The sequence below is a fragment of the Oryctolagus cuniculus genome, chromosome 10 (genome assembly GCF_964237555.1).
Source record: "Oryctolagus cuniculus chromosome 10, mOryCun1.1, whole genome shotgun sequence".
Lineage (NCBI taxonomy): Eukaryota > Metazoa > Chordata > Mammalia > Lagomorpha > Leporidae > Oryctolagus > Oryctolagus cuniculus.
Window position 1 is genome coordinate 114,796,845 of NC_091441.1, and position 252,937 is coordinate 115,049,781.

A 252,937-nucleotide genomic window follows, 5' to 3' on the forward strand; every position below is an offset into this window, starting at 1 on the left:
TAGCAGGGAACTGGGTGGAAGTGGAGCAGCTGGGACTCGAACCTGTGGTCATACAGGACGCTGGTGTTGTACGTGGTAGATTAACCTGCTGTGCCACAACACCGGCCATTCCCCTTTTTTTAAGGTATGAATCCTATTATTTTTCTTTTTAGATATTTATTTATTTATTTGAAAGTCAGAGTGACAGAAAGAGGGAGGGGAAGAGAGAGTCAGAGGGAGATCTTCCATGTGCTGGCCACAACAGCCCAGGCTGGCCCAAGCTAAAGCTGGGAGTCAGGAACTCCAGGTCTCCCACGTGGGTGGCAGGAACTCAAGCCTTGAGCCATCATCTGCTGTTTCCCAGGCACATTAGCAGGGAGCGGCACTGGAAATGGAGCAGCCGGGACTCGAACTGGCATTCTGATGTGGGAAGTAGGCATCCTGTGTGGTGGCTCAACCCGCTGCTCCACAATGCCTAGCCCACTTTAGCCCTGCCAATGCACAGTTCTGCTGAGCACTAGTTGTACTGGCCTCTCCGTATCCAATCTCTATCTTCACTTTCCAAAAATATGACTAACATAAGCCCCCAGGGGCGGGGGCTGTGAACCAGGCCTCGAAGTGTGCTGGGCGGAGTCGTCATTCCCCAAATGCTAACCCAGGAGCTGTCCCTGCCAGCTCTGTGCAAATGCTGGGGTGTGGAAGGGAGGTGCCAGGCTCCCACAGATTGCAGCCCCCTGGGGTACACTCTCTTGTGTGGTCCCCTCCCACAGTGCACAGGCCTGGCCTGTGTGACCACGAGGATCTCGCGGAAATGACAGGATGTGACTTCCGGGCCTGGCCATGAACGGATGAATGGCCCCCTGGATTCTACCTTGCCCACTTGGGGCTCTCACTCTGCCCCGCTGAGAGGACGCTCCAGCAGGGGGGTCCACGTGGCCAGGAACCGAGCCTCTAGCCAACAGCCGTGGACAAAACGCCACACCCAGGGTGGCTTGGAGGACAGGATTCTCTCGTGGTTCTGGGGGCTGCAAGCCCAAGATGAAGGCGCTGGAGGTGGCGGGGGCGGGGGCGGGGGCGGGGGCGGGGGCGGGGGGTGGTTTCCCGTGAAGGCTCTTCCCTTGACTGGCAGCTGCCCGTCTTGGCCGTGACCCTGCACAGCCTTTTCCTCTGCGCATGCCCGGTGTCTCCTCCCTTTTTGGCAAGGAGACTGGTCCTGTTGGGCTACAGCCATCTGTGGGACCTCATTCCCCACTAATTACCTCTTGAAGGACTCTCTCCCCTATTGGGAGGGTGAAAGCCCTCTTCAACCATGAACTTGGAGGGGGCACAGGGAGGGCGTAACTCCACGTGAGTGAGCCGCCCCGGAAGGAGGGCTCCTAGTCAAACCTCCAGCCGGGTGCAGCTCCAGCCGACGCCGTGATGAGATGCTGGGCAAGGAAGCCCCCGATGGAGCTGCCAGACCCCGCGTGAAGTAATGGCTCCCTCCTGGGAGCCTGCTCAGCCCACCCAGCACCGCCAGCACGCCCTGGGGAGCAATCCTCAGGAGCCACGGACTCAGGAACTGTTCTACGGCTGGGCAGTCTCGGGGGCATTACCGACCCAGAGCGTGGCTTCTCCTCTTTCCCAGCCTCGGTCTCTCACCGTGCCCGCTTCCTCCAGTCTCCCCCCACGGGAGCCCACGTCCCTGTCCCGGCCTCCACTTTCCGTGAGGCCATTCACAGACTGCGCCGCTGAGGCTGCTGCTGCACGCGGGCTCCCAGCTTGTGCACCGGGGCCCCTGCTTCCCGGGCGCCCTCGCTGCTTCGTGCCCTGGGTGGCTGCCTGGGAGGCATGCTGCACTTCTGGTTTGGGGCTGGCTTCACTCAAGGGGACGCACGAAGCAGGCAGAGGAGGGAAGGGAGAGGGGCCTGGGCGTTATTCCTCCGCTTCCTTCTCGGCGGGGTCTCCCCGGCTGGCCACCTCCCTAGACCTCGGCCAGGCTGCTGTCAGGAGTCTGTCTCTGGAGAACTTGGAGAACGCCCTCTCCTAGTCACCATGACCAGCCCTGGCGTCTGCACTGCTCCTGCACCTGCCCACACCCTTGTCAACAGTCTCTTTATTAAATAGTCTTCAAGTGACCCAGTCTGAGTGTGCCCGCTGCTTCCTGGTGGATCCGGACTTGCATCTGTGCGTGCTGCAAGCCCTCATGCAGGCTGGTTACAGCCTGCGGTTCCTGCAGTGGGCACAGCGGCTGGCAAGCATCTGCCCCTCCCGAAACCATTTCCTTTTCCTCTGGCAACTGTCCCAGGTTTTGTTTGGCGATGTTCTGGCCTCCCCGGTGTGGTCGAAGTGCGACTCCAACCTGTGCTTCAGGGGTGGGCGGGTGGCAGGGATCAGCCCACAGGCATCTGCAGCCCCTTTGAATGATTGGCTAGGTGGCATGTGATGTGACGTTGGCTGGTCCAATCAAGTTGAAGTTTCAGACGTTGGCAGATGCCACTCACAATACCTGGCAGTTTCTGGTCTGGGGCCGCCATGAGTGTGCTGGATTTCTGGGGGGTGTCAAAGCTTCACCTTGGGCTGAGGCATGGTGGGAAAAACGCTTCCCTCCCTTCTCCGTCACTTTAAGAATGGTGTGTGTGAGGCCAGTGCTGCGGTATAGCAGGTAAAGCCGCTGCCTGTGGTGCCGGCATCCCGTATGGGCGCCAGTTCAAGTCCCAGCTGCTCCACTTCTGATCCAGCTCTCTGCTATGGCCTGGGAAAGCATAAGATGGCCCAAGTACTAGGGCACCTGCACCCACGTGGGAGACCCAGGTTGGCCCAGCTCTGGCCATTGCGGCCATTTGGGGAGTGAACCAGTGGATGGAAGACCTCCCCCACCCCCGTCTCTTTGTAACTCTGCCTTTCAAATAAATAAATCTTAAGAAAAAAAAAAAAAGAATGGTGTGTCCCTGGGCAACCCCCCTAGCTGTTCTGACACTCGCTGGAATCCCGTGAGAGAACACACGAGAGGGGCTGAGCCGCAGACGTCATCACTTCAAGTCTGCTGGGCTGCTTGGGTCCTGGACTCCAGACAGCAGTCAGAGGAGCTGTGCGGGCGACGGATTCACGTGCTGGCCTCCTGCGGTGCTGGAGTCCCATCCCCACGGGTGAAGGCTTGGGCCAGATCAAGGTGGAACCCACGTCACTCAGAGGCGTCAGGAGGCTCGCCTGCTGCGCACAGGACTGGCTTCTGGCGGCTGCACTCTGTTAGCTCAGCAGGTGTACGCGGGCACAGGGGTGCTACCCTCCCCCAAGGACACACCAGCAACCCAAACCTGACTCCCGATTCCCAGCGGACAGGGAGCTCTGAAAAGGGCCTCGAGTCTGGTGGCCGCCCTCCTGCTGTCAGCAGTGCGGAACTGCTCGGCCCCCTGGCCACAGCCCGGCTGCTCCACTTCCAATGCTACTCCCTGCAAATGCTCCTGGGAAAGCAGTGGAGGACGGGCCATGAACTTGGGCCTCTGCCAACCACATGGGAGACCCAGACGGAGCTCCAGGCTCCAGGCTTCAGCCTGGCCCTTTCGACGCAGCCATTGTGGCCATTTGGGGAGGGAACCAGCAAATGGATGAATTCTCTCTCTCTCCATCTCTCTTTGTGCCTTTCAAATAAAAATAAATAAAGTAAGTAAGTAAGTAAATAAATAAATAAATAAGGAGCCCTTTTAGGAGCTAGATTCTGCCTCATTTCACACTGCTCTGTTTTGTTTTGCTTTTTAAAGATTTATTTACTTATTTGTTTGAAGTTAAAGTTACATAGCAGGGAGGAGAGAGAGGTCTTTTATGGGCTGGTTCACTCCCCAAATGGCTACAATGGCCAGGGCTGGGCCAGACCAAAGCCAGGAGCCAGGAGCTCCATCCTGGTCTCCCCCGTGAGTGGCAGGGGCTTGGGCCATCATCCACAGCTTTCCCAGGCGTATTAGCAGGGAGCTGGATCCAATTGGTGACCACACAGGATGCTGGCATCACAGGCTCTGGCCCAACTGCACTGCTCTCTCATGAGCCCAGCGCCCGACCCCTGGGGCTGCCTAGTGTTTCCAGATCGGCGCCCGTGCTCGGCGATAGCTCCATGCCTTTGTCCACATCGTTCCTTCCACCTGGAATGCCCTTCCCCGCGCTCTCCGCCTGAGCCACTGCTCTTGCACTTGAAGACTCGGCAACTGCCTCTCGGGCTGTGGGAACCCTGCCTGGTCAGTGCTGGTCTCCTTGCTTGCCTCCCTCACTAGCTGGAGAGGAGGCAGGGCCCGTGTCGGCCTCACCTCAGCACCACCAGCACCCAGTTCCCACTGACTGCTGGCCAGGAATCTTTGCTGGGGCCTCTCACAAGTAGATGGAGGGCTGGCGCCGTGGCTCACTTGGTTAATCCTCCACCTGCAGCGATGGCATCCCAAATGGGTGCCGGGTTCTAGTCCTGGTTGTTCCTCTTTCAGTCCAGCTCTCTGCTGTGGCCCGGGAGGGCAGTGGAGGATGGCCCAAGTGCTTGCGCCCTGCACCCCATGGGAGACCAGGAGAAGCACCTGGCTCCTGGCTTTGGATTGGCGCAGCGCCATCCGTAGCAGCCATTTGGGGAGTGAATCAACAGAAGGAAGACCTTTCTCTCTCTCTCTCTCTCTCTCTCTCTCTCTCTCTCACTGTCTATAACTCTACCTGTCAAATAAATAAATAAATAAATAAAACCCAAGTAGATGGGATCTGAGTGTAAGTCGTCTGTTTGGGAGACAAGTCAGCGAACACAGATACCACTGTGGGACCCTGGATTTTATCCCACTGTGGGACCCTGCGAGTCAGCGTCCTGCCCGGGGAGTGAGGGAGCCGGGGTTCACGCTTCAGCGAGCATCTGTCCTGGGTTGCAGCATGCAGCAGAGGAGGGAAAGGTGACTCACCCCCGGGGTTAGAGAAAGGCCTGGGGCAAAGACACAGGAGGGCCGGCAGCTGGAAGGGCGGCGAGGCCTCCGGTGGTCTCCCTACCGCCTCTCCCAGGGCAGTCCCTGCCTGCCTGTCCCAGAGGAGCCCGGTCAGCATGGAAGCAGGGAGGGGCCGACGGAAGGAATGCCGACGACGAGAGGAGTAGCAATCAAGTCAGCAAATGTGTTTCCCTGGCAGGAGAAATGGGGGGCTCCGGGAGCCCCTGTGCTTGGAGGAGGCGACAGGCCTGGCTGGAGGGGACGAGGGACACTGTCCCGCAGCGTGGCGGCCGCATGGCGGCGAGGGGAGGCCCGGCCTATGGGGTGGAGAAGCGCCGGGCGCTGAGGGACCGGTTTCCGCCCTGGGCCTGTGGGGATTGCGTGACTCCCGGAACACTGGGCTCAGGGCGTGGAGGCGAGCAAACGCCATTACCCGTATCAGTGATCGCCGGGCGCAGATATGGAAGTTTGAGGAGGCCTGGGCGGCGCTGCCCGACTGTAAAGAGACGCGATTGAGGCGGGTCACCGGGAGGTGGCGGTGATTAAGGGGGGCCGGGGCCACGAACTTCCTGCCCGTCGGGCGAGGGACACAGGAGCCAGGAGGGGACGTTAGTCACAGGGCCCGGCCTCGCACCGAGCTCATAAACTCCAGGGGCTCCCGCGGCCGGCTTCTCCCCGGGGGCCCCTCACAGGTGCCGGCCGGCCAGGAGCCCGGCTCCAAGTGTAGAGCGCTTGGCTGTGGGGGCAGGTGCATCCTCCCCTCCCACGGCCCCGCTCGCTCGGGTCCCCTCAGCCCGGGCCCGCGGGGCAGCAAATTCTAGGTTTGGGTCTGGCGGCGGTCCAGGGCCCCGGGGGAGTTTCCTGGGCTAGGAACCGGGCTGAGCCTACAGGGAGAAGGAGTCTGAGAGTGAAAGGACTCTGCCCTCTGGGGCCCCGCCGCCATCTGTCTGGGCCACTGCTTCCTGATAATAAAACTCTCGCTCTGAAAGGCCAGAGAGGCGGGCAGGGGAGTTTTCCTCTGAGTAACCGGGCGGACTAAGGTCCCGCGGGCAGGAGTCCCAGCAGGCACACCTCCAGAGGGCTGTGTGTCCCTGTGTGGCGGGAGACCGCATGCTGGGGGAGGGGCCACCCTTTCTGGAGGAGCCCTGGGCTCGCTGGCCTCCGTCTGTGAACTGGAAGCAGTGCCCTTTCTGTCCGCTGGCCACTGTCAGGAGAAATGGGGCAGCACTGTCCCTCCCCGGGAAAGGCTGCCAAGAGCTGGTGGCTGGGCTGCAACCCTGGGTCTCCCACAGCCCCCTGCACGGCGCGGCCACTCAGTGACTATTTACAGAAGCAGCGGATGAGGGCAAAGTTCAGACAGCCGAAGCCCCTGCTGACCTCAGTGGGAACATGTCAGAGTCGTTGAACCCTGGACCCAAGGGGCGGGGGGCTTCTCCCTTCCCGTGCCTGGTGGGTGACTGCTGCCACCTCCCGCCCCGGCCTGGCTCCCATTTTTTTTTTCTTTTCCAGCTCATCTGCACCTGCACCTCTAAGCTCCAGGTACCCAAGCATGTAACAGCCACTTGGACACCCTGACCTGGGCTTGTCCCCACTCTGTGTCTATAAAGTTGAAATCATCATTCCCCCAATAAATAACATGGCCCTGTCCCCAACCCACATCAATGTCTGAGTAGCACCCTCGTCCCCCGCCCCAGCCTCTGCACTACATGTGACCTGGACTGACCGGTCCCCACGCCTGCCTGCTCCTTCCGGCCCCTCGCCACGCCACTGTCCCCTCTTGTCTGCATCACTGTCATGGCCTCCCAGGGGCCTTGTCCATGACCGATGAGGAGGGCGAACCTCTGATGTGCCGATCCCTGGCTCTCCGCTCCTCCTGGGCACCCCGCTGACCCTCGTCTGGTTCCTTCCTCCTGTCCCTGCCTTTTTTCCTCCCCTGAGCACCCCTGGGTCACAGCCACGCCCCAAGGCTCATCCGCCCCCGCCTGCCACCTGCCTGTGCCTTGGCACAGGAGAGCCTGCCTGCCCAGACACCCCCCATCCTGCTCGCATGTCCTGGCCCCAGGGAAGAGGGAAGTCTCTTGCCCATGTCACAGCAACGGAAACCAGAGCTCAGCTTTTCCGGGAGACATACAATTCCCCCTTTCGATGTGGGAGCTCAGTGGGGTTTTTGGTTGTGGAAACAGGGCTGCCTTCGTTAGGGCGTGCACGGTCCTGCCTCCCGGCTCCGCGATGGCAAGGAGACGATGGCCAGCAACACTGGCCGAGGCAGGTAGAGCGCGAAGGGCCTCCATACCTCACCCCCTTCGCTGCTTATCCTCATCCGGGAGGTAGGTGTGTGCTCACCCCACTCCAGGAGTAAAAGGGGGACCCCAGCGGGGCTAAGTGGCTTGTCCCGGGCAGGGCTGGGGGAGGGAGCCCGGCTGCCCGCCTCCGAGCCATCCCGCCTCCTGCACCTGTGTGCGGTCCTGCGGCCGGTCGCTGCCCGACTCTGTGTTTATCTCCTCCCCAGGAGCGTGAGCTCTTTGGCATCGGTCAGGCCAGGCTTATCTGTGTCCCGGGGGGGAGCTGGGGACAGAGACTGTCCGTGAGCATTTGCCAAGGCTGAGCTTCTGTCCGCTGCTCCTCGGCCTTCCAGGGCTGACCTACCGTGGCCTCTCCTCCCTTCTGAAGCTCTCCCCTGCGCTCCATTTTGGCCAAGTTTCCTTTGTCTCAGCCATGCAAGGAGCAAGGCCGTGGGCCCCCAAGTCCGACGGTGACTTGACGTGCGTGACGCTGGGCAGGCAGTTTCTCTCCCTGAGGCTGCAAGGTGCCATGCTGCTCAGAATGGGGCACAGCCTGTCGCAGGGGGCACGCGACACCGTGGGAGAAGACATAGCCATGCCTCCTTCTTCCTGGAGTGGGTGGAAATCAGAGAAGCAATTTAACTTCAAGTGATACATCATTTATTTAAAATATTTACAGATGTTTAGTTTTCATTTTTTTATTTGAAAGAGAGAAGGAGAAGAAGAGAGCAGGAGAGAGAGAGAGAGAGAGAGAGAGAGAGAGAGATCGATTTTCCATCTGCTGGTTCACTCCCCAGATTCCTGCCACAGCCAGGGCTGGGCTAGGCTGAAGCCAGGAGCCAAACCTCAAACCAGGTCTCTCATGTGAGCTGCAGGGATCCTCCTGCCGCCTCCCAGGGGCTGCAATAGCAGGAAGCTGGATTGGAAGCAGAGGAGCCGGGACTCGAACCAGGCACTCGGACTTGGGATGCTGGTGTCCCGAGCAGTGTATAAGCCCTGATCCAAAAAGCCTGCCCCAAGTGGTATTTTAAACATTAATCGAAGATCTGAAAAAATACACAGCAGGCTGCCTGTACCCACGGGTTCCACGTCTGCAGATTTAACCAGCTCTGGCTGGGGAAAAATCTGCACCAAATACTGAGTTCTTTCTGTGTTACTCCCCAAACGACACAGCTGCGTATTCACAGCACCCGCATTGCGTCAGGCAGGACAAGCAACCTGGAGACGACTGGGAAGGCGCCGGAAGGTGTGAGTGGGTTCTGTGCAAACCCTATGTCACTTTATGGAGGGACCTGGACATCCACAGGTCTAGGTATCTGAGGGGGTCCGGACACCAGCCCCATGACTGCGTTCCCTTTACCTCTGCGGACACAACTCTGCCTCCTCTGCCAGGCTGGCGCCCAGAAGGCAGGAGCACATAGATCCTGCTCTGGTGCAGGACAGGTCGGCATCCACAGGTCTAGGTATCTGAGGGGGTCCGGACACCAGCCCCATGACTGCGTTCCCTTTACCTCTGCGGACACAGCTCCGCCTCCTCTGCCAGGCTGGCGCCCAGAAGGCAGGAGCGCATAGATCCTGCTCTGGTGCGGGACAGGTCGGGACCGGGCGGGAGCGGGGCGGTCCTCCCCTCCACACAGGAACAAGAGGGCACTGTCTGCTCTGTCCAGGCTGCAGCTCCGGCCCCTGACCCCCGAGCTTGGGGTGGAGAGGGCTTCCTGCAGCGCTGGCCCTGGGGTGAGCTGCGCTCCTCTCCCGGGGCCCTTGGCCTCCCTCCAACTCTGCCCGCCCTGCACTCTCTCCGGAGGCGCCCTCGGAGGGTGCCCTTTGTCCCCTGCTGGGATCCGGAAGCTCACTGTGCCACGCCTGCTTGCGTTCGGTGTTCAGAGGAAAACGACTGTCATTAGTGAGGAGACAGGGGCCAGCGGCGGCCCTGGCTAGAATCTCGCCGGCAGGACAAGGCTCCTAAAAACCAACAGCCGCTCCCCAGGCTGGGGAGCCCTGGGAGGCCTGGCTGGAGAGACGCTTTTCCAGGGCCCGTTTCCCACTGCTGTGGCAGCGTCATCGATAACACGCCAGGCTCCTCGGAGGCCTGGCTGGCTCTGTCCCATCTGGCAGGCATGAGCAGCCAGGGACCCCAGGCCCAGGGGGGTGGGGGTGGGCTCCAACTCGCTGACTCAGCACAACGCCCCTCTCAGCAGCTTGGCTTTGGGTGGGAACCCAGCAGCCATCCGGCGTCCTCCCTCCCCTCCGAGGCGGCCAGCCCTCCACTGGAGCAGCCCCAGGCCTTCGATGAGAGCTGCCTGTTGGCTGCGCGGGGGCCCAGGTTGCTCCGAGGGGACAGAGAACTCAGGCCTCTGTCTCCTGGGCAGCCAGAGAGAATTCTGCCTTCCTGCCAGCCTCCCGGGACTTGGGATGTCGGAGCTGGCAGGGCAGTGGTGCCTGTGCGGACTGTGCAGCTGGGGAAACTGAGGAAAGGGAGAGAGAGACAAAGAGAGAGAGAGAGAGAGAGAGAGCGCGCAAAAGGTGTGTTCCTGAGGCTCACTGCAAATCAGGACCAGACCCCAGGCCACCACTGCACAGCCGCTCACAGGGTGAGGTCTCCGGTTTCCACTCTGATCGAGATGCGGGTCGCCAATGTCCTCTGGTCCATCTCAACCAATCCAGGGGCCAGCACTGTGGTCAGCAGGTTCGAGTCCCAGCTGCTCTGTTTCCAATCCAGCTCCCTGCTAATGGCCTGAGAAGGCAGCAGAAGATGGCCCTAGTGTTTTGGTCCCTTCCACCCACGTGGGAGACCAGGATGGAGTTCCTGGCTCCTGGCTTCAGACCTGGCTGTTGTGGCCATTTGCAGAAAGAGGATGGAAGATCCGCACTCCACCTCTCCGCTTTTCAGATAAATAAATCTTGAAAATCCCAGCCACTCCTGTGAGGTTGCATGTTCTTGACTTTAGAGGACTTTAGTGCGTGTGGGGTTCCAGCTGCTTCACCAAGATATGACCTCTGGTTCTCACCGCAACCCTGGAGGACAGGAATGGGGGTTGTCACGAGGCCTGGAGACAGGCAGCCGCCTGCCGGAGGTGGCAGAGCTAGTACACGGCAGAGGGAGACCCCAGACTCCAGGCTGCTCCGCCCTCAGGCTCTGCGAGCCAGGTGCTCTTCCACCAGGGAGCAGCCCCGGCTGGCTGGGCCTCCGCAGGCCCCAGGTCTGGCCTCTGTCCTGCCTGCACCTCTCTTCGGGCTGAGCCTTGGCTGGCTCCTGCACTTGCCTTTCTGAACTGGGGGTAGTGGTGATTAGGCCCGTTCTGCCTCCTGCGTGGGACAGTCTTTAACAAAGGCACGCGGGTAGCCGCTGCTACTCCCATGTTGCAGACAGGGAAACTGAGGCCCACGCCCTTACTCTTGCGGAATGAATGAGAAGCACTTTGCCGAGGGACTTCCACAGCTCGGCTACCAGTGTCCTCAGGGGACAGTGACTTGGCCAAGGCCACACAGCGAGAACGGCAGCGCTGTCTCCAGCAGGGCTTCCGCTGTGGGGGACAAGGAGGGCCAGAGGACCGTGGTTTTCCAGCTCCTGCAGGAAAACCAGCGCATGGCACTCCACAGACCCCAGGAGGGGCGCTCCCCCGGGAGCCTTCAGCCTGGAACATATTTGCAAAACTCCAGAGGGGATGGAAATGTCCCAGCCCACTCCCTACAGACTCAAATGAGCAATTTTCTTATTTTTTAATAACCCCTCTGGAAATTCCAACTATGCAATATTAGTCTAAAATTAGGAGCATAAGTCACAAGAAAAAAGTCCCACTGCTTTTGGAGAAAATGTTTTTGTGGCCTCATCCGAACATTTGTTCTAAATCAGAACACAGCAATTGCCTTTCAGATATTTTTTTCCCTCTTAATACTTGTGGGTTGGGGGATAAAACTGTTTGAGAAAACCTGTGTTTACTGCTAAAACCTTTCCCTGTAGGATAATCAGGTGGGGCCCAGAACACGTGAGCAGGACACCAGCTCCAACCAAGGATATGTTAATAACGACAGCAATCATGCTACCTGTAAGCGACACTCACTGAGCTGGCTGTGCCCAGAAGCTGTGTGAAGTGTTTTACAAGCATTATTACGTTTAATCCCCAAGTAACCCTGTCAGGTGGGTGTTACTACCCCACTGGAGGAAATTAAGGCTTAAAGAGGGCGAGATGGACCAAAGTCACAAGGCTATATAACCAGGAAGCTGTGGAGTGAGGATCTTACACCAAACAGGTTCAACTCTGACGTCTACGCCTGGATTCCATCTCCATTAATGATGGACATCTACTGAACACACGCCATGAGCCAGATACAGTCGTCAGTGTCCCACAGCCTCTTGCTCGGGCGCTTGGTTCCTCCCAGCACCTCGCTCCAATCCTCTCCCTCGCGCCCCCCCGCAGGTACACACCCTGACTTCAAGTCTGGCACTTGGAGGTTCTGGTAAACTGCCGGCCCCCTGGTGGTGGTGCAGGTGTTGGGAGGGGCACAGGCAAGTAGAAGCCTTGACTTTGGCCATGTCCCCCAACTTCTGGGACCCTCGGGGTCCTCACTGGGCAACTGAGTTGGTTGGCTCCTCTGAACGTTAATGTTCTAGAATTCCAGGACAAATGCAAGACATTTCTAGAAAAGGGATACAGGGCAGCCACGTTTTGAGTTACAGGAATCAAAATGACCTTGAGACCTTCACCAAGTGGGTGAGGAAGCTGAGGAAAAGTTCACGGGGGCAGAGGACCTCTGCGGGTGGGGGTGCATGAGGCCACGGTGCCTTGCACCAGCAGGGACTGCACGGCAGTGAGGGGAGGGTGCCCAAGACCGGCCAGAAGTTTGTGACTGGGTCAGAGGGAATGAAGTGAGTCAGAACCCTTGGGGTGCAGGAACAAGCACATGGTCTGTGTGACCCCCCCCCCCAGGGGCAGAGCCAGGCTGTCCGGCTGGAAATCAAAGGGGTTGGAGAGGAGAGAGTTTCTGCCCCTTAGACCGCCATTACAAGCGCTGGAGGGGGGACAGTGACTTTGGGGAGCGCTAAGTTTGGGGAAGCTGGCTCTCCGAGCTGCATTTCAGGCCACGTCCCTCTGCCTTGGCACCATCCACTGGGTCCCAACTGCTTACGAAAGCGGTCCAACACAGCGCTTTACCACGGAGGGTAAATGTGACACAACCCCACGCTGGCTTTGCCACATTCCCTGTCCCCACTCCACCTCTGCGGTATTACAGCTGTCCCCATCCCTGGCTGTTTTCTGAATACACACAGTGCTTGGACACTGCTACGCCTACTACACACTCTGTTGAACCTGGGCAGTGCTGGCTGCTCATCCTAGACTGTGTCCCCCTGGAGGGCAGCCCTAGAGGCATTGCTCTTGGTGGAGCAAGTGGGAGGACCTAACCAATGTACCGGGAGGAGTGGGCACCTGATGCTCTTTTGGGCTCTAAGGCCCCACACTTTATCTCATGTCCATCAGCATTAAATGGGGGAGGGGGACTGCTGAGGGTTGGTGATAGGCAAATAACTATAAGAACAAGAGACAACTGGCGCCGCGGCTCACTAGGCTAATCCTCCGCCTTGCGGCGCTGGCACACCGGGTTCTAGTCCCGGTCAGGGCGCCAGATTCTGTCCCGGTTGCCCCTCTTCCAGGCCAGCTCTTTGCTGTGGCCAGGGAGTGCAGTGGAGGATGGCCCAAGTGCTTGGGCCCTGCACCCCATGGGAGACCAGGAGAAGCACCTGGCTCCTGCCATCCGATCAGCGCAGTGCGCCGGCCACGGCAGCCATTGGAGGGTGAACCAACGGCAATGGAAGATCTTTCTCTCTGTCTCTCTCTCTCTCTCTCACTGTCCACTCTGCCTGTCAAAAAAAAAAAAAAAAAAAAAAAAAAGACAAGGAGGAGCTGAGGAGGTGAGGAACCAGGAGGAGGTGAGCACAGTGAAAAATAGGGAGGGGACTGCCGTGTGAAGAAGAGGCATCTTGGTGCTTTGGTCTCACACCCCAGACTGTTCCAGCAAACATGTGGGAAGAGAAGCGGCAATGGGGATGGTCGCAGGGGAAGCAAACTTTGGTTCTTCGTCCCAGGATTTAGAGCCAGGGGCCCCAACGGTATCCCAGCTCCCAGTACGCAGTTCCACAGGAATGGGCTTCCAATTTCCCCTCCCTCTCAGCTCCGGGATCCCTGTGTCAGCACCACTCAGGAGTGTCCGAGAAGCAGGGGGGAGCCTTTCCTGCAAAAATGAAAAAGCCCCCGAACCCAGGAGCAAGCCAGTAACCCTGCAGCAGAGGCTGGGCCCCCTCCCTCTCTGCTCCTCAGTGGAGATGACAGAGCTGTCCTGTAACACGCGCTAGTGCTTGGCCACACTCCAGTTCTCTCCACAAGTCCCCAGGACCCTCCCCCCCAGGAACCCAGGTCAGCCCCCCCAGACCCTCCCCCCCAGGAACCCAGGTCAGCCCCCAGGACCCTCCCCCCAGGAACTCAGTTCAGCCCCCCCAGGAACCTCACCCCCAGGAACTCAGGTCAGCCCCCAGGACCCTCCCCCCCAGGAACTCAGGTCAGCCCCCAGGACCCTCCCCCCAGGAACTCAGGTCAGCCCCCAGGAACTCAGGTCAGCCCCCAGGAACCTCACCTCCAGGAACTCAGGTCAGCCCCCAGGACCCTCCCCCCCAGGAACTCAGGTCAGCCCCCAGGGCCCTCCCCCCCAGGAACTCAGGTCAGCCCCCAGGACCCTCCCCCCCAGGAACCCAGGTCAGCCCCCAGGACCCTCCCCCCAGGAACTCAGGTCAGCCCCCCCAGGACCCTCCCCCCCAGGAACTCAGGTCAGCCCCCAGGACCCTCCCCCCCAGGAACTCAGGTCGGCCCCCAGGACCCTCCCCCCAGGAACTCAGGTCAGCCCCCAGGAACTCAGGTCAGCCCCCAGGAACCTCACCTCCAGGAACTCAGGTCAGCCCCCAGGACCCTCCCCCCCAGGAACTCAGGTCAGCCCCCAGGGCCCTCCCCCCCAGGAACTCAGGTCAGCCCCCAGGGCCCTCCCCCCCCAGGAACTCAGGTCAGCCCCCAGGGCCCTCCCCCCCAGGAACTCAGGTCAGCCCCCAGGGCCCTCCCCCCCAGGAACTCAGGTCAGCCCCCAGGGCCCTCCCCCCCAGGAACTCAGGTCAGCCCCCCCAGACCCTCCCCCCCAGGAACTCAGGTCAGCCCCCAGGGCCCTCCCCCCCAGGAACTCAGGTCAGCCCCCAGGGCCCTCCCCCCCAGGAACTCAGGTCAGCCCCCCCAGACCCTCCCCCCCAGGAACTCAGGTCAGCCCCCAGGGCCCTCCCCCCCCAGGAACTCAGGTCAGCCCCCAGGGCCCTCCCCCCCAGGAACTCAGGTCAGCCCCCCCAGACCCTCCCCCCCAGGAACTCAGGTCAGCCCCCAGGGCCCTCATCCCCAGGAACTCAGGTCAGCCCCCAGGGCCCTCCCCCCCAGGAACTCAGGTCAGCCCCCCCAGACCCTCCCCCCCAGGAACTCAGGTCAGCCCCCAGGGCCCTCATCCCCAGGTGAGTCCCCAGGAACCTCACCCCCAGGTCGGCGCAGGTTTTGACCTCAACGAGAGAAGCAGGCGGGGCAGAACGGGCTTCTTCGCTGGGTGCCCCGGCCTGTGCTCCACGCAGCAAGGTCCGGGAAGGAAGGCAGGGCCTGTCCCAGGGAGACGCGGGGCGTTAGGCTCTTCTGGAGCCTGGAAACCCATTTTTTTGACTCTTGACCAAAGTTGCTTTTCTTCCTGTTTTTATTAACACAAATCCCTGAGTGTGTTTGCGTCCGGAGAAAGTTCTATGAATAACTGACGACACATTCGCTGATGAGCTCGTGAATCATCCTGGGGGCCGCGCCGGGGAGCCCAGGAGGCGGCAGCACCAGGAGCTCTGGAGGCTCAAAGCGATGTGTTGTAAAACATTTAGCAGAGGATGGTCCAAGCCACAGGGACAAAGTCAGGGAGATGGGAATTTGGAAGCTGCCAGGATTTAAAAACTGTTTAACGCTAACCATCAGTGCCAACAAGCTGAGAGCGGCTCTCGTCCTCCCCTCATTGGCAGCCACAGCCCCGATAATGTGGCAAGGGCTTGGCTGGCTACGGCGCTGGTGGGAACGGAGACCAGGCCGCGAGCGAGCTGAAAGCGTTTCTGTTTAGAACTCTGGTAAACAAGGGATCTCCTTGGCGGTCCCTCCCAGGACTCTACCTCCTTGTCGACCGCCTGCACATCTCTTTTCCGAGCTACCCCTGACGATAAACTCTGCACATGGAACCAACAGCATGAAGTCATCTGGGTGTTACAAAATATCCTGAAACTTGGCATCAAGGAGGAAGCGCGCAACCCTAAGACCGCGGTTGTCACTTTCTTTCCAAATGTTTGCGTGTCACTTAGACAACGGCTTCGGTCTCTGGTCCCAGAGCGACTCGGCTTGTCAGCCACTGCAAAAGCCTGGGCTCAGAAGTTGCTTCTCCCAAAGGGTTAGGAGTCTACATTTTTAGGGCTGGGGTCAAGACTCACTTCCATTACCTCTCGCAGAGGATTTTTTTAAAACTTAAAAACCATTTACTTTATTTGTTGGAAACGGGGTGGGGTGGGGGGGGAGTGGGCAGCAAGAGAAATCTCCCATCTGCTGGTTCACCCCCCAGATGCCGGAAACAGCCAGGGCTGGGCCAGGACAAAGCTGAGACAATCCTCTCACAGGAGGGGGACCCAACTCTCTGAGCCGTTATCTGCTGCCACCCAGGGCGTGCGTTCACAGGAGGCTGGAACCGGAACCCAGCCTTCTGACGTGGGATACAGGCATCCCAAGCGCCGTCTTCATCGCTGAACCACACGCTTGGTATGTTGAAGTCCAAGATGAAAAGATTTGTTTTGATACTTTGATGTGAAAGTCTCAGATCCAAGGTCACGTTCTGCGAGGTGTAAGCACCGTAGGCGAGAAACCACGGCAGGGATGGCTGGGAAATCTTCCAGCTCTGTGGGGACACCTGCCTTGGAGAACACAGGCGCCATGATGGTCGCCGGGCATTCTTAAAAACAGCATAGTGAGGTCATGGGGCGCCAAGGCCAGTGGAACTGGTGGTTTTATCAACCAGTCTGTTAGTTGTGCCAAGGCGGCCCTTGCCTGCAGGGAAACTCACACTCGACTTGCTGCGGAGGCAGGGATTATACAAACGATGGGGGTGATCAGCCTGCGTTCAGAAGTTAAGAGATCTCAGGGTAAGCGGCCCCAGCGAGGGTGGCTGGGAACCAGGAAGTCGCTCGCTTTCCTTTCTTTTTGCCCCTTTCGCTACGGCTGCTGTTCCTGCAGCTTTGTTACAACGCATCGCTTACCCTGCATAGGGATTCTCCCCTGTCCCAGTCCCCTCACCCTGCATTTCCATGGGACTCTCCCTCCCAGCTTGCAGCCTGAATCGCTCGTCTGGCACATAACCACTACTGTGTATTGCATTCTGTATTCACAAAGCTCATCTTTTGGCCTCAGTTTTGTAATTGTTTTTGTCAGGTGTCAAATCTTAAAGCTGTGTTTCCCAGAGCTTCCAGCAGCGCCCAGCGTTCAGTTCAGCGGTTTGGGGGTGTGTGTGCTGGTATCTGAGCCGTGGGCAGTACACCTGACCTTCCTCCTCTGTGGGTTCTGCATCTGCGGACTGAACATATCTGAGAAGACTGCACCTGTACTGACCGCGTTCAGACGTTTCCTCCTGGTGTCATGCCCTGCCAGTACACACGGCAACTACGTGCGCTGTGCATGCAAGTCCTTAGTATAAAACCACAGCACCAAGCGCAGGGGAGGGTGTGCACAGGATCCATGAAGGCAGCACAGCCCTTTACCGACGTGAGCTTCTTGTGGCCTGGGATCCACAGTGTGTGAGACGGAGCCATTCTCCCACAGGCATGGAGAGGCGACTGTGTGCACCAGGCTGCTCGCGGTGACAGTCGTGGTTAGGTCAACCTAGGGGTAGCACCAGGCTGCTCGCGGTGACAGTCGTGGTTAGGTCAACCTAGGGGCAAGCTGCCAGGCTGAGCATCACACGCTGCGAGTGCTTTTCGGTTCTCAAGTCCCCCTTCCTGAGTTAAAATTGTGAAAGCAGATGTAGAGTTCAGGAAAGTTGTAAATTCAGTAAAAAATTAATTTACTGAGGGTTAAAGTTTATCAACAGCTCCATTCACGTGGAAGAAGATGACTACAGAATGAAGAACGGAAATAAAAGATGTGGGTGGGGGGGAGTCCAAGGGGCTGGGGTGGGGCAACACATCACACTCGGTCTTCAAATACTACCAGCAAATTACATAACATGGTAATTTTTAATATTAAAAGTAAATTGTAAATGTATATCTATAAACAATATGCATAAAATAGATCATATTCTAAAACCTTTTCTTTTTAAATGCTTTTTCACAGTAAAATTTTGTAGGTGTCAGAATTTCCCTCAAAATAATAGTGCAATTGGAAGAAGGACACGGCGTCGGTGGCTCAGGAGGGCCGGGCTAGTACAGGTCCTTGTAGATCTCCTGCAGGAGGGGGTGCAGGCTCATGTCCGTCTCCGTCTTCTTTATCACTTGCAGGAGCTGCACGTGCTCCGTGACGATCTGCCTGAGGTCCGTCATCTTCTGCAGCAGCTTGGCGAACAGCTGCGAGGCCTCGGGGTGGTTCAGCTTGAGCTGCAGCTCCAGGGCCTGCAGCAGGTTGTCCTGGATGTCCTCGATGGGCTTCACATTCAGCAGGCCTGGGCGGTCTGGGGGAGCAGAAACGGAAAACACAGCAGCAGGGTCAGTCAGGACACCCTCTGGGCCCACCTCGGAGCCTGCGCAGCCCCCGGGGGCAGCCCCCGGGGACAGGTGCGGGGAGGCAGGCCGACGCTGGGCGGGATCGAAACCCAGACCGCTGGCCGTCCCGGGCTCCGTCTCTGCGGCTGGTGGCGGCAACACGGCCTCAAAGTCACCCCGCGCCCAGGCTGAGCCTCCCGCTTCCACCACCTGCTCCTTCCTGCCCCCCGCCAAGCTTCAGACCCACTTCCAAACAGAGCGCCTCGTCCTCCTCCTGGTCAATACAGCACAGGGCCGTCTCAGCGTGACAGCACGGTTCTCAAACACCGTTAGAGTCTGCGGGGACAGACCCCCAGCATTTTCACAGAGCTTTCTCGGGAGAGGTGCGACTGCATCTTCTTCTGCCTCCCATTTCAATTTGCAGAAAGCAGCTTACATTAATTTCGCACCTTTGGTAATGTTTTTCTTCCTGCGCATCTAGTTAGATTTATCCTTAAATATGTTATAGCTCCTATCGTGAACGGTCTCTTCATTTTCATTCTTTTTCTAATATATTCTTGCTGACGTCTAGAAACCTTATTGATTTTACTATATTGAATTTATTCTAATTTTCTGAACTTTTGTCAGTGCAAGTAATTTTTAATCATGGATTCCTTTTTGATTAGACAGTCACACCTATAAACACTGGTAGATTTATTTGTTTTTTATTTTCCAGTGTTTGCACGTTGCGTTTCCTTTTTTATACTGTTGGCTAAGACCTCTGATGTGGTATTAAATAGCAGCAATAATCAGGGGCATTCTTGTTTTATTTCTGACTTCGAAGAAAATGTTTCTAAGGGTTTCCCATCAAGTATGATGTTTGCTATAGATTATGCTGGGTATGTTTTACTCCGGGCTTTCCAAGAATTTTCAAGTTTTTAATTTGTTTAGTCAGGAATGTTGTTGAATTTTATCAAATGCTTTAAAATTTTTCTATCTACAGATATATGCTATCTAAAGAGATATGGTTTTATCTTAGTCTGGTGCAGTGTTACGTTAGATTTCCTTATATTCTTGCACTCAATTGCTAATATTTTATTTAGAGCTTTCATATTTGCAGGTGATATTGCCCAGAGTGTTATTTTTTGTGCCATTCTCTGCCTGTTTTGGAAATAAATGTTAACTCGCCTTGCACACTGGGGTGAGACCTCCTTCTGTTTCTGCGCGGATTTCCTGGAATCCATTTGCAGAACCACCTGAGCCTGTGATAAAGCTTCAGCTGCCTTTGCTTTTCCTTCCACAGCTTTTTATCTATTCAGGTTTCCTACTTACAAAGTAAAAAATTTAGTATTTTATATTGGAAGAAAGCGGTACATGACTTCCTCTTAGAATTGGAGCTCTCTGATTGCTTTCACTATGCTCCCTTAATTTAATGCTCTTTATCTGTGTATTCGCTCATTAAAATATATTTTTTTTGGACAGGCAGAGTGGACAGTGAGAGAGACAGAGAGAAAGGTCTTCCTTTGCTGTTGGTTCACCCCCCAATGGCCGCTGCAGCCGGCGCACCCCGCTGATCTGATGACAGGAGCCAGGTGCTTCTCCTGGTCTCCCATGGGGTGCAGGGCCCAAGCACTTGGGCCATCCTCCACTGCCTTCCCGGGCCACAGCAGAGAGCTGGCCTGGAAGAGGGGCAACCGGGACAGAATCCAGCACCCCGACCGGGACTAGAACCCGGTGTGTCAGCGCTGCAAGGCGGAGGATTAGCCTAGTGAGCCGTGGTGCCGGCCTCATTAAAATATTTGATTTGTCAAAGGTTTATCTATTTTTTTTTTCTTGAAGAAAACAGCTTTTGGTTTTATCAACTGCTTTTGAAAATTATATTTTAGTTTCAGTTGATCAAATTCCTTCTTTAAAACCTTTAAGTTCATTCTTTTCTCTTTTTCTAGTTCCTGGAGTTCACGGCTTAGTCCATTCTGTGTTGGTACTAATCGCTTCCTGATTGGTGTGTGTGAGCTCTAATTTTCCTCTAAGGGGCTGCGACCCACAGGGCTCTCGTGGGTCTTTGCTAAACAGCCTGTCTTACACTTACCTAAAATTAAGTTCTTGAATCTCCAAGTAGAAAGTGTGGGTTTTGGTTCTTGTTTTTCAAGTTTCATTTCTATTGCACAGCGTTAGAATTCAAGGTTTGCTCCTGAAGGCTCACCAGCAGGCAGGGGTCATGAGCAACCTTTGGGACACTGGTGTTTCGTGCTGGTTTCAAGCTTAGCTCCCCCCCCCCCCCCCCCAGGCAGAGTGGACAGTGAGAGAGAGAGACAGAGAAAGGTCTTCCTTTGCCATTGGTTCACCCCCCAAATGGCTGCTACGGCCGGCCGATCCGAAGCCAAGAGCTAGGTGCTTCTCCTGGTCTCTCATGGGGTGCAGGGCCCAAGGACCTGGGCCATCCTCCACTGCACTCCCGGGCCACAGCAGAGAGCTGGCCTGGAAGAGGGGCAACCGGGACAGAATCCGGCACCCCAACTGGGACTAGAACCCAGTGTGCCGGCGCCGCAGGTGGAGGATTAGCCTAGTGAGCCAAGGTGCTGGCCAGAGCTTAGCTCTTGACGGCCGTTCACTCCACAACCGCTTGGCTGTCCTTGCTACATGCCCTCTTCCAGCTTTCGGAGGCCGCTCCTGCTCTTGCTATAGCCTCAGTTTCTCTAACTATCCCTTTGCTCCAGCCATACCAAGCTCCTCCGACATCCTGGGCTCTGTCAGGACGGTGTGCCTAATCAGGTCCTGTTCCTTCTGCCCGAAACCCGCCCTTCTCACTGTTGCCTTAGAGATGCCAACCCCTTCTTCAGAAAGCAGCCTCTGCTGGGTTTCTGGCCTGGACCCTTCCTCGGCACGAGCCCCCCACGTCCTCTGTTCTTCTACTGTCCTTGCCGTGTGCTCCCACAGCACCCTGTAAATGACTCAAGCACGACCGTACCCGACTGCATTTACTGAAAGGCTATTATTCTCCAAAGACCGCCAAGGGCCGTGCACACAACATGCCAGTTAATCCTCATGATAACTCCGTGAGGTGGTACTTTCTGAAGGGGGAATGAAGACTTCAGGGAAAGGAGTTAAATCGTGCCGAGATCTGCCACCTGCTAGTCTCGGGAGAGCTGAGGTTTGCGTGGAGTGCGTCTGATTCCAAAGGCTCTCCTCTTAACTTTTCTTCACTTGGATTCTAAGCACTGACTTGCTTTATCTTCCCCTGTAGGCCGCCCTGATGTCTGTGAACCGTTCGTTAGCAGAAACACAAGAGGCACTCGGGTGGCTGAGTCAATGAGTGAAAAGGTCGTTCAGGCCCTGGATCGGAAAGTACAGTTCTCCCCGGTTGGTGAATGGAGCCCAAAGGCAGAACCACCACGCCATGAAGCAGTCTCACGTACACCGACTTTTCCTGCCTCTAATAAACTCGAGTAACCTGCATCTGTTCAGGTGAGGCTCAGGAAACCAAGGCTACAATGCAGGGTGACCTCAGTGTGAGCTTTTCAGAACCCTGAACATTCTGCTAAACTAACTTTCTTCTTCTTCTTCTTCTTTTTTTATTACAGAAGGAAACTTGTCTTTGGTTTTCTCGAACTTCTCTAATATATCCCATGGGTTGGAATAAGTATAATATTTTAAGATTTTCAGCATTTTATTTTGGAGCCATCAGCAAAAAATCTTATTCTGAGAACGAAACAAGTGATTTAGTCCTGGACAAGAGAATCATGCCCCTGGAAGAGCTGTGCCGTTCTCACAGCTGCTATATAATAATGAAAACCACTGACGCCTCAAGGAACACTGGATGCTGGACTGGGGCCTTGTTTAATGACTGCTGATCCTCCCCCTCCACAAACGTTCAAGCTGTCAAGGGCCGGGGGCCACGTGAATGCGTGTGCATCTGACGGGCAGCCATCTGGGCAGACTGCGCCTGCTGCGCCGCGGCCACACGGCCTTGTGTGGAAGTCTCTGGTCCCTGGGCCTTGTCTCCGGTCTTTCTCCTTTGGAGTAGCGTCAGTAGGTCAAAACTTCTGCAGGAGAGATGACGTTAGCCTGGTAGGTCTCATTTATCAAACAACCAAACCCTAAAAAGCAACCGACGGGCTTGCTGGAGACACTTGGCTGGGTGGGTGTAATGGAACCGGCCCCTCCAGCAGGGCGAGGATCTGGTTTGGATTTGCAAACCCCTCTCTGGCAAGGTCCTCTTTATGATGTGATGGATGATGTTTGGCTGAAGGGCCGAAATTCTGCGGCCACAGATTAAGTGTATTCCCTCCAAGGACAAGTCCAGTCACTTATGGATCAGTCCCCGCTGTGCCCCTAATGGAGCCTTCCTCAAGGCAAATGGTTTAGGGAGGAAGGGCCGTGGAGTGGAAAAAGTCCCATTTTCTGTTTTTAGGTCCTTCACTCTCGAACTGATTGAGCTCACTGTGCTCAGATTTCTCTGTGCACTAAAAATGGATCTACGACTGAATAAGTTTTAAGATGTCATCTCATTTGTTATTCCCTCCAGTACATAATTCAGCTGGGGGAAACTAAGAAATCTAATTAGAAAGCATATTAACCGGCTTATACCTTAAGCTTAGAACATACGGCTTCTTTTAAAAAGAAACAAAAGCAAACGCTCCCTTTGGTCTTCAGCAAGCCTAGGGTAGGGGTCTGCCAGTGCTGCTCCCCACCCTCTGTGTTCCCAGCTACCAGACTTCCCTCTGCACCCCTCTCCTCTTTCCACCTTCCCCGCCATGCACACTCCAGTCCTTACTGAGCTGAGCTTGGTGCCAGAGGTGAGCCACAGGATTCTGTCTGCTATGTCCCTGTTCTCTTCCCACTCCTCTCTCCTCACCGCCAACCCAGTGCCCACCAAGATGTTGCTCCTGGAAGGCTGGTCTGGGGTCCTCTCCCTGCAAGTCACCGAGGGTGAGAGTTGAGTCCAGATTAGGATCAGGGTCAAGGGCTCCCTCTTTGCTGGCCCTTTAGGGAAGTCCTGTTGACTCACACAGTCCAGGGGTTAGCACTTGAGGAGGCTGGAGTCAATTACTCGGTCCTGACTCCCCAGGCTGCAAAGAATTGGGAAAGAGACCTTTCCGGTCTCCATTCGCACAGTCCTGGAACTGATTAGAGGCGCTGTTGATTATGGGCAAATCTACAAAGTGCCCCTCTTATCCAGATCTGGTTCAGTTAAGCGGAGAGCTCTCTGGCCCTCCTGGGATCTGCCCACCTGGGCTGGGTGTCTCCTCTGCACAGATTTTCTCTGGATTAGTGGAGACTCCTGAACAAAGGGGAGAACACCCAACATGGGGCGTTCTGCCTAGTCGGGCTTTCCCCTTCTCCACGGCCTCATCTGAATCAGCCGTAGACCGACCCACAGACAACGAAAGGTGTGGGGTGAAGACTGAAGGAGACCAGGCCTCTCAGGGAAGTCAGCACTTGCAATGTAACTTCCTTTTCCGCTTCCTAGCGCATTTCCCGTATCACGCCGTCTCCACATGTGTTCCGAGGAGCGGTGACCTGATGGGAGTCGTGTCTGTCTTCCTCTTAGTTTCTTTGTGCCTTTGGACAAATCATCTTATCTCTCTGGGTTCTGGCTTATTTTTTAAGACAACAATGACATTTCCTTCAAAGGCCACAGTAAAAATGAACGTGAGAAGACATAAGTACTCTGTGTTGGTTCGAATAAAGGTAAGATTTCTACAGGGTCAGGGTCAGGGTCAGGGTCAGGACTGGGATGGGGTGGGATGGCACACAGACAGTTGGGAAGTAGAAGGTCTTGGGTGTTCTTAGTAAGAGCGGAAGCTCAGGAACACGGTAAGAGGGTTGGGCAAATCTTCACAAACTTGCTGCGCCCCTGAAGAAATGACGCTAGGGCTTCCTGGAGTATTTTTCTGATCTCACCATCAGTCAGGGAGAAGTGAATTCATCACAAACCAGGTACGGTGTGGCCTACACCCATCCCCACCATCCTGCCTTTAGGAAAAAATAACTGAACAAAGTTTCCCATGTGTTTGTCTCCATACAGAAATCTGAACAGGAGCCTGACGGGGGGCAGGGATTCTCAGTTTTGGCTGCACACGGACGTCATCTGGGGAGACTACACACAGGCTAACGCCCAGGTCCCACACCTGCACACTCTGATTTGCTTGGCCTGAGGCGTGACCTTCAAGGTTTCTGGAAGCTCCCTGGTGACTGTACGTACAGCAGGGGTTGGCACGACTGCTGTCGGCAAGCAGTTGGAACCCCAGCTTCACAACTTGCTAGGCAGCCTGGCCAGGCTCCCCAAGCCCTCCTCTGGCTTTCCCATTTAAAAGATGGAGCGTACCTCACAGCGTCGGTCAGAGCTTCACGTGACTTCATACTTGGGGCGGTGTCTAGCACGTAGTAAATCAGCGAGTACTATTTTTATCAGCGTTGCTTCAACCTGGGCTTTGTTCTTCCCACCTTTCTTCACTCATCTACGTCATTTCCCTGGGCCTTTTCTGTGTCTTTCCCATTCTTTCCTCCTGAACTGCTCCCTTCGTCCCAGTCCCTTCCCCCACCTCCTCCTCCTTCCAGATGTTGTCCCCCACCGGGGACAGCACCTTGCTGGGGATTTATTAGGAACGCAAGCAGGGCCAGGCGAAATTAATCAGAGGCCTGAGAGGTGCGGGTTTCAGGAGCAGTGAAGTTTACTGTTGCTATCAGGGAAAGGAGACAACATAAGGTAGAGATCTTGCAACTGGTTAGCAGATGAAGATCATCTGTGGCCACTAAATCCTACTGTGAACGCACGTGGCGCTGGTGCAGGCCTAACTCTGAAGTGGGCCAATGTTCTAACACTTCCTGGGTAAGCAACAGTTTCACATTAATAAACGCTTTCTCTGTGTCTGATAACATTAATATATATGACTTCGTAGGGGCAATATGAAACCAAAACCAGCCACTGTTTCTTTTATCTGCCCATTAAACAGCAATTACACATCAACTCCCCTCATCAAACACTCAACACCCACCTCCAAGAAGCCAGCTCCCACACTAGGAAACGGAACACAGACGCAGCTGGTGGCAAGGCGGGTAGCACTCTGCTGTGTTCAGAGCTCTCTGGCTCAGGGGTACCTCCAGGGAAAGGCAGATCTCTGCCCTGCCCTTGGGGAAGCCTGTGTCCTTGCTCCAGTCATTCAGGGTCATGCAATTTAAGTCCAGCGTTGCAGTTTGCTGCCTGCAGTTCTCCCCTAAGCCCAGTAGCGCTGACACACTGGGGCTCTGGTCTTGACTGGAAAGGGGTTGGAGGAGTGGGAGACAGAGGGGGAAGAGTGGGGTGCAGGCATGAGGAGAAAGACCTCTTCCGAGGCTTATGCTCCGAACCCGTCTGCTGGCCCTACCCTGCCTTTCCCGGGTGGGCCGAAGAACAGAGACGGGGAAAGCAAAGACAAGAGGGCCCGAGAACTCTGTCTGATCCCTTGACCCCCGGAAAATGGCAAAAGCAAGCCAAGGAAAGATAGTGAGCACATTCAAAAGTTGCCAGTATTAACTCCGTGTGGCCCGGCCCCAGCCACCACTGTGCCCCTCTCCGGTCTCCTCAGGAAGTTCTGAGAAGCTGTGATGGCCACACCTGGGGGTCTTCAAAAGGCTCGTGGGAAATGCGCAGTATGAAAACATACACAAATTTCAAATTTTCTGCATTGAAGTCAACTTTTCTTTAATGTCATCTTTCCAAAAGCGTTTTGAAGTATCCTCCCTGGATAGGTATTGACCTCTAAAAGTTTAAGGTTCCCCGAAGTTCACTGGGGCCCTGGGGCTGGGCACCCCTGTGGCAGTGGGGTCAGCCGGAGCCCTCCCCTCACTTTTCAGGCTCCTCCTCCTTCCCAGGATCTCTTTCCCTTTGGGTTTCCTTCTCAGTTCACAACTAATCCCCTTACAGTGATAGCTGATAAACAGATTAGCTGATACCTCCCTAGGGGTATTTATATTGTAATAAGGGATTTTAAGAATGACTATTGGTGGAATTTCAAGCAATTTGACTGGATGATTGAGTGGAGCTGCTTCAAATTATATCACACAAAGGGAAGAGGGAAATTAGCATTGACTGTGTGCTTAGCGTGCCCAGGCACCATGCCAGAGGCTTCACATAATATTATTTCAATTGCTCAGGGAACTGATAAGGAAATAAAGGTTCAGGGAGGTAAATAATTGCCTGTGATCACACGTACAGGAGGTGGTGGAGTGGGGGTTTTCGAACTCGCATCCATCGGATTCCCAAGCCCTGCCCGGCCTGTCCTGCCTTCCTGATCTGCGTGCGTGCGTGCGTGTGCGTGTGCGTGTGCGTGTGCGTGTGTGAGATGTGCCTCGGAAGCAGGTTTCTCCAGGACTGAGCGCTGGCTCAACCCTGGCTGTGGCCTCTCTCAGAGCAGTGACTGGCACCAGTCCTCGGTTTCATTCTTCCTCATTCGCAGATGATCAGTCTGAACGTCTTGGTGACTTGTGCCAGTCTGGAAGGCTGCCTGGGGTCACCCAGAGTTTAAACACACATTTTGAGAGCCCAAAATGATAAAGCGCTCCAGAAGGCAGCCCACTGGCTGGCTGGCCGAGCCTTTTCCAAGGCTGCCCGGGTGGGGACGGGCATGACTCAGCAGTTCGCCTGTCTCCCACAGCGGCCTCTGAGGTCACGCGCCGCCGTCTGCTCGCTCGCTGACATGCTGCGGCCTCGGGGTGCGCTGAGGCGGAAGTCGCGTTCCTAAGCCGGCACAGACGCACAGACGAGGATGGTTCTCTGCCTCCAGAGGACAAAAGCCCTCCTGTGCACGTCTTCAAGTCTACCCGATGATTCTGGGGTAGCTCATCCCCACCTCCAGCTTTCTGGTTTTTAGTGTTGGGCACCAGTTGAGAATTCGTAAATACACCTCACCCCTCTCACACCAAGTCCACAGGGTTGTGAAAGGAGGAAATGAATGAGCATTTCTAGATCGTTCAGTCATTCTGCCAACTGGCTGGGGCGCCTGCAGAGAGGTGGCTGTAGGTGGGGGAGAGATCCACACACTAGACACACAGCAGAGGTGCCCTTGAGTACTTTCCCAATTAATGAACGAGGGCTGTTGCTCAACAAGCCAGGGTGAACAGCACGAGCCACGTTAATAACTGGCCGGACGTCCCGCCCGAGAGAGACCAGGTGTCCTTTATGCTTCCATGAGAAGACTCAGAAAACCACCACATGGCACCAGCCTCGGGCTCATCTCACCTACAAAGCTCCAAGGGTGAGGCAGTCAAATATTCACAGAGGGGAGAACCAGGTTCCCTGTTGCTCACAGTGGCTGTATACCTGTCTCTCCTCACTTAATGAGCAAGGACGACGCTAACAGGCCAAGCCCTGTGGGCCGCCTCTCTGCAGAACCTGAGGCTCCCCAGCTGGGCTTCCTCGGGGGAGAGCAGCGGTCTCTCTGGGTCCACAGAGGGCTGCTACGGTGGCCACTGGGACTTGCAGAAGCGGGCAGATGGAGAGATGACACTGGGCAGTTTAGAGCTGGGCTTCTGTTCGTGATTTCAAAGGGCAGCTGAGGGGGAGGGGAGGAGAGAAGGAGCACTCTTGAGCCCAGGGCCACGCGGGCCCTCCCTGTGGCACCCCTGGGTGCCCTGCTCAGAGAGCTGAGTATGGACTCCTGGGTTTGCTTCTGAAGGGCAAGAAGAAGTGAAGGTGCCGGAGGGCATTTTCATAGTTTCACATTTCTCTCATAAATTTTTCTGCAACTACTTATCTGTATTAGAACCTGGTGTGAGATGGTATCTGATTAAGCAGAAATGTATTTACTTAGTTATTTAAAGTTTACCATTCATTTTTGTGGGAGCTCTGCAAACAGCGCCATTATTTCCAGGGCCCCTGCTATCTTTAGATTTAAGGACCAGAGTGCTAGCCTTCAGCCTTATCGCTGCCCAGGGCCTCACGCCTTCCCCAGGCAGTTTTCAGAACCAAGGGAGTAATTTTGTTCAATTAAATGGTGTCTGAAGAAGGTTTCAGGGTACTAATAACCGAATTACATCCAGGAAAGTTTTAATTATAATTACTGGAGGCAGTCTGGAAACAGTTTTTGATAAGTACAAAAGAATTCTTACACCAGCGTTATTAATTGAGATGCTTCCATATCTCAAAAGACAGTAGGAAGCAGACTCTACGCTGAAGTGCCCAAGTGTTAGAGCTGACAGGCCTTAGTCTGCACTGTGGCTTAGCCCATTAGCAACTCTGTGACCTTGAGCAAGTTGCCTAATCCCCCTGAACTTGCATTTACTCCACCCATAAAATGAAATGATAATAGACTGGGGAGAGGTGGGAAAGATTGAACAAAAAATTATAAATGTTTGTATCCTGGCACACAGTGGAGTGTTCAATAAATGGTAACAGTTATTATCAGGTTCTTATTAATTCAACACTTATTGAGTAACTTATTCTGGGACAGATGCTGTGCTTTGATTCTATTTTTTTTTTAAAGATTTATTTATTTGAAAGTCAGTTACACAGAGAGAAGGAGAGGCAGAGAGAGAGAGGTCTTCCATCTGCTAGTTCACTCCCCAGTTGGCTGCAATGGCCAGAGCTGTGCCAATCAGAAGCCACGAGCCAGAAGCCAGGAGATTCTTCCAGGTTTCCCACATGGGTGCAGGAACCCAAGCAGTTGGGCCATCTTCCACTGCTTTCCCAGGCCACAGCAGAGAGCTGGATCAGAAGTAGGGCAGCCGGGATTTGAACCGGTGGCCATATGGGATGCCAGCACTGCAGGTGGAGGCCTTACGAGCTACACCACAGGGCCGGCCCCTTGATTTTATTTTAATAGCAACAAATTCAAAAAAATCCACCCATCCATCCATCTGGTCATGACTCTTCCTTGATTTGCAGACGGGCAGCTCTGAGAACAATTCCCCTGTTCTCCCCTTCCACTCAAGAGCAGAACCCCCGCGCACTCCCAGCACAGCTGCTTCCCGGGAAGGACAAGGAAGGGGCTGCGCTCTCCGTGCTTTGCAGAAGCAGCCAGACTCCAGAGAGTGAGTGAGCAGCTGGAGGGCCTGCCACCTGTGGCCGCCAGGCGCTGTCTGCAGCGTCTCCATCTTACAGACGGCGTGGCACATCGTCTTGAACATGGACTGTAAAATCTGGTGAACTTCCTCCCCTGCATCTTGGAAGTTTAGGAAGAACTGCAATGAATCCTAAAATGTTTTGAATTAACAAGAAGAGCTTTTCCTGTTGCAGAGTCCCAGCTGGAACCCTCCTGGGCTTTTCTTTACCAAATAGCACACGCTTGAGGGGGCAAAACGTCCAGCAGCGCGTCCTGGGGCTTGTCAGCTTTAGGCTTGGCTTCGGTCGCTGCGTAGGTTTTGAGAGTTTGCTCGCGAGGCTGGCAGGAGGCTGCGGCGCCAGCTGCAAACAGGCCCTCGCTGGAGGCAGTTTTATTACTCCTGACGCCATCCCCTCTGTTAGGAAGACCAGAAGGTGCGAAGGAAGCTGTTTGTCACCATGGTCACCAGGGAAGCGCTCCTGGCACCCAGACCCTTCCCTGAGGCAGCAGGGGGATGCGAGCGCAGGTTGCAGCCAACCATACAAGAGTGACCTGTCCACAGTCCACTCAGCAGCTGGCAGACGGGGCAGGGCAGTTGGGAGACCAGTTTGAGTCCTGGTTCCACTGCTCATTCCTGCTGGATCTGAGACACACTGTGGACGTCTACGACCCTCACTTTTTATTTCGTGAAATGAAGATAAAAACACAGGAGCAGTGGCCGGCGCTGTGGCGCAGCGGGTAAAGCAGCCGCCTGCAGTGCCAGCACCCCATGTGGGTGCTGGCTTGTGTCCCAGCTGCTCCACTTCTGATCCAGCTTTCTGCTATGGCCAGGGAAAGCAGTAGAAGATGCGCCACGTCCTTGGGCCCCTGCACCCACGTGGGAGACCTGGAAGAAGCTCCTGGCTCTTGGCTTCAGATCAGCACAGCTCTGGCCATTGTGGCCATTTGGGGAGTGAACCATCGGATGGAGGACCTCTCTCTCTCTCTCTCTCTCTCTCTCTCTCCGCCTTTCCTTCTCTGTGTTAACTTGGACTTTAAAATAAATAAATAAATAAATCTTAAAAAAAAAAAAAGACTGGGCAGGGCGAGATATTTGTTTACTGGATTAAAGCCTCTTGCTTACACGCATATTTTTCCTTTCAGGAAAATCCAAGAAAGGAAAAAAAAACAACCTAAATGAGAAATTAAGTCTTATTCCAACCACGTGAGGTCCTGATGTCACCACGCACTGGTGACCGAGAAGCTGATCTTACTGGAATCACCTTTGGACTGGGAACTGCGAGCAGCCCGCTGCCTGACCTACACCCAGCAGGCCTCTCGAGCAGGGAAGAGACTCAAATTCCTGTGTGCTGGGCACACGCGGGGCCCACTGCATCCACAGCGCTTCACCTGCACACAGACGTCATCTGCAAAACCAAACTCTGACCAGGGGAGGACTGGCTTTTGTGATATGGGAAGTAGTCAACGGCAGTCCTTTTTCTGTTTTTTGGAAGAAGTCAAAAATTACTCACAGGGCTTTCTTTTCATCATAGACACAGACAGTAATATTTGAACAATCCATGGCAGGCAGCTACCTTCAGATTTCTTTCAGTTAGCGGATCAGTGAGCTCTGGAGGGTGGGCATTTAACCTAGCTGTTGAGATGGCTGCATCTCCTATTGGAATACCTGGGTTTCACACTTGGCCCTGGCTCCTGATTCCAGCTTCCTGCTAATGCTGGCATGGCAGGTGGCCATGATGCCTCAAATAGTTGGGTTCCTGCCTCCAATCTGGGAGACTTAAATTAAGTTCCTGCCTCCTGGCTTTGACCCTGGCTTAGCCCCGGGCTGTTGCATGCATTTGAGGAGTGAGCCGTGGATGGGGGCTCTCTGTCTCTGTCTTGCAAGCAAATAAATAAAATGAGATCTCGATATTATTAAGATAGTATTATAAAGATTATAAAGAGTATTATAAAGATAGCGTGCATAGGGCTAAAAGGAACTTGTTTATAATCCACTTTTACATGGTACCATTTTACATTTTCATATTTGAAAGCTGAAGCAGGCAATATTAATCAAATCAAATCAAATCAAACTAACTGCCGAGCTAGTTCTTGACCAACTAAGGAATTTTTTTTTTTTTTTTTTTTTTTTTTTTTTTTGACAGGCTGAGTGGACAGTGAGAGAGAAAGACAGAGAGAAAGGTCTTCCTTTGCCGTTGGTTCACCCTCCAATGGCCGCTGCGGCCGGCGCACCGCGCTGATCCAAAGGCAGGAGCCAGGTGCTTCTCCTGGTCTCCCATGGGGTGCAGGGCCCAAGCACCTGGGCCATCCTCCACTGCACTCCCGGGTCACAGCAGAGAGCTGGCCTAGAAGGGAGGCAACTGGGACAGAATCCGGCGCCCCGACCGGGACTAGAACCCGGTGTGCCGGCGCTGCAAGGTGGCGGATTAGCCTAGTGAGCCGAGGCGCCAGCCCAACTAAGGAATTTTTGAAAGGACTAATGAGTCACCAATTTTCAAACAATCTAGCTTGTCAGAAATGAAGTCAGGAACAGTAATGCTATTCTTTTCTACGATGTTGCTGAGGTTCACAGAGCCCAGAGTTATAACGACTGTGTCTTCTCTAGACCTTCCCCACGTAGAAAATAAGCATCTTGGAACGGCTGATTTCAGGGCTGCTCTTGGCTTCTGTGCTGGGAATAGAAACTGCCACAAACCTTATGCAGCTGGGCGATGAGATGACAAAGGGCGTAAGCCGGAGCATCGGGGCCCACATGGCAGGAGTCCACCTGGGCTGGACTCCTGACTCTGGCTCCTGACTGCAGCTTCCTGCTACTGTGCACCCCGGAGAGCAGCTGTGGTGGCACCAGTGGCTGGGTTCCTGCCACCCTCAGGAGAGACCAGACTGAGTTCCTGCCTGGGATTCAGCCTGGCTGCTGGGGCCTTTGGGGGATGAACCAGCAGGTGGGAGCACTCTCTCTTGTTCGGTCTCTTTCTCTCTGTATGTCTGTTTCCCTCTCTGTCTCTCAAATAAGTAAATAATTTTTAAAATAGGATAAAGATTGAGAAAGTAATGTTCATAGCCAGCAACCTTTGGTAACTTAGAAAGAGAAAATGATCTGAAGTGTGAATAGAAATTTACACATAAGAAGGTTCACTACAGCAAAATTTAGAACAAATTTTCAACAGCATTCTGTATTCTTCCCTGTAGTTTTTATTCTAAGTAACCCTAACATGTATAGGGAGATAATTTAGTCTGTAGTGGTCCCTTTGTAGGCTGGAATATTTTACAGTCATTAAGAATGGTATTTTAGAAAACATTATGTGTCTATATTTACACAACTGTACACAGGTAATATATAGAAACATTTTTAGAGGAGAACTAGGACTTTGTTCCATTTTATTCAGAGGACAGAGACCTTTGCTTTTTTGTATTCTCTGAATCAAATTTGATATTTATCTCTCAATGAACTTCAACTGAACCTCAACTCCCAATGAATTAATCAAAGATCCCAAAGGGTCAAGAGTTAATTTGCTTATGAAGTGATTCACTCAAGACATTAAAACATGATGGAAGGGATATTTTTGCCTTATTAATCATAATGTCAAAATGTCCCTTCACTTAGTAAGTCATGACTTGAAACTGGACTTGAGGCTTCAGATTTAATGTCTGTCAAACGGTTGCCTATCTGTACCCTAGACATTCAAAGGGTGGTATTGTGCACAGTGTTTAGTTAAGCACAGAGAACCAGGCAGATCATAAGCCTGGCTCCACATCTGGCTCACTGTGCAACCCTGGGCAAGGGAGTGAACATTTCAGTGCTTTGGTTTCCTGCCTGGGTTGTTTCGGGGATAAGCGAATGTGTGTGAAGCGCTCCGAACACGGCCTGCCCTACAGCAAGAACTCCATCAGCACATGCGGTTATTACTGCGAGTACAGTATGTCCCTGATTTCAGAAGCATCCAGTTCTCAACTGGACAACAAAGGACTACAGAGAGGATTATCCCTTTATGATACATAGCACAGTGACACACACTGACATCTATAAGACCACAGAGAACATGGCAGAGTACGCAGGAAAACCTTAGCTGGACCTGCTTGTTTAAAAACAGTTTTTAAGTAGAGAGATGAAAGTAAAATTTCTTCTATTCAACTTGAAAACATGGGAGGCTAATGAAAATAACACTTAGTTTGAAGGCTGGCTTCGAGGACTGGCTGATTAGATCATGTATTGGCAAGGCCAAGACTATACCACCATGGCTAAATAACTCAACTTTTCTCTGCTCTGTGTTTTTTGGTCCAGATTGTATTCTTAACCTCAGCCAACTACGTAACAAAGGTACTTTGAGGGAAGCCTGCGGAGGAATCCACATGAGCATACAGGACCATAGACAGACATACTGGTGAATTCCTTGATTCCTGGTATCAGGAAAGTGACTCAAAGTAACATAACTGGGGCAGGAGCATAATTGGGTTAAAAATATAGCGAGACCGGTGTTCATGCTTATGACGCCAGTGTCCCACATCAGAGTGCTTGTTCAAGTTCCCGCTGCTCCGCTTCGCATTCTCTACTGCTAATATCCCTGGGAAACAGCAGGAGATGCCCAGGGGTGTGGCCTCTCCCACCCACATGGAGTTTCTGGTTCCCGGCTTCGGCCTGGCCTACACCTGGCTGTTGCAACCATGTGGGGAGTGAACCAGCAGAGGTCTTCCATCCTCCCCTCTCTATCGCTCTGCCTATCACATAAATAAATAAATAAACCTTAAAAAGCAAATAAACCTTTATCAATACCTGTCTATGCCAAGTGAGCACCATCATTAGGTAAAGTCACACATGTCATTACTCAAATGAACTGAAGATCGCACTGGCCTTCTGGGAGGGAAGGTAAGAAAAAAGAAGAAAGAAAAAGGAGAAGTGGGCATTCGTCTTCTATGATTGGGTCTGACCAGAAAAAATACCGTGAGGGATAAAAAGACAGCCCAAGTTCTCCTAAAAGAACTAGCTCTTTTTATATGAGAAATGCTGTTAAGAACAGGGTAAAAAGGAACATGGACTATCACAGGAAATACAGCACTTCTAGTCGTCCCACACTCTTTCACGGAAAATTAAAAGATGGATCTTACCTCCACTGAGAATGATGACGGCTATGAATATTGCCAAGTCACTGTCATCTAACTCCAGTGCATTGAACTTCACAGCAAATTCAAACTTGGGCTCCATAAAGTCACCAAAGGGCTTTCGCAGACTCTTTAGGAACTCCCTCGTCATGAAGCCTTGTCCCTCCGATATGAGGACCCCGTCTTTATTCATCAAGGAGGCCAGCATGGTGTAGATGATCTCATGGACGCCGTACTTGAGCAGAGTCACCTGGTCGTTCAAGTCAAGGCTCACAAAGCCAGGGATGTTTTTGGCATACTCTGTGATCTCCTGCACGGCCTCCACGGAGCGGAACTGGCAGCCCTGAAAGATGCGGATGGCGACTTCTTTGCTCTGCTCCTGCAGGGGGGTGATGTGTTTGAACTTGATTTTATCTTCTCCCATCATTAAGGAATTCATGTCATAGATCACAAACGGCTGCAAATAAAAAAGGGGAAAGGTGGCTGAGTCAGACATCCTTAACTCCCAGCGAGTGCCATCCCAGTTCAGAAAGTGGCTCTAGACACTTCTGCTTAGCTCGGCAAAATCTTTGAAGCTGAAGACCGTTAGCCATGAGGAAGGACGCTTACTGTCTTACTAGTCATCGTGATCACGTCCTAGGCCCGAGGACATTCCACCGATTTTGATCTTCTTATCCTTTAATTAATACTGCAACTTTTACCTATGACTGGCGAAAAGTTCCAATTTCTTCTTTGTTGATTCTTAAAATGACACAAAACCTATTGTTTATCTTGGCTTTTGGTTTTAACCTCCTTTCAATAAAAAATCATTTCAGTGACTCAGGGTTGAAAATACCCTCTTGAACATAAAGTAATCTTGCAGTTTTAGATTAAATCTACTTGGATCACAAACGAAACACAGTGTGCATAAAAAGTATACTTAGCTACAAAAAAATCAGTCTGAAGGCAGATTAGAAATATTTTGCCAAGAAAATGTCTACTTCTTTTTTGTTAATACTCTGGAAGCCATCTGTTTTGGAAAGAACAGATGTAGAGGGCCTGTGGGTAAATGCCGCAAAAGTGGCAAAATAAAAAGGATTTTGAACTTCTTATTAAAAATATCTGCCCTTACACATCAAATAATAAATAAAATATGTGCATCCATCTCTCAAGCTTGCAATAAGCTGTCTTTAAAAGCAAGTTGTGTTGGTCATGAAATGCTCTTTCATTTACTCGTGTAGAACTAACCCAAGGTATGTGGTCACTGGGAAATTCTCAAGGCAAGTCTCAGAAGGGACACTATTTTATCGACACTGGAAACTGAACCGCACAAGGAGTTAACCCCAGTCCTATTCCAATAATGGCACGCCTGAAAGTACAAGCAAGAGTGGAGGGCATCTGGCTTCTGGTTTCGGTCCTGTGGTTAACTATGTGACTTAGGGAACGTCATTTATCTTTCCTAGGCCTCAAATGTCTCAGTCGAGGGTACGAGATAAAATTGGTGGTTTTCATCTCTTCTCATTTCTCAGAAGCAGTGTGTGCTGGGGGGGGGGGCTGCTGGTGGTGTATGTGTGCAAACGTTCACGCATACACACTGTACACAAAGTCTCAGATACACTGACAGTCAACTTTCTTTTGAGCACAGATACTGAGTATTCTCTTGAGAATGGCAGGAGGGAAGGGGTGCATGTGTGTCCACAGTGGCCAGTTTCAAGACCCACTGGTCAGGGGGTCTATTCATCTTGATAGGAGTCTCTAATTTTTTTTTTTCTGTTATCAAACTGTTAAGTCCGTTCTACATTGGAGGAAATAATACTCACATTAGGGACTCTTGGGTGTTGAGTGGATTTCTGAACTTGTACATGGTATCAACGCCATTTACTGGTGTTATTCAAAGAATTATTACTTTTGGTACCAAAAAAATTCATTTGAACTACACTTTGGCAAACCCCAAAAGATGTGAGGATCCAAGAGCAGGTCTCCTGGTGGCTCTAGCTGGTTTTTCAAATTGTATTTACTGTGTTTCTTAGTCACGTCAATTAAAACTTTATTTCCTGGCATGTCAGATTCTGATCATGAGAAGAATTTGAATGGATCATGAAGCTTTTACATGAACCTAGAGAAAATGATGAAATATGGGCTTTCGGCACTGCTGTGCAAATATCATGGTATGGACACCTGAAAGGTTCAACTGCACAGGTCCAAGTGCAAATAATATGAACACAAAATCATCGCCTCTTCATGTCTGGAAAGACGGTACTCAGAACTGCCCACGTCAACGTTTCGATCAGCTTCTGCGCCACCACTTGGCTTCCTGGCACAGAATGTACACATAAAATTCCTTCGCCTCCATGTAAGCAATTTATCTGGCACTTTGCCCCGATAAATCACCCTGTGACTCTTCCCCTTGACTTCCCCTGTCCCCTCATGCAGAGCCCCAGGTTCCTGTTTGTGAAACTCTGTGACAGTTGAACACAGGGCACAGAACCCTGCTAATTTTCTCTCCCAATTTAACAACAATGTGACTCTAAGCCCTTGGCAATCAAGGTTGGTCAGGATTTCCTGGCAGTAAACACTCAAGGACAGAGCAAGGAATCAGCACCCCCACCATCATGCCACACCATTCCAGTTTTTTTTAAATACCTTCAGTATTCTAAGAAAGTAGTGAATTGGCACGGAATTGTAGGTATTGACATAACAAATGCACATCAGGTGGAGTTTTCTGCTTTGTTTTGCTTTCCTTAGTCATGTTTAATTATGCGGCTTTCATTGCATTTTTAAAGCCTACATAAATTCTTTCAGCCTCCGTGTGGATGTGTCACATAGCAGCAGTCATCCCCAGGCACGATCGTCGCCACCCATACACCATTCTTAGAAGGCACACAGCTCACTGGCACATTACTTTCACACTTCATACAGAACCTCATTATCCTCATACCTAGTGGAAGGTGGCTGGTGGCCTGCCTGCCTTATGGAGAGCTGAATCATGCTCTTAAAACATCAATATTGTATTGGGGGTGGGTGTTTGGTGCAGCGGCTAAGGCGCCTGGGCGGTCACATCCCACATTGGAACCACTGGATTCGAGCGACAGCTCCACTCTCGGTTCTGGCTTCCTGCAGGTGCAGACCCAGGGAGGCAGCAGGTGATGGCTCAAGTAATTGGGTCCCAGCCACTCACACGGGAGATACAGTCTGAGTACTCAGCTCCTGGACATCCGAGGACTGAGCCAGCAGATGGGGTAGCTGCCATTCTCTCTCTCTCTCTCTCTCTCTCTGCCTTTCAAACAAAATAAATTTTTAAAAAGAGGAAGCTTTAAGATATTATTGCAGCATCTTATATTTCTGGTGCAGCAATGCATAAAATACACACTGCACTTGCATGGTCATGTTTCTGTATGTTTTACAAAGCAAAGTGGAGCCCATATACTTTGAATTGGCTTATACGAGATCATCTAATGACCTGCCATCTTGGGAGGAGCCACATGACCTTCAAATCTTGTCTTGATGATTTTACACTACCAGTTTGGGGCTCAGAGTGTGTTTATCTTCAGAAACTACGTCAAATGGCTGGATAAAGCTTAATTACAGTTTGGACATGATCAAGGGTGGATCCAGGTTTTTCTGGGTCTGAAATGCACATAACTGCTGAGGCTTTTTCTAGAAAAAATCTTACAAGTGGTGGGAACAGAATCGCTTGGGCTCTCCCCAGAGCATCAGAAGGACTCTATAGGAAGGTCCCCACGACCTCCTGGTCAGTCTATCTCTGGCCATGATAGGAGGGATTATACCTGAACACACCAAGTTTATAGCTGCTTTTTGAATAAATGAAATAGGAAGCCAAAGGGAGATAAAAGAGAAAAATCAACTAACAGAGCACAGGTTACTCTGGGGCTTGCTCTCACGAGGCAGATTGAAACGGGTGTGGGATACCACTCTTCCCTTTTTCAAACAATCACTGGGTAACCTAGTCCGAGTTAAAACTGACTTGGAGAAAATGTGCTCCTCATCTCGTGGGGCTCTCCAAGGATTCCCAGTTTTCCTGAGAAGGAGCAAGGGGTTCCTGGGGCCCACCTCCTTCACTCAGCTCTCTTCTCCCTTTTTACGCTTCATCACGTTAAGATGCATATGGCTCTCCAGGATGAGCTGTAACGGGTGAATGTTAATGCAAACCACGAGGGATTGGTTTCCTCAACCTCTCTTGGGTTTCTGCCCCCCCTTGTTCCTATTTTCCTTCTGTAGAGAACCTCAGGATTTACAGAACTAAAGAAGGCTTCAGAAATAGGGGCCAGTGTTGTGGCACAGTGGGTTAAGCCACGGCTGGCACCCCCTCCCAGAGTGCTGTTTCAAGCCCTGGCTGCTCCACTTCCAATCCAGCTCCCTGCTAACGTGCCTGGGAAGGCAGCAGAAGATGGCCAACTATGTGGGAGAGTGGATAGAGTCCCAGGCTCTCGGCTTTGGCCTGGCCAGCGACAGCTGTTGCAACCATTTGGGGGAGTAAACCAGTGTGGATGGAAGATCTGTTTCTCTGTCTTTCCCTCCTTGCCACTCTTCAAATAAAATAAATGTTAAAAAAAGAAAGAAAGAAAAAGATAAAGGATCTGCACCATCATTGTCTAAGTATGAAGCCAAGATACCTTCTCAAGTCAAATCGCTGTTGACAGCATATCCTGAACCAGAACCAGCACTCCCTCTTGACTGCTGGGAGAGTTCTTTCACCTCTCCCATTGCTCTCTCTGTGACTTCCCCATTCCCTTCTACTTTTTCATTAAAATGTCTATTCTGGGATGAACTGGGGCTTCTAAACTGAGGCTTTTCTAAGCTGCGCTCTTGAGGCACTGTCTTTGGAACAATTGTTTCCTAGAGTTGCTAGTCGAGTGGTGCGCCGGACAGAAGTTTGAAAGCCTGTCAAATGTAATTCTGTTTTCCTGTGTGGCTTAGGGATTTAAGACAAACAAATGAAAACTTCATAAGAAGAATTATCCACATTCTAATGAGCTAGCACATAACCACAGCCTCTAAAAAAATCATCCGCTGCCAGCCAAAAGGTTACACAGTGGGCAGACAGAGGTACTGGCCAAGTAAGTCCAACCATTGGGGAAGAAAGTCCAAGGGCTTGTCTTACTACCTAAGTAGAATGTCTTTTTTTTTTTTTTTTAAACTTATTCTCTGAAATAACACTATTGGCTGAGGTCTGTTGGATCTTTAGCTACTCCTGACAGTGCTGACAACAGGAGAATACACTAATACCGCTGCACGCATTACTGACCCAGGAGCTCCCCAGGAGCTGTGGAAACAAGTCAGCGCTACTCTCCCGCCCCGCTCCTTCTAGGTGCCCGAGTCTCTGCTCTGAGAGCTCACCTGGAGGGCTTTCTTCCTAGAGAAGCAGATTTCAGCTCAGCCAGGTTCTTCCAGAGATCATGGGAAAAGAGAGCGCACTGTTCATCTCTCTAAACACGCACTTAGCAGGGCAGCTATGTTTCCAACTGTTTGAGTCACTAGGTTTGATGGCCACATTAAACTTTAGAATGCACACACTTAAGTGGGTACAGAAATGCTTTCACAAAAAGTTTACATTTCCATATTGGTTTTCCTCTTCAATAGTTTCGTATTTCATACACGACTTAGAATGACTATTTTTCTGATGGCACCAGTTTCATTCTTGTAATTATAAAAATCGTGACTCCACATGTATTCATCATAAACACTGTAATGCCTTGGAACCCAAAGTCCAATATAGTACAAATAAAAAGTTTTATTCCTTATTTGCAGATTCAGTATAGCCAGGGCTTCACCATCTCTTAGATATGGAGTGAAAAGTTGGCAGGCACAACCAAGGATTTTTCTATTTATTGTTTTATGACAAACCACAGCACTGGAAATGGTTTTTGAAAACCACTCTCAGTTTATTTTCATCAACAAACATGGGACCATGTGACACAGACACACCCGGTGTGGTCATTGCATCAGGGTATAGTCAAACACGGGGAGCTTCCAAAGTCCATTCAGTTATCAAACTGCCTTCACAAAACTCAGAGCCTGCCCTGCTTCTAGCTATTCACGGTTTTCAGAGTTCAGGGGAATCTCTTAAAGAAGGGAGCTTGACTGGAACAAGCCACTGACCTGGACACACCTCGTGGGAGAACCAGCCCCTTCTCCTACTGTGCTAAAATTCCTTTGCTGGCGATCAATATTTAGTGGTTCTGTAGCCCACCTTTCCCTAGCCCTGAACCCTAAATCCTCAACCATTATTCTTTTAGATAAGACAATGAAGAGTAAAGGCATCATAGCCCAAAGATAAGAAGTTAAAGTTGATAGGAAGGGAGGAGGAACACTTAATTTATCTGTTTCGAAAGGTGCAAGTGGCCCCAGGGTATAAGCGATAGGAGAAGGAAGTTTAGCTGGGCAGGGAGAGAAGGCCTGGCTGCCCCGGAGGCAAATGCTGAGAGGGCAGCTGGCTCCAGAATGGGCAACGGCTGAACAGTAAGATAATTTCAAGAATGGCCTCTTCTATCAACCTCTTCCAGAGGTTCTGTGTAACTGGTCATCCGCTGTTGGTAGCATCTCCTGGCTTGGCCTAACCAACACAGATGACGTCAGTTTCCAGCAGGCTGTGGAGTGAGTGCTAACTGGCTTGACTACACAGCCAGAGCTGCTTTTGTCCACCCCCCACTCTCTCAAGAGTCCAGACTTCTGTACGAGTTTTTCTATCAACCCAAATCTTAACTTTCATGAGTGCTGGCCAAGAGATAACATAACACCCCCGAGATAGATGCTATCAAATGAATAATAGGACCGTGCAGATAAAGAACAAATCTCTAATCTCATTGGAAATTACATGTGGTATTTTTTTCTCTCTCTCCCATATTCCTCTCTGAACTATTTCTTTCCACTAGTGCTTAATTTGATTTTGCAAGATAAGGGAGAGAGGTCCAAACAATTCTATTTCAGTTTTGTGTAATCAGCAAATGGATTACTTTAATTTGACTCACTCTTGCTTTTTCTAGACCCCAACTAGAGGCAATTCTGCCTTTATCCAGATCATTAATGAAGTCCACTTTAGTAAGCAAACATTGAACTAGTCTGAGGCCTTCTGTGGAAAGTCCAGATTTCAAAGGGCACAGGCAACAGTTTTTAATTCAATTAAGCAAATACAGTCTGAGTAACTACTAGGGGCAAGGCATAGTCTTAGTTATCATAAGGAGAAAAATGATAAACACTTGGCCTCTGAACTTGAAAGCCTAATCACTAAGGATTTTGCAGCCCTTTCCTTTAAACCATCTTAAAAGCCATTGAGCCATTTATTATTTTTTTTTTTAAAGATTGATTTGAAAGGCAGAATTAGAGAGGTAGACATATGCATGCACACAGGGCGGGGTGGGGGGAGACTGACTAAGAGAACAATCTTCCATCTGGTGGTTCTTTCCCCAGATGGCTGCAAAGGCTGGGGCTGGGCCAGGCTGAAGCCAGGAACCTGGAACTCCATCTGAGTCTCCCACGTGGGTTCAGGGGCCCAAGGACTTGGTCCATCTTCCACTGCACTCCCAGGTGCATTAGCAGGGAGCTGGACTGGAAGTGGTACTGCCAGGACCTGAACCAGCACCAGTATGTGGCGTTGGCACTGCCGGTGGCAGCTTTACCTGTTATGCCAGAACACAGGCCCAAAAAGCCTTTCCTTCTATAAACAGCTTCCAATTATCTCATTTTTAAGTCAAAGATTTAGAGCCAAGGCGTCCACTGGAGTGCGGTTTTACAGTGGGCTCCAGTGGTTTCGGCTCTGTGTCCTTCAGTAACCCAGAGTATGTTGACCACCTGTAGTGAAAATTTAAATACCAGAGATGTTTTTGTTTTTGTCTTCCTCCTATCTTCCAGGTGCTATTCAACCGATAGGATTTCCAGCAGGACTTGCAGGCCTGGACTGGGAGATAAAGTGGAGGTGAGAAAGCAGAGCCTGGAAAAGAAATGGCCCTGGGCAAAACTGTGACGCAAACTGCTTGCTGCAGGGTCCATCTGTGTGGCAATCCTGGGCAGGTATGGGCCCCCAGCCTCCAGCGCTCTCCCTGCACCTGCTCCCAGCAATCTGCTTTAAAGTTGTAATGCTCTTCAGCCTGCTTGCTCTTGGTTTCCTTCTATTTCTCTCCCTGGAAAGGAGCAGTCTCTTTTCCATAGTCAAATCAGCTCTAGAGGGGTCTTCAGGCACATCTGCGGACCAATCTTTTCACCTAATGAACACAGAAGTCATCTTTAGGACGACCTGTGTTCTGCAGTCCAGTGCACGGGGAAAGCAGCGGTCCTTGCTACCGTAATTCAAGAATAAAAGAGGGCAAGACAATTTCCCAACTGTGAATATACTGGGATGGCAGGATGAGAAACTCCTGCTGTTCTTTTATTTTTGACAGGCAGAGTTAGACAGTGAGAGAGAGAGAGACAGAGAGAGAGGTCTTCCTTCCGTTGGTTCACCCCCCAAATGGCCACTACGGTCGGAACTGCGCCGATCCGAAGCCAGGAGCCAGGTGCTTCCTCCTGGTCTCCCATGTGGGTGCAGGGCCCAAGGACCTGGGCCGTCCTCCACTGCACTCCTGGGCCATAGCAGAGAGCTGGCCTGGAAGAGGGGCAACCGGGACAGAATCCGGCGCCCTGACCAGGACTAGAACCCGGGGTGCCGGTGCCACAGGCGGAGGATTAGCCTAGTGAGCCAACGTGCCGACCGCCTGCTGTTCTTAAAACTGGTAAAAATAAATCATACTCAGAAGGTTTGCCCGAGGTGAAGCTTCTCCCGGTTCATGTACATCCTACATCCCCCTGCTCCTTCCAGTCAAGGGGAAAGGCTAACTTCCAACACCACGAGGGCCAGCACGCTCAGAACGCGGGCACTGGGGTGGGAGCCTGCACTGTCCCCCTTCGTCCCCATGCTTGCTGCAGGAGCTTAGCACAGAATGCTTCAGTTCTGGATTCAGTTTCCTTCTCCTCAAAAAGAGGATAGCAGCAGCTGTACGATGGCTTGAAGGTCATAAATGTGTGAGATTTTTCTGAAATTGTAGCAAACTTGATCCAGGTCTATTGTTGCTGAAATGTCAACAACCTCGGCCAGCACCGCGGCTCACTAGGCTAATCCTCCGCCTGCGGCGCCGGCACACCGGGTTCTAGTCCCGGTCGGGGCGCCGGATTCTGTCCTGGTTGTTCCTCTTCCAGGCCAGCTCTCTGCTGTGGCCCGGGAGGGCAGTGGAGGATGGCCCAGGTGCTTGGGCCCTGCACCCCATGGGAGACCAGGAGGAAGCACCTGGCTCCTGGCTTCGGATCGGTGCAGTGCGCAGGCCATAGCGGCCATTTGGGGAGTGAACCAATGGAAGGAAGACCTTTCTCTGTCTCTCTTTCTCTAACTGCCTGTCCAAAAAAAAAAAAAAAAAAAAAAAAAAAATCAACAACCTCTTTAACAAGTTAGAAAGCTCCTTGTCCTTACTGACAGGTAGCTCTGTCTGTTTTCTTCTAGTAGCTGATTCCTGTCTTACTAAATGGGTCAGCTAAAGGAAAAAGAAATATCATCTTGAGCTGGTCATCAAAATACATCGAAGGGTAATGAGATTTTTTTTTCCCCAGAGCGGGAGTGGGGGGGGGCTACACTTATCTCTTAAGTAATTGCATAACTGTCCTGGCGGTATTCACATGAAAATCGATGACTGCACACTGGGCTTTGAAGCACAGAGGTGGTGCCTTCTGCAGCTCCTACTGCCCTAGGAACACTCTGCAGATCTTAAAATCAAAGCCAGATCCTGTCTCTAAAGAAACTGAGGCACAGAGACAGGACCCAGGCCACAGCACAAGCTGATGGCAGTCTTGGGACTAGGATCCAAGTAGAGCTTTGTGTTAGTACAATTCCATGTTGCTTTCTCAGCTTCCTATCAGGGCAGAGTTTTGCTTCTTGGATAACTTGACTTGGTAGCAATTATAATCCAGTTTGAGTTTTCTAAACAGTGCTACTTAATAGGCCTCCAGATGTTTGAGAAGCCACTGGAGAAGCCCTGGCAGCTCAGAGCCTTGCAGAAAATTCATTTACGTAATAAAAACACAGAGCTTGCAGCTCCTCAGTACCAGTGAATAGAATGTGACAGGACAGAGAGATAACAAGTATCTGGAATGCACTCACGGGAACCTCCTGAGAGGTAACTGGCTGTTCTGCCAGGTGCAAGAAGGGGACTGAACCCCTTTTCTAAACCCAGGCCAGACCTGTCCCAGAGGAAGCAGGGCTGCCGGAATGAGCTTGTGGCTAGTCACTCTGATGCCAAGAAAAGAGAGAGATGCTGAACGAGGGCGGAGGATGAAGAGGCCTGAGCTCACTCGTCGCAGCTCAGATCACCTGCTCGTTCTTACACTACTCTCAAAGGCTTTCTTACGGCTTGGGGTACGTTTCCCTTTTTCAAAACAATGTTTGCTTATCCTATCTGAAAACATCTCCTGTGTCTCCGACTCAGCCTGCAATATGTTAACAGTCAACAGGTGACCCGTATTCCGCACATGCACGTGTACCATCATAAACCATTCACTCACGACACACACACACACACACTCCAGCCACCCCCGATGAAGACAGCAGAAGAGAACTAACTGATTTGTCTGTCGTCTTTCCTGTCAAGATCGCCCTCGCCTTGGCTTTGGTCAGCGGGAAGGACTTGATGTATGAGTCATACAAGTGCTTTGCCAGGGCCCGGAGGTCGGCAGACTCGGGGTTCAGCTGGTCGATGTCGCTGGAGATCTCCGCCAACAGCTTCTCCTTCTCGGCCTGGGGCATCCGCCCAAACCTGATGGCTGCGGAGGGAGAGGAAGGACAGGATGAATTACTACTGCTCCTGCCTGCGCTGTTCCCTCCCGCCCCTCCTCCCACTAATCTCCAATTCTGGTCTCACTATCATTTTGCTCAGGTTTTCATTTCACAGCAGGAAATCATAAAAATCACACCGACCACTCCTTTAAATCAAAAAATGTAATGCATGATCCTGCTGGAAAGGTGAAAGAATCTGAGTTCAGCAGAGGAAGGAAAGCAGACTTACTTCAGCATAGAATCACTGGGAGCAGACTCCTACTCATTCCTCAAGACCCACCTTCCATGTGACTTGTTAATTAACTTATTTATTTGAGAGGCAGAGCTATAAACAGAGAGAAGTTGAGACAGAGAAATCTTTTCCATTTGGTGGTTACTCCAGAGCTGGGTCAATCCAAAGCCAGGAGCCAGAAGCTTTTCCCAGGTCTCCCAAGTGGGTGCAGGGGCCCAAGCACTTGAACCATCTTCCATTGCATTCCCAAGCCGCTAGCAGGGAGCAGGATTGGAAGTGGTGCTGCTGGGACTCGAACTGGTGCCCATATGGGATGCTGGCGCCACAGTGGAGGCTTATTGTAGGTAAACAATAAGGGTTTATTAAATTAAACTGCAGAATACTAAGCTTAAAAACAGAAAATGAGATGGTACGTATGCTGGAAAGTTTGGGAACATGATCACAGCAGAAAGTACCAAGTGAGAATGATAGGATATTAAAGGAAGAAATCAGCATAATTTGGGGGAAATCAGGGTTATCATATAATGAAACAGACGTGGCTACAGTGAACCACCATGCTCTTGGACTTCAGTTATTCACAGATCACACAATACTGTCTCTTCACTCAGTGAAAAATTATTAAGTGACTATCCTGTGCCAAATATTGTTCCAAGCTCTGGTTAAATTTTTACAGGTGAGAAACTATAAACATACACAGAATTTTACATGCCTAGGCAACTATTTTGCTTTCAGTGGGTAATCAAGAAAGTTAATTTAAGATAGCCGTTTATTATACTTGCTAGTCCTGCTTTTTCCAAAATTAGCCAAACAAGCCAAAAATAGCCAAACAAGAACTTGAAACTCGTTTAGAATTAGGAAATATTAAAGCCAGATCCTTCCGCTGTAATCTAACTTAAAGGTGATTTTTTACAATGTGAAGTTTGCTTTAATGGTTTGATCCTATGAACAAACTATCTGTCTTGTTTAAATGCTGATGTTATAAATTAGGTCAAATGAACAATGAGTTTAACTAAGTATAAATGCCCCGCTACACACCAGAGATTCAGAAAAGGAGTGAAATACACATCCCATTTGGTGGAACGAAACCTGCACAAAACACGTAGAAGCCTGATGTTGTGGAGGAAACAAATTTTATTTGCAGGCATTTTTTTTTAAAGGAGAAACAAGCTAATTTTCTTCTGCAGCTTTTGTTCCCGGGCACTCCTATCCATCTACCTCCTGTGAGACAGTGGGACAAAGCCCAGGAGGTGTTCGGGACAGTGCCAGACCACAGTCATGCTCACAAACACAGCTTTTATCACTATGGACAAAGGGGTCAAGGGCGACTAAGGTTTCTGTGGGCTACAGACCAGAAGGGCATCCACGCACACTGACGTCTCCACAGATAAAGAACAAAACAGAATACATCTGTCTCTCTCTAAATCATTTGAATTAATTCTGATTCTCAGTCCCTAGCCTTTGAGTGGAGAATCTGAGAACCAAGATGAGAACAGAGGCTGCATCACTGTTTCCTACAACACTGAGGTTAGAGTTTAGGAACAGAAGGAAGGGGCCAGTGCCATGGTGTAGAGGGTAAAGCCACTGCCTATGATGCCAGCATCCCATACGAGCGCCAGTTCAAGTCTAAATTGCTCCACTTCTGATCCGGCTCCCTGCTAATGCGTCTGAGAAAGCAGGAGCAGATAGCCCAATTTCTGGGGCCTTGCCACCTATGTGGGAGAGCTGGAGGAGGCTTCTGGCTTTGGCCTGGCCCAAGGCTAGCTATTACGGGGAATGAACTAGTGGATGGAAGATCTCTTTCTATCTCTGTCTCTCCCTCTAACTCTGCCTTTCAAATAAACAAAAATAAAGCTAAAAACAAAACCAGAGGATGAAGATGAGCATTACAGGTAGAAGACAGAAGCATGAAGCCTGCGCGTGTTCATACACAAACGTGATTTTCCAGTCTCCTATCACTGGTGATTCACCTCAGAAAACAGAATGCTCCATGTCATCAGTGAGTGAGAACTTCTGGCCTCTCTGACATGTTTTCAAAATAGCTACCAATAGCAGGAGCATTATTGACAAATGTCACTAAATGCCAACAATAAAGACAAACTACACAGATCAAGTGAAGCAGATTTTCATAATAAATCATTAGAAAATAGAAAAAGGAAGTAAACTGATCTTATTTTTAAAAAGTTCTCTATTTCAAGGTCTGAGGGATGGACTTGCGACTTGGCTCTTGCCAGGAAGGTTTTATGTTTTTCCACCTCTCTCTCTGTGGGGGCAAACAACAGGATTCGGCAATCTAGGAACTGTCATTTTCTAGTTTCTCTAAAGTAAAACAAGGAGAGCAACCTGAGCACCAGTATTAAGTTAGGTTCATGTGGAGGCAACGTTTTCCAAACTATCGCACAGGACATTTAAACATTTGCCCGGCTTTCTTTCTATAGTAGAGAGGAGCGATATGTCACTACCCAAGTTTCTAGCTTAATGTCCAGTACCCTGAAGTCCCACCTGACAACGTGTGACTATTTCATTGGACACTGTGATGGAGACACAGGGGAGAACAGGACGCATCTGGGCGGGGAGATCAGAGGCGTACACAGAGTGTACTTTGTCAGCACCTCTCTTTCCTAGCTCTTGCCTTTTCCTAGGCAGATGTTCACAGTTCTGATCCAAATACGGCCTTTCCTCTCCCACTGCACTCACTGAAAGAGTGGTCTTCACTCTGTCTGCGTCACCGCCTATGTACTCGCTAACCTCCTGCACGCGAGCTTTTGCCTCACTGGAATCGAGGGAGACTTTGCACGTCGAACTCCGGAACGCTTTTCTTACGGCCAGATCAAGGGCTCGCATAATCTACTGGGACTTGGCAGTGTTCTTCTCCAGCCTCTCACCCTCAGAACCCTTCCTCGTCCTGACTTGTCTTCTGGTTCCTTCTCCATTTCTCAGATCTCTTCCGTAGCCCTTCTTCCTTGTCTTCTGTTTGATCTAACTCACAGCAGGTGCTAATGAGTCCTCTGTTTCTTGAGATCCAGATCCTTATTTGTCACTTTCCCCATATTCGTTTATATATGCATGCTGGGTATCCCATAAGCATCTCAAACACAATAAAACACTGACTTTTAAATTTTTCTCCTCCAGACTGGCTCTTCCTGTGTTCCTTTCTTGGTTTGTTGAATCATCTAAACTATATACCCTGAACAACCTTTTTATTATCATTATAAATTAATTTCTTTGGAAGTGAGAGAGAGAGGGAGAAATATCTTCCATCTACTGGTTCACTCCCCAAATGAAACTCAATCTGGTCTCCCAAGTGCTTAAGCCACCACCTGTCGCCTCATGAAGTTTGCATTAGCAAGAATTTGGATCAGAGTGGAGTCAGGATGCAAACCCAGGTGCTCCGGTCTGGGATGCAGGTATTCCAAGCACATCTTAGCCTGCTCCCCGAGCAATCCTGGACAATCTCTCTGCTCCTAGGTACACTTACCCACTGGTCATGGTCCTGATATTTCTATGTCTTTCCTTCTCATCCTTCCCAAAGTTTAGTGCCTAACACTGCTCTGGTCTTCTGATGGATTTCCCTGATTCCAACTTTCCCTCTCTCTCTCTCTCTCTCTTTCCACCCACCCACCCGAATTTCCCTGATTCTAACTTCCTTCCTTCCTTGCCACCCAGCCACCTACATCCCTAACTGCCTATGTACCTGCCTACATACGTACTTATCTACCTACCTACCTATTTTTTTAAACTGCTTCTGCAGTTTGGTTTTTGTTAATACAGATCTGATCATTGTCTTACTTTTTAAGGCAGCTGTGGTGTCACAGTAAGTAAGCAGGTTCCAGGGAAGAGAAACATCTGAACTGAGGCCCTGAATGTTACATAGAACTGCAACAGAGGACAGGAAGACATAATCAACGGAGGTCAGACATACATATGCAGGCAGAGGTATTTTCCAGGAACAGCAAAGCACAGTTCGCTTACAGTATACAGGGAACAAGGACAGGGGTAGGAGAGGGGTGGGGCTCTGTTGCAGATGATCACGAACGCGTGTGGGTTTAAATAACACAGCTGCCTTGCACATTAGGGCTCTGTTACCTGTTCTGAAAGTTAGACTTGGATTATTCTCCTTTACACCAGAAAGACCAAAGAGAAAAACTGCTTGAAAAGGTTAAATCTACTTGCCACTCAAGCTTTCTTTCCTTTTCCAAATATACACTAGAGCTACTCTTTGCAAGGCATTAAGAGAACTGTCTTAAAAATGCTGAGTGCCACAAAAATCTGTGAAACATTTTTTTTCTGGGCTTTTATGAAGCACTGAGAAATTATTTTTAATACTGTCAGTTAAAAAAAAATCCCATCATCGAAAATGGGCTACCCTAATCAGCAAAGATTTCACTAATTTTCATATTTCTGAAAGATAAAATTTTATCAAACCTCAGTATTATAGGGAAAAACCTGACTGAATGACTCATAAGTAACAGACAATTCTCTACTTTAGACTGTTTTTAAAAACACATTTTAACTTTTTAATTTAGTTCATATGGAAAACAGTTCTAAAGATGAAATATTCACCAAACTTCTTAATAACCAAATTATTTAATCAAAAATAGAAGCTACATTTTAAAAATATGGTTACTATCAAGGACCTGACAGCAGGATTTTTAAGCAAAAACTACTACTTAGAAAAACACAAAAAACCGTGCGTAAGCATTCGTTTGAGTGATGGACGGAGTTCATGATTAAGTCTCATCAAGATTCTCCAGATACACTTCCTTGGCCAGCAGTGGCTGACACAACGATGAGTAAGCGCACACTCCCCGGGCAGCCTAGGAAGTGGGTCTCTGTTTCTGTTTGACTCTGCTTTTGAGCTTCCTTCTGATGGTGCCATCTAGATGGGGCACTGACTGTTCTTGGAGGGCTCAGGAAGACTTGTGAGTAATCAGTCAGACCACAGCCTAGAAATGGTGGATCTGATGAAATGACCCAAATAACTGGACTGCGTGTTTTCCTGATTTCTTACAGAAAAAAACAAAAAACACGTTTCCAAAGCACATCAATCAACCCAGCGCTAGAGTGCTTTTTCACTCAGTGCTGAAAACAGATATTTGAGCATTAACTGTGTTTCCAACTGGAAGGATCCTGAAGTCACATTCCAAGACTTCTGGTGCAGTCAAGAGCAGAGACCCATCAGAAGGGTTTTCAGCACACACAGCCCGATCAACCACCCATGCCTCTCTGAAAGCTCACGCTGCCGTGGGTCTGCAGGCTGGGGCTCTGACACAACCGTCCATCAAACTAACAGCCTCAAACCGTGGATGAACGGACCAGAACATCTGATGCTTACCACTTGGGAAGACTGTAATCCTGTTTATAAGATACAGAATAGTGAGTGGAAAAGTGAAAACTTCAGAGAGTCAGGTGGTTTGATTATGTAGGATACGGAATTGTCAAGGTTGAAAGGATTTAGTGGTCACTGATGTCAGTGGCTTTCCAGAACAATGCCACAGCAGGGTTCTCCAAAGGTTAACGTAGACACCTGCTTCAAATCTATGAGTGTTGGGCCAAGGGAGAAGCTAAATACATGGAATGGACTAAATAGGGACCAAGACAGAGATGAAAGTAACACACAATGCAGTTAATTTACTTAGGCGACGTTTATTCCTTCTTGTCCATACTGAAAACAGCTGATTGGAGACAGGCTTTTGGTACAGTGGTTAAGATGGGACACTTGCACCCCCTGTTAGAGTGCCTGGGTTCCAGTCCCAGCTCTATGCTTGTTTTGGCTTCCTAATAATATGCCACCCTGGGAGGCAGCAGGTGATGGCTCAAGTATTTGGGTCCCTGACCCATAGGAAACAGGGATTCAGCTTCTGGCTTGTAGCTGTGGCCTGGCCTGGCCCAGCCTGGGCTGCTGTAAGCATTTGGAAGTTTTGTTTTGTTTATTAAGATTTATTTGTTTGAAAGAATTACAGAGAGATCTATCTATCTATCTATCTATCTATCTGCTGGTTCATTCCTCAAATGGCTGCAATGGCCAGGCCAAAGCCAGGAGCCAGGAGCTTCATCTGGATAGGTGGCAGGGGTCCAAGTACTTGGGCCATCTTCTGCTGCTTCCCAGGTGCACTAGCAGGGAGCTGGATTGGAAGGGGAGCAGTCAGCACCCATATGGGATGTCAGTGTCCCAGAGGGCAGCTTAACCCACAACACTGGCCTGTGAAGATCTCTCTTTGTCTGTCTCTCTGCTTAAAAAAAAAAAAAAAAAGCTGGGTGGCTGATTTTGTGTTAACACTAGAAGCGTTTTTTGAGAACTTAAAAAGCATTGTGTATGAATGTAAACCTCATTACTGTTGGCCTAACTGTCCAAAGCAGTGAATTCTAACTAGTGACTATAACCTCCTAGAAAACTTGTATTTAGAAATGTCTTCCTCATCAAAATAACAGGCAAAAGTAATCAAAACCTACTTGTTGAGCTTCCTGTCCTGTGTACAGATCATATGGATGTGTTCTATGCTACAACACATTTTCACGACAACCTCTGGGAAGGGATTTTCTCAGTCAACTCTGCACTTTGTTAAGTGCTGAGCTGCGTATGCCTCTGATGTCATGACATTTAATTCCTATTGTTTTCTTGCCTTTGCAAGAATTACCAGAACACTCCTTCTCAGGATTGCATCCTCTCTGAAGACAATAAGTCATTGTTATATAAAGTCAAAAGATAATCTGATCATCAAGTTTATGATAGCTTTCTTTGACTTTCTTGGGAGGAGAAAATTATGCTGTCCATGTACTACGTATGTGGAGATGCATATATTTAATATTTGACTATAAGCAATAAACAACAGGAAATACATTTTATGCAAATGTGTGCAGCACCTCAAAGTAACAGGAATTATATTTTACTTGAATGTGTGAACTGACAATACTTTTAACAGGCAAAAAATAAATAGTGTTAAAAGCAGAATTGGCATGCTTCCTAGGCTGTCTTGGCGATAATGACCTCAAAGTCAATGATTTCTTCATGAAGATGAAATAAGTTTATTGCAACTTGATTGCATCACCTAAAATACAACCCTTGACTTGAAAACTTTTCCTTATGTTTTATGAGATCTGAAATAAAAAGGAAACTGATGGAATTAAACCAGCAGACCATTCTGCAATCAAGGACTGCAACTGTCCATGGCTGCACAGCAGATGTAGGCAGTTGTTCAGGAACGCTGGACGAAACCCCCATCAGGTCCACTGTTGTTGATGGCCCTGTGCAAAGTACTTGTCTTTAAAGGAACGGACTCACATTAGTGATATAAACACAACTTTGCAAGCTACTTTTAAAGGGTTAGGTATCCGTCAGCTTGCAATTCTCAAATATCTTGATAATTTCCACTGTGAAAATCACACACTTGCATGATAGAACAAAAATTTTCTTTTCTCAGATGCTTTAGAATCTATACAGATAAAAACTGACTTAAAAGGTTATCTTCTTGGGGCCAGCAATGTGGCCTAGAAGCTTAAGCCTCTGCCTGCAGTATCGGCATCCCATATGGGCGCCGATTCAAGTCCCAGCTGCTCCACTTCCAACCCAGCTCCCTGGTAATGCACCTGGGAAGGTAGTGGAAGATGGCCCAAGTGCTTGGGGCCCTGCACCCGTGTGTGAGACCCAGAAGAAGCCCCTGGCTCCTGGCTTCAGTCTGGCCCAACCCTGGCAGTTGTAGCCACTGGGGCAGTGAACCAAGAGATGGAAGCGCTCTCTCTCTCTCTCCCTCTCTGTGTGTGTGTGTGTCTCTGCCTTTCAAATACATACATACATACATACATCTTCTTAAAGGTCACATTTCAAATGAAATGAAGTTCAGTAGATTATTTTGATCATTCTGGTATTTTTATTTCTTGAGCCCATAATGATTTTTGAAAGAAGTAATACTTGATGAATGTAACACTATTCAGTTACAGCTGAATATTTTTTTGTGGTCCTGTCAATTTCATAACCAAGTAGTGACAAAGAATCATTTCTTCAAACAAGAGGCCTATCTTCCACGATTTTACGGTGCTGGTTCTACAGTTCCTGAAAACACAAGTGTTCTCAGGTCTTCTACTTTATTTCTCAAGTTGACACCCAAATCCCTAAGCTTGATTTTTAGATAGAGGCTTAAAAAGCAGAAAGCTTTACTGTTGCGTTTCTAAGGCATTTTATGGAACTTTATATTTGCTTTATCCTCAACAAATCTGTATGAAGTCAAGGATAGTGCTATATTGATCTTGGCATTGTAAAGAAGAAAAAAGTACAGAGCGCTTCAGGATTTTTCCTATATATAAGGAGGAAACCACCAATTTACTTAGTATAATTCTGTTTTTAATGCTATTAAATCAACATAAAGCCACAATTATAATTGTATTTGTTTTAAAACACTACAGTTTTTTCTATCATCCCTCAGATGTTTAAGTCTCTTCTTCCATCTCAGTAGATGCCCAATCACAGAGAATAAGATTTCGTACTAAAAACTTGGTTTAAGGCCGGCGCCGCAGCTCACTAGGCTAATCCTCTGCCTTGCGGCGCCGGCACACCGGGTTCTAGTCCCGGTCGGGGCATCGGATTCTGTCCCGGTTGCCCCTCTTCCAGGCCAGCTCTCTGCTGTGGCCAGGGAGTGCAGTGGAGGATGGCCCAAATACTTGGGCCCTGCACCCCATGGGAGACCAGGAGAAGTACCTGGCTCCTGCCATCGGATCAGCGTGGTGCGCCGGCCGCGGCGGCCATTGGAGGGTGAACCAACGGCAATGGAAGACCTTTCTCTCTGTCTCTCTCTCTCACTGTCCACTCTGCCTGTCAAAAAAAAAAAAAAAAAATTAAAAAAAAAAAACAACTTGGTTTAAAAACACTGAGCTAAATGAGAAAAGTTTTATTGGCACCTAATATTGTGAAATGTGGCATTCTGTAGAAAAACTGTGCACATTTTCAGCAGTGGCTCTAGTGCTCCATTGCTCTGGCTACTGTAATGAGGCTAAGTAGGTACATGGTGACAAGTGTTCACTCACCATTATGAGACATCCCCACAGCAAGGCATTTCTGAAACCGACAGTACTGACATTTATTTCTACTTTTTTTGTGGATTCGACAGTTAAGATCACACCTATCATAAATAAGCTTCAATCTGATGGTCCTTCGGAAGAAACCCTGCAAAAGATATGGAAAAAAAGGAGTAAATTTTACATCTTTGTGACATATGGAAGCAGCAACCTATAGATAAAGGCACACTGGCCCCAGGCACTTGAAAAAGTGAGTTCCCTTCCCTTTTTTTTTTTTTTTTAAAGATTTATTTATGTGAAATGCAGATTGACATAGAGAGGGAGAGACACAGACAGAGAGGTAGTCCATCTACTGTTCACTCCCCAAATGTCCTTAATAGCCAGGGCTGAGCCAGGCTGAAGCCAGGAGCCTGAAACTCCATCCAAGTCCCCCATATGGGTGGCAGGGACCCAAGCTCTTGAGCCAACATCCACTGGCTTCCCAGGTACATCAGCAGGAAGATGGATCAGAAGCAGAGAAGCCAGGATGGGAACCAGCACGCTGATACGGGTTGTGGGCATCCAAAGTAGAGAATGAACCTGCTTCACCACAACACCCACCCCAGGTGGGTTCTTGACACAGTTCTGTCACTGGTGACCTCACACAAGTCTTTCAAGACTTTCTAGAACTTAAATTTCTTTGCTATAAACTAAAAAACAAGAGGATCTCCAGTGTTCTTTGTTAGTGCTCAGACACTGACCACATCTAACTGATGTCATCCAGTGTATCTTGGCTCTGCATTTGGTTTTCAGCATGCTCTAAGAAGCGCTCTGGATTGAATGTAATGCAAATAAAACACCATGTAATCAGTTCAGTCTCTCTGCGAATCATTCCAACAGCATGCCCTAGTCTCTATAATTGTGCTAAGCAGTTTGGCAAACTTATAATCATTTCATTCTAAAATATGATCAGGGCCAATAAAAATCCACATGTGGATAATTTTTTGGAATTCTCTATGTTGCATAATTTCCTGCTGAATTTGTTTCGTTTATTTACACAGTTGAAAGAGTGCCCCATAATCATTGTAACCTACAGATAGAAAGATAATAGAAAACAATGAGAGAAGTAAATAAACAAATCAATCCCCAGAAAATCTGCTATCTCAAAATGATAAATATGTCAACTTAAGGATAATCAAATATTCCACTATATTTTGTAAGGCACTGAAAACAATCCTAATCAAAAACATCTTCTAATACCATTCTTTGGGTTCATTGTATTTCTATTCATTTTTATTATATTCATTATCATGTAACTCGATTCTTAATTCTTTCAAATTTGTCTGGCTCCATTAGGTACAAAAAGCACTGAATTAGTATTGGTTCTGGCACTAACATGCATTTTGACTTTTTCCAGATTTCTATCTTAAATACTATATATTAAAAGATAGATTTCTACTAACAAGTTTTTGTGGGAAAACCTAAATACAGAACTGTTGTCACTGATAAGTGGTGGTGAGAGATTTTGATTTTTACCCTTGTAATCATACAAATTTTATGTTATTCCATGATTTGCTTTCTGATTTTCATCTTGTAAATCTGGTATAATGGGTGGAAATGCTGCTTGGTTAGCTGACCAGGGGATGAGTTCCAGAGTACTCACTTATCTGTCATGGTTATACAGGAAGGCTTTTTTGATAAGAATTATGGTATTTAAATTTAACTCTTATTATACAAATTTTTGGCATGATTTATACAATGGCTTTCAAAACATATCATATCCTTTTTGTGATGATTAAGGATTTCATGATGCTAAAGAAATAATCATTCTGAATATTATTTATATACTATATAGTACATAAATTCTTTTTTTTTTTTTTGACAGGCAGAGTGGACGGTGAGAGAGAGAGACAGAGAGAAAGGTCTTCCTTTGCCGTTGGTTCACCCTCCAATGGCCGCCGCGGCCAGCGCGATGCGGCCGGCGCACTGCGCTGATCCAATGGCAGGAGCCAGGAGCCAGGTGCTTCTCCTGGTCTTCCATGGGGTGCAGGGCCCAAGCACCTGGGCCATCCTCCACTGCACTCCCTGGCCACAGCAGAGAGCTGGCCTGGAAGAGGGGCAACCGGGACAGAATCCGATGCCCCGACCGGGACTAGAACCCGGTGTGCCGGCGCCGCTAGGCGGAGGATTAGCCTAGTGAGCCGCGGCGCCGGCCAGTACATAAATTCTTCAACCAAAAATATATACAGACTCCAGCAACTTGGAACTTACTTTTTTTTTTTTTATTGGGATGCCAGCTCTCAGGTCAGGGGCTTTAACCTGCTGCACCACAGCACAGGCCCCAACTTTTGCTTTTTTTTTTTTTTTTTTTTTTAACACTAACCAATTATTCTTCTCATTTGACTCTTTCAGGAAATTTCGTGATGCTTAGTGATGTAAGGGTATCACTGAACGTTTTTCTATAAAATTTATTGATTTGAAAAATGAAATTTGCTTTTCCAAAGTTTCTTATTACTGATTTTAAAACATTCCTTAATGACACCCTTCTCTGTTACTCAGAGTCGATGAAACAGTGCGCCCTCTCAACAACCGATCTCCTTATTATCTTGAAGTCACTCACAACTTCAAAAACTATTTTGCATCCGTACTTATTTTATGGTCTTCATATTCGTCTGTGAGAAGGAGTTTATTTGAAAGGCTTTGTTTTGCTTGTTTTATCTAAACATTTTCTCCTTCAATGCTTTTTTTTTTTTGAAGAGAACACTTTTTTTTTTTTTAATTTATTTGACAAATAGAGTTAGACAGTGAGAGAGAGAGAGAGAAAGGTCTTCCTTCCATTGGTTCACCCCCCAAATGGCCACTAGGATCGGCGCGGCACTGCGCAGATCCTAAGCCAGGAGCCAGGTGCTTCTTCCTGGTCTCCCATGCGGGTGCAGGGGCCCAAGCTCTTGAGCCATCCTCCACTGCCTTCCCAGGTCACAGCAGAGAGCTGGACTGGAAGAGGAGCAACTAGGACTAGAACCCAGCACCCATGTGGGATGCCAGTGCCGCAGGCGGAGGATTAACCTAGTGAGCCGTGGCGCCGGCCCCTCCTTCAATGCTTTCATTTGAACTACACTGCAGGTGCAATGAGACAGAATAGTACAGTGAGATTAAAGGCCCTGTGCAAGGCCTGCATTCAGCTCTCCCATGCTCAGTCAATTAGCAGGTGGTATGTGCTAAACAGTCTTCCTAAGGAAGGCTCCCACATAGCAGCACAGCAGTAGATGACATCGTATTGTACGGCAGCCCTCACTTACTTCTACCTTCAGGTAAGTCTATGGTTTTAAATGATCTTTCACTAAAGATACAAAAATATAGGGCCGGCGCCGTGGCTCAATAGGCTAATCCTCCACCTTGCGGCGCCGGCACACCGGGTTCTAGTCCCGGTTGGGGCGCCGGATTCTGTCCCGGTTGCCCCTCTTCCAGGCCAGCTCTCTGCTATGGCCAGGGAGTGCAGTGGAGGATGGCCCAGGTGCTTGGGCCCTGCACCCCATGGGAGACCAGGAAAAGCACCTGGCTCCTGGCTCCTGCCATCGGATCAGCGCGGTGCGCCGGCTGCAGCGGCGGCCATTGGAGGGTGAACCAACGGCAAAAGGAAGACCTTTCTCTCTCTGTCTCTCTCTCTCACTGTCCACTCTGCCTGTCAAAAAAAAAAAAAAAAAAAAAAAAAAAAAAAAAAAAAAGATACAAAAATATGATGAGACCTAGGATTGTAAGCAATAAAAAACTTGAAATCTCCAAAGTATATATATTTATAATATTTATATATTTACATGTATATATATAACTTTGAGTAGTAAAAGGTTTTAGTTTACAGAAGTCAAGAATTTGTCACCGTTTCGCTTTAATCCAAACCCAGTATGGTTATGCCTATCTGATTGAAATTTAGCAAGTTTCTTATACAAACTCCTTCCATGGGCACTATGTGAACGTTCAAGCCTTGCCATTAGCTATTTCATGCAATGTGACTACTCTTTTTAGTCCACCCATTAGTCTACAGTTTTGTGATCCATCATATTTTAGTTACAGGCGTATCCACATTCTACTGAAGCGGCAAGTGCTACGTGGCCAGAGCACCTTTCAGAAGGTCTTTGCAGAGGAGTCAAGCGCGCCTGGCTCCCACGAGTAGTGCTGACAAACTATGGAGACAGCCTTGAATAGGGACAGCCGCTGGTCTCATGCAGCTGTACTCAGAGTGTGGCGGCAATGCTGTGTAGTTCCTAACTAGCAAAGGGTGAACAACTGTATCACTTCAGCCTCAACGTCTTGTAGTCAGTGGTTCTCAAACTTTTTGGTCTCAGGACCCCTTTACTCTCCTAAAAATTATTAAAGGGCTTCTGTTTCTGTGGACTATGTCTTCTGATATTTATCACAATAGAAATGAAATGGAGAAATTTTTACGCAGAACAATATATGAGCAAATCTCTCATTATCCACCAGAACTTTGTCAATGCGCCACATCATGGAGCTTCTAGAACATTCCACGTAGATTGCAGAGAGAACAAGTGGAAAAGGTGAGTTTCCTGCTCATGGATACCTTAAAAGAGTCTTAGGGACCCCAAGGGATCCCCAGACCATACTTTGAGAACTGCTGTCTTGAGAAGCCACATCATATTGTCCCGTCACAGTTCTGTTAGTATCTTTAAATCTGTAATAGCGGCTTTCCCTTCCTAGGTGAGCATAACTTTCTTTGCATTTCAGTCTAGGAATTCTGTAATCTACATTTAAATGGCACGTAAGTTCCTGTGCGTTACAATACTCAATTTTCTCTTTTTAAAAAAATCTATGGTAGGTATATTTTTTAAGGTTTATCTCTTTATTTGGAAGGCAGAGATGCAGGGAAGGAGAGAGAGAGAGATATTCCATCTGCTGGTTCACTCCTCAAATGGCCGAACAGCCAGGGCTGAGCCAGGCCAAAGCCAGGAGCCTCACCCAGGTCTCATGTGGGTGCAGGGGCCCAACAAAGCCAGGAGCCTCACCCAGGTCTCATGTGGGTGCAGGGGCCCAAGCACTTGAAATAGCCTCCTCTGCTTTCTGTGGTTCATTAGCAGGGAGATGGATCAGAAGTGGAGCAGCTGGAACTCAAACTCGTGCCCCTATGGGAGGCCAGTGTTGCAGGCAGCAGCCTTACCTCCTATGTCACAGCACTGGCTCCTGCCTTCCATTCTAATCCTAACTCAAAGGCTCTTGGATTTCCTCCTCTCTCTTCTTTTTGGTTTTCGTTCTTTGTTTGCTTCTATCTTCTAAGCTTTAGTGCCCTCAGAATTTAGCATTTATCACTATAACCAATTAAGCACTCACAATGTTTCTTTCAATTTGCAGCTGTTCTTACTGATGTTAAATTGATTTTTTTAAAGATTTATTTATTTGTTTATTTGAAAGGCGGAGAGGGAGGAAGGGAGGGAGGAAGAAATCTTCCATCTACTGGTTCACTCCCCAAATGGCCGCCAACAGCCAAGATGAGGCCAGGCCAAAGTCAGCCTGGAGCCTCATGTGGGTCTCCCAGGTGGGTTTAGGAACCCAAGCACTTGGGCCATCTTTCACTGCTTTTGCATATGCAGTAGCAGGGAGCTGGATCAGAAGTGGAGAAGCCAGGACCAGAACTGTCGTCTCTATGGGATACTGGTGCCGCAGTGGGTGAATCCAGCATCCCACATCACCAGCCTTGATGCTGACTCTACACAAACATGTGACTAACAGAATTATGGTGGACCTGCTGCTTAAAAGTTCTAGATTTCTAAGTGCTTTATCAGCACATAAAGGCAAGCAACTTATTATGGAAACTTAACTAATTATACTAAAGTTTTAACTTACTTATAAATGCTAATCATCAGTATGACCAAACTGAATGGTTTCTTCAGATAAATGTGATTCAGAATTTAACAACAGTTTACTCACTCAAAATTACATAAATCTAACTCAAGTAAATGGCATGTTCTTACTACTCATTCTTTTTTAAAAAAAGAATTCTTATTTATTTGAAAGGCAGAGATACAGAGAGAAGGGGAGAGCGAGAGAGCGAGAAAGAGAGAAAGTGAGAGAGGGAGAGCAGAGAGGGAGAGGGATAGAGATATCTTCCATCTGCTGGTTCACTCCCCAAATGGCCGCCAACAGCCAAGACTAAGCCAGGCCCAAGTCAGGAGCCAGGAGCTTCTTCCAGGTCTCCCACATGGGTGCAGGGACCCAAGCACTTGGGTCATCCTCCACTGCTTTCTGAGGTGCATTAGCAGGGAGCAGGATCAGAATGGTGCAGACAGGACTTGGACAGGCACCCACATGGGATGCTGGCACTGCAGGCATAGTGTTAACTTTCTATGCCATAGCACCAGTCCCTTTACTACTCATTAAGATAACTTAATAGATGACTTATAAGGTGACTACTTGTAACGACTTCATTAAAGATCATAGGAGGGGCTGGTGCTGTGGCACAGTAGGTTAATCCTTCGCCTGCAGCACCAGGTTAACCAGTAGGTTAATCCTTCACCAGGAGCACCATACGGGCTCCTCCTCTTCCGATCCAGCTCTCTGCTATGTTCTGGGAAAGCAGTAGAAGATGGCCCAAGTGCTTGGGGTCCTGCACCTGCTTGGGAGACCCAGAAAAAGCTCCTGGCTTCGGATCAGCACATCTCTGGCCGTTGTGGCCATTTGGGGAGTGAACCAGTAGATGGAAGACCTTTTTCTCTGTCTCTCCCTCTCATTGTAACTCTACCTCTCAAATAATCTTTTTTTTTTTCAACAAAAGATCATAGGTATTTCGGTTTGTTTTTCATCACAGATGGAATAGGTGTCCGTGTTTTAAATGAAAGCATCTCCTGTCAGGAGTATTTCAAGGAGTCATTTTGAGATTTAGACTTTAGAGATGAATGCGACCTTGGATAGTCCCATCTAAACTAGGCCGTTTTACATACAAGGTGACGGAAGGCTGGCGGGTGTGACTGGCCTGCTACTGAGCAAGTGGCACAGCTACTGCTACGTCTCTCTTTTCCCTCTATTAGGTTGTCTTTAGACCAACAGACGGAGGACATTTAGGTGGAATGTGGCTAAAAAATAGCAGGCATCAAAGTGCTCGCCCACCATCTGCTGCACACGGTGAGGCTGTAGTAACAATTAGCTTCCTTTTTTGGCTCGTCATTCTGAGCGGGAAGAAAGCTCAGCTGAGGTGGCATTTACAAGGTAAATATTCGTGAATAATTTATTCTGTGTCCTGGAGTATGTAATAAATTAAATACTCTTTTAATCACTGAATATATTAAAATTGTTCTATAAGACTGCTTATCAAGTGATGATTGAATTACTGCATTTTCTTAATAATTGTGTGCCCCACCACTGAATGTCTGGATTTCTCAAAATACCCTATTTCACAAAGAAAGGAGGTAAGGAGAAACACTATCTTCTTTGTAAAATAGCTGTGCGTTTTTGCCTATCACACTAACGCTGGAAGGAGGAAAGACAGAGCACTCGTTAGCGACCAACACAGGGTCATGCTCCAGAACGACCCCCACACTCACTAATCGATGACCTAGCACCAGTCTTGCCAGTTTGTAACTTCTACATCCGGAATGTGGTTATAAATACGCTTAGCCTCATGGGGCTGCTCTAAAGATCAAACGATACAAGTATAGTAAATAATCTGTCAAACATCACAAGTATAACACATTTTCTGGTACACTGAGGAAAGCACTAGAGAACTCAGGAAAGTGGTCCTGGCACTGGAACACCCCTGTTTCATTGTAGCACCGTAGACCAGCTACTTTTAAACAGATCTGTGAGATGCAAAGCTTGAATGACATCAGTGTCTCCAGGACCCGTTCGGAGAAAGAGATGTGGGGGCAAAGCACCACCGCTTTTATAAGGTTTCTTAGGTTTCCAAATATTTTATTATTTGAAGAATGGGGTCTATCCAGGTAGATTTTCAGCAAATTGTTTAAGATTTTTTTCCTTTTACCTTGCATCCTTCACAAGCATGAACTCCATAGTGGAAGCCAGAAGCTTTGTCGCCGCAGACACGACACTCAATTGCCATGAGGGAGTTGGAAGGCTCTTCGTGAGTCTTATTGTAGAGCTGAGTCTTTTCAGAATAGTAGGGTGGGGATGCAGGTTCCACTTTGATTGCACCTGTGTAATCGAAAAACGTGAGTGTAATTATGGCATGAATAACAAAAGGTAACCAGGTAGATTCCCAGAGTACTCTTCAGGCTTTATTTTTATTACTGCAGTACACAGGCACTATGGGGCATGAAAAACACTGAAGTTAAAGGCAGGGAAAAAAGTATGTTTTGAAATCACAGGCAAGTCACAACATCTCTGAGCCTCACCTGGAAAAATAAAATGGGAAAGGGAATTACGTTTGTGGTTCTACAACCCCTTAGGAGTCTGCAGTACTACAGCTCTGACAGACATAGAAAGGATTTAAGACTATGGAATTTACTTTGCTAGGCAATGTGCTGTACTGGCATTCATCACAATGTTAAATCATGCATTTTATTTAAGTATTTCTTTTACAAAAGAAATCCAGAAGGAACACCACTGGTCATGGGGTGCCCAGCTTGGAGGGACATGAGAAGTAAGAGCCCATGCTACCATCCCTGTAGTGTCAAAGTGGTGGGTTTTTTTTGTTGTTGTTGTTGTTCATTAGTGTTTGTTTATTTATCTACCTGAAAGGCAGAGCAACAGAGAAAGAGTTGAGAGAGAAAGACAGAGAGAGATCCTTCATTTGCTGGTTTACTCCCCAAATGCCAATGACAGCCAGAGTCGGGCCAGGCAGAACCCAGGAGCCTGGCACTTTCAACTCCTGCCTGAGTCTCCTTGTAGGTAGCAGGGGTCCGAGCACGCTCAAGCCATCATCTACTGCCTCTCAGGATGCATCAGGAGGAAGCTGGATCAGAAACAGGGTGGTTTAGACTTGGACTGGATTCCAACATGGGATGCAGGTGTTCTAAGCAGTGGTTACTCCGCTCTACCACACTGCCTGCCCAAAAACAGGCGGTTTGTAAAATGATCTTTGCTAGAGAGTGGGAGAACCTGTGGAAAGTGAGCAATTATTTTCTACTGGTTACACTCAAGCCTATTAAATTTCCATATTAGGCTCTAACTGAAAACCACACAGATAAATATAACCAAGTATAGTATTTATGTAAAAAAAACTAGAAGTACAGGAAGTTCTTACTTATTGTCAAATAATGGTTGCCAATTACTTAGTGGTGGCTTTTAAAAACCAGCTTATCAGTCCACAAGAAGATAAAAATCAAGGAAATGGCATCACAGAAACATATTTTATCTTAAAAAGTTCAGTTCTAGCTTTTCTTGAGAATGAGGTTTTGATACTAATTTAGTTAATGGCATGAAGATTTATCAATAGGCTATCAAGTTAAAATACAAATTTGCATGGAAAAATATGTTTTAGTGTAAACCTCTCAAACTGTAGATTAGAGAAAATTAATTATAATAATTTAGCAATGTTAAGTTATGCAAGGTAACTTGGAACTATTGCTCATTAACTCACAAGTGGCCAAAGGAATTCAAAAGCTTGGTTGTTGGACTCTTAGCCTGGGGTACATCTGCCAGTGTAATCGCCCTAGCACAGCTCCCAGGAAGAGAGAATGGAAAGAAAGTGAGGAGGGAGGAAACAGGCAAGATTAATCTGGAACTTCTACGTGCCACCTTCCTGCTTGGTGTATTCTGGATACCTATTACTTCATGGGAAGATGGGTGAACAGCTGAATGGCAACTGCCTTCTCTACAGAGCTCTAGTCTGATTCCAGGGTGACTGAGAGGTGAGTTAAAGTCTTGTCTAAGTGGTCAGAAAAGAGAAACAAACATCGTACTTTGATACTCCTGGAGCTTCAGGTCATACTTGTAATCCGCAACCATGGGGTCGGCTCTTGCGAATGGAAGGTCTTCATAGTGTGGAGCAGAGATGCTGGAGAAGTCCACGGTGGTGAAAGGCTTGATGTCAAAGGAGTGGGAGTGGTCATCCATGACCGAGAGATCCACGGAGCCGATCCCGAAGTTGGTGGGCCAAAACGGCATCTCTGTGTCAACCATGATGACTTCTGTGATGGAGAAAGGATAGCTGTACGGTTAAGTCTTAGAGAACAGAGCAGTCTTCCAAAGGCATGCAGACAGGGGACTGAGAGGGTCTATGATGAGGTCAGCTCATCCATTGCCAGCTGCTTGCTGTTATCCAGATTGTTTGACTACAGGAAGGAAGTCGCCCCTGACCTGGACATCACAGTAGAAAACCTTACAGAGATACACATACTGCATTCCTATAAATTTTCTGCCAAGAGCCTGCTCTCACTATGGATACCCATTAATCAAATCTGTTAATAATTGCTTTTAACTTAATTTTCTCAGTTTTATGGAGGTATAATTGACAAAAATGTTCATATATGAAGTGGATAATATGATTTTTTATGAGATTTATTTATTTATTTGAAAGGCAGAGTTACAGAGAGGCAGAGGCAGAGAGAGAGGTCTTCCATGTGCTGTTTCATTCCCCAGATGGCCACAAGGGTCAGAGCTGCACCAATCTGAAGCCAGGAGCCAGGAGCTTGTTCCAGGTCTCCCACATGGGTGCAGGGGCCCAAGGACGTGGGCCATCTTCTCCTGCTTTCCCAGGCCATAGCTGAGGGCTGGATCCCCTCTGGAGCAACCAGGACTTGAACTGGCACTGGGATGCTGGCACTGCAGGCGGCAGCTTCACCCACTATGCCACAGCGCCAGCCCCACATGATGTTTTAACGTGGGTACATATTAAAATGAGTATCAGAGGGTTGGTCTGATATATATGTTCACTATGAAGTGATAACCACTATCAAGCTAATTAACATAAATTCACATTTGTGGAGGGTGTGGTGAGAATGCTTAAGCTCTCTTCTTGGCACACCACAACCATACAGTGCAGTATTATTAACTGTAGTCGCTTTGCTGCACATTGGATCTGCAGAATTTACTCACCCTGCAGAACTGAGACTGGGCAACATCCCTCCACCTCCTCCCAGTCCCCGCTCCCTGCTCAGGCTGCTCCTGTGAGCTTCACTTTTTTAGATATCATTTAGAATTGAGATCATCCAGTCCTCATTTCCCTTAGCATAATGTCACCTAGGATCATCTAAATTGTTGCAAATGAAATTTCATTGTCTCTTGAGGATATATAATATATGTGTTCATATATATTTATATATATTATTTATATATAAATATGCATTTATATATAAATATGTATATACACATATATGTATTTATGTATATTTATGTATATATGTACATATATGTATTTATATATAATTTATATATAAATATATATAAATACGTATTTATATATGAATATGTATATATACACACATATAACATACACTCTTTAACATTTATCTGTTTATAGAAACTTACGTTAATTTTCTATCTTGGCTATTATAAATAATGCTGCAATGAACAGGGAGTGCAGACTTCTCTTTGGCATTTCATTTGGGTATATACATCCAGAAGTGTGATTATGGGATAATATGGTAGTATTATTCTTAATTTTTTTTGAGGACTTCATTCTGTTTCCATAAGGGCTGTACCAATTTGCATTTCTACCAACAATGCACAAGGGTTACCTCTTCTCCACATCCTTCCTAACACTTGTTACCACTTGTGTTTTTCACTACAGCCATCGTAAGGGGTGCTAGGTGTCCTATCTCATTGTGGTTTTGACTTGAATTTCCCTAATGACAGTGATGTTGAACACCTTTTCACTTATCTGTTGGCCATTTGTGTGTATTCTTTTGAGAAATGATTATTCAGGTCCTTTGCCCAATTTTAATTATTTGTTTTCTACCACGGAGTTTGAGTCTTTTTTTTTAAATATGTACTTTGGTAATGAACCCCTTATCAGATATATGGCTTGCCAATATTTGCTCCCATTCTGTTGGTTGTCTCTCTACTCTGAGAATTATTTCCTCTGCTGTGCAGAAGCTTTTCAGTTTGATGTGATCTGGTAACGAGTGTTTTTAAAGTGAATGGGGTTCTAGGACAATTTAACTCTCTTGAAATTAGAAATTCTAAATATTTTTCTCTTTAGGATGAGCAAAGTTCGCAAATTTAAGTAAATTATTTTATTCTCAAACTGCATTCTAAAAATAACTTTGTTCTTGAAGTAACACTAAAATTATTTTTTTCACTCTGAAAGTTCCTTCTAATATTTATCTTTTCCATGGATACAGCTTTTCTTAAAAGAGGAGGAGGTCTTCACCACACTGAGAACAGAAAGGTTAGAGGCACCTGGGAATCTCTGATGTTCATGGCGAGAATGTCGAAATCGGAAGGTAGCCCAGCATTCATTTTAAATCACTCCCCAAACAAAGACAAAACTGAACAAGAAAAAACACAAAAGACAAGGGGAAAGCGCATGGATTGTAAGGCCACAGAACAAGCAGTTTCATGGCTTGTCTAAGTTGACACATGCCACATGTATTTCTCTAAGTCTGATTTGTTGCCATAATGAGTAAAATAAAATCCTGCCTAGTTTGGGTCCCTGGTACTTAATGTGAGTTTCTGAGTCGGCGGCGTGCGTAGACGTTAACCTTTATGCAGCAGTCACCTGTCTGACTTGGACTTCCTGAGCAGTTCATTACTCACAGCAGTACCCAACAGAAACAAACCCAAACCAGGTGTCTGAAATGTTAACTCTCTGCTCAAAAATGCTGGTGCACAGCTGCGTGGACTCAGCATTGCTGATGTCAGAGACAAAGAAAGGAACTGGTATCTGACAGTGTCCCCTGAATATGAATTTACCAAATACTAAATGAACTGATGGCTGAATGAGATGGCTGTGAAATTTTAGCCGAAGGAACAGGGAAGGAGAGAAACAGACTTGCACTGATGGGGCACCTCCTGTGAACTAGGCACATCCTACCTTTTGTACCAGGCAGTTTTTGACATTATCCCCACCGTTGAGGTAAGTAAACTAGGGGAGCCAGCACTGCGGCACAGCATGTAAAGCCGCCACGTGTGAGGTCAGCATTTCACATGGATGCCAGTTTGTGACCTGGTGGCTGCACTTCCAATCCAGCTTCCTGCTCATGGCCTGGGACAAGCAGCAGAAAGCAGCCCAAGTGTTTGGGCCCCTGACACCAGGTGGGAGACCCACATGAAGCTCCTGGCTCTGGGGAGTGAACCAGCAGATGGAAGATCTCACTGTCTCTTTCACAATCAATCAATCAATCATTTTAAAAGATAAGTAAACTAGGACTGGAGAGGTGAAGTGACTTGCTTACGGTCTACTCTCTAGGAAGCAGAAGATTCAAACTCCATACTGACCCAGAAATCCTTCATTATATTGATTCTCTGTATTCTCTCACTGAAGGAAAACATGAGGAGGGAGGACTAGTCTCCTCTGGTATCTGGGAATGGGCCTCTTGCTTATTCCCAGCAAGCAGAGAGCTAAGGAATTTGCTCTCAAAGACTAACTTGCATGAGATTAAAGATTTCAGTTGTGGTCTTCCTAAGAAAAACAAAGTGCCTTGAAAATACAAATAAGGAGACCAGTCCTGTGAATGTGCTTCAGTGGCTCCAAGGGGACACATTAGGCACCATTTGGGTTCACTGTCTGAGTATCTACATAACTAAGTACCCAAACAACCCTAAGTTATCTGTGTTACAGTGTCAACACCACACACCAGAAAGAGGAATGCATATTGGTGATAGCTGAAAAGTCATACTGGGTCTCAATGACATCTAGAAAAAAGATTGTGCTCTTAATGACAGGGACACCCACGGAACCATGTCCTTTGTTTCAAAATTCATCTCAACCCTCCTAACTCAGGTCACTTCGTTTAATTTACTCATCTTCTCAGAATGCTTCATTTCCATTCATCTTAGTATAAACTATGTCAAAGGACAACTCATTAGCCTAGATCACAATATCCAGAGGGGTGGGTGTACCGACTATTTCTCATTATACTTATTGCAAAGTTTTCTGCATACAAAATAAATGTGAAAAGTAGTGTATATGTCTCTGTATGAATACTGGGAGGTGAAAATAAGGATGCAAATATATCTAGATTGCAGGAAAAACTGGTCATTCATTGTTTTATGCATTTAATTTTTTGTTTGTTTTACATATACAGCTTCAATGACTCATCATCAGATTTGCCTCTCGATAAAGGAATAATATCTCTTGGGGTCACCTATTTTATTGAGAAGCCTTGGGAAATTTTTAAATGCTAAAATAGCAATTTATGTGCTAAGGAATAGAATGAGAAATTCCTGTGGTTTCTAAGATATGATAAGAAATACCTAAAAATATTATACTTGTAGTACATTTCATGACCAAAAGACACTCATTTCTGTTTTTTTTTTTTTTTTTTTTTTTTTTTTTTTTTTTAATGGTAGCCTTTTTTTTAAAGGGCAATTTTAGGTTTCCACTCTGCAGGAAGCAGTTTTCATATACCCTCCACCTTTCTCCCTGACCTCCTCCTCACAATGCATACAGTCCCCCCCATTATTAACATCCTGGAGTAGTGTGGCATTCTTGTTCCAACTGGTGAATGAATACTGATACACAATTAAGTAAAGTCCAAAGTTTGAGGTTCTGTGGGTTCTGACAAATGCATCATGTCATGCACCCACCATTACAGTAACACACAGGAGAGCCCCTGTGACCCACCTGTGCACCACTCCCTCCCTCCTTTCCCCAGGAGGCTGTCTGTACTGTCCTCCGCTGTCAAGGGCCTCCTATCAGAGAGGCAGGAGAAGCCTGGACTTACAGAGTGAGTTAGCATGTCTTAGCCTGGCACTCGAGGCCCTCTGTGACACAGCCCGCTACGGTCTGAGTGTGTCCCCCAGAAGTTCACGTGCTGGAAACGTCATTCCTCAGGGCAGCAGTGTTAGGAAGCGGGCTTCAGAGCAGGTGTCTGGGTTGTGGGGACCGAGCCTTCAAGAACGGATTAAAACTTCTCTTGCTGGAACGGGCTGAGTATCGTGGAAAGGAGTAGCTATCTCGGGACAGGCTGGCTGTCACGGAACAGCTCAGTTACCGCAGGATGGGTTGGCTGTCACGAGCGTCTCTCTCTTATCTCCCTTGCATGTGCCCTCCTGCCCTTCCACTTTCCACCATGAGCTGAAGTAGCACACGCGGGGGCCTCACCAGCAGCCAAACAGATGACCTTGGCCCTCCCAACCTCTGCAACCGTGAGCCAAAATAAACCTCTATTCTCTATAATAACTACTCAGTCTCAAGTGTTCTGTTATAGCAAGACAAGGTGGAAGAAGCTACACTAATGCATTTTGTCAGCGTATTCTGCTGGTTTTCCAAGCCCTCACTCCCACCTGGAGCTGGGCAGATCACGCTGCTCAGCCCTGACCAAACAGGCCTGCTGCGCCCAATCTGCTCTCTTTTGTGCACACGGCTCCCCCCTGCTCATCCCCAGCTCACGGCCCTACTCGCAGGCCTCCAAAGCTACTTTCAAGACAAAACCTTCCACCAATGCCCCAACTTAAAGATACTTTCAATTCCTCCTGTCTCCTCAGCACCGCATACCTCTCCTTTATTTCTGATATATCTATTTGGATCAATATCTCCACTACTAGATTTTAGCCTGGCGCTAAGGGCAGCATCTTTTTCCTTCAGTCCTTATGCCTGGTTCTTGTTTACTAAACGCCTGTCGATCGAATGATCATGTTTTATTAAGAGTAGAAGTTTTCACTTTGCTGTGAAGGATGCAAAAATAAAGATACTTTCTCAGTGGGTTAGTTTTGCTAAGACTCCCCAGAAGATTCTGATCCAGTATTATAAATAAAATATAAGCTATTATATTCTGCTCAACAATGTGTACTCAGTTTCTTCTTTCTCTCGTGTGGATTACAGGAGGATGATTAGGGTCCTCTAAGGTCTTACGTTTCTAAGTGAAAAGGACAAAGTAAGAAAGAAAAATGGTTGCTTCTTTATCTCTATGAAAACACACTGCCCAACACACGTTTTCCCTGCCCTGCCCCTCTTGCCTTCCTTTTATCCTGGGACACCTTAACCTAAACAGTATTATTCCAGGGACCCCAGTGAGCAGGGCGTGCGGTCGTTCCCTCTAAGTTTTATTTCATTTTAACCTACAAGTGAGTCCAGGAAGCCTGTTTCTCGTTTTGTCTCTAGAAAACATAAGCTTCTGTTTGTGCCAAGCTGTAAGTCGAGTAGGTGTTTTTTGTTACTCCGTGCAATTACCCATGAAAGAACAAATGAACAAAATATTTGCATGAACAACAGCCCTCCTCAGGAATATGCAAGCGTCTTAACTTTCCAGCTGGGCGACACGGAGTTGTGCTGCCTCAGGCGTATCCACGTTTCACAACCTTTACCGCGTTTCACGCAGGCTGAAGTTTTTAGGCAGACATTGTGTGCAAAGACATGCATTTGTGCCATTTTTCTTTGACCTTCAAAGTTGGCTTTAAAACCCATTACAGTTAACAAGAAGACTTTTCACTATATATTGTGAAATACACATATATGTATATATATATACACAGTATATATACACACAGTATATTGTATTTCAAAGAAAAATACAACCAACTTCTTGCAAAAAAAAAAAAAGAAGTGAGTTCTCTAAACGGATAGGCATCATTACTTGGGAGTACTGAAAAGGCTCAGAAAAGTCACTAAGTTATAAAATTGAGTGATAGAACAATACGGTTTACCTTTTATTCTAGGACACCTTAATCTAATGAAGAGAAAATAGAAACTTTTATTAGATTATCAGAAACATGTTTTATCTTTTTAATTAGTTAAATTAATAGAACTTAAATCTTTTTTTTAAAGATTTTATTTATTATTTATTTGAAAGGTAGAGTTATAGACAGTGAGAGGGAGAGACACAGAGAGAAAGATCTTCCATCCACTGGTTCACCTCCCAAATGGCCACAGCTGATAGAGCTGGGCCGATCCAAAGCCAGGAGCTTCTTCTGGGTCTCCCACATGGTTGCAGGGGTCCAAGCACTTGGGCCATGTTCTAACTGCTTTCCCAGGCCACAGCAGAGAGCTGGATTGGAAGAGGAGCAGCTGGGACTAGAACTGGTGCCCATATGGGATGCCGGCGCTGCAGGCGGAGGATGAACCTACAACGCCAGCCCTTAGAACCCTAAGTCTGTCTCATTTAATTCTCACCTTAGCCCTGTGAAGTAGAAACACAATTCCCTTTACAGACGAGGAAACTGGGGCTGGCGCTGTGGTGCAGCAGGTCAAGCTTTCACCTGTAACACCAGCATCCCAAATGGGTACCAGTTTGACCCTGGCTGCTCTACTGCCAACCCAGCTCCCTAACGCACCTGAGAGAGCAGTGGAAGATGGCCCAATTGCTTGAGCCCCTGCATCATGGGGGGAGACCAAGATGAAGCTCTTGGCTCCTGGCTTTGGACTGAACCAGCCATTTGCGACCATTTGGGGAGTGAACCAGCAGAGGGAATCACTCTCTCTCATTCTCTTTCTTTTTCTCCCTCACCGCCTCTCCTTCTCTCTCTCTCTCTCTGTAACTCTGACTTTTAAATAAATAAACTAATTTTTTTAAATAGAAGAAACTAAATAGAAGTAAGAAATTTGCCAAGAGCACACACAGTTATTCACAGTCCATGCTAGAAATTTTTTTTTTTTATTTTTTTATTTATTTTTTTTTTTATTTTTTTTTGACAGGCAGAGTGGACAGTGAGAGAGAGAGACAGAGAGAAAGGTCTTCCTTTGCCGTTGGTTCACCCTCCAATGGCCGCCGCGGCCGGCGCACCGCGCTGATCCGATGGCAGGAGCCAGGAGTCAGGTGCTTTTCCTGGTCTCCCATGGGGTGCAGGGCCCAAGCACCTGGGCCATCCTCCACTGCACTCCCGGGCCACAGCAGAGGGCTGGCCTGGAAGAGGGGCAACCGGGACAGAATCCGGCGCCCCGACCGGGACTAGAACCCGGTGTGCCGGCGCCGCTAGGCGGAGGATTAGCCTAGTGAGCCGCGGCGCCGGCCCCATGCTAGAAATTTTAAACCAAATACTGGCAAGAACAACACATCTCTTAGTGCTCTTAGAATTCTATAGTAAGAAACAATTAATGTCAACAAACTCCACACCTATGCTGTGCCAGGCATAGCAGTCTAAGGATATGCTATGAAGATTAACTCTACGGTAAAACTTTTCTTAGAGAAATGTATTTAAGTTGGGCAAAAAGGGTATGTGCCGGGAAAAAGAATTTCATATATTCTTTAAAATTCTGTTGTTTTCTTGGACCTTAAAGAGAATGTTCTAGTTTAAAGGCATAGTATGCATAAATATGGTTCCAACTTCTTTATCTGGCCACTCCATACTGACCTGAGGATTTTCTTATTTCTTTCCCATCACGACGGCTGGCATTCAGAGACAGAAGTCATTCTGAAATATTAGAGTGGTAAAGGCCTTTCTGAAATCTCAACTCCTCATCTGACAGATGACTAAGATAAAGCCAAGTGATTTGCCCAGAAGTACACAGAGGCTGACCACAAGAGACCCCAGCTCTGCTGTTGCCTGGCCTAGCGTTCTCTGCACTGCATTATGAAGTGGTTACTACTTGCAAGTAGTTCAGACAGGGACTTTCAACCTATGCCAACGCTCATAGATCCAGATTTTTTTGGATGTTAAATAATATATAGGAATGACATCGAATTTTTATTTTTATTAATTTTTTATTTTAAAAGATTTATTTATTTGAAATAAATAAAATATATAGGTAGAGGGAGGAAGAAATAGAAGAAGAGATCTTCCATCCACTAGCTCACTCTCCAGATGGTCACAATGGCTGGGGCCGAGCCAGGCTGAAGCCAGGAGCCAGGAGCTTTATCTGGGTCTCCCATGTGGTGGCACAGACCCAAGTACTTGGGCCATCTTCTGCTTTTTCCAGGCCACCAGCAGGGAGCTGGATCAGAAGTGGAACAACTGGGACACGAACCAGCATCCATATAGGATGCTGGCGTCGAAGGCAGTGGCTCTACCTGTTATGCTACAATGCTGGCCTCAACATCAAATTTTTAAAGGGAAAAAGTCTCATGCAAGGAACTACTTACCAGATGGTATTATAAACAGAAAAAAATGTTGAAGAAATGAATCTGTAAAATAATTTGTCTCTAACAAAAATAATTTCTGAATTCACTTAAAGGTTTAGGAACAGACTTAAACAGTCTAATAGCAGTAAAGCAAGTATTGTATTTATTCTTTAGATAATGAATGCAGATATTCCTATTTATTTGTTTGTTTCTGCTATTCTGAACCTGAACAGTGAATAAGGAGGAAATCCGGTATCACGTCCTAGATTCAAATCTAGATGTCTTGGATTCAAATTCTGCCCCATTGGTTGCCGGTTTTGTGATCCCTTTATACCTAATTATTCCCATCTGTAAAATAATACGGTCCATCTTATAAAGTTGTTCTAAGGACTAAATTAGACAAAATAGGTAAAACATCTAGCAAAGGACTGCATACTTACTAAGGCTGCAGTAAGTATTACTGGTAGTCTTATGATAGTAGTTTTTGTACACATGAGGAAGCAGAGTACTGTAGACACAAAAAAGGTAGGCTAAAAGCTTCCAGCACTACCACTAGGGGACAGGAAGAGGAAGAAACACCAGCAAAGTCCTATTGTTCAAACAGGACTACGCCTAAAACAGATGTCCTGTTCTAGGGATCTCTGCAAAAGGAGAGTCCAACAGCTCCTCTGTTACTCATTCCAACCCTGAATTGCTCCTTTGTGGCCAGGAAAGTTTATGTCTTATCTGGCATCTCCCCAACTGTGTTATACATATGTTAATGATGTTCCTTGAAAAATAATTAAAGAGAAAAATATCTGGTAGTCAAGTAAATTTAGGAAATGCTAGGTTAAGAAAGGTTAAGTAGGTGTACTGCAAGAATTCTTAGACTAATACGAGGCTATTTCAAAAAATTGGTGGAAAGTGGAATTAAAAGGTTAAGTTTCTTTTGGTGAAAAATCTTTATAATCCACGTATAGTTTTTCATAATATGTATTTTCCACAAATTCTTTGACGATCCTGCATATGCATGGATTCCACAATTTTTCGCACCAAGATAAATTAATTTTAATTCCATTTTGTACAAACTTTCTAAACTACCTTCTTTGCTAATGATTCATAAGAATATGCAAAAGAGAGGGTAGGGTCTAAGATACAACACTTGAGGAGTCTAATATTTGATGGAATACAGCTTGTGAGACCATGGTCTAATCTATGTTGGAGTTTGCACCTCCCTCCCTCCACTTTCCAAACATGTGGTTCTCATCCTCTGCTTATCTGCCTTTCCCATGTACTTGAAAAGTGCTAGCCATCCCTCAGCTTTCCTTAAACTTGACAATTACAAAGGCCAAGGATTGATGTTGGGTAAAACAGCAACAAAACACCCAAGAGAAAAGAATCACTGTGAAGATGAAAATTCTTTCTGTATAGGCTATCCTAAAAACTTTAAACAGAGAGAGTCTATAAACATGATCATGAATCAGAACAACGCTAGTGACACTGGAAGCCAGAAAAATCAATAGAACAATGTTTTCAAAATTCAGAGAAAAAATAATTTCCACTTAGAACTTTAGACTCAAACCATCAATCAAGTACAAGAACAGAATAAAGACATTTTTAGAAACACACCATCTCCAAAGTTACCTTCTATGTACTTTTTCCCAGAATTCTCCACCAGAACAAAGAAAGGGAGAATAAGGGATCTAGGCAACAAAGGATCTAAATGCCAGGGAGAGACTAAGGGAAGTTGCAGGACAATAGATGCAGAGAACAGGGCTGGAGGAGAGAGTGCCATGTGGACTATTCACACTTTCAGAATACCTGGTATATCCAACCACGTTTTTTCCTAAGATTTATTTTATTTATTTGAAAGACAGTTACAGAGCGAGGTAGATCCAGAAGAAGAGAGAGAGAAAGGTCTTCCATCCATGGGCTTCCACTCCCCAAATGACCGCAATGGCCAGAGCTAAGCTGATCCAAAGCCAGGAGCCAGAAGCTTTCTCTGGGTCTCCCACGTGGGTGCAGGGGCCCAAGGACTTGGGCCATCTTCTACTGCTTTCCCGGGCCATAGCAGAGAGCGGGATCAGAAGTAGAGCAGCCAGGACTCGAATCAGTGCCCATATGGGAAGCTGGCACTGCAGACTGAGGCTTAACCTGTTGTGCCACAGTGCCGGCCCCCACCAACCACTTTTACAGGAGTTTTATTTATTTTTATTTGAAACTCAGAGACAGAGGGAGACAGAGATCTTCCTTCCACTGGTTCACCCTCCAAATGCCCTTGATAGCTGGGGTTTGGTTTGGCTGGGCTAGGCCAAATCCAGGAGCCTGGAACTCAATTCAGGTCTTTCACTTGAGTCATCATTTGCTAGCTCCCAGGGTGTGCATTAGCAGGAAGTTGGATCAGAAGCAGAGATGGGATTTGAACCCAGGCTCTCCAAAATGGGATGTAGCTGTCCTAGCTACTGCTTCTGCTTTTAAAAAAACATCTATTTTATTCATTTGAAAGGAAGAATTAGAGAGAGAACGGGAGAGAAAGAGAGGTCTTCCATCCACTGGTTCACTCCCTAAATGGCAGCAATGGCCGGGGCTGGACCAGGCAGAAGCCAGGAGCCTGGAGCTTCCTCTGAGCCTCTCATGTAGGTGCAGAGGCCCAAATCTTTGGGTCTTCCTTTGCACCCTTCACAAGCACATCAGTGGGGAGCTGGATTGGAAGCGGAGCAGCCAGGACCTGGATCGCAACCATATGGGGGTGCCAGCATCACAGTTGGTGGCCTTACCCGCCATGCCACAACGCCGGTCCACCAAGCATTTGGCATTGCATGCCAAATGCCCACCTTGAGAGGAGTTTTTAATTACTGTCAGACAGTCTGGGGATGAATTAGTGAGGGGTAAGGTACAACAATAAAACGAGCAATCACTAAGTGGAAAAAATAGCTACACAGGATAGGGAATGGTATCAGAGCACACTGAAGGGCTTAACTGTAAGTAGCACTTTCAAAACTGTTACAGTGTAAACAGAGACATTTGAACTAAAGTCACAAGAAACTGCATTGTGAAGATGGGGGGAAGAGAAGTATATGTTTTGGGGAAAGGGATGTAGAGGTAAAAGGTTAAATTCTTATCTTCTGTATAGTAGGAAATCAATGGGTAATGACCATAAACTTAAAAACAGTATAAGCATCTCTCTCAGCTTTTGAAATAAAATGAAAATAAATAAAAGTTTTAAACTCTGATAACTAAAGACAATAGCTAACAATGTTTAAGCATTTGTAATTTTGTATATATGTATGGGTGTCTTCAAAAAGTTCATGGATGGAAAATGTGTATTATGAAAAACTTCATTTTTCCAAATTAAACTTATTTCTTAATTTCATTTTTCCATGAAATTTCTGAAATATAGTTAAATATATGCTATATATTTACATATAAAACAGCCCTATGGGTCATATACAATCATTATTATCAGTTAACAGATTTTTAAAATTAGACAAAAAATGTTCAGTGATTTTTTTCAATGTTACACAGCTAATAGCTGTTGAATTTTGTTGTGGTTTCTCTGAAGACTAAACCCTTTATTTGTACACCATGAATTTCAAAGTTTAAAAGTGAGTTCTGGCTGGCGCCGTGGCTCAATAGGCTAATCCTCCACCTGTGGCGCCAGCACACCGGGTTCTAGTCCCGGTTGGGGTGCTGGATTCTGTCCAGTTGCTCCTCTTCCTGTCCAGCTCTCTGCTGTGGCCCAGGAGTGCAGTGGAGGATGTCCCAGGTCCTTGGGAGACCAGGAGAAGCACCTAGCTCCTGGCTTCGGATTGGCATGGTGCGCCAGCTGCAGCGCGCCGGCCGCAGCGGCCACTGGGGGGGTGAACCAATGGAAAAAGGAAGACCTTTCTCTCTAGCCCTCTCTCTCACTGTCCACTCTGCCTGTCAGAAAACAAAACAACAACAACAAAAAAGTGAATTCTGGGGCTGGGGCTGTGGTGTAGTGGGTAAAGCCCCTGCCTGCAGTGCCAGCATCCCATATGGGCACCGGTTCAAGACCCGGCTGCTCCACTTCTGATGCAGCTCTCTGCTATGGCCTGCGAAAGCAATAGAAGATGGCTCTTGGGAGTTCTTGGGCTCCTGCACTCATATGGGAAGACCCAGAGAAAGCTCCTGGCTCCTGGCTTTGAAATCAGCGCAGCTGCAGCCATTGCAGCCAATTGGGGAGTGAACCAGTGGATGGAAGACTTCTCTCTCTGCCTCTCCTTCTCTCTCTGTGTAACTCTGACTTTCAAATAAAAAAAAATAAAATCTTTTTTAAAAAGTGAGTTCTTTCGTGTCCCATTAGTTTCTTCAATGTAAAAATCATTTTTTTTTAAATTCTGCTACTTAGATTATATTAGAAATAAAACTCATTATTTCTGTGGTTTGATTTTCCCCATGACAGCTTTGGCAGAAGTGGAAACATCATAATATGTATCTCTATATGAACATTTCTTATAAGGAGCCAAAATTTTGGTCTAACAAGAGATTCTCAAATTCAGATCAACAAGAGTATTATCAGCCTCAGAGAGAGGATCATATTCATTTATGGCTTTTAAAGGTCATTGTTTTGAATGGGCCACATTTTGCATAGATAGCTTGCTTAAGCCAATACTGAGGCATCAGAAATTGGAAAAATTACAGGATAATGCCCTCATCCACACTAACCATTTCTTCTGCTTTCTTGGAGATTCAAGTTCTCTTTTCCTTTAGGGTCAAAGTAGCTCAAGCGTGGTTCTTGCACTGACACTACCTTCAGGTGCACCTGGAGCGCTTGTTGACCTAACCAGGGCTAAGGTGAGACATGCTCAAGAGTCCTCCGATTTGGCTGAATTTCCTACCCCGCCTGGTGCCCCCTGGCAGCAGGGAAGAATGTGCCCATTCAGAACCGGAAGAGGCATATCACTAACGGTCCCATGCACATTAAAGGGATATAAAGTCCTGCCGACATGCACATTAAAGAGATATAAAGTCCTGCTGAGCTGCCTACTTTTTATCTGTTGAACTCTTCATTTATTTATTAGAGCCATTAAGTCTTTGTGGTGTAAATTAAAATTATGTTGTTTCAAAAAATAATTAATATTGAGTTTAAGCAAAAGGAATATTATATTCTATAATAATCTAGATGAAAAGAGCTCCCTTCTTTAAAACTATGATCTGCTAAAACTCACATGAAATAAAACAATCTGTAGCCGGCGCCGCGGCTCACTAGGCTAATCCTCCGCCTTGCGGCACTGGCACACCGGGTTCTAGTCCCGGTCGGGGCACCGGATTCTGTCCTGGTTGCCCCTCTTCCAGGCCAGCTCTCTGCTGTGGCCAGGGAGTGCAGTGGAGGATGGCCCAAGTGCTTGGGCCCTGCACCCCATGGGAGACCAGGAGAAGCACCTGGCTCCTGCCTTTGGATCAGCGCGGTGTGCCGGCAGCAGCGCGCCAGCCGTGGCGGCCATTGGAGGGTGAACCAACGGCAAAAGGAAGACCTTTCTCTCTGTCTCTCTCTCTCACTGTCCACTCTCTGCCTGTCAAAAAAAAAAAAAAAAAAAAAAATCTGTAAAGGCTTATATTTATTAATGAAATTCAATCAATTATCTTGCGGGGCTGGTGTTGCTGCACAGTGGGTTAAGCCACCACCTGAAACGTTGGCATCCCACATGGGCGCTGGTTTGTGTCCCACTTGTGCCACTTCCAATTCAGCTCCTTGCTAATGGCCTGGGAAAAGCAGAAGATGGCCCAAGTGTTTTGGTCCCTAACAACCACACAGGAGACCCAGATAAAGCTCCTGGCTCCTGGCTTCAGCCTGGCCCAGCAGTGGCTATCTCAGCCATCTGAGGATGAACCAGAAGGTAGGAGACCTCTTTCTCAGTCCCCACCCCCCAACTCTGATTTTCAAAATAAATAAGTAAATCTTAAAAAAAAAATCTTGCGGGCCGACACCGCGGCTCACTAGGCTAATCCTCCGCCTGAGGCGCCGGCACACTGGGTTCTAGTCCCGGCTGGGGCACCGGATTCTGTCCCGGTTGCTCCTCTTCCAGTCCAGCTCTCTGCTGTGGCCCAGAGTGCAGTGGAGGATGGCCCAAGTGCTTGGGCCCTGCACCCCATGGGAGACCAGGAGAAGCACCCGGCACCTGGCTTCGGATTGGCATGGTGCGCCGGCTGCAGTGTGCCGCTGGAGCAGCCACTGGGGGGTGAACAAACGGTAAAGGAAGACCTTTCTCTCTGTCTCTCACTCTCACTGTCAACTCTGCCTGTCAAAAAAAAAAAAAAAAAAAAAAAGAAAAAGAAAAAAAAAAGAAAAAGAAAAGAAAAGAAAAAACTTGCAAAACAGAAAGCATTTGTCCAAAATAGATTCACTGATGAATTCTACAAATATTTTAGGATGACATTACACCAATTTTCTATAATTTCTTTCAGAAGATATATTGGGAGTTTTCAAAAAGTTAATAGAAAATATGAATTATGTAAAAACTACATGTGGATTTCAAAGTTTTTGCACCAAAATAAACTTATCTTTAATTTCATTTTTCCTTAAGCTTTTTGAAATGTCCTCATAGAAGCAGAGAGAATATTTTCTTTTTGTTTTATTATTATTTTTTTTTTAAGATAGAGGAGTTACAGAGAGAAGTAGAGACGGGGGGAGGGGAAGTCTTCCATTCTGCTGGTTCACTCCCCAAATGATCACAAGGGCCAGAGCTGAGCTGATCCAAAGCCAGCAGCCAGGAGTTTGTTCCAGGTCTCCCATGCAGGTGCAGGGGCCCAAGGACTTGGGCCATCTTCCACTGCTTTCCCAGGGCATAGCAGAGAGCTGGATCGGAAGAGGAGCAGCAGGGATACGAATCGGCGCCCATATGGGATGCCAGCGCTGCGGGTTGGAGTTTTAACCCACTACGCCACAGTGCCAGCAGAGGGATTATTTCCTAACTCATTCTATGAGGCCAGCAAAACTCTAATACCAAAACAAGACAAAGATTTTTACAAGAAAAAAAAGAAAAGCACAACACTACACATCAATACCTCTCAAGAACACAAATACAAAGTAACAAAATATTAACAAGTTGGATTCAATAACATATAAAAGAATTATACACCTTACCAAGTGATATTTATCCTAAGTATATAAGGCTAGTTCAACATTTGAAAGTCAGTTAATGCAATCTATTACATCAATAGGCTAAAGAAGAAAGTCACATTTATATCAGTAAATACATAAAAGAATTTGATGAAATCCAACATTCATGCATAACAAAATTCTCAGCAAATTAGGAACAGAAAGGAACTAATCCCTATAATTAACATCATACTTAATAGTGAGAAACTCGAGTGTTACTAACACTAGGGACAAGGCAAGAATTTCCCCTCTCATCACAACTTTCTATTAATACTGGATGTTCTAGCTAACATGCAGATTGGAAAAGAAATAAAATTGTCTTCTTTTTTTGCAAATGACACAATCATCTATCCAACAAATATGAAACACAAAATCAACTTGGAACTAATGAGTGATTATAGCAAAGCTATAGGATACAAAGTTAAAATACATAATCAATTGCTTTTCTATATACAACTAATGAATTTGAAATTAAAAACCTATTATGTACACTAACATCCCTAAAATAAAATACTTAGGTATAAAGTTAACTATATATATATATATATATATATATATATATATATATATAATCTGTATGAGGAAAACTGTAAAACTCTCATGAAAGGTATCAAATAACTAAATAAGCAAAAAGACATTCCATGTTCATGTATAGGAAACCTCAATATTGACAAGATGTCAGTTCTCCCAACTTAATCTGTAGGTTCAGTGCAATCCCAATGAAAATCCTAGCAAATTACCTTGTGGATATCACAAAATGATTCTAAAATTTATATGAAGAAGCAAAAAACCTAGAATAGCCACCTCCATGTAGAATTAGAAGAGCAAAGATGGAGGACTGGCATGACCTGGGTTCAAAGGCTGCTATAAAGCTATAGCAGTCAGGAGAGTGTGGAATTAGAAAAAGAACAGACTAACAGATCAAAGGAACAAAAGAGAGTGCCCAAAACACACGCACACAAATGTGGATCTTTGGTGAAGAAGCAAAGGTGACACAACGGGTAAGATAGCTTTTCAACAAAAATTGTGCGAGAAACTGGGTCTCCAACATGAAACAAATGAACATAGACACAGATATTACTTCCTACATAAATATTATCTTAAGATAGATCACCAATCTCCACACAAAATGCACAGCTAAAAATCTCCTCAAAGATATCAGAGAGAAAATCTAGACGACCTCGGGTACAGTGATGGCTCTTCAGATACCGTACCAAAAGCATGACCCATGAAGCAAAGAGTTGTAAGCTGGTTTACATTAAAGCTAAAAACTTCTGCTCTGCACAAAACAATGTCAAGGGAATGAGAAGACAAGCTATAGAGTGGGAGAAAATACTTGCAAAATATAATGTTTTATAAAGAAATGTTATCTAAAATACACAAAGAACTCTTAAAACTCAACACTGAGAAGATGAACAACTCAATCTAAAGATGGACAAAAGGCTTTAATGGATATTTCACCAACGAAGATTTACAAATGGCGAGGAAGTATATAAAAAGATAATCAACATCAAATATCATTAGGGAATCATAAATTAACACGAGATACCACTATACATGTAGCAGAATGGACAAAATTCAAAACACTGAGAACACCAAATCCTGCTGAAACCCCCATTCACTGCTGGGAGAAACATAAAGTGGTACTGTTCCCATGCAAGTCCGTTTGATACTTTCTTATAAAGCTAAGCACACTCTTACCATACAATACAGCAACTAAAACCAATTGAAAACTTATGTCGACACAAACATCTGCACACAGATATTTATAGCAGTTTTATTCATAACTGCCAAAACTTGGAAGCAACCAAGACACCTTTCAATAAATAAACTACATTTATCCACATCTACTGACAAAGAAGTATTTTTTCAGTGCCAGAAAGAAATGAGCTATGAAACCATGAAAAGTCACAGAAGAAACTTATATTCCCATGACCAAGTGAACGAAGCCAATCAGAAGAGGCTACATGCTGTGCGATTCCAACTACACGGCATTCTAAAAGGTATAAATATAGATGGTAACAAGACCAGGGGTTACCAGAGGTTGTGGGGAGGGAGGGGTAACTAGGTGGAGCGTGGAGGACTTGTACAGCAATAACTCTATAATACTATAATTAGGCAGATGGATGTCAATACACATTTTCCCAGACTCATAGAATGTACAACTTTAAGAGTGAATCCTAAAGTAAACTATGGACTTTGAGTGATGCTGTGCCCCTGTGGATTTTCCCCACTATAATAAATGCACCTTAGTAGGAGATGTTGATAGTGGGAAGGCTATGCATGTATGGGAGCAGGGGCTCAATTAGAACGTTTTGTACTTATGGTTCCATTTTGTTGTGACCCTAAACTGCACTAAAAAAATAAAATTTATCAATTTCTAAAAAGATTTTATATATTTGAGAAGTAGAGTCATAGACAGAGAGAGGGCAGAGAGAAAGGTCTTCCATCCACTGGTTCACTGCAATGATTGGAGGTGGGCAAATCCAAAGCCAGGAGCCAGGAGCTTTCTCCGGGTCTTCCCATATGGGTGCAGGGGCCCAAGCACTTGGGCCACGTTCCACCGAGCAGGATCGGAAGAGGAGCAACCGGGAGACAAACCGGGATGCCGGCGCTGCAGGCAGAAGCTTAGGCTACTGTGCCACAGTGCCGGCCCCAGTTTATTAATTTTTGATAAAGAAGAATGGTGCTTAGATCTGAAAACCAAAATTGGAATGCTTTCCCCATGGCTACCTCCCTCTCCACAGTTTGATTTTTGGCCTTGCAGTGATAGGAAAATGAAAATGGGGAAAGGAAGGGAAAAGAAAAAAAATGAAAGCATGTTCCAGAACACTTTGTAGCTGATCAGAAAGGAGGGAGCCACCCCAGACGCACCAAGGTAGCGTTTCTCTTTGCTTTTCCACTTCTTAAGCATTAAATGGACCTCCTGCAACTAGGAAAAGACGAAGCAGGTGGGTGGTTTTAAATAATATTTAATCACTGAAGTTTTTCTAGGAGCTTGAAATTATCCTAGAACAGTAAGCATTTTTCTACTTGAAGTTGTTTTGTCTGGCAAAATGATGTGACAGCCTATGTTCTCTGATTTTGAATATATTGTGCCAAGCATTCTTAAGGAAAAAGACAATGGTCTCAGGCTAAGCAAACACTGAGAACAAAAGTGTCAAAACAGATGGAGTCAGATCTGTGGTGGAATAAGCTGATTTGCAGGCTTTCAGTAGCTGTATTATATATCATCTTAAATTATAATGTGATATTATAATAACAGCAAATACTTTCTCCTACTTTTAATCTTCCCCCGAGCTATTATAGCACTATCAAAAATATTCCATATGAAAGCATTAGGTAGAATTCAACATTTATTCAATGATTTTTTTTGTTGTTGTTATTTGACAGATAGAGTTAGACAGTGAGAGAAAGAGACAGAGGAAGGTCTTCCTTCCGTTGGTTCACTTCCCAAATGGCCGCTATGGTCGGAACTGCGCCGATCTGAAGCCAGGAGCCAGGTGCTTCCTCCTGGTCTCCCATGCGGGTGCAGGAGCCCAAGCACTTGGGCCATCCTCCACTGTCCTCCCGGGCCACTGCAGAGAGCTGGACTGGAAGAGGAACCCAGCGCCCATATGGGATGCTGGCGCTGCAGGCGGAGGATTAACCAAGTGAGTCACGGCGCTGGCCCCTATTCAGTGATTTTAAAAAGAGTTCTGTGGCCAGTGCTGCAGTGAAGTGATGCCACCATCCCATACATCTGGAGAGTGAACCAGCAGATGGGGCATATCCCTCTCTTCCTGTCTCTCTCCCTGTAACTCTAACTCTCTAACTCTACTAAATAAATAGATCTCTTTTTTTTTTTTAAGAAAAGACTTTTTAAGAAGGAAAGGGAATTCTTTGTTTGACAAAGAACATCTCAATAAAAAAAGACAAAAGTAGAGTGTCCATCAATTTGATGATGAAATTTTCAAATTTATTTATATGAAAGATGACAGACAAATAGACAGATAGACATAGAGTCTCTCATCTGTTGGTTCACTTCCCAGATACCCTGGATTAGATCAAAGCCAGGAGCCGCAGACTCCACCCAGTCTCCCACGTAGTGGCAGGTCCCATGTACTTGAGCCATCATCTACTGCCTCCCCAGGTGTGCATTAGCAGAAAGCCTGGATTGCAAGCAGAGCCAGGATTCAAACCCAGGCAATCTGATATGGGTCACAGGCATTCCAAGTGCTGCTTTAACTGCTGTGTCAAATGCCTGCCCCAGTGTTGAAATATTGAAAGCTTTCCTCCTGAGATCAGGAATGAGATTAAGGACACTCGCTATTGCTACTTCTGTTCAACAGTGTGCCAGAGATCCTATCCCAGGAAACAAGGGGAAAAAAAAACCCCACACAAGGACTGAAGAGAAGAAGTAAAACTGATATTACTCCTGGATGACATGACTGTGTTCTAAAAATACACAAAAAACCACTATACTTAGTAAAAGAATTTAGCAAAAGCTGCTGGATACAGGGTCAGTATTCAAAAACTATTTTTTCTATCAGACAGTAACAATTAAAAATTAAATTGAAAAATAAATTTTGCAATAGCATCAAAAACACAAAATACCCAGGGGGAAACAATTTAACAAAATATGTGCAAGATCTCCACAAAGAAACTCAAAACATTATTGAGAAAAACTATTAAAGAATACCTAAATAAATGAAAGGATACTCCATGTTCATGAATTGGTAGACTCAATAACTTAAGGCTGCCAATTTTCTCCCAGTTTGTCTACAATTATTTTTTTTCAATAAATTATTTTCAATAATTTTTTGTGGAAATTGACATACTGAGTCTACAATTTATATGGATATTCACAAAGTCTAGAGTTGCCTAGGCAATCTTGAAGGTGAAGGATAATATTGGAGGGTTTATTCTACCAGATATCAAAACCGCTGAAGCAATAGCAATTAAGACATGCTAATTGGGGCAAAGGTAGAAAAAATAGACCAGGACAACAAAAAAAAAGCAAGTCCAGAATGAATCCCACATGTATATAGCCACCTGATTTATGAAAAAGTGTCACTTCTGGGGAGTTGAGAAAGGATGATCTTTTCAACAGTTACAGTAGGGTCAATTGGATATCCATGCGAAAAAGGATAAACTTCTTCCTTACATCGCACACAGAGTCAAACCCATGTTGGCTACAGATCTAAGACACTTTCCCAACCTTGGAGAAGGTAGAACTTGGTTCAACAAGGATATAAAAAGCACCTAGCAGGGCCAGCATTGTGGGAACCCCATATGGGTGCTGGTTTGAGACCCAGCTGCTCCACTTCCAATCCAGTTCCTTGCTAATGAGCCTGGAAAAGCAGCAGAAGAAAGCCCAAGTGCTTGGGCTCTGCACCCACGTGGGAGACTTGGAAGAAGCTCGGGGCTCCTAGCTTTGGCCCTGACTCAGCCCTGGCCATTGCAATCATCTGGGGAGTGAACCAGCAGAATGAAGATTTCTCTCCTGCTCTCTCTGCCTCTCCTCCTCTCTCTGTAACTCTGCCTTACAAGTAAAATTAAAAAAAAAAAAAAAAACTAAAAAATTTGATGTTGAGATGAATCTTATCTAAAAAAAATACAAATCACTTACCATAGAACATTTATTGGACTTCAGTAAGAGTAAAAATTTCTGTTAAGTGAATGAAAAAGCAACACAGAGAAGATAATTTGCAAGACATGTATCTGACTAAGTATGCTTTATAGAACTCTTATGTCTACAGCATAGTAACAGGAAAAAGTTTTGAACAGGCTCTTCACAAAAAAAGACAGCCAAATGGACAACAAATATTTTAAAAGGCACTTAGTTTTTTCATCATCAGAGAAAGTATTAATTAAAATTATAGCATATAACTCCACTGCATTCCCACCAGGACGGCTACACTGGAAAAGACAAAGTGGGAAGAGCTGGTGAAGACAGTTCTTAATGGATGTTAATGGCAACTGGAACACTCACACGTGGCTGATGAAGTATCAACCAGCACAGCCATGATAGAAAGTGTCTGGCAGCATTTCCCAGAGATGAACATACTCTGTGGCCCAACTATGTATCTACTAGAAATGTGTACACTTACTCACTAAAAGAGTTACACAGAATGGTCATGGAATATCCATTTGCAATACTGGAAACAACCCGAATGCCCATCAACAGACAGACAAATATACGGTGACATATAAACACTATATGATAATAAGAATGAATGACATACAGTTACACTTTAAAAGCTGATTAATCTCATAAACACTGAGGAAAATAATCCAAATACAAAAGAATAAACCACGTACGATTTTATTTTTATAGACTCCAAAAGGGCTAGAACTTAGAACAGCCAGGGAGCTTCTGGTGTGCTGGGATTCTTCATTTGCCTTATCTGGGTGCTAGTTATAAAGCCTTGTTTGTCTGTGAAAACACTTCAGGCACTTTTCTCTATATACATTACACCTAAAACATAAAGGGTACATGAGAGAGCATGCTGCCCCAAGTCCTGGGAGCAGGAGAGGATAGGATACACGCAAAGCAGCTAATAAGCCAGCCAATGTTCCCTGGTGCTAAAAAGATTATCATGTAATTCCAGGCATCCATTTAAGAACTCTCCAATTCAGAAGCTATGAAACAATATTAAAATTAGTCTGAACAAACTATCTGTATTTCTAACCGGCTTTTTTTTTTTTTTTTTTTTTTTTTTTTTTTTGATAGGCAGAGTAGACAGTGAGAGAGAGAGAGAGACAGAGAGAAAGGTCTTCCTTTGCCGTTGGTTCACCCTCCAGTGGCCGCCGCGGCCGGCGTACTGCGCTGATCCGATGGCAGGAGCCAGGTACTTCTCCTGGTCTCCCATGGGGTGCAGGGCCCAAGCACTTGGGCCATCCTCCACTGCACTCCTGGGCCACAGCAGAGAGCTGGCCTGGAAGAGGGGCAACCGGGACAGAATCCGGCGCCCTGACCGGGACTAGAACCCGGTGTGCCGGCGCTGCAAGGCGGAGGATTAGCCTACTGAGCCGCGGCGCCAGCGCCCTAACCGGCTTTCTTACACAATGAAGTCAGATTACAGTCAAACAAGGTCTACAAATCAGGGTTAGGGGTGCAGGTTAAAAACTCAAAGGTTGCAAATTTTATTCTATGAAATGAGTAAGTTATGTGAACCAATATATTTGGCTTGTAAAGTCTATTCTGTTTAACAAGAAACCATATTTTTAAACAATACAGGAAATTATTTTCCATGAACTAATACCTACATGAGGAATCTTATATGTGAGAAGTTAATATCCATGGATCATTGAGTTATCTTTTGAGACAATCCATTTAAATAAAATGAAGCCAGTGGGTTAAATCCACTCAAGCCACGCATTTTGTGCTAATTATCTAACTTTTTACAGCATCAATGGTCCATTTCATAAACTTTATTTTTAGAACAGGTACCACGTATATTTTACTACAGTATTTCTCTTCACAAAACCTTTCCTGTTTTAATTTTCTTTGGCATTTTTCTTTCTCAATCTTAAGCTCAGCAGAAGTTCAATCAGTAATATAAAACCAAAAACACTCCAAATCAGGATAAGCAGTTACCTAACATTACGTGCAAGGTGTTTTTCAAGTCTCACAGAAATGTTATGATGTAGATCCTGACCCTACAGGGCTCACAGAGGTGAGAGACATTCAGTAGCAGAAGGAAGGACAGAGACCAGACCACTGATGGAGACAGTAAGTGCGCCAGGAGCATGGAAAAGGAAGAGGCTAACGCATCTGAAATAACCAGGAACAGCTCTCTTGTCGAGATGGCGTCTGAATTATATGGAACCAGTTGGATGATTAGGATTTACTTAGATTGTTCTTGATATTCTAAGAAAATGGTAATTGTCTGTCATCCAGCACGCTCTTACATTACCTGACATTGCTCAAAAAAAATCTAAATGTATATAATACCAAAAATGGCTGGACTTTACTGATTTCTCCCGGGCCATTATTGACATGTTATGCAACTTGCTAGAGATGTGTAATATCAATAGCAAAGTCATTTCTTCGTAAATGGCAAAGATTTCTATGTACATCTGGCCCTCCCTACACCAAACACACATATTTGGTTCTCATTAGCATATTTTAACTGTAAAATCCTAAACATTTTTGCCCAAACTATGTGTGTAATTTTCATTATTAAACTCAGGCAGAGTTTTAGGTAAGGTATAAGATAATATCTAATGGTCTTACATAAAATATATTTAATTGCTAATGCAAAGCAAAATAATAAACTAATATTTTACTTTTTGAATGGACATCTGGCATAGTAGTTAAGACACTACTTGGGATGTTCACACCAATGTGAGAGTGCCTGAATTCAAATCTTGGTTCTGTTCCTGATGCTAGCTTATTGCTAATGTACACCCTGGGAGGCAGCAGATGCTGGCTCATTAGCTGGATTCCTGCCATCCATGTGGGAGACCCATATTGAGTTCTTGGCTCCTGGCTTCAACCTAGCCCAGCCCCAGATATGTGCCAGCAACTGGGGAATGAACCAGCAAATGGGAAATATCTTTATCTGTCTCTCTGCCTTACAAATTTAAAAAAAGGAAAAAAGGAAGACAAAATCAGTATTTTAATTTTTCCCAAAGAAATGTCTTAATAAAAGACATAAGAGGAGCAACAGTGTCCACAGTCTGGAACGCTCACATAAGGTTTAGTGATAGGCTCAGACTGAAGTCAGGAGCTTCTTCCGGGTCTCCCACATGAGTGGAAAGGGTCCAAGTACTTGGGCCATCTTCCGCTGCTTCGCAGGTCATCAGCAGGGAGCTGGATCAGAAGTGGAGCAGCTGGGACATGTACCAGTGCCCATATAGGATGCCGATGTTGTAGGCAGCACTTAACCTGTTACCCCCAACGCTGGCCCCGTAGTATAACCATTTGTAACCACTGAATTGACAAACATAAAAAATAAAGTTTGACAAACCTATATTTGCAGCAGTATTTATACATACAGGCATTTCTTTTTTGTTTTTGTTCTTTTTTTTTCTAAGTTTAGCTTCCACATGTAAGTGACAGTATGTGATTTTGTCTTTCTGTGTTCAGCTTATTTCATTTAACGTGATGTCCTCCAGGTGCATCCATTTTGATGCAAATGGTAGAATTTCATTCTTTTTATAGCTGAATAATATTTTATTGTAAATATATACAGCACATTTTCTTTATTCATTCACCGAACGATGGACACTTTGGCTGAGTCCATATTTTGGCTATTGTGAACAGTGCTGCCATAAACACGGCAGTGCAGGTTTCTCTGATACAACGTGTTCGTGCCTTTGGGGTACATACCCAGTAGTGGGATTGCTGGATCATATGGCAAGTCTGTTTCTATAAATAAGTCTTTTTTTTTTTAAAGACCTGGTTTGTGGTATATACAGGATTATTGTTTATATTACTATTTGTTGTAAAATAATACTTAATGTACACCAAGCTTTTGTTTTTATTTACTAAACATGTCAGTCCCTGACCTCAAGACCTTACTATACAGGAAGAGACTGGCTTGATACTGAAGAGTCAGCAAAAACTTACTAGATATCTATTATGTATTGGGCATTTGGGAAAAGGGAACAAAACACAAATCTTCTCCTTGGTGACTGTGTAATTGGCTTAAGGAATATATAAAACAGAAAATGATACCAGACACTCTGTCATTAAGGGCTAAATGGTATGACAAAAGCCATAAATGTTGAAGGATTTTATTCTTTTGTTAACAAGTATTACTGAGTGTTACTGTTTGCCAGGCACTTCTCTGGGCATCTGGAATATATCAGTGGGTGAGCGAGCTGGGCAGAGATCTCTATCTCTATGGGATTAATATTCTAGTGGGATGAAGTAGACAATAAAAAACAGATTTAATTAATCAATAAATTATATGATCTAGAAGATGATTACTGCTCCAGAAACAGGAAGTTGTCAAGCAGAGGAGGAGAAAGGCAGAGTGGAGGACAGACAATTCTACAGAGAGGTCAAGGTGTCCTCAACTAGATGGCAGTATCCGAGCAAGATGTGGAGTCAGGGAACTGGCCCAGGAGATGTCAGAAGCAGCGGGTTCAGGGGCGGCTGAGGGCTAGAGTGGACACAGAGAGGCAGGAGCCTGTCTGGGATGCTGGAACAGGCAGCTCCATGTGCCTGGAGCAGAGCAGAGAGGGGAAGGTGGCAGAGAGCTCAGCCAGGGTGCGTGAGCGGTGCACCGCCGACTTGGGCTTTTGTTACAAATGCAATGGGAAGGTGTCGCACAGTTCTGCGTAAAAGGTTTTAACGTGAGCCCTCTGGATGGCAGGTTGATGGCGGCTGGGAGTGCAGGATCGAAGCACAGGAGCCTGGTATCCAGGCAAGGCGTGGCGGCTTGGATTAGGCTGGTGGCAGGGGAGGGAGGAGACGGCATCCGGAGCACACTTTGAGTTTGTAGAGCAGAAAACAGTAATGGATTCAGAGAATGCTTTCTGAAGTAGAGGTCACCTTGGACCTGACCTTGAACAACAGAGAATTTGCAAGGGTGGAAGAATTAGGAAAGGCATTACAGGATGTAACAGGCTTGAAGCCAACAGTGAATATGGTTTGGGACAGTGAGATTAATCTGAACAGAACAGGGCAGGGCCAATCTCTGGATGTGGTGAGAAATGAGGTAAAGTAAGTAAAGCAGAGCTGGACTGTAAAGAGATTTGAAACCTGGGCAAATGTGTCTAAGGCTAGCCGACACCGCGGCTCACTAGGCTAATCCTCCGCCTTGCAGCGCCAGCACACCGGGTTCTAGTCCCGGTTGGGGCGCCGGATTCTGTCCCGGTTGCCCCTCTTCCAGGCCAGCTCTCTGCTGTGGCCAGGGAGTGCAGTGGAGGATGGCCCAAGTGCTTGGGCCCTGCACCCCATGGGAGACCAGGAGAAGCACCTGGCACCTGCCATCGGATCAGCGTGCTGCGCCAGCTGCAGCGCACCGGCCGCGGCGGCCACTGGAGGGTGAACCAACGGCAAAGGAAGACCTTTCTCTCTGTCTCTCTCTCTCACTGTCCACTCTGCCTGTCAAAAAAAAAAAAAAGTGTCTAAGGCTACAGTGTTCACCACGGGACTCTAAATGGTAGCTACTGAGTATCTATTAGGAGATGGACAATGCAGAGGCTTTTTAGGACTGTTCGTCTGGTAATCTGCATTGAATGGAAGAGAATTTCTCTTTCAGAAGGTCAGTTTAAAAGGCCGTACAGACACCTGGCATGAAATACTGAGGGATAATCCACATGGAGGTAGCTGACAGTTGACTGTTTTAAATCTACTTTATAATGGTAACCACAAGGGCCATTGACCACTTGTGGGAACCTCAATCTTGTGTTGGCAATCTCTTGTTCAAATAAAAATTACATGGATCTGAAACACTGTGTACTCAAATAGCCACGTGATCTTAATTCTGAGGTTATAAGAGTTGGATTGCAGTTGCTATCAGTTACATGTGCAATTTCTGTGTCTCTAAATTAGTTGCAGGTGCAAAACTGCATTTGCAAAGAAAGGAATCATCTGGTAGAAGTTTACAGAAACTTAGTTCCATTCAAATGAATTCAAATCACTATCACACAGAGTTTCACCAATATTCAACACTGGGTGGATATGAGGCACCTACTGCACAACCTTTAGTACCTACTATAAGTGTGTTCAAAGGAAGCAAAATAAAAGAAACTTTGTATCAGTTCTGCCATATAAAACAATGAAGAAATTTATTTTGCTAAGATTCCCTATGAACAAAGGAATATAACAGAGAGCTAGGATGAATGCAGAATTTCCCCAGGCTAAAGTTATGAGAATGCTCACAAAAACAATAATCTATAATCACCCTCTCAGAGGAAGAAAATTATTTTTGTTTGATGACTCATGCTTCACACTGAAATTAACAGTTTAAAAGGATAACTGCTGTCATGTAGCTCTCAATACCAGTTGTATTTCTTCAGGATGCTGGGCAAAAGTAGGATTTTTAAAAAAGGCTTAAAAAACCCCGGGTTTTCTTGTAAGCACCGAATAGAAATAACATTTATTTCAGGTACTTCTCATACTGTAATTTGTTTGGGGGGAAATAATATAAGAGATGTGACTGTTTTTGGAATACCAGCAGTGAGACTCTCAGAGTCTAGAAATCTGGTAAATCTACTAACTCCTACTTGATCAAGAAAGAGATCCAAATAGCTAAATAATAAAACTAGGGCTGTACCAAGGGGAAAATTTAATATGGACAATAGTAAAATTCTTTAAAAATGCCCTTAATTGTTCTTGGATGTGAGATTATGAAATTCAAAGCTGCATTAACATGTCTCTTCTGGGCTGCCACTTCACTGTATAAAAATACACAGGGCCTTCAAAAAGTTCAAGGAGAATGCATACTATGAAAAAAAAATGCATGGGTTTCAAAATGTTTTTAGCACCAAAATGAACTTATCTTTAATCCAATTTCCACAGACTTTTTTTTGAAGTGTCCTTGTATGTGGAAACAGAGGGACGGAGAGGAAAGATAGAGGCTTGCAATAATGCACACAGCAAGTATGCTCCCTAGACAGGGATGGGCCTTACACGCATTCCCTGGGACTACAGGGGTCTCTCCAAGCCTCTAGAAAGGTGAAAATGTCGGTCAATTATCTGAATGTCTCTCTGAGTATACAGCTGCCTGGAGCCACGCAGGTATGGCTTAATTACCCCTCAATAAAAACGGTGTGCGCTCCCTCTCCCTCGCTCTCTGCTATCTCAGGAGGGACATCTCTTCAGCATTTACCACGTCTCTAAGGCCCATTTCCATTGCTCAATCAGCTCCACAGGACAAGTGTGTCATCATCTTCCAGTGCTCTGGTGCAACAACCGAAAATCACAGAATTCACACAGGACTGAGTCTGGCACTAAAGCAGGAGGCACACTCAGCTGGAGTTTGTGGAAGCGCCCCTTCAACCTTGCCAATTTTACGAGTAGAAATGGTTTCAGAGCCAGCATGGGGTTACTTGGGGTTGCCTGAGCGGCTCTTGATGAACAAAGAGAGGAGACTCCCGTAAAGGGGCCACAGCAATACTGGGGCCCAGGAAACAGTGTGGAAGTCTTCTTTGGGCACACAGGTTAAGTAGAACGGAGCTTTGAATCTCCTGAACATGAGCAATGGAGCTGGACATCCGGGTCACTCACACTAAACACACCACTTTTCCTTCAACTGCAGTTCCCAGCCATTCAGGGCAACCCCCAGTACCGCTTTCCTCCTGTGATGAAGGGTGAGCACCTAACTCCTGCACCTCAGTCTCACAGCCTTCATCCCTGCTGGCCTCAGACGGCTAAGGATGGCCATACGCCTAATTTATTTTCTAGTTGTGCCTGTTGCAGCAGGAACGGAGTAAGTATTCGGGGGTCATTGACAAGACACACAGAAGTCACTCTCACAGGGTGTTGCCATTTAGGAACGGCTGTTTCTATCAGACAGACAACACCTTGGAATAAGAAGTAGCCAGAGGCCATAAAAGAAAAGGGTTAAGTTACTCGTACTAAATATAATGTTTTAACCGCTAATAATTTCAATCTGTACCATATTAATAAAGAAGAATAGTGGTGAGTCATTCTGTTGGAGGGATTTCAGACTCCAAAAAACTGCACTCAGGGCAAACTCAAGGCATAAAAATAGAGATTCAGCACAGAACCAAACAGTCTGTTCACACAACATCCCTTACAAACACAGCAACTGTCCCCGGGTTAGCCTACAACGTTGGTTGTGCTACATTCTAGACATATTCTTTGCAAACAGACAAAACTATCACATTTTGACCCAAGAACTATTTCACAGTATAACCAGGACATTCTGCCCTGAGGCAAGCTAAAATTAACAACTGAAGAAATATAACTATAACTTTTATGGCTTGTACAAAAAAAAAAAAGCAACAGCATTTTACAGAAGATAATGAAACTAAACTCCTATTTAAGAGGTTCAGATGACAGAAACGCATCTTGAGTCAAATGACTTTAATAAAATAGTACACAGGAAACTTTTTCCCTTAGTTTTTAAAAGCTTGTTGTTTTAAAATTTGTGACTAATATGTTCAAACTACACGCTCCCAGGAAAATTAAAAGATTAAAATGGAAGGCCATCGACTTCAACAACGCAGTGAATTAATTTTAGTGCTTTAGCATTTATATTGTAAAACATGGATCACACTGGTTAACACAATCTATTTTGACATGGAATCTGTGAGAACAGAAAAATAAAACAAACAGAAATATGGAAATAAACAGGAAACAGTGCAAAACAGAAAAGGCTGTGCTAAGTAACTCCAGCAGAAGGAGCTGTAGAAATGAAGAACTTACATTTTGCAATGGCTAAGAAGGCAATGGTGAAAAATGGAGTATCTGTTCGACTCTGACATATCTGAATAGAGGTAACAGTTAATCATTTATCTGGCATGCAGTTGGCACTTAACCTTTTATGGACCTCATTTTCTTTATGCATAAAATGAGATGCTAAGAATAGATACCCTCAAGGTCCTCACAACCTGTTTTTCTATAATGTACTTGGCATTATGCTGGGAAATCTAAAACAGTATGTAACTTGATCCTACACCCTCTGGAAGCTTACGTGCTTTGGGAGAGATAAAACATAAATGCAAATATCTAGATTTCAAAGTAGAACAGAAAAATGATCAGAGAATTTTAAAAGGAATGATAATGCTTTAAGAAGGACAAAAACTGCTGAGAGATATCTAACATACACAACAAAAGCCAAAATAGAGCCCCTACAAATTTGCTTAAAAGATTATATATAATTTTGGGAAATGCAGGTACCCTCAGGAAATAAAAATTAATAGGATTGTGTTTGGATTTAAATGTACCGTTAAAATGAAAGTAAGGAAAGAGAGCCACGCACAGAGATACGATTAGGTTTCTTTAAGGTTCTGAATTCATCTGTAAGTGAACTCTGTAACAGCAGACTAAGCATTAAATTATGGCATATACACAGGACAGGATTAGAATAAAAGTCACGTGGAAAACAAACAACGGAACCAATTCTACCCTTACACAAACGCCCAAAATACCCCAACAGCCATGTCTGGGATAGCCTTTACGTTGTGAAATGTTTGTAGACAATGTGTCAGGGAAGAAATTGCTCTCTGGGTCAACAGGAGGCTTTCCCAGAGTTTTACCCGTAACAGCATGGAATAGGGATTTGCTATAACTCTCACTGTATTTTATCTATTTCTTGCAAAAGATTGCTACATGAAAAGAAAAAGACTTGAGTTCATACAACTGGTGAACACACCAATGAGTCAAGACAGTGATTTCTAAATATTTGGGAGAGGTGGGAATACACTCAGAAAGGATGGGGCTTGAACTGGCTGGCACTGCTCTGGGAGAGAGCCAGCTGTGACAAAATGTGTCATAACGCTGTTCACTGCTTTGGCAAGACTTGGTACATTACAAGGAAAACATTGCCACACTGTCTCGCCAGTGACCCACACGCTCAGTCTTGTGAGGGTGTCAACTGTGAGCTCTCGTTAGAGTGATCACAGCAGAACAGCTCAATCTCCAACTCTTTTTTTTATTGTGGTAAAATACACATTAATTTATCCTTAAATGGAAAACTTGTATTTTTGGGTTATGCTATAATAAATAAGCTTATTTGGGCAAATCTTTCATTTTTGAAGTATTATTTGATGTCCCGGCTGCTCCACTTCCAATTCAGCTCCCTGCTAGTGCTCCTGGCAAAGCAGCGGAGGATGGCCCAAGTCCTTGGGCCTCTGCATCCATGCAGGAGACGCAGAAGAAGCTCCTGGATCCTGGCTTCAGATCGTCCAGCTCAAGCCACTGCAGCTATTTGGGGAGCAAATGAGCAAATGGAAGACCTCTCTCTCTCTCTGCCTCTCTGTAACTCTGCCTTTCAAATAAGTAAATCTTTACAGTATTATTTGAGAGACAGAGAGATACAAACAGAGAGAAAATGGATGATGGGGGAAGAAGGTGGAGGAGAGAGAAAGAGAGAGAGAGAGAGAGAGAGAGAGAGAAGGAGCGATGGAAGGAGGGGAACTCCCATCTGCTGGTTCACTTCCCAAATGCCTGCAATGGTTACAGCTGGGCTGGAGCTCAAGTCAGAAGCTGGAAACACAACCTAGGTCTCCCATGTGGTTGACAATTACTTGAGCCATCACTTGTCTCCTCCCAGGGTTTGCATTAGCATGAAGCTAAAATCAAGGGCTGGAGCTGGTCCTGCTAACGGCCTAGGAAGGCTGTGGAAGATGACTCAAGTTCTTGGGTTGCACCCGTGTGGGAGACCCAGATGAAGCTCCTGGCTTTGCCCTGGCCCAGCTCTTGTGGTTGGCTATTTGGGTAGTGAACCAGCCAAAGGAAGATCTCTCTCTTTGTCTCCAGAGTTATGAAGAGGGAGAGGGGGAGAGGGGGAGAGAAAGAGAGAGAGAGAGAGAGAAAGAGAGAGAGAAACAGATCTTTCATCCTCTGGTTCACTCCCTAAATGGCCAGAGCTGGGCCAGGCCAAAGCCAGGAGCCAGGAGCTTCACCCAGGTCCCCCACATGGCTTGCAGGAGCCCAAGGACTTGGTACCTCTTCCACTGCTTTCCCAGGCCACAGCAGAGTGCTGGATCTGAAGTGGAGCAGCCAGGACTCGAACCAGCATCCATATGGCATGCCAGTGCCACAGGCAGGTGCTTAACTTACTATGCCACAGCGCTGGACCCCATAAATAAATCTTTAAAACAAACAAAAAACTTGGAGCCAGGACTTGAACCCAGGTGCTCCAATATAGGACACAGGCATCCCAGCTGGTGTCCTACCCACTAGGCCAAATGCCAGCCCCAAGCAAAGTTTTCTTTCTGTCCACTGATTGTTGAATCTCTAATTAAATTATCTTAAAAAAACCTCTTTAGTATATTTATATTTTAAATTTGATATCAACATGCTACTGCATTCTTATATTCTTAAGATATTTATTCTACTACTTTACAAAGTTCAAAATGATGCTGTTATGCCAATTCTATGAAACAAATAGTTTAAAAGAATAAAGACTGGGCCTGACATGGTTTCAATTTTATATATCAGAGACTGCTTTTCAAAAAGTTAAGTCTATCCATTGATAGCAAGTGCAGCAAAGTTGTTTCAGCTGATGTCCAAGTATCAGTTGATGATTGACAAATGCTATGCAATAATGAAAAAGGGGAATTGTCTCTGAGAAGAAAAATGCATTATCAAAAAACATAAGACTTACTCTGTTAGGTTGGCGAGGAATTGTGGTCAGTTTTGTAATCAGGAAAAGGCTGGCTTCTTGCTCAAGGCCTTTGCCCTTTTTGGCAACAAGAAATACAAGTTGTGCCAAACTGCTAATGTGGGAGCAGGTCTTGTCACATAAGTAGCCTAACAGAATTGCAGCAACCTCTGGATATTAAAAGATGCCCCCACATAGGGCAGTGCATCAGATGGCAATAATTCTATTAATTACATTTATCTTTATATTCTCCAAGTGGAATAAATATGTATATCTGGTTAATCTATGTTGAGTAACTACTTATTCTTTAAGGGGATAGTAAAGTTTCCCTGTCAATCAGGGAGCAATAGTTTGATGAGAAAATGCTTACTAGATCTGAACAGTGCAGAATAAAGTAGAGAATCGGGCTACTGTTACTTTAAGCATCCCCCAAAGCCTTTATTAAGGTAATTCAGGTTAAAGCACGTTTCCTGACAGTCCAAATGACTATCAAACAGTAATTATAGTTCTGCAGAATAGCTTCATTTATATTCAATTTGAATTCTCATTGAAAGAATTTCTCCTTCTCTCTCAGTGCTTGGAAATCTACTTACATTACAAAGTAATCTAGACCCTCTGGCATAACATTTAAGGATACAAAGGAATCCAAGGTTTTTGGATGAACTTATGATAGATCTAACCCACCTATGAAAGCCAAGAACACTTCAACTCTTTGTAACAAAACAACACAAACTGAGGTCCCATTCTGCCCACACCTACTCCTATTCGACATGCCAAGTCTCCAACGCTAACTTCAGCATCGCTGCCTGGGAAGTGGCACTATCTCACTCGGCTCCCTATCATCACTTCACACCCTTGCATTCCAAAGTCTCTCCCACTTGTTAAAAATGGAGGAGCGTATTAAAATGTTCCTAAGAGTCTGTTGGACAATAAGATGGCAAAATGATACCATTTTAGAGGGAAACTTTTTTAGAGTCTAAAACTCTGTTAAAAAGATGAGAAAATAAGGCTCCCCCTGAATGACAAGTAAATGCTTCAGGTTAAACAGCTCCGAGACGACAGACTTGGGACCAGCCTAGCCTTTGAATGCACAGGCCAGTCTACTATTAGCCTTCAGCGTCTTTTACTCTTGGACGTAGGTCCCTAGAACTTCAATCATCTCTTTAGAGCATGAGGTAACTTAGGGGAAAGTTTGTTAATTCTTTCAAGGAATGTTAATGAGTAACTGTGCTATTCTATTAGCACCAGTGGTGGCAGCTGGCAGTGGACCGGGTGTCTCTGAGAGCCCTTCTTGTGTTCTCCTGTTCTCTCAGTTACGAAGGGCGCTCACTCACACCGTGTAGCTCCATCTGCAGATCCTCTAAGTTTTGTTCCTGAAGCCTACACTACCACATGGTTCCCAGCTTCTGGCCTTGTTTCTAGTTCCATTTGGGCAACACACAGACCCAGTGTTTCCGATCATCTTCAAAGAGACCAACTTCTAGACTCTACCTACTGTTAACTTCTTTTCCTCAGATGCCACTCAGTTTGCATTTCTACTGAGTAGCTATGCTTTCTAAGCCTCTAACAGTTTCATAGTTTCAGTTACTCAAACACAGAAGTTATTTTTAAGTTAATTATTCCATAGCACCTAAACCTGATAATAGCTACTCTAATAGCACTTATCAGATTCTGTCATCCCTTCATCCCCTAGAATATTTTTTATTTGATAGCAAAAGCTTGTCTTATTCATGGTATTTATTCATTTGTTCAACATATAATATTCACTGGCAATATAATAGGTAGCAAACATTGAGCTAGGTGCTACGGATATAACGGTGAACAAAGTGGACGTGTTTTTATCTCACAAAGTTCAAAAAAGAGTCAATAAAATTTTTAATTTTGGCAAACATAGTCTGGGACATAACAGGCTCAATTTAAAAATGTTGATTAAATATGAAGCATCCCAATTTCCTTACAAAGTAGTTTAAAACTGTTTAATCATTTTATGTTAGTGATAATATTTTATTCTATCACATTGCAGTGCTAGGTCCACTTAAGCAATAATGTGCTCACATGGACACTAAAATGGATGAAATTAAAGTGAGTCAATATAATTTGCATCTCATTATGCTTCTGTTTTGAACTTAAATGCTGAAAAGACTTGCTAATTTTATTTTGCCTCTATCTAGCCACCAAATATTCATAAAATATCTATTAAGTGCTAGGTATTACTATAGGAATAAGAGACAAATGCATTCATAAGCCAAGGTTCCCATCTCAGTAAGTTCACATTTACCTATATTTATCAAACTTATTCAAATGTACCAGAAAATGTGATATTTCACTATACTTAATTTTGAAGGTTATGCACTGACATGCACTGATACCAGAAATAACATATTTGCTTGGATTAAGTCATCACTAACATTGGATATTATGTGATCACTAGAAAATGTGCAAGGGTTTCAATATGCATATGAATATGCCTATCAAGAACTTAAGATTCCCCTCATCAAAACTGAAAGGCTATTATAATAAGATATATAAGAGAGCATGTCAGTGAATTACATTATAAGGTCTTGGAACTTTATAACTTGTCTAGAGGGCTCTTATACCAATGGGTTAGGGGTACTTTGCATCTCAATAGAGAACTCTATTGCTATCCATCCTTGGACAGCAATCATTGGTAATTTTATAAAATAAAGAGGAATGGTTAAAGGCCATCTTCTTTACGTATTACACACAAAAGCAAACTCTAGGGGCTGGTGCTGTGGCATAACAGGTTAAGCCAAGGCCTGCAATGCTGGGTGCTGGTTCGAGTCTTGGTTACTTCACTTCTGATCCAGTTCCCTGCTATTGGTCTGGGAAAAGCAATGGAAGATGGTTCAAGTTTTGGGCCTCTGAACCCATGTGGGAGTCCTGGATGAAATACCTGGCTTCTGGCTTTTGTCTGGCCCAGCCCTGGCCATTGAGCCCATCAACCAGCAGGTAGAAGATGTCCTTCTTTCTCTGTCTTGCTCTCTCTCTGTAATTCTGTCTTTCAAATAGATAAATAAATCTTAAAAAAAAAAAAAAAGTGAACTCTATTCCTTCTATTGAGAGGTAAAGGGCTTTGTGTAGTGTGGAAGGTAAGAGATTACCAGAGTATGGATATAGCTGTGGGTACAATACCAAACTCTAGGCAGGATACACAATGGTGATAAGGTGGAATGATTATATAATGAAGAAGACAGAAAGCTTACTTAACGCTATTGCAGATCATAACTAGAAATCGGGATTGTTTACCACTCCACCGGCTTTCAGCCCTGGCGCGGTCTTAGCCAATGTGAGCATTTGGGGAGTGAACCAGCAGCTGAGAGATCTCTATCTCCGCCTCTCAAAAAAGCCAAAAACCATAAAACAACTTCCAAAATTTGAGTACTTTTAGGAAGAGGTAATTAGATCAAAGTTGTGATTCAATAGCAAAAGATAAGAAAAAGCCAAAGAATCTACAGTTAATAAAATCACAGTTGTCTGGGTATATAAGTTGTTTCTTAAACATAACTCTGTTAGAGAGTTTTACATAAAATTTTCAAATGATACAGAATATCAAGATCTTTTTGTATTGCATTAGTATCAAAAGCTAATGAAAGCCTTTTTTTTTTGGCTATGGATTTGGAATTTATCCTCTACAATGAATTTTAGTTTTTTAAAAAATTGCTTTTTATATAAAATAAGCCGTGCTAGTATTGGTATAGAAGAGTATGTAGAGTATTTTCTTTTTTAAAAAAGATTTAATTTACATACTTGAGAGGTAGACTTACAGAGAGGGGGAAAGACAGTTAGAAAGGTCTTCTACCCACTGGTTCACTCCCCCAAATGGCCACAATGGCTGGAGCTTGTGTTTATCGAAGCCCGGAGCCAGGAGCTTCTTCCCGGTCTCCCACGTGGGTGCAGGGGCCCAAGCACTTGGGCCATCTTCCACTGCTTTCCCAGGCCGTAAGCAGAGAGCTGGATCGGAAGAAGAGCAACCGGAACAAGAACCGCAGGTGGAGGCTTAGCCTACTACACCATAGTGGCGGCCCCCCTAGTATTTTCTTTTTTTGTTATAATCTTGTTTCAATAGTTGCTTCAAGGCCAATGTGGCATAGTGGGTAAAGCCATGGCCTCCAATGACAGCATCCCGTATGGGTGCCAGTTTGTGTCCTGGCTGCTCCACTTCCCATCCAGCTCCCTGCTAGTGGCCTGGGAAAGCGGCGGAAGATGGCGCAAGTGTTTGGGCCCCTGCTGCCTATGTGGGAGATGCAGGTGAAGCTCTGGGCTCCTGGCTTCAGCCTGGCCCAGCGCTGGCTGTTGCAGCCGCTTAGGGAGTGAACCAGTGGATGGAAGACCTCTCTCTCTCTCTCTCTCTCTCTCTCTCTCTCTCTCCCCTCCCCCTCTGTAATTCCTTCAAATAAATGAATAAATCTTTAAAAAGTTTGCTTCACCTCATGCTTTTAATGTATGCGCTGCCAACACTAGGGCTAGCTCCTACAGCTTTAGCGGCTTCTTGAGAGTTTGTACTTTTTTGTTTGCTTAGAGCCTAGCACAGTATCCCTAGTTGGCACTAAAACACATGTTTATTGTTTTTGTTGATGAGAATGATGAAAGAACAGCTGCTTCCCACATTTGGGTCGCATGTGTCATTCAAGGAGGAGTCAGAGACCTAATGAACTGATAACAGCACTGATTTCCTTCTTGTTCCAACAAGACTTAAATTTCCCGTTGATGCTCCAAAGGAAACCACTCAATTGCTTACAACCAGAGCATCTAAGCTCACTTCTCCCCTCACCCAAAGCAACGCCTGCCTTTTCCTAATGCAATTCAAGTTGGCTTGGAACCTTATCTTGAAGCAATGGTTGCATCAGTTCAGGGTTTCTTCATATTCACAGGGGATACAACATGGGAGGAGTGATGTGCCAATGGGACACATGCCTTCGCGAAGAACAAATAATCCTGTATCCTGGATGTAAATTCCACCACAGCCATCACAGAGAGCCAGATATTCCCAGAGAAACAGGCAAAGGAAGGTCACTGTTGAATGCATGTGTATCAGTTTTTTGAAAGGCAAAACCCGTTCTTATTTAATCAAAATCTGTAATTTTGATCAGGATTTCTATATTTTCTGGACAAGATTAACATGCTAGACAACCTAAAGAAAAATAACCTGTTGAAATGATGGGAACTCGAAGATGACAGCTCCAAGTATCATATTTAAAAAAGGTCTTGACTCTGAAGCAGCAGAAAAGAACATTAGAATTGAGCCAAGTTTTACGTTTGTTCTTACTTGGGCTCAACTGCAGACTTGTCAGGCCAACTCTTCAGGTTCACCCTTCCCACTTCCAGCACTAGAAGGCTTTTCTGCAAAACAGACAGTCTTCCAGAGTCCTCTTGAGTTCTAATGTTGTTATTAAATAGTGTGACTGGGGCTGGCACTGTGGTGCAGCAGTTTAAGGCTCTGGCCTGGAGCACTGGTATCCCATATGGGTGCCGGTTCTAGTCCTGGCTGCTCCTCTTTGGATACAGCTCTTGCTATGGCCTGGGATAGCAGCAGAAGATGGCCCAAGTCCTTGGGCCCCTGCACTCACGTGGGAGACCTGGAAGAAGCTCCTAGCTCCTGGCTCCTGGCTTCAGATCGGTGCAGCTCTGGCTGTTGTGGCCATCTGGGGAGTGAACCAGTGGATGGAAGACCTCTCTCTCTCTCTCTACCTCTCTCTGTAACTCTTTCAAATAAATAAAAATAAAAAATAAAAAATAAAAAAAATTATGACTTAAAATTTAATGATAATTCTATATGTCATATTTTTATTCATGTCCTGATTCTGAGCTACTGCTTCTTTGTCATACCTGACTGCTCAGTAAGGGACAATATATATGACCCTTTCCTCTGGAAAAATAATGCCCAATAAGAAATTAAAAGTCTCAAAAAGAAGAAAACAACCAAAAACTTCCTCTTTTTTTTTTCCTTTAAAAGTTAACCTGCCTTTAGTACTTGAAAAACAGTCTAACTTGTCTAACCACTTTCTAGGGATCAACTAGACACTTTTCAAATTACTGTACCTTTGAACTAAAGACATCCCACCTGAACTATGTTAACTTGTCTTTGCATGCAATATCTGAAATTCTCCAGTAATTTGGTTTCTACTGCAATAAAATACCATGAACTGTATTATCAACTGATGTATATTCATGTTGTGGGAAATCCTAAACCTACAAAACATATATCTCTGTCAATTTTCAGATTTTATCAACTTTTTTGAGATCACTTTTATGGAGATTTCTTAGGTAACGGCCCATCACTGGGGAACACAAAGGGAATACAGGCAGATCCTACCAGCAAGCCTGGAGTCGGAAGCTACATGCAGGTGTAGTTTATGTAAAATAAGCAATTTACCAGCTTTGTCACTGTACTAAGGAAATATATGATCTACTAAAATCACAGACTGACAAAAAACACCAGGGAAGATTAACACATTGAAATTCTTAATTTTTCACATAAGGAAAATGGGTTCCAGAGGAATAAAATGGTTTGCCTAAGGCACTACTCAGAAATGAGCAGCAGAGTTTGAGCTGGGAATTGGGTTTCTTGATTCCCAGTTCAAAGTTCTAAACCATGCTCCCATCTCACTCAAATGATGCAATAAAATGTTCAAATAAATTGTACAGATCAATTATGCTTAACGCCAACAGTCATGTTAGAAGTCCGCCAGCATGAAAGCATTGTCTATGATATGATTCACTTAATGTGGACAAATTACCTATGGAAATGCCATAGTTCATCACAGAGTTAAGATACAGCACTCTCTACAAAGCAAGTGCTCAATACTGACTTGGTAATTAAAATCTGATAATATTTGAACATCAATTCAAGAATTCATTTTGCCGACAAATGTCTTCTGGCCTCATTCATAGATTATTTCGTGAATCACCCTACTATTCCGGGGTTTTAGTTTTGTTTCCGGTACAAGTAGTTTTGTTTCTGCTGATATAGCTCCTTGTGCTTATGAAAATAATATGATTACTATGTGAAAATTTCCTTTTTGAGGTAATGTAACTCTAACAAAAAGGTTTCTTAGAGTTGCACAGCGTTTTTATTTCATTTGAAGCTCTCAACAATTCTGAAAGGCTAGACAGTAATAGCAACCATTAGATAGGACTTCACTATGGAACTGGGTGACAGTTTTTGGCTATAAAACTTTGTCTACAGGGCCAGCAATGTGGTGCAGCAGGTTAAGCCACTCTGTGACACTGGCATCCCACAGAGGTGCTGGTTCAGTCCCAGTTGGAGTCCTGGCTGCTCTCTGCTAATGTGCCTGGGAAAGTAGCAGCAGATGGCCCAAATGCTTGGGCCCCTGCCATCCATGTGGAAGACCCAGATGAGTTCCAGGCTCCTGGCTTTGGCTGGGCCCAGTGCTGACTGTTGTGGCTATCTGGGGAGTGAACCAGCAAATGGAAGATCTCTCTCCCGGACTTCTTTCTGTAACTCTGCCTTTCAAATAAACAAACAAACCTTAAAAACAACAACAACCTTGCCTACTTGTCCTTGGTCAGCATGCTATAAAAGGCAAACAGACCTGGCTTTGCATTCAAAGCTGTCGCTTCTGAATATTTTTCCTTTTTTGGATGCTATTTTATCTTTTTAGGCTTCTGGCTTCCTCATCTTAAGGAAGAGTTGTGAGAATGATTTAAATAAATCACTTATTGGAACACAGTAGGTTCTCAGAATTACAATATGAGTTTTTATAATACTAATTTTTAATCTTGGGACTGGTGCTGTGGTGTAGCAGGTGAAGCTGCCCCCTGCAGCACCTGGATCCCACATGGGTGCCAGTTCAAGTCCCAGTTGCTCCACTTCCAATCCAGCTCCCTGCTAATGAGTCTGGGAAAGCAGCACAAGATGGCCCAAATTCTTAGGCTCCTGCACCCACATGGGAGACCCAGATGAAGCTCCTGGCTTTGGCTCCAGGCTGACCCAGCCCTGCCCATTGTGGCAAAATGGGGAGTGAACCAAAAGATGGAAGACCTCTCTCCCCTCCACCTGTCTCTCTCTCTCTTTCTCTGCTTCTCTCTTTTTATGACTCTGTCTCTTCCTCTCTATGTAACTCAGACTTTCAAATAAATTAATAAATCTAAAAAATTTTTTAATCTTATATGTGACAATTGATAAATAATAAGAACAGTCATCATTCATGTTGTTATGTTAAAAAGAGCTACTTAAATACTTTTCAGAAATAAATGGTATGCAAGTACAGTATGGAATCTTCAAAATTAAGTATGAATTTTAAGAGTTCACTTAGGAGAATTAGATACATTTTATTCATGTGAGCAAATTGATATCTGATTGAAAACAAAATATAACTGTGAAATTTGCCCATAATAAACTGTATTGTGATGACAGTTAAGCAACAGGTGGTAATGGTTTTTATCATCATTAAGCATTATGAAACCTTTACACTGGAATTTATAGAATACATACTTAACATTTGTTTGCTTAAAAGACAGAGAGACAGAGAGTGAGATCAATCCTCTATCAGCTGCTTCATACTTCAAATGCCTGTGATAGCCAGAACTAGGCTAGGCTGGAGCCAGAAACTCCATCCAGGTCTCCGACATGGGTGGCAGAGACCAAGGTACTTGAACCATCATTTGCTGCCTTGCCAGGGGCATTATTAGCAGGGAGCTGGATTGGAAGCAGAGGAGCCAAGACTCGAAGAGCTGGCACTCCAATATGCGATACAGGCATTCCAAGTGCCAGCTTAACCCACCTCACTGCACTACAATGTATAGTATATATATATCTTTAAAAATTAAGATTCATTTTGTATTTATTTGAAGAGCAGAATTACAGAGAGAGAAAGAAACAGAGAGAGAGAATCTCCCATCTGCTGGTTCACTTCCCAAATGGCTGGGGCTGGGCCAGGCTCAAGCCAGGAGCCTGGAGCTTCCTCCAGTTCTCCCACGTGGGTACAGGAGCCCAAGCTCTTGGGCCATCCTCCACTGCTTTCCCAGGCACATTAGCAAAGAGGTGGACTGGAAGAGGAGCAGCTGGGACTCAAACCGGCGCCCATACGGGATACCAGTGTCGCAGGCAGAGGCTTAATCTACTATGCGACAATGCCGGCCTCAGGATGTATCTTAAAATTGCACTGGTGAGGGCCGGCGCCGCGGCTCACTAGGCTAATCCTCCGCCTAGCGGCGCCAGCACACCGGGTTCTAGTCCCGGTCGGGGCGCCGGATTCTGTCCCGGTTGCCCCTCTTCCAGGCCAGCTCTCTGCTGTGGCCCGGGAGTGCAGTGGAGGATGGCCCAAGTGCTTGGGCCCTGCACCCCATGGGAGACCAGGAAAAGCACCTGGCTCCTGGCTCCTGCCATCGGATCAGCGCGGTGCGCCGGCCGCAGTGCGCGGGCTGCGGCGGCCATTGGAGGGTGAACCAACGGCAAAGGAAGACCTTTCTCTCTGTCTCTCTCTCTCACTGTCCACTCTGCCTGTAAAAAGAAAAAAAAAATTGCACTGGTGAATAAAAGCAGACTAAAAAAATGCATAAACTAGCTTTGAGATCTAGATTCCCCATTCATTGAGTGCCTACTTTGTCAGGTGCTATGCTAAGTGTTTTAAAATATAAAATCCTGTTTAGTCTTTATAAACAGCTCCATTTCATAAAAAAGGACATATGTTTAGAAAAGAATGAAGTCATTGGTTCCATGGTTCTTTAGACATCTAAGCCTTTTTATTGCATATATGATATACTATATACTTTATTGCATATACAACATGCATTTAGTAACCACCTATAATATAAATAATGCTTTGGTTTTACCTAACCATTTCTACTAATTGGTACTGTGAGTTTTTAGCAAATGGTTATTCCTAAATCATGGGTGACAGAATACAAACTTAACTGGTTCTTCCAAAGTTATGTTGTATGTCAGCATAGCTTTAGGAAGAGATTCCTGACAGGTTCGTGGACTAATTAAACCACATTCCAACATCCAGTTCGTTCTTCATACTCCAGGAATGCTTTTCTGAAAATACACTATGCTCTAAGAAGATGTTCTTTTATTTACAAAAACCTAGCTCCATGTTCATAAGCTTTTTATTTGAATCATTTAGAAACATTGTACTGGAAGACGAGGGGCAAGACGGAAAGCCTGAAACACGAAGACAGATAAAAAATAACTTTTCCAACTCTAAAACAAGTGTCCCTTCCCCAGGTAAAAATTAAAATTAAATGGAGCCGTAACTCAGTCCTCCTAATTATGTTTTTATTTGTTATCTATTGCACAGAGTCAGATGAAAAGCTCAAAATGCCTACAGTTGCTCTGGGCAAGTTGACAGATATCCTACACATTGAAATGAGAAGTGGGAAGGAGGCCAGATTGCTTAACTGTTACTTGGGAATCTGAGGAGGCAGACAAGCCAAAATCTTTGTGGGGAGCCAAAGAGCACAACTGCTTCCTTAGGCACCAGGAGAAAACAATGGGCCAGCTCTCACTCTGTGTAATCTTATAGGACGATTCCATTGTATAGTCCATTGTTTCTTTCATGTACTGCCTGAGGGGGGAGTGTATTGTTATCTATAGGAGCGCTTCCATAAGAGAGGTACACAGAATGAGAACATAGCCTCTGGGACATCAGTGAGTGATGCGGCCTTCAGTTTAGTATAAAATTTTCAGATAAACATTCTGAGAACTATGTACCTAAAAGACACATGCAGGAAGGTCAGAAAGTTTGAGCGCCAAAGAGTTAATGAGACAAGTGGTATGCCAGCTCGCATAAAGGGGCAAGAATCAACTTCAGTTCCCTCCCTTAATGTGGATGAATGGGGAGCTGGGATTCACAGAGAACAAATATGAGGGTGAGTCTGTCATGTGCAAGAGATCCTGGAGAATATTTACGCGTACTCTGTTTTCATTTTCAGATGGGGAAACCAACGCGCACAGAACTTAAGTGTTTTCCCAAGACCTTGCTTAAGGTAATACTGAGTTTGGGGCCAGCATTGTGGCACAATGGGTTAAGCTGCTGTCTGCAACGCCTGCAACCCATACGGGCTTGGATTTGAGTCCAGCTGCTCCTCTTCCAATCCAGCTCCCTCCTAATCTGCCTGGGAAAGTTGCAGAAGACGGCCCAAGTCCTTGGGCCACTGCACTCATGTGGGAGATCTAGATGAAACTCCTGGCTCTGGCTGTTGCAGCCATTTGGGGAGCAAACCAGCAGATGGAAGATCTCTTTCTCTATTTCTCCCTCTCTCTGTAACTTTGCCTTCAAATAAATAAATTTTTTTAAAAAAAGATAATACACAACTATCAAGTAAAAGCTAAAATACATGATATCCTAATTATTAGATAAATTTTCTGGTTCAACTAAAACAGTATTTTTCCTTTTAAAAATTTATTTGGGAAACAGACATGCACACACATGAAGGTCTCATCCATGGACTCACTTCCCAAGTTCCGGCAAGGGCCAGGGGGACCAAAGCTGGCAGCTGGGAACTTAATCTGGATCTCCTACGTGACAAGCAGGAGCTCAACTAGAACCATCAGTGCTGCCTCCCAAGGGTGTGCATTAGCAGGAAGCTGGACCCAGGAGCTGGGACTCAAATCCAGGCAGTCTGATGTGGGACATGGGTATCCTAATGGGTGGTTTAGCTGCTAAACCAAATACCCATCTCTAAAACAGAAATTCTTCAGCTGCGTCTCCTTACCAAGTTGGTAGGGGTAGGGAGATATCTAATAGGTATGTATTTTTAGGCAGTCCAGAATTTTTTTTAATAAAAAGCTTTTTAAAAAATAGCTTTATTGAGGTACATTATATATATATATATATATATATATAAAGTTTACCACTTCAAGTACACAATTCACTAAATTTTAGTAAATTTACCAAGTTTTTCAACTGTGAGGAGTCAAATGGGTAATAGGCAGTCAGGGTGGTCCCCTGGTAGAAATCTGGAATAGCAAGGTGCCTGCTCCCCAAAAAGGTTCTCTTTAGCAGATAGAAGTGTGCTGCTTCTCTAGGAATCTCCCAATTTACAAATTTACCATGAGAACAGCAAGGGAATGGGGACTTCTACCCCGCCCTTATGGATGATTTTTTTTTAATATTAAGTGAGCCAGAAAAAGCCCATCGAATTTCTCAGGCATGGAAAGCCAAGACACTGTGGCAAAAAATGACCTAAATGAAAGATCTCTGAGTGAGATCCCAGTGGAAAGAATGGGCCATCAGGGGCCGGCCCTGTGGCACAGCAGGTTAATCCTCCGCCTGGAGTAGGGCATCCCATATGGGTGCCAGTTCTAGTCCTGGCTGCTTCTCTTCCGATCCAGCTCTCTGCTATGGTCTGGGAAAGCAGTAGAAGATGGCCCAAGTCCTTGGGCCCCTGCACCCACATGGGAGACCGGGAAGAAGCACCTGGCTCCTGGCTTTGGATCGACGCAGCTCCGGCTGTTGTGGCCATCTAGGGAGTGAACCAGCGGAAGGAAGACCTTTCTCTCTGTCTATTCCTCTCACTGTCTGTTATTCTACCTTTCAAATAAATAAACAAAATCTTTAGAAAAAAAAAAAAAAAGAATGGGCCATCAAAGAGAGGAGATACCTTTCTCTGAAGGGAGGAGAGAACTTCCACTTTGATTATGGCCTTGTCTAAATAAAGTCGGACTTGGTGAACTCAAGAGGCTTCCATAGCCTTGGCAGCTATGACAAGAGCCTTGGGTGATTACTGATGTCATAAATAAGAGTGTCAATTGTTAAACCAACAACGGGAGTCACTGTGCACTTACTCTCCATGTAGGATCTCTGTCCTTAATGTGTTGTACTATGCGAATTAATGGCAAAACTAGTCTTCAAACAGTACTTTATACTTTGTGTTATCTGTGTGGGTGAAAAATGTTGAAATCTTTACTTAGTATATACTAAGTTGATCTTCTGTATATAAAGATAACTAAAAATGAATCTTAATGAAGAATAGGATGGGACAAGGAGTAGGAGATGGGATGGTTTGTGGGTGGGAGGCTGGTTATGGGAGGAAAAACTGCTATAATCCAAAAGTTGTACTTTTGAAATTTATATTTATTAAATAAAAGTTTTCCAAAAAAATCATGAGAGCCAGATAGGATGAAGAATTGTAAATCAGGTCTTTTGTTGAGTTTATCTCCATTTTGTTGATTGACAGTTTGGTCCCCAAGATTGTACTTAAAATGCTATGGGAGCGAGGCTTTTGGGTTTTTTCCTCTCTTGGAAGCCCCCCTCTATGCCACTCTAGCTAGACGTCTTTGACTCTAATAAATCTTTTGAAATCTCTCTGCTATCCATTTGGAAATTCTTCCATGTGAGTCAAAGAACCGAGGTAACAATAATTTCTCTGTCACTGTTTTCCCATAACACAACCATTATCATAAATGTTTCAGACCCACTAAGATTTCTCATGCTGATTTAGATTCAAAGCCACTTTCTACCCTCAATCCCAAGCAAACACTATTTTTCCACCTCTACAGACTTGCTGCTTTTACTAGTATTTCATACAAATAGAGTGATATAAAATACTATGTTATGTGTTTGGCTTGTTTCACTTAGCAAAAGGTTTTTCAGGTCTGTTCATGCTATAGCTCATTGGTAGTTCATTCCTTTTTATTGCTGAATGGTCTAGACTAGGCGGAACATAGATATGGCACATTTTGTCTATCCATTCAATTGATGCACTTTTTGATTACTTTCATTAAATACTTATATATTTATTTTCAGCTTATTTGAGAGGTGGGGGGCAGGGGGAAGAGAGGAGAGATAAAAGGAGAGAGAGATAAAGAGAGATCAATTCTCCAACCACCATGTTCACTCCCCAAATGCCTGCAGGCAAGAGACAAGCTGGGGTCGGGCCAGACCTAGACTGAAACTCAATCTAGGTCTTGCATGTGGGTGGCAGGAAGCCCAGCAGCTGAGCCATCATCTGCCGCCTCCCAGGGTGAGAATCAGCAGGAAGCTGAACTGGAAGCGGAGGAGCTGGGACTCCAACAAGGTACTCTGATACGGGATGCAGGGGTCCCAAGCAGTGTCTTAATCCTTGTGCCAAACTCCTACCCATTTTCAATTTTTGATGAAAAGTTTTAAATTTTATGTTTTCAATTTAGTTATATAAAATTGCAAAAGTTAATATTTTAATTACTGGATGATTTTATAACTAGTACTGATAAGCATTTTCAGCATCATGGTTTTTATTTATGATTTCATTGGAACTCAGCACTACTTCAGTTGCCTGGAATTAATGAGAGAAGGAAAAAATAATTTTAATTTATAAATGATTTATTTGTATTAAGTAATATGATATCCAGTAATACTGCAGAAAAGAATGTTTCATAAAAGGGTTCAAAAAGAAAATTTGGGAAAAAATTAAATATATAGCATTAACTAGCAAAGGGTGTTGAATTCCAGCCCCCTAAAAAGTTATGCTAGTCATCTACATATTTGTACTTCTGATTTTAATATTAAGGATTTTATAGCTTATTATTTAATTAGTTTTGGTTGTTTAGATATATAAGAGCTGTAACCATAAATAGTTTAGAGCTAGTTTTGCAATAACATCATTTAAATGATATAATAAAAATTAGGAGAACACTAAGAATCATAACCATCTTCTTGAAGTCTGTACCTTACTCAAGTAATAGTAAAATATAGCCAAATAACAAAATTCAAATTGGCTTTAAAGACTTTCTAACCCTCTCATTGTATACCTGAAGATAAAAGACTGGATACGACCTGTGTCGCAGCATCGCACAGTGAGTTAGCGATAGAGCTGGCTCTAAGACACGGCTCAGCATCACGGTTATAAAACATTGATTCCAAACTGGATGCTGGGATGTTGTTGATCTCACTGATGCTTTTGTAATTTTATAAAGAAGACAGTCACTGAAATTGAGACACGAAACCGGTCTATTTCTACCAATGATTGAATGGTGATTACAACCCAAATCTTTAATTTAAGGTCTAAGATTTGGTGTACACAGAGTCGACACAGGGAAGGATGGAAAGCTGTTTTAGCTAATTCAAGACTGAAAAGAGGCAGAAGGGTATAATGCAAAGAAAGCTGCAGAGCTGGGCTGTGCCTTCAGTTCTGTCACCAATTCAGTGAACAAAACTAGGCAAGTCACAACAGCTCTGCTCTCAGTTCCTTATCCTCCAACTAGAGAGAAGGAGAGCAGGGGAGATGAGAAGACTTGTAAGATTTTCTCTGAACTCTTCCATTTACTGAATTCTAAGTGTTATGAGTTCACCTATTATAAACCCTTGCCCGTAAACATAATCAGCCTAACCTCTGCATTGGTTAATTACATTACTGCCATAATCAGCCCACATTAACCACCCACCCAACCTCCCATCTCATTGTTCACTATTTCTTAACGTGTAACTCAAGTTACATTCAATAGGAACGCTCACGCCTGTGTGCCTATGGTACAGAACAGATGCTCAATGAATGTGGAGTAGATGTATCAAGTGGATGAATGAACATGTATATTATTGTTTTGTGCCATCTACTAGGACTTATTTTTGGTTTTCTGATATTACTTATGCAACAACAATCATGTTTTTCTTTGTTAGCACAAAGTAAATGTTAATTGAATGTTAATTCATTAGTTATCACCCCAATAACTCATTGTATAGAAAGTCAGTATCAGACCTAATTTGTTTGATATGTTTGGTTTACTTCTCCAGTTACATTGTTAAGCCTTTGAAAACACAAAAGCATGTGCCTTCTTATTCATTTGTAATGCTTAGGACATCCTCAGGTATTTAAGACTTGGCTGGTTGATCACTGAGCTCCAGACAAGGCCTTCAGGAAAGTGCCCTGCCCTACACTTCAATGCCCACAAGCAGCTCAGTCTCTTCGTTTTACTTTCGGAAGTTCTAAGAAAGATGGCTATCATTCTTCGAACAATGCTCTGCATGAACCTAAAGACAGCTATTCTTCATGTTGTGCTTCCCTGCCTTCTTTTCCAACATAATTCTTCAGCTGCTCATAATTACTTCTACCTGGTTCAATTTTCGGTGTATCTAACTTCCAGCACAAGTGAGTCCGAGTCACACACTGAAAGCGCTTTGGCTGTGAAGAAATGGGGTTCTAGTCTCGGTGCTACTAGTTGATGACACCTCTGGACAAGTCTAGGAGCACTTCCGGGTTTCAATTTTTCCTCTAAGTAAAATGGGAAGTAGTATCCGCCCTCCCTGACAGCTGTTTTCTTAGGTTGAAATATTTCAGTATATGAAAGAATTTTATACATTTTAAAGCTATATGCAAATGCACAACATTGTAATTATTTTCTGTTATTGTTACCAGAACACTAAAGATATTCCCTTTTAAAGAGCTTCACTGAATAATTGTTTATATACACGTTCTATATATACAAGGAAGTTGAAAGAAATTGTGATTACAAGGTTAACATTAGTTATTTTGGGGTGATGATGAGTGATTTTCTTGCTTTATATTTTTATAATTTTTTATATTTTAATATCCTGAAATAGTAGCTATTACTCTTATAATCACAGAAGTTACTTTAAATGAAGATACTGTGCAACAGCAGAGTTATTAAAAAGCAGAAAATATTCACAGGAATTCTTCTCTAGTTGACAAAATAAACTTTTGAGTAGATTATTAAGGTAAAAGGCAGGGATGTTTAGCTAAGCTTTTTCAAAGAAGACTAAAAGTCTTTCCATTTTTCTAAACGGTTATCTCCCATCTTTGTTTTCTCTGAAGTGTTACTATTAGATATCACTACCTCTTGTCCTCAAAGAAAGAGTATTAGGAGGTGACAGACTTGCAATATGGAAAACCTCAGCCAGGAAGCTTAATGTTAGTATTGCATAAAACTGCCACAAACTCCTGACCTGGTTAGTATCCTCTGCCTCCCCTACCTCGCCAAGAACAAGTAGGCATGAATCTGGTGTATCTTGTGATGTTCAGAATAAACTCACACATCAATTTCCAGCTCAACTTTCATGTTACTCCTGCAAATCCTGATCAGTAATTTTTCATTCCAGTGCTTTTTCAATGTGTCATTGTCATACACTCTCATCGACTCCACTCTTCACCCTGCTGACTGATGTCTCTGAGAAAGAGGGATTACGTTAAGATGACCACATATTTATTATACAGTCTGGGACACTGTTTAAGAGTCAAAGAGGACATCATTGAAAATTAGGTTTGGACCATAGGAATCAACTGGGACTATCACAGGCAAACTAGGTCATCATCACTTTAAGATTAAGCAAGGTGACGAGATTTAGAGAGGAGAGAGGTGTCATGATGCCTTTGGCCCTGCAACCAGAAACTGGGTCAGTGCTGCCATAGGTTTTTTTTTTTTCCCTCTTCTACAAGGCTTTCCACTTCAAATGGTTAGCTTATTAAGCTAGGAATCACATTAATACTTTTATTGGAACCCATAATTCAAAAATTGACTCCAATTATCTTAATAATCAGTTATAATTATTATATACTATTATAAATGAATGTAATTTCCTTTTCCTTTCCTTTTTCTAAAGCTGAAGGTTCAGATAGGATAGTTGTTTTGCAAAGGAGGGTGGAGATTGCAAAGTTTTTGCCTTAGGCTCTCTTGCATTGAGAACTGTTGCATTTGGCCACTTTTCAAGTGACCAGATGTGAGGTAAGTTAATACCCATTTAGATTACAAATCTCATTTTAATATCTTTCAACATAAATAACAATAACAGTAGTCAATTTATCTCAAAGCTTCCAAGAGGGGAGAGACAGGAATCACACTTTTAAAAAAACTAAACAAAATAATTATCCTATTAAAAATATTTTTAAATGATCAAAACAACTTACTTCAATGAGGGCAATAAAATAAAGCTTGGGTTGATGAGTATAATTAACCAAAACACCAAAAAAAATAACAAAAACCAGAATAATTTAATTCAGTAAATGTTTAACACTTGGGAAGTCTTAATCATAAACCTGAGCTATCGAAATTATTTCATGTTGGGGTACTTACCAACCCTGCCAAGGGCTCAGAGACACAACCTGAGGCAATACATACAGTGACAGTACCAGTCATACTGTATTCTTTGAAATATCTATAGTCCTAATACACTAAAAAAAAACCCTCTCGACAACGAGTTCTTACCATCAATTTGAAACTGCAAGTAAATGGACTATAAATGTCCTTCTCCCTATTTGACATTTTAAAGGAAATTTTAGTTTTTTCAAAGATTCACTTTGGGGCTGGCACTGCGGCGTACCAGGTAGAGTTACTGCCTGTTGTGACAAAATGGGCACTGGTTTGAGACCCGACTGCTCCACTTCCTAATCCTTGGGTCCCTGGATCTGCGTGGGAGACCCAAAGCTCCTGGCTCCTGGCTTCGGATGGGCATAGCTCGGGCCATTGTGGCCATCTGGGGAGTGAACCAGTGGATGGAAGACCTCTCTCTCTCTCTCTCTCTCTCTCTCTCTCTCTCACTCTGCCTTTCAAATAAAAAATAAAGCTTCAAAGAAAAAAATCCACTTTGGTATAACTATCAATGGCAAGCTCCTCACAGAGGTGGCTCAAGACTTAAATTTCTCATACCGAATTTAGAGGTAACAATTCAGATGGCTCTCTACTGTAGACACAGGTAGAAACGTCATGTTAGCAGATTAATTTTGAAGTAACTGCCATAAATTATGGAATAAGTCATTACAACCAGCACATTTCGATGAAGTTAATATGCTGGGCAGTGTTCTGATTATACCTAGTCCCTCTGGGTGCAATTACACAAAACCCACAAATGAAATGAAAGCAAATGCAATATTACTTTGAATAATTATTAAAAACTCTTACTGAGTAGCAAGTGTTTGGGCTGCTGGCGAAGTTGCCCACATCCCACTTCAGAGTGCATGGGTTTGACTCCTGCCTCTGGCTCCTGACTCCAGTTTCCTGCTAATGTGAACCCTGGGAGACAGTGCTGACAGCCTAAATAATGGGTTCTTTCCACCTACATGGAAGACCTGGATTGAATTCCTGGCTCCCAGCTTCTGTCCCTGGGCTACTGTGAGCGTCTGAGGAGTGAACCAGCCTTTCTCTCTGTGTCTCCCTTTCAAATAACACATTTTTAAAAAATTAAAAAGAAAACTCTTAAATGTATTAAAAATTGTTTCTCTGTTTTTAGAAGAAATTGAAAAATGCTAGGAAACAAAAAAGCCGGTAAAAAATAATTTTATAAAAGCAGTTTCCTGAGATAACTTTCAGCATTTTCTGAATCTAGAGTAAAATGTTATTTGCTATTCAAAATGAAACTATTAAAAGTTCCTGAGTAATAAATTCAGGGCTATTTAAGTTCAATTTAAATTTTATCACACCCTACAATATTTGTCAGAACAGAAACATGGTTTCAAACGCTTAAGAAAGATTTACACAACCAGAAATGGAAAGGGCTTTCTGGGTGACGGGGTTAACCAGAAATTTACCAAAAACAATGTATACATCGTACATTCCAGTTCATCATCATTTCACATTATTCCGGCAAAACAACTGGGAAGATGTTTGACAGTCATTGGCGTAGATGACTCAGCATGTAATGTATCAGATACCATGATACACTGGAGCAATTTCTATCTGTTCCAGTCTTCTCTCCTGGGCCTCAGCCCTACCGACAAACATCGATTTGATAGTTCTACTGAAGTGTCCCACAGGCCACTCAGATCAATGGGCCCAACACTACATTCAACATCTGTTCCCCAAAACTGACCTTCCGTTCATGAGCCCTGTCTTTAAGAACGGCTCAGCCAACCTCCCATCTGATCAGTTCCCCAAAAAAGGGAACTAATACCCTCCCCCAATCACCAGGGATTCTGATTCTATCTGCTCAACACTTACCGGCACCCACCTCTCTCAATCTCCTTATCAATGTAATCCCAGTCATTCTCATCTCTCACATGTGCACCTTTCGGACAGCTTTCTACCAGGTGTCCGACCTGCTCTGATCTCCTCTCCTATCAATTCTGGGGGCAGCCAGAGTGAGCGTCTAAAGAGGCAAATGAATTTATGTCACTCCTGTTTACAGTGGATTCATTCTTCTGTACAGACTTCGAGGACTGCCCTGAATAATCTATCCCTGCTCATCCTAAAGTCCCACTGCTTCCTTTTCTACACGTAAATAGCAAACCAGCTGCTTTACCCACCTCAGAGCCATCCACACTTTCCCTCTGCCTGTCACAATTATTTTCACAACTCCCTTTCGGTACCTGCTCGCTCTTTACCTGTCAGCATGAAAACCACTCTTCCAAACTGTCATACCAGGTTAGACTGCCTAACTCACATTACCCTTTTGTCTCCTGTATAGCACCCATCACGCACGCTGGTATTCGTTCACTTTCTGCTTTCCTCAATGCCTTACAAACTCAGTGAAGCTTTGCAGTATCCCTTTTCTAGCTCAAAGAACACCAGATAGTCTCAGAAGACATGAGTTTTAGTGCTGGTTGGTTTTATAAACTTGCTATGTCACCCTAGCTAAATTCATTTAACATCTCTATGCCTTCTTTGGTAAAGGAGAGGAGTTGGATTTAAACAGCATTTTTTTTAGATTTTTATTTATTTGACAGGTAGAATTATAGACAGTGAGAGAGACAGAGAGAAAGGTCTTCCTTCCGTTGGTTAACCTCCCCCCCCCACCCCAAATGGCCACACCTGACGGAGTTGCGCCGATCCAAAGCCAGGAGCCAGATGCCTCCTCCTGGTTTCCTATGCGGTGCAGGGGCCCAAGCACCTGGGCCATCCTCCACTGCTCTCCCAGGCCACAACAGAGAGCCGGACTGGAAGAGGAGCAACTGGGACTAGAACTGGTGTCCACATGGAATGCTGGCACTGCAGGCGGAGGATTAACCTAGTGTGCCATGGCACTGACCCCTTAATCAGCATTTTTAAAAAAGACTTATTTATTTATTTCAAAGTCAGAGTTACACAGAGAGAGAAGGAGAAAAAGAGAGAAAGAGAGAGAGAGAGAGAGAGAGAGAGAGAGAGAGAGAAAGGTCTTCTATCCGCTGGTTCACTCCCTAGTTGACTGCAACAGCTGGGCCAGAGCTGTGCTGATCCGAAGCCAGGAGCCAGAAGCTTCCTCGGGGTCTCCCATGAGGGTGGAGAGGACTTGGGCTATCCTCTACTGTTTTCCCAGGCCATAGCAGAGAGCTGGATCAGAAGTGGAGGAGCAGGGACTCGAACCGGAGCCCATACGGGATGCCAGCACTGCAGGCGGTGGCTTCACCCACTATGCCACAAGCGCCACCCCAGATCAGCATTTCTTAAGCTTCACTAATACATGAGTCTCTTTAAAATTAGAAGAACAATCCTACAGACCTGCCAAAGCTGTGCCTTCCAACTCCTCAGAGATGTAATAAACCCAGGGTAAAAAAATGCATACAAGAAAGCAAAGTCTCAGTCCATCAAAGTATCCTTGAATTGTGATGTGTGGGCCCGAGAGTGATTTTTTTGGATTATCATGGACATGAAAACACAATATTTAAAAATTTCAAAACTCTAAGAGCCCAAAAATACATTTGTGGATCTCCAGAAATCTGAGGATCCCAGTTTGAGAAAAGATGGTCTAAAATGTCTCATTCTGAGGAAATGGATGTTTATCTTCTGAAGTGCTTCTCAGTGAATCATTCCCTACTTGTGGACTCATTAAACTGCGATTTGGGAAAGAATACAAGAGATTCCACAGTCTTAAAGCATCCAGAAAATGTTCTTATTTGAAGAGAGACAGCTTCTTGGGTTCTGATTTTGGAAACAGCACAAAAAGCCTTCGACGTTAATCCCGTGTAGTGGCGATGGGGAGGTGACCGGAAGCATCGACCTGTGCTCACATATCTTTGACTACATTGAGAAGCATGTGAGAAAGTGGATTAAAAAGCAAGAACAGAAAGGCAAAAGGTACACAACTCAATTAAAAATAATACAGGACCTGAACAGACACTTCTCCAGAGAAGATGTGCAAAGGGTCAGAAAAGCACATGAAAAGCTGCTCACCATCACCAGTCATTAGGGAAATACACAACAAAACCACAACCAGAATGCAACCAGACAGCCATTACACAAAAATACAATCATGGGGACAACAGCCTAGCAGTTATCCCAAATCAGAGAACCTGGGTTCAGCACCTCTATCTAGCTCCTTTTTCCTACTTCCCGGCAATGCAGACCCTGAGAGCTAGTGGTGACGGCCCTCGTGGTTGGGTTGCTGCCACCCACATGGGAGGCTTGGATTGAGTTCCAAACTCCCGGTGTTAGCCTGGCCTAACCCTAGCTGTTGGGGACATCTGGGGAGTATACCAGTGGGTAATAGCTTGCTCTCTCTCTCTCTCTCTCTGCCTCTCAAATTCTTAAAAATAAAGTAAAAAAGTTTAAAAAGTGTTGCTAAGGATATGGAGTCATTAGAACCCACTCATATTGCTGGTGGGGATGTGGAATGGCGCAGCAGCTGTGGAAAACAGTTTGGTAGTTCCTTAAAAAGCAAAACATAGAATTACCATATGACTCATCAATTCCGTTTCTAGGAATACACCCAGAAGAACTGAAATCACGGGCTTAAACAAGTACTTGAACAGCAATGTTCATTGCAGCATTATTTGCAATAGCAAAAGGTGAAAACAACCTAAGTATATATATCAACGGATTAACAAAGCTTGGCACATCTATGTGGTGGTAGAATATTCAGTCCTAAAAAGAAATGGCATTTTGACACATGGGTGAACCCTGAAGACACTGTGCTTACTGAAATAAGCCATATAATCTCATTTATATGAAATAATTGGCATAGGAAAATTCAGAGAGACATAAGGAAGAGAAAAAATCACAAGCTAGGGGTGGATGGTAGGGAAATATTTTCTAATGGACACAAAGTTTCAGTCTGGAGTGATGAAAAGTTTTCAAAGTAGAGAGGGGTGATGGCTACACAATGCTGAATATAATAAATGCCGGTGCACTTAAAGTGGTAACTTTTATGTTAAATAAGTTTACCATGATTTAAAAAAAAAAATGACAGAAGGTAGGCAGCTTCTTATTTACTAGTCAGACATCTGCACTGCCCATCTGCTCATGAGCGAAGATGCAACCCTGTCTTCAAGAGAAAACCTTGTTCTACAATCAAAGATTTCAAGAATTAGCATCAGTAAGTGTACGACTAACAACTTTTCCACCTGCTTCTTTCGGAGTTATGGAGGCTTCCTTAACTGGTGTATGTCCACCAAGCAGTACCAGCTTATTAGTAATCACTGTCAGTGATGGATGCTAAAGGCCTCGAGGGTAATATAAAAAATGTACACATTCTGATTTCCTTCGTTCCTTTTTAACTCCCTCTAGTGGAGTTTATGACAAGTGGTGAAATGACCACCAGAAGCAGGAGAGAAAAGTGAGAATTCAGCTGCTCTACGGGAAACGTTTTCAGAACAGAATGTAAGACTGCGGTATCTCAATCTCAACCTTACAGTAGCAGTACAGAGCTTTTACCAGTGTCATTTAGATACTCAAGAATCACTCTTCATTGCGCAGTTTGTTTGCTTCGTTTCTGACAACATACGGTCATAAGTTTCAACTTGACAAGTGCTTCTGACGATGGCAGGGGCCGTTCCTGGCCCCCAAATCCTGGGATTTGTAGCGTTAGCTTGTGTTTTGGAGGGCTTCTCCACATCCAACTCAACCGCACTGCACCCAGCTCCCAGTCTCATGCTGTGCGGCTGCAGCAGGGAGCCTGCCTTTTTCAGTCTTGAATCTGATGCCTTTTTCAACGTGCCCAGAAAGCAATCAGGCCAGCTACCTTAGTGCATTTTGCTGCGGTCTTCAACCGCTTTTATTGTGGGTTCTTCATTCTCTTTTAAAAAATCTGACAACTAAGTTGCAAGAGATAATGTCTTGAGTTTTTCCCAAGCTGTTTGGAAAAAAGGTGAAGGCGACTACTCACAATAAGTACTCTGTTCTTTAGGCTTCTCTTTCCTGGACTTCTCACCAAATACCCAGAGGCCATGTGCTCAAAAATTATCTAAATGTAAACAAAACGCTTGTTTCCTGAGCCCTCATCTGCCAAGATTCTACTCAGACTGTTGATTTATAGGTGGTTCAAACTCTAAATACAGGAGATTCATAAGGAAATGGGACTCTGCTGGTGGTGAAGTGAACAGAGCAGCTAAAATAAAACCAGCAGTGGTCCACAGAAGGAGCATGTGGACCTACAACATCCAGCTCCCTTCTCTTTTAATACCTGATTTTTCTGGCTCTAACTTTTGTATTTTAAATTATAAGATAATATCTTTCAACCCAAATTCTTTGTATTTCATAGTAAACTGGTCATTCTTTCAATACTATGATAGTACATATTTTGGAAAAAAAATACAGAAACAACTAAATACTTAAAACTGAATGAGACTTTAAGGAAGAAAAACAAAACAAAACAAAACAAAACAAAACAAAACCGATCACCTTCTTCCTTCTAGTGTTTTCATAAGACGCCTGACTCTATATAACCTGTGCTGCTACTTGGGCTCATTTTCTACGAAGTACTCAGTGTTTAGATGCCTGATTGCCCTGCCCAGTATTTCAGTTTCTCCCCAGGAATCAAACAGCCATTTATTAACATACACATTTTTTCTGAATCCTATGTAAACAAATATACTAAATCTCCACCTCAGGGAAAGGAAAACTCAATGATCATCTGCAAACCTGACGCTAGGGGCTAACCAAGAGACAAAGGTATCTTCAAATAACCAGATCACTGAAAACAAAATAGTGCAACTTTAACTTTGACCCTGATTCTTGATCAGAAAGATGAAAAGACTCGGTCTCTGAAATGGCACCAAGTGGTACTACCCCAGAAAAAAGCACAAGGCACACAAAAACACATATGTGGACAAATACTCCTGCAGTCAATTTTCTTATTTAAGAACATACACCAGGGATGCCTCTGTTGACTTTGTCACAGCTGTAACTCTTCCACTATGTGAAGCATGAAAGTTACAAACTGGCCTGCTGTCTGGTCTGGAAAAAGTATAGTCTGTCACTGAGCTGCTATAAATTCAAATCCATCTCCTCTGGCGAGCTCTCGGCTCATGTTGGCAGGGCCCCTCAAACTAAAAGTGCAGTGAACGACAGTGTCAACAGTGTCGTACTCCTGGGGTTTTACAGTTCTATCCACCACTTTATAGAGGGTGGGGTGGGGCAGCGGGAACCCACAAGGAAGTCAAAGGTACAATGCTGACATTCTGCAGCCTTTAGCTAGCGGTAGGACAACTGAAATCATGTGTTGAAGATGGGAAGCGTTACTAAACTGGGATGACTTCTTGTGGTTTTCTTACACAGCATCACGAAATTTGTTCAGAAATAGATTTGTTTCTCGAAACCATTTTTCCACCACAAATGAAAACATTAATTTCTTTTGATAAAGAAAAGTAGTCTTGGTAAATTTTAAATGAATCAAAGATGAAAAGAACCAAAGTACTAGTTTTAAGTTACTACAAACACAGTTTTGAAAATCTTAAGATTTCAATTAAATTTCAGCCATGTCCTTAGTTTCCTTATTAGAAAGAGTCAAACATAGCAAACAAATGAAAAGCCAATGAAAATGGCATTAAAAACAGGCAGTGACCATCTTAACACAATGAACATGTTCCTTAATGTCAAGGGAGGGACGGAGTGAAACGAGGAAGAAAACAATGGGAAAGGTGCTCTAGGAACCTCTTCACTGGTGGCATTTTAATACGTCATTCAGCTTTCATCCATTTGATGAATATTTCCTGAAGAGTTCTGTATCAGGCACTACGCTGGATGCTGGGGTTGACAACAGAGAACAGGGTATGGTCCCTGCTTTTAAGACACTTTACAGCTGCAGATTAATAACTGGTTTTTAATTAAGAGGAAAAGGTCTACACTCAGAAGTTATTTTAAAAGACTTATTTATTTGAAAGAGTTACAGAGAGAAGGGAGAGAATACGAGAATCTTCAATCTGCTGATTCATACCCCAAATGGCCACGATGGCCACGATGGCCAGGGATGGGGCAGGCCAAACCCAAGAGTTTCTTCTGGCCTCCCACAAAGGTGCCAGGGGCCTGAGCACTTCCGTCATCTTTCGCTGCTTTCCCGGGCATGTTAGCAGGGAGCCAGATGAGAAGCAGAGCAGCCTGGATTTGAACTGGTAACCATACTGGCTGCCAGCGCTGCAGGTGGAGGCCTAACCCGCTGCACCACAGAGCCAGCCCCTACATTCAGAAATTTTGACCTTAGGTCTCATGTTTTAGAGGTTTCCTCTGTTGCTCTAATTCCAGTTATTCCAACAAGTTAGTCCGATTTATAAAACATGACGATTGTAGCATCTGTGAATAGACCAAGGTTATTTCAAGACCACTTCACAGTGCTTTCAAAGTAATGGAAGGGTCATTATAAGATCAGTTTGTCTAGGGGGCCGGCGCTGTGGCGTAGTAGGTAAAGCTGCTGCCTTCAGCGCTGGCATCCCATATGGGCGGCAGTTCGAGTCCTGGCTGCTCCTCTTCTGATCCAGCTCTCTTCTACGGCTTGGGAAAGCAGTAGAAGATGGCCCAAGTCCTTGGGCCCCTGCACCCATCTGGGAGATTTGGAAGAAGCTCCTGGCTCCTGGCTTTGGATGGGCGCAGCTCTTACTGTTGCGCCCATTTGTGGAGTGGACCAGCAGATGGAAGACTGACTGTCTCTCTCTCTCTCTCTCTCTCTCTCTGCCTCTCCTTCTCTCTCTGTATAACTCTAACTTTCAAGTAAATAAATAAATCTTTAAAAAAAAAAAAGATCAGTTTGTCTAACAATTTGCCTAACAACAGGAAAAGTGAGGCCAGAGACACAAAGTGACTTAACTGCCAAGTTGTCTTTATTTTTATGTTTTTTTTTTTTTTAAAGTTATTTATTTGAAAGGAGGGGTTATTATTCGAAACAGAAGGGGAGTTAGGAGAGAGAGAGAGAGAGAGAGACCTTCTATCTGCTGACTTACTCCCCAGATAGCTGCAACAGCTGGGGGTGGTCTAGGCCCAAACTAGGAGCCTGTGGCAGGGTGGCAGGGGACACTTAGGCCATCTCCTGCTGCCTTCTCAGGAGGTTAGCAGGAGGCAGATGCAGAGCACAGGGACTTGAACCAGTGCTCCAAGATTTCTTCCAAATAAAAATTACAGATTCCCCTGCGGATTCCCCTGCGGATACCCAAATCCACAGATGTTCATGTCCCTTATAGAGGATGGTGTGGTATGTACGTATTACCCATGCCTACTCTCTGGTGTAATTTAAATCATCCCTAGATGACTTATGATACCTAATACAATGTAAATGCTATGTAAATAGCTGTTATACTGTACTGTTTAGGGAATAATGACAAGAAAAAATAGTGTACCCACTCAATACCAACACAGTCCCCCAACCCCCCAGTGTTGTCAGTTCCCGGGTTGGTTGAGTAAACAGATGTGAAACCCAGATATGGAAGGTGGATTGTGTTTATAGCTAGTGCTTTGTATGGCTGGCGCCGCGGCTCACTAGGCTAATCCTCCGCCAGCACACCAGGTTCTAGTCCCGGTTGGGGCACCGGTTCTGTCCCGGTTGCTCCTCTTCCAGGCCAGCTCTCTGCTGTGGCCAGGGAGTGCAGTGGAGGATGGCCCAGGTCCTTGGGCCCTGCACCCACATGGGAGACCAGGAGGAAGCGCCTGGCTCCTTGTTTCGGATTGGCACGGTGCGCCCGCAGCAGCCATTGGAGGGTGAACCAACAGAAAAAGGAAGACCTTTCTCTCTCTCTCTCTCTCTCTCTCTCACTGTCTAACTCTGCATGTCAAAAAAAAAAAAAAATTGAAAAAAAATTATAGCTAGTGCTTTGTATAATCCATGCTTCCCTGACACCTTTCTCGTTTTCTCTCCTCCTCACTGACATGGTGGTCAGAGCAATCCCGTTATCCTTGCCTCTACATGTGGTGGTCTGTCTCTTTTCAACGTCTGTTCTTAGACTTCATCCTTGTACTACTTCCTCCTTCTCCATACAACTGCACTCTGCTGTACAGAATTAACCTACTTCAGTAGAATTGTCCCTTCTGCTGCCAAAGTTGTCCACGGTCTAAAGTCAGTTCCTCCTTTAATTGGCCACCTATTACCTTCTGAACTCCCTGAATATCCATTCTTCCCATCGTCCTTCAGTTGCCATCTTTAATGAGGATCCCTCCTTGACAACACTAATGGTCTTACATTTTCACTCTCCTTGACCTTTCATTGTCATTTTACAATATATCAGTAAAAAATCATATGTGCGGCACTGGCATTTGGCCTAGTGGGTAAGATACTCACCTCCCATACTGATGGCCTGACTCCAAGTCCTGGCTCTGCTCCCAATCCCAGCATCCGACTAACGCACACCCTGGAAGGCAGCAGGTCGCTCAGGCAGTAGGGTCCCTGCCACCCACATGGCAGACTTGGGTCAAGCTCCTGATTCCCAGCCTCTGCAAGTCCCAAACCCAGCCCTTACTGGCATTCGGGGAGTGAACCAGTGATGGAAGCTCTGTATGGGTCTGTCTCTCAAATAATCAAAAAAATACAAATTTTAAAAATTAAATGAACTTAAGAAAATTCTAAACTCTTTAATAGGCTTGACAGTCAGGTACATATCAATTTAAGCCCTGATTTCACCTCCTGCTAGTAGAATGACCATTACGCAAGTTATTTAATCACCTTAAACTTCACTTAACTCACCTGTAAAATATGGACAACAATAATTCGTGAGGACTAAATAGGTTATCTACATAGAATCACTGACACAATGCCAACTATACAAGCAGTACCAAGCTTTGTTTTCCTTTAAAATGCTCCTCCTTTGACACCAGTGATACTATTCTTTTCTCTCTCTCATCTTCCAGTTTTAAGCTCTACCATTAGGTTGTTCAAGCCTCAACCAGGGCTAACAACACCCAAGGCCACATGCCTAGTTCTGACCTCTGGAATGAAGTCCAGTCATTTATCTTCACATCTCTAACAAGTCCAAAGTCAAGCTCATCTCCCCTGCCCAGAGTCCCTCTTCCGTATTTCTTTTAGCACCTCCATCATTTTCACTTTCTTTCATCCCTCGTTCTTCGTTCACAGATCGTGTAGAAGTTACTGCAGTATTTTCGTCACTCCCCTCTTCCAAACACACTTCCCCATGTGTTTTCCTCTATGAACTTCTACCACATGGATTTTTCTAATCACACGTTGCCCAGCTCTGTTATTTAACTCTCATTTGTAGGCATTATGACTATGAGCAAGGAGTATGTCATAATTCTATTTTGTCTACTCCAGATATCATTTGATGTAGAAAGATAGGTTGCCAACGACTTGTTTAGTAAATAATACAAAGGTACTTCAGGAAGCTCATGGGAGATAGAATTTGCAAAAAAAAAAAAAAAAAATTAAATTGATGCATAGTTTTCTCATAATATGTGTTATTTCATGAATGTTTTGAAGACACCATGCATATAAGGATTTATATTTTAATTCAATTTCCATGAACTTTTTGAACTATCACTGTACAACTAGGAACGAAAAACATCTCAGTATCAATAACTATTCCACACCTTTACCAGACTTAGAGGCCCAACTTCAAATGCTATAGAAAGTGAAAAACCCACGATCAGTCTGTGAACTCTTACACATCATTGAAGTACACAGATTAAAAAGTAGCTGGAGCAGGTGTCTGGTGTAGAAGTTAAGATGCTGCTTGGAACGCCCACAGCCCACGTAGGAATGTCTGGAGTCAGGCCCCAGCTCCACTTCTGATTCCAGCTTCCTGCCAATGAATACCATGGGAGGCAGTGGGTGTTGACCCAAATACTCGGGTCCCTGCCACCCACATGAGAGACCTGGACTGAATTCCAGTCTCCTGACTTCAAACTAGCCCAGCCCAAGATGTTATAGGGATTAAGGGAATAATCAGAGAAGGGAAGATTTCTCTCTCTCTCTCTGAGATTCTTTGCCTTTCAAATAAGAAGAATAAAATTTTAAAAAATTCAGATGCTGGCAAGATATCTATGTATTTTTATAGATTCATTTTCAAGATTTGCTACCAAAAAGTTTGCAATGGTTAAATCTACAAAATTACATCTAAAGCTTGGGTCTCCCTTATCTCTTAGCAGGATCAGAGTTTCTCTAATTTTTAAATTTTTTTTTAGATTTTGGAATATTTATATATACATAATGCAATATGTTAAGGAGGGGACCCAAGTCTAAACACAAAATTCATATATACCTTATACTCATAGCTTAAAGGTAACTTTTAAAGATTTATTTATTTATTTTAAAGAGTTACAGAGATAGAGTGAGAGATCTTCCATCTGCTGGTTCGCTTCCCAGATGGCCGCAACAGCCAGGCCTGAGCTTCTTCTGGGTCTCCCACGTGGGTGCACGGGTTCAACCTCTGGGGCTATCTCCCGCTGCTTCTCCCAGGCCATTAGCAGAGAGCTGGATTGGAAGAGGAACAGCTAGGACACAAGCCAGTGCCCATACCGGATGCCAGCGTTGCAGGTGGTGGCTTGACCTGCTATGCCACGAGGTGGGCATACACTTTTAGTGCATTTGTGTTTTGATCAAGACCATCAGGTGGGGAATTTTCCACTGTGGTGTCATTGTGGCAATGAAAAAGTTTCAGTTTAGAGCATTTCAGATTTTAGATTAAGTATCTATCACAGGAATTCTTAACTAAATTCTGTAGCATGGTTTGAATCTCAGAGTGGTAAATTTAAAAATAACTTAGCAATCAAGACTGCCAATAATGCTATGTTTAAGAAGTAGAAGTGTAACTGATGGGGCCGGTGCTGTGGCTAAGCCTCCACCTGCGGTGCCAGCATCCCATGTGGGCGCCGAGTGGTGTTCTGGCTGCTCCTCTTCTGATTCACCTCTCTGTTATGGCCTGAGAATGCAGTGGAGGATGGACCAAGTGCTCCGTCCAGCCCCTGCACCCACGTGGGGATCCAGAGGGAGCTCCTGGCTCCTGATCGGCCAAGCTCTGGCCTTTGCGGCCATTTGGGGAGCGGATGAGCACATGGAATATCTCTCTCTCTGCAACCCTACCTCTCAAAAAATCTTAAAAAAACTATAACTGAAAATTTTATTTCAATTATATTCTAATTTTATTACGTGAATAATATTTTGTTCAGCACTGGGGATACTCTGAAGACTGTCTTTGTTCTCCAGAAGTGTAGTACATGAAAACTGTCTCAGGTCAGTAATCCCACAGGAAAACTGGCCCACCCAGTCATGGAGAACACTGAACATTCTGATTGTCCAAACCACTGATGACACCGTGGGGGCAGGTGGAGGCCCTGATGCTTCCTGAAAGAGCGACAAGATGCTAACATGGTCTTTAGAATGTCAGCAGTGGCCTAGAGAACAAAATGGAAACAGCCGTCTGTCATGTCAATGACCATCTGCCATAACTCAGGTGAAGAATAAGGAAAATCTAGACTAAGACAATACCATGGAAATCAAAAGGATGGAAAACCAAATTTATAGCTGCAGCAATCAGTAGGTTCATATATGGAGAGATTTTACCTCCAGCAACACTGGCAACCACAAAGAAAAGTAAACAAAATGTATTCTTCTTAGCCTCTTAGTCACTGTTGCTATTATTTTGATTGCAAAGTGTAATGGATAAAATAATTATTTCACACATTAAGAATGAGTTGACAGGTTTTTTTTTTTTTTTTTTTTTTTTAACATCTATGTATTACTTTGGAGGACAGTCAAGTCAATTCACCTCATGCCAGTCAACACTAATCCCTGGTCAGTTGTCAGAATATAAAAACTACATTCTGTTCAACTTCTAATGTTTGTTTTATTTTTGAGAGACAGAGAGGAAGCTTCTCCCTCCCTCATCTTCTAGTTCACTCCAAAATGCCTGCAATGGCCAGAGTGCCAAAGCCAGGAACTCGATGTAAGTCTTCCACGTGGGTGGCAGGAACTACTGGCACCAAAACTCGCGGTGTCCCAGGGTGTGTATTAGCAGGAAGCTGGAATCAGGAGCTGGAACTGGGAACCAAAGCCAGGTACTTCAGTATAAGACTCCCGGTGTTCTGAATGACATCTCAACAACTGGGCCAAGCCCCTCCTGCCCCTGTGCCCAGCTTTACTTTGTAGTAAGAAAGTAGAGACTAAGGAATAACAATGCAGATTCCTCTGAACGAAAACATAACGGAATACCCCAAACACATTTCTGCCCCGCATCCTCAAAAAGGTTAGTAGTGTGCGTTAACCAATCAAGTGTCGTGGCATGATGACACCTCTGTATTCAGCACAATGAAATGACACAGTCTTCTTTAAACCTCATCTTTTTAAAGAATACTTCAGTTTGGCCAGTGTGTGCACACTTATAAGCATGAGCACCGACTGTCACCTTGCGTGGCATGTAAGATCGTTTGACCTTAAATGGTGATAGTTAAGCGTTCAATAATGCCGTAGTAAGTCCTTATATATTTAGTCTGAATTCTTACAATAAACATCTTCCTACTTAACAGATAAGAACACGGAGGTGTAGAGTTTTTAAGGGATGGCCAGTTAGTAGAAAAGGAGATAGCACAACCCAATGTGCTAACTCCCAGAGCAGTGAATCTCTCTGCAAAACCATGGTTATGGGCCGGCGCCGTGGCTCACTAGGCTAATCCTCCGCCTAGTGGCACCGGCACACCGGGTTCTAGTCCCAGTCGGGGCACCGGATTTTGTCCCGGTTGCCCCTCTTCCAGGCCAGCTCTCTGCTGTGGCCAGGGAGTGCAGTGGAGGATGGCCCGAGTACTTGGGCCCTGCACCCCATGGGAGACCAGGATAAGTACCTGGCTCCTGCCATCGGATCAGCGCGGTGCGCCGGCTGCAGCGCGCCTGCTGCAGCGCACCGGCTGTAGCAGTCATTGGAGGGTGAACCAACGGCAAAAGGAAGACCTTTCTCTCTCTCTCTCTCACTGTCCACTCTGCCTGTCAAAAAAAAAAAAAAAAAAAAAAAAAAACATAGTTATGAAGTTCTTCTACAGCCTAAACGAGGGGTCAGTGTTAGCAAAAAAGATTAAACATGTCTATCATAATAGGAAAAAGCATTTCTACTGTAATTATTAAATTTCCTGACTTATATACCTCCTGCTTCCATAGAAAGTCAGATAGAAGACTCTGTGGTTTATTATTTATGTGAGATTTCTCTGGATATTCATAATAGACTGCTAAAAAAAATTAAGTCTTGTCAATTTTATTTATACTTCAGTGGCTACTTGTGTACACAAAACCGCTTCAATTTTACAACACGATCTGGAAGAAGTTCAGTTACACATTGTTAATAGGCTACTCCTACAAAATGATTTCAAAGCTCCATGGGAATTTAGATTTGCACAAGTTATTAGGATGTGACCTTTCCCTTAGATTTCTTATTTTAGGATCGACTTAACATGGTATTTCCCCAGTGGGAGCTGCTGTACTTCCTTCACAGATAAGAAAAATAGCAATTACAAATTATAGTGAGTAAACTTGGGGAAACATACATTTCTGTGATGCAGGCAACACTGAAATCTTAAAAGGAGACCACACTATGTATTCCTTGAGTTGGAGAGGAAAGCCATGTGGCTTGCTAACAAAAGGAAACAAAAGTCATGCCATTATGGTATTTCCCTGAAATTTATACCTAATTGTTTCTTGTCCCAGTTACTAAGTCTTGTGACTTTTAAAGATTATTAAAGATGTTTACGTCACTAAATTTCCTATGTCCTGTCTACTGGGAGTATAAAAGGTTAAAAATATCAAACTTAATGATTTAAATTATTTCAGATCACAGGATCTAGAGAACAAGCAGTTTGTGAGTTTAAGAAAAAACTAGTTTAAGAAGAAAGTGATCACAGTTGCTTCTCTTTTATCCCATTGAGTAAGAATAGCTTCCCAGTAGTGATATCTTATATAAACTGTGGTAGAATTTATATACATTATTTGCAATATAAGTTACCACTGGGGGTGGCATTTGGTATGGTGGTTAAGACACTGGTTGGGACAGCGTCTTGTTAGGATGGGACGTCCCATAGCTGAGCTCCTGCTAACGTCACCTTGGGAGGCTGCGGGGGATGGCTCCGGAGGTAGGAATCTGCCATCCACACAGGAGACTGGGATTCAGTTCCAGCATCCTCATCTCAGTCAGACCCTTCCTCGCTGGGTGGGTATAATCAGCAGATGGGAGCTCTCTGTCTCCCAAACAAATAAATAAAAATAAAATGATGTTTAAAAAGTTATTGGAAGTAACCAAAGAACCAAGCACGCCACAGCTAGGTGTGTAAGATCATACACAGCATATTCTAACAAGGCAAGCAAAACTGGGAAGCAGAGATCATCAAGTTACTTAATTCTCAAACAGTAAGCTGTGAATAAAAAGAATTTCATCCTGCATCTTTCTCCTATTCATTTTTATACATCTAACCATATGATTCTGTCTTTAAATTTTCTCATAACACCTTTTTCCTAAAATTTTTCTCAAATATTTAAACAATAAACTTGAATTTTAAGTAAATATTTCGTAAATGTTGATTTGGATCCACCTATATGGAAGTCTGTATTTGTTAAACCTGTATTTTCAAAAGCAGTCGTTTCTTCCTAGAACTAAAAGCACATGGTTTACAGGCCATAATGGGCCCCCGGCATGTACAGCCTTTACACTCCATTGTCTCATGAAATCATGTGCAGCTTCTCTGCTATCAAGTATTTTTTTAACAAAAGCCAAAAAAATAAAAATAAATAACCTACCCCTGTTATTCTGGTCCCTGAACAACTACTGAAGGTCTTCACTCTCCCTCTACTATCACACATACAGAGTCATAAATAATAATTCATTAAAATTAACAGAAACCGTTTAAACATATTTCCAAAATACACCAGTTTCATATGTTGTGTTCATTTGGCAGTAATATATCCTCAGAGTAATCCAAAGTGTCATAAAAACTAATAATGTAAGAGTGATGTAATTGCTCAAAAACTAACATACAAACTCCTTTCCAAGCAATTTATCTGAAGAAAGTAATTTTTAAAATGAAATAGGTACCTAAATATTTTCATGGTCTATAATGGTCTAAGAATAAACAGTAACTGTACAATAATAATAAAAACCTAGAAACTACCTAAAAACTGGTTTAGTACATTATGGGACAGCACTAAGACAGACTATTATGTTGCCATTCTGAGAAATCTGAAAGCCAGGTAGAAGGAATTAAACATTTAGATGATCTAACAGCCACAGCAGCAGAGTGTATTGTAACTTCTGGTAATTAAAAAGTATATGGATGTTAACTAAGGAAACTTTCAAAGTAAAAATAGATTTTGAGTGATTATGTATGCTCCATATTTTTAAAAATATTATCTGCGGCTTTTCAATAATGAACATGTTTTCAAAGAAATTAATATAAAATGAAACAAACCCAAAAGCCCAAATTCAAAATTCAAAAGTAATTAGTCCTAGTTGCTAAGCTTATTTCTGAAGGTACCACCTACCCGCTTTCAAAGGTAAAGTAAACATGAGCCCTGTTGTGCTGGGAGGCCCCAGGTCCATTCACAGCAGGACAGCCAGGACAAGGTGTATTTGCAGAGTGCAGGAATGAACTTCGCATGTGAGCACATACAGAAAATGATAAAGATCGTTGTCCCATTAGTGATTTACAGAATTGTGATTTGCTCCACCCAGTACACCTATAATTGAATTCCTCAGCCATAAAATCATTGGGACCAAACAAGTTCAAATCTCTTTTATCTAATTTCTCCCTTACCATCAGTTAACATATTTCTTATGGGCTTTTCTTCTTTTTATAGATTCATTTGTCTTAGTTATAAATTAACCCCAACAAGCAACTCTCCCAGCACTCCAGCTCTGCTGCTTCCTGTGTACCAGGCTTTTGTTTTGAGTTTTTTGCCTTTTTTTAAAATTCACAACTTATAGTACAGGGGCCATTTAAACTGTCGGCAAATGAAGTTCAGGGAATCATTTCCAAATTTAGGGGTGGGGAACATTCCAAAAGACACACGTCCCTGAGCACAGGGTCTCTTCACAGCTAGGCATTCTGGCAAAAAAGTATGAGCGTCAACTGCTCAAGACTACTACAGTTTAGTTCTTGCACTTGCTTAACACAGTAAAACACACATAACAAATTGTAGCATTTTAATCATTTTCAGTGCGTAGTTCAGTGGCGGTAAGTACCTTCACAATGTCGTGTGACCTCCAGAATTTTCTCATTTTGTGCAGCTGAAACTACACAGCCTTCAAACAGCAACGTCCCACTCTCTCTGCTCTGGGAACCGTCACCTTACTTTCCGTCTCTATGAATCTCACCGCTCTAGGTACCTCTTCTGTTATTTCTTGTTTGACCCCAAAAAACGAACTAGCACAGTTTACTGAGTTGCTTGAACTTACAAGAGAGTGGCCAGCAAAAGAAACTCAGGGTTGAATTCCAAATATTCAGCATTTCATTTTTTAGGCCTGAACATTTGAATTTAGACCACTCATTTTCAGATGCCCATGTACTTACCTGCCCTTCATTTTGTGTTTTTTAAGAGTTCGGTCTATAGATTTTACAAGGCTTTAGGCATTTCTAAAGTGAAACTGATTTTCTGAGCAAACTTATTGGCGTCACTTTCTTTAGGAAACAACGTTCCCTTGATACTACGTGTGTTCAATGAATTACTGGACATTTTGCCTAAAACAATATGGTCTTCTTTTTTCACTTCCTCACTCAAGCATAAGACTACTAATTCTAAGTTCTTATTCAAATCTTGCCCTGGCTAATGGAGACTGGCCGACTGAGACATTATCAGTGAGATAAAAATACTTTCACAGTTCTGGTTCAAACATTCAGTCAGACCCTGACTGCCACCAACTAAAAACCCAAACCCGTTCCTGAAGAGGTAGAGCTTTGTGGAGCTTATCTGCATACAACGAAAGTTTCAAAATCTACACAGTTTTTCCATAATACGTATTTCTACAAACTTTTTGAATACCCCTCTTATGAACCCAGTATGACTTGTTACCACTGATACTAGTTTTGATCACTTGATTGAGGTGGTATCTGCCAAGATTCTCCTGCACAATGTTAGTGTTTCCCCTTGTAATTGATAAATATTTAAAGGACACACTTGGAGAGTTTGCACATCTCCTGTCTTTAAACTTTCACCCACTGTTTTTGGTGTTCATCAGCGGACCCTGCTTGCAGCAACTGGCGCTCCAACAATACTTCTACTGCCCTCACTCCATTTACATTTATTACATTGTTTTGTAAAGGAGAGTTCTACTCTCATTTATTTATTTATATTAGTCTGGACTCTTGTATATATATTTTATTTCACAGGTTATAATCCAAAACTATAATTATTTCATTGTTGAAATTATTCATTGGGAGCACTTTCGGATACTTTTTTTTTTAAGATGTATTTATTTATTTGAAAGGCAGACAGACAGAGACACAGAGAGATCTTCCATCTTCTGGTTCTCTCCCCAAATGCCAACACCCAGGGCTAGACCAGGCCAAAGGCAAGAGTCAGGAACCCATGCCAGGCAAGCTTCTCAAGGAGAGGCCAGGACCCAACCACCTGGGCCATCACGCATTCGCAGGAAGCTAGATTAGAACTGCTAACTCCCACATGCAGGCATCCCACGTGGCAGCTTAACTTGCTGTGCCCCATGATGCACCCCTTTTGGGCACATCCTTACTTTCTGGTGCTATAACATCCTCTGCACCCATCTTGTATTTCCTTCACCCCAGCCTGCAATCAGCCCCTGGCAGTGGGAAGCTACTGGGGAGTCACTTCTAGGATCTCTCTACAGACACAGTTAAGAAATCTACGTATCCTAACCCTACAGACACACACACACACCCCTCTATATTTAGTGATATACGATGATGTTAATTTCTGTATCTATCTGACAATTCTTCTTCTATGCTGTGAACTCCATTTACCTGCAGATATTAGGAACAATGAGCCACGCTTGACTCTCACGATACTCGGAAATCGTCAGTCCTAATGCAACACAAAACCTTAAAGCACCTTAGGTTTCCCTTCTCTCCTCAAACACACCCGGGGACTAGGAACTGTGTTAGAACCTTGGGATCAGGCCTGAATGCTGGACTTCTCAGAACTCTGCCTGGAGCCCACAACATCACACCCCAACCTGGTCAGTTCCAGGGAGCAAGAAGTTCCAAAGTAGCATGTGAGTGCTGACTCAGCAATTCTTGCTCCTAGAAAGGAGTGTATCTGCTCTGTGTAAAGCTACTTTTTCCTTTGCTACCAGAAATTATGGCTACATGGCCCTCATGGAATTGGGCAAAATATATTAATTTTTATATCAATTAATTGTAAGTATGTACTACCGGGGTAGGTATCTGGCCTGGCAGTTAAAGACACTGGTTGGGACATGCACATGCAACACTGGCGTACCTGGGCTCATGACTTGCTTCCAGCTATTGACTCCAGCTTCCTGCTAGTGTAGACCTTGGGAGGCAGCGGTGTCGGCTCAAGTAGTTGGGTTCCTGCCACCCACAGGGGAGATCTGGACTGAGTTCCCTACTCCTTGGCTTCAGATGGGACTGGGCATTTGGGGAACGAACTGGCAGATGGGTGCATTCTGCCTCTCAAAAAAGTAAGTAAAATTGAAATAATATAATTTTAATTATTACCTGGATAGAAAAATAAGGACTGTAAAAGACTTTTTAGAGATTTACAGTGAAGAATTTGAGTTATTTTTCAACTTCTAAGTCATTTTCCCATCTTTGTTTTATCTTAGACAAATATGTTACAGTGTATGCCAACTGACTCATATATTATACAGCAGAAAGTACCGCAACAGTCAGAAGTAAAAGCTAAGAAATTTTACAATAAAGTACTACGAAAAAGTTGCAGGTTCTTTAACAAGGACAGTTTAACATACACATTTAGTATAATGAATTTTCATTTTCACCTACCTTTTATGGATGACTGTTGCTTGAGAAAATGGCCTTCCTGTTGTATATCTGTGGTTTAGAGCTGGCTTCTTTCAGACCTGAACAATTCAAAAGAAATAAAATGTTCAATATACACACATATTTAAAATCCTTAGACAATCTAGGTTGCCAAAATACATACACACAAATAAATTTTTTCCTTTGTTGGATTCCATTCTGAATGCTTTTTGTTCTCTAGAAGTAACCAACAGGCCACCCAGTGACTCATCATAAATCACACAGGGATGCAAAATCTTCTTAAAATGATTTTTATGAGACATGAATTAGATTCGCTTATTTTCCCAGTTCAGTGACTAATGTGAGTCCAAGGTCCTTTATCTCATCCATCTTTTATGCCAAATTAATACTGATACATATATTATTATGCAGACTTAAGAAAAACTAGATCTTAAAAGGATTAATAATCTGGAAAGGCAGATGATCAACAGAAGTCATAGAATATAGTTCCTGAATATAAATTCATTCCAGGCGGCAGGTGGTTGTTAAGCCACCACCATTTAGACATGGCCGATGTGGCACACCCATGGGGAACAGATTTTAGAGGGGAAGCTCCAAGAGCAGACAGTAAAGGATTCACGTCTCTGTCTCTTGTGAAGGCAGTGGGGACCCTAGCAAAGTACATTCCAGTAAGCCTTATCAGGGCCTGGGAAGTCAACACCAACACCCAGCATTCTGCAAGTCTAACCCACACAAAACCCAATGCTTTTTACACTGCTATGCCTTCCGATTTGGAATTTACAAAAACTATTCTGCTACTTGATGCACAGCATAAAAGCAGATCTTGAAGATAAACAGTTTTCCCTTTTGTTATTCTGCTTGTTTGTTGCCCTGGTATTGTTCAGCACTTCAGCCTGGGAATTGAAGACCTCTTAAGGTAGACTCAGTGTCAGTAATAAAGCCACTTTGCACTTTTTTTGTTTTCAGAATGGGACAGGTTCTTCTACAGCACGAGCTAGTCTCTCAGTGCTTGCGCCTGTATGTTTTGATTTTTCTGGCGGGAACTGCTGACTTGTACCACAGCAATTCACATCAGCATTCTCCAGGCTGTCAATGGAAAATGAAAGGAGCATTCCCACTGAAACGGCTCGTCATCTGGAACATTTTTAACACAAGAAACAGATCACTATGTTAACGTTTTTTCTTTGACATTTAAGGCAGTAATAAAAATGGCTCAAATATGTGACAATGAATATTAATAAAGAAAAATTATCTGAAAAGTTAAAGAATGTTGAGTCTAGGTGAAAATTAGACCATGTCAGCTTTCTTGATAACGGCTCCAATCTCCCTTTGAAATACAGAGGAATTGATTATGAAGTAGACGGGGAGAACACGCAGATTCCTGAAAACCTATTCCTAACTCGGCCCAAACAGAGAAGAGCCTGGCTCCCACGACTTTCAGAGGCAGACAGAAGTCCATGGCTGTTCTAAAACCTTCTCCCACTCCAAGATCAGTTTCTGTACCCATTCAGAACTGCACTGCCTCCCGAAGGCTGACCTCCAGACAAGCTACAGCCAAGGCCGAGCCACGACCCATCTGGGGGCAGATGTATCCAGGAGTACAGTTCTGTATCTGGTCAATTAAATGAGACTGATTCATATCCATTAGATGAAACATTTCCCTACCCGTCCTTATGAGCCAGAGAACTGGGCTGTGAACTGAGCAAGCACTCACACTTCAACAGGACCCATCAGACAGGGTGTTATAGTTACCCACTCAACTATTTTTTAAATGCAATCTAAGCAGAAATAATGCAGGCCAAGGGCGATTTCTTCACAGTAATTTGTCTGAAATGGAATAAGCGATAAAAACTGACTTAAGAAATGGAAAAACAATTAACAAACAATGGAAATAACCGAAAACTTAGCAAAGAATTACTTCTCAGCCAAAGCTCTGGGTCTAGTTAGTTTTCTAAGTGAATCTTTTCAAAGTTTAAGGAAGGGAGACTTTTCCTGCGATATTCACTGTTTCTGTGCAGAAACAAAATGCAGTGCCCAAATCAATTTTCCAAAAGTAGCATAATGTTAAGACCTGACAATGAACAGAAAGTATCAGCCCTACTCATTTATACTGATTTAAATTACAAATAAAATGTTAATTAATGAATCTAACAGTATACTAAAGGAATAAACCAGCACCATCAAGCAAGATTTGTCTTAGAAAGAGAAGAGATTTAACATATGTATCAGAAATCTAGTCAAACAACATGTCACAACAGTAGGTCAACTTTTAAAAAGAAACCATATGACTACCTCAAAAAGGCAAAAAAGTACTCAATAAAATTCAATATTTCACTCTTGACAATATTTCTTTTAAAAATAAAGAAACTTTAGTATATTCACCTCAAACTTACAACCGCTATCATCTTAACTGTGAAATAAATACTACAGCAGCATTTCCCAAAGTGCACTCCACAGCTACCTAGCTCCTTAAGATTTTTCGACAAAAAAGTTTCCACCATAAAATCAGCTGGCATATGCTATTCATTTTGGGAGATTAATAAATTACATTAGCATTGTAAATACATGGTAAGCCACTGCAATTACAGGAAAAACGCCATCAATAATAATAATAACCAGTTTTAACTGTTTACCTCAATCATTCGCAAATTCATTTGAACTCCTGTGCTTCACTTTCCATTACTGTACTCCTCAAACCACCTCCCCGCAGCGTTACCCCCCCTCTACTGAAGCCACCTCCCCGCAGTGTTACCCCCCCTCTACTGAAACCGAGCGTATTTTCCCAATGCAGTGCTGATACACGTGGCTCACCTTGCAAGGCAGAACACTCTGATTTGCCAGTTTCTGTGGTGAAAATACTCCTGCCAGGACGGCTTTCAAGCTACCAAAGTGATGTCACAGAGCAGGCAGGAAGAGGCCCTGCAGGAGTTCCCAACACTCTGCAGCATTCCCACCACATAGATACAATGAGATGAATACCTCAACAACATTAAATCATTACAAAGGAAGTTTGTGTATTTACTTTTGTTTTTAATCCAACCTGCTTAATTGTAAGTGCATATGATTCACTTTTTAATAATGGCTATGCATGACAACCGGCTCACTAAAAAAAAAAAATCACAAAAATTTAACAGCCGACTTGCACAAGCTGGTCTGAGCTGGCTCTGGCCACCAGTGCTCTGCCTCAGCGGCACCCCGTCTGTTCTACTATTCCAACTGTCTCCTCGCTCAGCTGCTCCGGGACCAGAGTCTCCCCGTCTCATTCTACCACATGACTACTACTTCAGTCCTGTTTCCTGGTACCTCTTCTTTCTGAGATTTTCTATTGTACACGTTCTAAAAGTTCCTTCTCAGTGTTCTCTTCCCCTCACACTCTTCCCATATGCACCTGCTTATGGCTCCCAAATCTTACCTCTGACCATAACTCTTCTTTAAAGAGCTCTAAATCTGTTTCCCCAACGTCCCTTTGAACACCACTAGCTAACACTCGCCAGGAACCTCAACTCACTGTCACCTGAACTAACTACTCATCTTCCTCTCAGAATTAAAGCCGAATGATGCAACGTGCCCATACATTTGCACCACTCCTCATTCCCCACAAGATTAAAAGGAATTCCAGTCTTTACTAGTGTCTTTCAAAAATACATTAAGAGATTTAATTCTTATTCACAAGTAACCCTTTTTCTGTCAATTTTTTGCATATACCACAGTCTCCCACGTCTCCTTCACCTAAGCTGTTTTTCTCAGCTCAGCAAACCCCAAATCTCTTCCTTCTCTCCTTTCAGCACTTTAGTGTAACTTTTTTTTCTCCAACTTTTCATAACCAGTTCACTTCTCCCCATTTTAAAACTTTATCACAAAAACCTAGGAACTCACCTTGTGCGATCAACTTTTTAAGGGCCAGGAAGCGGGTACTGTACTATCACATTAGAATTCTCTCTGCTGTGCTGTGTGAAGATGGAACCACATCAGCATTCCCAAGTGACTAATTGCTACCACATCAAACTCCATGCGATCGGCTCTCTGTAACCCTCTCTGTAACCATGGGCTCTGCTTCTGCAGATTCAACTGCAGGTCAAAGCTTTTCTAAAAAGAACTGCATCCATATTGCAAGTAAGTCTTTTTCTTGTCATTATTCCCTAATACAGCATAAGAACTATTTGCAGAGAGATGACACTGTATTCGGTGTTATAAATAACTCAGAAGTGACCAAAAATACTTAGTTCTAAGCGAATACTATGCACTTCATGTCGGGGCCCTGAGCAGACCTTCTGTGGAAGCTCCTTGAACCAAACTGTGCATGCCAAGGGATACCTGCTCACCCCAACCCCTCCACCATAGCTGCCCAAGTCCACTGGAAGCCAGACTCGAGATAGGCCAATTATATTCTTCCCTGGACTTTTACAACAGCCATACAAAATTCACTGTTCAAGTGAATATCCTGACATAGAAAAATGAAATGACTTTATTTGGGTTAAGAGGAATTTAAAAGAGAGAAAAACAGAATTTCCTAACAGTGGTTGGTTTTAAGTGACAATGGAGCTACTGAGCATAACTTAAAAGACTTGGTGATCTAATTTACCTTGTCAAAGGCAACAAGAAAAGGTATTACACCTTCAACATTGCTTACAACTTAGAAGACAGATAAACTGGTTTGCAAAAAACTAGAACTGAAAGTTTAAACATAACCCATGTTACACCTGAATATGGTTACACTTGTGTAGTTTTAAGCACCAAATGGAAAGTGATGGCAGTGGTAGTCACAGACATCTCATTCTCTGCAAAGGTAAATACTGTGTGAGACAGGCGGCTGGGTTCAGACTGCCTGCATTCAAACCCTACTTGTATTACCTGTCAGGTTATTTTGCCTCTCTGTTTCTTTTCTTCATCTGACTTAACAATGAATACCTTACATGGTTATGGGGAGGAAATGAAATACTGGATGCCATGTGCTTAAAACGGAGCCTGACACAGAATAAGTGCTCAAAAATGTTAATTATGATACTCAATAGTGAAATGACATTTTTGGTGCTTGAATTAATTAAGAGACAGTCCTTTAGAAGGATGGTTAATGACATATTGGCTAAGAATTTAAACTGTGCAGTGAATGAAAAGCAAGCATTCTTTAAACATGCAATAATTTGGTCCCATTTATAAATCGATTATAAGCTAAGTTATCCTTATAAGTGATATTACTCCAAACAGTTATGAGACCGATTTAGAACTGGGAAACGAAACTGGACTTGAAATATGAAGTCAACCATTATTTGCTGGTCATCTGCTATGTGTTAGCCGTGTTCTAGACAATGGGGATAAAGAATGAACAAGACAGACAAATACTCCAGCTCTTGTGTAACTGCACATATGAAGATGTAATAAAAAATAGATGCTTTAGATTATCTGCCATATGGAAAAAGGGACAGAAACTAAAATTGTCAAAGATGATTAGGCATTATCTCAACCAGCTTAGAGGCTTTACGAGGATTTAGGAGTCAAGGCCCCTCGTTCCCTTTTGTCGGTCTGAGGACCAGTGATTTAACACTTTTTAAAAAATCAAACACATTGATAAATGATATCCAATGTTATTGTCTCAGAAAGATCAGCATAAACATTCTGTTTATGTTAAATTCAGAATAGAAAATCTCCATTTGGCACCGGTTCAAGTCCCGGCTTCTCCACTTCTGACCCAGCTCTCTGCTATGGCCTTGGAAAGCAGTAGAAGATGGCCCAGGTCCTTGGGCCCCTGCACTTGGGTGGGAGACCTGGAGGAAGCTCCTGGCTCCTGGCTTCAGATTGGCGCAGGTCTGGCCATTTCGGCCATCTGGGGAGCGAACCAGTAGATGGAAGACCTTTTTCTCTCTACCTCTGCCTCTCTGTAACTCTGACATTCAAATAAATAGATAAATCTTTTTTTTTTTTTAAAGAAGCTCTCTATTTGATGAGTTTACTGGATAAAAATACACTCATTTCTATATTATGGTTACAGACATAACCTAGGAAAGACATTAGGAACTGGGAAGCAGAGAAGAAAAGGAAGGGTCATCAGAGGGAGAGAACCAGAGAGAGAGAAGGAAAGGAAAGCATGCAGAAACCACAGGGAATGAAGAAATGGGGGGGGGGGATGAAAAACCAGAGCCAGAGCCAGATGGGAGGGGATTGCGATGAAAGAGGGAAAAAGGGAAGAAGATACAAGGAGAGGAGTGGCTCAGAAATCCTGACCATCAGAGGTAACAATCTTCACCCGTTCAAGCCCCACTTTTACTTTTTTTTTTTAATTAATTTATTTATTTGAAAGACAGAATTACATGGGAGGGAGAGGGAGGGGGAAGAAGAGAGAAAGAGGGAGAGGGAGGGGGAAGAAGAGAGAAAGAGGGAGAGAGAGGGAGAGAGAGATCTTCCATCTGCCACAGTAGCTGGGCTGGACCAGGCTGAAGCCAAGAGCGTCTTCCTTGTCTCCCACATGGGTGCGGGGGCCCAGGCACTTGAGCCATCCTCCACTGCTTTTCCAGGCCATTAGCAGAGACTGGATTGGAAGTGGAGCAGCCAGGACTCAAACGGCGGTCCGTATGGGATGCCAACGTTGCAGGCAGCGGCTTTACCCCTATGTCACAATGCTGCTCCCCTCCCACTACCCCCACCCCCATATTGCACCAGAATAGTCATCATTGGTATTTGAAGTATTAAGAAATTAAGAGGTCACCAACATTATTTAGCCAAAAAGTTTCATACTGATAATCATATATACAGGCTTCTTGAAGGAAACGGTCTTTGTCTTTTCTCTGAGCTCACATTCCCCTACTCCTGTGCCCCAGTTCATACCATTCTCTGTTTGAAACGCTTTGTCCACCAGCTCCCGCATCTACTGAGCAATATTCAGTAAATATTTACTGGGCACATATTATATAATAGGAACTGTTCTAAACATATGTCAAACCTTTTTACATGCTTTAAAAGAAAGCATAAATTGTTTCACAAAAATGTGCTATTTTTGACAAAATGTTCTACTACACTTGATATGAAATTTTTCTTCTCTAGCTAACATTTTTCTCCACCTGACATGAGCACCAAAATAATCCGTACAAGACTAGTCCTTATTTGAGCTGAAACATTCTAAGCATAGGTGCTCAGCCAGCCATTAAGACTCTGATTGGGATGTCTGCGACCTTCCAGAGTACCTGGGTTCAGTTCCCAGCTCTGACTCCAGCTTCCTATAAATGCAGACCTCAGAAGCAATGGTGCTGGCTCAGATGCTGGGTTCCTGCCAACCATCTAGGATACTTGGATTGAGATCCAGCTCTGAAAAGCTCCTTCTCCACTGTGAGCACCTGGGGAGTGAGTGAGCAGATGGTAGCTCGCTTGTTGTCTCTCTCTCCCTCTCTCTCTAACCCCCCTCTGGCTCTGGCTCTCTTCCTCTCAAATAAGTTTCTTTTATTTTGTTTTTTATTCATCCTTTTTTATTATTTGTGTTTATTTTTCATTTTTATTAAGACAGAGAAAATAGATTTCATGTATTTACAAGTTTTTTTTTTAATTAAGACTCTTCCCCAGCACAGTAAGGATATTATTCTTACAGGAGTCGAAGTCATCCAAAGCCAAGTGCAATTAATTTATGATAGTTCTAGCAGCTAAACGCTGACAGCGAGGTACCTATGTCAAATAAACTGAACATAATAGCTACTTAAACTTTCACCCACATCAAAATGGCATCCCAATGACATCCCCAAAAGGGCAGTCATGCCAGGGCTTATTCAACCATGACATTACATCACAGAACAAAACCCAGTGATTTAAAGGTCGGCAGCTTCACTGCTATTATGTAACTCACTTTTGCAGAAATTTGCATGACTTGCGAAAAACATCACGTGAAGGAGGAACTTACTACAGATTCTAAAGTTGGAAATAAAGGAATGGCTGACAGGGTACGAGGGATTAGTACTTTCTATAAAAACAAAAGAGCTATGGAATAAGAAGATACATTTAAAATCCAATTTACGTGCAAATCTAAGTAAACATAATTACAAGTACTGATAAAAGCAGTCAGATAGTATATATATATGTATGTGTGTGTGTGTTCTAATGCAGTCAATTATGAAAGAAATATGATCCACGAGGTTAATGTTACAGAATAGGGAATCGCCACACCTTGGAGTTGGCTTTAAAAACCACCTACTTAATTTCTCCAACCAAAGCAAGACTTCCTGACGAAGTTGTGTGAGCTCATCAATCTATGGGATGCCACAGCACTCACCTTCCCTAAGCCACAGTTACTAGAATCCTTCCCTCACGCCCGGCTGAACTCTGCTTCCCTTTAATTTCTAGCAATTCTTTGACAAAGGATTGTCTATGTGATACAGGGGAAGGGACTAGTCTGTCCTGCCTGTGCTATAGTCAGCGTCGGCACGATGAACGGCAGACAATGCGGGGACCAAAGGATCGATGACCAGCCTCCTGGACTCTGTCACCAGACCCTCTCAGCTCATTCCTCACGGTATGGCCCCTGACTCTGGAATGAAGGAATTTTTCTTCTCCGTCTGTCCTGAATACATTCATAAAATGCAAAATCATACACCTGAATGTCATGCCAATTTACAAGGTTTTTTGTTTGCCTTCCTAATTTGCGAGAAAGAGAAAGGCCACCACTCTGGGCCACTCTCCCAAGTATCCCCAATTGTCACAGCTGGGCCAGACCCAAGTTGGGAGCTGGGAACTCAAACTACATCTCTTACATGGGTGGAAGGAACACAATTACTTGAACCATCCCCACTGCCTGTCCAGGTCTGTATTAGCAGGAGACAGGAGCTGGAGCCACTCATTAGACCCAGATACTCTGACATGGGACACAGTATCCTAACTGGTGGCTTCGTCACTAGGCCAAGTGCCTGCCTCTAAGTTTTTAAATATTTGTAAATCCGTACTTAGCACGTGCCAGAGCACATTTTAGGTATCACTCTGTCTCAGAGCACACTCTGGTCCACTCCTCTCTTCACCCCTACAGGCCCTACTCATTTTATGTTCAGATTTTGCAATGGCTTCCTGAGCAGTCTCCCTGCACAGGACTGCCAAGCCAATCTTCTGATTAAATCACCTCACCCCTCTTCTCAAGACCTGGAATCTCCCCATTCTTTAAAAGATAAAACCCACACTCCTTTACCTGCATTCCAGACCCTTTCTCATCCGCGCTGAAATCTACATTTCCAACCATATTTTTCCCATCACAACCATACTCTCTGCTTCCAAGTGTTAACCTCTGCAAACTCTCTCCCAACTCTGGGCTTAGTTTCTAGTCCTGGTTTGTTGGTTTTTAGCCTGCAGAGTCTCTTTTCCCCTCCTCTTTGAATATCTCAAGCCAGAAGTTTTTTTGTTTTTTTATTTGAGGCAAAATTTACAGTACACAAAATCAACTGTTTCAGTGTGTACACTCTAATGGTATTTAGTACATTCTTACAGCCCTGCATCATCTCTATGTAGCTCCAAAACACCTTCATCATCTCCAAAGGAAATCCTGTGCCCGTTACGCAGTCACGGCCCTTCCCTTCGGCACCAGTCCCTGGTGACCACTGATCTGCTTCCTACTCCCATGGATTCACCTACTCTGGATATTTCATACAAATGTGTCTCCTTTGCTGTATATCTTCTAGTGTTTTTCTTAAGGCGATCCGGTCAATCCCTGAACTTGTGAAGTCTAGCTCAACTCCCACCTTCTCCACCAGGGTTTTCCTGCCATCCCCTCCACTGCACAACTCATCTTCTCCTTCTCGGAATTTCTGCAGCATTCATTTCCTGCCTTACTTCTTTCAGCCCCGAATCAGAATCACACACCCTGTGAACTGTTGGCTCACTATTTCAACACCACCTGTTTTAGACTCATCTCGATTATAAGCTCCTAGCTTTGGGGACTTTGGTGCCCACCTTTGAGCTAGAAGGCACTTGAAGATGCTCGAATGTAGGCACAAATCAGTGTCGGCCAGCACATAAAGGAGTAGTAAATTAAGAAAACCAAAGTCTGGATAACAAACAAGAGAGAGCCTCAAACCTGCTTTTCTTTATTCTTCCTTCTTCCTTCTCTCTGAAGATTCTACTAGGACACTTCTTCCCCCTACTAGCTGAACAGGTGTGGAAAATGGCAGGTTGCCCAAGGTGGAGAGGGTGGAAGTTCCCTGTACTGATCTTCAGCTAACAGACTCCCACCTGTGTTCTACATCCACAGATGAAGGCCCACCTACAGAGTGGGTGTCCAGGGATGTCACAAGACCATAGGAAAGAAATGTCCATCCATCTACTTTGAAGTTGCTCATCAACACTTAATCTATTTTGCAAAAGGAGATTAACTGTTAAATAATTATGATACTACTTGGGATTCATATACAAAATAGCTGAGCAATTATTTTATACAATATAAATGAAGGAATAGGCCAAAAATTGACAGTGTTTTATCTAATGCTTAACAGAAAGTTTAAAAGGAAACAGTTTTACTTTATGGATCAATAATAAATGTGAATACATTTTATATGGTATAACATAAACTTTTCTCCAGCTGTACTACTAAACAGAATTGTTACTGTTGCCACTGGAACCCTCAAAATTGTAGAAAACTGCTGTGGCCCTTAGGCCATCAAAAAAACCTGTTCTTCTGTCCAGAACAACTAAGATCCAACAGAGAATGCTGAGGTCTATAATTAACACTGTTTTCATATCCCATTTTGCCTGCTTCAGAATAATAAAATGAAAATTTTTCCTGGCATTAATTTCATATGATTATGTGTCATAAAAATGTTACATAAAATAGATATTTACATTTTAAAGAGCAATTTAGGAAATTCCCTGAGAATGTAGAGTCATACGGAGAATCATATATAACTGATGCTAAATAAAAAGCACACATTTTTCCTGAAAGTAACATCAAAGTGAAAAGTCCAAGGCTACCTTGGGAAGTTTATGAGAAAACTGAATTAAAAGTTTCTTCTGGTGCAAAAACAAATTTGAAATTCAAGCTTAGTTTCTTTTCATAATACATATTTTTCATGAGCTCTTTAAAGACCCTTCAAATATATAGTTTTCAAAGTCATCCTGTATCAAAACAAACTTACCTTTTAATTCCATTTTTCACAAACTTTTTGAAGTATGCTTGTATTTGTAAAGTACTTATAATGCACCTGTCCCCCATGCTGTAAGCAGGGAATGAGGGAAGGTATGCAATGCATGTGGAGGTAAGAATGAGAACTAGAGCACACATTCCTACCTCCAGGAATTAACATTTCTGTTTCGTACACAGAATTTTGTACATAAAAATTTTAGATATGACAGTAAAAATAATGGGTAATGCAGACTATGGAATATATTATATTTCAGACTACTTTTGCGTTCTAATTATATTTTATGTAGGCTAAGATTAAAATTAGTTTACATTTTCTGAATTCAAAAGCTGGCGGCCAGGATATTTTTTATATGCATGTCATATGACAAAGGAAATTTTACAATTAAAAAAATTAACTGTATATGCATTGTGTTTCGTGAGCATCAAAGATTGCTCCAGCAGGCAGAGTCAGACACACAGAGTGCATGAATGGCCTGAGGACACACCGCGCCAAGACACTCTGTGCAGTCACTCAGTGATTGTCTCCATTTTTACTGAGCTATGATTACTTGCCTACCCAGTGCTAGATGCCAGTCATTCACCCAGCACAGTATAGTCTCTAGACTAATAAAAAGCTCTGATGTCACCATTTAAAAGGTCCTGTCTTCAGGCAAACAAATTCTACTTTCCCTGTAAGGATATCCAGTGCTAAAAGGCAGTGATCATTAATAAATGTTTTCAGAGCTTGAGACTCGAATAAACAAGTGAAATTCACAAACCCTGAAGTTCTGGTTGCATGTACATTGAGTTATATTCACTATTACATGGCACTGTATATGTGAAGATACCTCCAAAAATTCATTAGAAAAATGGAATTAGAATTTACTTAGATGCAAAAATATTCTGAAATCCATGCATAGTTTTCATCATGACATGCATTTCTCATAAATTTTTTAAGGATCTCTCATATGGAAGAATTCTATTAAACTTCGTATAAATTCCATCAAGACTTATTTTCTTTGACATTACCCCCTCCCCCAAATTATAGTTGTTCAGATTTATTCATAAGTGGTCAATAAAATATTTTCTGTCAATTTAAACACTGAACCTAAATGACAGATAATTGATGTGAAGAGAATTGTTTTCTAAATTGTCACTGATGATGACACTGATCATCTTATGACTGCACCATAACTTACTTAACCATTCTCACACTGGAGAAGATTCAAGTCACTTCTAAATACGGGTTCTTATAACAATGCATTCATCAAAGTTTCATTTTTTCAATCTAGGCCTATATTTTAGAAGCCCCTGGGTTTCACATGTTGTTTCTACACTTTTTATGAATCAAGTACAAAACAAAACACAAAAAGTAAATGTTGCAAATGCAATACTACAGACACACTGCCTAACTGCTCTCTCGGCAGCCTGAACGCTGAATTAGAGACATCGAGATAGGTAAGAGGACAAATTTCTTTAATCTCTGCATCATGGAATTTCAGAATTACACAAACAACTATCATGAACAATCAGTAGAAAAGTATTTTTTCTACTATTATCAATCTGGATTTGAGGTTTAGCAATCACTAAACTGTCAATCTGTTTAACATGAACCAGAGCTCCAGGACCCCTCAGTAATCTCATAAAATCTAGTCTTCGACTTCTCCAAGAGACACAGGATTCCCAGCAAAAATTCCACACTAGAAAGAGCCAACGAGCTGCGACTAAGAAGTAGATCAGTGACGCTCTCTTGATGCAAGCTTACTAGTGATACTGAGACTCCGGAGGTACTACAAACATAAGCCAGTGGTAGTGATTTCACAGGATGGTTCCAAGAGATTCTGTCAATGGGAAGAAATACAGAGCTTAACTGCAGCCACAGTAAGGCCTACTAAAACCAAGCACGTTAATAAGCACCTTGACCCAGGGACTGCAGACATCAGGAGGGATGCAGGAATCACGTTGGACCAGGAATTACTAAGCATTATTCTGTATTAGAATCCCTAAAACCAGATGGATGGGCTCTACCCCTAGAATTTCTGATTCAGTTGGGTTGGGTGTGGCCCAGTATTTTGCATTTCAAAACAAGTTTTCAGGTAATGCTGATGCTGCTGGTCCCAAGACCACACTTGGAGAACTACTGCCTTAGCCTATTCTAAAAAGCATTTATTGAAGGCCTACTAAGCCTTGTGCTGTAAGCTGGGAAATGTAAAAGTCAGTACTTCCCTCCAAGACACCACTATTCTATATTTTTGCAGACAATAAACTGCTCTAGTATTGAACGCCAACAAATTTGAACCTTGTCGAAAGCAGAGCTTTAAAATATATTATATTGCCTTTAAATAAAATCAGGATGTTTCTAATGACTTCCAAACGCTTTAGGAAAACATGTAGTAACCCTACATTGCCAAATGCCTGGATATTTTCTTCACTCTTCTGGGTTGTACTGACACATGCAAATAATTTTTTGAAGTTTCTACTTCATTTGTGTTTATATTATTCATATGTTTGCTTTCTTTTATAAACTTTATCTACCATATAAAACAGGAACAAACATTTATATGAGTACTTTTCCGTATGCAATCAAAAACTTGTTGACACAGGTAATTCATCAACTGACAGAGAAGTACAACACTTAGTAAGGTGAGACTTTGAGCCTCTGTTTAGTGCATAGATTTTAGCAAGATGACAGTGAGCAGTGTGTTTAGCTGTGGGGCAAGAGGGTGGCCCATAGGGGACTGTTAGATACTGCTAATAAGCTGACTCAGAGACATAACAAAATGACTACTAGGTTTGTGCTCCTAATGGAGATGTATCAACTTACCATAAGTATTTTCAGGAAAAATAAAAGGCAAAAGAAAGCATGCATGAAATTTTTATGATCTGTGGCTTTGCCAAAGAGTTAAGCATTGTTTATACTTCTTCGGCTCAGTTTTTTTTCTGCTATGATTGAAAAATGCCTCTTATTTCAGTCTATTGGGAAGCTACTATAAACATCTGGAAGAGCTCACTCATGAACAGACCTGACGAAGTACCTTAACACAGAAAAATAAGCACGTAGTGAAGAAGTACTATTCAGATATTTGATTACATGGCCCAACTCAAAACTCTAATTTCTATAATATTTCCTGGATAAATTGATGTCTCAGAATAATTACTTGTTTTCTCTTAGGTCAAAAATGGTTTCAGAAAGATCTGCAACTTGTTGACTTTTTCTTCAGGAAAAAAAGGCATGCTGGGTGAATATATCCTCTCCTATCACTGCTATTACAAATGGCCATTTTCATACTTGGTTTCACAGGGCCTGGCTCTTGCAAATTCCAAATGTTTTCTATTTCTTGTTTTCAGGTAATAAGGAAACAAACAATTAAAAAAAAAAAACCTTTCACATTTCTGACAGTAATCTAAGGAATTAACTCTGGCAGGACGATTGGCATTCTAAACATGAACTCCAAACCTTCGAATGACAGACATTTTTAGAGGTGGAACGACAGCCAGAGAGGTGGGGTGGAGGTGAAGGAGTTCTTTCCAGGACTCCATCACCACGCGTTGGCAGTCCGACAGCTCTGTTTCCCTGTTGCCCTCACTATAAAGGAAAATTTATTGCTTACACACACAGGATGGAAGAGTCAACACTTTCTATTCCCTGTCCCAGATTCTGCCCTGAAATAACTGACAGCACAAGAGGGCAACAAGGCTAAGTGGCAGCTTCAGAGTTCAAAGCTATTCTGCCATCCACAGTAAATTCTTAGAAACCAATCCCATATTTCAGGACTGCGCATGGTAACCACTCAACCTGCTGACCGCAGGACTGAGCACACACAGATCTGCTTCACTCCCACTCAGGGTATTTCCCTCTCTCTGCCTCCCTCCTGTCTGCCCTCTCGTTATCTGTGGCACACTGTACGGGACTTCTCACCCAGGTTTACGTTAATTCTTCCCACAAAGTCAGATAATCAGTCTCAATACGTCTTACCCAAACATTATAATTCTAGATCAGTTCACTAAGAGTAAAGAAAAAAAAAGTGAATTAAAACTAGCAATGAATTTCTTTTCTAAAATAAATAAAGTGGAACAAAAATGTTTCCTAAATAGATACTGACTCAAATTGAACTACATTATGCACTCTAGGTTAGACCCTGATGAGAGGTTCAAAATCTCTAACGGATTCAAGTTGCAGGGATTGATGGTGTCCCTCCTTTATGCACGTATGTAAGTGCAGCAGGGAAGGTGTTCATGCTGAAACGGCTGGTCACCAGCACAGCTGAAGGCACAGCGTCGGGGGAGCCCAGAGGACCGGGGACACTCCACTTCCAGCACCGGCTCGAGCCCGTCTTTGCCTTCCGCACTCCCAGCCCTCTGCTCAGGGCCCTGCTCGGGCTCTGTAGCTCCACGGAACAGTGAGCAGAGAGGGTAGGAGCAGTCCTCCCCCAGCACCCAGCCCTGGCACAGGGCATCATTTTCAACCTCATTGTAGCTCTTCCGGATCATCAAAGTGCCCCTTCAGACAGGCCTCCTGTATGACACACTCAGCCCAAGTCCCTTCCTTACTCCTGCGTGCGACAGACTTCACAGCACAAGCTTACCTCACAAGTTTGTGGGAAATGAAATTAAAAAGGTATTTTGGTGCAAATGGTTTTGAAATCCATGCATAGGAAAGGGCTACAAAATGTCCATTAAAACGCATATTATGAAAAAACTACATGTAAACTCTAAGATTTTTTTTCACCCAAATAAACTTATCCTTTAATTCCATTTTCCATGAATGTTTTTCAGTACCCTAGTATTATATCATTAATGCTTCATAAGGAGAATGTAAAATCTGTTATTTAGATGGTGCATCGTTAATTATATGCTTATCTAATTAATCCCTACTAGTAAATGGGGGGATTAGCAGGTGTATTATCTTATCAAGCCACCCAAAGACTATTTTTTGATTACAGCTTGTTTGAAAGAGACCGAATTTTAACAGCATGCACAAGTCATTGTTTAGTCTTCTAGTTTATGCTACTGAACTGTCTTCTCATTGAAGGATCACAGGCCTCGCTAGACAACAAGCTCACTCCTGGATCATGTACATCAAGGACTCACAGGGTGCCCCACAGGAAAACACAGGAACAGGATTTTATCAACCAAAAGCACGATCTGCACCTTCTGGACATATTAGACGTGCAGTACCCACCCCAGAAGGTCTGCATGCCTACACACGCCTCACGGTCAGAATAAAAGTAGCTATTAGACTGATTGTTGTCCAAAGTTATCACGGATTACACAGTTTCAAGTTGAATAATGGTGAAACAGTTTCAGCAAAATTTTATGAATCGATCACCATGTGACAAGCATCATCTTCATTCTTAGTAATTTCAAAGGTAGCAGTAAGGATGAACTGGTAACATTTCTAAGAGTTAGCTATGGCGCAGATACCCGTGAATGTTCTCTTCTCAAAGTTCAGTTAACTTCAGGGTCAAGGCCACATCATTGAAGTTATACAGGTTTGCTGATGGAAGTCCTCAAATCATCCACTCACACAAAAGCAAAGAATAAGAACTTCAATACTCTTTCCATTCCACAGGTGAGGATACGGAGTTAGGAGGGATAAAGGACTCGTCCCTGCTGTAAGAACTGAAACACTTGAAAACTAAGTATTCCTACACTGAATTAAATACTCAGCATTAAAATCTGTATGTGTATTTACCATTGAAGCGAAACATTAAGAACACATAAACTTGTTTTTTAAATAAGCATATGAAGTATCTTCAGAAGATTCTTGGAAAATGCGTGTTATGAGAAAACTATGCATGAATTTCAACTGTTTTGCACCAAAATAAATGTATTTTTTAATTTCATTTTCCATGAAGTTTTTGAAGACCCCCCATAAGTGCCAGTGATAGATGTTTATCTCAACACCTACAAACGTTTTCCCCAAACTACAGCCTACTGTATCTGAATAGATTTCCTTCCAAGTACCTACTTAAGCATCTTAGGTAAATAAAAGTTAAAATGACATTTTTATTAAATAATAGTTTTAAAAACCATTTACTATTATTACTCCCCCAAATCAGTCGCTATATTGTGAGAAAGTACAAATAGCAAATAAGAAACTCTAAGAAGATTTCACATAATTTTAAATTTAAAATTTTCTAATCTCATTCACTATGAAATAGCTAATTCACATATGATAAGCTGGGTGTATCTATGCATGCAAGACGGTTAATGACAGATATTACTGTTCTTCTGTGGAGTCAAATTAGATCAGTTCAAAAACACCACCCATTACATCATTTTCAGGGTTAAATAGCTAACAGGGAAATCTACCAGGAGAAATTTAAAAACCTGGTAGAAATTGACTGACAATCTGGGGGGGGGGGGGCATGTGTTTGCACTCACAGACTAGCGCCTTCAATCAGGCTTTCTTGATTAGCGACTTTTTAAAAGTCTGCTACAACTAATATTTACTTAGTGGAATCCTATGAAGCCAAAAACTTCGTCCAGCACATTTGCCACACCTTATGACACATATTTCCAAGTTCAAGTAACAATGAATTCAGCAGAAAGACACCCACATATTAGAATGATCAACATTTTCTGTCCTGTGCTTTGGATATATACAGCTTTATGAAACAAGTGAAAATATGGGCCAAGATTTATAAAACATTCTAAAAATATGATTTTAACATATTTTTCCAATTGCATAAATGTCTCCTGTCATTAACAACTATTTTGCAATTTGAAAACTAAATGAAGTGTATTTTTAATATTCGTGTATGTTTTCATGCCACACATATAACTAGTTCGGTAATTAGTTGGCCGCAAACAATCTTCTTTCCAGAGAGCTTTATAAAAGACAGAAAATAACTATTTGCTTATATTTATATAATTTACTGATTCAAAATCATTAACTATGATCAATCATCTATTACTAAAAGTCACACATTTTTCTCCTATAAGTTGCAAATGTCACAGGGATTTTGAATAGTGATTTTTTAAATGTACTCTAGAATTGTTTTTTAAAAAAAGTAGTTTTGAAACATATAAAGAGATGAACATTAAGAAAACTAGTCCCTTCAAAGAAAATTGTTTAATTATTAAAAATAGCAGTCACGAAAATATTTTCAAAATATTCTTGTTCAATAATGAACATGATGGTAATATTTACATTTTAGTTGTTGGATATTTTAGTTTCAACTAAAAATTTTTTGGGAATTCTCCAAAAAGTTATACTTCATTGGAGCCATGGTTTTACAGCAGTTAATCCTAAGAGCTGGAAACAAACTTTTTTTATGAGCAAATTTTTGACTTAAAAAGCCTCATCAATGTTCTTTTTCCCCTTATGGCAAGTGGCAATAGCCTGAGTTGCCACCAGTTGACTATAAGAGCTTTTAGTTTAAGCCATAAGTATCAGCAAGTTACATATAGAATGTCACATAATTCAAATCAAGGAAAAAGACGCAAAGTAAAAATGGGCGATTTTGTAACATACTTCCTTTTGAGCTGATTAAAGTTAAATATATTAAAATGAACACGAATATCAAATGACTGATAACTGTACTGAACCCCAGAGGAGATCTGATTGGAAACATCCAACATCGCTTTAAAGCCTCAAGCCCACTCCTTTGAAAGACCACCTCCAGCGCGCACTGGTAGCCCCTCTGGGCGCTTCTGTCCCCCTCTGAGAAGGCCGGCAAGGCACGTGCTGGGCAGGCAGCCGCAGTGGACGTGGGTCAGCCCCACGCCACGGGGCGCCTCGCGCTGCTCCTGCCTCCCGTGGCAGGTGGGAGGCCGCGCACCGCACCTGAGACGCGGCGGGCTCGGCCCAGCTCTTCCCCGAGAGAGGGGCATCCACTGCTCTCAACCACCCCCTGGCCAATGGGTTTGGGAATGATTAAAAAAAAAGTGACGGCGAAAATAATGCACTTCAAAATCAAGAGTTCGAGCCACAGGAATCATAGGACCCAGCTCCATCACGTCGTCTGGCTTAGCTTGCAAATGATCCTCCACCCGAACTCATCGCATCTGTCCCTAGTCTTGGAAGAACAACTTGAGTTCTTCAAGATACGCGCCCAGCTTGCTCAAAAACTTAGCATTTTTCCTAAAATAAGACACTATTTCCCCCCCGCACCCATCAGCCTCAGATCTGACGGAATGAGGTTCTCAGGGTCAACCCCGAGCACGCCACGCGAACTGAAGGGCCGGCCACACGTCCTGCGAATCTGGGGCGCATCGCCCAGGACGCCACCGAGGGGCCACGCAGCGAGGCGACTCACCTCGGCGGGGGGAGGCGACAGGAGGAGCCCAGCGGCGCAGCCTTCGGATCCCCGGCGGAGGCCCTCTCCTCACCTACGGCTGACCTTATATAAAAGCAGCGGCCCGGCTACTCCCAGTTTCTGCCTCCTCACCTTAGGCTCCTCCCCACATACCGAGGCATAAAGGACCACGGCTACACGCCCGCCCGCCCGCCCGCCGGCCGCCGCCCCCACGCCGGGGCCACCGCGTTCCGGGCAGCCCGCGCCGCCTCCGGGCGCCCCGGCGGCCGAGGATGGAGCGCCCGGCGCGCGCGCAGCCCGCCACGCGGGGCTCTGCCCTCCCTGCACCTGGGCACCGGCCCGCGAGCCCCGAGCCACCGGCCCACGCCGGCGCCCCTCGGCTGGCACGGGGCCCGCTCCGCGCCTCGGCGCACCGCAGGCGGGGCGGCACCGAGCTGTCACCAGGATCCCCGCGAGCGCTCGCCGCCTGAGTTCCGGGGACCGGACGCGACCTCCCTGACTGGCTCCTCTTGAGTCCCGCACGCCCTGCCCTGAAGTTCCCTCCGCCGGGGTCCGTCCCAGGAGCCCGCGCCCCCGGGCTCGCGCCGGGACCGTCCGCACCTCACGCGCGGCCCCTGCCCTGCACCCAAGTTCTGCTCCACGCGGGACGCGACCCTCAGCACAAGCCCCCATCACCCTGTCGCCCGCGACCCCGTCGGCTCCGATCCTCTCGGGCCACAAGCCCTGGTCAGCCCGGGTTCCCCTCCGCCAAATCCCTTCCGCCCTCTCCCCTCCGTCCCGGCCCCCGGCGACCCGCGCGACCCCTCTGCCGCGCCGGCTGCGCGCGCTCGGTCCCTCCGCGTCCTCCCGCCCCGCGGGCCGCGTGGCCCCGGGCGCCGCCGCCGGGCACCCGACTCTGACCTGGGGCGGCGGCGTGGCGCCCGCTGCGGTGTCCCCGGTGGCTGACCCGAGCGCCCCAGGCGGCGGCTCCCGCTCGGACTCGGGCCCCGAGCGCGGTGGGCCCCGCCTGCCCGCGGCCGAGCGGGACCGGGGCCCGGAGCGGGGGCGGGCCCGGGGCGGGGGCGGCCGGGGGAGCGGCCGGGGCTGGGCGCTGCCGCCCGCGCACGGTGGTAGGGTCGGAGGCGGCGGTGCCGGGACTCGAGCCCCTCTCGGCGCCGACTGCCCGGTCCCGTCCGCTCCTCACGACGGCCGCTGGGAGGCGGCCCAGAAATGGTCCCATTTCACAGAGGAAGGGACCCGAAGCCGGGGAGGTGCCGGCGTCCGGGGCAAGCTGATCTTCCAAATCAGTTAAAGCATATTTGGGGTCACCTGGCTGACCGCAGGACCCGCTGGAGCCCCGCGCGTTCAGCCGCCCTCCCTTGCATTTGTAATTTACATCGTTATTCACGGAGTGGCCAAAGTTTTAATCATTAAAAGTCATTCTTGAACTCATTAACAGAATTTCTTAGATTCTCGAGCCGTGTTTCTGGCAGCGCGGGGCCCGGACACGTGGGGTGGGGGCGGGAAGGGGACGCGGGCGTGGGTTTGGGAAGCGGTTGGGCGGCGGGGGCCGGGCAGCTTCGCCTGCTGCGGCGCGCGGCGCCCGGAGCGACCCGCGGAGCTGACGGGCGCGCGTTCCGAAACCCGCGGCGCCCTTGGCCTTTGCAGACCCGTTGAGTCGCCAGGCCCGGCCCTCCTCGGGGCGGCCTGGAGGAACACAGCCCCTGCCTCCACCAAGCGGGTCGAGGAGGCGCCCCTGCCCGGAACACCTTCATTCGCTGGGGATGCGAGGTCTCTTCCCGGAGGCGCAGGAAGTCCTCGTCGGTAGCTTGCAGCGAATGTTTGTGAGGCTGAGCGCTGCTGGGGAGAAGGTTCGGAGCTTGAGTCAACAGCCCTGCCCTTCCTCCCCACGCCCTGGCGGCAGGACGGAGGCACAGCTCCCTGGGACTGCAAAGACCACCCCGCGCTGGGGCCTGTGGGTTAGGTGGGCTCACGCCACACCCAGGCATCCCTCCACACCCCGCCCCTGACCGTCACCATAATCTGGTTTAGAACATTTTCATTATGCCAACAAGAAACGTCTTCCCCACTAGCAGTCACCCCCACAACGCCAGGTAATCACTAACTATCTGAGCCTGGGCCTCTCATAGAAATGGAACCATCCAATATGAGGTCTGTGGCTGGCTTCTTTGACTTACCACAGAGCGGTGGAGGTTCTTGTATCAGTATGTCATTCATTTTTATGGCCAAGCAATATGCCATTGTATGGAATCCACCATATTTTATGTTTCCATCAGTGGATGAATATTTGAAGTTGGTTCTACTTTTTGGCTATTAGAATGCGGCTGCTGTGCACAGTCATGCGCAGTGTTATTGGTGGACATAGCTTGTACTCTCATTTTTCCTGGGTATACACCTAGGGGCAGGATTGCTGGATCACATGGTAACTGTTTTTGAGGAACTGTCAGTCTGTTTTCCAAAGTAGCTGCAATATTTTCTGTTACTACCAGCATTGCGTGAGGATTTCAGTGTCATCACTTCTCTGTCAGCACTTGTTATTGTCTTATTTATTTTAGCCAACCTAATGGGTATGAAGTGATATTTCATGGTTTGATTTGCGTTTCCCTAGTGACTAATTATATAGAACATCTTCTCATGTGCTTACTGGCCATTTGTGCATCCTCTTGGAAGAAAATGATACTCAAATCCTTTGGCCATTTTTTGAAAAAAATTTTATTTATTTATTTGATAGGCAGAGTTACAGTGAGAGACAGAGATCTTCCATCTGCTGACTCACTCCCCAAATGGCCGCAACAACCTGGACTGGGCCAGGTGGAAGCCAGGAGCCAAAATCAGAAGTGGAGCAACTGGGACTTGAACCAGGCCCATGGGGGATGCTGGCACTCAGGAAGCAGTTTAACCCACCGTGCCACAGTGCTGGTCCTTTGAACATTCTCAAATTGGGTCATTTGTCTTCTTATTGCTAAATTGTAACTTATTTAAACTTATTAAACTTCTACTTTAGATACATTATTTGCAAATATTTTCTCCCATGCTGTAAGTTATCTTTATTTTCATTTATCATTTGGAGCACAAGAGTGTTTAGCTTTGATGAAGTCCAATTATCTGGGATTTTTTCCTTTTGATGGCATATCAATGACTAATCCAAAGGCATAACATTTTCTCCTAAGTTTTCTTCTAGGAGTTCTATAGCCTTAGCTCTTACACTTAGGTCTTCAATCCAGCTTAAGTTAAACTTTATGTATGTGAGTTAAAGGCAAATCTGGTTTTGGTGGGGGAATTCCCGTAATTCAGCAACAGCGACTAAGGGGAATCCCTCCACAGTGAATTCATAAGTGGTACAAAACATTAGAGTTGAGTCAAGTATTTTCTAAACTTCACTGTCGATTTAAAATTGTATGATTTTGAAAGTGGTCTATGCTTAGTGAAGCCTATAGATGTAATAAGTAACATATACATTTATTTTTTAAACTACTGGCCTGGACCCCCTAGTGGGTTATGAAATCAGTTTAATAGGCTGTAAGATATATTTTTAAAGTCAAGTAAAAAGAACAGAAGAGGAGAGAAACCATGGGAATGTACCTTCTTTATTAAAGTAACTTTCTTGAACAACTTTGTGTTGCCTCTATGTGTGTGTGTTTGTGTCAGAAGTTGGTATAAAATGTATTCATGTATTTCTTGCTTTGGGCCACATTTGTAAAAGTTGGACACTGTATAAACTGCAGTTGTTGGGCCAGCACTGTGGCACAAAGGGTTAAGGCACGGCCTGCAGTGCCAGAATCCCATATGAGTGCCAGTTTGAGTCCTGGCTGCTCCACTTCCAATTTGGCTCCTGCTAATGTGCCTGGGAAAGCAGCGGAAGATGGTCCAAGTTCCTGGGCCCCTGCACCCATTTGGGAGACCTGGAAGAAGCTCCAGGCTCCTGGCTTCAACTTGGCCCAGCTCTAGCCACTGAGGACATTTGGGGAGTGAGCCAGTGGATGAAAGATGTCTCTCTTTCTCTCTGTGTGTATCTCCTTCTCTCTGTAACTCTACCTTTCAAATAAATAAATAAATAAATCTTAAAAAAAAAAAAACACCTGTGGTTGTAGAATTCTTTCATTCTGCAAACATTTATTGAGTGCTTATTTTGTGCCAGGCCCTCTGCTAAGTGCTGGAGATAAAATGATAAACAGTACATTGTCTCCACCCTGTAACAGTGAACACCGGCAAGATGATCCACATGGAGTTTTGGGAGACAAAAGTTGTGCCTGTTTCAGTTTTCCTAACCATAAGGACTCGTTCTACATGCTGCTGTTGGGTCCTATAGCACTTTTTATTTGTTTGTTTGTTTTCCTTGGTTAATGTTCATTTAAGATTTACAGATACATTTTCCTTTTCTTCTGAGGTGGGGAACTTTGTTCCCAGGCTCATAATTGCATATGCTCTTCTCTTGAAAAGGAAGTACTCAAATAGGTCTAGTACAGGGAGTTGACCATACCTACAGTGATTTCCATTTTCCTTCAGCTCTATTGGAAGTAGCTCCACTCAACAGACCTCAGGTGTTGAAGGACGATATTCTATTACTTTTGGGGAAATTTTAAATCATCACAAAGCCTTTTCCAAAGGTTTGGCAAACAGGGTGACATCATTACTTGTGCAGTATAACCATGTTGCCGACTGAGCTTAGGAAAACTCCTGAGCTACAGTTCCAGCCACCCCCTGGGCCCCTGGTTCACAGCAGTTGTGGACCACCATGGCTCTGACAGGTGCTCTTGCTTTATCTGAGATGTCGTTTATCTACCACCAGACACTACAAATTCCTAGGATGTTCAGAAGGTCTTAATTTCAAATGTAAAACATCATAACCAGTTCAACATGTTGGACAGGTTAAATGCACACATGCACGCGTACACACACACACACACACACATGCATCTGCCTTTTGAATGACTCCAATATGTTACCACTTGTGATTTCTAAATCTAGCTGACATTCTACCTGCAGACTCTCAGTTTGACTTTGAATGTTGTTAAAGCCCGTTTCTCCTCCATTCTCTGTTGTGTTCCTTCTAATCTTGCCCTTCACCAAATGACTTGCCCATTTGTTTCAGCCAAGCCAAGCTTGTGACAATTCTACGAACTTCAAATTGCTTAATCTTGTCTCTACACCTCTCTGCTTAATTCAACATTCTAGTTCTGTTTTGAATGGTTGTCCATACATCTTTTTAAAATCTGTAATATATTAATAAAAGTATTAATTTTGATTACTACATTTGGAATATAATATAGTGATGTAATAGTTTTTAAAAACACGAAGAATATAACCAAATTAATTTTTTGTTCTTTCTAGGGCTGGTGTTGTGGCTCAGCAGATTAAGTTGTTCTTGTGACTGGCATGTCATTTCAGAACGCCATCTCAAGTCCTGGCTATTAACTTTTTATCCAGCTTCCTGCCCGTGTGCCTTGGAAGGCAGTGGAAGATGGCTGTGCCACACACTTGGAAGACTAAGGTGGAGTTCTGGGCTCTTGGCTTCGCCCAGCGCAGGCCTGGCTTTTTTAAACATTTGGGGAATGAACAAGTGGATTGAAGATCTCTCTCTCTCTCTGTCTCTCCTTCTTTCTCTGTCATTCCATGTTTCAAGTAAACTATAAATCTTTTAAAAAATAATTGTGTTTTTGCCAACTTAGAGCTTGCTTTTAGGTAATTTGGAAAAATTATAAAAAAATACATAATTTTAAGTCCATTTCTTCTATGAAACTCTTTCCGGCAGCTCTGATTGAAGTAACGCCCTACTTTTCTTTTTCTCATCTTTTTGGAAAGCATTTCATTTTACTTTTGTTAATTTGTCAACATCTATAACATTAAAGATATGTAATTCCAAGGAAATTCTATGTGGGATTTCTTTTTTTTTTTTTTTTTCACAGGCAGAGTGGACAGTGAGAGAGAGAGACAGAGAGAAAGGTCTTCCTTTTGCCATTGGTTCACTCTCCAATGACTGCTACGGCCGGTGCGCTGCAGCAGGCGCACTGCAACCGGCGCACCGCGCTGATCCGATGGCAGGAGCCAGGTGCTTCTCCTGGTCTCCCATGGGGTGCAGGGCCCAAGCACTTGGGCCATCCTCCACTGCACTCCCTGGCCACAGCAGAGAGCAGGCCTGGAAGAGGGGCAACCGGGACAGAATCTGGTGCCCCGACCGGGACTAGAACCCGGTGTGCTGGTGCTGCAAGGCGGAGGATTAGCCTAGTGAGCCGCGGCGCCGGCTCTATGTGGGATTTCAAAGTTTTAGACTATTTAATTAGCATGTTTTAATGTTTGAAAACACATTTTAAAGGTTCAAAACACTTGATTTTCAGGGAATAAAAAATAGAGACAGTTTCCCTAATTGTTTTCCTCCACTTTTCCCCCTAAAAATTGACTTTGTGCACCTGATGAACCTCTAAGTATCAAGAGGCAGGGAAAGGAGTGAGCAGAAGTTAGGAAGAAGAGAGCTCAGGATTGCTATGCAGGTGCATCTCCCTGACTTGACTTCCCTTGTAAGAGTTTTGTTCTAATTAAGTTCTGATGTAATAGAAAGAGCCCCGCCCTCTCTGCTCATTGTGACCTGGGGCAGGACAATCAACCTGTCTGAGGCTTAGCATTTTCACTTACAAAATGGAAATGTAATATATTCTCAATGTCATCAATGAGGCAACATGAGAAAGTGTTACACCAGGCTCCTAGTAGGTACTCAATACTCTTTATCAGCTGGGTGAAAGCAAGGAGGGTGATTTTTTCTGAGACTCACTCAGTATTAAAACACGACTTAGATTCTCAATGGAAGGTTTTTTTTTTTTCTTTACATGTTTCCTATTTAGTTAATCAGTCTACAACATGAACGTTCCCTCTCTCTTTCTCGTGTGTAAAACACCATGAGCGTGACACAGACATCTGGCCCGGCAGTTGAGACAACCATCCCCCGTATCCGAATGCCCAAGTCTGAGTGCTGGCCGTGGTCTAGAGTCCGGCGTCCTGCTAACACACGCCCTGGGAGGCAGCCGCGATGGCTCAGGTGGTTGGGCCCTTCCACCCGTAAGGGATTGAGTTTCCGGCTTCCAGCTGCACCTTGGTCTAGCTCCAGATCCAGCCAGTGAAGGCTTTTGGAGGGTGAACTTTGCCTCTCAAATAAAATAAGCAAATGAATATACTTTAAAAATCACTAGTCTAATGAGAATATTTTGAAATAACTATGGATCCCAGATTTCGGTATGAGAACGCTTTTCATATGACACCTGTGTCATATGAAAAAATCCTGGGTTTCGTCCTACAAAACTAAAACACAAGATCAAAAACTTTTTATTATGGAAAATAATTATGGAAAACATTGCACATGTATCAAAATATGGAAAATAATTATGGAAAACATTGCACATGTATCAAAATAGACAGAAGAGTTCGGTGACCCCCACTGAGCACTCACAACCCGGTTTCAGCTGATGCCCCATCTTGTTTCCTCTATGCCCTCACCCTTACCCTCCCTCCTCTGTGATTCTGAAGCCAGTCCCAGACAATGCATTTCATCATAAAACTTAGCAACTGTGGGGCCGGCGCTGTGGCACAGCGGGATAATCCCCGGGCTTGAAGCACCGGCATCCCATATGAGCGCCGGTTTGAGTCCCGGCTGCTCCACTTCCAAAGAAGCTCCTGGCTTCAGATTGGCACAGCTCCGGCCGTTACAGCCAACTGGGGAGTGAACCATTGGCTGGAGGACTCTCTCTTTCTCTGCCTCTCCTCTATGTAACTCTGACTTTCAAATAAATAAATAAATCTTAAAAAAAGAAACCCAAAACTTAGCAACTGTTTTAAAATCTTCTTATGCTCATGTGGAAGAATTGGTGAGAATGAGATGTTCTGAGAGATTTTGGATTTATCAGCCAAATTCTCTACTAAAATATTTTCAACTCGTAACGCCCATCACTGGCGAGTTCTAAAATGCATTCACTGCTGAGAGAGAGGAGCTTTGTGTACGCGCTGTACCCTCTGGTGTTCCAGGGGACCTTGAAGACATAAACATGCTCCGAAACGGGCACAGAACCTGGATTTGGGAAAAGTAGGTAGGGCAGTTTCATTCACAAGGGGGGAAAAAAAGAAAGAAAGGAAGAAAAAACCAAAGCAAACAAACAAAAACCCGCGTCCCTGCGCCAAGAACAGACTAAGCAGATGCTGGTCCCCTAAGCCGCAGGGGTACTGGGTGGGGCACGGCTTGGCAGAAGTCTGGAGGGCAGTCCCTTCTTCTGCCCTCCTTCACCCCCCATCTGTGCTCTACAAGTAAATACTGCGCGCTGGTAACCGGAAAAGACTCGGAAGCACAGCACGGCCCTCCTCCTTCCCGATCTGCTGTGTGTCTGTCTCCAGAGCACCTTCGGGACGAACTCCCGGGGAGGTGGCTCTGTTTCTCTGCCTTACTAAGCTGTGAGCGCATTGAATGATGAGGCAAGACTGAGCCTGACTGACCACAGAACCCGTGGCTTATTCAGCTTTTTACACCCAGGACTTACTGCACTGCGACGCCTTAAACCAAATAGGTGGAAAATTGATGTTTGTTGAGTGCTTAACATGTAAGCTCAAGCCTACCATAAAGGAGGAGAGTCAAATGTGATCTCCTCAGGAGTCTTCCATCACCGTCATTCTTTATTCTGTAGCTTGTGTTCATTGTATCGCTTATCAGTACCAGAAATAGTATGTAAATTTTTATTTCTCTGATTCTCATTTTATTGAAAGAGACAGAGACATAACTTCTTTTTGCTGGTTCACTCCTAAAATGTTCACTACAGCAAGGTCTGGGTCAGGCTGAAGCCTGGAGCCTGGACTTCCATCCAGGTCTCCAACGTGACAGGCAGGGCCCACACACTTGAGCCATCCTCTGCCGTCTTCCAGGACGCGCGTTAGCGAGAAAGTGGAGGAGCCAGAACTCGAGACTAACACTCTGATATGGGATGCGGGTGTCCCAAGTGGCAAGTTAACTGCCGGACCAAACACCTGCCCCTATATAAAGTTTTAATTAATTCATTAAATTTGAAAGGGAGAGTGAGATGTATCATTCTCCCGTCCAGCTAGGGCTGGGCCAGGCCAATGCCAGGGTGCTGGAAATTCAACTCAGGTCTCCCACATGGGTGGCAGGGACCCAAGCTGCTTCCCGGGATGCACGTTAGCAGGAACCTGGAATTGGAGCGGAGCTGAGGTTTCAACTCGGGGACTCTGACATGGGATGCAAGCCTCCCAAAGCAGCACCTTGACTGCCTGAGCCCTGAAACTTTATTTTTAGCTTGTACTTGTCTATTGTCTGTCTCCCAACACCAGATTATAAACTCCACGCAGGCAGGGACTTCAACCCTAGTATCACACACCTGAAAGCAGCTAATGGCTAGCACCAGGCTGTTCACACAGCTTAATTATGGAAACAATAGTAATGTCATAGATTCAGTCACTATTACAAGTTGTATTTTTACCTTTTAAGTCTATAAAATTAATTAATATTCATTTATGTAAATCCTCATCCTGTTTCTGATTCTTTCTTTTAATCTGGGAGGGAGCAGAGAGAGAGAGAGAGAGAGAGCGAGCTCCCACTTGCTGGTTTACTCTCCAAATACCCACAATGGCTAGGACTGGGCTAGGCTGAAGCTGGGAACCAAGAACTCAATGCAGGTCTCCCACAACGCTGGCAATGATCCAATTCCTCGAGCCATCATGTCTGCCTCCCTGGGCTTGCGTCAGCAGGAAGCTGGAGTCGGCAGCCACAGCCGTGTATCACATCTAGGCACTGGATTCGGATCTGGGGGGCCTTAAGTGCTGTCTGCAGGGCCAGCTCCTTCAGCTTCTGATCTGAGCCTTCCCTAGGCAGCCACATGCCTTGCTTTTTCTAGAGACGTAATTTTGCCCTGAACACTTGGCCCCGTGTGCCAACTTTGCTCTGGCTTCAGGGAACAGCTACCGCTGATACATCATTTCTGTTTGAGACTAAAGCTAAGACCGGGGCTTCCCGGTACAGGGATTTCAGATGGGGTGTCGCCGCTGCGCCTCCTCCATAATGCGATTTCCCTTCGTAGAAGAGATTTTCCTTTCGCATGCCCAAAGAGGAGGAATGTGAGCCCAGCTGCCAACAGATTTCTTGCAGCGGTGGCCATCAGAACGGCTTCAGCTCACATCTGCAGGATGCCGCCTCGCGTGGCCACCTGCAGAGCTGTCTTTACACACCTAGGCTGTGACATTCGGAGCCCGGAGCCCGTTCCAGGGCTGATGCTTTGGCGTGGGGCAGAGCCTGGTTTTACGTTTCCACTGGAGTTGAAATGTTTTGAATGTTTAGGTAGCTGGGGGTTGGTCATGAGCTGCACGTATCTGTTTGGAAACTTTTGTACAGTAGAGAGGAGAGGCGGGGAGAGCGTTAGGGAGACGAGCTGCGTCACTGAGGAGTAATACTTTGTGTACTGACAAAATGTTCTGCAGCGTTTCTTCCTGCCACTGTGACATGGACACTTTCCCTCCCGAAGTCTTCTCCTGATTATAATCTTCTGTAACATTCGTTTCTTCTCTCAGTAAAATAGCAGCAGGTCAGTTTTCCCCAGATCAGTTTCTGGGCACCTTCTATTAGGCGCACAGATCCCTGCAGCAGTAAGAAGCTGACTCTCTTCCAGTGCGATTCGATAAAGAGTTTTAAAAATAAAATGATTTAAGAAGATAAATTCAGTTTTTTTTCTTTTACTGTTCTTCCACCAAGTAAAATTATCATGGCCTACATAATGCAACTTATTTTTTTAATTTTTTGCTTGTAATTTATTATAGAAAAAATTATTAGCATTTATGGCATTCTTTTCTTAGTCAAGCCATATAAAACATAATTCTCACTGTGATTTTTCAATAATATATTCCTAGAGTACCTCCAGACACTTCCCAAAACTTAAAAAAAAAAAAACTATCATATTGCATACTGAAAGTCTGCAGTTGGCTGGCGCCATGGCTCAACAGGCTAATCCTCCGCCTTGCGGCGCCGGCACACCGGGTTCTAGTCCTGGTTGGGGCACCGGATTCTGTCCCGGTTGCCCCTCTTCCAGGCCAGCTCTCTGCTGTGGCCCGGGAGTGCAGTGGAGGATGGCCCAAGTGCTTGGGCCCTGCACCCCATGGGAGACCAGGATAAGTACCTGGCTCCTGCCTTCGGATCAGCACTGTGCACTGGCCGCGGCGGCCATTGGAGGGTGAACCAACGGCAAAAGGAAGACCTTTCTCTCTGTCTCTCTCTCACTATCCACTCTGCCTGTCAAAAAAAAAAAAAAAAAAAAAAAGTCTGCAGTGTTGTATAAAAAAGCATTTATGAGCCACAAAATCAATAACAACTTAATTAATAGATGGGCAACGAAATTCAAGGCAACCAAACAATGAAAGGATACCTGAATCAAAGGGGAATAACAAAACAGAGAAAGAAAAAGAAATCACAGGTTAGCTGTGTATGCAAATAACAGCTTTTCTTTTAAAGTATTTTTTGAAATCACAGAAATGCTGAAAGTGTCTTGAAAAAGGTCAGACACTGCCTACGGTGGTAATAGCAGCACTCTTCATAATGGACCAAAAAGGGGAACAACCCAACCTCCATCGACCGATGAGTGAATAAACAACATGGGGTCTATGGCAGAATGTTCTCCAGCCCTGGAAAGGAAGGGAGCACTGGCATATGCCACAACAAGGCCAAGCCTCAGACACATGGTGCTAAGTGGAAGAAGCCAGAAACAAAAGACCACATAGTACAGGGCTCCACTGATGTGAAATGTCCAGAATACGAAAACTCATAGACAGGAAATAGGTTCGCGGTGGCTGGAGCTGGAGGCAGAGAAAGTAGGGAATAACTAGTAATGGGTACAGAGTTTCTTTCTGGAAAGGTTTCTTTCTAGGATAGTCTCTTATCCTAGAAATGGACAGTGGTGATGGTTGCACAACTTTGTTAAATATTCTTTATTTTTTAAAGAGATTTATTTATTTATTTGAAGGGGGGGGAGGGAGAGAGAGAAGAAGAGAGAGTGAGAGGGAGAAGGAGAGGGAGAGGGAGAGGGAGAGGGAGAGAGAGAGATCCTCTGTCCACTGGTTCACTCTCCAAAAGGCTGCAACAACCTGGGCTGGGCCAAGATGAAGCCAGGGGTCAGGAGCTTCTTCCAGGTCTCCCACATGGGTGCAGGAGCCAAGGGCTTGGGCCATCCTAAACTGCTTTCCCAGGCCATTAGGAGGGAGCGTTTTCAGAACCAGAGCAGCCGGGACTTGAACCAGCACGCATACAGCACGCCAGTGCTGCAGGCAGAAGCTTAACCTTCTATGTTACATCACCAGCCTTCTAAATATTCTAAATCCCATTGACTTGCGCATTCCGGCTCCCATGTCCGGGGCGGGAACCCAGCGTCTGAGCCCTCACTGCTGCCTCCCAGGGCCTGCGAGAGCAGCCAGCTGGGATCAGGAGCTGCAGCCAGCCAGACCTCACTCAGGCACTCCACCGTGGCATGGGGCGTCTCAACTGCCAGGCAAACGCCTGCCCCTGGAGTGCACATTTCAGAGGGTGACTTAATGGTATGTGAATCATCCGTCAATAAAAAACAGAAAGTAACACTGAGGAGAAATGATTATTTCCGTCTCCCCCTTACCAGATCAGGACCGGTGTGTTATAGTCTCCTGTTCTTCTCACCTGCAGGGGCTTGTCCCTCTGTTACTGCGGGGCAGCCGCAGATGGCCGTGCAGAAGACAGGACAAGGAGGGGTGAAGAGCTGGCCGCGCTCCTTCCACCTGAAAGAAGAGACTTCTCTCATCCATAGGAAAGTGCCTGCGGATTAGCAGTGTTTAGGGTCCGGTCAATGCATTTACTACTTCCAGTCCACTATCTTGAGGTAGAAGTCGAGCACTTCGTTTTTACTGTAATACTGTAATACTGCGATGGATTGTTTTCCAGGGTGGAACACCCTTGGGCTCCCCCTTAGAAATTATGTTGAGAATTATGTGATACATCATAGGAAGCCCATTTCTAGGACCAGTGTGCGTTTTACAGCATGTCCAGATTGCCTTTTGTGTTTAGAAAGAATTCAGCACGCTGTTCACCTTTCATTCTGATTCTTTAGCACGGTTTTTATGTTTGACATCCCAAAATACCACCACTACCAGAGGGGTTTCCTTTACTGCTCATTCTCACAATGCAGCTTTCCTGATGGCGTTCTCCTCTATTTCAAAAGAGCTCAAATAATAATATTTTCTACACTGAATTTAATCAGTGACTCAACACACGTTTATTGAATTACTATTATGTTCAAAATAACAGTCTCTTCCAAACAGGAAGAACTGCTCAAATTCTAGTACTTCACAAAGTGCTTGTGTGCCTGGCTTAGGGTCCACATTCAGTGAAGATGTATACGTGGATCAGTGGATGGAGACTGGCTTGTTTATCGGTGATGTCTTAAAGATTAGAGGATGGCTCATATCCAATAGGGCCTTAATTCACTTGGCATCCTAGAAGGGAAGCAATCTGAGGGGGGAAAATGTGATATAATTTGGACTACTTCTAAAATAAATCTAGGAACTCTGGCAAACTAGTGACTGTTTTAGCTACTTGGACTGGTTCAAAGCGATTTTTTTTTCTACTTTGCCTGTTTGTTTATGAAAGAAGTACTTACTCTGGAACTGTTAACTTTCAGGATCATTCAAAAGTGTTACCATTTAAAAATCCATAGTCAGTTGTTCTCTAATCTGGCTACACACCACATACTTAGTGTTTTGTGTTTTCTGCTTGTTTACTTGTTTGTTTGTTTCCAATCCCAGAAACATGGGATCCAGGATTCCCGCACTAATGAGAACCACTTGGCTGAGCCCAGGAGTCTGAAATTTAAGAAGCATCTTAGGTGACGTTTTCAGTTTTAATCTGAACTGCACAAATTATTCATAAACAGATTTTTTTCCCTATAAAAATTAAAAGATTTCTAATAATGCCAAATTCTCCTCTCATCATTCCCAATCTTGGTTCCTCCTTTCCTCCCTCATCTCAAGAGGTTTTTATGCAATTTGAAATTTAGGAATCATGACTGCAATGCAGTTCAAAATCTAAGGCTAGATTTTTAATGTTTTCAGTTGTGTGAGTTACAGAGCCCAAGACCCAATCGACAAAGAGAAGAGTTGCCTCTTCCAGTGTTCTAGAGTTATCACTTAAGATGCTATCTTACCAAAAGAATCTCTTCCTTCTCACGAAAAAAGTTTAATTCCAATTACACTAAGAAATGTGAGCAATGCAAACAGCAAACAGATTCAGTATGTGGGGAAAACAGTTGGTATTCAGTAAACAGCAAGTAATTTATGGACTTGGCAAGGCTCCCTTGAGCCCTTGTATGTAGTTAACTCTTAATTATCAAGGGAGAGAGTTACTATTTTATAAATTGTTTCCAATATTACTGAGCCTGGTAATATCTCCATTGAGCACATCCTCTCGACCTCTGCCTTTAAGGCGATGACAGTAGAAGAGGCAGACAAGTTTTGTTGTTTTGCGTTGTTAAGTAGGATACAACTGTTGAACGCTATCAAAGTGGCACTACGCTTTGCTACGGGGGTACAGAGTAAGGCGAGCGATCTCATTCAGGTTGGAGAGTGGATAAATCTCAATTATTTTCATCCTGAAGGGTGATTTGAAATGCATCTGTACAGAGACACGTGGGAAGTACAATCCGTGATACCACCCCCACCCTCGCCTTTTTTTTTTTCCCATGAAAACATCTGCACCAGAGAGCATGAGTCTAAGCTGACCTTGGGCTTCCAACTTGAGTGACTGATGGACTCGGTTTGAGATGTGTAGAGTTCAGGAGGTGTTGGCAGGGGCCACCCAAGCGAAGATGCCCATGGACAGTTGGCTACACACTCCTTTAGCTTGGGAAAGGGGTCCAGGATAGAAGCACATCGTGGAGTTGTTGTTCTGTGGCTGGAGACTGGAACGCCATGGCCAGGAAGAACAAGAGGACAGCGAGCTGTTAAGGGGTGTGAGCAGAACCGAAGCAGCAGCAACTAGAGAGGCAGACCAGAGAGAAATGAGAACAGCTTGGAAGAATGGCGTTCGAGGGAAGACAGCAGCCAACACTGTCAGTGGCACAGATAAGATACGCTTGGTGATGCTGGTCAAAGACAAGATGGAAGCAGAGGCTATGTGAGCACCTGCTGTGTACGTACTAGGCAGTGGCGGTGTCTTGTCATGGAATCTTCACCGTAGTCCTCTGAGTAATGGTATCATCATGGTAGTGCAGGTGAGTACTTTAAGGCACAGAAAGACGTTGTCCAGAATCACACAGATAAGACACAACAGATGTAAGACTACACTCTGACTTGCTTGACTCCTGAGCGGCCCCTCCGCCATTGCGATGACCGGCAGTGCTGGCCAAGTGCAGACACCGCGTGTCGCACACTCTTCACAGTGCTCTTCCTGCGGAGCAAAGAGGATCGATCCTACAAGGGGCTGCTATTTCTAAACAAGATATCTGCTTGTTCTCATTTTTGTCTTTAAGACGGGAGAAGCTGACCCATGATCCTAAGTGAAGGAGAAAGAGCCAGCAAAGAGAAAAAAAGAGGTCTCCAGGATGGAGGACTTGACGTGTAGGTGGCCATACTTCTATTTCTGGGGTTGGCTCAGAGTGGGTCTGAAAACACCCGCCTGGATGAACAACTGAAGCTATTTGGTGCAGCATGAGTGTGCTGGATGAAAGAAGTCACCCTCGGTGAATGTCCATGGCGTCTCTCCCACTCTGGAATTCACTAATAAAATGACATAATTCACGATGAAGGAGGTAACCACCAGTCACCCCTGCACCTGGTGCAGCACTGAGCTAAGCCATATCCACCTAGGTTTAAGGCAAATAGCAACCTGGGCTCCACGTGACCATTTTCCACGCTGCTTTGCACAATGCCTCCCTTGCATCCGCTGCTGTCTTCAGTGAAGTACCCAGAGTTCTTTCTTCTATGGCAGAAAGACACGCTGCTTACTGCAGGGCTCCCCAGTTCTCTCTCAGTTCTCTCTCAGTTCTCCCAGCCCTTCAGGGTTAAACTTTACTTCAGCTGACCTTCTCATAAAATTACACTGAAACAGGGAATGGAATCACGTCCAAGATTTTAAAATAGATTTACATTTAAAAAAATTAACTTATTTCTTTATTTATGAGAGAGAGGATGGAGGTGGAGAGAGAACTTATCCACCATTCCCCAAATGCTCACAATGGTTCTATCTGCCCCCTGGCTGAAGCCAGGAGCCAAGAATTCAATCCAGGTCTTCTACCTTGGTGGCAGGAACCCAGTTACTCCACTTCCGCCTCCCAGGGTCTGCATTACCAGGAAGCTGGAGTCAAGAACCAGAGCTGGGCACCAAACCCAGGCACTCTGCTGTGGAATGTGGGAATCCTAACTTGTCTCTTAACCAGCACAAGGATAAACACCAGCTTTTCCACTTTATGATTTCATCATGAGAGCTTGTAGTGAAATTTATATCCACAATTCTTTGGAGATTCCTTTCCAAAAAGATAAATAGCTTTGCTTCTCTGGTGGCTTCTAAGTTACATGCTAGATCATTATTTTATATGTTTAAGAAATACGCACTTCGGACTATACTGTGCCAAGGCACCGATGCTAGGGCTACGGGGGCAGTGCCAAGCACAATGCACTTACCTTCCCTAGGAGCTTTCAGCGTTCTTAGAGGAGACTACAGGGTCACAGAAATGATGAAATTCAGAGTACTCAAGAGCCAGTGTAAATGGTAACATGGTGTCTGGTCATCTTAATGTCTTCCAGTTAACAGTAACCGTCCCAGTAAAGCCTGAATACCTTTTTGCTGGAAGGAATACCGAAATCCCTGGAATGAACTGTTTACATATTTCCTCTCATCACATCCTCACTTCTGCTTCCCTTCTCAGACTCAGCATTTCTTGAAAGTTTTTTCTATGCATTTTTATACACACAGAAGCAAAGATGTGTACTTTCATAGATACACACTTTAGCACAGGAACTTGTATCACTGTTTGGCATAGATTACTTGAAACGCATTGTTCTGTGAATTTCTCAGTTGGAAAGGTCTTTTCCTGTTAGAACACACAGATCTGGGGCCAGCGCTGTGGTGTAGTGGGTAAAGCCGCTGCCTGAAGTGCCAGCATCCCAAATGGGTGCCGGTTTGAGTCCCGGCTGCTCCACTTCCTGCCCAGCTCTCTGCTATGGCCTGGGAAAGCAGTGGAGGATGGCCCAGGTCCTTGGGCCCCTGCACCCACAAGGGAGATGGGGAAGAAGTTCCTGGATCCGGGCTTCAGATCAGACTCGCTCTGGCCATTGCAGCTGTTTGGAGAGTGAACCAGCAGGTAGAAGATTTCTCTCTCTGTCTCTCTCTCTGTTACTCTGCCTTTCAAATAAATAAATAAATAAATAAATAAGTCTTTAAAAAATACAGATCTATTTGCTTTAAAGTCAGTGTGGTGGTATTACAGAATAAATTTTAGAGTGTATCCCAAACAAAAGAACAAAACAAAAACAACTAACTTCTAAAACTTTTGACAGGCAAACACTAGTGATTATATTACGTTACTTTCATGTTTGGTTACTTGTCTGAGAAGATTAAACCTCACAGAATTTTTCTCTTACATTTTAATCCTTTAAAACCATAGATTTAATACATTATTTTGACATATGAAAGGTCTTATACAAATGCTTTGCTTAAAGCCAAGTATTCTTAAAAGGAACATTCAAGTAGAAAATACTGGAGTACTACCTAGTAAGCATATGTAATAGAATGTCATGGGTTCTACAACACAGTAATAAAATGAAAGAAAAGAAAAAATTCTTAAAAATCTCAGGATAGTAGGAATTCTTGTAGTACACAAGGACAATGGGCACTTTAAAAATTTCAATTATTTTCTCACCAATGGTAAATTGATAGCTAAAATATTTTATAAAAAACTACACAAAACACTATATTCTTATTGTTTAAATATACATATATGCCTACTCATGTGCAGAAAAATTGTTGGAAAAAATATGTTTTCAAAGTGGTATTCAGGTAACTCTTTTTCTTTTTCTGAACATTATGATGTTAAAAGTAATGAATGTATTTTAGTTTTATTAAGTAGAAAAATTAAAGCAATAAAATATAGTAATGAATGAATGGAATGTCTGTCTCTTTACTCGAGAACAGAAAACATGCCCTCCTTACCTTATTTTCCTACATTACTTTTCCTTAAATAGCTGTCAATACAAATGTAAAACATTTTAAGAACAAGAATTGCATTTGATTTTTTTTTTAAAGATTTATCTGTTTATTTGAAAGGCAAAGTTATAGAGAGGCAGAGGCATAAGCAGAGAGAGGTCTTTCATCTGCTGGTTCACTTCCCAAATGGCCGCAATGGCCAGAGCTGCACTGATACGAAGCTAGGAGCCAGGAGCTTGTTCCAGGTCTCCCAGGTGGGTGCAGAGGCCCATGGACTTGGGCCATCTTCTCTACTGCTTTCCCAGGCCATAGCAGAGAGCTGGATTGGAAGTGGAGCAGCTGGGACCTGAACCAGTGCCCTTATGGGATGTCGGCACTGCAGGCAGCAGCTTTACCTGCTACACCACAGCACTGACCTCGCACTGGACTAGTAAGCGTCAACTATAACATTATAACCATGGATCAATTAATGCATGCACACATAGACCCAAATCCAAAGCAGCTTACGCTAGTGCTTTTAGGCCAGCACATGAAATACACCTTTATTTACTAATAAGTATAATCTCTTTTGGTTAACAACTTAGTATAAATTTATAATTTAGCAAAATTCAATTTTTGAAAAAGCTTATTCTTGTCATTTCCAAAAAAAGAGAGGGGAAAGGAGAGAGGAAGCTGTGCTTAGTGGGAAAGTTGCAACATTCAGTTCTTAAGTCATTTTTGCTTTAGAATTTTTTTTCCAACAACTTCTCTTACATAAGAGCCCTGTAATCACTCCATAGGGAGAAATAACACTGGGCTACATTATGTCTTTTTAATTTTTCCTGCAGATAGTGTTTACAAATCAACATGTTGGGTGACTCCATACTTCGTTACTAGCCAACTTTGGTGTCCATTTGCCATTGAGGACAATTGGTAATTTTAACAATCAATGAGAGTTTATTTTAGGAGAAAAGTTACTGAAATTTGCAGGAAATAACCTTTTTGTTTCAAAACAGCTGTCATTGAACACCATTATATCTACAACAATTAAAATTATCTTTAGTGACTTTTAGCATCTGGCATTGCTCCATTATTGTTCAGTTAAATATTTTTCAAGTTTGCTAGGACTTTTGCCCACTGTGTACTTATGGCTCCTTATTGTCAGTATGTGTCTTAGAATTCACCTTTGTGACATTACTTTTTTTTGTATTGTGGGAGAATAGAATTTCTGTTATGAGTTGCCTGAAAAATCAAGTAATATTTATTAGGAAATCAGAGTATGTACGCACAAGTTATAAAAGTATGATTACAATGTATTGCATTCTATTTGGCAACAATTATCCACCTCTCTTTTTCCAGATCCTTGCAAGGAATTCCAAGTGTGACGGTTTAGCGAATACGTAGCAGCAAAAACAGAGCAAGGGCAGCATGTGCTACCACTTTGAAAACTGAAGAAAATTTCCAACCTGAAGCCACTCAGAACAGCAGGCAGGGGACTGATGAACAAACACAAAACAACCAAAAATAAAAACATACTATTTTGCTTCCCATTGGAAGTTGTAAACATGTTCATTCAACACTCACATAAAATGAGCACTATATCTTAGAAAAAAAAAATAACAAAGCTGAGATCCTGTGATACTTCACCTTATTTAGTCCTTTAATAAGACTTGCTTAATTTCGAGAGGAAGTAAATGTTTGCCTTCAGGATTGGTTAATTAAGCGTTGAAAAATACTTATTTGGGGAGCCTAAAAACATCATGTGATAAAAGGGCGATCCTTGTATAATACAAAATACTAAGTTTTTGTTTTTTATGAAACACTAAATACTTGTATAACCCCTTTGGCCTTGACCACTATTATTTGGTTATTATATTTGGGGGGAAATACATATTTGCTATGATTTTATTCAAACCAAAAAGGTATTTGGGAAATATTTAATAATGATCACTCATCCTTTAAGCCTAGAATACCAGGTCCTTAGCCTGGTGTTTTAAATTTCACCCAAAAGCCTTGTAGATTTTTTCCCATCTGAAGCTTCAGCTGCACTGATTTTTTCCAGTCATGTTACTAACTGCTTACTGAAGGTTCTGAAAACTTGCAAATCAATAATTACCCAAAAACAAAAATACTGTGGGAGATGTACAAGAATAAGGGCTAATACGGTGAAATTTATTTAAGTTACTTCAGAAATCTGCAGAGATCCAAAGCAGTGTGAGTTTCCTAGCGTGCGTGGGGGGGGGGGGGGGTATTGTGAGCTGGGGCGGACTGGCTCCTCCTGATGCTTTCTCCTCTGTGTCACGACAAGGACTTTTGCTCCGGGAATGTCCTGCAGCCTGCAAATTCACATAATCAAGTTCTGGAGTTTTTCAGAGAAATAGTAGCTAACAAAACTGTGTCCACCCAGGCAGCTGAAATGAAGAGCCTGCACAGTATTATTTTAAAAGTAGGACAAAAGACTTTCATATAATTTGAAATTGACTAAAATTTTGAAGACAAATATTCCAAGCTGTTAAAAGGGTTTATTTATCCCAAGGGAAGAAAACCCTGGTGATCTTTTCCCTTTTTGGTGGTTTCTGAGTTTTTCAGACACTTATGTTTGATTTCAAGAGTCAGCAAAATAGTCAAGGTCAAACAAGGCAAACACTATACTACTGACCTTGAAAATGCAAATAAAAGATGGAGAACACTGACTGAAAAGAACAACAGAAAGCTACTTTTGTAAAATAGCTCAGGCCTCCAAGCTCTTCCTCTCATTTGTGGAACACAGAGTATACTTTGGATCCAAACATGGAACATTCCAGACAATGTGAAATCTAGAGAGGAACTGCACCTGTATCCCGAAACAGCGCCAAAAAAATGTAGCTACTGAATAAATATTCATCCCAAATTAGGAAAAGGGACTAAAGTCCACTTTTCCCTTACTATTAAGCCCAAAAGTGAAAGTTTTATGCTTGGTACAAATATAATAGAATTCTTTGGAAAGTAATTATTAATAACAAGGTTTTTTTTTTCAGATTTATTATTACACTGAACCATTTTAAGCAGAGGAGAAAGTATTGCAGAATATACCTGAGTGCTATCATCAAAAACTTGATGATTTTGAATTAAACTACATCTATTTAATTTGTGATTTTTGAGAATTATTAAATTACTTTCCTCACAATTGTTACTGGGACCAGACAAGATTGTATAGTTGAGGATTTGTTACCTCAACTGGGGCTTCTTGGTGGGATAAATTTGGCTTTAGTAGAATTTTCTGTAAGAGGAGTAACATTGACATAATGGCAATTCTAAAAAAAAAAAGCCAAATTTTTTCATAGGAAAATGTGAAGCAATGTGTGTAGAAAGCTGCAAAATCTTGAACTGCAGGCAGATTAGGCAAGAGAGAGCTGGTCTGAAAAAAAAATAGGAGCATTAAATCACAGCTAAAGAGTTTTCCAGCAAAAGCAGTTAATTTGTGGAAGAAGCTATTAATAGGACTTTTAAAAAATACTCAGAAGTTGTAAAATAGCTTTGACAAAGGATATGAAAAGGCATGAGACAAACAGGGAAGTTGAGAGAGGAGAATGAGTATGTGACCGGACATGTGACTTTGCCATTTTTTTCAATATCTTTGCAGAAAGCCTCAGACTGCCGAGGGGTGAGGACTGCAGAGAAGACAGCCTTGCATGTAACTCTCTGGATGGGGTCTTCTGCTTGTAGTTTTATTTATTTTTTTCTTTTTCCTGTTCCCTGTGTTTGTTTTTCGGGTGTATTTTATGGTAGAAAATTTCCCCCAATATTCTGTAGTTTACCAAAAATGGAAAAGCAAATTAAGTATGTGAAACTATTCTCACACACAGAGAGAAGAAAAACAGAAACTAAATCCTCACTTTTGCATCTTCAGTTTCAGTGGATGCCCTGTGGGTTCTTCAGGCTTGGAGTCTTGCACTGCACTCGTTTTTGCAGTCATCTTAGCAAATGCTCGAGTCTGGAAAAATGGCCTACGATTCTTCCTCACTGAACTTTTTAAACTTCCAGTTTCTGAGTTTACCAGAATTTGAAAATGACCTTGACTTTGCTCTCTCCTGTTAAATATTTGATAATGCAATCCACAGTTGTATTCTACATAAAATATAATAAATAAAAGTATGGTATTCTACATAAAATATAATAAATGAAAGTATGCGTAGATCAAGCATTGTGCTTGGATACAGAGATAAAACACTCAGAAATTCTGAAGTTTCCCTTTCTCAGTGTATATCTCATTCTTTTCAAAAAAAAAGTTTACAAAGGTTCTGAAAAATCTCTCCAGTGGTCTCAAAAACAATTTTCCTTTTCTAATTTGGAAAACAACCACATTAGCCACTATGTGTTTTTTTGTGGTTTCCCACGTGTCACTCATCCCGTCTTGGAACTCCTCCTCAGTCTCGAACCAGACCTTCCTGCTGGTGGATGGCTTTTTCCCATGTGACCCTTTAAATAAATTCGAAGATTTTTCCCATAATTAATTAATCTCAGGAATCAAAATGAAACATGTCACCAAGGTCTTATTTAAAGTCAAGAAACTTACTGGCCATTATCCAGCCTTCTTTCTAAATTAAACAACTCCAAAAACGCTTTTCACCCTCCTTGCTTCCTAATATGAGGTTTTCTCTTCGAGGACCAGGGCTCATGGAGGAGTTCTGATTTGTACACACCTAACTAGGTCCACATTTATGCTGTGTGTCCATGATATAGAGGGAAAATTTCTGCTAAAACTGCTCTATTTGTGTGTTTTTAAAAGGGCACACATGATAGAAATGAATTTCCCCATCCCCACTGGGAAAATATTACCATTTTTCATTGTTTGAGTGACTTGAAATACAGCAGCTCAGAATCTTTTCTCAAAGTCTGACTCTTTAGGTCTGGTAACAATTTAACATACAACTAAGTCTTTATGTTTAAAGATGGATTACCGGAATTACACTTTATCTTTGGTGACTCAACTCTTCCTTACCTTTGCCACTTGGCCAAGTTCAAGGAGGTTGCAAAGGGAGGTGAACTGAGGCAGGGTCAAACATGTAAAGACGAATCATGGTGAGTGTGTGTGTGTGTGTGTCTGTGTGTGTAAGGGAGAGGGAGAGAGAAACTGGTTTAATTCCCAAGTCAAACTCCAGCTTGTCCATTATTAAGTCTGCCTTGATAGATACCAATGAAGAAGGAGCAGGCCACTTTCTCACCCTCCAGCTCTCTCTCCCTCCCTTCCAGGAAGAATTCTTCTCCTTTTTCTTCTTCCTCCTCCTCTTCCTCTCCTCCTCCTTCACTTCCCCCCTTCTTCATTTCCAGTGGCCTCAGCTCAGCCTAACGCAAAGGGCTCTTTTGCAAGGCAGGGAGGATACTCACTTTCATTTAGTGCTCAGTGAGAATTGATGTGACTGTCACCTCGGGCACCCCAGGTACCCGAGCACAGCTCTGGCCATCCCAGCAAGGCACAGCAGCTCCCGTCAGAGCCTAAGCCGCCCTCTCCTCTTCCCTCAGGCGCTCTTCCTATGTCTGCACACGCCCTCCTTACTCCTTTATTCACTCACGTTTTCTCCTTTATTCTCATTGAAACCTCTAAATTATTACCTAAAAACATTTTCATTCTTTTTTTTTTTTTTTTTTTTGACAGGCAGAGTGGACAGTGAGAGAGAGAGACAGAGAGAAAGGTCTTCCTTTGCAGCTGGTTCACCCTCCAATGGCCACCGCGGCTGGCACGCTGCAGCCGGCGCACCGCGCTGATCCGATGACAGGAGCCAAGTGCTTCTCCTGGTCTCCCATGGGGTGCAGGGCCCAAGCACCTGGGCCATCCTCCACTGCACTCCCTGGCCATAGCAGAGAGCTGGCCTGGAAGAGGGGCAACCGGGACAGAATCCGGCGCCCCGACCGGGACTAGAACCTGGTGTTCTGGCGCCGCAAGGTGGAGGATTAGCCTAGTGAGCCGCGGCGCCGGCTAACATTTTCATTCTTGACTCCAAGTGGAAAAAGCTGGGGATTCCGTAAAGCTGCATCTCTGAAGATGAAGTAGTTGTCACTTCTAGGGTTTCTTCTTGGCTTGGTGATCCATGATGGAAGGAGAGCATTCTCCCCATGGCAGGCAGAACTACTGCTAAGAAAGCATGTGAGACACTCACAGGGGCTTCTGTTAATTTTTTTGAAGATTCTTCTTCTTATCTTAGAAGGAAAATGTTATAAAGATGAAATACCTAATTATCCTTAAGCAAGGTTACCAGATTTAGCAGATAAAAACATGGATGCCCAGTTAAATTTGAATTTCAGATCAACAACAAACGATTTCTTAGTACAAATATGTTCTATATGATATCTGAGGCATACTTACATTAGAAAAGTATTGGTGGTTCACCTGAAATTCAAACTTAACCAAACATTCTACATCTCAATGGGCTATACATCTAACATTTGTATTTATATACATAATATTTATGAACTGGGTTTTGGTTTGGCGACTAACAGTATTTACAGGTTCCTTGCTGCTGTTCTTCCCTGGTGAGTTTTACATTTTACTACTCCTGCGGATGGCTGTGAAAGTGAAAAAAAAAAAAACTATAATACAAATTAGCTTATTTTATTATTTAGTAGTTCTGGCATAAGGTTCTATGGGTGGGAACAGTAAATTCCTCATTTGTTTGTCCCCCATGAACTCTGAATTCAGCGTAAAGTATTGAATTTATATTCGTGCTTTCCCCCTGGGTATATACTTTCTTCCACTTCCTTCTATTTTACATGTAGATGGCTTAAGGAGAAAAACGCCCCTACATATTCAATTCCATTGCCTCCCTCTGAAATGGGCATTTATTTACTTAATAAATAATGTGAAATAACAGGATTTCTGAACAACAGTGAGTCTTAGAGTTGTACAGAGCAGATGTTTTTCTTGGTCATTCTCATTTTAAGCTATTTGAAAGTATGAACTATAGCAATAACCATGGTTGACAGTTCCTGAGGACTGACCATTAGTCAGCCACTGTTCAAGCCTAAAATATTGGCTTAAATAATTTAAATCCACCCCAAACCAAGGAAATTGGTCCTATTATTATCCCTATTTTACAGATAATGAAATTGAGGAACAGAGAATTCCAGTCAATGTGAGCTGAAGTTAAAAATTTTGATAACACCCAGTTTCCCCTGATGTCAACATTTTGCATTAATATGATACATTTGTCGTAACTAAAAGCTCAGTATGACATAGATTATTATCAGAGTCCATATTTCATTCAGAGTTCCTTGGTTTCCCCTAATGTCCTTTCTTTTTTCTGTCCCAGGATCGCAACTAGGGTGTCACATGTATTAACTTAGCATGTCTCCTCAAGCTCCTGTTGGCTGAGGCAGTTTCTTAGTCTTCCCTAGTTTTTGGTGACCTTGACAGTTTTGAGTAGTGTCCAGCTGTTTTGTAGAATGGCCTTCAACTGGTATTTGTCTGCTATTTTATGATTACAATGGGGTAGTGACTTTGGAGAGGAAGACCCCAGAGTTAAGGGCTCTTCTCACCACATCAAGTCATCCTTGGTCACCTGCCAAGTTTCTCAGCTTCCATCACTGTGAAGTTCTTCTTTTCCCTTGTTCCTAAACTGTACTCTCAGAAAGGAAGTAGTTACTTCCAGTCCACACTTAAGGAGTGGGGAGTTATGACCTAGCTATTTTTAATAGCTTTATGGTGATATAATTCACATACCACATGCTTCATCTATTTAATGTGTGTGAGTCAGCTGTTTTCAGTATATTCAGAGCCGTGCAGGTACTATCACAATCTATTTTAGAACATTTTCATCACCCTCAAAAGAAACCCTATACAGATTAACAGTGTTACCCACCCCTCTCCAAATCCACAGCAAACCCTGATCTACTCTCTGTCTTCAGATTTGCCTGTTTTGGGAATTTCGTATACACAGAACCATACAATATGTGGTGTTTGGAGACTGGCTTCTTTCACTTAGCATCATGTTCTTCAAACTATTCTTGTTGTAGCATATATCGGTGTTTCAGCTCTTTTCACTGCTGAATACTATTCTGTTGTACACATAATCCACATTTTGTTTTCCCGTCCATCAGTGGATACACATTTGGGTAGTTTTTACTTCTTGGCTACTATGAATAATGTTGAGATGTACATTTGCATATGACTTTTTACATGGACATGTATTTTAATTTCTTTTGTCCAAACAACTAGGAGTGAAGTTCTTGGGTATAACTGAAGTATTTTTTAAAATAAGAAGATCATGGCTGACTGGGGTGTGGGCTGTCTCTCAGTTATCTACATTGGCTGGGAAAACCTAGCCAATTGTCCTATAAAGCCATAACACAAGGCCCCACCTCTAATCTATTGGCAGGTATCCAAATTGCAAGCATGTTGACTAAGAGGAAAGAAATCAGCTTTGTGAAAGCCTGTTTTACATCCCATCCTATAAACCTAAGGGAAATAATGCAGTTTATATACATGGAAAAAATATAGACCTGTATGTCCCCAGTTTCTGTTAAAAAGTTGTGAAAAGAAAGCCATGTGACTCCAGCTCCTTTGGTTTTCTATCCAAAGTGGGATTGCAAGATCCATCCTGTTTTCTACGATGGCTGTACCATTATGGAAACACCATTATATTTTCACCAAGAAAGAGCAGTTTCCCTTTTCTCCGTGCCCTTGCCCAACACTTGTTATCTCTTGTTTTTCTGATCCCAGCCATCCTAACAGGATTTGGTACCGACATACAATTACTCATCTACAAAGAGTGGGGTCCTGCCATTTAAGACAAGTTGGATGAACCTGGAGGTCATTATGCTAAGCGAGATGAAGCAGACAGAAAGACTAATACTGTATGATCTCATTTATATGTGGAGTCTCCAAAAAGTCAAACTCATAGAAGCAAAGAGCAGCACAGTGTTTGCCAGGAGCAGGCGCATGGGGGAGATGGGGAGATGCTGGTCCGGGGTACAAACTTTCAGTTATGAAATGAGTAAGTTTTGATAATCTAATGTACAGAAGCATGAGTGGTGCAGGATGTGCTCATTAATTGGTTGTAGTCATCATTATATAATACCTATGTAAATCAAAATCCTCAAGGATACTTCAAAAAACCTGGAACATTGCATTGAAAGATAGTTTATTTTGGTGCAAAAAATTTGAAAGTTGTGCATAGTTTTTCATAATATGCACTTTTCATGACCTTTTTTTTTTTTTTTTTTGGACAGGCAGAGTGGACAGTGAGAGAGAGACAGAGAGAAAGGTCTTCCTTTGCCGTTGGTTCATCCTCCAATGGCCGCCGCAGCCGGTGCACCGCGCTGATCCGATGGCAGGAGCCAGGTGCTTCTCCTGGTCTCCCATGGGGTGCAGGGCCCAAGCACTTGGGCCATCCTCCACTGCACTCCCTGGCCACAGCAGAGGGCTGGCCTGGAAGAGGGGCAACCGGGACAGAATCCGGCGCCCCGACCGGGACTAGAACCCGGTGTGCCGGCGCCGCTAGGCGGAGGATTAGCCTAGTGAGCTGCGGCGCCAGCCCAACTTTTCGTGACTTTAAAAAATGTTTAGGGGACTGGCGCGGTGGCGTAGCAGGGTAAAGCCGTTGCCTGCAGTGCTGGCATCCCATATGAGCACCTGTTCGAGTCTTGGCTGCTCCACTTCCAATCCAGCTCTTTGCTATGTCCAGAGAAAGCAGTGGAAGATGACCCAAGTCCTTGGGCCCCTGCACCCAAGTGGGAGACCTGGAAGCTCCTGGCTCCTGGCTTCGGATTGGCCCAGCTCTGGCTGTTGCAGACATTTAGGGAATGAACCAGAGAATGGAAAACTTTCTCTCTCTCTACCTCTGCTTCTCTGTAACTCTTTCAAGTAAATAAATAAATAAATCTTTAAAAAATGTTTAAATGAATTTGAGATACAGAGAGACAGAGACAGAGAACAGACAGGAGTTCTGTTCAATTCTGCCCTGTTTGCCCTTTTGGCTACACCCCCCACTGTTAAACATCTTTATTAACTTTTTATTTATCCTTCCAGTACATAGTTTTGAAAATATAAATGCATGAATAAATATTCATGCCTCTTCAATTGTCTTTTTAAAAAAATATTACATTTATGTATTTAAGAGATAGAGAGACAGGCAGACAGAACTCCTGTCTGCTGGTTCATTCCCCAAATGCCAGCAACGGCCAGGGCTGGGCTGGGCCAGATCTGGGAATGGAAAAGCAACCCAAGATTCTCATGCATGCGGCAGAAAGTGTTGCCTCCCAGAGTGCACTGGAAGGAAGTCGGTGGGGAGCCAGGCTGAGAGTGGACCACGGGCACTACTGGAGCGTCTCCATTCCTGCTCCTCACGGACTTCTGGAGGCTTTTCCTACTCAATCTTTACTTACTAAGTTTTTAAAACAGAAGAATAAATTGTATGGCTAAATCCTCTTTTTGAAACTCTTTACTAAGGCTGCTGCTATCACTATTACGGCCGAGTGTTACTTATCAAAAAAAACAAGAGCCAGAAGAAAGGGCACTGGCTACTACTTACTAATACAAGGCGGCACGGTGCATTGTAAGGAGGACACGTTTGGTAAAAGGAAAACACAAGTAATTATACAGGCGTAGTACTAATATGTCTGCGCTGGAGGAGGTGGGGTGACACAGGAAAAAAAAAAAACAGATCTGGAATCTAGAAAACTACCGCTTCCCATAGCCCCGCATGATAAGAGCTCATTCAGTTAATCAGCAAGTTTAAGAAGTCAAAGAATATTTGACTACGACAGCCGTTCCCGCATCCCGCATTAGAGTGCCTAGGATTGATCATGGCCTGCGTTCCTGGCTACAGCTTCCCGTTGATGCGCACCCTCTGAGGCAGAGGTGATGGCTCAAGTAGTTGGGTCCCTGCCGCCCACGTGGGAGGCCTGGATTGAGTTTCGGGCTCCTGGCTTCAGTCCCAGCCCAGACCTGGTGTTGTAGCCATTCGGGAACTGAATCAGTAGATGGCAGCTCTCTAGCTCTGTTTCTCTGCCCTTTAGATTAAGAGAATGATGATGATGATGATGGTAATAATAATTTTCCTACAAAAAAAATAAACCCAAGTAGCTTTAATAGATATATTTTAAATTGTTTCCTTAAAAATAAGCAGTCAATTGTGCTTCTATAAAACTGCCCTTTTGCATATCTATTATCCCTTTCAAGTATGATAACTAAAATTAAACAAGACATTTTAGAGTTAGTCTTTTATCGGAGAATAAGAAGGCGGAAATCAGCCTTTTTTAATGAATAGCAAAACCAGGAAATCTTCAATTTTTGTTCGTTTTTCCCCTGAAGGATCTTCTACATGGTCCCAAACACAACCCCAGGGAAATCCCTGCCTGCTGACTGACTTACAGCTGTATCTGCTTGTAGAAGTTTACTGACTCCTGATGGGAAAGATGCTTAGCAAGCAGTCTCTTCCAGTGGAAGGCGGGTGGCTGTGGAGAAGGCACGCATTACATGCGCGTTATACGAAAGAAAATGTGGCAGGAAATGGCTTCTTTAAATACTGCAATCACGAGCGCAGACCTAAAATAAAGTCCTTAAAAATGACAGTGATGGCCTAGACTCAGCATGTGGCTTGAAATAAGGGATCTCTGGTTACTGGCCAGATGACAAAACCATGTAACCAACCAAAGGAAAAAAACTACCTAAGGAAGAGAGCAGGATCTCTTTCCCTGGGGACATTTACAGGCCGGAATAGACTCACGCCTTCCTGGACTGATGCAGATCAGGGCTGCTGTGCGGGGAATGCATCTCAGGTGGCCTGAGACAGCCATCACTTCAGCCCTAAGGGAAGCTGACCACAGCCGGGGCTCATAGAGACCCAGCGCGGATCGTTTTTGCCCTTAGGGCCTCTTGAGTTTATTCCACGTGCCACATAAATATCATTTTCCATGAGCTCCCTCACATGCCAAAGGTCAAGAAGCTCATGTTTAGATGAAGCTTGATAGAGGTTGATGTAGGTGGCACATTCAGCGAGGATTAAGGGTGCAACAATTTCTCTATCACTTCTCACGAAGACAACTGATTTAATAATATAACCATCACAATTCACGTTCAATTTGGCTTCAGAATTCGATTTAGTTTTTAGATGAAAATATGGGCATCTCTAATATTTTCAGGGTGTGGGAATCAAAGGATTTTAGGTCAGGAGTAGAGTACTCAGCATCAAGTATCTCTAGCCACTAATTCACTGTGTCTCTTGGTGTTCTGATTCTCATAACTGGGATTCCGCCTTGCTCCCCTCTGCCTGAATTCCAGTCTTGGCGTTTTGCCTAACGCCCTAGGCCCCATAAAGCTTACACCCTGTCTTATTCTTAGGAATCTTTCTTCTAAAGAAATGAACTTCTCTGTCCCCAAATCAAGCCTAAGGAATTCCAAGGGAAAAAATGACGACGACAACAACGACAAAACACCTGCGGAGACGTGGAGACAAGAATGACCGTGGCTTGTTCAAGGAAACTGCAAGGAGCAGCGACTACAACAGAATGGGAAGACCTGGGGAGAGGAAGCAACAGAACCAGGAAGCTGAGCGGAGGCCGCATCACGGCAGACCTCGAGTGTCTTCTTCAAGATGCACAGTGGACCCTCATCCTGCCGAGGACACACTGTGGGATGGTACGTGTTATTACATGAGAGCGCTTCAAAGCACTTGTGAAAAACGCACACTATGAAAAAAACTGTGCCTGGATTTCAAAAGTATTTGCACCAAAATATATTTGTCTTTTAATTAATTCCATTTTTTTCCTTCAACCAAAACAAGTATGTATATATAGGTATTATTCAACATACATATTGTCAACTTTATTATAAAGTAATGCATGTAAATTATAGAATCCTTGGGAAATATGAAGAAAGCAAGTTTGGAGGCTTCCTGTCTCTTTATTTTGGGGCTGTGTAGTACTGGCCTAAAACAGAACAGAATTCTTCTATGTAGCCCAAATAGGGTACTTTACTGGTTAGCTTTTGATTTCCTTTCCTCTATGTCTTTTAAAAGTAAGTTATTTAAGCCGGCGCCGCGGCTCACTAGGCTACTCCTCCACCTGCGGCGCCAGCACACTGGGTTCTAGTTCCAGTCGGGGCGCCGGATTCTGTCCCGGTTGCCCCTCTTCCAGGCCAGCTCTCTGCTGTGGCCAGGGAGTGCAGTGGAGGATGGCCCAGGTCCTTGGGCCCTGCAACCCATGGGAGACCAGGAGAAGCACCTGGTTCCTGCCTTTGGATCAGCGCGGTGCGCCTGCCGCAGCACGCCGGCCGCAGCGGCCATTGGAGGGTGAACCAACGGCAAAGGAAGACCTTTCTCTCTGTCTCTGTCTCTCACTGTCCACTCTGCCTGTCAAAAAAAAAATTTTTTTTAAAGTAAGTTATTTAAACATTTTTTAAAACTTGGCTTATGTGGTTTTTCATTTGGGAGGCAGAACAAGAGATATACACACCCTCCCCCATGCCCACATACAAGGCAGCCACATGCTGGTTCACTCTCTAAATGCCTGCAGCAGCCAGACTGCAACTGGGAGCTGGGACCTTAATCCAGACCTCCTGTACGGGTGGCAGGGAGGTAACCCAGCTGCCACCTGCTCCTTCCTCAAGTCTGCATGAGCAAGGAGCTGGCACTGGGAGTCAGTGCTGGGAACCTGGCCCAGGCATTCTGAGATGGTACAGGGGCATCTCACCAGTGCCTTAAATGCTATGCCAAACACTCACCTCATTTCTTTATGTCATTTTTGTTTTTTACATCTTACTTACTTATTTCATTTGTTTGAAAGATGGGGAGTACTGCTGGTTCACTCCTCAAATTCCTGCAACAGCTAGGGCTGGGCCAGACTGAAGCCTGAAGCCTGGAATTCCATCTGTTCTTCCACATCGGTGGCAGCAACCCAAGCACTTGAACCATCACGCGCTCCTCCTAGGGTACACAGTAGGAAGCTGTAGTGGGGAGCAGGGTCAGAACTTGAACCTAGTCACTCGGATGTGGGATGTGGTATTCTAAGCTGCAGTTTAACCACTGAGCCAATCACCTACCCACCTACCCTTTTATATCCCTTTAAATTGTTTTTGTGGGGCCGGCACTGTGGCATAGCGGGTAAAGCCGCAGCCTGCAATGTCCGCATCCCATATGGGCGCTGGTTCTAGTCTCGGCTGCTCCACTTCCAAGCCAACTCTCTGCTGTGGCCTGGGAGAGCAGTAGAAGATGGCCCAAATCTTTGGGCCCCTGCACCCACGTGGGAGACTTGGAAGAAGCTCCTGGCTCCTGGCTTCAGATTGGCGCAGCTCAGGCCATTGCGGCCATCTGGGGAGTGAACCAGCGGATGGAAGACCGCTCTCTCTCTCTCTCTCTGTCTCTGCCTCTCTCTGTAACTCTGTCTTTCAAATAAATAAATCTTAAAAAATTTGTTTTTGTTTTTTAATTAATTATGCCTTCGGTGAGCAGAAGAGTTTTCATTTTGAAAAGATGTTAACTGAAAAAAGCTAGTAATTGAATCTTGGCTTTCTGTGCTCTTTGATGTCCTTTTGCAGACTGGCTCAAGTACATGTTTTGATTTGAGCAGCTATTATTTAGGCCCTTGACAGTACTTGATGCTAAAGCGATCTGCTAAGTGCATGGAGCACTCTAGGATCTGTGCAACTGGCTCCCACCCTTTCCCTCCTCTGTTCATCTCGCCAGCTGCCACCTGACCAGCCTCTGCAAATACTGCTCTACCTTATTCATGTTGGAAGTTGATGGTGGTGGTGGTAAACCAAGCCTCCTCCCCACTTTCTCTGTTCTAAATCAGTTGGGAGGGGTGGGCGTTGTCACAAACCTGGTTAGACCTCTGCTGGGGATGCCTGCATCCCATCTTCAGAGTGCTGGGATCAAGTTCTGTCCCCCCACTGCAGGGAGGGAGCAGATGATGGCCCAAGTGCGTGGGTTCTGCAATTACCTGGGAGGTCTGGATGGAGTCCCAGGGCTCTGGATGCAGCCTGGCCCAGCGCTGATTGACTTCGTGCTGTGGTCATTTGGAGAGTGAATCAGCAGATGCAAAGATAAATTCTCTCTTCTCTCTTCCTCCCTCCCTCCCCCTCTCCTTCTACATCACTTGGCCTTATAAACAAATAAATAAATAAACACATTTTAAAAAAATCAGTGGGGGGGGCTATTGGCTGTGGTACAGTGGGTTAAAGCTCTAGCCTTCAGTGTTGGCATCCCAATGGGCACCGGTTCGAGTCCCGGCTGCTCCACTTCTGATCCAGCTCCCTGCTGCTCCACTTCTGATCCAGCTCCCTGCTAATGGCCTGGGAAAGCAGTAGAAGATGGCCTAATCCTTGGGCCCCTGCATCTATGTGGGAGGCCTGGAAGAAGCTCCTGGCTCCTGGCTTTGGATCAGCTCAGCTCTGGACTTTGTGGTCATTTGGGGAATGAACCAGCGAATGGAAGACCTCTCTCTCTCTCTGGCTCTATCTATCTCTCTCTCTGTAACTCTTTCAAATAAATAAAATAAATCTTAAAAAAACATCAGTTGGGAAACAGTTGACAGAGAGGGAGACTCCATGATCAGATTTGTTACTGGTAAAGTGGACGGGAGACTTCCTTTGCCTCGTGATCAGAATCCTCGCTCAGCTGAATCTTGCTCCTGGGACAGTCAGCATCACTGAGGCACGAGAGGGTATCGGGTGGGGGTAGGGGCAGGTGTGCCCCTACCCCTTCCCCATGTGTGCTAGTCAGGTGAGCTCCCAATCAGAGAAGAGCGATGAGTTTGGAGAAGGGCAGGAAAACACGTTTCCAGCGTTGCTCCCTCCTTGGGAGTGTAATATGCGTTTCCTCAAAAAATGTGAGGATAGGGAAATGGGATTTCCTCCAACAATTTATGCCTGCTTAGAAACTTCCGATTATCCTCTTGCCCCCAGGATAAAATCCAGGCTCCTTTCTCTGTCCTCCAGCCCCTTTGGGGTCTGACTTCTCCCTGCCTTTGCATCTCGGGCTATAGACCTTGTGGGCTAGGGTGAGCTCATTAGCCCTTGAAGGCACGTGACTCATTTCTCCTTCGTTGCTCTTGGTCTTTCTTCCAGCCATTGTGCCCTTGGTCCTCTTGGTGTCCTAAATCCCTTCCAGTCTTTGTATGTGAGTGCAAGTGTTATTTCCTCCACACAGCTTCCCCGAAACAGCATGTCGGTGTGTCCCTACAACCGTCCACCATGCTTGCAGCCTCACTTTTCTTTCTAAATCACAGACTTCAGACCTGGGACGGCTGAAAGAGACCTTGTGCAGTGATGTTGTACTGCAGCAGGGGAAAGAGAGACCCACAGAGAAGTGCCTTGTCTAAGGGCATTCACTGGGTTGCGTTGTGAACTTGGGCCTCCTGACCCCCAGCCTTGGACATTTGCCTCTGCAACAGGCCGCCTCTCGGTCATTTTTGTGGTTTTCATGTACACATGATTTATCTCCTTGACCAAGGTTAAAGACCTGAGGTCAGGGTCACCATGATTCTTGTCTTTTATGTCTCTGGGACCAATCACAAGAGAGATTTGCCAGGTTTGTGCATTATGTGTGTATGTGTGTGTGTAAATTTTTTTAAAAAAAACTTTACTTTTAATATATTTCTAGATTAACACAGTCATTACATGTACTTATGGGGTACAGTGTGGCATTTCAATACCTGTATACAGTGTGTAATGACCAGATCAGGATAACTGGCATATCTGACATATCAGAAATATATCATTTCTTTGCGTCAAGAATATTCAATATCCTCTCCATTAGCTATTCAGAAATATTCAATTAATTGTTGTCAACCGTAGTTACCCTATGGTGCTACAGAAGTTATTCCTCCTATCTCCTGCATCCCTATACCCAATAACCATCTTCTCTCCACCCCTCTCTCCCTTCCCTGGCTCAAGCTAAGTTTATTTATTTGAGAGATAGGGAGAGGGAGAAAGAGAGGGTGGGGAGAGGGACAGGGTCAGGGAGAGGGTGGGGAGAGGGAGAGGGTAGGGTCAGGGAGAGGGTGGGGAGAGGGAGAGGGAGAGAGAACAAGTGCCCACAATGGCAGGTCTGAGCTAGGACTAAAGCTGGGAGCGGGAAAAGCAATCCAGTCCTACATATTGGTAGCCTGAAGCCACACACTTGAGTTATCACCTCTGCCCCCCAGGGTCTGCATTCCTACAAAGCTGGAGCCAGGAGCCAGAGGTGGGGGTTGAACCCAAACGCTCTGACATGGGACACAGGCATCTTAACTGGTGCCCTAACGGCTAGGCCCAGTGCTCACCCCTAGTAACCACTGCTCCATTCTGTCCTCTGAGAGCAGTGTTAGCTTCCACGGCTGAGTGTTTGCCTATCTGTGTGCAAGTCACTTCACTCAGTGTAATGTCCTCCAGTTACGTCCATACTACTGCAAATGACAGAACTGTATTCCTTCTATGGCTGAATACTACTCCTTTGTGGGTATGTACCATTTTCTTTTTCCACCTATCCATCTTAAGACAACTAGGTTGATTCCATATCTTGGTTATTATGAGTCATGCTGCAACTCACATCTGAGAACAGATTATCTCTGCCACATTCTCATTTCAGTTCCTTTGGTTACTGGAGAAAGTCCATTCTGTTTCCCAGAACGGAATGGGTCTGTTATTCCACATTCCCATCAGCAGGGTATGAGAGATCCCTTTTTCTCTGCACCCTCTCCAGCATGTCTTACATTTTGTCTTTTCAGAATAGTCATTCTAACTGGAGTAACCGCTGTGGTTTTTTTTTTTTTTTCTTTTGACAGGCAGAGTGGACAGTGAGAGAGAGAGACAGAGAGAAAGGTCTTCCTTTTGCCGTTGGTTCACCCTCCAATGGCTGCCACAGCTGGCGCGCTGCTGCCGGCACACCGCGCTGATCTGAAGCCAGGAGCCAGGTGCTTCTCCTGGTCTCCCATGCGGGTGCAGGGCCCAAGCACCTGGGCCATCCTCCACTGCACTCCCTGGCCACAGCAGAGAGCTGGCCTGGAAGAGGGGCAACCGGGACAGAATCCGGCACCCCGACTGGGACTAGAACCCGGTGTGCCAGCGCCGCAAGGCGGAGGATTAGCCTGGTGAGCCGCGGCGCTGGCCTACCGCTGTGGTTTTGATCTGCATTTCCCTGATAGCTGGTGACGCTGAGCATTTTTCATACACTGTTGCCATTTGTGCATCTTCTTTTGAGAAATATCTATCCAGGTCACTCCCCCATTTTTAAATCAGATTGTTGGCTTTTTTGCCGTTGACTTTCTTATACATCCTGGAAGTTATCACCTCATCAGATTAATAATTTGTAAATATTTTCCCTTTTCTGTCGGCTGTCTCTTCACTGTTGCTTCCTCTGCTGATTTCATCTGATGAAATCTCATTTGTCAATTTTTTGCTTTTTTTGTTGATGTTGCCTTTGCTTTTGGTGTCATGAACAAAAGAATCCTTGATCAGACAAATATCCCGAGTATTTCCTCTATACTTTTGTCTATCAGTTTCAAAGTTTTCAGGCCTTACATTTAAGTTTTCCACCATTTGAGTTGATACCTGAACTATTGCGTGCACGTCAGCAGGAAGCTGAACTGAAAGTGGAGTAGTTGAGACCCCAACCAGGCACTCTAACGTGGGACTGGGCATCCCAAGTGGTGACCCAGCCACTGTGCCGAACTCCCATCCTTCTTCAGTTTTTATGTCTAATTAGCAGACAATAATTGTATGTATCTGTGGAGTGTACTGTGATATTTGACATATAAATACAACATAAAATATTAAAGCAAGATAACTTACACATCTATCACCTCAACTATTATAATTTTGGACTGAGAACATTTAAAATCCACTCTTTTAGAAATTTTGAAACATACATGTTATTAACTATGATCATCAGACTGTGCAAAAGATCACCAACCTTACTCCTTCCATCTGACAGGACCTTTTTATGCTTGACTAAGATCTACCCTCCTCCCGTTAACGACAGCCATCTCCCCACCCTCTGGTTCTGCAACTCCTGGTAATCATTCTGCATTCTGCTTCTCTGAGTTTCACTGTTTTGGAATCCACTGTGTGTGAGATCCTGTGGTATTTCCATGATTTATTTATTTCATTTAGCATAATGTCCTCTAGCTTCACTCAAGTTGTTGGAAATGCCAGAATTTACTGCTTTTAAAGTTTATAAAGCAGAGATGGGGAACCTTTTTTTCTGCCAAGGGCCATTTGGATATTTATAGCATCATTTGTGGGCCACACAAAATTATCAACTGAAAAGTTAGCCTGCTATTGATTTATTGAATTTTGAGTCCTGCCCATGGCTGCCTTAGCAGGGCCAGACCAAATGATTTCATGGATACTGCCCGTGGGCCAGAGGTTCCCCACCCCTGCTGCATGGCATTCCATTGTGTGCACATTCACTTTTCCTTATCCATTCATCCACTGATGGATACTTAGGCAAACTGCACATTTTGGCTATGTAGAATCACGTTGCAGTAAACATGGGAGTACAGATCTCTCTCCCACACAGAGATTTCAACTTTGATTATACGCAGAAGTGGGATTGCTGGATCATGGGTAGTTCCATTTTTACCATTTTTAGAAAACTTCATACTACTTTCCACAGTGGCTGGACTAACTGCATTCACGCCAACAGTGTGTAAGTTTTCCTACATCATTGACACTGACATCTATCTTTCATCTTTTTGATAACATCCATTTAAACAGGTGTGAAGTGGTATTTCACTGAATTTAATTTGGTTTCCCTTCATTATCAGTGACATTGAGCATTTTTTCATGAACCTGTTTGCCATTTCTATATCTTCTTTTGAGAAATGTCTCTTCAGGTCTTTTGCTCATTTTAAATCAGGTTATTTGTTTTCTGGCTCTTGGGGTTTTTGAGTTTCTTACATATTTTGTATATCAATCCCTTGTTATACATATATGGTTTGCAAGTATTTTCTCATATTCTATGGGCTGTCTCTTTATTTTGTATATTTGTTTACTATTTGAAAGGCAGTTACAGAAAGAGAGGGAGAGACACAGACACACAGAGAGAGATCTCCCACCTGCTGGTTCGCTCCCTTAGGTGGCTGCAATGTTCAGCCCTGGGGTAGGCTGAAGCCAGTAGCCAGGATCTGGGTCTCCTATGTAGGTGGCAGGGGAACAAGCACTCGGGCCGCCTTCCACTGCTTTCCCAAGCACATTAGCAGGGAGCTGGATGGGAAGTGGAGCAGCCAGGGCTGGGATGCTGGCATCCCAGGTGGTGACTTAACCCACCATGAAGACCCCCACCATGAGCTGTCTCTTCAGTCTGCTGATTGTTTCCTTTGCTGCGAAGAAGCTTTGTGGTCTGATGCAATCTCATTTTTAAGGTTTCACTTTTGTTGCCTGTGCTTTGAGGTCTTATTCAAGAAATCGTTGTCTAGAACAATATGACAGAGATCGTCCCCTATGTTTTCTTCTATATTTAAAGACTTATAGTTAAGTCTTTAATCCAGTTTGAATTCATTGATTTTTGTACATTTTCAGTTTCCTCAGTGCCAGTCACCCACACTCTTACACTCTGACTTTTCTGTTATATGTTCTCAGCACTTCTGTCAAAAATTGATTGACTGTACATTCATGGCCTTACTTATGGGCTTTTCATCCTGTTCCTTTAGTCCATGTTTCTGTTTTTATGCCTTTTTGATATATATCTTCCAAGCATATATGATGCCTCCAGTTTTGTTCTTTTTGTTCAAGGTTGCTCTGACTATTTGGAGTCTTTCATGGTTCTGTCTGAATTTTAAGATTGTTTTTTCTTTCTTTCTTTCTTTTTTTTTTTTGAAAGATCTGTTTATTTATTTGAAAGTCAGAGTTACACAGAGAGAGGAGAGGCCAAGAGAGAGAGAGAGAAAGAGAGAGGTCTTCCATCTGCTGGTTCACTCCCCAATTGGCTGCAATAGCTGGAGCTGTGCCGATCCGAAGCCAGGAGCCAGGAGCTTCCTCCAGGTCTCCCACACAGGTGCAAGGGCCCAAGGACTTGGGCCATCTTCTACTGCTTTCCCAGGCCATAGCAGAGAGCTGGACAGGAAGTGGAGCATCTGGGTCTCGAATCGGCACTCATATGGGACGCTGGCACTTCAGGCCAGGTTGTTAACCCACTGCGCCAAAGTGCTGGCCCCTAAAATTGCTTTTTCTATCTCTGTGAAAAATAATGTTGGATTTTTGATAGGGATGGCACTGAACATACAGATTGCTTTGGGGAGCACAGACTTTTTAACAATATCCATTTTTCCAGTCCATGAATATGGCATATCATTCCCCTTACTTGTGTCAGTTTCAATTTCTTTCATCAACACGTTCCAGTTTACAGTGTACAGTCCACCTCTTTGATTAAATTTATTGCTAATAATTTTACTTTTCTTGGTGATTTATTTGAGAGACAGAAACAGAGAAAGAGAGTGGGCTCCCACCTGCTGGTTTACTCCCCAAATGTTTGTAATGGCTCACAGTGTGGACTGAAGCTGGGCACCAGGAACTCAATCAAGGTCCTACATGGGTGGCAGAAACTCAGCCACTTGGCTCTCTCTGCTGCCTCTCATAGCCTGCGATAACAGGAGGAGGAGTCAGAAGTGGAGCTGGGTATCAGACTCAGGCACACTAATTTGGAGCACAGGAATCTTCACTGTTAGGTCAGATATCCTCCTCTATTTTATTTTTTGATGTTATTGTAGACAAGATTCTTTTCTTAATTTCTTTTTCAGATACTCCATTGTTTGTGTATAGTAATATTATTGATTTTTGTGCACTGGTATTTTTTAATGCTACAACTTTACTAAATGTATCTATTCTACAAGATGTTGGCAATCTTCAGAGGTATATATATATATATATGCATATATATATATATATTTTTGACAGGCAGAGTGGACAGTGAGAGAGAGAGACAGAAAGAAAGGTCTTCCTTTGCCATTGGTTCACCCTCCAATGGCCGCCGCAGCCAGTGCGCTGCGGCCGGCGCACCACACTGATCCGATGGCAGGAGCCAGGTACTTATCCTGGTCTCCCATGGGTGCAGGGCCCAAGCACCTGGGCCATCCTCCACTGCATTCCCTGGCCACAGCAGAGAGCTGGCCTGGAAGAGGGGCAACTGGGACAGAATCGGGCGCCCCGACCGGGACTAGAACCCGGTGTGCTGGTGCTGCAAGGCGGAGGATTAGCCTAGTGAGCCGCGGCACCAGCCGCACATATATATATATATATATATATATATATATATATGATTATTTCATCAGCAAACAGACAATTTCACAACTTCCTTTCCTATTTGGATGCGTTTTGTTTCTGTTTCTTCCCTAAATGTTCTGGCCAGGACTTCTAGGGCTATGTTGGGTAGAAATGCAAAAGTATCTTATCTTGTTCTTGATCTTAGAGGAAAAGTGTTCAACTTTTTAACCATTGTGTATAAAGTTAGCTGTGGATTTGTCATATATGGCCTTTATCATTTTGTGGAACATTATTTCTACATTTGTTGAGATTTTGTTTTTATCACAAAAGGTTGTTGAATCTTATCAAATGCCTTTTCTGTATCTATTGATATGGTCACTTGGTTTTCTTTTTCATTCGGTTAGTATGGTCTGTCACACTTATTGATCTGCATATGTTTAAACATCCTTGCAGCCCAGGGATAAATCCCGTGTTATCATGGGGCATGATCTTTCTAACGTGCTATTGAATTTGATTTGCTGGTATTTTGTGAAGCATTTCTACACTGGTGTTCATTAGGTATATTGGCCTATAATTTAATTTTCTTTTCTTACAGTATCCTTATTTGTTTTGTTTTGTTTTTTGACAGGCAGAGTGGACAGCAAGAGAGAGAGAGAGAGAAAGGTCTTCCTTTTTTTGCCGTTGGCTCACCCCTCAATGGCCACTGTGACTGACGCGCTGCGGCCGGCGCACCACGCTGATCCGAAGCCAGGAGCCAGGTGCTTCTCCTGGTCTCCCTTGCGGGTGCAGGGCCTAAGCACTTGGGCCATCCTCCACTGCATTCCCTGGCCACAGCAGAGAGCTGGCCTGGAAGAGGAGCAACCGGGACAGAATCCGGCGCCCCGACCGGGACTAGAACCTGGTGTGCCAGCGCCACAGGCGGAGGATTAGCCTAGTGAGCCGCGGCGCCGACCCTTATTTTGTTTTGGTATCAGGGTAATGCCAGCCTTGTAAAACAAGTTTGGAAGTATTCCATCCTCTTGAATTTTTTTGGAAGCATTTGAGAAGAATTTTTATTAGTTCTTTAAGTGACTTCAACCATGAAGTCATCCAGTCCTGGGTTTTTCTGTGATGGAATGGTATCTTCTTTTAATTTAAAAGATGATTAATGAGGTAAATATCACTTCTAATGGCTATTTGTATTTTTTCCTTAAATGATTTGTTCATACTCTTTTCAGATTTTCTTATCAAAATTTTAGTGTTAGATTACAAATATAAATGCCCAAATGATAATTTTTATGTATGGGCATAAGTTGCCTATATCCAAAAGAAAGTAAAAATCACTTAATGAAACCTAATTTAAGAACATCTTGTAAATCGTTATGTTTCTCCATCTTTGTTTACACTCTCTGATATCAAAGTTAAAATAAAAATGGACATATAATCCTGAAGATAATGCTACTCAGTAACCTATATAGAACGTTATACTCTAGATAGGCTGTTACTGCTATTATGAAGAGCTAACAATAATCAAATTATTTTGTCTAAAATAGATCCTTTTTTTTTTTTTTTTTGACAGGCATAATTAGACATGAGAAAGGTCTTCCTTCTGTTGGTTCACCTCCCAAATGGCTGCTATGGCCGGCATGCTGTGCCAATTGGAGGCCAGGAGCCAGGTGCTTCTCCTGGTCTCCCATGCGGAGGCAGGGCCCAGGCACTTGGGCCATCCTCCACTGCACTCCCGGGCCACAGCAGAGAGCTGGACTGGAAGAGGAGCAACCGGGACAGAATCCGGTGCCCCGACTGGGACTAGAACCCGGGGTGCCAGCGCCGCAGTTGGAGGATTAGCCAAGTGAGCCGCCACGCCGGCCTAAAATCTTATCTTCTACCTTCTACTGGGCAGTCAGAGGGTTCTTACAGAAGACCAGTCGCAAATAGGGATTTGAAAGCACAAGGGCAATGAGAATGCTAGAAAGTTCAGGAGACTTCAGGTGAACCTTGGGATGGCGAGGAGTAAGGATTGCTTGAAATTCTGTATAGGGAACATTTCTTCCCCACATCTACTCCACTGTTCCACCAGCTAAGTGACTACACCTCCCTTGCCTTACAAAAGAATGGAGTCTTATTCTTTGGAGAAATTGAGAGAGAGAGAGATGGGATCTGGACACAAGAACTGTAGGCATGAGGAAGGTGTAGGTGAGCACTGTGGGGAGCAACTCAGACTAGACTAAGTTACTGGAATTAAGACTTATTCTATGCATCTGCTTTCCCAAATATGGCGCTGAGAAGGGAAACAGCTTCTACACAGCTGCCTCCAGTTCAACCAATAAACTGTAGGACCTGCTCCTGATTGGAGGAGAGCAGCGTACTCGGCGTGTGGGTAGCAGAGTTGGGATTGGTGGAAGAGGACTATAAAGGAGGAGAGAGACAACATGCACCAGGAACATCTATCTGAAGGAACACCTGTGCAGCCCCCGAGAGAGCCGGCCGGCGGTGTGCCGCTCCCCTGCAGAAGTGGGGAAAGTGGCCAGGGGGAACCGCCCTTCCACGGAGGCGGAAGGGTCGGTAGCCAACCCGGGAAGAACCAGCAGCAAACCCGGGGAGGGCCAAGCAGACAAAAGAACAGCGCAGGGTCCTGTGTCGTTCCTCCACGAAGAGGGGGAGCGACAGAGCACTGTGATGGAAATTTCTCCTTTGCTTTCCAGCATCCAATCTTATATTCTTATCTCTACCCTGGAGAAACTACCTCAAGAGACAGAGGGAAAAAAGCAGTGGATACTGACACATCAGGGAATCTGGATGAAATAAATCGACCCTACTGAATACATCACAGTAAAACCCACCAATCAACAAACACCGTCCACACCTCATTCTTAAATGGGCATTGTCAAAGGTCACTAACGTTTAAAGACCAGCTCGAACATGGAAGACGTATGTGTATAACCACAAAAACAAACAAACAAACAAAACAAATAATTTGGGGGAAAAAACCTCTACAAAAGCAAAGAGAAACAACAATGCAGGGAGGAAGAAACAGGTTCAGTAGTAATATGAGAGACAGAAGAGAATACACTGCATACTTGACCTAAGAAAGCCAGAGGCACCGGCACTGCGGCACAGCAGGTTAAAGCCCTGGCCTGCAGTGCTGGCATTCCATAAGGGTGCCAGTTCAAATCCCACCTGCTCCACTTACAATTCAGCTCCCTGCTAATGTGCATGGGAAAGCAGCAGAGGAAGGCCCAAGTACTTGGCCCCCCAGCCACTTGGGAGACCCAGAGGAAGCTCCTGGTTCCTGGCTTTGGATTGGCTCAGCTCTGGCCGTTGTGGCCATCAGGGAGTGAATCAGTGGATGGAAGACCTCTCTATCTCTACCTCTCTTTGTAGTTCTTTCAAATAAATAAAATAAATCTTTAAAAAGAAAAACCAGAAGCCGGAACCAGTGTTGTGGCATAGAGGGTTAAGCTGCCACCTGCAATGCTGGCATCCCAAATGGGCACTGGTTCAGAGTCCCAGATGCTCCACTTCCAATCCAGCTCCTTGCTAATGCACCTGAGAAAGCAGTGGAGGATGGCCAAGTGCTTGGTCTCTTGCACTCACCTGGGAGACCCAGATGAAGCTTTGGGCTCCTGGCTTCAGCCTAGCTCAACCCCCTTCTGATGTGGCCACTTGGGGAATGAACCAGCAGATGGAAGATCTCTCTCTCTGCAACTCCCCCCACCTCCGCCGCGTAACTCTGTCTTTGAAATAAATAAAAAATAGATCTTCAAAAAAGAGAAAACCAGAAACAAGTAAGTGTCGCTCCCCCTCTTCGTGGAGGAACGACACTGAACCCTGCGCTGTTCTTTCGTCTGCTCGGCCCTCCCCGGGTTTGCTGCTGGTTCTTCCCGGGTTGGCTACTATCCCTTCCACCTCCGTGGAAGGGCGGTTCCCCCTGGCCACATTCCCCACTTCCGCAGGGGAGCGGCACACCGCCGGCCGGCTCTCTCGGGGGCTGCACAGGTGTTCCCCTTAGATGTTCCTGGTGCATGCCGTCTCTCTCCTCCTTTATAGTCCTCCTCTGCCAATCCCAACTCGGCTGCCCACACGCCGAGCACGCTGCTCTCCTCCAATCAGGAGCAAGTCCCACAGTTTATTGGCTGAACTGGAGGCAGCTGTGTAGAAGCTGTTTTCTTCTCTCCCAGCGCCATATTGTGGGAGAGCAGATGCATAGAATAAGTCTTAATTCCAGCAACTTAGTCTAGTCCGAGTTGCTCCCCACAGTAAGAGTTGTTAAAAACTAAAAATATGGTAGTTAAAGATAGTCAATACAAGGACTGGCGTTTGGCACAGCAGTTAATACGATGGTGGAGATGCCCACATCCCACATCAGAGTGCTTGGGTTCAAGAGCTGCTCTGTTCTAGATGGCAAATCCCTGCTAATGCCTAAGCCTGGTGATGGCTCAGGAACTTAGGTCCCTGCCACCCAGGTGGAAGACCTAGATGGAGTACCCGGGTCCCAGATTCAGACCAGTCCAGCCCTGGCTGTTACAGACATTTGGGAAGTAAACCAGCAGATGGGAGCTTCTCTATCTGTCCCTCTGTCTCTCAAATTAAAATATATACATGCAAATTAGAAGATACAGATGAGAAACTATAGCAGAAAGTAAAAGAGCAGGGAGAAATGATAAGAAAATTAGAGGATCATGCTAGAATTTGAAAACCAGGAATTCTAGAAGGATAGAGAGTAGGGACAGTAATGGATCATAAACCATCAAAAAAAAAAAAAAAAGAATAGAAACCCATGGGACCATACTAAGGATAGGTAGATAGATGATGATGATGATGATAATGGTAGATAGATAGAGGATACAGAGAGCTCCTGCTTTCTGGTAAGTATGAAGGGAGGGCAGGAATGGAGTCTTTTGTAACCATCAAGCAAGAATCATCAACAGATGCTAATCTAGGGTGGAATTTCAATGCTTAACAGGATAGTAGCATGAGCTTAAAGTGTCTTGCCATAGATGGCTTATTGCGGGGGTGGGGGAGGGGACAACAAAATTCAGAGAAACTGAATAGCAATTTGACCAGGTGACCACAATTAACATCCCATGAAGGGCAGATGGGCGCTGAGTACCTCTCAGGTGTAATGCCCTAGAAAGGACTCAACATTGTGCTGTGGTATTCTGACCAGGAAATGCATCATCTGAAGCTAAAGTGAGGAAACATTAGGAAATCAAAACGAGGAGCATTCTATTTCAAATAAACGCGGTTGGGGCTTTACTCTTTCTTAAAAATGTCATAAAATACAAAAATTAAGTTGTGGAAATGTCCCAAATTAACGGAGGCACAGAGAAATGACAACTAAGTGCAGTGCATGACATAGGACAAGATCTTGTGCTGCTGATGTTATTAAAAATTTTTTGGCTCAATTGATAAATTAGATAGAAATATTATATCAAGGGCCGGCGCCGCGGCTCACTAGGCTAATCCTCCGCCTAGCGGCGCCAGCACACCGGGTTGTAGTCCCTGTTGGGGCGCCGGATTCTGTCCCGGTTGCCCCTCTTCCAGGCCAGCTCTCTGCTGTGGCCAGGGAGTGCAGTGGAGGATGGCCCAGGTGCTTGGGCCCTGCACCCCATGAGAGACCAGGAAAAGCACCTGGCTCCTGGCTCCTGCCATCGGATCAGTGCGGTGTGCTGGCCGCAGCGCGCCGGCCGCGGCGGCCATTGGAGGGTGAACCAACGGCAAAGGAAGACCTTTCTCTCTGTCTCTCTCTCTCACTGTCCACTCTGCCTGTCAAAAAATAAAAAAAAAAGAAATATTATATCAATATTAAATTTATGAAAGCTGATAAAGGAACTATTGATTCTTGTGAAATACGAAGGGTCTTCAAAAAGTTAATGGAAAGTATAAATATGAAAAAACTGCATAAATTTCAAAATTTTTGCAACAAGATAAACTTATTTTTAATTCTGCTTTTCTATGAATTTTTAAGTATCTGCATATATACTGAAGTATTTAGGGACAAGAGGCAGTGACTCATAAAACTTAATTTCAAATTGTTCAGAAAAAATATATATATATATTTTTTGACAGGCAGAGTGGACAGTGAAAGAGAGAGAGAGAGAAAGGTCTTCCTTTTGCCATTGGTTCACCCTCCAATGGCCGCCGCGGCCGGCGCGCTGCGGCCGGCGCACTGCGCTGATCCGAAGGCAGGAGCCAGGAGCCAGGTGCTTCTCCTGGTCTCCCATGGGGTGCAGGGCCCAAGCACCTGGGCCATCCTCCACTGCACTCCCTGGCCACAGCAGAGAGCTGGACTGGAAGAGGGGCAACCGGGACAGAATCCGGCGCCCCGACCGGGACTAGAACCCGGTGTGCTGGCGCCGCTAGGCGGAGGATTAGCCTAGTGAGCCGCGGCGCCGGCCCAGAAAAAATATTTTACATATACACTTTTCTTGTGTGTGTGCGTAAGAGCAAACAGTATCAAAAATGAGGCAAAACATTAAGAGTAGGAAAATCTGGGTAGATATTCTGAGTGTTTCATGCAATATTCTTACTCTTGAACATTCTTTGTAATTTTGAAACTACTTAAATATTTAAAAAAAAATTTTTAATTGCCTCCCATTCACTTTTTCTTAGGAAGCTACTAGAGGATGTGCTCCAACAAAAGGGTGGAGTAAACTCATTACAACGAAGACAAGCATCCAGGAGACTGGAGGATAGGAGGGCAATCATCAGGATGACAGTGAAGGGAAGGTGGACACGCGCAGGAAGCCAACAGGAAGGAGTAATCCTGCCTGGAGCAGGAGGGCAGAGGGATTCCCAGAGGGAAGTCTCCCCATCCCCCCAGACTTACACCTACAGATTATGTGGTATGGCTGTTGCTGAAAGGTTTTACAGCTCTTTGGAGAGTTTGGGAAGAACTGGTGGTAGTAAAAACAAAGCAAAAAAAAAAAAATTAAAAAGGAGGCAACTATTAACTGGGAAAATAAGCACATAAATAAAAAAGGTAGGTGCTCACTTGGAAACAATGTTTACATGGTAATAATAGTGTAAATACAGAATGTTCATCTACCCCCAAAGTGTGGCAAAATTATATTGAGGGCAGGAAGGAAAGGGTGGGTGTAAGAGTGCTAAATTCACGGCCTCCATGGATTCAAGTTGGGCAAAGCCTAAGTTGACTAAGGAAGAAAAGGCAGCATAAATATATCATTTAGAATTGTGGAGGGCAAAAGCAAGAGGGGAAAGTGACGGAGGAATGACCAGGACACAGAACTCAGGTATGGGAGTGTGGGAAAGTGACCTGTAGATTCTTGGGGTTATTTTGTTGTTTGTTTATAATGAGCTGTGTAGTACTGTTTGATTTCTGTTCTGGATAAACATTTTAAAACTTCAAAGTCCTGCTACTATGACTATTAGTAATATGTTTATTGTGTGATTTTTTTCAATGCTACTAAAATACTAAAACAAAGGAGATTGCCTTTTAATGTTATAAGAATTATAACATTATAGTCAGGCTAACATTTAGTTTCTTCTGATAAATTTTTTAAACTTATGAGTGCGTATGAGCTTGCAGTGTGTGTGTGTGTGATTGTGTAGTGCATGTGTGGTAGGTGTGAGTGTAGGCTGAGTGGTGTGTGTGTGTGTGTGTTGTGTACATGTTTTTGGCTTTGTGTGTGTGCAAATGTGGTTGTATACGTGTGGTACATGACTGTGAGTGTTGGTTTTGAGAGGGAGAGAAAAGCAAAGGGTTTGGAGTTGAAGAATTCAGGTTTTGCAGAACTAATGAAGGACCCTGTGTTTGTGACATGCTTTGTAGTCTGTGCACACTCAGGAACATCATGATGGCCCCAGCCGAGCGCAGTGCCTCCAGGTAAGAAGGGCAAGCGTGCAGGAACAGTGTTCTTAGGGAAGAGAAGGCCTGTTGTCTGTCATGTTGGATGCAGGACCGAATGGGAAGTGGGAAACACAGGAAAGGTGTTTGTCTTATTTTAACAGATTGGGTGCTTGACCTCGTGATGTGGTAAGCTGGGAGAATTATTTCACCTGCAGGACAGGTGTAACTGAGCACAGCACAGAGGAGTTGATACATGTTCGACGGGCTTCAAGCTGAGAGTTCCCTGGGGACGTGGAGAAGCCAAAAAGAAGTGTGGGTGGTACACAGTCACTCTGTCTGGTTGGTGGAAGTCTCAAGGCTAAGCAGAAATATGCTGAATTTTCTTTGGCAAAAAATACATGTGTAAGAATACCAGTGATTTCTTAATCCAGTTTTGCAAGTACAAACAATGACTGTGTATTATAAGAAGGGCTATTCAGATTTAGATTTCTTCATAGTTCCAATAAGGCAAAGATCAAATTTTAATGCTAAAAAAAAAGGTCAGAAAGCAGATGAGTGAAAATGTTCTATAACTTCAGGGAACATTTTAATTGTTTTTTAGTTTGTGGTATTTCAAATGAATTCTTGCAAATGGAAACTCAATAGGCAAAACTGAACAAAAATGTTTTGGAGTTTTTCACCCTCATGTCCATCTAAAATAAAATCAATCACACTCCTTTCTGGAAGGTTGATGAAGTTTGGAAACGCTTCTTGGTTACAATGCCAAATATCCTATCCAAACAACAATTTGAAAACCCATCATCTGAATGTTTCCAAACATCTAGATATGCAATGCTGTGTAGACAAAACATCCAAATGGCATAACCCAAAACACAGATATTTCATAGGCATTTGCAGGTTGTGTCTAATATTTGGGATGGTATGGCTTGATGCTCACTGCCCTTACCTCAGGCCTCAGGAAGTGGGCTGTTAAAAGTGTATGCCTTTGTTTAAATCTGCCTTAAGCTAACTTCACTTTTTTACTGACTTGAGTTATGATTACAACTTTTTGCCTTCATAATCATATGTAGGTATGTTGTTTGTTGAGCAAAACAAACAGGTTAGTTGTTGTTGAGCAAAACAAGAAAATAAAAAAAATCTGTACTGTGGGGTTTTCAAACCAGATCAGAAATTTGTTAAATTACTTTTAGTGATTGACTTTGTGTCTAGGGGACATTTGGTAGCTGCATAATTGTTAAATATTTATTTATTTGGAAGGCAGAGATACCGAGAGAGAAGGAGGGACAGAGACAGAGAGATCTTCTATCTGCTGATTCACTTCCCAAATGGCTGCAAAGGCTGGGTCTGCGCAAGGCCAAGGCCAAGAGCCGCAAGCTTCATCTGGGTCCCCACCTGGGTACAGGGGCTGAAACACCTGGGCCGTCTTCTGCTGCTTTCCTAGGCTCATTAACAGGGAGCTGGATTGGAAATGGAGCAGCTGGGATGCAAACAAGTGCCCATATGGGATGCTGGAATTTCAAGTGGCAGTTTACCACTAACTCCTAAAATTACTAATATATTTTTATGTACAGATATATGGACCTAAAGCCAACCTCAAAAAATCTGGCTCTTGGGGCTGCTGCTGTGGCGCAGTGGGTAAAGCCACTGCCTGCAGTGATGGCATCCCATGTGGGTGACGAGTCTCAGCTGCTCCACTTCCAGTCCAGCTCTCTGCTAAGGCCTGGTGGGGCAGTGAAGGATGGCCGAAGCGCTTGGGCCCTTGCAGCCTTGTAGGAGACCCGGAGGAGGCTCCTGGCTCCTGGCTTTGGATCAGCCCAACTCCAACTTTTGAGGTCATTTGGGGAGTGAACCAGCAGATGGAGGACCTCTCTCTCTCTCTCTCTCTCTCTCTCTGCATCTCAGTAACTCTGCCTTTCAAGTAAATCAAATAAATATTTTTGAAAAATCTGGCTCTCATAGTTCTAAAATATAAGTGAATTAAGACCAAAATCAAATCATCTATGGTCAAGAAGTAACTGAGACGAAAACACGTTCTACTTTCCTGAGTTGCTGGGTCTTAATTGAAAGAAGGAACTCCCCTTGGCGTGTGACTCCTAGGCACACTCTCACGTGTGACCCTGTGGACAGCTTCTGCCATGCTTCCGTACCACCGGGGAGTTCTCTCCCCAGAACAAACCATCCAGTGTTGTGGTGCCCATCTGAGAGCAGAACCATGACATGGAGAGAGGGCAGCAAAGTTTCATTTCATACGCAGAACCGAGACACAGAGGTGTTAAGTAACTCACTGTGTCTCTCCGTTAGCTTGCAGTTTCTCCCTCACCTCCACCTGCCTCCCCAACTGTTCTTTCCTTCACACATGTTCTTCCCCTGCCTTTCATTTTTTTCCTTTTCTCTTCCTCAACTAATCCTGCAGTTGCCAACGTTAAGTATTTGCGTCTGGCATTTATACACAGCTTACACATGTTTTACAAAACATAGAGGCAAAAGGGTGCAAGGGAAAGCATATGAAAATTGGGTTTAGGAAACCTAGTTTGTAATCCTGAGCATGCTTTTAACTTTCTATTCCTTTACGTCACTGGGCCTCTCTGGTATCAGTTCCTTGATCTATAAAATAAGAGGGTTGATCTGGGTCCTCCTTCTGATCTCTTTAACTTCTACAGTGATAGAAATATTTTGCTTTTGAATGAATTAAACTGTGAAAACATGCAAAGAACCTTGCAGTTTCTTCATTTTCATAATTTCTTGCTGGAACAAATCTATAGTCGTCATGTTGCGCCTCGGCCTTAGCTTCCCTTTTCCACCATCAAAATGGGAACTGTCTATGCAGTTCTCCTTATTCACCTTGCAGACTTACTGGCTTAGTAAGTGCTTTCCAGTGTGACGATGGCAACAATTGTAAAATATGGTGCAAATGTAGGCATTCTCATGCCTCGCATTTAAAAATATTTAAAGAATTCTATTTTTCCTGTCTGACTCTTTTTTTTAATTAATTAATTTTTTTTGGACAGGCAGAGTGGACAGTGAGAGAGAGAGACAGAGAGAAAGGTCTCCTAAGCTGTTGGTTCACCCTCCAATGGCCACCGCGGCTGGCGCGCTGCGGCTGGCGCACTGCATTGATCCGATGGCAGGAGCCAGGTGCTTCTCCTGGTCTCCCATGGGGTGCAGGGCCCAAGTACTTTGGCCATCCTCCACTGCACCCCCTGGCCACAGCAGAGAGCTGGCCTGGAAGAGGGGCAACCAGGACAGAATCTAGCACCCCAACCGGGACTAGAACCCTGTGTGCCGGCGCCGCAAGGCGGAGGATTAGCCTAGTGAGCTGTGGGGCCAGCCCTGACTCTTTTTTTAAAGATTGACATTAAAATACTGAGTTTGGAAGAATAGAATTAATTAAATATTTTTAGGGTCAATCCACAGCTGAAGTGTTAGTTCATGTTTAGGGGAATCCTGGGGAAAGCATAGTTCTTTCCTGACTTCTAACACCTAGGCTTTTCTTAGATCAAGATTGAAGTTCAAGTAGATAGAGAAATTGTTGAAACAGAGGTGATTTTTAGCCATTTGGAAGACTTTAGTTATTTTATGGTCTCCAGGATTTGTCATAATATGTTCACCAGAAAAGCAATACCATACTATTCAAAAGGAGGCAGTGTGCTGTGTGCCTCAGTAGCCAAAGGTAACTGCCCAATGGCAAATATGAGTCACCATTCCAAGTGATAAGCAAAGGACAAAAATAAAGTAACAGAGTGGAGAAAAAGCAGACTTACTGGAAGGCCTATGGGAGACCCAGGAGCGCTAGGCTGACACCTCTTATCACAGCACTGGACTAGCCTCTGGAAGGGCTTCCAGCTGTCCATCAGCACATCAGCTGCACAGCCCCGGAGTATCACTGACCTGCTGGTGGCTGCATCTCTGGGCTTGCAGTCTGTGAGAGAGAGAGCGGGTGTATTGGTGCTGCTCTTCCTCAAAAAATAATGTCTTGCTTTTTATTTTCCTTTTAAAAAATTTATTTTGTTTATTTGAAAAGGCAGAATTACAGAGAGACAAAGGGAGAGAGAGAGAGACCTTCCATCCGCTGTTTCACTCCCCAAATGGCCACAATGGCCAGGGCTGAGCCAGACCTAAGCCAGGAGCCAAGAGCTTCTTCCAGGTCTCCCATGTGGGTGCAGGGGCTCAAGAACTTGAGCCATCTTCCGCTGCTCTCCCAGGCACATTTATAGGGTGCTAGATCAGAAGTGGAGCAGCCGGGACTTGAACTGGTGTCCATATGGGAGGCTGGCATCGCAGGTGGCGACTTTATCAGCTATGCCACAACACCAGCCCCTTATTTTCCTTTCTAATCTTTTAAAATGTTTTTGAGAGACAGAGAGAGCACCCCCATCCACTAGTTCACTCCTTAAATGCTTTATTGCAATGACCCCAACTATGGCCAAAACCTAAGCCCAGAGCCAGGAACTCAATCCAGGTCTCCCACGTGGGTAGCAAGAACTCAGTCAACTGAGGAATACAGCTGCCTCTCAGGGCCACCATTAGCAGGCGGCTGGAGTCAGGAGGAGCCAGGTACTGAACCCAGGTACTCTGATATGGGATGAGGCTGTGTTAGCCAGCATTTTGACTGCTAGACCGAAATGCCGGCCCCCAAATTCTCTTTTTGAACTTTCTCCTGCTTTATGCTTGTGCTACAAAAATTGAGGTGGCTTTAGATTTGCTACAGGAGAGATTCTTGCTTCATTTGGCAGGATACTTCAAGGAAAGAGCAATAAAGGGAAAGATGGAGGTGGGTGCTCCCTTAGGCCAACTGCAATTAAAAATGATTAACATATTGACATTATCTGATCTTTTATTCTCACAACTCAGGTGAGTGAGAACAGAAAGTCCATTCATTAGGATGAAGACTGACACTCTGATATTTGGGTGTTTCGCTTGAGAACAAAAGATGAGTTATCCTGACAAAGGCAAGAGCTTACCCCCTGGGGTGCCTCCTCCCCAGCACTAATGCCAGCTAGTGAGTGGACCTGGAGCTTGCTGATTTAGAAGGGTGGATGAGGGTACTTCAAACAGTTCTTGGGGAATGGAAGTAAAAGTAACTTTATTTTGCTGCAAATCTTTTTTGAAATCTATGCATACAGGGGTTTTCAAAAAATTCATGGAAAGTACAGATCATGGGGAAAAAATTTTACATGGACTCAAAAAAAATTTTTTTTACTCCAAAATGTGCTTATCTTTGACTTGCATTGTCCACGAGCTTTTTGTGGTTCCGTGTGTAGTTTGTTGAAGTGCCTCTCGTTGCAGGATTCATCCTCCAGGGCTCAGCTGTGTGATCCATGTGTGCCCAGCACTGTGGCCTAGCAGGCAAAGATGCTGCCTTGATGCCGACATACAAGGGCACCGGTTTGAGTCCCGGCTGCTCCACTCGTGATCCAGCTCCCTGCTGATGCACCTGGGAAGAGCAGCAGAGGATGGCCCAGGTGCTTGGGCCCCTGCACCCACGTGGGAGACGGGGATGAAGCTCCTGGCTTTGGCCTGGCCCAGCCCTGGACATCGCGGCCATCTGGAGAGTGAACTAGCGGATAGAAGATGATCTCTCCCTCTCTCTTAACTCTTGACTTTCAAAATAAATAAATAAATCTGGAGAGAGAGAGAGAGAGAGAGAGAGAGAGAGAGAGAGAGAGAAACACAGTGGTTGTTTTAATCACTTCTGCCAAATCAGCCCTCAGGTAAATAAGGCGCTAATTCCCTGTTACTCATACTACTTGTCTCTTCCACCTTCCCTAGCAATTCTTGACCATTTCACAGTTCATCAGCTTCTCCAACAAAACAGAACTTTTAAAAGAGGAAGCTCAAGCAGGAATTTCCCCTACCTAAAAGCAGCAGGTTTGTAAAAAGCTCCCATGGGCAAGAGGAAGAGGCCGAGCCTTTGTTTACCAGCAACTTTAGGACCGAATCTCAATTGCGGGGAGGGGGCAGTTCTTCCCAAGTCTCCAAGTCTCCTGGTGACTGTTTTCCGGGATTTTTGAGCCCGGGAACTCAGTGGATGCATATTATAAACTACTCAAAAGCAAAGCTTCTGTTGTTTGAGTCTCTGCTACAAAAACATTTCAAGTGTTTCCTCTACGGGGGCGCCATTACCGGTTGATTAGGTTGCCCTGTCATTGATGCACAGCAGGCCCAAGAAGAGGGGAGGAAGAGGGAAGAAGCAGTGCTAGGTACCTTTCAGGTGGGTAACTCAGGGGCCTGGCCACCCTGAGCCAGCTTTTCCAAAGGTCTGCCCTTCTGGTGGAAATTCCCCCAGGCAAGAGACGTCCCTTGAGTGTCATCTGCTACAAGCAAATACCCCTGAGATGAACACACACTAATAAACTGTTCGCTTTCTGTACTGCTCCAGTGTGATTTCTGGAGTCGGATTCTACTTTTAGCAAGACAGCAGATTTGAATAGTGTGTCGCGGTGAGGGTGACACAGGTGCCGGGGGTTGTGCAGAAGGGGAGGGGAGGAAGGAGATGGTGCAGGAACCAAGTTGAGAAAATGGTGCAAAGCTGGGACACTGACCCGGAAAACTGGGAATGTTTAGGCTGCCAGGGAGGTGCTGGGCAGCCAGGCAAGAGGAATAAGGCTCCTGAAATACATTTCTGTTCAGTCGTGTTTAGTTCTGGTCCTTGGCCACCCAGGGCATAGAAAGGATGGCACAGCTTTGGCTTTGGTGACTGGTCAAGCCTGGGAGGAAGGGTATGCAGGCAGGAGAAGGGTTTAGGTCTACCATGGGGTGTGTGTGTGTGTGTGTGTGTGTGCGCACATGTAAATTGGGATCAGGAATTTGATCGTGGAGCAGGGACTTTCGGTGTGAACAGCAGAGTGATTTTGGTGAGCAGATGCATCCATATGGAAAGAACAGTTGATATTTAGAGTAAAAGCAGGGAGCAGGAGTACACAGTGGTGGGGGCTCGCAGCTGGGAGAAACCACACAGATGCTTGCTTTCCCCTCTCTCTCTTTCTTTGGCTTTGTGCCTTCTTTGTCTCTTCCCTCTCATCATTTTGTGTTTGTCTTCTCTGCCATGCTTTCTATTGATTTATTTGTTTTAATTGTGGCCTATATATATATATATATATATATATATATAACATGAAATTTACCCTGCTAACCACTGCAAGATATACAGTGCAGTAATGTTAAGCTGTTGTGTGGCCAGTCTCCACAACTCTTTTCATCATTCAAAACTGAAACCCTGTGTTAAATCACAACTCCCCATCTCCCCGTCCCCAGCCCCTACCCACCACACTACTTTCTGTCCCTATGAGGTTGAGAACGCTAGGAACCTCACAGAAGGGGAATTACTCAGTATTTGTACTTTTGTGACTGGCTTACCGTGTTTAACATCATGTTCCCAAGGTTCATCCACGGTGTAGTATGTGTCAGAATCTCGTACCTTTTTAAGGTAGGGTGATATCCTGGTATATGGAATTATCACTTTTTTTCTTTTAAAAAGGATTTATTTATTTCTAAGGCAGACAGACAGAGAATATTCCACCTGCTGGTTCGCTCCCCAGATGGCCGTAATAGCCAGTGCTGGACCAGGCTACAGCCAGGAATTTCATCCGGGTCTTGCAAACAGGTGGCATGGACCCAAGCACTTAAGCCACCATCCGGAGACTGAAAAGGAAGCCAAGCAGCCAGGAGTCAAAGCGGCACTGCGGTGTGGCATGCTGGCCACAACACCAGCCCCTGGCTGTACCACATTTGGCTTATCCACTCATCTGTCAATACACCACTGGGTTGTGCCCACCTTTGGCTTCTGTGCATACTGTCCCTCCTAGCTGTTTTTATGCTTCTTCCTGAACTGTATGCACCATAAATCAGAAATATATTTTAAATGACTTAATTCCTGAATAAGTCATCAGGAGAAAGGGAGGAATCATGGCATACAGAAATCAGGTTGCATCTTGGTATCCAGGTAGCTGTAGGATTTTGGACAAGCTAATTATCTCTGGGAGCCTCTGCTGAGAAATCTGGTCTGGATGAATTAGGTAAATATCCTATGGTCTACAGTTTCTTATTCTCTCTTCTTATATTTAAAAAGCAGCTGCGTTAAACTTTTACATCAAATCAATTGCAGTAAAATGTTCCTCATTTGTCCGAGAGTGTTTTGAATTTTTTTTCCCTTTGAGCAAGTGATACTGCTGGAATTCCTTTTCCGAGCCTGTTCATATTGGCAGTTGTTACAATCTTTTACAGGTAAGGAGTTTCCTAAGTCTTCTACAGATGAGCTCTAAGACTGTCTATTTAAAACTTTAGCTCTAATCAAACGTTCTTAATGCACTAAAATTCATTTAGCACTTCCACTTGCTTACGCTCGAAGTCATCTTATTCACTACAAAGGACAAAGAAGATGCCAACAATGTAAGAAAGAGTACTGCTCTTATGAAGCTCAAAACCTGACCAAGCAAATCTCCAGGTTTTGAGGGATTACTGATTTTTGAAATTCCCTTTCAATTCATCCTAATTTATGCTTGGATTTTATCTTTATTACCGCTCTAAAATTGATTAATCCTATGGCATTTCTTTGCATCTGGTTTGAATGTGTCTCCCAAAGTTCCCTGTGTTGTGAGTGTGGTCCCCAGTGCGATGGTGTTTAGGAAGGGCTTCTCAGTGGAAGGTGACTAAGTCACTGCGGGCCCTGGGCTTGAAAGAGATTAGTGCAGTTCTCAAGGGACCTCAGGTAGTCCCCAAGAAAGCAAGTTGTTATAAAAAGAGCAAGCTTGGGGCCATCGCCGTGGCATAGCCAGTAAAGCTGCCACTTCAGTGCTGGCATCCCCTGTGGGTGCAGGTTTGAGTCACGGCTGCTCCACTTCCCATCCAGCTCTCTGCTATGGCCTGGGAAAGCAGTAGAAGATGGTCCAGGTCCTTGGGCTCTTGCACCTATGTGGGAGACCTGGAAGAAGCTCCTGGCTCCCGGCTTCAGATCAGCGCAGCTCCAGCTGTTGCAGCCAGTTGGGTAGTGAACCAACGGATGGAAGACCTCTCTCTCTCTCTTTCTCTGTCTCTCTGTAACTCTACCTTTCAGATAAATAAAAGAATCTTAAAAAAAAAAAAAAAAAAAAGCAAGCTTGGTCCCTGAACCACTCCCTCCTTGCTTCGTTTCTCACCATGTGACTACTTTTTCCCTCTCACATGGCTCCTGCCGCCATGCCCTCCATCGCGCTGTGACGTGGCCAGAGACTCACCAGAGCCAAGCACATGGGACCACTCTCTCTTGACTTTCAGCCTCCAAAACTCCTTTCCTCACAAAGTGTCCGCCCTGTGACATTTTGTTATGCAACAGAAAGCAGACCAGGATCATTCCCCATTCAGCAGATCATCTTTTTGAGACATTAACATATCCAATCATTCGTAAGATGATGTCCTTGCACTCATGGCATAAGACAAAGAATAGTATATTTCTCACCCAGAGGTATGTCATGAAAAACTGGAAATAAAACTTTACAGGCCGGCGCCGCGGCTCACTAGGCTAACCCTCCGCTTTGCGGCGCCGGCACACCGGGTTCTAGTCCCAGTCGGGGTGCCGGATTCTGTCCCGGTTGCCCCTCTTCCAGGCCAGCTCCTGCTGTGGCCCGGGAGTGCAGTGGAGGATGGCCCAAGTGCTTGGGCCCTGCACCCCATGGGAGACCAGGAGAAGTACCTGGCTCCTGCCATCGGATCAGCATGGTGCGCCGGCTGCAGTGCGCCAGCCGTGGCAGCCATTGGAGGGTGAACCAACGGCAAAAGGAAGACCTTTCTCTCTGTCTCTCTCTCTCTCACTGTCCACTCTTCCTGTCAAAAAAATAAAATAAAAAAATAAAACTTTACAATGAAATTTAAAAAACACACATCAAGACTATGTTCAAACAGTCATCACAGTTCAAGATTCTTACTCCAGAAAGATGAGGATGAATGAACACCAGAATCAAAGTCAATAAATATGGATAGATTCTAGTGACCAGGGAGAATTCAACAGAACCTGGAAAAGACTCCACAATTAAATGAATTTGCACTTAGAAAACGTGCTCAGGAAGTCTCTGGCAGAGGCACAGACTATAAGGATAGTTTTTTTTTTTTTAAGTGTATTTATTTTTTACTTTTATTTGAAAGGGAGAGAAAGAGAGATCTTCCATATGGCTTCGCTCCTCCCTAAATGCCAACAACTGGGGCTAGGTCAGGCGGAGGCCAGGAGCCAGGAACTCCATTCATATCTCCCATGTAGATGGCAGGGAACCAAATACTCAAGCCATCATCTGCTGCTTCTCAGGGTGTGCACTAGCAGGAAGTTGGCTCGGAACTGGAGTAGCCAAGACTTGATCCCAGCACTCCAATCTGGGATGCAGGCATCCCAAGCAGCTGTTTAACCTGCTGTGCCACAGTGCCTGCCCCAAGGATAGTTCTAAGTAAGAGTTTGATAGATGAATGTAACAGGGTTCACAGGGCATGCATAAGGGAAAAAGAGCTCCCTTGTATGTGGTTTGGCAGCTGCTGTTACATGTGGCTACCTTGGCTCCATGAAGACCCGCTGGAACCAGCAGAGCGCTTATTAAAATTGTTGTTATGTGCTGAATTGGGTAAGCCCCTAAACTCTGACATTCAAGTTCTAAGCCCCACTGCTTCAGAAGGAGACTGTACTTGGAGACAGGCTCTTTAGAGGGCTGATCAAATTAAAATGAGCAAGTCCTATTCCAACATCACTGATGTCCTTTTATGAAGAGGACGCGACACCTACAGAGTGACAACCACGTGCGCACACAGAAAGAAGGTAGCCAGCTGCAAGCCAGGGAGAGGGCCTCAGAGGGAACCAGTTCTGCCTCGCCCTCAGGCTTCAGGTCTGCAGGACTGAGACATCCTCCCATCCCCTCACCCCCCACCCCCTCCCCACCCCTACCTGTCTGGGTGCTGTGCTACGGCAGTGCTTGCAAACCAGTACAAGTGTAGCACACTTCTTTATTTAACAAACACACAGAGCTTGTGAGGAGGCTTCAGAAAGTTCATGGGAAAATGAAATTAAAAGATAATGGGTGGGGCCGGCGTTGTGGCACAGTAGGTTAAAGCCGTGGCCTGAAGCACTGCCATCCCATATGGGCGCCGGTTCTAGTCCCGGCTGCTCCTCTTCCGATCCAGCTCTCTGCTATGGCCTGGGAAAGCAGTAGAAGATGGCCAAAGTTTTTGGACCCCTGCACCCATGTGGAAGACCAGGAAGAAGCTCCTGGCTCCTGATTGGCACAGCTCTGGCCATTGTGGCCATCGGTGGAATGAACCAGTGGATGGAAGGCCTCTCTCTGTCTCTACCTCTCTCTGTAACTCTGTCTTTCCAATAAATGAAATAAATCTTAAAAAAAGATAATGGGTGTTTCCACGAGCTTTTGGAAAGTGCAAGGCACACTTCTGAGTGCTTTACAAATAGAACTCGATCCTGTCACAGTTTTTCCAGGCGGGGACTGTGATTGTTTGCGTTTTACGGAGAAGGTAACCGAAGCCCACAGAGATCAGGGACTTGCCCGCGGCCTCTCCTTACTGAAGGAGTCAGCATTTGAACCTGGGCAGTCTGGCTCATTCGCTCGCTCCTTGCCTCTTGGGATTTAATCAGGGGTTCCAACCTACAGGCTAAAACTCGTCTGCCCAGGGCTGTATGTGCATGTGTTTGTAAGATCCAGCATCGCGCTGGGAGCTGAAGCCACACACGAAGGAAAACGATCTGGGAGTCCTGCAGGACGTCTGCGGGTCCCTCGGGACAGGCAGAGCCCGGACTCTCGAGGCTGCAGATGATGAATAGCTCTTGCTCCTTACCTGGCAGCATTCCACAGAGGCATGTGAGGAGCGATACCGTCTTCTCTGTCAGCCAGCAGATAACTGCTTCTGGTTATGCAGAGCTTGGGGGACTGCACGAGCTGCACTCTGCGGCCACACGTCACAGCCCCAGAGTCCAAGGCCTTCTCCCCGGCTAGTCCCTGGCTGTGTCTGGGTGGTCGGCCAACACCTGTGCACATGTCTGATCTCAAAGGGTGAAAAACAAAATCTTCCTGCAGAATCAACCGCAGGAGCCAAACTTCGTGAACCAGCATTCCAGCACATGAGTAACTGGGGGAGAGAGATCACCGCGGCGAAAGAGGGAGCCCTGTCCCAGCCGGGACACGCACGGGTTTTGAGGCTTGTGTTGTCTTAGTGGTATTTTCCACGAGGAACACCAGAAGCTGGACCGCAGTTCAGCGGGGAGAGTTAATTCCTTTCTAATTATTAAATGAAAGGAGAGTACACATGTCCAACCTGCTAAACATGCTGCTTCAACCTCGCTTGCCCCGCACTGCAAGCCTTCCCACACCCTGCCCTTCAGAGTTTCAGGTTTAAGGTTTTGTTTGCAGTGTTCCTTGCTCACAGTCAAGTGTACAGGAGCCAGAAACACACCTCTTTCCTTTTTCTTATTTCAGCTGACTCACCCGTAGCTTTTATGGAGGTGACCATGAGAGGCCAAGGCAGGGCAGGAGGGGCCAAGATGGTGCCAGCGAAAGTTTCGATTTTAATGAATCAACATTCTAGTGATTGAAAAGATACGGCGGAGGGAAGGGCTTCTGATTCTACAGATGTCCAGTGGCCTTTTCACTGGCCTCAGCTGCTAATTCCAACTCTGTGTTACACAGGGAGCATGCTGAGAGACAGTTAGAAACACAGCGTGCTCCATCTGTGACCACGGAAGCAAAGCCAAAGTACAGTCAACAAGGAGGGTGCAGTGACCCACAGCCTTGCCCAAGCTCTTTCCCTTACACCCGCTCAAAAGCCTCAAAAGCTTGGCTTCTTTAAGATGATCCATGCGGTTTTCTGTCTTGTTCTAATAGGAAGGATTGGCACTTTTCTCCCACGTTATCTCTGGTATTTCTAAACAGATTCTGGTCCCAAGAATTCCACTGCAGAAATGTCCCAAGCAAGCTCGTTGGCAGGGCTCTCTCGCTGTTCTGGGAGCCAGCCCTGCCCCAGGTGTTCCAACATGGACCTGTGCTACAGGGAGCTGACTTAGAACATTGGAAAACAAAAGGAGAAAGATATTATGAAACATCATGTCTAGCTGGGATATGCCAGGTAGGAAGGAAACACTGTCGTAAGAAAGCAGGTCTCAGCCTGAACGTCAGTGTCCCAGGAAAGGACGCCAGGAGGTGCGTGTCGGGGGGTGCGGGGGTGTGGAGGGGGGTGCGGGGGTGTGGAGGGGGGTGCAGGAGGATCAAGAATTTCCCAGAGATACTGCCTGGTTGCAGAGAAGCAGCATGAGGCTGAAATGCCTTCAGTGTTGCAGGGATCAGCACCTCCCAGATCCTTGGTAGGGACATGGGTCATTCCAGTCCATCCAGGTCTACTCAGTTGGGGCAAAAACTCATTTAAGAAGCAAAGTCAGATTCATCCACACCAGGCATGAATGTGAGAACAATTCCTTAGAGGCCAGGGAAGCACTTCTACAACTTAAAGCTTTGTAGATCTGCAATGTCTTGGGAGATGTTGCTGGAGACTGGAGTTACAGGAATGGTCAAGACTGAGTTTGGTTTCTTCTCTGGGGAATTTAACTCAAATGGACAGCTCTGGAGAATTCTAGTTCTTTGTGTTGTGCTGAAGGCCAAAAGAAACGTTGCCTCCCACCCCACCCCACTTTGTTCCCTCCATTAGACTGAAGTTCTTTATCACTCTCTTAAGGCAATATCATGACAACATAGCAGGTAGCTTTATGCTCCTTCAGGTCCTTCTAACTTGAATAACAGCATTTCTAGTTTATCATTTCCAGCTAAGTCAGGCAATACCTGCTGTGCAAGATTTCCAGGCAAAATAATTTACTGTAAGAAACTGTCAATTGCTTGTCTGCCTTGGTGACTCCAAAGAGACTGACAAAGACCAGAGATATGAAAGGAAAATATTTGTGAAACAGAATCAGAGTCCCTGCTCCCTCCGCTTGGCAACACGCTTATCTTCTTTGAGTAATTATAAGGCTCTTATTCAAGTTGAAAGCTCACCCTGATGCCTTTCCATGATGAACACATGTATACTTAAAAAGCTTGTAGAAAATAGAAACAAAAGGTAAGTTCATTTTGGTGCAAAAAATGTTCAAATCCATACACACGTGGAGTCTTTGAGTTCACAGAAAATACAGATTGTGATAACCTATTGCATAGGCTTCAAAAATTTTTGCACCAAAATAATTTACCTTTTACTTCCAGTTTCATGAACTTTTTGAAGTACCTCATGTTTGTGTAATTGCATATTTGTTTCTTACTCGTTTGTGTCTATTTTAGATGGAGCCCAAGTGTATGGGAAATCAATCAATCTGCGTGTACTTATTGCATATTTGTTTCTTACTCGTTTGTGTCTATTCTAGATGGAGCCCAAGTGTATGGGAAATCAATCAATCTGCGTGTACTTACTGCATATTTGTTTCTTACTCGTTTGTGTCTATTCTAGATGGAGCCCAAGTGTATGGGAAATCAATCAATCTGCGTGTACTTTTGATTACAAAAGGAGTTCCATCCTACCACAGACAATGCTGCGCTTTGCACAAAGAAGCAGATTAATTGGGGCGCCCATTTTCTGATCATTATTTTGGTACACTGGGTTCCATCAGAGCCCATAAAGAGATTTTAGATCATTCTTTTTTATGAACAATCTCTAATATCGATGAAATTGCCTGATCTTTTCTCACTCAAACTAACTTGTGTTGGCTAAATTATACCAATGGATTGCATAACTGCATTAGGAACTGGGAATGCCAGAAACCCACTTGAGGTTGAAAGAATAATGAAGTTAAAATAACTGTGGTCACCAAAGTATTGAGTCAAGAAATTTCTCTGGGTTCATGGAGTGATTTAGACAGAAAGTAAGAGGAATTCAGCACTTACGTGGTAGAGGAGAAAGATTTCTGAACCTACAGTCAAGAGATCCAGCTCCAGGTTGCAGCTTTTGCCACCCTTCCACCTATAGCTGTGTGACTCGAGAGGATTCATGGCTGACATCTGAGATCCTTCCTGGCTGTCTGTGTGTGAAATGGGTTACACCAATTTAGTGTATGCTGGTTTTGATCCGAGATACTTTTTTGTTTATAAGTGATTCAACCAAATTACAATTTATGCTACATTAGAATGCTTGAGGTTTTTTTTCAATGGTTTTTATAAATCCCTGGATTGAACTCAGATACCCAGGCTGTTTAAGTATTTTAGGACTAGTAACTTGTAGCTGTATGTAGGAGATTATCAGAGCCAACTGCCCAAAGAGTAGGATGGAGATGTTAAAACAAAGGGGAAAATGAAGGTATATAATTCTTGTCTAAGTTTTAGCAGCAACAGTATCAGAGCTAGGGAATTTGAGAAAGACAAGATAAGGAAACATATGTTCATAAATATTCTTTCCTTTTGAGGCATGAACTGGTTAAAAGGAACAAAGAATATCAAGGATAATCAAAATGAACATTTCTAATATTGAAGAAATAACATTAATTTTTGCTTCACAGGCTGTAAGCAAAGCCACAAATGTCTTCGGTAAAGGTGGCTATCTGCATGACTGTCAGCCGGTGCAGTAGTCAGTCCCTCCTTATCTGCAGTTTTCCTTTCCACCGTTTCAGTTACTCAATGAACCATGTCCTGTAAACGTTAAATGGAAAATTCCAGAAATAATCAATCCGTAAGTTTTAAATGTCACACTATTCGGAAATCTCACAGTCTCCCTCTGTCTTGGCCAGGACTTGAGCCATCCCTTTGTCCAGCATCTCCGCCTTGTATATGCTATTCACCCGGTTAGTGACTTAGCAATCATTCCAGCTGTCAGAGCAACTGCTGCAATATCAAAGTACTTTTTTTTTCAAGCCAAGTCTTGTTTTACTTTTACTATTTTTTTATTTGAGAGGCAAGAGATATAGCGATAGAATGACAGACACACATATGTGCGTGCACACACTCACATACACAGAGAGAGAGAGAGAGAGAGAGAGAGAGTTCTTATCCACTGGTTCATACCTCAAATGCCTGTACTAACTAGGGGGCCAAGGCTCAAAGCCCAGAACTGAACCTAGGTCTCCCACATGAGTGGCAGAAACCCAACTACTTGAACCATCACTGGTAACTCCAGAGTCTGCACTAGGATGTGGGAAGTGAACCTAACCACTGTCTTAACAACTAGGCCAAATGTTCACCCCTGAGCATTCTTAGTTTGCTTAATAGTGGCCCTAAAGGACAAGAATAGTGATGTGGGCAATTTGGATAAGCCAAAGAGAAGCTGTAAATAAAGGACTTTCTTTAAGTGAAAAGGTAAAAGTACAATAAGATATTTGGGGGACGGCGCCGCGGTTCAATAGGCTAATCCTCCTCCTGTGGTGCCGGCACCCCGGGTTCTAGTCCTGGTCGGGGCGCCAGATTCTGTCCCAGTTGCCCCTCTTCCAGGCCAGCTCCTGCTATGGCCCAGGAGTGCAGTGGAGGATGGCCTAGGTGCTTGGGCCCTGCACCCGCATGGGAGACCAGGAGAAGCACCTGGCTCCTGCCATCAGATCAGCGCGGTGCGCCAGCTGCAGCGCGCCGGCTGCGGCGGCCATTGGAGGGTGAACCAACAGCAAAAGGAAGAACTTTCTCTCTGTCTCTCTCTCTCTCACTGTCCACTCTGCCTGTCAAAAAAAAAAAAAAGATATTTGGAGGTAGGGAGAGAAAAGATGGAAAGAAATATAGAGGGAGCACATTCACAGAACTTTAACTACAGGATATTATTATCATTTTTTAAAGATTTTATTTATTTTATTTCAGAGTTAGAGTTACAGACAGTGAGAGGGAGAGACAGAGAGAAAGGTCTTCCTTCCATTGGTTCACTCCCCAAATGGCCACAATGGCCGGAGCTGCACTGATCCGAAGCCAGGAGCCAGGTCTCCCATGTGGGTGCAGGGGCCCAAGGGCTTGGGCCATCTTCTACTGCTTTCCCAGGCCATAGCAGAGAGCTGGATCAGAAGTGGAGCAGCCAAGACTAGAACCAGTGCTCATATGGGATGCTGGTGCTACAGGCAGAGGATTAACCTACTGCATCACAGCGCCAACCCCACTACAGAATATTGTTAAAATTGTCCCATTTCATTATTAGTTATTGTTGTTACTCCCATATTGTGCATAATTTATAAATCAATCTTTACCATAGATATGCATGTATAGGAATAGTCTACATCAGGCTCAGTACTATTTGCAGTGTCAGGCATCCACTAAGGATGCTGGCACATATTTTCCTTGGATAAGTGGGGAATGACTGTCATCTATCTTGGGAAAGCTAGTATTTTATCATTTGATTAACTTCAAAATCTTCTCTTAAAGAAGGAATGCTAAAGAAAATATGGAAATCAAGAAGTTGGAGCAGAGTTAGGCATTTAGCCTAGCAGTTAGGATGCCAGCAAGACACCCACGTCCTATCTCAGAGTGCCTGGGTTCAAGTTCTAGCTCTGATCCTGACTCCAGCTTTGCTAAGGCATACCCTGGGAAGCAGGTGATGACTTAGGGAGCTGAGTTCCTGCTGTTCATGTCTGAGGCCTGTGCTGAGTTCCAGGGTCCTGGCTTTCACCCAGCTCATCCCTGGCTGTTGCAGCCATTTGGGAAATGAACCAGCAGATAGGCGCTCTCTTTCTGCCTTTCAAATACTTTCTTTTGAAGATTTATTTATTTATTTGAAAAGCAAAGTTACAGAGAGAGAGGGTGAGAGAGGTTTTCCATCTGCTAGTTCACTACCCAAAAGGCCACAACAGCTAGAGCTGGGCTGATTCGAAGCCAAGAGCCAGGAGCTTCTCTAGGTCTTTCCTGTGGCACCACAGTGCCAGCCCCTGCTTTTCAAATAAATTAATAAAATTTTAAGAAAATTAAGTTGGTAGGGTCTGCATTTGTAGCATAACAGGTAAAGTTGCTGCCTGCAATGCTGGCATCCCATATAGGCACAGGTTTGTGTCCATGTTGCTCCACTTCTGATTCAGCTCCCTGCTAATGGCCTGGGAAAAGCTGTAGCGATAACCCAAGTGCTTGGGCCCCTGCCATCCACGTGGGAGAACCAGATGATGCTAATGTCTCTTGGCTTCAGCCTGGCTCAGCTCTGCCTATTCTAGCCACTTGGGGAGTGAACCAGCAGGTGGAAGATCTGTGTGTGTGTGTGTGTGTGTGTACATCCTTTTCTCTAACTCTGACTTTCACATAAATAAATAAACTCTTTAAAAAAAGAAAGAAAAGAGGTAGGAGTATGAAAGACAGTGAAGACAGAGGGACTATCAATCAAGCATAAATATTCCTGTCATGAAACTACCACTTGACAAGTGCATGTCAAGGACTATGCTAGCCAAGCAAGAGTGAGCCAGAAAACCCATTCCTGCCTCTTTTAGGGTATGGGGTCCCCGATAAACACTCTGCAACGCACATCTTCCTGCAGCAGAGTCACAACTTCAGTGTGTACAAAACTATACAATATAGTAACAAAATCTCAACAAGTAAGAGCTCAGCTCCCAGGCAACCCCATCTATTTGGAACACACCTTCCCCACCTCTCCAAGAGTAAAAAATGTTCTTGAAGTAAATAACACAGATGTCTCCACGTCTGTGCATCAAGATTAATGAGCTTTGTTCGTAGGAAAATCTCTATACAGGAAATTTGGCAATAATAGTTTCTATGCCCACACCCAACTAAAAATAACAATTTAAGAGTGATATTAAAAACTTCACAGTAACAGGAAGATGTGACCGCTAACAATGTATCTGTGAGAGAAGAACCAAAGAAAATGATATGAGGTAGAAACTCAGATTTAGGGCATAGGAGTCTGGAATCATTTAGTGTGGGGAAAATATGCCCTACCATTTCAGTATGCCTAAGGGCATCAACACATTACAGCTTGTAACTATTATTGATATGTATAGTGACTGTGTCTTCAAGAAAAATGGTACTCTATGCAGCATTTCATTTGCAAGGGAAAAATAAATTCAGAATGATTCCCTTCCAGGATAACTTTTTAAAGGCTTGGCTACTTCTTCACAGCAATCCAGAAAACCTGGCTATTTAGATGGCACCCCAGTCCCAAGGTTCTGTTGAGCTAAATTTCTATCGTACACCTAGACGTGGACGTTAGAGGTTAATAGGCATGGCTTAAAACAAAGGGTTTATTGGGTAGATTTCACCAGTCCGATCTGTGGCTGTGCCTCTATATCCTATTTCTTTCCTTCCTTAATCAGGCCCCCCGGGGAGCACCTTTGATAAGCAAAGTGCATTAAACAATTGGATTGCAAGGAGTTCAGAGCATGCTCATTGCCTCACCAGCCATCTCACCCCTTGCTATCCTGGCTTAAAAAGGTTTTTGACAGCAAATTCTGCTCTGGTTAACATGATCCAAGCAGTTGCAAGCATGGGACAGTGGTTTGAAGAAAGCATACTTGAAAGCAGGTCTCCAGTCTGCTTCTGGAAGCTGTTACTGCTGCAAGAGTGAGCACTTCACCTAAGTACGAGGAGAAAGTGTTCCTCAAAATTCACCGAACTGGGAAGTCCGTGGAAGTATGTTTTTTTATGAAACGCTGAATCATTCTGATGCGTGCAGCCAGAAGTTTATGCAATTCCCCTTTTATCACCGGAAGATCTTTAGTAATTGTGGGCACTCCTCTTATTTCAATAGCTTCAGAGAGGGATTGTTGACACCTTAGATTAAGCCAGTGGATACATGCCACTTTTTTCCATTCATAAAGTCAAATTACTAGGATGTGCTGAAAAGTCGGAAATCATTAAAGAACAGACTTTAATTTTTTCTTTTTACCTTCAAGTATTTTTTTAAATTTTATTTTATTTTTCTTTTTTTGACAGGCAGAGTGGACAGTGAGAGAGACAGAGAGAAAGGTCTTCCTTTTCCATTGGTTCACCCCACAATGGCTGCTGCAGCCGGCGCACCGCGCTGATCCGAAGCCAGGAGCCAGGTGTTTCTCCTGGTCTCTCATGCGGGTGCAGTGCCCAAGGACTTGGGCCATCCTCCACTGCACTCCCAGGTCACAGCAGAGAGCTGGACTGGAAGAGGGACAACCGGGACAGAATCCGGCGCCCCGACCGGGACTAGAAACTGGTGTGCCTGCACTGCAGTCAGAGGATTAGCTTAGTGAGCCGCAGTGCCGGATACCTTCAAGTTTTTTTTTTTTTTTTTTTTTTGACAGGCAGAGTGGACAGTGAGAGAGAGAGAGACAGAGAGAAAGGTCATCCTTTTTGCCGTTGGTTCACCCTCCAATGGCCGCCGCAGCCGGTGCGCTGCGGCCGGCTCACCATGCTGATCCGATGGCAGGAGCCAGGTGCTTCTCCTGGTCTCCCATGGGGTGCAGGGCCCAAGCACTTGGGCCATCCTCCACTGCACTCCCGGGCCACAGTAGAGAGCTGGCCTGGAAGAGGGGCAACTGGGACAGAATCCGGCACCCCGACTGGGACTAGAACCCGGTGTGCCAGCGCCACAAGGCGCCGGCCTTACCTTCAAGTATTTTTAACATTGCAACAAGGTCCTTGTGCCATGAAAACAGTGGGGATCCTCTAGTCGTAAATGCTTAAAGATCTGTCTCCTCTCACCTGACATTCTCTGTCCTCAGTCAAGCCTCCTGGAGTCTGTGGCATTTTCGATTTACACATAGATTGCTGGGTTTTTATAGAGTGAAAATCCTAATGCACTGTAGACCCTGGCACATTGTAGACTTCCCTGCTAACTCAGTCCATCCCAGGTTTCCAGGTAACAGTTCTTTCTTACACCGTATCTTCAGCAGAGTACCGGGGATGTTACTGGACCTTGAACAAACGCTACACAGTAAAAATAACTCTGTCTCCTTTCCTTACCTTTCTGCATGAAGTCGCTCACGCTCTCATGTAGTGCTCACCAGACTTAAAAGAAGCTAATTCAAATCACAGATGTTTATACCTAAGAGGGAGACTCAAATTCATGTGTACCCTAATGGTTAATTTTTTACTCAGATAAAATATCTAGTGTGTTGCAAGCCTTGCAAGGTAGGTAGTCTATCAGGAAATATACACACAAATATGTAAGACACACTCAGACTATTAACCGTGTCCTCACAAATAACAAAAGCCAAACACTGAACTCAAATTGAGTGAGGAAATCAGTCATAATCTCAAAAATAGAATATTAAAGATCTGACTTCGTCTGTGAAATGACAAGCAAACATTAGTATGCCTGACTTTGAAAACACGGTTGAATGATTCATTTCCAATGTTACTGGAGCAAGCTGGAGGTACCTCACTGAAATAAGGCCTATTTGGAACATATTTTGTGTTTCTACTCTTATGTTGGAAGCAATCACAGAAGATAGGTAATGCCATTGGAGGTGGCATTCCAATAGTGTTAATGATTAATAACAGGATAATTTCTGGATTACGCATGGCCATAAACTGGAAACAAGACTTAAAGCATTCTTGTTCAGAGTGAGAAGTTAAGGGTGGGCATTTGACACAGCGGTTAAGACCCTGCTTGGATTGCCCACATCCCATATCACAGGACTTAGGTTCAAGTTCCAGCTTTTAGCCAATGTTCCTCCTGAGAGGCAGCAGGTGATGGCTCAAGTGCTTAGTGCTACACACGTGGGAGGTTTGTACTGAGTTCTTCGCTCCTGGCTTCAGCCTGGCCCAATCTGGCTGCTTTGGACATCTGGGGAGTGAACCAAAAAAATGGGAGATCTTTGTGTCTCTCTTTCTTTTCATCTCCCAAATAAGAAAGTACAATAATAAGTAAATTTAGTGTGAGAAGTTAAAGCTGTAGGAGATCTGATCACACCATTGGTAATTTATTTCACTGTATTTCATTCATTTCTAGTTTACCTACAATGGGAACAAAGCCATAAACCATCACGGTTCCATGAGACAAGACAGCAGATTATAGCTCTGCTTCCAGCCATGATCGAATAACTGGTACCAGATTTGCCCTCCCAGTGCCAACAACCAGAAACTAGACACAATGCATGATGTAAGTTTTCAGACTTTAGACAACAGAGAGAACAGGGCTCTGGTCCTTGAGAGGGGAGAAGCAAACAAGCCCCAGCTTCCTGCTGGAGGCACTTTCTGGACTATATTCCAGAGAAGGGGAATTCAAGCAGGATAGAGGGGTCTTGCTAAGGGACGAGGCAGAGGGTAGAACCCTGGGCGGCTGGGGAGGTGAAGTTTATGGGGTGAAGTAATGGTAAGGAAGGAGCTACACAGAGAAAAATTTTCAGAAATGTACTTGAGTTCCTCTTTAGTTCACGGCTGAAGGCTAAACTGAGCAACCACAGGATGAGAATACACACGGCAGGGCTAACAACTGGGGAAAACCTGTCAGGGAGCTGTAAGCTAAGCACGTCACAGAGCTCACGCTGCCTGGAAACATTCAAGTACAGACCTCTGTGAACACCTGGGGCATTCAGCAGATACCCCAGAGAGAGCAGGGCTAAGTTAACCATAGATTAAAACTGTTCAATACCTACATAACCAGACTTGAAAAGGACCAAACCGATCCCTGTATTTTTACTGCCCGCCTTTTGCCCACAACACTCTTTGAAGGAAGATGACAGAACGCAAACACCACATACGTTCAGTATCCGATATAAACTGTTAGACTGGTGAAGCAGAAAATGTGACACACAAGTATAATAAAAATTAGTCAGTGGAGATAGTCTTAAAAATGATAGAGATGATGGTATTATCACACAAGAACTCTAAAGCTATCGCCAATGTATTCGGTGGTTTAAATAAAAATGAATATAATGAGGATGATATTGAAGACCTATAAAAGAGATGGAACGACATTTAAGGGTTGAAAAATAATTAACAGTACTTTAGACAATAAAAAAATACACGCAGGGACCTTGAAGCCATAACTACAGAAACTGTGTAGTTGAAACACAGAAGAAAAACATTGGGAAAAAATGGACAGAGTCTTTGGGACTTGTGTGACATTATTAGGTATTTTAACATGAATGCTAAGTAGTCTAACATTAGGTGGTCTAATGCTCAAAAGGAAAAGGAACAAAAAATATGAATAAAGGCCCACTTCTCTCCATATCTTGGGGGAAAATCCTATAAAATTCACAAAACCAAGAAGCTTAATGAATCCCAAGCAAGATAACACAATGGAAGTACATCAAGATACCTCAGAATCAGTTTGCTGAATCCAAGAACATTTTTTAATAATATATATTTTCTGCAAACTCTATGAAGACTCCTTGTATGCATAGATTTCATATTTTTTGCACCACAACAACCTTTTCCTTAAATTGCATTTTTCACAAACTTTTGAAGTACCTTTTTATATGTGACTTTCAAATATTTCTCCCATTCTGTGGGTTATCCTTATAGTTTCTTGATCATGTCCTTTGATGCACAAAATTTTTTAATTCTGATAAAATCCAATTTATCTGTCTTTGCTTTTGTTGCCTGTGTTTTTGATTCCATACTTGAACTACTGTTAAATTCAAGTTCATGAAGATTTCAAGATTTCCTTTATAGTTTCTTTTAAACTGTTTATAGTTCTGGCTTTCAAATTTGGGTGACAATCTAATTTCATTTCTGTATGTGAATATGCAGTTTTCCTCACATCATTTTCTGAAAAGACTAACCTTTCCCCCAACCAATTATCTTGGCACTCTTTTTTTTTATTTTTATGTTGTAACATTCTCTCTCTCTCTTTTTAAAAAGATTCATTTATTTATTTGAATGGCAGAGTTACAGAGAGGCAGAGGCATACACAGAGAGAGAATCTTCTAAACACTGGTTCACTCCCCATATGGCCCCAACAGCCAGAGCTCGGCGATCTGAAGCCAGGAACCAGGAGCTTCTTCTGGGTCTCTCATGCAGGTACAGGGGCCCAAGGACTTGCGCCATCTTCTACTGCTCTCCCAGGCCATAGCAGAGAGCTGGACTGGAAGTGGAGCAGCCAGATCTAGAACTGGTGCCCATATGGGATGCTAGTACTGCAGGTAGCAACTTTACTTGCTATGCCACAGCACCAGCCCTAGTCTTGGCACTCTTGTTAAAAAAAAATCAACTGGCCATAGATGTGAGTTTGTTTCTGAGTTCTCAGTTCTACTTGATTCATTGCAATGTCTATCCTTAGCCAGCACCACACTGTTTTGACTTTGTAGCTTTATATAAATTTTGAAATTAGAAAACATTGAGTTCTCTAAATTTATTCTTCTTTTTTCAAAAGTGTTCTGGCTATTTGAAGTTCCTTTAAATTACATATACATTTCAGGATACATTTTTCCATTTCTGCAAAAAATCATAATTGAGATTCAAATAGGGAACACACTGAATCTGTATATCATTCTGGGAAGTATTGATCTCTTAGCAAAATAAGGTTTCCAACCCATGAACGCAAGATGCTTTTCCATTTATTTATGTTTTCTTAAGCAATGTTGTGCAGTTTTCAGTGAAGCAGTCTCGTTCTGCCTTGTTAAATTTAATCATAAGTATGTTTTGATGCTATTAAAAATGGAATTGTTGGGGCCAGTATTGTGGCATGGTGTGTTGAGCTGCCGCCTGCAATGCCAGCATCACATCTGGGAGTGGTTCGTGTCCCAGCTGTTCCACTTTTGATCCATCTCCCTGCTAATGGCCTAGGAAAAGTAGCAGAAGATGGTTCAAGTGTCTGAGCCACTGCCACCCATGTGGGAGACCTGGACGAAGCTTCTGGCTCCTTGTTTCGGCTGGCTCAACCCTGGCTGTTGTGACAAACTTGGGAGAGAATCACCAGAAAGGTCTCTCTCTGTTTCCTTCTCGCTGTAACTCTTATTTTCAAATACGTAATTAAAGCCTTTATAAAAAATGTAATTGTTTTCTTAACTTTCTTTTTGGATTTTTCATGGAACAATACACATGGAAATATAGCTGATATTTTTCCTGTTGAATTTATATGTTGAAACTTTGCTGAACTTGCTTATTAGTTCTAAATGGTTTTTTGGGTGAGGGAAAATTCTTGAGTATTTTATGCTTGCAAAAGCATATCACCTACAAATAGAGATCATATTATTTATTTATTGCCAGTATGGATGCTTTTTACTTCTTTTTCTTGCCTAATCTCTCTGGCTTGAACTCCACATCTATGTTGAATAGAAATGGTCTAAGCAGGAATCCGTGTCTTGTTTCTCACCTTAGGAGAAAAGCTTTCGGTCTTTTACCATTGAGTATGACGTCACGTGTGGATTTTTCATATACAGCCTTTATCATGTTGAGGAAGATCCATTTTTTTACTAGTTTATTGAATGTGCTTATCAAGAAAGGGTTTGGGGCTGATGCCATGGCTCACTTGGTTAATCCTCCGCCTGCGGCGCCAGCATCCCATATGGGTGCCAGGTTCTAGTCCCCGTTGCTCCTTTTCCAGTCCAGCTCTCTGCTGTGGCCTGGGAGGGCAGTGGAGGATGCTTGGGTCCCTGCACCTGCATGGGAGACCAGGAAGAAGCACCTGGCTCCTGGCTTTGGATCCGTGGCCATTTGGGGAGTGAACCAACAGAAGGAAGACCTTTCTCTCTGTCTCTCTCTCTCACTGTCTATAACTCTACCTGTCAAATAAATAAGAAAGAAAGAAAGAAAGAAAGAAAGAAAGAAAGAAAGAAAGAAAAAAGAAAGAAAGAGTGGGTTTGGATTTTGTCCAAAGGCACGGAAAAAGTGCCTTTTTTGTGTCAATTGAGATGATCATTTAGTTTTTCTTCCCTTCATTCTATTAATATGGTGTACCACAGTGATTGCTTTTCTTATGTAAAACCACCTTTGCAATCTTGGGATAAATCTCACTTGGTCATGGTATATAATCCTTTTAAAATTCTGCTGATTTGGCTTGCTAGTATTTTGCTGAGGATTTTACATTTATATCTATAAGATCTGTAGCTTTTCTTATAGGTAGTGACTTTTTTGGCTTTAGTATTAGAGTAATGTTATACTCAAAAAGTGAGCTAGAAAGTATTTTTGGAAGAATTTGAGAGGATTGGTATTAATTCTTTTTAAAAAGTAGGACATAATTCATCATCAAAGCAATCTTTTCTAGGCTTCTCTTTGTGGGGAGATTTTTCATTACTGATTGAATCTGCTTACTTGTGATAGGTCTATTCAGGTTGCTCATTTTCAGTTCTGTTTTGGTAGTCTGCATGTATCTATCCAATTTGCTGGCATACAACTAATATTCATAGTGTTCATGGTGTTCTCACACAATCCTTTCTGGTCTATAAGTCAGCAGTGCCTCCTATTTCACTACTGATTTTAGTAATTTCAGGCTTCTCTCCTTTTTCTTAGTCATACAGCTAAAAGTTTGTCAACATTTTTTTTTTAAGATTCCTTTATTTATTTGAAAAGCAGTTACATAGAGAGAGGGAATGAGAGGGAGAGGACAGATCTTCCATCTGCTGTTTTACTCTCCAAATGGCTGCAATGGCTGGGGCTGGTCCATGTCAAAGCAGGAGCCAAGAAATGCGTCTGAGTCTCTTAGGTGGTGGTAGGGGCCCATGCACTTGGGCTGTCATGCACTGTGTTCCCTGGTCCATTAGCAAGGAGTTGGATTGGAAGCAGAGCAGCTGGGACTTGAATTGGTGCTCTGATATGGGAGGCTTAACCTACTGTGGCATAATGCCAGCCCCAAGTCTCGTCAACTTTGTTGGTCTTCTTGACAAGCCAACTTTTGGTTTTGTTAATATTTTTAAAATTGTTTTTCTATTCTCTAGTTTATTTCCTCTCTAATCTTTATTACTCCCTTCCTTCTGCTAGTTTGCATTTAGTTGGCTCTTCTTTTTCTAATTCATTAAGATATATTGTTAGGTTATTTTTTTTTTAAGATTTATTTATTTATTTGAAAGAGTTACACTGAGAGAAGGAGAGGCAGAGAGAGAGAGAGAGTGAGAGAGAGAGAGAGAGAGAGAGAGAGAGAGAGAGGTGTCTTCCTTCTGCTGGTTCACTCCCCAAATGGCTGCAATGGCTGGAGCTGTGCTGATCAGAAGCCAGGAGCCAGGAGCTTCTTCCAGGTCTCCCACGTGAGTGCAGTGGCCCAAGTACTTGAGCCATCCTCTACGGCTTTTCCCAGACCATAGCAGAGAGCTGGATTAGAAATGCAGCAGCCAAGACTCGAACCGGTGCCCATATGGGATGCCGGCACTGCAGGCGGTGGCTTTACCGGCTATGCCACAACGGCGGCCCCTATTGTTAGGTTATTGATTGAGATAATTCTTTTTTTTTAAAGCAAGTATTTTAATCTGAATATATTTTCTTTTTCATTTATTTATTTGAAAGTCAGAGTTACACAAACTTTTACTTTCAAACTCTTCTTGTATATATGTATATATGTCTCTTGTATACAGACAGTGCGTATCACTTTGCATTTATTCTGCTTGGAGTTTGATGATTTGATTCATATGTTTCATCAAAATAAAAAAGTTGTAGCTGTTACTTTGTTAAAAAAATTTTTTTCAGCCTCATCCTCTCTTCTTTGGAGCTTCATTGATGCATATGTTAGTACATTTGGTGATCTGCCACGGGTCCCTCGGGTGCTACTCATTTTTCTTTGATAATTTTTTTAGGCTCAGGATTATCACAATTGCTTTAGATTTAAATTTGCTGATTTTGTCTTTTTCTTGCTCAAACTTGTTAATCAACCCTATTGTCTTACAAAAATTTTCTTTAGATATTGTATTTTTTTAGCTCCAGAATGAGCTTGGTCCAAATGAACTTGGTTCATTTGTATAATCTCTATTTCTTTGTTCACAACCCTATTTTCTAATACATCATTCTCTAAATTTCCTTTAGTTCTTTATCTGTGGTTTCCTTTAGCTCACCAAGCATATTTGAGACGGTTGATTTAACATATCTCAGCACTGATTTCAATTTCCAGATTTCCTCAGGGATCGTTTCTGTCAAATGCTATTTTTCTTGTGAATTAGTCATATTTCCTCCATTTCTTTGTGTGTTTTGCACATTTTCAGCTGGCCATTTTGAATACTATAATGTGGTAACTCTGGAGATCAGTCTCCCTTTCCTTAGAGATTGCAATTGAGGGCTGCAATTGTCTATTTGCATTTGTTTTTCCAAACTATTTTTTACAAAGTCTGTATTCCCTGTTGTTGCTGCTTAGAAAGCCTATTGAATCTGAAATCCCTGATGGTGAGGCCTGGAATCCAGATGATTCTAATGTACCACCAAGTTGGGGATGGCTACCTTATGAAAATTTCATGTTTATCAATCATTCAGTAAATGCTTAATATATTTCAATTAGGTCAAAGACATCTGAAGCACTATAATAGATTCTATGATCAGCGATTCACAATTAGCCATATCAATAATTCACAATTGTGCATCTCTGAAGCATATAATAGCATTCTGTATAGTCTTAAATATTTTCCATTTCTTGACAAAATTCTTATTGATGAATATCAACAATTTCAGGATAAACACCTTTGTGTGTTCGTCATGGTTCTTCAGAGAAACAGAACCAAAGGAATATGTACTGTTGTCCCTCTATATCCAGGATTTGGCATGTGTGGATTCAACCAACTAAAGATCAAAATGGTTTAAAAAGTAAAAAAAATCGGGGCCGGCACTGTAGCGTAACAGGTAAAGCCACCGCCTTCAGTGTTGGCATCCCATATGGGTGTTGGTTCGCGTCCCGGCTGCTCCACTTCCAATCCAGCTTTCTGCTATGGCCTGGGAAAGCAGTGGAAGATGGCCAAAGTCCTTGGGCCCCTGTACCCATGTGGGAGACCCGGAGGAAGCTCCTGGCTCCTGGCGTCTGATTGGCACAGCTCCAACCTTTTCGGCCAATTGGAGAGTGAACCAGCGGATAGAAGACCTCTCTCTCTCTCTCTCTCTCTCTCTCTGCCTCTCCTTCTCTCTCTGCGTAACACTGACTTTCAAGTAAATAAATAAATATTTTAAAAAAAAGAAGTAAAAAAATTGCATGTGTACTGAACATGATTATTTTCATGTTGTTACTACTAAATGGTATAGTACTACAACTACTTATAATGTATACATACATACATACATACATTATATCAGGTATTATAAATAATCTAGAGCTGATTTAAAGTATATGGGAAGATGTGCATATGTTATATGAAAACACTATGCCATTTTATAGAGGAGACTCTAGCATCCATGTTTTTCTGGTATCCTTGGAGGGTCCTGGACCCAACCCTCCACAGATACCAAGGGACAATGTATTTAGCACAATTGTAATTAGATGATGGTAAATGGAAAAGCAACCACATAAGGAATTTCAAACACAGAAGAGCACAAAAAAGAATTACAAATATTTGGGGGGAAATCAACAGCATGATAGGAAAGCACTAAACTAAAATAAAGGCACGAATTCCTGAGCTAAGAGCACAGCATAATGCTCATACAGTTACTTCCCGTTAAGACAGCTTTCTCTGCTGCAAATATGTAAAAGTGGTAGACAGATACAAAGAGAGAACCCCAAAGGTTCTTACAACCATGGTCAGGGGAGTTTTTGACAAGGGCCAAAATAATTTAATTGAAGAAAGAATAGTCCTTTCAGTGAGTTATGCTGAGGCAACTGGATATCTGAATCCAAAAGAATGAGGTTTGAACTTTACCTCACATCACAGACAGAAATTAACTCACTGGGTCAAGACCTAAATACAAGAGCAGAAATTATGAAACTTTTAGGAAAAATCGCAGTCCTGAATCTTTGAGACATCTAAAGCAACGAGGAACCACAGAAAAAACAGATAACTTGAATCTCATTAAAATTAAAAATCTTTGTGCTTCAAAGGATACTATCAGGAAACTGAAAAGACAGCCCATAGAATGAGTGAAATGTCTGCCTATCACATATACAGAATCCTGATAACTCAGCAACAAAAAGATAAATATGATCCATTTTTAAAATGGAAAAGTACCTAAGTAGACATCTCTAAAGAAAATAAAGTCAATAAGCACATAAAAAGATGCTGAACATCATTATCCATTAGGGAAATGCAAATCAAAAGCGCTATGAAATACCACTTCACAATACTAGAATGGCTATGATCAAAAAGACACATGACAAGTATTAAGATAGATGTGGCAGGAGAAGACAGAACCCTTATACACTGTTGGAGGGAATATAAAATGATGTAGCTACTTTGGAAGTACTTTGGTAGTCCCTAAAAATGCTAAACCTAGAGTTACCACATGATACTGCATGCCCAAAGAAATGAAAACATATGTCTACACAAAAACATATACACAAAGTGGGAACAACCCAAACGCTCATTGACTGGTGAATGGATAAATAAAACGTGGCAAATCCAGGCAATAGAAAGTGATTCATCAGAATGAAGTATCGATGCACGCTAGAGCATGGGTGAACCTTGAAAATACTACGATAGGTGCCAGCGCTGTGATACAGCCGGCATTCCACACGGGAGTGTAGGTTCAAGTTCTGGCTGCTCCGCTTCCAGTCCGGCTCTCCACTAACACTCCCGGAAAAGCACATTACTTGGAGCCCTGCCACCCATGGGAGAGATCTGGATGAAGAGCCACGCTCCCGGCTTTGGCCTGGCCTACCCCTGGCCTTTGCATCCACTTGGAAGGTAAACTAGCAGATGGAAGATTTCTCTATCTCCTTCACTCTGCCTTTCAAATAAATAAAATAAATCTTAAAAAAAGAGAAAACATTATGATAAGTGAAAGAATTCAATCACAATCTACTATGCCTTATCTAACTTGATTTATATGAAATGTCCAAAATAGGCAAATCCACAGAGATATCAGGGGAATTAGTGGTTGCCGAAAGCTGGGAGAAGCGGGGAGTAACTGCTAATGGATACATGGTTTCTTTTGAGGGTGATGAAAATGTTCTAAATTAGATTGTGGTAACCATTGCACAATTCTTTGAATATACTAAAAAATGTTGAACTGGGTACTCCAAATGGGTGAATTTTATGATATTTGAATATATCTCAAAAAAGAGGCTAACAAATGCACGTTGTAATCTTCAGATTGTTGTTTATCCTCCAACTATACCACCTTCTAATAAAGACACAGAGAGGTTGCAAGTAACAGGCGGAAAAAGGTAGATCATGATAACACTAACCAAAGGCAGCAGTTACAGCTATAATACTAGACAGAACAGAATTACCAATATTTGAAATTTAAAAAGGAATATAACTATAGGATCTTATAGACAAGATATCATGAAAACATTCATGCTAATAAATTTTAAATGCTAAATGAAATGGGTGAATTCTGGGTAAAATACATTCTGCTAATTCTGACACAAGAACATATTTTAAAATGTGGATTACCTTATGTTGACTAAATAAATGGATTTATACTTAAAAGACTTTCCTATGAAGAAAAGTATAGGCTCAGATGGTTTCACTGGTAAATTTTCACAAATATTCAAGGAAGAAATAATATTACTAACAAAAAGCCTCCCCAGAGGGAGAAAAAAGAGGGATAATTTTCCAACTCACTTTATGAGGCCAACATAATAATGACACTAAGACTTGGCGAGGAAATTGTGAAAAATGAAAATTATAGGTCAATTTCTCTCATAAATATAGATACAAAGAACCTGAACAAACCATTGGCAAGTGAAATTCAAATAACATACAATGGATAATATACTAAGACCAAGTCTGGTTTATTCCAGGAATGTAAAGTTGATTTAAAATTTGGAAACCATGAAGCAAATGTTTGGCACAGCCATTTAGACTCTGTTAGGGAGACTTGTATCTCACACCAGAGTGCCTGGATTTGAGCCCCAGCTCCACTGCTAATTTCAATCTGCTAATGCTCACCCTGGGAGGCAGCAGGTGATGACTCAAGTACTTGGGTCCCTGCCACCCATGTGGGAGACCCGGATGGAGTTCTGGCCTCCTGGCTTTGGTCTGGCTCAGCCCTGGCTGTTGCAGTCATTTGGGGAGTGAATGAGCAGATGGAAGAGCAATCTCTCTCTCTCTCTCTCTCTCTCTCTGTCTCTACCCCCTCCACCCACTCTCTCTCTCTCTCTCTCTCTGCCTTTCAAAAAATAAAAAGAAATAAATTGAAAACCAATGTAATTCATTGTTTAACAGATTAAAGTAGCAAACCCCTGTGATGGTGATGATCTAATAAATAAAGAAAAACTATTTTGATTTTTAAGAACTTTTAATAAACTAAGAATATAAAGGAACCTCTTTAATCTGATAAAGAGTAGTTTTAAAAATAACTAACCAAGCCGGCGCCGTGGCTCAATAGGCTAATCCTCCACCTTGCGGCGCCGGCACACCGGGTTCTAGTCCCGGTTGGGGCGCCGGATTCTGTCCCGGTCGCCCCTCTTCCAGGCCAGCTCTCTGCTATGGCCAGGGAGTGCAGTGGAGGATGGCCCAGGTGCTTGGGCCCTGCACCCCATGGGAGACCAGGAAAAGCACCTGGCTCCTGGCTCCTGCCAGGATCAGCGCGGTGCGCCGGCTGCAGCGGCGGCCATTGGAGGGTGAACCAACGGCAAAGGAAGACCTTTCTCTCTCTGTCTCTCTCTCTCACTGTCCACTCTGCCTGTAAAAAAAAAAAAAAAAAAAAAAAAAAAAAAAAAAAAAAAAAAACTAACCAAACAACAGGAAAACCCCTAGCAGATTTGAAACTTACTGATGAAATATTGAAAGATTTCATCCTGAAGTGAGAATCAAGACAAAAATGTCGGCTTTCACTACTTCAGGCAACACTATACTGGAAGTCCTAGCTATTGTAACAAGGCCAGCAAGAAAAAAAAAAAAACATATGACTGGAAAAGAAGAAAGAAAACTGGCATCATGCACATATTACATGAATATATATGTAGAATTCAAAAGAATCTATAGATAAACTATTACTTATAAATAAATTTAGGAAGATTTCTAGGTATCAGGTCACCATACAAAAGCACCAACTGTATTTCTATACATCATGAATAAACAAAACAATATAAAAGTTAAAATGATAGTATTTACAGTAGAAAAAAATAAAGTACTCAATAAAAATCTACCAAGTGATGTGGAAGACCACTACAAAGACATTACTTAGAGGATTTAACTAAGACCTAAATAAATAGGATATACCATATTCATGGATTGGTAGGTTACATATGGTGAAGATACCAATTCTTCCCAAATTGATCTTTAGGTTAAATGTAATCTTAAACAAAACTGACAAGCTGAGAAACAGCAAAGATAATTCTGATAAATATGAATGTTGGAGGGCAAAGTTACTTGATAACAAGGCTTACAATAAAGCTATAGTAATTCAAGCAATGTCCTATTAACATTAGATAGAGCAATAGAACATAAAACAGAGTTAAGAAACAGATTACTAAGATATTGTTGCTGTAATTTAGTAGGTAATAAGTAGACTTTTCAGTTAATAGTGCCAAATCAATCTGATATCTTGTCTATGAAAATATAAATTCTAACTCCTACTTCCCACCATACATACCAATCAATTCCAGATGATTTATACATCTAAATATGAAAGGAGCAGTAATGAAATTTTTAGAAGAAAACGTAGGGGAATAAGTAACAATTTCTTCAACAGAAACAAAAAGTTATAATCATGAAGAACAAGACTGACAATTAGGATTTAATTAAAATTAGGGATTTCTGTTCATCAGCAGATAAAGAAAGGAAGTAAGAGGCTAAAGAATTCTAGGAGTTAGAGGGGCCGGCGCTGTGGCATAGCGGGTAAAGCTGTGGCCTGCAGTGCCAACATCCCATATGGGCACAGGTTCGAGTCCCGGCTGCTCCTCCTCCAATCCCGCTTTCTGCTATGGCCTGGGAAAGCAGTAGTCCTTGGACCCCTGCACCCACGTGGGAGATCCGGAAAAAGCTCCTGGCTCCTGACTTCGGAGCTCTGGCCGTTGTGGCAATTGGGGAGTGAACCAGCAGATGGAGGACCTCCTTCTCTTTCTCTGCCTCTCCTTCTCTCTCTGTGTAATTCTGACTTTCAAGTAAATAAATAAATCTTTTTTTTTTTTTTTAAGAATTCTAGGAGTTAGAAAGAAGTCCTTCTCATCACTCAATATGAATGCCTTTATAGAAAACCCCAAAACTTCTAAACAGATAAAGAGAAAATTCAGCAAGATTCCAGAAGAAAAGATCAACATAAAAAACAGTAATAATATTCCTGAGCACCAATAATACACCAATTAGAAAGTAAGGGCCAGCACTGTGGCACAGCAAGGAAAGCTGCCACTTCTGACGATGGCAACCCACATGGGTACCAGTTTCTGTTGTGGCTGCTCCACTTCCAATACAGCTCCTTCTTAACGGCCTGGAAAAGCAGCAGAGGATGGCCCAAGAGTTTGGGCCCCTGTTGCCCACATGGGAGGCCAGGATGAAGCTTCTGGCTTCATCTGTGGAGTGAACAAGCAGATGGAAGATCTTTCTCTCTCTCTCTGTCTCTTCCTCTCTGTAACTGACTTTCAAAATAAATGAATAAATATTTTTTAAGAAAAATAAAGTTTAATAAAGTATCCTTATCATAATAAAATGATAAGCTATCAAGGAATTAATGTGAAGATAATGAAAAGAAATCATTGAAAAATATAAAGAGAATCCTAAATAAATCGAAAGATATATCACATTTGTGGACCAAAAGACTAAGAGTCCCTAAATTTATATTTATATATATATATATATATTTAATACAACTATAATAAAAATCTCAACAGGGCCAATTTGTCAACATGACACATTGATCCTACAATTGTTACAGAGGGCGAAAGGTCCAAGAATCACAGAGAAAGTATTGAAGGAGAATGTGGGGAGGGAGTTTTCCCATAAAATATTAGGGGAGGGAGTTTTCCCATAAAATATTAAGATTTATTATATAACTCTAGGAAGATAGTACAGTATTTGTGCAAGGATAGATGAAAAAGCTAATGGAGTAAATTTCAGAAGACCAAACAAACCCAGTCATTGACATGTGACTGAAACATTACTGAAAGTCAACGAGGGAAAAATGATCTCTCCCAGAAGGTGTGCTGGGATCATAGGTTATCCCTAAAGCAAAGAATAAAATTATATTCGTTCCTCAGAAATACCAGATCCAGGTACACTGAGGACATAATACTGGTGGCAAGTTGATAGAAGAAAGTCTATGAACTTGAGGCAAGGAAAGATTTCTCAATTAAAAAAAAAACCTAAAAATCATGGAGAAAAATATTAATAATTTGTACATATTAAAATTTAAAACTTTTGTGCTTCCTGTTTTGTAGCAACAAAAGCAAACTTCCTTAACCTGATAAAGGGAATCTACCATATTTAGTCATGTTTAACAATCTATTATCAACCGGCGCCGTGGCTCACTAGGCTAATCCTCCTCCTGTGGTGCCAGCACCCCGGGTTCTAGTCCCGGTCGGGGCGCCGGATTCTGTCCCGGTTGCCCCTCTTCCAGGCCAGCTCTCGGCTGTGGCCCGGGAGTGCAGTGGAGGATGGGCCAAGTCCTTGGGCCCTGCACCACATGGGAGACCAGGAGAAGCACCTGGCTCCTGCCATCGGATCAGCACGGGCCGCGGCAGCCATTGGAGGGTGAACCAATGGTAAAGGAAGACCTTTCTCTCTGTCCACTCTGCCTGTCCAAAAAAAAAAAAAAAAATCTATTATGACAAGCATTTCCTAAAAGTCAAAATCAAAGCAAGGATGCTTCTTACTCCTAATTTTCAATATTTCATTGGAAGTGCCAGCCAATGAAAATACAAAATAAGGAAAAATTGCAGGTATAAATATTAAAAAGAAAAAGGCAATTGTCTTCACAAAAGTGACAACAACAAACAAAAGTAGGAACAAATCTTCAAGAAATTAGCAAACTACAAAATGTTATTTAAAGAATAAATGAAAACCTGAATGTATTAATTAATTCATCAGCAAACATTCGTTGAGCCTCTATTAAGTGTCAGTCACTGTCCTAGGTTTTGGGGCTATTCACAACAGTTAAAAATAAAAAGTACTTCTTGTGAGTAAAGGGAGTGGGACAATCAACAAAATCAAGAGGTGAGAGTGCTTTGGAAAAAACAAAGGAGAGGGGCACAGGGAGTACTGGATATTCAAGGAATCCTCGCTTAGAGGGAAAGTGTATGCGACACAATGGGAAGTCATAGTGTAGAGATGTCAATTCTCCCTGAAAACAAAAATGCAGATTCAATGTTTTCCTGATCAAAATGTCATGAGCTTTATTAAAAGGACTGCCAAGTTGATCCTATGTTTCATGTGGAAAAGAAAGCATGCAAAAGAGAATAAAAATTTCTGAGGAGGAAGAAAAACCTAGAATTTTTCTAACAAAACCAAAACATAGTATAAAGTTATAGTAATTAAAACTGTGATAATGGTCTGCAATTAGGAACATAGACAAATGGAATAAAACAAAGAGCAACCATATAAAATATGGGTGGCATATAAAATAAGAGGTGGAATAAGGTCTAATTTCCTGTTTCTTTTTTTTTTCAGATTTATTTTATTTATTTGAGAAACAGAGTTTCAGAAAGAGAGTGGGAGAGACAGAGAGATCTTCCATCCACTGGCTTACTCCCCAAATGGCTGCAATGGCTAGAACTGGGCTGATCCAAAGCCAGGAGCTAGGAGCCTCCTCCAGTTCCCCCACAAGCACTTAGACCATCTTCCACTGCTTTCCCAGGCCACTAGCAGGGAGCTGGATCAGAAGTAGAGCCGCAGGGACTCAAATTGGCACCCATATTTGGATGCTGGCACTGCAGGCAGAGGCTTAGCCTACTATGCCATTCTCTATTTGTAATTTTTAATATAAGTTCTCTTGCATTTTCCCAAATATTCTTCTTCTTTCCAACTCTTATGCTTCTAGTTGCTTTATTTTACCTAATAGCATTTACCAATCTGTCTAATATCAGGTTAAACAATAATGATGGTTGCCTTACTATGCTTGATTTTGGTGAGAAAGCTTTTAGTATTGCCACTAAACATACATTAGTCTGAGAGTTAAACCTACATTACATATATATATATATATACACACATACATATATACATATACGTATGTATTAATGTTAGGGAAATAATATGACATTTTAAAAATTTTATTATTTTAATGAAGTATCCATTGGTTCTTCCATTATTGAGTGTTTCTATCAGGAATGGGTTTTTAATGTTGTTGATGCTTATTTCAATTGAGATGATGAAATACATGAATAGATGATTTCCTAATACTGAAGTATTTTTGCATTCTGGAATGAGTCTTGCTTGATCGTGATATCTGCTTAATATGCTATTAGGTTCTATTTCTTAATATTCTATTTAAGGTTTTTGCACCAGAATTCATAAATCAGACTGGTCTGTAGTGGTTTCTTACTGGCAAGTCATATTTTCCTAGAACATCAAAGGATGGGTCTGGGATTGCCAGTTCCCGTGACCTTCTCAAGGAGTTAAATAAGATCAAACTTATTTTCCTAATAATACTGACACCTTACTTACTCTGTCACCCAGGTGCTCTCATAAATATTCAGGGGCATTATCCACAGGCTACAGTGTGTGTGACATCACGGCAAATTGAACACAGAAGTAGGAGGGAATCTGTCTTCTGTGAAGCCTGTTAAGCAGGAGACCTGCAAAAATATAAAGAAGCCACTCTTCTCAGAGACGTTTATCCTACCAAATGGTCTATTTCATGAAAGTTTTCAAATGTATTTGTAAGGACTTGTGGCTCTTAAGAATTGCCTGTCTTTTGACAGTCATTTTCACCATGATTTTTCTTATTTGGCATTTTTGGATTCTCTTCCTTAAAAAAATTAGTTTGGCTACTGGGTTATTTATTTTTGTTAATCTTCTTTTAAAAGTTCTGTTTATTGGGGCTGGCACTATCGTATAGTGGGTAAAGCCGCTGCCTGCAGTGCTGGCATCCCATATGGGTGCCACTTCGAGTCTTGGCTGCTCCACTTCCAATCCAGCTCTCTGCTATGACCTGGGAAAGCAGTGGAGGATGGCCCTGCCCCTGTGTGGGAGACCTGGAAGAAGCTCTTGGCTCCTGGCTCCAGATTGGCCCCAGCTGTGGCCACTGCGACCATTTGGGGAGATGGAAGATGATTTTCTTTCTCTCTGCCTTTCAAATAAATTAAATCTGAAAGAAAGAGAGAGAGAGAGAGAGAGAATGGAAAGAAGGAAAGAAAAGGAAAGAAGGAAAGAAAGAGAGAAAGAGAGAGAGAGAAAGAGAGAAAGAAAGAATCTGGGGCTGGGGCCGGTGCTGTGGCACAGCAGGTTAACACCCTGGCCTGAAACACCAGGCTGCTCCACTTCCCATCCAGCTCTCTGCTGTGGCCTGGGAAAGCAGTAGAAGATGACCCAAGTCCTTGGGCCCCTGCACCCATGTAGGAGACCTGGAAGAATCTCCTGGCTTCTGGCTTTGGATGGGGGCAGCTCCAGCCTCTGTGCCAACGAACCATTGGATGGAAGACTTTCTCTCTCTCTCTCTCTCTCTCTCTCTCTCTCTGCCTCTCCTCTCTCTGTGTAACTCTGACTTTCAAATAAATAAATAAATCTTTTAAAAAAAACAAACCTGTTTATTTTGAAAGAGTTGGCTGGGGGGACAGAGAGAGAGAGATCCTCATCTGCTGGTTTATTTCCCAAATGGCTGCAATGGTAGAGGCTGGGCCAGGCTGAAGCCAGAAACCAGAAGCCAGAAGCCAGGAGTTTCATCTGGGCCTCCCACATGAGCGGCAAGGGCCCAAGCACTTGGCCATCTTCTGCTGCTCTTCTGAGGACATTAGCTGGAACCTGGATCAGGAGTGCAGCAGCTGTCTCAACCAGCACCCATATGGGATGCTGGCATCACAGGCAGCGGCTTTACCCACTATGCCACAATGCCAGCCCTGTTTTTATTAATTTTTTAATGAAGGGGTTTTTGATTTGTGTCAAAATATCATTTAACCCTATCAGTTTCTTCTGATTCCTTTCCACTTATACATTTTCCTATCTTTTGGTTGCATATCTACTCAGATTAAATTTTATATTATTAATAAAGGTATTTAGGGGCTGGCGCTGTGGCGCAGCCGGTTAACACTCTGGCTTGAAGTGCTGGCATCTCATATGGGTACCGGTTCTAGTCCCAGCTGCTCCACTTCCGATCCAGCTCTCTGCTGTGGCCTAGGAAAGCAGTAGAGGATGGCCCAAGTCCTTGGGCCCCTGCACCCGTGTGGGAGACCCAGAAGAAGCTCCTGGCTTCTGGCTTCAAATTGGCATTGCTCTGGCCATTGTGGCTGATTGGGGAGTGAACCATCGGATGGAAGACTCCCTCTCTCTATCTCTATCTCTATCTCTCTCTCCCCCTCTCCTCTCTCTGTGTAACTCTTACTTTGAAATAAATAAATAAATCTTTTAAAAAAAAAGATATTTAATGCTACTAATTTTCTTGAGTACTCCTTGCCCATACCCCTCAGTTTCTGGGCTTATTTTTCTTTTTATCCTATGTGCTTCTTATGTAATATTGCAAAATTTGAAATAATAGGATTTGAAGGCATGAAGTTATACTGATTATCCATTGGTACTTTGCATGCCTCATACCCGCTCTATGCCAGTTTTGTGACAGGTGGGTTTGGGCTAGATACCCTCTAGAATTTCAATTCTGAGGTTCCAGGATTCCAAATGACATGCAGATCAGGAAAATAAACCCTCTTTTTGATGACTTTCCTCTGCTCAGAAAGATCTTACAGCTCTCCAAGAGCAAGGCAAGGTTTCCATCCCATGAGTCACACCAACACTGCAGGGCAGATTGCACTGACTCCACCTCAATGGGGTAGGAAGTTTCTTAAAGGAGGTGAGATTAGGCCAAGGTAGGGGCGGTGAACGCTGGGGAGACTGCGCTCACTTCCAGCCATTACCAACCGGAGCCTCTGACTTCAGGGCCAGCTGGTGTCACTTCATCCCAGGGCAGCACGTCCAGGAAAGTGATTCTCTGACTGCCTGGATTCTGTGTTCTGAAGGAGGGGCAGGCGTTTTCTGTTCTCTTTTGTGCTTTCTGATTTATGTGCTCCCGTCTGGCAGCTTGCAGCATTCTATCCACGGGCTGGTGCACATCTACAAAATGGGCTAGTACATGTCTACCAGAGTCTAACTTAGGTCAGGTTTTCCTTCTTTCTTTTTTTTTTTTTTTTTTTTTTTCCTAATTTGATTCCAGCAGCCATATCCTTACAGGAGAGTGTAGAATCTTGTACTATCATATTGTATTTAAATACAGTATATAGTTGCTCCTCGTTGTTCTTAGGGGATTGATTCCAGGACACACCCAAAGCTGCAAACACTCGGCTCCCCCATAAAAAGTGGCATAGTGTCTCTACAGAACCTAGGCACTCCTCTCTGATTACATATAATACCTAATACAATGTGTACGCCATGAAAATACTTGTAATACTGTGTCATTATGGAGTAATGACAAAAATGGGGTGGGAGGCGCTGTTTAGCATTTAGATGCTGGTTAAGACACTTGTACTCTAGATCCCAGTGCTTGGGTCTGACACCTGGTGTAGTTCCTGACTCCAGTTTCCTGCTAGTGCAGATCATAGGAGGCAGTGGTGACAGCTTAAGTAATTGGATTCCTGCCACCCACATGGGAGACCTCAGCCTGGCTTGGTCCTGGCCATTTTGTGGGCATATATGGAATGGACCAGTGGATGAGAGCTGTCTCTGTCTATCAAATAAATACATCGTTTTATAAAAGGAAAAAAGTCTGTACGTGTTCAGTAAAAACACAACTATCACAGGCCTAACTACATAGTACGTGTCGGCGATAACCCATGGTTGGTTGAACACGAAATCTGTAGATGTGGAGAGTGACTATATTTTCAAATGCATCAGTTCCTTTCACACAGAGTTCGGGATTCCTCGCCTCCTCTTATGTCATAACCCTTCTGTTATTGAGAGCTTGTCGGAAGGCAATGACGGCTGTCTTGAGGGTGGAAGTGAGACGCTGTCTTAGCCTGGCCTGTGGTTACACCAAAAGGCTCTGGAAAGCCACTAGAAGGAAGTTTAAGCTTTCCCACTAGTGTTCATCCATGATTATCTGTCATGCAGTTTTCTCAATTCATTTGGATATGGAATCTGGAATGAGGACTCGTCCTTCCCACAATGCCATTCGAATGTGTACTTACTCCTAAGTGCACTTTTTCATGCAGGGAACAATTTGTGTATTTTGTGATCCTAGAGGATCTCACCTACTTTAATCTTGGACATTCTTAAAGAAGAGACCTGGAAGGGGCATTAGTGACAAAATAACATTTTATGAAATGCATTTTTAATGTTCTCTAGCCTTATTAGTCTTTGTAGTCGTCCATTAATGGTACCTGTCACTTAGGGTAAATGTTTTAATTAAAATGAGAGTTCAAGCAGCCAGCAGCCCTGAGGCTTGAGGCAATCAATTGGAAGGAGTCAGGATACTGCCAAAGAGCCCAATCTCATTTTCCAAGAAACTCCCGGAGGAACTCCTCCACCTGCCTTCACAGGGCTGGAGGCAGTCGGCTGTGGTCCAGGGGCTGACACGGAGCCTCTCCCCTCACTGCAAACCAAAGCCATGTGACAGGCAGGCTCGGCACATGTTACTGTCTGGTGAAGCTTCTTGCCTGGTGTGTCCAAGGTTGATTGAGAATAGAGCAGCTTCCACTTCTTCAGTTTGGTAATGGTTATAACTCAGTCTTGGCTTAGATCAGCTAAGCAGGAAGTCTAGAATCCTACATTTGAAAACAGGTGTGTTGAACAATCATCGGAGTTGTTGACTGAGTAGCAGGGTTGGACTAGACGGGCAATAAAATGTGTTTAGAGACTCAGCTTTCCATCGTAGGGGCTTAAGGATCACCTTGGGGTAAAGGGACACTAGCGAGGCCAGCTCAGCTGTGTGCCTTACCTGATGCCCTGATTTTACCAGATTAAATATACTACAGCTTGGGGAAAGCATGGTGGTGCAGCAGGCTAAGCTGCCAGTTGTGTCACTACCAGACCATACTGGAGTGCTGGTTCGAGTCCCAGCTGCTCTGCTTCTGGTCCAGGTTCCACTAATGTGCTGGGAAGACAGTGGAGAATGGCCCAAGTGCTAGGGATCCTGTCACCCATGTGGGTTCAGCCTGGCCCCAACTTGGCCATTGTAGCCATTTTGGGGGAAAGAACCTGTGGACAGAGATCTTTTTCTCTTCATCTCTCTCCCTCTCTCTCTCTGCTCCTCCTTTCAAATAAATAAATCCTTAAATTTACAGCCTGCACTATACTAGTAAATTAAGGTTCTGTGTAAATATTTTCCTTGAAAAAATAGTGCTTAGTTATCAAGTAAGAACACAGTTTGAAGCCTTTGGTTTAAGAATGCTTGTGGCTTATAGATTTCCCAAGGGATGACGATCATCCTGCCTTTTGAGACTTACTCTTCATATGTCCTAAGAACGCACCAGCTTTCGTGGGTCTCACATTCTGGAAGGATTCCTTGAGCCCCTTAAAAGGTGATTTTGGTGTGTGTATACGTCCTCGAACTCTACCTAAATGAACGGCAGTGTAGTTAGTATTTGGAAGTTGGATCTACCATCGACTTGGATGCACCCTTTTTTGCCTTCTGCACAAGTGTAAATTATTGCTCTTTGACTTCTTTAAATCAGGCAATACTGAGTTCCAAAGAGCATGTGCCATTCCACATTCCTGTTGATTGCAAGAGGATCTGAGTGGGCAGAGAGAGCTTCCCGGGCGGAATGGGGGCGGGGAGGGGGGAGGATGCTTCAGCAGTGGGGAATATCTGGATTTCTAGCTCGTGAGCAGAGGTGGAGCGGGCAGGGGAGCTCGAGTTGTGCTTGGGGACTATGAGCAGACCACTGATCCTGGGGAGTGCGTTGGGTAGGAGGAAGCAGACTCTGCACCGGGTATTATTTGCTCAGGATCCTGTTGATAAGCTTTAGTGTAAGCAGCAGGGGCTACTCTGGGTATGTGAGTCAGGGATGCACCATGACGAAGTTAGGCTTTATAGGGCCTAACTTTTTAGAAGGAATTGGGGACACAGATCTGGGAGCAGCAAGAACATTACAAGGATACAGTGCAGGCACTCCAAAAAAGGCAATATCTGCTTTTGAAAACAGAAGCATTAAAGGGTTCAAAGTAAAAGGAATTGCTGGGTTATCGCTGGGCCTCTATGTGTGGCGGCCCTTCTATACCTGTTTTTCATAAAGTTTTGTTGCATGAAGATCTTTCACTATATTTACAGATAAAAATCAAAAAGGCCTTCTTATTTCTATGTTACTAGACAATTTTTGAAAGGTTTATTTTCAAGTAAGGTTCTTGAAAGAACGACACCAAATAATAAAATCAAACTCATCTTTCAAAAATATTGTAGCTCATCTCATAGGTGGTGACACTTCTGAGAGAAACCAAACTTCAAGGTTTACAAAAGATAGTTCTGGGAGTGGTCCTGTGGCACAGTGGGGTAAGCTGCTCCTGTGACGCTCACATCCCATACTGGAGTGCTGCATCAAGTCCTAGCTGCTCCACCGCCAATCCAGCTCCCTACTAGGTACCTGGAAAACCAGCAGAAGATGGATCAAGTACTTGGGCTCCTGCTACATGTATGGGAGGCCAGGATGGAGTTCTGGGATCCTGGCTTTGGCCGCCAGTGTCCTGGCTTGGCCTGGCCCATCCCTGCCTGATTCAGCTATTTGGGGAGTAAACCAGTGAATGGAAGATCTCTCTCTCTCTCTTCCTGTCACTCTGTGTTCCAAAATAAAATAAATATTTCTTTTTAAGAAGCAACCACTTGGCCGGTGCCACAGCTCACTTGGCTAATCCTCCGCCTGCAGCGCCAGCACACCAGGTTCTAGTCCTGGTTGGGGCGCCGGATTCTGTCCCGGTTGCTCCTCTTCCAGTCCAGCTCTCTGCTGTGGCCCAGGAGTGCAGTGGAGGATTGGGCCCTGCACCCGCATGAGAGACCAGGAGGAAGCACCTGGCTCCTGGCTTTGGATCGGCGCAGTGCGCTGGCCATAGCGGCCACTTGGAGGGTGAACCAATGGAAAAAGGAAGAGCTTTCTCTCTGTCTCTCTCTCAATGTCTAAATCTGTCTGTCAAAAAAATAAAATAAAGTTAAAAAAAAAAGCAACCACTTGAAACTCTTAAAAAAAGTTTTAATAAGACCAAGAGAAAGGGAACAAACTAATGTAAAGATTTTAAAGTTAAAAAAAAATTTCCTCTTCCCAGTCTAGACTTCACACCTCTTTCCATACTGCCCTCATTCACGTGAATTGGTTTCCTTTAATTTCCAAACCATCTTCCTGCAATGTTGCAATAGCTAGTTCAAAAACTAGCTTTGCAAGGAATCTCATCCACTCTAGGCAAAACTCCAGGGAAGGCCTGTTTTTAATCTGTTTTTTGCTGATATGTATCAGTCAGCTGTGGAATGGAAACAAACAACTCCCAGATACCAACTTCTTACTACACAAAAATGTATTTATCAGTCTCATTGGATCCCAACAGCTACAAGCTGGCTATGGTTCTGTTACACCTCTCTTTCCATCCCGAGGCCCAGCTACATTGTTTTTATGGGACTGGGCAGTGTGGAGAACCAACTGAGCTGGCACTCATGGAGCAGATTCGGTTGGTTTCCATGCCATTGGCATCTCCCATAACCAAGCCTGATGGCAGGGGGTCAGGGAGGCAGGTCACTTGGCAGGGGGTGGGGCTACATTAGCCACTTACGAGAAAAGACACAGAAGAATGGGGGACAATAATACCAGCACAACTACTCACAATTTTCTTGGCTGCCAACATCCATTCCTTAAGTTTCTAGTTATTGATAAATGGCCTACTGACCAAATGTAAAGCAAATAAGAAAGAAAAGAAATAAGAAAGCCAGTATCTCTAGATAGAATGATGTCCTTGGAAACAGCAATCCAAGCAGGAAGGATCTTGGTGCGCATGTGTCCAATCAATCTAATAGCTGAGGAGCCCAACTCCGGCTTCAGAAGTCCAAAGATCAGACCTAAATCCTTCATGAATCTCTGGCTTCCCCACCTAGAGAACCAGCTGTGGACTCACTTCCTTTTTGAGAATGGTAAAACAAATTTCAATGTAACAAACTTGGAAGAGAAAGAGAGAATTAAAATGCTGGCTGGGAGAGAAACTTGTAGACACTTTGTAAGGAAGGGTCTTGTTTCACTTACACTCAGCCTGCTAGGAAATCACCGAGTCCAGCTCAGGAGTCATCTCAAAGAAATCTGCCCATCTGTAATTCTTTGGTCCCACCCTAGATCAGGCTTCCTGTGAGTCTGGGGTCCCTTTTGCCTGAGTCCCCGCCCCTCCGGTAGCCTGATCTGAGTTCCTTGGTCTCAGTTCCCCCAAGGCATGAGTTTCTGGTTTGCAGCTTTAGTGACCAACTCAAGCCGACATACCCCTGTTTCCAAGAATCTGTTTCCACAGAGGCTTCATCTGCACTTCCTCCCCTCAGCATCTGGTCTTGTCTGAAGGAATCTGAGTTAATTGTACAACAATAATTCTGCACTGTAGCCACCCATTTGTGCAGAATTCGAAGAGATTATTATCACACACGAAAACCTTTGGAGATCAGTAACAGTAAGGGTCTGGGGATACCTTCTGGGATGCTCTTAGATTTTTCAGAGTGATTCTACTGGAATCCCTTTTCTAATTTATAAGACTCCCTATACTTTATTAGTTAACTTTTTCTATTGACCAGTTCAATATCTACCTTCCCCATAAAGCCATACCAGGTACACAGGTTATCAGTAAATATTTGTTCATTTGTTGGCAAACAAATGTTAGACAAACCACTTAACATCTTAGGATGCTACTTTTTTGTTTGTTTAACCTATAAAATCAGAGAATAGGGGCCAGTGTTGTGACATAAAACCTCTGCCCGTGACACCGGTATCCTATATGGGTGCTGGTTCAGGGCCTGGGTGCTCCACTTCCCGTCTGGCTCCCTACTAATGTGTGGAATATGGCTTAAGTCCTTGAGTCCCTGCATCCATGTGGGAGACCCAGAAGAAGCTCCATGCTTCTGGCTTTAGCCTGGCTCAGACCTGGCTGTTGTAGCCATTTGGAGATTCTCTCTCTCTGTCTCTGTCTCTCTTCCTTTCTCTGTAACTCTGCCTTTCAAATAAGTAAAAATAAATCTTTTTTTAAAAAAATCAGAGAATAAACTTGATAATCTTCAGAGCCCTTGCCACATTTAACTGAAAGATATACAGGATTCACGAAGCATACTTAATGTGTGCAACTTACGAAATGTATAAAAATAAGATGGAATGTTAGACACATAGTATGATGGCTAAATACGGGATAAAGCAATAAAAATTACTATATTCCTTGGTGGGGTGTGTGTTCTTTCAACTTTCTGTGTATTTAAAATTTTTCACAATAAAATTTGGAAAAAAATGTGAGTTTTAGAATAACCTAAATGATGAGCTTTGGCAGGAAAAAAAAGCTATAGAAAATAATTCAATGTAAAAACCAATGAACAAGAATTCAAAATTATGATTCAAGAAACAAGAGACATATACATTTCATAAACTAACACAAAATCGTGAAAAAAATCTATGATTTATAAACAGTAGAGACAATTAGTGTGTTCTAAGAGTTTATAGGAGACAGAAGGACCATGGAACAGGCGAGAAAAATGCTTCATGGAGTAGGTAATTTTTCAGCTCGGCTTTGAAGGAGATGGATGATTTGGATGGTTAATAAGGGTTTAAAAAATGAATTTTTAAGGGACTGAGGATAGCTTAAATGCTAGGGTGAGTGTATATATATATATATATGGATCAAAAATGCAAAAAGCAAGGAAAGTGAATTTTCTGTCAGTTCAGCTACAATTGAATAAGAGAGATAAGTCTGAAAAGCAATTATGATGATAAACAAAATGTATTAGGCTCTTCCTCACATGTATAAGGTACCTGTCCATGGAGTTAGGTCCTTGCTACCCACATGGGAGAACTGGATTGAATTCCTGTCTACTGGCTTTGGCCTGGCCAGGCCATCAGGGATTCGGGGAGCAAAGCAGAAGACAGAAGATACCTCTCAAATAAATAAAGTAAAATAAATAAATAAAATACTGTCTCAAGCTTATTTTAAAAAGCCCAAAACTTATTGGGGTGGACATTTGGCACAATGGTTAAGACGCCACTTAGGGTACCCAAATGCCCTATCAGAGTGCCTGGGTTCCTGGCTATATCTCCCTGCTGATATGCACCCTGGGAGGCAGCAGATGATAGCCCAAGTACTTGAATTCCTGCCACGCACGTGGGAGGCCCAGATTGAGTTTTGGCCAAGATCTGGCTACTGCAGGTGTTTGGGAAATGAATCAGCAGATGGAAGATCTCTGTTTGTCTGTGTCTCTTTGTCTCTAAAATATCAGTAAAAATAATTAACTTAGAGGTTTTTTTAACTCAATCATCAAGTTAAGGAGTTTAAACTCCCGGCTCTAAGCCTGAGGACCCATTGAAAAATGTTGACCAGAAATATGCTATGATCAGAGATTTTAAAAGATATATACATGGCAGAAATGCGCAGAAGACGGAAGTCTGGAGGGTCAGTTTAGGAGGCTCTCCCAACAGGACAGGTGAACAAAGTCCCTAATCCATGGGACTAGAATAAAGGAATAGTCCTTAAGATTAAATGATCTTTTTGCCTTCTCTTTCCTCCTACTGATATTACATTGAAGTCAACTGAACAATTCACTGCTTTGGTGTTAAATATGCAAACTCTGTGTCTTCAGATTCCAAGAGCTAGAATGTGTCAGCCCCATGAAAACCCAAAGGCAAATGAGGAGCCCAAATTCGTTCCACTCTGCTCCCCAGTCCGCCCCGGTCCCAGGCTGCACTGAGGCCTGCAGGGTATCTGTGGGTCAGGACTTGCTGAGTAGTCTGTGGAGCAATTCCGTACCATTAACAGCAAGCTTCAGGGTGGAGCCAGAAGTCCACGCCTGTGCTGTCCCCGCAGTAGCTCAGCAGAGCTAATCTCCCTCCCCAGGCATGGGACCCAGAACCAGGGTTTGTTTGGTGGTCCCTGAAACTCAACTTGCTCCACCGGGGTGGCTGTGGCTTTCCGCCTAGAGGAGTTAGCTGAAGGGTGGACGTTCTTATCAGAAGAGATGTATGTGGATACAGAAGTGGTGTTCCCTGGGGAGCATTCATTTACACCTGGGGTGGGGCTCTCTGGTGTTTCCTCCTTCTCTCTCTCAGGCTATCTCCCTGATAAAGGCTGCAAGCTGGTGAGCAGAGCCCAAGAAACAAGAGAAGAAGAGTCCTGAAAATGCGCGCCAGTGTCCCAGTCCAAGTGCGTGTGCGCATGCGCGCTGACCCAGCTGTATCAATATTCACATGAGACAGACGGCAAGTTCTCAGAATGATAGCGTGTGGAGTAAGTGGAGGGTAGTCAAAGGAAATGACTAGTTATAGTATGTTTCTACAGGTATCCAATTGGCAAGCTTGAAGTCTAAGGAGACCCGTAGGAGGAAGGGTACCGTTCAAGTGTGAGCCCAAAGCTCAGACGCTGGGAAGTCACCTGCAGGGAGGGACAGCCTCATGGGGCTACTGTGAAAATCAAACATAATGATAGATGGGCCAGTGCTTTGTGAACTCTAGTGACTCCATGCTGCAAGGTACTATATAAATTTTTTTTTTTTTTTTTTTGACAGGCAGAGTTAGACAGTGAGAGAGATTGGTGTGCCGCGCCAATCCGAAGCCAGGAACCAGGCGCTTCCTTTGGTCACCCGTGCAGGTACAGGGTCCCAGCACTTGGGCCACCCTCCACTGCCTTCCCCGGGCCACAGCAGAGAGCTGGACTGGAAGAGGAGCAACCGGGACAGAATCCGGTGCCCCAAACGGGACTAGAACCCGCAGGCAGAGGATTAGCCTAGTGAGCCATGGCACCTGCCAGTACTATATAAATTTTAAAATACCATGAGATATAAGGGATATTGGCTATGATTATTTGAGAAGGCAAACATTTTTTCAATGTTAACCTACAAATTAGATAGCAGTAAGACTATTTTGACAAAGAACAGAATTTACCTGTTAGATCCCAAGTCATAGTGTGCCGGCCCAAAGACAAGTGAGTTACCTAGATGCATTCTGGGTATGCAGCCTGCAGTGAGGCGTTCACAGTGTGTGCAGGCCAGGA

The 252,937-nt window shown here is 44.2% G+C and overlaps 1 protein-coding gene across 8 annotated transcripts; it reads right to left on the reverse strand.

Annotated features, from left to right (window-relative positions):
* Positions 1 to 17,309: 17,309 nt before the first annotated feature.
* On the reverse strand, positions 17,310 to 156,774 carry PPARG (peroxisome proliferator activated receptor gamma). 8 transcript variants are annotated; one of them, XM_070049768.1, is made up of 9 exons: positions 156,643 to 156,774; positions 136,408 to 136,484; positions 102,360 to 102,503; positions 63,933 to 64,160; positions 62,054 to 62,223; positions 54,097 to 54,235; positions 44,637 to 44,836; positions 34,064 to 34,514; positions 17,310 to 17,929 (listed from the first exon to the last, which is right to left on the reverse strand). In XM_070049768.1, exons 4-9 carry the CDS (start codon positions 64,150 to 64,152, stop codon positions 17,682 to 17,684), a joined length of 1,428 nt encoding a protein of 475 aa, XP_069905869.1. In that variant the 5' UTR covers positions 64,153 to 64,160; positions 102,360 to 102,503; positions 136,408 to 136,484; positions 156,643 to 156,774; the 3' UTR covers positions 17,310 to 17,681.
* Between the last annotated feature and the right edge of the window lie 96,163 nt (positions 156,775 to 252,937).

Bases quoted from the DNA above. Each gene is read 5' to 3' on its own strand.
- PPARG (XM_051851046.2), bottom strand. From the start codon at position 64,152: ATGGTTGACACAGAGATGCCGTTTTGGCCCACCAACTTCGGGATCGGC. The intron at 62,224-63,932 runs GTACGATGTTTG...TCGATTACACAG, and splicing joins GAAGCTCCAGGAGTATCAAA to GTGCAATCAAAGTGGAACCT. The intron at 34,515-44,636 runs GTTAGTTCTCTT...TTTTATTTGCAG, and splicing joins GAAAGACGACAGACAAATCA to CCGTTTGTGATCTATGACAT.